Genomic DNA, 267,162 nt, shown 5'->3' on the forward strand with positions numbered 1-267,162 from the left:
TTGCAGCATGCCTCAGCCATAGGCCTTCTGCAGCGCTCTAGCCACTACTTTGGGACCTTGATGTGTGGTTCAGGTTGTGTGCTTGCTCCTTTTTCACTATTGTATGCCTTGTGTTCGTTGCAACGCATGCTATGCTTGGATGTTTGTGGATTGCTTTGGGTGGCTTTTTAAAACGGTTGTGTTTAAACAACAACCCAAACAGTTTTGCTGCATGCCTCAGCCATAGGCCTTCTGCAGTGCTCTAGCCACTTCTTTGGGAGCTTGCTGTGTCGTTCAGGTTGTATGCTTGCTCCTTTTTCACTATTTTCTGCTCTTGTCCACAGAGACACAGATGCCTGGGACGGTGGTCCTAGAGTCCCCTGCAGCAGTAGCAGAGGACAGTGATTCTGGGGCGTCCACAAATGTTGGTAAGTATCAGTTGCAATAAGGGGGGGGGGTTTAACTGCTTTGTGCTTTTCTGTTTGTGCAGGGCAGCAGCACTGCCAAGAGACAGAAGATAGTCCCTCAACGTTGCTGCTTTAGGGTTTGAAGCTTGCTTTGCCACACTTTGGTCCTAAATCATGTTCTTTTTTCCCTTTTTTCAGATTTCATACCCGGGACACAGGAGGAGGAGGAGCGTGGGGTGGCTGGACCTCCTGCCCTGCGCAGGCGGATACAGATACAAGATGGTGAGCGTGCATGAACTGTTCCTTTCGAGCCATGGCTGCAGGACAATGTCTGTGTGCAATAACTGTGTGCTTCCTTTTCATTTTTGTGCTCCCCTGGCATTGTTCTGAGTCTTGGTTTAACATGTAACCAAGAAAGGCCACCATGGGCAAACAAACAATAACCGTGTGCTCCCCTGGCATTGTTCTGAGTCTTGGTTTAACAATATGTAACCAAGAAAGGCCACCATGTGCACCAGGGTGGGTTTTGACTGTCTCGTTGTTACTAACAGTTCTTTTTCTCTTTTTTTGCCAACAGAGGTCCTTTCTGAAGACGACGAGCCAGCTGGCTCACCACCCAGGGGCGCTCTCCCGGCTGAGGAGAGGCTGGCCAGGGAACGCGGCAGGCTGCGGCGCGTCTCCGTCCTGACTAGTGTGGGAGAAAGGATCCTGGAGCACTGCCAGGAGGAGTCCAGGCGTGCAGCTGCTGCAGACCAGGCGATGCTCTCCCTCGTGGCCCAGGAGGGCAAAAAATTCCGTGCCATCCTTAGAGATTCGAACAACTCACTACGCGAAAGCGTGGAGGAAGTTCGAATGATAAGGAGGCTGATGGAGAGGGCGGTCGCGGTTATGGAGGCGGCCCCCCCTCCTCAGATTACAGTGAACGTACCCCCCCAACCCACACCCCCCACCACCACCTCCAGCACTCCCCCCACCCCCCCCCACCACCTCCAGCACCCACCCCACCCACCCCCTCTCAGAATGCCGCGACCCAAACGAGAAGGAGGACTGTTCTCGGGAAGAGAGTCGTTAAACCCGCGGACAAGTTCTCCCCCTCCTAGTTTGGGCCATTTTGTCTGTTTATCTGTGTTTGCTGTTGTCTGTTCAATAAAGTTTATGTTTTTGACTCTGTCTCTGTGTACCCTCTCTAGTGATTGTGCCTATTCTGGCACCGTTGTGTGGGTTGGAGGTTGGAGGGTGTTTTAAAGGTTAAAGGTGTTTTAGGAGTTTGGGGTGAAAGGTGTGCGAGTGTAAGGAGTCACACTGGAGTCTTTTTCAGGAAATTTACAACAACATTTTATTTTCAGAAACAGTTCAACAGGGGAAAAAAACAAGGGAATGTAACTTGGACCCCCCCACCACCACCCCCACCCTCCAAGAAAGCCAACTTTTTTTAAACAAATTCAAATATTTAACAGGGATAGAAAAATGGGCAAAGTAACTGGGAACCCCCCCAACACCCCCCACCCCAAAACACAAAAAGAAAACAAAACTTAGGTCCCACCGCTCCCCTCCCCAGCCCCTTCCAGCTCCCTCACTCTCCTGCACAACCGTCCCATGGTCCCCCGCACTTTGCGGCGGAAGAGGTCTTCGTCCTCCTTCTTCTTAACTGTGTGGGGAGGGAGAAAAAGTACACATTAGTGCCAGACATATTTTCCAATTTTTTTAGTTTACATGCATACACTTTTTGGTGGCCGTAGCCACAGTGTGAGAAGAGTTGGGCAGTGGGGAACATAACCTACGTTCTTCCGCCTCCCTCTGCTGCCTTTGCTGCTCTAACTCCCCTTTCAGGTCTGCCACTTCAGCCTCTAAGGCAGCCACCCTGGCCTCCATGGCACGCAGCCTTGCCTCCATAGTTTCTGCTATAGAAATCAAACAAAGAATTTAATAGCACTTAAAATGGAGGCATCACAGCAGGCTCCCATATTGCTCCATGGGGGAACACACACATGGGTCTCCCGCACAGACATAAAACTCTCACCTGCAGCCTGTCCCGAGGTGGAAGGTCCCTCTTCCTCCCCCTCCTCAAGCTCAGGTGCTTTTGCCATCTTGGATGGTGATTGTGTGGCTGGGCAAAGAAAAAGAGAAATCATAATTAAAAGCACACAAACCAGAGATGAAGCACAGCTGGTAGACACACCACAGTTAGAGTCAAAGCGCATAACCAAAGTGGTTCTACACAGTACTGGCGGGCTAAGTCAGAGGGGGTTGACAGCATCTAAGTACTTTCTCGAATTTCATTGGGGACAGTAGGGGAAAGAGGCAGCTAGTCATGCCATGCATGTTTATTATTATTATTATTATTATTATTATTAGATTTATAGCCCGCCACTCCCTTGCGGCTCATGCGTTACGGGCACAGCTAGTTACATTTCGCTAGTTTAAGGGCAAAACACAACGAGGGCAGCACTTACCCATATGCCTCCTCATTTCCAGGGGGGGCTTCCCAGCCTTCTCCCATATTTTCACCATCTGGTCGTGGAAGACCGTCCTCCCGCTTGGCTGCGGGACCCCCCCCCCACTGCTCCAGACTGTTGAGGAAGTCCAGCTTCACTCGCTTAAATTTTGTCCGGACCTGCTCCCAGGTCCGGACATAGCCCCTCTCCCTCAGCTTTGATGCCAACACCAGGTAAGCACCCTTGGTGTGGCAGTGGGTGCTGGCCATAAGGCGGCCAACACTTTTAGATTGGAGCACTAGCTCCAGAAGTGCCTCAGCCTCGGCGCGCTGCCAGAAGGAGCCCTTCCGTGGCTTCGGCATCTTCGGAATGACGGTTAGGGAACGAACGTGCGTTGCTCCGATCGACCACCCCTATTTTAAATGTATCAAAGCTGCCCACCAATAAAATTATTCCTTGGAACATAAGTGGATTGATCCTCCGGTTTGACAGGGGTCGCCAATACTTCCTGGCTACCCGCCTCCCCGAACTTTCCCCGTTCAGCGCTTCCGTATTGTGTGTGTCAATTTCAGTGGGGAGTTAGCATTTAGGGCTGTCAAAGTGCTTTTCGACCAGAGAATCCCCGTTTTTTTGCAGGCAAAGTACACAAACCGCACAAGACAAGGTTAAACAAAGAACACCAAACTTTATTCAACAACAGAGTGGGAAAAACAATTAAACACGCCTCCTGTTTCTGTAGATGTGGGTGGCTATGGCGTCCCGAACCTTGCACCCCTCAGCATAGATCCTTTTTCTCCTTGCTTCAGGGATGTCTTGAGTGTCCTCAAGGACCACAGGATCAGGTTCATCCACAGGGAAGGGGATGTTATGTCCCTTGTCCTCGCATATGTTGTGCAAAATGACACACGCGATGATCAGCGGAGTCACATTGTCTATATGCACATGGAGTCGGGACATCAGGCAACGGAACCGGGACTTCAGACGTCCAAAGGCACGCTCCACTACATTCCTTGCCCGGGAGTGACTGAGGTTGTAGTGGCTCTGCACGTCTGTCCTTGGCCGCTTGTAGGGAGTCATGAGCCAGCGTCGTAATGGGTAGGCTCCGTCACCGAGCACCAACGCCGGCACACGCACGCCCTCAATGGTGGCGGTGGGGTTTCCTGGAACAAAGACCCCTTCGTCCATGGCTTTCCTGAGGTTGGATTCCCTGAAAACAAGGGCATCATGCCTCCTGCCACTCCACCCCACCTCGGCATCGATAAACCGGCCGGAGAAGTCCACAGTTCCTTGCAGGAGAACAGAACAAAAGTCCTTCCTGTTACCGTACTCCTTTATGCTTCCCCCGGGGGCACGGATAGGGATGTGGCTTCCATCGACGGCCGCAAAACAATGCGGGAATCCAAGCCTGGCAAACCCGTCCATACTCTGGAATAAGGGAAAGAAAAGAATATAAGCCATGGCATGTCAGCGTGGGGTGTATCGCGTCTTCGTTGCTGACCTGTCAAACAAGAAAAAAAATTTAAAGGGCAAAGGGGATCGAATGACACTCACCGCTCCAAGCCGGTCTCCGAGGCACACGACTTTGCTGAACAATTCCGCCTCCATGGCGAGGCAGAACTCCTTAAGGATATCGCCAACCGTAGTGACTCCGAGTCCGAATTGCTGGGCTACTGTCCGGAAGTACTGAGGGGTTGCCAAGTACCACAATGCGACCGCCACCCTTTTTTCCACTGGCACGGGGCGCCGCATGCCAGTGACTTGCCTCTCCATGCGTCCACGTAGAGCCTCCACGAGTTCAAAAAATGTCCCCCTAGACATTCTAAAGTTGGCAATCCAGTGGTCATCATCCCAGCGAGCCCACACAAAATTTTCCCACCAGTCAGAGGATCTTTCATCCGCCCAGAACCGGGGGGGGGGAACCGGACCTCTGCCAGAGCTTGCCAGTGCCTCTTTGCCGCCATGGTTGCCCGTTGAGAACGTCTTGTGCTGCTGGTCATCGCTCTGGCAATACGTTCTCGGTATTCCTCTGAAGCAGCCCTCCTATGCTGCACAGTGGTGCGGATACGCTGGACCAACGCAATCATCCGAGCCAACAATTGAACAATAATCCTCTCCATTTCAACGTTAACCTGTGCTGCGGGCAGTAGGCTACGCAAACAAAGAGAGGCCGACCGCGTGTCTGCCCAGGTGCATATAAGCAGGTAACCTGTGGGCGTGTACTGTGGGCGGGGATTAACCTTTCAAACATATCAATGCATCAACCTCTGGTTCATAGAAAACAATAGAAAACACGTTCCAAGGGCGCCAATGATTTGACGATAACGCGTTGCTACGGGTTTCCCAAGGTTTTTTTAAAAAAAAGGGGACCCCGACAAGTCCGGCTTTAGGGTCGAGGTCAAAGGTGTGCCCGCAGTTTGATTGACGGGCACGGGAGGCCAGAAGCGCTAAAAAGGGACCTCCTTTGTAGCGAAAAGACGGAGAACCGGAAGCCTGTGGGTTACGAAAGTGACGAGAAGTGAAAGTGCTAAATTCCGCAAAAACCGCAGCTGTGCGTTACGGGCACAGCTAGTTACATTTCGCTAGTTGAAGTAGCGATTTCGCTAACAGCAACCAAATAGCAACTTTGAGTTCTGTGCGAAATGGCCCTAAATTTTTCTTTTTGGAATTTAGAAAATGTTTGTTCATCATTTGAGTGGGCCCAACAAATCCTCCTCTTACTATCTCCTACCTGGTGTTGTTTTCATAACAGATGCTAAAATCGCTTTAACTTACCAAATCATTCTAATGTGGGAACAAGGCCATTTCTCTTTGCAATTTATTTGCTGGACAACAGTGACTTTTGTTCTTGACAAATTTAGCTCATGAGTTCATTATATGTTTGTGTGTGTGTAGGACTGCCAGGTCCCCCTGGCCACCAGCAGGAAACTGTAGGGGGGGATAGGGTTGCAAGATCAGAGCGGGGAGACTCCTGGAGGTTTGGGGATGGAGAAAACAGAGGCCTCTGTGGGGAATAATGCCATAGAATCCACCCTTCATTCTGTAGTCAGGAGATGAGCTATAATTTGTGGGGATTCCCACGTCCTACCCGGAGACTGACATTCCTATTTCAAATGTTGGCTTTTTGAAGATAATTGACAGGTTAATTTAACTGTTTCACATTGCTCATTCTGGTAATTACCTGAAGCAGGTGCAGCCAGCTGACAGAATGTGTGCCCAATCCATGCACCACTGCACATTTTCTTTTACTTTTATCAAAAAGGAGTTTTCCAAATCCAGGAAAGAATGGTATCTCAAATTAGGGTTGTTAGCAGGCCTGGGTAAAAATACCCTGTCCATTTCCGTAAAGCTACCATTCAAGACTATAGAACTGAGCATTGTAGAAATGCAGGAACCCTTCTTTTGCAATAATCCATAAAGCAAATCTAAGAAAGCACAGAATAGCTTCTATTTTCTTGTTCTCCCACTGAAAACTGTTTCATCAATCCTTTGGGCTCTCTGTCTTTATTTAGATGTAACAAAACAATTTCAGAACTACAAAATTTGAGATGCACAACTGAGAATAATGTGAAACCAATACTTTTTAGATGCAACATAAATGATAAAATGTGTAATTCTTAATGTTGAAGCACTTAATGTAAAACACAGCTGCAGCATGGTTTGCAAAATATTTTTTAAACAATACTGGAGCTATATTTTTCCAAAAAGAATCCCTGCTGTTTTAGAAAAGACTTGGTGAATATCCCTTGGTAAACATCCCTTTGAAACAAACCAATTAATTTGTACACAAAGTAGTCCTGGGTATCTTTTAAAGCTGGCTACTAGTATTCAGTAAAGAACCAATCCTGACTTTCTTCCATGTCCTTGGAGAAAACATTTTTGGGCCTGCAGGGAATGCTTATTCCAAAATAACAGCCCCCATTACAAGAACCTGCCATCCTTGGAACCTGCCATCCTTTTGTGATTTCCATGGCAGCCATTTTGTGATTGGTCCTTCCTCATATGGCAGTCATTTTATGGTGTTACCTACTTACTTTCTCACGTTTTCAAAGGTTCCTACAGACTTGACAGGGTTAGGTGTTCCCGTTTTAGTCTATTTTAAGTAATTTAAGAGACCAATGGATCAAGAGCCTATAAAACTTAAAACAAATGTTAATGGAACCAATTGCTTTTCATTATCCAGCTATTAGGGCACTGCAGCTCCACAAAATAGAACAACAGCATAGCTAAGCCAAAATGACAAACAATGCACATACTGAAAGAAAGAAAAATGAGATATACCTTGGCAGTCAAATGAAAGAAAAGTAATCTAGAATTACTGCCAGTCTGAAACAGCTTAACCTTTTATGTGATAAGTTGTTACTGCAGTATTTTACTTTTAAAAAAAGTAGCTGCCAAAGGAAATGTAGCAGCTCTTTTAATTTTCCTATCCAGGAATTTAGAAAACAATCTCATTAATTTAATTGAGTCTCATGAACATATGTTATAGGAAACAAGTTCAACAATACCACTGTGACCTCTAAACAAATACCATAAACAAAAACAGGACACACAATGAACACCAGAGATTTTTAAATGGCCATGCTTTGGGGAAATTGCTAAACTGGTTGGGGAACCCACTTTATGCGATTCCCCAGCTAGCGCTTTAAAATGGAGGATGTAGCCTGCCAGTTACTTCCCAGATGCTGGATGTTGGCAACGTCATATGGAGGGGCCCGGAATATAATGACTACCCAAGGTAAGCATTTCTCTATATCTAACAGGTGCGGAAATGCTCACTGATTTGCTCTTCCTGAAGAAAGAGTAAGTGAGCAGGAGGCCACCTTAAACAAAGGAATCCCCAGAGCACATGGCTCAGAATTCCCTGCAACCTCTCTAATGACCACTTGATACCACTTAGAGAACACACAGGTACATCTCAGCTGCTTAATCATTTTAACAACAGCCCAAAGTCATCCAGTGAGCTTCCATGGCAGAATGAGGATTCAAACCTTAATCTTCCAGATTCAAGTTTGAAATCTAAATCATTCTACCACACTGGCTTTTGTGTAATGGCTGTTGTTAAAATGTAGCAAGCAGCTGGATCTAGTTGTTTAATGTATGTCAGGTGGCAGCAAGATACCCAGTAGTAGCTACGAGGCCTGGCGTCTTTTTCCTTCTCAATGGCCAAACAGTTCTTAAAAGCCCCCGTCCCACCTTTTACTGTGAGGAACCAAGGCTGGAAGGCTAGGCAATACTGCTGTGCCTACCTAGCAACAGCCACTGAGAAAATCAATTTCTTAAAGCTACAAGTGCTGCTTATATTCTTTTGAGGGATTTTAACTTCTGATGCTTTGTTTTGTTTTTAAGATTTCAGGATTTCCTGCAAACCTGGGACTTTTCTCAGGTTAGTAAAAAGAACCATCTTGTCTGTCCATGTTTCCATTGTCCATGTTGATAATTATAATGATACAGTTAAAAACAACATTCATAAAATTGCATACACCATGTTAACTGCAGCTCCTGCAACATATATCACCACCTTCTGCCAGTCAGAGACATTCATTAGTTACTTCTGCCAAGGATGCATTGAAATAATTCTGCTTTACATCATTTATGGAAGGAACTTTCTGTACTATATCAGGCAGGCTGTTCTGATGCATGGGGGTGGTGACTGAATATTCATGCATGTGCTGTGGAAGTACAGACCTCTCAGATAGAGGGGACCACCAAAAGTGAGGCACCTGGTTATAGGATCACATGGGGAAGAGTCCCTACATACTTGGGTCCCAGGCTGTGAATCATCATTTACATATGCAGATCAGACCTTTTTGTTATTTTAAGACAATAGATACGTTAGGCACAAAGTCACATTTCAATGCATGGAAGGGGAAAATTGAAAGCGTGCTCTTAGATATATGCTCAAAATAAAATTGCAAAAACGCAACACATTCAAGAAAGTCTACTGTTTATTTTTTATTTTTATGATTTATTCTTCATGCTTTAATAATCTGTAGCTGTGTTATCAGCAAAGAACAAAAGATACACATACAAAGTTCTAAACTAGAACACTAGAACACTAGTTCTAATCTAGTACACTGACTCATTTAATGGTTTAATGGCTCTGCATGTAGGATCAGTGAGAACACTCCAGAGTCACATAATCACATAAGTCTAAAACCCAAGGGAAGGGATTGGCTCTTTGCAGTCTCTAAATCAATGGAATTTATAAAAGGCAGTCAGGTTACTGGAAATCATTTCTTTGAACTTTTTAATCTTTATATCTGGCCTTTTTTTTAGCATCAGACAAGCAAACCGAGGTATATTCCCATTGAGTAATTTAAAATATACCCATTTTGGTAAAACTATCAGTACCCAGTAAATCAGAAATATGTCTTGTCAATCGAAACACCTATTGGGAATATTGCTGTCTATTAGGGGGTTGTAGCTACTATTTGTGAAGCTGGTCAAGTGCTGGAGATAAAAGTAATCTTTAGTAAAGAAAATGTTGTGTCTGGACTCCAGAGGGCACCAGTACTGCCTCTCATAGATGGATAGAACTTTTATGAGCACAGAATGCTAAAACTTGGTGGTTGTCTGGATAACATCACAGTATAATCACTGGTGTAATTATATTGGCTCCCTCCAAGTTTTCAGGATCAATCTTAGTTCTAAACCAGAAATTTTAAAAGTTTAGCTCTTGCTCATTTCCTTTCAGGAGCATTTTCCCTAACATAATCTTCCCTACTATCAATGCCCTCATGATTTGGTGCATGGGTTAAAGGAATTTTGTTTTAGCATTAATTGTTAAAGTAATAATCTCAGACAATAAAAATAAATAGTTAACAAAATCAGCTGGAAAAGACATGCTTTGCATTCCTCCCTTGTAGATGGATTGGAAAGGATACAGAGCAGGGCTTTCTCTGTTGTCACTCGCACCCAGTTTATGGCTCATACGCACTTGGGGCCCTCCTCCATTGTACAGTTTCTGCTGACAATTGAAAATGTACTTGCTAAAGAGTTGTATGTGTGTGCGCGAACATGCTGTTGGATCCATGGTGGATCTTGTGGTTAAAGAACCACAGACACTGGAATTGTTGCAGCTCTTTATTGGTGCCAGAACATGATACAAGTTGTACCAAGACCACATTGCAACCCCCCCCCCCGAAAATCCCATCTTATATACACAAACAGGAAAATAGATTGGGTGTGGTTGTGCACCACGGGCCAGATCCCCTTGATTGGTTTAAACTGATTGGAGCTTGACAGTTAGTTTTATTATGTTGTTGTTATGTGCGAAGTCGTGTCCGACCCATCGCGACCCCATGGACAATGATCCTCCAGGCCTTCCTGTCCTTTACCATTCCCCGGAGTCCATTTAAGTTTGCACCTACTGCTTCAGTGACTCCATCCAGCCACCTCATTCTCTGTCGTCCCCTTCTTCTTTTGCCCTCGATCGCTCCAAGCATTAGGCTCTTCTCCAGGGAGTCCTTCCTTCTCATGAGGTGGCCAAAGTATTTGAGTTTCATCTTCAGGATATGGCCTTCTAAAGAGCAGTCAGGGCTGATCTCCTCTAGGACTGACCGGTTTGTTCGCCTTGCAGTCCAAGGGACTCGCAAGAGTCTTCTCCAGCACCAGAGTTCAAAAGCCTCAATTCTTTGACGCTCAGCCTTCCTTATGGTCCAACTTTCGCAGCCATACATTGCAACTGGGAATACCATAGCCTTGACTAAATGCACTTTTGTTGGCAGGGTGATGTCTCTGCTTTTTAGGATGCTGTCTAGATTTGCCATAGCTTTCCTCCCCAGGAGCAAGCGTCTTTTAATTTCTTTGCTGCAGTCCCCATCTGCAGTGATCTTGGAGCCCAGGAAAATAAAATCTTTAGTTCCTCTTCATTTTCTGCCATTAGAGTGGTATCATCTGCATATCTGAGGTTGTTGATATTTCTCCCTGCAATCTTGATCCCAATTTGTGACTCCTCTAATCCCGCATTTCTCATGCTGTGCTCTGCATACAAGTTAAATAGGCAAGGCGACAGTATACAGCCTTGCCAAACTCCTTTCTCAATTTTGAACCAGTTAGTGACTCCATGTTCAGTTCTCACTGTTGCTTCTTGACCTGCATATAAATTTCTCGACAAATAAGATGCTCTGGTATTCCCATCTCTTTAAGAACTTGCCACAATTTGTTGTGCTCCACACAATCAAAGGCTTTAGCATAGTCAATGAAGCAGAAGTAGAAGTTCTTCTGGTACTCCCTAGCTTTCTCCATGATCCAGCGTATGTTGGCAATTTGATCTCTAGTCCCTCTGCCTCTTCGAAATCCTGCCTGTACTTCTGGAAGTTCTGGGTCCACATATTGCTGGAGCCTAGCTTGTAGGATTTTGAGCATAACTTTGCTAGCATGAGAAATTAGTGCAATGGTGCGGTAGTTTGAACATTCTTTGGCATTGCCCTTCTTTGGAATTGGAATGTAAACTGACCTTTTCCAATCCTGTGGCCATTGTTGAGTTTTCCAAATTTGCTGGCATATTGAGTGTAGCACTTTTACTGCATCGTCCTTTAAGATTTTGAATAGTTCAACTGGAATGCTGTCACCACCACTAGCTTTATTGTTGCTCAGACTTCCTAAGGCCCATTTGACTTCACATTCCAGGATGTCTGGCTCCAGGTCAGTAACTACCCCACTGTGGTCATCAGGGATGTTAAGCTCGCTCTTGTATAGTTCTTCTGTATAATTTTGCCACCTTTGTTTAATCTCTTCTGCTTCTGTGAGGTCCCTACCATTTTGGTCCCTTATCATACCCATCTTTGCATGAAACGTTCTCTTCATATCTCCAATTTTCTTGAAAAGATCTCTGGTCCTCCCCATTCTATTGTTTTCTTCTATTTGTTTGCACTGTTCATTTAAGAAGGCATTCTTATCTCTTCTAGCTTTTCTCTGGAATTCTGCATTCAATTGGGTGTATCTTTCTCTTTCTCCCTTGCCTTTCACTTCCCTTCTCTCCTTAGCTATTTGTAAAGCTTCCTCAGACAGCCATTTTGATTTCTTGCATTTCTTTTTCTTTGGGATGGTTTTAGTTGCTACCTCTTGTACAATGTCGCGAACCTCCGTCCATAGTTCTTCAGGCACTCTGTCTATCAGATCTAATTCCTTAAATCTATTTGTCACCTCTACTGTGTATTCGTTGGGGATATGATTTAGTTCATACCTGAGTGGCCTAGTGGTTTTCCCTACTTTCTTCAATTTAAGCCTAAATTTTGCAACAAGAAGCTCATGATCTGAACCACAATCAGCTCCTGGTCTTGTTTTTATTGACTGGATAGAACTTTTCCATCTTTGGCTGCAGAGCACATAGTCAATCTGATTTCTGTGTTGACCGTCTGGTGATGTCCATGTGTAGAGTCGTCTCTTGGGTTGTTGGAAAAGAGTGTTTGCTATGACCATTGTATTCTCTTGACAAAATTCTACCAGCCTGTGCCCTGCTTCATTTTGTACTCCAAGGCCAAACTTGCCTGTTATCCCGGTTATCTTTTGGCTTCCTACTTTAGCATTCCAATCCCCCATGATGATAAGCACATCATTTTTTGGCGCTGCTTCTAGAAGGTGTTGTAGGGCTTCATAGAACTGATCAACTTCATCCTCTTCAGCAGCAATGGTTGGGGCATAGACCTGGATCACTGTGATGTTGAATGGTTTGCCTTGGATTCGAACTGAGATCATTCTGTCATTTTGGGGATTGTATCCCAAGACTGCTTTTCCTACTCTCTTATTGATTATGAAGGCTACTCCATTTCTTCTGCGAGATTCTTGTCCACAGTAGTATACCTGATGGTCATCTGAATTAAATTCACCCATTCCTGTCCATTTTAGTTCACTGATTCCTAAAATGTCGATGTTCAGTCTTGTCATTTCTTGTTTAACCACGTCCAGTTTTATTATGGGCATGACCAATTGTCATAGTCACTCTCTGCCCCAGCTGATTGCCTCCCTGATAGGGAGGGTTTAGCGTTTTTACCACCATCTGTATTGTACTGTGTTGTTGGGCTGTTTTTTTGTCGTTGTTTGTTTTAAGAGGATGTTTTTATTTATTTATTATTTGATTTTTATATCACCCCTCTCCACAAGTGGGCTCAAGGTGGCTTACAACAATAATACAAAGATATAAGCACTGTTTAAACATATTTTAAAATCTGTCCCTTCCCCCCACTCTCTTTAATCTCATGGGCTGGCTAACCATATTGGGTAGTGTATATTGGGGATTTTATTTTATTGGATCATTATGTAACCCGCCACAATTCGGTGTGCACTGAGAGTGGTGGGTAATAAATCAAATAATAAATAAATAACCCGCAAGAACGCACTTTCCCACGCGATCTTAAGGGCGGGAGTCCGAAGGTATAATAGCCCTGGCCCCTCCCCGGGTCAGCGTCTTCAACAATCACCTTGCCTGTGTATGATTTCTTTTCATGCTTTCCTGCTGTACCTTCAGTAAAGACTAACTTCAGTGTATGTTCCAATGCCTGGGACTCCTGTTTGTTGGTTCTGAAGGGAACCTCTGGACGGCATCCCATGGGTTGTGACAGATCAACACACACACACATAAATACATACATGCTTCTTTAAAGTTTTTAAAAAAACAGACAACAAGCCTGATGCATGTAAGCAAGACTGAGGGATGACATGGGAAGTAATTTGCCTAAATAATGTTCAGATTGCTCATATGTATGTCTGTAATACAAGCAGTAAAGTGGAGAAGAACCTGCTGTGACTATAGGAATGCAACATTGGTCTTTATGCAACTGTACCTTTTTTCATTGTAAAATGAATACATTTCCAGAATTAAAAAGCACCTTTCTGTCTTATCTCCATATTAAAACAGACCAACAGCTGAACAGTGACTCGCCCACCAAGCATGGGTGATTCTTTCTCATTAATCTGTTTTATAATGACACATGCAAGATTCCCCTGTGTCTTTCTTTACTGCAGTCTCAGCAGCTCAAGTCCTGCAGCCCATCTCTTTGGCCCTGCATTTTTCCTCCTTTTTTGCATGCAGTGAAACCACAGAGTTTTTGCTAGCTGTAATTACAAATTATTTCTGAAGGCAAAGCCCTATTGTGCAGGATCAGTTGTGGCAGGGGGGGAGGGGGGCAGCCAGCTCCCAAAGGTCTCTCTAAAGCAACAGTATTGAACAGCCTCTGTTTGTATAAATCAGTTTCTAACAAGGAGTTATAAACCTGTGTAACCAAGAAACAGGACAAATCTATGTATTTGTTAAAGATCTGCAGCATAGCAGCTCATTTATTATTTAAAAAAACAGGTCCTGTGAATCAAGCAGCTGTTACAGAGCCAGCAGCAAGACCCGGCTAAAAAACAAAGTTGGTGACTGCAGCACAGAGCAAGGTAGAAATGTGGTGAACAGTACCTGCGTGCTCATTTGAGGCTGTGCTGAGGCATCTTCCAGACAGCCCTAATGTTCCAGTTTCATTTCCCTTTGTTACCGGTTTTGCCCCTTCTTTCCCATTTAGCCTCATTAGCAATCTCTTGCTGACCTAGTTTTTCTATATCTTTGCTTTCTGAAATACGTTTTCCCTCTTTTTCCTGAAATGGCTTGATCCGTTGCCCCCCCCCCCTTCCAGCTCCCAAGTCTGAAAAGGAAACAAAAAACCTTCCAGGGTCCCTTGGCCCATCTGGTCTCTAGGGAAATTTCTTCATGACTTCAAATTGGTAACTGGCATTACTCTGAGCACATAAAAAAGGGCCACAAGAACTGAACACTAGCTTATCCCTTCCTTCTCCTGTCACAATCTGCCTAAATTCACAGAAACAGCATTGCTGTCATATGGCCATCTAGCACCACCACCTCTAGGTGATGAGCTGGTCAGTCAGGAAGTCCTTTCTAATATTTAGCCAAAAATGTTTGATTTCATATCAACCTGTTGGTTCTCTCCTGACCTTCCAGGGCAATAGAAAACAATTCAACCATATCTTCTGTATGAAGAACTTTCAAATACTTGATGATAACTGTCATCTCAGTCATTTCCTCTCAGGCAAGACATACCCAGCTCCTTCATTTTTTTCTCACAGGACTTGGTCTCCAGCCCCCTTACCAGCGTTGTTACCCAACCTTCTTAAACTGCAGTGTTCCAAAACTGGATTGGAATTTTTAAAATTACCACATTACACTGCTGATTCATGTTCAGTGTAGTTCTTGGGCTAATTACAACCCTGTTAGAGCTGTTCTCACAGAGCAGTTTCTCTCAGAGGTCTTACTTACCTCATAGGGTATCTGTTGTGGGGAGAGGAAGGAAAAGCAATTGTAAGCCACTTTGAGACTCCTTGGGGTAGTAAAATGTGGGGTATAAAACCCAACTCTTCTTCTAAGATCCCTAGATCCTTTTTGCATGTGTGTCAGGAATGATTACTTGGCCATCTTGAACTTCATAAACAAAGGTTTATTTAGAAATCAGGACCATGATTACAGTAGTGATTCTTGGCTTGAAAAAGCAAACAAATTGAGGAAGACAAGTTTTCAAAACAAACACTAAGTGTTCAGGTCCAACGTACTGGCGACATCATATGACAGGTGTAGACATCAGTGACACATCACAAACTAGGTGGTACATGGACAAGCTTCATGGGGATTTTCCATGGTGGAGACCATCCCCTGATTCCCAGGCTGAAGATTAGGCCTTATCAGGTCCCCAACGTGCCTAATCCGAACACAGGCCTTGACGAATGAGCAGGCATTGCCATCCCCATGCCAACCCTCCGATGGAATTCAGTGTCTTCTATCTTATAACTAAAATGATTACATACATGGCTAAATGAATGGCTATGAATATATAAAGAAATATGACTATGAAGATATATAGCTAACTTAACCAGTGCTATATGAACGAAGGTAAAAAGGTAAAGGTATCCCCTGTGCAAGCACCGAGTCATGTCTGACTCTTGGGGTGACGCCTCCAGCGTTTTCATGGCAGACTCAATATGGGGTGGTTTGCCAGTGCCTTCCCCAGTCATTACCATTTACCCCCCAGCAGCAAGCTGGGTACTCATTTTACCGACCTCGGAAGGATGGAAGGCTGAGTCAACCTTGAGCCGGCTGCTGGGATTGAACTCCCAGCCTCATGGGCAAAGCTTTCAGACGGCTGCCTTACCACTCTGCGCCACAAGAGGCTCTTATATATGAACGAAGGTATGTATAAGTAAATAACCACTACCTAACATAAGTGGACTCCGGGGAATGGTGGAGGACAGGAAGGCCTGGAGGAACATTGTCCATGGGGTCGCGATGGGTCGGACACAACTTCGCACATAACAACAACAACATAAGTAAGGGCCATTCCGCACCAGGATCTATGTTGCAAATTGGTTGCGGAACGAAAAAACACCATTTTAAATAGTGGAATTCGTCGTTATGCATACCTGCCTTTGTAGTGGAATCCAGTTGAGTTTCTAACGTTTCCCACAGGTTTCCGGTCTCGGCAAAAATTGTTAGCCAGGAAGCGATATTGCCGAGCTTTGTCCCACCCCTGGCCGTCAATCAAACGAGCAGCCAGTGGGAGGCCGTTATCATGCTCCCGAAAAGCCCCTTTCCCTTTAAGGCAGGTTTTTAAAAAAAAAAACACGTTGCAACGAATCTGCGTTGATTCGTTGCAACAGTGAGACCAATCTAGCTAGCAGGTGGTGTTTGAGCTGCCGTTTCATCGTTGCCACGCTCCCCCCGAGTGAAAAAAAAGCATACCCCCCCCACGGGCACGATTTTCGGCCGAAAATAAAGGGAAAAATAAAGGAAAAATAAACCAGCAAACGGGGCTGTGTGGTGCTTGGTGACTTAAAACAGCTCTGGGGAGGGACTGCAGCCGGGGAAGCTGCTGCTTGAAGACTGTTGGTGGCGGGGAGCTCACCACCTACTTAGGCAGTTGGTTCCACTGCTGAACTACTCTGTAAAAATATTTTCCTTGTATCTAGCTGATATCATTCACCATATAGTTTAAATCCATTACTGCAGGTCCTATCCTCTGCTGCCAGCAGGAACTTTCCCCTGACCTCCTCTAAGTGACAGCCTTTCAAATAAAGACAGCAATCACGTCCACCTCCCCTTCTCCAGGCTGAACATTCCCTAGACTTTCTTCAGAGGGCTTGGTTCCCAGGCCCCAGATCATTCTTCATAGAATCAGAGTTGGAAAGGACCCCCTGCAGAATGCAAGAAATTCACAACTACCTGCACATCCAGAGTGACCCAATTCCATGTCCAGTTGATGCCCCCCCCCAAAAAAAAACAGAATTCCTGGTCAGTCAGGTCTGGAGGAAATTCCCCTTCTGATCCCAAAGTAGCCATCAGAATTCCCTAGGCATGCAAGAAAGGGATACAAGAGCCAAGCTCAGACACAACCCCTTCTGCCCATCACTTACATTCTGCCTAACTTCACAGAATCAGCATTTCTGTCAGATGGCTGTCTAGCCTCTGCTTAAAAACTTCCAAAGAAGGAGAACCTACCACCTCCCAAGGAAGTCTGTTCCACTAAGGAACTGCTCTAACTGTCAGGAACTTCTTCTGGATGTTAAGGCGAAAATTCTTCCATCCCATTGGTTCTGGTCCGACCCTCTAGGGCAACAGAAAACAATTTTCTCCATCCTCTATGTCAGTGTTCCCCAACCCCCGGGCCCTGGACTGGTACCGGCCATGGAGCCCTCAGTACGGGGCTGCAGCGGGTGGGAGGGAGGTGCCGGCGTACCTCCCCCCCTGTGGCACTTGCTGTGCCAGGAGCGATCAGCCGCCTGGCACAGGGAGTGCCGCACTGCGGGGGGAAAGGGGGGCACGCCTCTGTTTGTGCCCGCCGGCGCACCCACGCTCCCTCTCCCCTCCGGTTTCCAGACCAAAAAAGGTTGGAGGCCACAGCTTATGTGACAGCCCTTCATGTACTTGAAGATGGCTATTATATCACCTCGTAGTGGTGGGGTGGTGGTGAGGACCGAGTTTGAGGTCTGAGGAAGGATCCAAGCAGACACATAACTGCCCAATGTGCAGCAAGGATCAATCAAATATGATCTAGCCGATCATGTGCACTGGTGGGAAGATCACAACAAAGAGCTGTTCATCTGCCCAGTAGTCCTGGCATTCCTTCTATGAATCCACAGATATAACATCTCTTTTGATACAGACCAAGACTGCATTTGCCTTCTATACCACTGCATCACACTGTCTGCTTATATTTCGCTTACAGTCCACAAGTACCCCAAGATCATAGAATCATAGAGTTGGAAGGGGCCATACAGGCCATCTAGTCCAACACCCTGCTCAATGCAGGATCAGCCCTAAGCATCCAAGAAAAGTGTGTATCCAACCTTTGCTTGAAGACTGCCAGTGAGGGGGAGCTCACCACCTCCTTAGGCAGCCTATTCTACTGCTCAACTACTCTGACTGTGAAATTTTTTCCCCTGATATCTAGCCTATATTGTTGTACTTGAAGTTTAAACCCATTACTGCGTGTCCTCTCCTCTGCAGCCAACAGAAACAGCATCCTGCCCTCCTCCAAGTGACAACCCTTCAAATATTTAAAGAGGGCTATCATATCCCCTCTCAACCTCCTTTTCTCCAGACTGAACATTCCCAAGTCCCTCAACCTATCTTCATAGGACTTGGTCCCTTGGCCCCAGTTCATCTTCATCGCTCTCCTTTGTACCCTTTCAATTTTATCTATGTCCTTCTTGAAGTGAGGCCTCCAGAACTGCACACAGTACTCCAGGTGTGGTCTGACCAGTGCCATATACAATGGGACTATCTATATCTTCTGGGGTGTCTAGTACTCCTCCCAATTTGGTGTCATCTGCAGATTTAATAAGGATTCCCCCTACCCCTCTGTCTAGATCACTGATAAAAATGTTGAAAAGTACTGGACCCAATACCGAACCCTGTGGCACCCCACTGCTCACCTCCCTCCAATCTGATGAAATATCACTGGCAACCATGCTTTGGATGCAGTTTTCTAGCCAGTTCCCTAGGAAAGCCCCAAGATCAGCTTCCATAACAAACAGGGAAATCAGACCTGGGTTTCCCAGAGCCTAGTCCAATTAACAGATACCTTTGTTGGGGTGGGGTTGCCAATCTCTAGGTGGGGCCTGGAGAACTTTTGGCAATACAGCGAATCTCAACACAGCATAGATCAGAAGAAAATGACTGCTTTGAAGGTGGACTCTATGGCCTTATAACCAGCCGATGTTCCTCCCCAAATCTCCAGGAATCTCCCACCCCTGACTTGCTCTACTTAGTAGGGTTGCCAGCTGGCCCAGTTAAAAATGCTTGTCCCTTTAACGGTGGTTTAACGTGTGGCAATCAACAGCAAAAGCTTTCAAGTAAATAACATCCTATTGAGCCACTCTATTGGTCCCAGCAGCTGGCTCAAGGTTGACTCAGCCTTCCATCCTTCCGAGGTCGGTAAAATGAGTACCCAGCTTACTGCTGGGGGGGGGGGGTGAACGGTAATGACTGGGGAAGGCACTGGCAAACCACCCTGTATTGAGTCTGCCATGAAAACGCTAGAGGGCGTCACCCCAAGGGTCACACATGACCCGGTGCTTGCACAGGGGATACCTTTACCTTTATCTTTATTGGTCTAACAGGGCGGAAGACTTTCAAAATCTCTGACCAGCGGAGGGAGAGTCATCAGATGAGTTCGCCCTAATCCCATAAACCCCGTCTCTATGTAGTGGAGGGAGGAAACGGGCACCGGCCGGGAAAGGCTGCCAGGTGACGCTGCTGCTCTTTAGGCAGAGAAAAGGGAAAGTACCGTCGGATTTCACGCGCCGTTTCCTCAGCGGGGGAAATCCAACAAGAACGGCGCGTCGCCTGCGCTGAGAAACCGCGGCTGCCAGAAGATCTTTCGACACAAGAGAGCCAAGTGCAGCAGTCCCATATTCATGCTTAACAATACGGGAGGGAGGGGGGATGCTTTCAGGGCATGAGAAAGTCATGGAGCCGAGTCGAGCGCGGGAGGGATGCGCGCAAGGCAAGGCAGTGGGGGTGGAGAGCCTCGCACCTCGTGGCCGGGACCTCTGACACCCGTTAATAATTCATCTGCAGCGGCACGGCCGCACACGCTGCCTTCGCTCACGTACGAGCCGGAGGGGCGAGCAAGCCGCAGGAAGCGGAAGGCGGAGGCTGCACGTCCGAGGGGGACACGCCGCAGCTCGAGCGCCGTTCGTGTCACGTCTCCAGCGAGGGGCCCCCGCCGCAGGCCGCCGCTTCGGCCCGGGCAAGCCCCAGCTGGGCACAGGGCCCGGAAGACGTCGCTGGCGACTGCTTGTCTCCTCGGCGTTTCGGCAAAGGGGCAGGGTCGGGCGGGCACACGCCTTGCGCCTGCCAGAGGTGGGGCGTTTCCAGTGGCCGTGTGCGGGGCTGCAGAAACCCTCTGCCTGGTGGCTTGGTCAGAACCGTAGCAGCCCGGCTGCAACAAAACAAGTGGGCCTTTTAAGCCCGTTTAAGATTTCCTGCAGTGGTGTGGAAAGCATGCGGAAAGACGTCTTTCAGCACAGCTGATTCCGTGGCGTTTAGTCGCACTGGCGGTGGCTTTCTGGTGTCTCAGAGGAAGGTCTTAACTGCCTCCTGCATCCTGAGATACCGGGACTGAACGTGGGAATTTCTGCAAGCGAACCATCTAGGCTTCTTATCTTATCATAGAAACACAGCTCCCTTGAGACTCTCTACCAATCGCCTGATGTGGTTTCTCTCATCGCTGCAGATTGGGAAACGTCAAGGGGGGGGGGGGGAGAATCTGTTGCTGCTTCTGTTACTTGATGACTGTGGGTTACCTCCTGCCCCAGAAACTTCAAATTGAATGCTGATCCCAGCAGGCTTCCTCGACATGTTGAGGCAGAGGTTTTACTACCAAGGAAGTCTGCCCTGGGTGCCAATCCTGTATGTACTTACTAGGGATTAAGTCTCGTTGCATTCAATAGTATGTACTCCTGAGTCAACAAGCACATTTTGTACATCTCCCTGTTCAGAATGCTGTCAGAAATGCAACTCCGGGTAGGATTTGTAAAGGATTCAGCATCTAGTTAGTACATTACTGGCTTTGAATGGAAAAGAACAAGAAAGGAAGAACTCTTAGTGAAAAATTCTTGCTTTTATGCACAAGACGTAACTAACTCGTGAAATTCACTCCTATATACAGTGATACCAATTGATGGCTTTAAGATGGTTTCATTAAATTTATGGACTATATACCCATTTAGCTATCAAAACTGATGGTTTCCATATGCCATAGTTGGGAAATGAAATGGTGGACAAGATGCAATTTGATCTATCTGGCAAGCCAGTTTTGTTAGGACAGCGATAGAGAAATTAAAGAAGGTCAAGGGCTGAAGAGAGGAGCAATGATTCACTGAGGGACCTCCAAAGGGGACAAAAGTTTCAGTGGCTAGTGGAAGATGGCAACAGAAGGAGACAGATACATCTCCATGAGGGGAGTGTTTTGGTGCCACAACCAAGAATGCCCTTGCCCAAGTTGCACCTATCTGATCTCAGTAGGTGGGAACACTGAAAGACTCTGAAGATGACCATAGTGGTCAGGTTGGTTTTGCCTTATGACCAGCTTGTTGTTGTTAGGTGCGAAGTCGTGTCCGACCCATTGCGACCCCATGGACAATGATCCTCCAGGCCTTCCTGTCTTCTACCATTGCCCGGAGTCCCTTTAAGTTTGCACCAACTGCTTCAGTGACTCCCTCCAGCAACCTCATGACCAGCTTACTCTGTTGCATATATAGGCCAGGCCAAATGAATTTATTGTGCCATAAGCTTTCATAGCATAAGAACATGTTGCTATATTATTAACTGTGTATGTTGTGTTTTAAACCACCCTGAGCCATAGGGAATGGTGGTCTATAAGTGAAATTGTTATTATTAATAATAATAAATGGTAAGAGGCACAATTGTGCTTATACTTACATAAAATATTTTATACTATGTACCTGAAAATGTATTCTAGCAATGGAAGGATACTTTTGTTCAGGGCTGAGCAGCTTACAATTCTACCAGTTTTTTGTCATAGACTCCAACTATGTCTTCTGTACTATTCAAGCAGGTTCTCTGTAGGCTGCAGAGGACAAGGGAGGTGGAAAATCTTTTGCAATCTCTACTTTGCTCATGGGACCTGTAGGATACAAGCTGTGAAGTGTGTCTACTATAGAAAGGTGAATCACACAAGTATACACATTGAAGAGTATGGTAGGTTGTAAGTCCTTAAGAGTATGCTCAATATTAGCCATGAAGCAAGTCAAATGACACAGAAAATAATGCTTGAAGTGCAAGAAGGAATCTGTTCCTTGCATTTCAATACCTCTGGAATGTAAAAGAAGCAGTATGAGCCAGGAATCAGAATTGCACTGGATTCATAATGGATTTTTTGGCACCTGAGGTGCAAATTGGATGCTTTGGCTGTGTATCAGGGGGGAAAATAATAACACAGTTATTGCATGTTATGCATTTTTCTCTCTTTGGCCATGATTTGTGTGGAAGTGAAGAGTGCGTTGCTTAGCTTTCTTTCCACTGCATTTATAGCAATGTGTATCTGCCACTTTGGAGGCTTTCATTGGCCCTTTGTGGATTCTCTGTGTAAGTTACTAGTCTTTTTTTCTTCTTCTCATGTTCTCCAGCCTGCCCACTTGTTCTGCTGGCTTTTCTTTCACAAGTGAGTTAGGGTATCTAGTTTTTAGTCACTATAAATGAGAGGGTGTTTGGCAAATGCTTTCCTCAGAGTCTTGATGAGAAGCGACTCCTCTCCTCAGGTGGAAAAGACAGGCCCCATTTCCCATTGAAGTACCTTCTCCAGGGGGACAGATGCACTGTCCCTCCCTGTCTGTGCTTGATGAGGAACAGGTCCATCAGTGACCACCAGCCATGTTGATGGCTTGCTAAGCCTGTCCACGAGACTAGCAACCCTGGGGCACTTCAAGGGATGGATGCAGCCTACCATGGCTCAGACATGGTGTACTGAGACATCCAAAGGTTGGACTCTGACAAAAGGTCAGGTCTCCCCAAAACTTTGACTTGTGAAGCCCATAAACCAGATCCAGATGTGGCATAGCACTAGAATTGTTTATTTTCAGACTAGGGTAGAACATGCTTAGGTTTTCAGAGTCGGATTCTATATAAACAACCATCTGTCTTATAGATCACTTGACCACACTTCTACAAAGCATCTTGACAAAAGCATACTTGACGGGTGCATCACTAATCAGGTGATGCTAAAGCAATTCTCAAGATTAGCAAAAGCATTCTACAATTAACATAAACATTCTGGCTACCACCAGATGCACAATCTATAACTTTATTATTCAGCTAAGTCAAACTCAAATAAGCTTGAGATTCAACAGCATTTCCCCCTCTGATTAAGGCACTAGGTTTCAGGGCTTTTCTATAGTGTTGGGAGGCTCGAGGCAGCAAGTTAGTTTGGGAAAAGCAGAGAGCTGCACCTTTACTCATTCTGATTTTTCAAATATCGAGGGTTATATCCAGAATGTTGTGGGGAAAGGTAGGGTCATTCCAAATCAATCATGCTTGTTGCAGATAAAAAATTTAAATTGCCCCAAATCAAAATTAAAATTGCATTAAATGTAGACGGCAGGGACTGAATCAACCTGGGATTGGAATAAAAGCTTCGTGCAGATTCAGCTCAGGTTAGGGCAGACAGTGAATACAAAGAAATTCTTCCTCTACCATAATGCTAGAATTCAGAGGCACCCAACACAGTTAATAACCAATCAGTTCAGGAGGAACCAAAAGAAATAGTCACTGAACAAGTGATTACACATTGTGAATTCACCGGCAGTGGATGCGGTGATGGCCATGAACACAGGTGGATTGAAAAGGAGGAATGAGATCAATCGAGGACAGGTCCATCAATGGTTACTACTAGCACTTTCAGAGGCAGTAAATCTCTGCATACCAGTACTCGGAAGCAGCATCAGGGAAAGGCATTGAATACTATGCACTTGGCTTCTATGCCCTGTTTGTTGGTTCCCCATTCTTTCCACTGTGTTGAAAAGAATGCTGGACTATATGGTCCACTGGTCTGACATAACAGGGGCTGTCTTGTTTTTCCATGGGGGCAGAAGAGCGAAGTAGAAGATTGCATTAGTTAAAGCCTGTGATGTAGTTAGATACTGGTTTCTGAAGCTGGGTTTAACTACCATAGAGAAGCCACACACACCAAATGCCTTACTTCCAGAACATTTTAATTGCACACATGATGAGGATACTAATGGCAATAATGTCATGCTTCTTAATGAGAAAGAACATCAGCTCTCTTGCTATACAGATGAGGTGCATGAAGATGAAGCAGTATAGGATCAAGGTATACTGATCCTGAGGTAAAAGGTGGTGGTGATGGCCTCCTCTCAGCGGCTGTAGGAGAAAGGAAAATAAAAGACATGAAAGGGCCATGTGATGCACACGTGGCAAGTCCCAGATGAGTCATAGGAGAAGGGCTTTTTTCAAATTCCTCATCAAGCTTCTAGTTATATCAAATTTGTATAATTTATTCCAATAGCAGAATTTATTTTATATATAAAAGGGAATTGAGGGTGGTACAACAAATCCATCTTTGTCTGTGGTGTGTATGCTCTTTGCTTGGGGGGGGGGGTTACAATTATAGAAGGAGGAGGAGGAGTGGGTTTTTATATGCCTCTTTCTCTACCAGTGGCTTACAATCGCCTTCCCTTTCCTCTCCCCACAACAGACACCCTGTGAGGTAGGTGAGGCTGAGAGAGCTCTGATATTACTGCTTTGTCAGAATAGCTCTATCAGTGCTGTGGTGAGCCCAAGGTCACTCAGCTGGCTGTATATGGGGGAGCGGGGAATCAAACCTGGCTTGCCAGATTAGAAGTCACCACTCTTAACTACTACACCATGCTAGCACATCAAACATACAAAAACTTGCAGAACAGAAGGCTGAAATGTTTGTAGTTGCGTCCGGTGTTCCATCAATTTAAATAAGTGAAAAGCAGCTTCAGGTGGCTGTGACTGGAAATGTTAGAATGGGAAGTGCTTTTTTACTCTTTCTTGACAGCTACTTTATTTGTATATTTCTTATGATAGAAGCAGCATCTTGGGAATGGGGTTGTGTGGTGTGTCTAATTTGAAACAGAATCAACCAGGAGGAAGAGAAGCCCTGGAAATGTTACCATAGCCCCATGTGTAAAACCTAGTCTGGCCCAGAAACAACAGTGGAGTGTATGTGCACCCCATGGCAAGGAGGTGTCTATTATGCCACCTTCAATTCTCCAAGGTGAAAACATATGGTGAGTCTCTGGCTCCAGAGAAGTCCCTGCAAGCATCCCAAGCCAAGGACATATTTTCATTTACCCAAGTTCTATTTGATGATGATTCTCTCCACCAGGTGAGTCATTTTATATTAGGCATATGCTTGAAGTTTTAATTGCTTTAAGCTGTTGACAAGAGCCATGTAAGCCAAATTATATCGGCCTCTACATTTTCTTTAGGATTTTTTTTTGTGGGGGAAGGGGACATTGTTGGTAAAGGGCAATGAACAAAATTATTCTTTCCATATTTGCTGAACTAGTCATTCATGTGGCATTTCCCCCTGCCTGTTGGCAGTCCAGGGCAACTGGTTGGTCACTAGGTGAAACAGGATGCTCCACTAATTGGACCACTGGTCTGATCCAGCAGGGCTCTCCTTATACCTTTCTAGGCTATCAGGCTCTGAATCAGCACCATATGGTGAGTGGGTGGCAGATGGTGGAACCCACTTCAAGACTCCCTTCTCTGTCTCTTGTCAGCTCCTGAGTATGGATTCTGCAAGCAGTGTCTTAGAAACGGATATACTAAGCTGTTATCCTTTAGGTCACTGTCTGAAGCCATCAACAGATTTAGGGAGGGTGTGACATGGGAAAAAACACTAGATAGCCTTCCTGCTGAAAGCTTTAACCTCTATTCTCACACAAAAGCCTTCACATATGTCCCAGACAAACAAATGGAGGGAGTGGAAGTCCATGTTGTAGAATATATTTAGGAGAGTCTCAAATTCGAAGAACATTCTAAGCTTAAATTTGAAAGGAGAGTCAGTGTAGAGCAGTGGCTATATCAGTGGGCTCAGGATCCAAGTGGTGGGATGGTTTGCTACCCTAACAGGAAGGATACCTATACTGACCAGGAGCCCACTGAGTTAAGGGCTACTGTTTGTATTGCATGGGTTCCCTGACTGCTCGCTCCAGGGCTGTTTTAATGTCCCCAGTCCTCTCCTGTTCAAGACAACTAATAAAATTTGTTAAACATTTATCAAGTGATATGACCATATATGGCCAATGATGGGCCTGGAGGGTGTGGGAAGGGGAGGGTCCCCGGGTGGGCGTGTAAACAGCTATGTTTCCTAAACATATTCTGTACAATTGCACCACTTCTGGGGTTTCTCAAAGCCTGAAGAATGTTTCATGGTTTTCTCAACGATAAAAGTTGAGAAAGGCTGGGTTATATAGATTAAGGTGGTAGCTATATTGCTCTGGACAGTGCTTGAGACCTGGGGCCTCTTTAAAACCAACTGAATTTCGTTCTGGGTATAAGCTGTCCTTGTACAGGGTCACTTCATCAGATACACTGAAACAGTTTTTCTCAAGCTTTACGCATAGGTGGAAGGGGAGGATAATTTCCTGGCAACTACCCCCTCCCACTCTCTACCTATTGGTAAGGCTTGGGGAAAACGGTTTCAGTGAAGCGTGGGTGCATATGTAAGTTTATACCCAGAAGTAAACTTAGCTGGACATAAAGGAGCCCCTGGACTCAAACTTTTTCATTTGTTTATAGGTAAGTTAACTTAGGAGTAGGGGGTATCTGGGGTTTTATTCTGTTGCTTTTAAACTGTAATATGATTTGTAAGTTGCTTTGATCCACAAGGGAAGTAGGATATAAAAATATTTTAATGAATTAATAAATACTGGTAGAAGATCCCTGGACATTACAGTTTTGGTGAGAACTGTATGTTAGAAATCCATTTCTGCCTCCCTCACAGTTCTCTGGGGACTATGAAACCTTTTAAGGTCTATAGAGTATAAAACAAAAATGACCCTGATACTTTTCCCCCCTCCCCGATTTTTGATTTCCACCTGCCAACACTTACTGGAGTTTCTGGAACCTGCAGGCGTAACTCTTCCATCTTCTCCTCATGCTCCCTCTGTTTCTCCTTATCTTCATATCTGTAGCGTGTCATGGTGAGCTCCATGTCAAGGCGCATCTTCTCCAGCTGGGTTGCCAGCGCATGAGCCTGTTTGTTTCTTGGTTGTTCCATGTGAACCCAGCTATCCATCTCACCCTCTGTGGTGGCAAGGCCAGGGTGCAGGTTGTCCACTGCTGCCTGTGGCTTTGCCCTCATGTGTACCTCCTCATCCCTGATGTCGAGAGTATCTGTCATGTCATTGGGGGTACAGGGTGGCTCGGTCAAATCATCGAGTGCTGATGTCGGCTCAGTTTGGTTGTCTGGAGCAGATGAAGCGTTTTCAAGATTGTCCTCCTATCACAAGACGGAGGGCATGTGAGGGGAAACTGTTCTGGCTGTTTAAGTGCACAGTAACATTATATAAACATGTGAACATACATAATCCTGCCTTATACTAAATTAGACCATGGGTCTTTTTGATATTATCTACTCTGGTAGCAGCTGTCTGGGGATAGGCAGAGGTCATTCATACAACCTGCTGCCTGAATCCTGTCTGCTGGAGATGAAGAGAAGAAGAAGAAGAAGAGTTGGTTCTTATATGCAGCTTTTCTCTACCCGAAGGAGGCTCAAAGCAGCTTACAGTCGCCTTCCCTTTCCTCTCCCCACAACAGACATCCTGTGAGGTGGGTGAGGCTGAGAGAGCCCTGATATCTCTGCTCAGTCAAAACAGTTTGATCAGTGCCGTGGCGAGCCCAAGGTCACCCAGCTGGCTGCATGTGGGGGAGTGCAGAATCAAACCCGGCATGCCGGATTAGAAGTCCGCACTCCTAACCACTACACCAAACTGGTGTATTATGCCCAGATGCTGCTGGTATATTATGCCCAGATTCTTCAATTTAGTCAATCTGGCAAATATCTCTTTTATAACACAAAATATTGGTTACTGGAGATGGTTAAAGGGGTCGTATCATTCCTGTGCTGAGCGATCTGGTTACTTATCTGTTTCCAGACATGACTAAAAAGTGCTGGTTCTTACCTTTGAAAGCTCTAAATGGCTTGGGGCCAGGGTACCTGAAGGACGATCTCTTCCTGTACTACCCAGTCCTCCAGTTAAGCTGTGCTCACAAGCACGGCCCTTACCTTCAGAGGGGAAGTGAGTGGCAACTAGAGACAGGACGTTTCTGCAAACCTTGGAATGCCCTCAGGCTTTAAGTTCACCTGGCACCTACTTTAGCATTTTCAGAGTCAAACCAAAATGTATCTTTGAACCCAGACTTGTATATATGGGTTTTATCTTTCTGGCTTTTTTAGTGGTTTGTTTGTATACTGAGGTATAGATCATTTTATGCTGTTTATGTCCCTGGGATTCTTTCAATGGCTTTTAAAAATGGCTTGGTGTTTTTATATTGATAGGTTATAAATTTTAATGGTGAGCTGTCTTGAACAGAACTCTGATAAGGAAGCACAGAACTCTTCTAAAAAATAATAAATATAGATAACTTACTTGTCCTGTTTTTACCCATGCCTATACAACCTACAGCTTACTATGGCTGATAGCAGGACTCCAGCCTATTTGGTGAGGCCTGCCAGATGGTTCACAACCTTTCTGTTTTTGCAGTTCCAATCTGACAATGAAACCCGAGAGTTTATTGAGGGGCTGTCATTCTTTGTTAGGATTGCCAACCTTCAGGTGGGGGCTGGAGATCTCCAGGCAATGGACAGCTCTCTGGAGAAGATGGCTGTTTCAGAAAATGGATTGTATGCAATTAAACCAGATACCTACAGAGATTCTTTGCCTCCCAGGCCCTGCCCTCTACAGACTCTATCCCCCCCCCACAAAATCCAGGGATCTCTCAGCCTGGAGTTGGCAACCCTATACATAGCAATTTCATACAATTCCCTGGGCCAATAATGATTTAGACCTGTTTTTTCAAAAACCTTTTACTGTGGGGTAATGTGTCTAAAGCAATAATGATACACCAGTAGACCACTGTGGGAAGTAACAGCCCTCATCATGATGCATACAAATGTGAAGAGTGGAGGTGTTTTTTCTGCTTTGGAAACACATCCTGTTCTGGCGTGAGTCCCTAAAAAGGTTGCCCAAGTTTTCAGTTTGGTGGCATTTGAATGAGATGATCAACCTGCGGAAGGCACCTGTTGGCTGGTGCTTGCATGTCATCATCAGCCTAACTTCCCTTCCATCCCTCGCAGTAACTTTTAAAATGTTTTTGTTCTTATGGAAATGATGATTGCATTGATAAATGAGCAACAATTCAGTACTTTAAAAAAGAGAGGCTGGCGTTGAGCTCACTTGGCAATAATAGCTGAGTTGGATGAAAGACAGAATGTTGCAGTGTCACTTGGGCACCTGGTGAAAAAACCCGTCCGCCGGTTCTCAAGATTAAAACAATGACAGAAAGTTATCTGGAAATACATAATATACAGTTAGTGCTAAACAGGTACCTGCCTGGGGGACTACTTTAATCCGAGCCCTACAGAAGCAACTCTGCGTCTTCTGAATGAACAGTGGGACATAACTATAATCAAATAATAAGTCTTACCATGGGGGATTTAGGCTTGAGGTATGGGAACTGTGGAAAGCCAGGCTTAACACCACACAAGGCAGTCTTCAGTTTCACTAGCATTTCAGTTTCCCATCACGCACCTCTGTGCCCGTCCCATGCAGCACCAGAGAGAGGCACAGGGGTCATGCAAAAAGCAAACCAAGAAAGCCAGCCTTATAAGGTCAACTTCAGACTGATGTAATAGATTCTGCTCTGTGACATCACCTCCTACCTGCTGTTGTAACAAGCTTGTTGTTCACTGGTAGTATCAGGTATAGAGCTAAACCCATGCCACTTGACCTTATGCCCCAGAGCTGATCAGTCCACAAGGCATGGCTCTGGACTTATGGGTTTCATATCCAGTAGTGGGCCAGTGGAGAGTCCCCAGCGAGGATCTTTTAAAAGAACTCACACTTAAAAAAAAGTTTGGAATTCTACACTAATTTCACTCCAATTGTCACTCATCTCAGATTAGTTTGGCAATATCTGATGATGATGGAAGTTGGAACTCTGCCCCTTGGCCTCTTGTGTGTGCCATCATGGTGTCTTTCCAGCTCTTTCTTCATCTCTTTTGTCTTTCTCTACTCTCCAAAATTCAGGTTTTGGTCTGTTACCAGATGTTCCTTGTTGACCATCTTTGTTGTCCCTGTGGCAGGACCATTGGCTCCCTCCATCTCTAATTGTTCCAGGGTTGTTTCTCCTAATTGTTGCACTGGCTGGACGAGGAAGGAAGAGGCTGACTATAGGAAGAGGTTCAAGCACATCACATGTGTTCTTCTGGAGTAGAATTGCTATGATGAGAGACCTTTCCTTGGCAAACTCTGCTGAATACACAGAATAGTTCTTGAAAAGTTGCAGTTTGCAAAGTAGAAGAAAAAGAAAAAAGAGTTGTTTTTCACCCTGCTTTTCTCTATCCTACACAGCTTATTATTGCCTCCTATTCCTCTCCCCACAACAGTCACCCTATGATGTAGGTGAGGTTGAGAGCCCTGAGAGAACTGTGACTGGCCCAAGGTCACCCAGCAGGCTTTAGGAGGAGGAGTGGGAAATCAAACATGGTTCTCCAGGTTAGAGGCTACCACTCTTAACCACTACATCTCATCAGTTCTCTTTTCTTTGGCCCTGAAGACTTAGAAGCAAAGAGAATGAAGCGTAATCTCTTAGCAACCAGTAGCACTCTGTTATTAAACATGGAGTGTATAGTCCATATCTCACATTACGGCACCCAATGTTCACATATAGGCCGTAGTTATATTTCTGGGCTTCTCAGGTTATAGTGTCTTGAGCAGAAAAATTAAAAATGTGAGCTGCTAGATTGAGTTGTCATAAACAACTCTTATTATTGAAAGAATGTCAAAAGATTTTAGTTAAAAGATGTTTCCTCTTGTCATTACTATATGGATTGGTTATGAAAACATGGAAACTGCTTCTGTAAAAAGCTTCCGTATTCATAAAGTATTCTTCGTGCTCTGCTTGTCTTTACTGCCTTTATGGAGGGAAGTGAGCAGATTCTAGTGCTCTGCTTATCCTTGCTGCTTCCATGGATAGAAGTAAGCAGATATCAGGATTCTAGCTTAAGGTACTGGAGCATCACCAAAAGTGCCACCATCAGAATTTACACAATTGAAGCTCAGAAGGCTTCTTTTTTTGTCTTGGTTGACAATATATACAGCCTAGGGTCATTTCAAATCATTGCCCAATGGTCTTTTGAGCTGTGTGGTGGTATGTATTTGTGAAGAACTATGGCCTTAATGTCATACATGGGTGGTGTTAAGTCCATGTTCTTTCCTTGTCTTCATTGGAGGATATATCCAATGTAACTCCATATTTTGGAACAATGACCGCCACTTCCTCTTGTCCTCTGTCCTCATTATCTTTGTGACCAGCTGTATATGTAATGGGCAGAGTCTATCTTGAATGGGACTGCTGTCTTTTTTCATTCACTGCAGACGGTTTGTCACAAAGACAAAAGACCCCCTTGTTAGAAGATGCAGCCTAAGGCATATTGAGTGTCTCAGCTAGCATCACATTTATCTTGTCTTCCTTTCCGTTGCTCTTCACAAAGCATTGCTTTATTTCCGAGTCATGAACAACTTTTCATCTTCCCTCTCATGGCTTCAGCAACTATCTCTGTGTACGTGTGTGTATATAAAACCGCCTCCCCCTCCCTCATCAAAGAAGGAGAAGGCTCGTGGATAATGGGGGAAATGCTGAAATGCCACTTGTGGCTGTGGTTTTTTTGCCCTTTAAGAAGACTGTGCATACAGATATGTGGAGAAACAGTCACCATTTTGTGACCTGAATACAAGAGCTTTAAAAGGGGGGGGGGAATATTACTTCCGTGGCTGCTATCCAAGGTCTCCCTGTAACACCAGCATTTACAATGCCAACCTATAGGCCTGTTGTGGGTCAAGTAATATCTCCTCATGCTGGAAAACTTTTAAAATGTGGATTCTCCTATGAAGATTTTTATTTACAAAATACATAACGAGGTACTTATATACATATAAAGACCTGCTGTCCTTAGAAGAGGGAGGAACCATGCAGTCTTTGCAGGAATTGTTATAGCTTGCAAAAGAGTGAAATGGGCCACGCTGCTGTTGTCATTCTAGTAATTTGCATGGAACTAGCAGAAGTGTCCGCAGGAATTTGTCTGCTCACCCCTCCCCCCCCCCACAACAGGTGCACACTCACCCAGCTACAGATATTAGAAGAAGAAGAAGAGTTGGTTCTTATATGCCACTTTTCCCTACCCGAAGGAGGCTCAAAGCGGCTTACAGTCGCCTTCCCATTCCTCTCCCCACAACAGACACCCTGTGGGGTGGGTGAGGCTGAGAGAGCCCTGATATCTCTGCCTGGTCAGAAAAGTTTTATCAGTGCCATGGCGAGCCCAAGGTCACCCAGCTGGTTGCATGTGGGGGAGCGCAGATTCGAACCTGGCATGCCAGATTAGCAGTCCGCACTCCTAACCACTACACCAAACAGTGGCCCAGCAACATCTGAAGAGTGGGAGGTGGCTCATATTGCCACTGAGAAAAGATCATTACTTCGCATCACTGGAATCTGAGTGATTTGAGAATTACCCCCAAATGTCATCAAAATCATGGCTTTCACCTGATCCCAGGCAAATGTGAACAAAACACATGCAAAGGAGTTTGATAATCTGACTTATTGTAGCTGTCATTGTGAATTAGCACCAGTCATCAGTGGCACTTTCTGAAAGATTTTTTTTTACAGGGATGAGAATGTTGGGTTTATGGAATATTCTTTTTTAAACAGAAAACATTCTTTTAAAATAGGCAAAAAACAGATAGCTCTAGGAATGAGATGATACAGGAGGAATATTACACAAGATGGGAAATGTTCATTCTGGCTCATATGCTTGGGGAATTCCTGGATTAATTGCCCAGCTTGGACATTCAGGGTCCATCAGCTGGTAGAATTTCCTCACAGCTGCAGACCAGCCTTTGTTCTTCTGTACTCCAGGGCTTTTTGATGGAGGAGGTTGGACAAGATGCCATTCAGTGCTTCCCCACTGAGCATGCCACTTCCTCATACAAGTCTGCACATACACCCCCCGCCCCTTTACTGGAGGAGAAAATGGAGCACTTCCATACTCCTTTTAGCCCCATTGATGCTGTTGGGGTTCCAAAAGAGGTGTCAAGTTTTAAAGATGGGGAAAAATGTACAGCCCATTTTCTTCTTAAGCACCAAGTGGGAGAGCACCGCATGTGTCTCTGTGACTTGGGAAGAGCTTCTGGATTGATCTTCCATTCCTGTAGAGGACAGTCCAAACATGTATGATCTGCAGTGGCCCCTCTGCTAGACATGGGGCATCTGAAGATGCCCTTCTGTACTGACCCTTGACTCCAGCCTTGACTGGGGTACAGGACTTCAGTAATGTATTATCTGTGGAACTGCCTTTGAGAAGGATTTGGATACAAAATGATGCAACTCACTACCTGTTGGGAGTTGTTGGACCACATTATAAATCAGTCCCCATTGCATTCTGGGGGTAGTTCAAGGAGCTAATGGTATACCAGAGTGCTAAATAGTCTATATCCAGCACATCTAAAAGACTGCCCCAACCCCTGTATTCTTTGATTACTGCTAAAATTAACTGATAACAGCTCGTTGAACTCTTGAGTGTAATGACCATACAGTAAGCCAGGTTCACTAGGACCAAGGCTAAGTTTTCCAGAAGTGGAGTATGGCCAGAAGTGGAATTTTTCAGAGGTGATTTATACTGGATTCTGGGGACTGCTGTCAAATTCAGTTAATCAGGATTAGTTTTAGCCAGGGTAACTGGAGATGGCTAACATGCCATGTTATTGTTTAGGATAGGTTGGATTATCTTAACCATAGTGCCTCTAGAATATTTGGGAAACGGCACTATGGGTGCCCCACGTTCCGGGAGAGCATTCGCTGTCTGGCCTGTGTTTCCGGCACTGCGGGCCAATTCTGAAATGCAGTACTGGTGGATGACTGTCAAAATCATTTGCGGATTCTACTATTAAAATCATGATTAAATTAGGAACTATGCATGGGCAACTCAGATCTGAGGACAAAACATACTTGCTCTGTACCCAACTCATTAAGGAAGACACAAGGCAAGAGATACTGCAGCGGTTCAATAAGGTATAATATAATGCTGGCAATACAGAGAAGAGGTTTTCAGTCATAAGGAAGTCATTCCGTGTGCATCCACTATTAACCCAGCATGTTAAAGGAAGGCAACCAATGGTCACGACATGCAATCTTCATTCAGACTGTGGGGAGAAATAAAAAAGATGTATGCAATTTATAAGGTGTTCAGACAGAGAATCAGATCTGACCAGTTCAGTGTCATCACAGAAGAATAATACCCACAGGGGCCCACGTTTTGCAATGGGAAATACTCTTGATGCCTCAATACATGAGCAAGAATTAATATGCTAATAGAATACAAGCAATTTATACCTCCTGTTTATAGCAGAACCTTGCACTTTTAATAATACATTTGATTGAATGATGTAACAAAAAGGTCCACACAACATCCACCCCCAATTAGCAAGGGATTCTGGAGAGTAGCTTACCCCCTCCTCCTCCAGATGTCTTATTTAAAAAGAAAATTTGCTTGTTCTTGGATTTTTATGCAGCCCCTCCTGGCAAGCCAGCTGGGGCCATTCACAACACCATAGTTAAAACACAATAATTAAAATAACAATGGTCAGAACCATTTGTTCAATAAACAGACCCTGACCAGGGTGGAAACCTTGAGGGAACTTTGAGATAAATATTTCTACGGGTGGAGGTGGTGGCTGTATTCCCAGGCCTGTAGAAACGCTGCTTCTGGAAGCAGAAAACCATAATGCCCCTCGAGTCTCAGAAGCACCACCCCCAAAGAGGACGTTTTTTGTATAAGCACTTGGATCATTAAACACAAGACATATAAATAATCATTTTTACACTGGTAACTTTTAACATAAGTGCAAAGACACTTAAGTCTGCAGCATTCTTAACCCATTATATTGGTAGGAGTGTTTAGAACACATTTGCTGAAACAAGGGTGTGTGTGTGTGTGTGTGTGTGTGTGTGTGTGCATGCATGCAGTGGCAATGAGATCAAAATGGAGAGTTGTCCTGGTGTGGAAGCACCTCGCAAAATGGATGTTTTCCCCTCCTTGCCTCACTTAGTTGAATGATGGGAAAGGGGATGCAGCCTCCCATCTTCCCTTATTCCTATTCCACATCCTGCTTTACCTCTCTAGGGAGTGCCTGCTGCCGCAGCTGTTCCATCTTCTCTTCATGTTGGCGCTGCCGTTCGTTGTCTTCATGTTCGTATTTCAGCCTCGTCAGTTCAAACTCCATCCGCCTCTTCTCCAGCTCGGTCTCAATGGCTAAGTCCAACCTGCTGGCTGACCACACTGGTTCTGCCCCACTTACCACAATACGGGGCACCCGCAGGCCCAGGTGTTCTGTCACCCCGTCAGCCTCTTGCTGTGCTGGTGGCACTTGCGGCTTTCCATCCTCAGGGCTACTTTTCCCTTGCTGCTCGAGGTTTGGGATTTCCTTACACCCACTCTGCTCACATGGTGACTTCTTTTCGTTCATCTCTGGCAAGTATACCTGCATGGCCAGCTGGACCTCTATCCTCACCTTCCCCACTTCAGCAAAGGCCGCAGAAGCTGTCTCCGACATGGCTTCTACCTTACAATCAGAAGAAGCCTTTTGGTTTGAGGCTCGAAGCAGGCCTTGGCGCTGGCGCATCTGCTCCATTTTCTCTTCATGCTGCCGCTGCTTTTCCTTGTCCTCATAAGTCTTCTGCTCATGCTGCCTCTGCCTCTCATTCTCCTCAGAGATATGCTTCAGCTTGGCCAGTTCAAACTCCATGCGCATCTTCTCCAACTCTATCTCCGTTATTGGGTCCAGTCTGCTGCCCAGTTGCTCCTCTTCCCCTCTAGACAGCGTTCTAGATGGTGTCTGCTGCTTCATGAGCTCCATCTTTTCCTCGTGCTGCCGTTGTTTCTCATTCTCCTCATGCTGGTGCTTCAGCACGGTCAGCTCAAAGTCTATCCGCATCTTCTCAAGATCACCATCAACTCCTTGGGCCTGCTGGGTGTCCTTCTGCTCCTTTTCTTTACCATCTTCTTTGTTGTCCTCTTTGGCAATCACTTCTAGTTGCAAAGGGCTGTTTACGGCTTCCATTTGCCGCCTGGTTTCTAATGGTATCCGCTGGTCTCCATTGGCTAAAGCATCAGCAACAGCAGAGGGGGTGGGTGCAGACATCGAAGCATCAACTGTGGTGTCCTGGAGAAATGAATGAAAAATGTATTTCCAAATGGGCACAATCACCAAAATCATAACTTGAATATACCAGGCCAGCACAATAGCATTGCACTAAATAACTTGTCTAATTATAAACAGTATAAATGAATATAAGGGCAAAAAAGAGAATGAGAAAAAGGCAGGCAAGAAAGAAAAGGAATGCTGTGTGATCAATAGGATCAAAGATGAATAAGAAGGGAACAAGAAGTCATCAGTGCTTTGAAAACTTGATTAGCATGTAAAAAGGAACAACTGACAATTAAAGAACATTCCTATGCAGAATTGGTAGGATTACACTGTGAATCTAGAAGGAATGAAGGAATGCACAGAAAACATGAAATATTAGACAAATACACTGATTTTCAGCATGGCAAGACTGTGGCTTTTGTGTGACTGCACCACAGGTCCTATTTAAGATGATCTATATAGATCTGGCAAACAATGCAATTCCTTCCCAAGCCAACAACACTGGCCTACTCATTTGTTAACCATCATCAATTTGCATAGTGGTCTCAGGAACACCTACTGTCTTTAGCCAACATTAATAACATGGACACGGTTCTGTCCCTGCCAACAAAAGTGTGGCTAGTCAAAGCTATGGTCTTCCCAGTTGCAATGTATGAAAGTTGGACCACAAGGAAGGCTGAGCATCAAAGAATTGAGGCTTTTGAACTCTGGTGCTGGAGAAGACTCTTGCGAGTCCCTTGGACTGCAAGGCGAACAAACCAGTCAGTCCTAGAGGAGATCAGCCCAGACTGCTCCTTAGAAGGCCAGATCCTGAAGATGAAACTCAAATACTTTGGCCACCTCATGAGAAGGAAGGACTCCCTGGAGAAGAGCCTAATGCTGGGAGTGATTGAGGGCAAAAGAAGAAGGGGACGTCAGAGAATGAGGTGGCTGGATGGAGTCACTGAAGCAGTTGGTGTAAATTTAAATGGACTTCGAGGAATGGTAGAAGACAGGAAGGCCTGGAGGATCATTGTCCATAGGGTTGCGATGGGTCGGACATGACTTTTGCACCTAACAACAACAACAACAACAACAACAACAACAACAACAACAACAACAACATGGTTCTACTTTACAGGATGGTTGCAAGAAGAAAGAACATAAAAAGATAAGAAGAGCCATGCTGGATCAGACCGAAGACCCATCATGTAATGGGACAGCCAGCTGCTCACAAGCTCTAGGAAGCCCAGAAACAGGATCATAGCAACAGCACCCTCCTGCCTATGCTCCCCAGCAACTGATGTAAAGATGTATACTTCTTCTGATCCTGGGGAGTAGATATCCATCATGGCTAGCAGCCATTGATAGTCCTGTCCTCCATGAATTAGCCCACTTCATTTTTAAAGCCTCCCAAGTTGGCAGCCATCACATCCTGTGACAACAAATTCCACAATTTAAGTATATGGTTGTGATGAAGCAGTTCCTTTTGCTTGTCCTGGATCTCCCACCCTTTAGCTTCAGTAAATGACCCCAGGTCCTAGTATTACAGGAGCTAGAGAAAGGCTCTCCCCTTTCTACTATTTTCATAACATGCAAAATTGTGCAGATCTCTGTTGTGTCTCCCGTTCCTTGTCTTTTTTCTAAACTAAACAGCCTGACGAGTTTTAACCAGTCCTCACAAGACAGCTGCTCTACCCCACCCCACCCCGATCATTTTGGTTGCAACTTTTCTAGCTCTACAATGCACTTTTTCAAATGCAGTGATGAGAACTGTACACAATATTCCAAGCGTGGTCTCATCATAGACTTATATAAGGACAGTATGATGGAGGGAGTTTTTCTAATTATAGCCAGCACAGAATGTGCCTTTTTTGCAGCACCTGCACCCTGGGTCAACGTTTTCATCGAGCTGTCCACTACCACCTCAAGATGCCTTTCTTGGTCTGATGCTGGCAGTTCAGATCTCGTCAGTATGCATGTGGCATTGAGATTATTTACCCCAATGTGCACCACTTTATACTTGCTCACATTGAATCTTAGTTGCCTTTTAATGCCCATTTCCCCCAGTGTGAGGAGATCCTTTTAGATGTTTTTGCAATCTATTTTTTGTTTAACCAAATGACCCTTTGGTGTTATTTTCAAATTCAGCCACCTCACTACTTACCCCTAAATCTAGGTTGTTTATAAACAAGTTGAGGACACCAGTCCCAAGACAGATTCGCATACCTCTCCTGTGGGAACTGGGCATTTATTCTTATCTCTCATTCCTGTTTTTTTTTTTTAGCCAATTTCCAATGCATAAGAGTTTTCTAGTTGCATTGGATACTTTGTCAAAAGCTTTCTGGAAATCCAAATAAACAATGTCAACTATCTCACTCCTGTCCACATGTTTATTAACTCTTTCAATGATCTCTAAAAGGACATACTTTTGCAGAAGCCATGTTGGGGTTTGGGGGGGGGCATGTTTGATAGTTTTCTCTTTACTGAAGCTTTCCATCAATTTACCTGGAATACACTTTAAATTAATTGGCCTGTAAGTTCCCAGATCCTTGTTTAAAACTGGGTGTTAAACTGGCCACCTTCAGTTCTCCGGTACAGAGGCTGATTTTAGGGACATGTTACATATCTTAGTTAGAAGATTAGCAGTTTCACATTTGAGTTCTGTAAGACCTCTTGGATGGATACTATCTGGTCCCAGTAATTTCCAGTATATAAATTCTAGAACTTCCTCCCTCATCATCACTGTTTGTCTCAGTTCCACCTCTTCTCCTCCTGAAAATATCTTTTCAGGAATCCTCCCCTCCCAATCTCTCATTGCCTTCTTCTATTTCCTTTGAAAGTTCATGTTGGTTTTTGTTTGAAAAACCCTTAATTTTTCCGAAATAAACCTTTTCATAGCTTTCCTCACTCTGCTTGTTATCGATGCTGGTGACCTCTTGTAGTTTGTACTACCTTTCCTGACTCATAGTATACATTCTGAAGATCTCGTTTTGAGGTTTTGAGCAAACCCGAAGCCTTTTCAAGAGCTTTGACCCTCTTGACTGTTTTACCAGATTTCTCACTTTAAAGAAATTTCCTATTCTGAAGTTGAACATGACAGTGTTGGAGTTCCTTGGTACTTTCCCACATACATATAATTGAGCGTAATGCCACTATGTACTCTGCTTCCAGTTGGTGTGACAACATCCACATCTCAGACTAGGTCATGGGAAGCTAGGGTTGTTAGGCGTCCCCCCCCCCCAGCCACTAATGGGCAATGGAGAGTTGGGTTGCCAGATCCAGGCTGGGAAACTCCTCGAGATTCGAGGGCGGAGGTGGTGATGATAGCATATCTCCAATACTAAGGGGCTTTTGGTGTCTGGTATTTCTACCCACAGTGTTTCTGCAGAAGAGTTTTCCCTTTTTAAAGAGCACATATGGAAATCCTTCAGCATTCCTGAAAAGCATTATATAGTTGTTGCTGTTGCATAATTTCACAAGATAAAACTTTTAGCGGGAAATAATCCTGCCTGTTTCGCATAACCCAGATATATCTACTTGAAGTCTTCTTGATTTTTCCCAATAAATTGCAGTGTGTAAACACTTACAGGATAATCTAGAGCAAGGGAGGTTATAATACCATTCTATTCTGCATTGATTATTTATTTATATATATAATATTAGACCTCATTTGGAATACTGTGTCCAGTTCTGGTCACGGCAGTTCAAGAAGCATATTGACTAGTTGGAATGTATTCAGAGAAGAGCGACTAGGATAGCTGAGGAATTGAAATTTATGCCTTACCAGGAAAGGTTGAGAGAGTTGGGTATGTGTAGCTTCTAGAAGAGGAAGACAAGGGGTGATAAGATACCTGTGCTTAACTATGTTAAATGTAGATATGTTGTAGAGGGGATTCAATGGATTCAAATTAGAGGAAAGGAAATTCTGCTTAAATATTAGAAAGCATTTTCTGATGGCGAAGGCTGTTTATAGATGGAATATGCTGCCTTGGGGTAGGGATAGAGTCTCCGTTGAAATTTTTAGGAGGAGACTGGATATGCACCTGTCAGGAGTTTGTGATTTTTAAGTCCCCAAGAAGGGGTGGGGTGTGTGACTGGACTGAATGACTCTTTGTGGTCTTTTCCAGCTCTGTGTGAGTCTGATTCTGAAATGTATTGGCTTGGTTGTTTCACCATTTCTTAAGAAAATAAATCATCATCCTACAACTTCAAACACACAATCCTGGAAGGAGAAAGCAGATATGTTAAGGAGGCATGCAAAAATAGTACAGGGAATGAGACGGATATCTTTGTGGTGGAGCAGCAGGTAATTGCTTCCTCCTCTACTGTGCACAACATTACAACAAGACTGCTCCGCATGGATACCCATATGTACAGAAACCCAATTTGCATGATTACCCCTGCTCAAGAAAGGGGAAAGATTATGCTGTTTGGTCTTTAACAAGTTTGGGTTTCTGGATGGAATGCCTGTAGCACATATTATATTATGAGGGGAAGGGGGGGATATTCATCTACTCTCTTTCAGGAACAAGCAGTAGCCCTCTGGCCTAGAACAGTCCTTTTGGTCTTTAAGGCCCAGAAATAATCAAGTGTAATAGGCATAATACTTTGGCCATGACCTTCATCCAACCTCAAGGGAATTTAGGGGGAAATACTGTGTTCTGGGACTTCACAAGCATCCACAAATGCCAAAAGGAGATGAATGGGTTAAAAGTTCCCATAAGCTACTAGCAATAGAAGATGACGGCTAAATACTTACCATGGAGAACTTTGGTACAAAATCAGAAAGGCAAACCAATCAGAGGCACTATTTGCCAGCCCGCCCACTTGTGTCTTGCGCAGATACCGGTCTTTCAGTTTGCAAATCCAGACCATTCAAATCCAAATTCTAGGCCAACGGTCTTGATGATGTCATCAAATTCCACAGCCACTTCACTCCATTGCAGTCCTCTGACATTCTGTTGCTAGGGTTTCCATCTCCTCTGCTCTGAAATGATTTTTTCCTTGAGCTTAGCTTGCTATACTGTTTTTACTTGTTAGCCTTATTGAAAAGCAGGGTGAAATATTCAGCAGTTGTGATAACATCAGACTTTATTTATTTAGAAATGTATATCCTGCCCTTCACTCAAAGATCCCAAGGCAGGTCACAATAATAAAAAAATATATTGTTGTTGTTGTTAGGTGCGAAGTCATGTCCGACCCATTGCGACCCCATGGACAATGATCCTCCAGGTCTTCCTGTCCTCTGCCATTCCCTGGAGTCCATTTAAGTTCACACCTACTGCTTCAGTGACTCCATCCATCCACCTCATTCTCTGTCGTCCCCTTCTTCTTTTGCCCTCGATCACTCCCAGCATTAGGCTCTTCTCCAGGGAGTCCTTCCTTCTCATGAGGTGGCCAAAGTATTTGAGTTTCATCTTCAGGATCTGGCCTTCTAAAGGGCAGTCAGGGCTGATCTCCTCTAGGACTGACCGGTTTCTTTCCCTTGCAGTCCCAAAAAATTATACAATAATCTAAAATATACATTCTCAGTGTTTCAAGCTCACCAGTTTGAGGGCTGCTCTTGTTTCTACATCCTGAATAGGTTCTTGAAATGAAGTCATTAGGAAATGACAGTGCTTATCTCTATGTTGAGAAAAGCTTCAGTGGCTAAGTGCAGCTCACTGCAGTGAAAGGAGCGAGAGATGGCTGAGCTGAGCCGGTCAATTGACAACCTTATCTTCAGCAGTAGATAACTAGAGGCTTCTGGGAGTCTCGAGGGTAGGGCATGTGGGGACAGCCATTCCCTGTGGTTTGTGCCTGCTTCTGGTAATCTGCCTCTAAATGGGGAAGTTTTATTCCTAGGCTCTTAGCAATTGTGGCAGAGCTCCACCCCTGTCATCGTAGCACAGCTATTCTGGTTGGTAGGTTGAAATAAAAGTGGCTATTGTTCTGTGATTCAAAAATTGGTTTGGAAATCAAAATGGCCTGGATCCAGCTGAGCATTTCCATGCCTGGAAAGATTTCTGGCCATGGTGAACAACCTGCCTCACCCTTCCTGCCGCAGCCCAAAACACCCCTGAAATGCTGCTTCAGGGGGACAGGGGAACTCTTGGAGCAACCTTGGGAGGTGTTTGGAAACAAGGAAGTTGCACCCTACAGGCAGAAATCCTTCTATCCATGGAAAGACACATGAGGCTCAGAGAGGACTTCTATAAGGGTGGCACTTTGAAGAATAAATATTCTAATTGGGGAGCTCCAAGAGATATATGAGGACACTTAGTGTGGGAGCCTCTCCATTCATATTGTTTACCACCTTATAGTCCCCAGTATTACATCACATGTAGAGATCAAATTGCCAACATACGCTGGATCATGGAGAAAGCTAGGGAGTACCAGAAGAACGTCTACTTCTGCTTCATTGACTATGCTAAAGCCTTTGATTGTGTGGAACACAACAAATTGTGGCAAGTTCTTAAAGAGATGGGAATAACAGAGCATCTTATTTGTCTCTTGAGAAATTTATATGCAGGTCAAGAAGCAACAGTGAGAACTGAACATGGAATCACTGACTGGTTCAAAATTGAGAAAGGAGTTCGGCAAGGCTGTATACTGTCGCCTTGCCTATTTAACTTGTATGCAGAGCACATCATGAGAAATGCGGGATTAGAGGAGTCACAAATTGGGATCAAGATTGCAGGGAGAAATATCAACAACCTCAGATATGCAGATGATACCACTCTAATGGCAGAAAGTGAAGAGGAACTAAAGAGCCTGTTGATGCGGGTGAAGGAGGAGAGTGCCAAAGTTGGCTTGAAACTCAACATCAAGAAAACAAAGATCATGGCATCCGGCCCTCTCAATTCCTGGCAAATAGAAGGGGAAGAAATGGAGATAGTGACAGATTTTATTTTCCTGGGCTCCAAGATCACTGCAGATGGGGACTGCAGCAAAGAAATTAAAAGACGCTTGTTCCTGGGGAGGAAAGCTATGGCAAATCTAGACAGCATCCTAAAAAGCAGAGACATCACCCTGCCAACAAAAGTGCGTTTAGTCAAGGCTATGGTCTTCCCAGTTGCAATGTATGGCTGCGAAAGTTGGACCATAAGGAAGGCCGAGCGTCAAAGAATTGAGGCTTTTGAACTCTGGTGCTGGAGAAGACTCTTGCGAGTCCCTTGGACTGCAAGGCGAACAAACCAGTCAGTCCTAGAGGAGATCAGCCCTGACTGCTCCTTAGAAGGCCAGATCCTGAAGATGAAACTCAAATATTTTGGCCACCTCATGAGAAGGAAGGACTCCCTGGAGAAGAGCCTAATGCTGGGAGAGATCGAGGGCAAAAGAAGAAGGGGACGACAGAGAATGAGGTGGATGGATGGAGTCACTGAAGCAGTAGGTGCAAACTTAAATGGACTCCGGGGAATGGTAGAGGACAGGAAGGCCTGGAGGATCATTGTCCATGGGGTCGCGATGGGTCGGACACGACTTCGCACATAACAACAACAACATTACATCACATGAGTGCATTTAAATATTAGACCACTGAACCCCTCCAAAGGGGGTTGAAACACACTTGGTTATCTGGTTTCTTGTCATTTATCCATGTGTCAAAATGTTTTGGATTTGTGCAATAGTTCATGATATATGCTGATATTTTTGTTTTATATGTGCACATGTCTTGAAATAAATATATGCATTTTAATATTTAATGCATATTCTGCTGCTGTTCAACCTTTTATGTTCCTAGCTTGTATACACTGGTTGGGTCACTTTGTTCCCTCTTTTGTAGTTCCATGACATTAAAGTGAGAACAGGGATTTTACAAGCATACAAGAGGGGTCTTGCTAGGTCTTCCTCTGACTTCTTCCTCCATCTGATAGTCTCTTTCTCCATTGGAAGGCTCCACAATAACCAAATGTCTCTTAGTAAAAATACTCCCTGTACACTTAAACTATGGTAGGAATTAGGGTTACTGGGAGAAAATTAAAATGCCATCCTTTTAACAAAGGCTTAATGCTATGTTATTTGCTTCCATACCACAAAAAGCTTTGACTGCTGAATTCCACACATTTAACCTCTTAAAGAAACAGGTCACTTTTTCTTCAGGCTTATTGGAAACCCTAGTAAGAACTGATGCTGGCAACAGTATGTGAGAGTTGTGGCCTTTGTGTCAAGCAGTGAGACATGGGTAGTGACACACAGACACACTAGGTACAAGGACCAATTTCTAGCCTTAAAAAAAAATTGACAATGACTCTTAAATGACAATTTACAAAGGGCTCTTAGCAACATGAATCTGAACTGCTGTGGTCACTGGGAAATTATGATGTCATTGCAGGGTGGAATTTTTTTTTACATCACCATGGCATTTTAGGAGAGGGAGTCTGGTTTGTGTTTGAACAGTGTGAGTTTGCTTCAAAGTGGAGCAGCTGCCTTCAGTTATTCTACATGGGGCAGATGGGGAAGTAGAGGCTTCTGCCTTGGAAACCACTATTGACGTCCCTACTTTTCCTGTAACTAAGTCTGCTATGGTAAGGAATTCTAGCACAAACCTCTGTTTCAGGCCAAGCACAAAATATAGCATTTGGGAGAGTCTGAGGAGATCTTGAAGAATCTTCACTATTTGTAGCACTCAGATCTCTTCCCAAGTGAGTGATGAGCCTGGGGTAAATGTTTAAAAAACCTTAGGACACAAACTCACAAAGCTGTGTAATACTGAGAAAGAATTGATTGATTGCATTTATAAATTCGCCCCTCTCAGCACAGCTGTTTTGGGGTGGTGTACAACAGTTTGAAAACCAGTTGAGCAATAACCATAACATAGTTTAATATACACTAAAAGCTATCAAAATGTTGGTCTATCAAGATTGGTGTTGCCTACTTTGACTGGCACTGGCTCGCCAAGGTCTTTCTCATCATCCTTGAAGATGCTTGGGATTGAATCTGGGACTTCCCACCTGCATTCCATTGACCCATCATATGTCTCATTGAGTAGCCAAAGCCTAACTCTGTTATATCACTGGGGTTGGTGGGTGGTGGTGGTGTTAAATCCATCTCTTAATTTGCAAATTTGTTTCCACAGCCTTGTGTCCTTAGTGGTCCCTATTTTATTATGTACTTTTAAATTGTAAACGTTTTTGGGTAGAAATTTGGTAAAAAAGAGAGAAGGTGCTCCTTACATTTGAAAAATGACATTGATTACACTTCAAACAATGACCTTTTCAGCCTTCTATGGCAGCTTTACCATACCTTTGGTCCATATGTAGACATGTGTTGGTTGTTGCATCTGTTTGTAAATACTGGCCTTTCCCCCCTTCTGATCTGTCACAGGAAACACCCAGAGATCCCCATTCATCATCCGATTTCTCTAACTTTGAGACAGAGTCTGTGCATCACACAGACAAAGAGATTCAAGCAGATCTAGATCACACCAGTAACTTGGAGGAGTCTGAATTCTCTTATCAAGGAGGTGCTGCAGAGTTCCAGGAGATGCAGGCAGGGATTGAATTTGCTGTGCAGATCACTCCCCTCAAAGACACCAAAAAGCACAGGGAGAAGATGGTAAGTAGCAATGAAGGCATCATGCAGGAGGCAGAGGCTGCTATTTTGGTGGAGCAGAACAATGAAACATCAAAACAAATTCAGAGTCCATACCTTGAATAAAATTGTGTTGGTCTTAAAGGTGCCATTGGACTCTAAATTTGTTCTGCTGCGTCAGACCAACACGACTACCCACTTGAATGAAACATAAGGTTTAATGGCAATGTTGGCCTATGGCGCTTTCTCAGAAAAAAAAACAACAACTTTAGTTCTGCTATGTGGATAGCATAAGTAGCAAGGGCTCTAAACTACATCCACATAATTCTTAAATGAATCCATAAATCTTTAAGGCCATCTGTGGTCTGGGTCCAGTGTGTCTAAGGGACCACCTATCTGAGTACACCTCCCGATGAGCATTAAGCTTGGCCAGTGCCAACAGGCTGATGATCCCTGGCCCCAAAGAGGTGCGTCAGGCCTCGATGAGGACCAGGACCAAGTGTTCCCACCCCTGAGCCCAAGGAGGATGGAATCCTGTTTCTATCAGCTGCTGGATGTTTATTGTTCACTGCCTATATTTTTAATGGAACTGTTTTAATCATAGTGGGCCATTATATTGTAATCATAACATGTTGTTAGCTACCCCAGAACACAACTGAAGGGTGGGATATCAATCAATCAATCAATCAATCAATCAATCAATCAATCAATCAATCAATCAATCAATCAATCAATTGAATATTAATAGAGAATACCACTACTGCTGTGAAGTTGTTGAGCTAGATGACTTTAGATGTTCTCATGGTCAGGCATTATTTTGCCCCCATATGACTGCAGTTATTTCCATTGTCTTTGTTGCTCCGACTCATCCTAGCTTCAGAAAAGAGGGCATGACAGCTCCTTGTTCTGGGCCCCAGTTTCCAGGTGGCTGAAAGACAGTGTGATGCTGTCCTGATGGCTGATAATATATATTTGGCCACCGTTGCTCCTTACAACCCTGAGTACACCAAGAGAGAATCATTGGAGGCAATGAGTTTAGCATTGCCATAGGACAGGTAATGCTACCAGTGCAATAGGTTTGCTTTATGTGAGTTCTTCCTGTCCCATGGCTGAAATAAGTAAAACTAATATGAGCCATGAAAGTAAAAAATGTTCACCAAGGACACTGTAAGATAATTATTTGTTTCTGTTTACATTTTAGTCCCTCCCCTTGGTTCCTGTACTCTTGGATGACCCCTTGGATCATTCTGATGAAGCTTAGACATACGGCAAATGAGAACAAGGACTTTTCAGTATTGCAGAAAATAATACTGTTGTGGAAAATGCTTTTCAGAAATGTCCCTTAGACACAAAATGTGCCTGCCTTTAAGCACCAGGAGAAGACTATCTTGCTCTTCTAAGCCAGCCTTTTTCAACCTTTTGACCATGGAAGAGCCCCTGAAATATTTTTTCAGGCTTTGGGGAGCCCTGGAAGTGATGTCAGTTGGTTACACCTCCTCACCATGTCCCCTGGAAGTGTCATGTCACTGGAAGTGACATCACCACCCATGTTAACAGGCTCAAGGAAGACTGGGGGTGGGGGGAGGAGACAGGATGTGGTTAAGCTGGGGGTAGGCGTGTAGGCTCCACACCCTCCCATGCACAGAAACCATGACAGAAGCCACTCATATTCGTGAAGGGGGGGAGCAATGGAAATGATTGGTTCCCTAGCTTGTGGCCAAATCCATTAAGGCAGGAGGTGAAAGGCGATGGATCCCCTCCAAAGTTCCTATGGACCCCTGGAGGCCCCCAGACCCCTGGTTGGGAATCCCTGTTCTAAGCTAATTACATCATGTCTAGTTGTAGTTTGTGCTGCTGCTGGTTTCTGTTTTGCTTTGCAGTTGCTTATTGCATTATTGCTGCTATATTGATCTCTTTTACAGTGTTTGCATTGATTGCAAGCCTCCCTGAACACACTACGTGGAAAGGGATATGGAAATATTTTCAGTAAATAGGTTTTGGACTACATTTTGTTCTCAGTACAACTAACAGTATGAGAGAAATAAAAACTAGATAAGGCATATATTTAAAATATCCTATTAAAAACAGCAATATCAAATTGGTCAAAAGCACTACCATTAAAAAAACGCACTAAACCAGCATTAGCTTGCTAAAATCCTAGTTTAATATCACAAATATCCAAATGGTTAGCAGAATTAAAACCATGCCAATAATTTTAATACCAAGTGTCTCTTGAACTATTCCTGAAAACTATTCCATCCTTATCCTTATGGTATTACCCAAGCTTCTTGAAATGATGGTCTGTGGAGCAAGGCTGAATGTGGTGGGATGAAGGGCAAGCTCTTCTTGTTTTTGTTTCAGGATCCTGCAAGGGACACCCCAGCTTCTTCATACATTCCAGATTACATGATGGAAACGTTAGACAATAAGAACCAAGCAGAACGGCTGGCAGTCAGTACCCAAAGAGGGACTAGTGGTTTACCTCCTGAAACATACTCCAGGATGGCAGAGATCAGCAGTTTGGAGGGAATGGGTCAACTGACTAATAGGCAGATCACAGCAGCTGACCTTGACCTGGAGAAGATAAGGTTGGACAGTGCAATGACCAGGATGAGGTTCAGGCATGAAGATAATGAAAAGAGGCGGCAGCATGAGGAAAAAATGGAACAGATGCGTCACCAGGCAGTTTCTCGATCAGTAAGTAACAGAAACCTAATGGACTGATACAATAGTTCAATAAAAACAGATGCCAGCGTGTGCATTGAACACATCAGCTAGTTTGGTGTAGTGGTTAGGAGTTCTAATCCGGCATCCTGGGTTTGATTCCGCACTCCCCCACATGCAGCCAGCTGGGTGACCTTGGGCTCACCACAGCACTGATAAAGCTGTTCTGACAAGCAGTGATATCAGGGCTCTCTCAGCCTCACCCACCTTAGAGGATGTCTGTTGTGGGGAGAGGAAAGGGAAGGCAACTGTAAGCCGCTTTGAGCCTCCTTCGGGTAAAGAAAAGCGGCATATAAGAACCAACTCTTCTTCATATCGAGGCAGATCTTTGGTCTATTAAGGTCAGTGTAATCCACTCTTACTTATAGCAAGTCTTCAGGTTTCCAGGTCAAAAGATGTTCACTTCACCCACCACTACCTAATCTTTAACTGGCACTCCCAAGGACTGAATGTAGGAACTTCCTTTTGCAAGACAGATGCTCTTCCACTGAGCTATGGTCCTTCTCTGATCCAGGCTAATGTGTGGCCCCTTCCATACAATTGAAGATGATGGTTTTGGATGATAAAGCAGTCAACCACTTGATACCTAGGTGCAATGTATCCAACAATGTATTTGAAAAATACCTATGAACCATTTGAACCAGCCTCTAGATTTATGAAAACCAGGAAACTGACTACTTGAAACATCAAGGGGGATCTGGAACTGGAGAAAGCCAAAGATTCTCAATGCCTATGGAGGCTGCCATTTTGTTTATTGTTACTGCTTATTTGTTTGTTTGTTTGTTTGTTTATAATGTATATTATCCATCTTTCTGCCTTGTAGCACTCAAGGCAGCTTACACTATAAATAAAACAGTTATAAAATACAAAAGATTAGAGTTCAAATTTCAATCAGGACTGCTGATAAATAAAAACTAAATTTCTCAAGTACAGTCCAAATTAAACTGTCTTCATCCGCCTCCTGAAGATCTAAAGTGAGGAGGGCAGATGACAGGGCAGGTTGTTGCATAACTGTGGGGCTGCCACTGAAAAGGCCCTCTCTCATATACCCACCAGGTGAGCTTCTTTGATTGGAGGAACAGTCAGGAGGGCCACTCCCTATGATCTTAATTCTCAGGAAGAAATGTATGGAAGAAGATGGTCCTTCATATCATCTAGTCCTAAACTATGCAGGGATTTGAAGGACAAAACCAACACCTTGAATTGGTCTTGGGAGCAGACTAGAAGCCCATGTAATTTTTGTAAAATCAAGACCAACTACTCCTAATAATTGGCCTCAACTAGGAATCTTGCTGCAGCATTCTACACTAGATTCAGTTTTTGAACACTCTTCAAGGGGTAGCCCCAAGTATAATGCATTGCAATAATCCAGTCTGGATGTAACCCCGCCCCCTGAAAAAGCAACTTTTAATTTTTTTAGTACATTACAAACAGGGAACCCAGAAGTTTCTTCTGTATCCATCCCCTACTGTTTTATTTCCCCCAAAATTTAGTCCAGCTTTGATCAAAATGTGCTGGCCATCCATGCAAAATTCATGAATGGAAACAGAATTTCGAATGTATCTGAATTTGTACAACACTTCCCAAGGTATTGTTGAAGTGTACCTGATGTAGCAATTTTCTTGCCTCCAAGCAGATCTGGCCAATTGCTAGGAGACCTCTTGGGAATTTAAATATTTGCATTGTCAAACAGCTGAGTTGACAACTAGATTTCTATTGGGACAAAACTTTTACACTGACACATAAATTGGTTGTTCTGTTATCTGATACTAATCTTCTGATTAATTATAGTGTGCCATTGCTTTCACTGGCTGCCAGGAAAATCTGAGCCATACTTACCCATCAGAGAGTTAACATTTTTAACCTTTTAGTGCTTGACATTTTATGGGATCTGATTTATTTCCATACCTTGGTTTATAATGATTTATTGTCTGATCAGATATTGATTTTAACTGTATATATATTTATATGTTGTAATGCCCTGTGGCTATAAACAGTAAAAACTATATGACATATAAACTATAATACCTTGCATACAATGAAGAAAGAAAGAGGGGTTACAAAAGTAATAAATAATCTTCACATAGCCCAAAGCCATAGAATATACAGTCTCTTTACGTTCATAGAAATGAATTAAAGTTGAGCCCATTTAGATTCCTGTGGGCTGATTCTGCTTTGTTTTTTTCCATTGTTCATCCTGCTGAATTCATATTGATTTGAACCCAGGTCTTCCTCCCCCCTCCCCCATTGAAACAGAAAGAGGAGAGCAGTGGCACTCTCAAGGATTGAATGTAGGAATGTAGGATTGAATGTAGCATGAAGCTGAATTAAATTTCCTGAACTGGTGTGTGTGTTGGGGGGGGGGGGGTCGGGTGAAGTCCAGCTGCCACTAGTGCTTTATTTCTTCTCTTTTGACTCCTGAGCCAGCAGCAGCCTTTCAGAGAACGAGGGAAATCTCTGCTGAGAAAAATATGGGCTTTTGGAGCACAGTCACTTTAAGACAGGGAGGGAAGCCTGCAACTGGGAACCAGGAAGTGTTTGAACTGATACCCTGGCCAATCAGGGAAGATTGCTTTGCTACATCAGTGTTGCAGTCACGGAGCAGGAAGTTAATTCTCAAAAAGCAGAAATCTACACTTAAACTGGTGGCAGTTTTTCAGATATTGTGGCTTATATCCGCTCCCGGATTTCATGGGGGAAAGGTAGGGTCACTGCACATCAATCATGCATGTTGTAGAGGGAAAATTTAAAGCATCCAAATCAAAATGGAAATCAAATACAGTTCAGAAGGGAGGGGTTTATTTGAGCTGGGAATGGATAAAAAGCCCTGTGCAGACTCTATCCTGGACTCTGACTGAAACCAGGCAACTGAATGTCTTAACAAGTGCATCATTTCCTTTTCCTTTCCTTCTCCTTTCCTCCACAGATTGGACAAGAGCTTCACGAGCTACTCCAGCCCCAGAACCAGTATGCCCTTTTTTTTTTCTGCTTCATCTTTATCCATGTTATTTACACTGCTAGGGAGCTGGCTTTCTATTTTATTACAAAGCACCACATATTCTGCTTTGTCATTGTGCTGTATTTCATTTTCAAGAAGACTGTCCTGGGTTACAGAAATAAGAAGAAATAGCCAGGAAACAACAACAGATTTTAGACAGTGAAGAAAAAGAAAAAGAGAACAAACAACCCCCTCCCCCACTTCCTAAAGTGTCCTGTTTCCCAGATCTGTCTTCCCTGCTCTGAATTATTTCCCTCTTACACTGTGTGCAATAAGAACACAGTTTTAGATGTGGCTTAGGGTCTTACTCTTCCCTCTTTTGCATGCTGCCCTTCAGCATTGTTTGTCATTATTCTGTTGCAGATGACCACCTGAGCCTGCCACATTAATAAAATGACTGGGAATAAAAAATATCTGTTGGTGTTCTTGATTTATTAATGTTTGAACTTGCCTCCATCTGAGTCAGACCACAGGTTCATCTGTAGCGAGATCTACTCTGATCAACAAGGTCTCAATAGAGATCCTATTCAGAAGAGGGTCTACCCTACGGATGTTGTTCCCCGAGATTCTTTAGGTGGAGATGCCAGGGGCTGAGACAGGGCTAGAACTACAAGCACTCTACTTGTATTGCATTTTATTTGGAACTGGAAAGGGAGAAATTGTGGAGATTGCCAATCCTGTTGATATGTGTGTTTCTACTACAGGAGTGTCTATTCTGTCCCAGTATGTCCCCTGGAGCAGTGGTCCCCAATCTTTTTCGGGCTGGGGACTGGGGGGGTAGAGGGAGGCATGGGCAGCAGGCGCACCTCCATCCCCCACCCCCCGTGGCGCAGTGCTCGCTGCGCTGGGGAGTTTTGGGAAGGGAATAGCAATGTATAATTTTAAACTGCAATGTTTCCAATGGATTTTACATACGTTATGGTTAAAATGTTTACTGTAAACTGCTCTGAGCCTGCTTACAGGGAGAGGCTGCCTATAAATCAAAATAATAGTAATAATATTTGTGCAACACCTTTGACTTTTCAGGATGTGAATGGACATCACTAGAGGGGAAAGAATTTCTGCTAGAGACTAAAACGGGTCTGCAATGGCGGGGGAGGCTTTTAGCAGCAATCTCTCGCCCCTTCACTCTCCTCCTCAGTTTCTTGAACTCTGTTATCCTTTGGTGTTTCTCCTGAGAGGCTCTTTCTTTGGTTGTGCTGGAACAGACAACATTCAGAGGATTTAAGGCTGGTTGGAATATTAGTTGTTGCCTGGGTACCATTTGTTTCTTTACTGAGTTGATAGTCTGTCTTTCTCGCTGAGACCCAAGGCAGATGACTCAATTTTTGGAAATGCAATAAAACAGCATGACAACACAAGTAAGGATGCAATAAAACTGGAACCCAAAAGGAGTGCAGAGTACAATGAAACCAGTATGATGCCCTTATCCCATTTCCACCTGTGTAAAAATGATCAATTCCATTTTGGGTATTGACAGGAGGAACAGGTGTGTGCATAATGGGATACCACACCCAGAACTAACAGATCTCCTAGGCCTGTTACCAGCTCCTGAATCTAGAAAAGTGTTCTGCGAAAGGCCACGTGGAAAGCTGGTCTCCATTGTCTGATCTGTTAAATGCAAACCTTCCACTGATTGCTGAAGCCGACCCCTGATACAATTTGTCTGTGTATAAAGTGTCCTTTTAGCTTGGTCTAAGTGCAGGAGAATATAAGAATGCAAAGGGGTGTGTGTGTGCAGGAAAGATGCATTCAGGATATTGAGGTCTAGAGATTTGGTGCACAGATCAGTTTTAGCTGTGTTTTCAGGCTACTAATAACACCTACGACAATATCAGTCCTTTCTCTGACACGGATTGAAAGGTAAGACTTTAGGATTGTTATTTCTTTAAGCAGTTTCATTTCCTTCTTAGTAAGATATGATTAAAATCAGGGAGGGGAGAGAATACCTTGCGAATCTTCACCATGTCCGAAATAGCTGTTTCTCATTTAGACAGGAGCAGGTAGTAAAAAAATTCCTCTGATCATCACTGGACAAGGTCTGCAGGCAAATGTATCAGTTGACAGAAGGATTGCCTATCTGTCAAACTCCACCCCTTAGAAGCCAGAGGCAGCAGCAGAAGCAGCCCTTTAAGGAAGCCTGAGAGGGACGGCAATTGGGCTATGAGGAGCAGACCTGAAGTTGCTCTCCAAGAAGGTAGGAGTGGAGAAAAGGGGGGGGGTCTCTTTGCGATTTGCAGCTATTGCTGGAGAACTTTGGAGGCTCAAGATGTGGTGGTAAGTAGCATGGCACTTAATCTTGGGTAAAGAGTAAAGAGAAAAGCATTAAGGGGCATCCTTCAGGGGTGTCGTGGTAATCTGTCAGCCTAGCATCTTGTCAGCTGGGGTGACATAGGGGCTCATGACAGAAGCTGGAAAATCATCTGCTCAAATGTCCTTTCTGTCATGAACTAACTGGATGGCCTGAAGCAAGCTGATGCTTTCTTGGCCTCAGTCACCCATCTGTAATGTGGGCACATTGACATTGGCTTGCCTTATAGGGTTGCTGTAAGAAAGACTGAAGACTCTGCATGTAAAGAAGCGAGACGTACTATTTGAATAGGAATCCCGAGGCTGGATAAATCTAGTTTGCTTGAAATGCCCTGAGTTTCTGCTTTTTTATGGACAGAGGCTGTGTACTGTTACAGCTAGGCAGAAAATCAACAGGCAACCAAAGGCAAGAAGCTTTTCTAAGGAAAGGGATGGAATTATGACTCCTACTTTACCTGGTGAATTTCTGCCTCTCAAAGGTACAGAGCCTCTGACTGCAAAAGTGGTACAGCTACAGAAGCCAGCAGCATAACATTCTGAGTAGGCCCTCTTATGGCTCTCCGGAGTCATTACACAAACTTTATCACTGAGTTTATACAGATAAAAATATTTGCCTTGAGGGGCGGGAAATCATTTGTGCAACCGGAGTCACACCACCTTCCTTTTCAGAGTCTCTGTTCTCCATTTTTACAAACTGTGAGTTATGCATATGTTATAAACTTGCAGCCCCCTGCACAAACCAGGTCTTGAAGGTGTGGAGGGCAGAAGTGGGTCCAGTGTTGTGCTCAGTTGTATGTTTCAAACACATATCTTAAAATATCCAGATGTGTATGTCTGTAAACAGGAGATTCAGCCAAATTACTGTTTTGACTATTTTAATCCATTGAAAGACTCATTGACTTAGCATGATAAAATATTTACTGTCAGTTTCTTGTTTTGAAAGATGTCTTAAGTGTCTTGTCAATCAAGCGATTTCCATAATGGTTTTGCACTCCTGGCTGGATTATTCACAAGTGCCCCGCTTGCATTAAAACCAACCTGCAGGACATATTTGATTAATGTTGAACAGAGTCATTTTCCGGATTGGCCCATTCTTGCCTTTATTCCCAGTACAGTCAAAAGGGAGTCAGGGGGCAGTGGGATTTGGCAGGTTGGGAAAGATAGCTCAGTGGCTTGTTCCCTAAAGACTCCTACATTATTCTGGTTGGAAAAACTGCCTTGGGGGGGGGCAGAACCCTGGTTCTACTAAATGCACAACATGCCCAGCTTGAGAAATTACTTCTGAATTATACCTATTGTTAAGTAGAATGCTGCCAAACCCCCCCCCCCCCAGCAATAAGAGAAACTGGTTTGGTATAGCAGCTGGAGTAGGAGACTATAGTGTGTCAAAGATCTGGATATAGCTCCCTACTTTGCCATGGATTTTCGGGAATAATTTTCAGCCAGTCATCATTTCAGCTTCATCTAGTCATTGTGAGAATAAAACAAGGGCTGTCCAGAACTCCTTGGAGAAGTGGAACAAAAGTATAACAAAAATAATAAAGAGGCTTGTGTCTTTGGCAGGCATAACTTCACTTAACTGGCTTTATAACACTCATATTCTGTGTGGAGAGTAAACAGTGCTGGCTGGAGTCATGTTGGTGCTACTGAGGTACAATCCTCTAGTCTGAAATACATGGGGAGAACAGCAGCATGTGTGCATGGACTCAGCCAGTAGAAATGTTATACATGGGCAAAGGAAAGAGACATGGGAGGGTACATAGAAGTATTCAAATGCTTGTTAGAAGACAGGCAAAGCACTGGCGGCGGCAGCAGTATATCTGGGCATTGCTTCATATGCTCCTGAAAATGTCCCTGGAAAAGGCATGTACTTCCCTCAAGGGACACCTGTACTTTTCATACTTGCTGCAATGCGGTGCAATAAGAAATCAGAACTGTAGGGGGTTCATTCTTTTTCTAAGAATTCTTTCCAGAGCATTGTGAAGGTTAGAGGATTGGACCTGGACAAGGGAGGAGGCCTGGGTTCACAGTCCTGCTTTTAATGATAAGAGATAACCAGAATAATTATTTTGACTCTCTGGTAGCAGGTGCAGGGAAAATACTCTTCAGGGCTACCTGGAGAAGTGCTGCCAGTCAGAGCAGACAATACTGAGGTAGACAAACTATTGGTCTGATTCAGCCTGTGGAAATTGCAGCCACTGTGGGTGGGCAGGTCGTTGTGAGTTCTTGCATTGTACAGGAGTCGGACTAGATGACCCTGGACGGCCCTTCCAAATCTATGATTCTATGGTATCGTGGGAAAGGTGGAGTTCATATTCTGAAGCTTAATGTGTGACCTTGGTCCAGCTGCTCTCTCTCAGCCTACCAGACCTCACAGGTCTGTAGTGAAGACAAAACTCAGGTGGGGGGAGGCATGTATGGTGGCCTTGTCTCCTTGCAGGAAGGATGCTGTGAAAATGGACAGAAAGAGGATCCTTCTGAGAAATGCCAACTTGCACCTCTTTACCACAAGATGGCAGCACCTCACTGCATAAATTGAGTGTTTGCATGGTTTGTTTGCATTTTCTCATCATCTTCATCTTTCAGAAGACCAATAGCCAGCAAGTGCAGAGCATATTTGTATTGATATGTTGCAAATATATCTAATCTTTATGCTGTTTCCATTATTTTTTTAAAAAATGTTAACTAGATCTCAAAACAGCTCTAGGATAATTTTACATGAATCGTTATTTGTATGCATTCATAATGGTGCTTTAAAAATTAGCATTAGCAAAAGGGGTAGGGCACTTTTCCTAGGAGCTTACAGTTACAATGTTGGCAGCTGGGGGGGGGGGCAACAAAAGCATCTAAGGGATGTGAAGTTACAAAGTTTCATAGGGCAAAAGAGCTCCTGTCTTTAAGTATGTTAAAGGTTGTCACTTAGAGGAGGGCAGGGAGCGATTCCTGTTGGAAGCAGAGGACAGGACCCACAGTATTGGCTTTAAACTGTTTACTGGCTAAATATCAGGAAAAATGTTTTCACAGTCAGAGTAGTTCATCAATGGAATCAACTGCCTACGAAGGTGGTGAGCTCCCCCTCCCTGACAGTCTTCAAACTGAGGCTGGACAGATACTTATCAAGGATGCTTCAGACTGATCTGACATTGAGCAGTGGGTTGCACTACATCTGGGGTGGCCAAACTGTGGTTTTCCATAGGTCCATGAGCTTCTGCCAGCATGATGGGAATTGTAGTCACTGGAATTGTAGTTCATGGACATCTAGAGAGCCACAGTTTGGCTGCCCCCGCACTAGATGGCCTGTATGGCCCTTTCCAGCTTTATGATTCTCTGATGTACAGGGGCACTGAGTGATTCTGCCCCCCTGGAAAACTTAACAATTGGGCTCCAGAATCATGTAGGTAGCATAGGGATGGCATTCAGCTGTAGGGTGGTTGGAGCTCCATGCAGTAGCGAGGCTTTCCAGCAGGCTTGCAGCAAAATGTCCTGTCCCTTAATTGCTTGAGCAATTAAGGATTTCCATTGTTGTTGTTAGGTGCGAAGTCGTGTCCAACCCATCGCGGCCCCATGGACAATGATCCTCCAGGCCTTCCTCTCCTCTACCATTCCCCGGAGTCCATTTAAGTTTGCACCGACTGCTTCAGTGACTCCATCCAGCCAACTCATTCTCTGTCGTCCCCTTCTTCTTTTGCCCTCGATCGCTCCCAGCATTAGGCTCTTCTCCGGGGAGTCCTTCCTTCTCATGAGGTGGCCAAAGTATTTGAGTTTCATCTTTAGGATCTGGCCTTCTAAGGAGCAGTCAGGGCTGATCTCCTCTAGGAGTGACCGGTTTGTTTGCCTTGCAGTCCAAGGGACTCGCAAGAGTCTTCTCCAGCACCAGAGTTCAAAAGCCTCAATTCTTTGACGCTCGGCCTTCCCTATGGTCCAACTTTCGCAGCCATACATTGCAACTGGGAAGACCATAGCCTTGACTTTTGTTGGCAGGGTGATATCTCTGCTTTTTAGGATGCTGTCTAGGTTTGCCATAGCTTTCCTCCCTAGGAGAAAGTGTCTTTTAATTTCTTTGCTGCAGTCCCCATCTGCAGTGATCTTGGAGCCCAAGAAAATAAAATCTGTCACTACCTCCATTTCTTCCCCATCTATTTGCCAGGATTTGAGAGGGCCGGATGCCATGATCTTCGTTTTCTTGATGTTGAGTTTCAAGACAGCTATTACACTTTCCTCCTTCACCCGCATCAAGAGGCTCTTGAGTTCCTCTTCACTTTCTGCCATTAGAATGGTATCATCTACATATCTGAGGTTGTTGATATTTCTCCCTGCAATCTTGATCCTGATTGGGCCCTCCAAGTGTCCATCCAGGGCCAAGCAGCCAATGGGGAGGCACGTGAAGCACCTTCCTATTGGCCCCTTACCAGGACAGACCAAAATTCCATTCACCCAGCCCAGTCAGGCTGCCAGTCTGCCCCTGACCACCGCAGGGAGAGGAGGTCAGTAGGGCTGCCAAGGGGGATGAGAACAGAGGCTGCGCTAGCCCTTTTTGCCCCAAGGCTGTCCCAGGGTTATCTGTGTGAGAAACAAGACCGGAACAGCAGGGTGGTAGATCCAGGAGAGAAAAAGAATTACATTTGTAATTGTAATGAGGGGTTTTATGTGTTTCATTCTGTAATTTTTATTGGTTTTATGATTTGTAAACCGCCACGAGATAGCTCATGCTGGGAGTGGTGGTCTAAAAATCAAATAGGCTAAACGAAACTCTTTACTATAGATTTAGTGAGATAGATGGGAACACTGATCTCTCACTTTCTGATCTCACTGGCCTGTGATAAATGTCCTGCCTCGTGAGCTTTCGCCCTCTTTTCCTCCATTCCTCTACCCTGAAACAACATGGAGCAGAGATGTCTCAAACATCTCTCTCCATCCAGCTATTTAGATTTGAATAGGAACCTTCTCTTTACCTCTAAGTATGTAGAATTAAGTTCTCTAATAAATAGTTACTATATTAGTTATAATATAGTGAATGTGCTTTTCTTTGTCTGTTGTTTTCTCACCACATGTACTCAGCATACTGTGCTTCCTAGCCATACCAGACAATTTGCTAACTTTCAAGATATTAAGACTTTACCACAAGTAACCAATATTTAATATCCTCCAGGAGAGGTGGGAGTGAGCCCTTCCCCCTGTGGTGTTTTCCAGACCTCAAGTGCAGTCCCTAAGCTTTTATGGGCCTTGCTGGGAAAAAGCATGCATGGCAACCCCCCCCCCCTCCCCTTGTGCCTTGGTCCTGGAACCCATGACTGTTGTGTTTACTATGAAAGACACACACTCTAGAGATCAGTTCATAGCTCCCACCCCATCATAGGTTATTCCTTTGTAGCATAGCATAGCCTCCCTTGGAAGGAGTTTTCAAAGCCATAGAGGTAGTTTCTTTGACTGGTTTAATCATGTAGGGTTGACACATTGACAGCAGGCTCTTGACAGATCTAAAAAACTGCAAGAGGCTGCAGGGGGAACAAATCCTATTGAAAGGAACTTGGCATGTCCCAATAGTTATTTAAGAATCTGATCTGGAAAGGTGTTAACAGCCGACATAATTGGTGCATTTGCCGATCCTTTCGCAATTGCCTTCAGTGATCTCTCTGCCAGGCTTCCAAAGACTTCTGCTGAGACCCTGACGCTCTTCAGAATGCCCTGCCATTGGTTTCTATAACCTTCCAGTGTATCACTGAAGGAAATAGGCATGTGCTTGGAAGCCCCCTTGTCTCCCCAGAGAGTTACTGTTTTGTGCTTTTGGTCTAAGTTATCACTAAGAACCGCATTTCACTATTTCTATCCTGATTAAAATCGCACATGTACGAACACATTGCAGATTTAAAAAAAAAGAAATCTAAATGCCAACGCAAGCACAATTAACGTGCCCCACAGGCATCCAAAAGCCAACCCACGTTTGAGTGTCAGATTGGGATCATGAGATGAATGAAAATGATAAATGTCATTTGGTGAGCTGAAGCTGAATAAGGTTCTTACCCGCAATAGGGAGGTGAAAGGTGACTGAGAGGCTGCCAGGAATGCTACATAATACAGGACAAAGGTTGCTCCCCTGCTTCTTGAATGCAGCTTGAAGACTTCCAGACAAAACTGAAGGCCCATCAAGCTGCTTTCTAGTACTAAGAGAGATGGCTGATAGAAGTTTCTCAAGTGCTCAGTTGGTAAAGAGTCTTTCCCAGCATAGCTGCTTGAGTCAGTTTGGTGCAGTGGTTAAAGAGTGGTAGACTCCAATCTGGAGAAGTGGGTCTGATCACAGTTCTCTCAGAGCTCTCTCAGTCCCACCTTTCTCACATGGTATCTGTCATGGGGAGAGCAGGGAAGGTGATTGTACACTGATGTGAGACTCCTTCAGGTAGTGAAAAGCAGAGTATGAAAACCAACTTTTCTTCTTCTTTAAAACTTGGGATGACAAGGACTGAACTGAAACCTTCCAAGTATGTGCTGTCACTGACCACAAAGCAGGGTATTAAAAAACCAAACAGTTCTTCTCCTGTGGTATTGCAGCCCGAAGCATGTTTGGGCAGGAGACCTCCATCCCATCAAGTGGCCTGCTGGAAAGCCCCGTGGTCACAAATACAACACATATCATATAGGAGGCAACTGGGTGGGAGAACTTAGCAGTAGCCTTCGTGGCTGAATTGGGCTGGGTCTACAGTTGTTTTCTCAACTTTTCCCATTCTAGCTCCATGTATTTCATTGTATCATGATTTGGGGTTTCCTTTCCTTTTGTCTGTTTCTTTCCCTTCCCCCGGTAATGTGAAGTTCACACATTTCACTGGGATCATCAAAAATGAAAGTCAGAGCTTACTATTGCTTTTCTCATGAGAACCTTTCACATTGAGGTCGGTTGAGGAAGTTGACTTCAGCAATTTAAGATGAAGTGGTCAGGATTTTTTTCAGAAACAAGGCCCAGTCATTGACACCAAAATATAGCTCATCCTGGCAGGTGTAAACTCTGTCTAGCCCCATGATGGCCGGCAGGAAACCCACGAACCAGATTGTTGGGTTTAGAGATGCGTTACACAGATAACATAACCTTTTCAGGCCATGTATTATCAAAGATCTCTAGCTGTATCTTCCCCTAAGAAGGCTAGATTAAGAACTGGCTTCGTGCTGCTCTGGATAATTGAAACCTTAATGCACCAGTAACAGTTCTGCAACAAGACAGCAAAAGCAACAACATCTGGCTTTGTTTTTTCTCTTGATGTAGGACTATAGGCATGTCTGTACTAAAAGGCAATTTGTCCACAACATTAGCTGGTTAAGGGTCATAGCTTGACGTAAATGAATTTCGGAAGCTAGCAAATGTAATTGACCTGAAAGGCTCCTGTGTGTGGTTTGTCTGAGTCTGGTGTACAGGAGGCAAGATGGTGAGGGCTAGCGACTTTTAAAAGTATAGGCAAAAAGCAAGGCAAACTCTGTACTATCATTTGGACTGATAATGGATGATAGAGCACTATTTATAATCATTGGTCATCTTAAAGACCAGTGCAACATCCACATCTTCTTCCCACGCAGAATGTCTAGGGAAGGATGCTTGAGTGGAGGGGTCTGACAACTGCCTGTGTGGAAAACTTACATGTGCCTCCCTGTACATCTGAACTGATTTTCACAAGCACCTCATGCAAGCTTTATCATAGAAATAGAGAACAAAGAGGTTCAAATTAATTCTTACACACTGGCCATGAGGAAGCTGAGGTGAGATTTTCTGGCCTTCCTGCAGGTTGATGACACTGTCTAGGAACTCTAAACAGAAGCCTTCAGATGGCTATAGTAGCTATTGATCCCAACTGTGGCAACAGTCATTCGCTGAGAGCCCTTTTCTTACTCTTTCTCAGCACTGCCACTGCTTACCCCCCGTCCTCAGCTGTTCTTTCTCTTAGGGCAGCTGGCTTCTTTGTTCTAACAGCAGCACAGAGAACAAGGAAGTAACTGCCTTTGGCTACCACTTCCTTTCCCCCATCTGCTGGTGTTGGAAGAAGCCAGGAGATTGCCAGAAGATGAGCTGGATAATGTGGGTGCACATGCTGCGAGAAGGCTGGGAAAGGGGCTGAACCAGTTGTCCAAACCTTTCATTTGTCCCCAAGTCCCATGATGCAGGCTTTAGCTACAGTTCTTGCATGAACTGGGTTCCTGTTTCAACTAACACTTAACCTGGCATGAGAACATTTAACCAATTAGAGGCTGAAATGATTTAGGAAGTATTTGATCCATAGTAGTTATGGATTTATGTTATTTATAATTTACTTTTCTCACTTGCATTCAAGGAGGATTATATAGAAGGAGTCCATACAATGCAATAGGATTAGGGTTAGAGAACCAGCCATAAGTCTAAAAACAGACTGAAGCAATGACACAATTAAATGATGCAAAATTCCATTGTAGGATCCTAGTTTTAGCCAGTTATACTCTATGCAATTGGTTGGCATCAACATGCTATCTCTAATAATCCTAATCGACCTTGCAAGGTCCGTGGAAGGATCACTGCAACAATATACAGTACAGGATGCACTTTGCATACTTAAGGTAAGCTTCTATAAAATGACTAAGTAAGGATTTGAGCTATTCCTAAGAATAGGGTTGCCACCTTTGCGCTAGGAAATTCCTGGAGATCTGGGGATGGAGTCTAGCGGGCAGGATTTGGGGAGGGGAGAGATCTCACCCACCTTCCAAAGCCAAAGCAGCCCTTTTGTCTTAGGAAACAGAAGTCTGTCATTGGGAAATCAGCTGTCATTCTGGAAGATCTCTAGGTTCCCTCTGGAAGTTGGCAGCTCAGTTTATGAATGAGATTGCCTGTTAATCTATGCTGATTTTAAAGGAAGTTTCCATTTGTCTGGTTTTACCAGTCATAGAAGCACTGTCTACTGGGCCAGGATGCACACTGGTGTCTTGCATGTTTAGCTCCGAGGAAGAGCACAGCCAGCTTGCTCTTGTCATTTTCTTACCTTATGAGAGAAAGTGGCATAACAGGCAGGAAGGACCAGCACAACCATGCATTCTTTCCAGTTTCCTAATCAAGTGACCCTCATTGTGTGTGTTATTCAACCCGCAAGTCTCTCTTCCCAAGAACTTCAAGTAAGATTACCTGTTGTGATGCAGTCTGTCAAGATCAAGTGCGACCCAATTAGGCCGGGGATCTTTGGGCTATAACTACTAAGAACTGGCATCTGAGCACTGAGCTACAGTGCTATAGGCCTATCCAAGCTGGAGGCGTGCCTATTGTGTTGGGCTGCCGTTGAAGAGTGTTTGGAAGCTTCAGCTAACATGTAATGCAGCATTCCCATGTTCTTGAATCTTCCTTAGCAATGGTGAACGCCAAAAAGGAAGTTTGGATGTGTTCTAGGAGTGTTCTCTGATAATGTAGAGCAAGGAAGAGACCCAAATTGTGATGAATGTTGACTTTTAATGAATTAAACCAAAAGATCTAAGCCAGAAATTTAAAAAGCTACAAGAACAATATCAAGATAAAATACAGCAGGTTAATGCAACTGCAAATAAGTAATTACAAGCATGATTAAAGCTAATCTATTAAACAACCAGAGCAATAATTAACGTGTCATAGAATCTTTTATAACATGGAAGGGATCCTGGGAAAGATTGTTCTGGAAGATGTTCCTCAATAACAGACTCATGGATAGAAATTCATTCATTCATTAATTCATTAATTCATTCATTCGGCATAACCATCTCAGGGTGGTTTATAACAGTTCAATAAAACAACTCAGTTCAGTAATAAACATTAAAACAATTGAAAAAGTTTAAAATCCTTTAAAATGATTCTGTTCACTGTAGCAGCCAAACATAGTAATCAGTCAAATCTGCTCCCTAGTCAGTTCACCTTTATCAAGAGAAAGAAGAAGAAATAATGTAATCCGTTCCTTTGTGTCTGCTTGATTGAATTAAAGCATTCAAGAAAAAAAAACTACAAATGCACATGCTTCTCTTGGTCAAATGTTCTAGAAACATGTCTCACATATATATAAGACAAGGTACAGTGAGTATTATGAGATCACTCTTAGCTTTGGCCTAGGTCATTCCAAAAGTGACCAGCTTTCTGCAGGGGGCTCTGAGGACCCTGAGAAGAGCTCCTAAACGGGCATGGCCCAAAAGCCAGTTGAGAATGGCTGGTCTAGAACAGGCCAGGAATCAATCTGGAAAGACTGGTCTTGGGTTCAATGTGAAAACGGTGCTTTAGTGTCTGCAGGGACTTAATACAATTTTCAAGTTCTACAAATAAGCACAGTGGTTTTAACAGATGGGCCACAGGTCTAGGCATGAAAATAGACCCCGTAAAGCATGCTAGATTCAACTTGATTGTCTAACTTGGGCTGCAACTAGAGTGGAGATTCCCTGCCAGCAGCCCCTGCCACCCCTACTAGGAAAACTGCAGGGGAAATAGCAGTTGCTCCAGTGGCACAACACAGTTTTGGCATGAACCCAGTAGAAGTATCATCCTAGGGAGCACTCTGTGGTTCCACTGAAACCAGGAGAGATGCCACACTGTGATAGTTCGCATTTCCATGTCCATCTGATCCTCCGGCTGGTAGCCAGGGCTTGCTTGGCAGCCCTATCCATTGAATATTTTTAATTTCCTCCTTGCTTAGGTCCAGCCACTGGGATCCAGCAGGGCTACTGTCCTGGAGGAATGCTTTGTTGGAGGTCAAACGAGTTCCTAGCAGAACAAGGACTGAGCTTGGATTTCTCAGAGCTACCTACTGGATTTTCCAAACATTTTTGGAAAGAAGTTTTCTCTGCTCAGGCACGTCCCCAAATCCATTGATGTAATCCCTGACCGACTTGTTCAGAATTTAGCAGGAGGATGGGCTGATGTCCTTCAGGGCCCAGGCCAAAGAGGCTTCAGGGACTGGCTCCCAACACCTTCACAGTGCTCTTGGAGGGAAGGATGGGTTGCCACCGATTTGCACCAGACTTTGAGTTATACGCATGGCTTTTCAGCTTTGTTTTCAATGTAATTTACACCATCAAACATTCACTATAATCGCTGAAGCAGTCGGTGCAAACTTAAATGGACTTCGTGGAATAGTAAAGGACAGGAAGGCCTGGAGGATCATTGTCCATGGGCTCGCGATGGGTCGGACATGACTTCACACCTAACAACAACAAATAATCGCAAAATTCAAGTACATTTTTAAATTGGTGTAACAGACTGAGTTGCAACATAAAACTTAAAGCCATGGTCTCAGACAAATGTTCTGGTAGGATTTCCCGTCCCCATTTTTGAAAGATGTTATATGTTGGGGCTAAGCAGTCTTCTCGGGGAGAACATTGGGGCAGCTACCCAAAAGGCCCTGTTACTGGTGGGTGGATGCTCATCTTAAATCTACAAGTGATAGAACTGTACATAGGGCTTCAGTTGGCAGATAAGTGTGTATTTCTGTGTAATCATGGTTCATAGGGGAAAAGATGCTTTCATAATTTATGCGGGCTTAGCATTGTAGACTTCTCAGCCAGTCCTTGCACCCGATCCTGCTGATCAAACAGGTGGTAATTTGCAGAGAAGAATGCCATTAAAAAACTTCACCTGCTGCTTTCTATTAAAAGGAGCAATCAGGCCAAACCTCCCCTCCCCCACTTTCCTGTTAGCTCTGCAACCCTTCCTAGATGACGCCAGCAGGGGCATCTCTTATGAATTTTCCCCATCTGAAGAAGTGGAATGAGGGAATCAACACCCCTGGAGTCTCTCATCTGGCTGGCTGTTCTGATCCTGGGCAGGAGGCCATTCCTTAGAATTTCAAACCCTGGAGGGAGATTGGCCTCTATGCCTACTAGGGAATGCATGCCAGGTGCCCATTCTTCTTGTGAGGGTAAGGAAGCCCTAGTGATCCTGCTGTATTGACTGCTCCATTATGTTTCCCTTGCAACAGGGGGCTGTTGTCATCCAAGCTTCACAGAAGGAAGCTTTCGGTACAAATGCTTACTCTGAGGGCAAAGCACTACCTCTCGTGTAATAATTAAATTACGGGTGGGAATAAATCACCTCAGCCCCACCTACTCTTGTCTAATGAATCTTAAGAAAATAAAATCTTCCTTCCCCGTCCTACAGGGACATTTATGGGATTTGGTTTTGGGTCAACAATCCTGCAACATCTTGATGTACCCAGCTTTCTTCTCAGTTGTGGTTGAAAGAGTACAGTGAAGGCTTTGTTGACACCCTCTCCCCCTTTGCTTCCTTGTTCAGGTCTGTGTGCTTCTCCATTCAATCTTAGGGTGTGTTTGTTTGGTTGTTGCATTTTTATCCTGTCTTTCTCCAAGAGTTCAAAGCAGTATTCACAATTCTCTTGCCCTCCCCTTTATCCTTCTAGTAACTCAGTAAGGTAGATTAGTCTGAGGTTAGTAGGCTGGCCCAAAGCCACTTGATGAACTTTTCTATACATGTGAGACTATGGCCCTGAGCCTTTCTGGACCTGCTCTAACACTCTTAACTTCTATCCCACCTTCTTAACATATCCATATTCATTCATGCCTCTGTGAATGGGGCATATGTTTATCACGAACTGGTTTAATTGTCATGTGGCATGTTTTCTGCTACAACAGACTAAAATGGCTTCCCCTCAGGAATTAATGCCAGTCTGATCAAGGAGCACTGGAAAACCTCAAGACAGGCCAAATTCACCAGGTAAATTCACACATTGGATTTTCATTACTTGATTGCTACAACAGCAAATGACAAGCTGCACATGTTAGCTGGCTGTCCCAGTTCTAACGCTGTAGGCAGAACCTTCATCTCAAGAGAAATGTCATAGGTGTTGGAATAAGCCCTAAGACTATTTCCCCATCTGTGAAGCAACTTTCTTTATGATTCTGCTTGTCCCAATGAGTGTAGGATCTTCAAGGTGTGATTTGGACTTCTCAGGAGAGAAGACTGTGCCAAAAACATCCCTGCATTCTTACTCATCTTAGTGTAGAAATTTCCAGCATGGAACATATCCTGTGCAACCTGACCCAACCATGAGGCAAGGGCAGAAAATAGGCATGGTGTGGACAGAAAATAGGCTGGACTGGTGTGGACCTCTTCAGAGAAACCATGAGGTAATTACCCTGAAGTACATGTGGTAATTTCCCTAATCCAGTGCTAGTTAAGAGCATGTAATTCTCAGTGATAACCAAACAGAGATGTCAATCCCCATGAATATCAGAAATATGTCCAATCAGTTCCATGAGGTCTCAGTAATTTGAACTTTATTGGGTGACTCATGGCTATGTTATCATAGGAATAACAGACAGTACCATTTACTTCCAAATACTGTCCAGCATCTTCAGGGATAGAATTGTTGTTCAGTGGTAGATCACCTGCTTTGCCCACAGAACATCCCAGCATATCCAGTTAAACGAATCTGGTAGGAAGTGATGTGAAAGACCAGAGTCTCTTTGAGACTCTGGAGAGCTGCTGCCAATCAAAGAAGGCAATACTCACCTTGATAGGCCAATGGTTTGGCTCAGTAAAAGTCAGCTACATGTTGGGCCTAGTTCTTCCTATACCCTATAGGTGAAAGACAGTATCAGGCTGTGCTTGAAAGTCATGTGCTTGGCCCCCCCTCCCCACAACATGTTGTTAAATAGCACAGCAAGATACAACATGTTGCTTTTAAAAGAAGGAATCTCAGCTATCTCACTACCACTGATAATGGCCCTTGAACAGAACACTGGAAGCCATTCAGATGCTCTCTATTGCTGTTTTGGCACTTCCTAGTAATAACTAGGATGTTTGGGGGGTTTCTGTTTATTGTAAATTGTCCTATAGAGCTTGAAGGATGGTGTATACATTTTAAAAACGAGTGAATTACAGTCTGGAATGCTATCAAGTTAAATAGAACAGAGTCCTCCAGAAGCTTCAAATAGGATTGTCCTGCTTATGAGGCCTGTGGATTCCTGTCTGGGCATCATACTGGTAAAGTTTATGTTGATACACATTGTGTATATGCTCTGTTGGAACCCAGTAAAAAACTGATCTTTTCTAGAAGAGTTCTAAGTTTCAGCACAGTCAGCAAACAAGCCACCATGCCTGATACTCTGCCCAGTTAAAGTTGGAGCCCAAACTGAGAGGAGTGTGAGAAAAGTGGTGTGTGACTCACCTACACAGAAAGTTGTAATTTTATCCATTTAGAAACATGGCATGATACATTTCCGGAGATCTGCTTGAGATGGATCATAAATAAAACATAGAGGTGCCACTAGACTCAAGCTGTGTTCCTGTATAAAAGTTATTTCCTTTATATATCATTTTCATTCCAACAGGGACCCACTTTGACTGACACAATTCTCCACACCTCCATTTCATTCTCATAGCAACCATGAGCAATAGGTTAAGCTGAGAGCATTTGACTGACCCCAGGTCACCTCGTGAGCTTTCATAGCACGTGGAAATTTGAACCTGAGTTTCCAGAGTCAGACCCCATTCCATTTCCCCTCTACAGCATGCTGGCTCACAATGAAATCAAGTCATATGGAAGGTTCCAGGTGCAATTCATACCTCATTAAACTGCCGGGCAGTCTAGCAAACTCCCTTGAATTTCTAAGGTTAAAGTCTCAATTATCAGGCACAATTGACTGACATATTTATGCCCTTCTTTCCCCCCTCATGGGGACCCAAAGCAGCAACAATGTCGTTCTTTCCACCTTCACTCATCCTTACAAGTTTGTGAGGTTAATCAGTCTGAGAGAGATTTAATGTCCCATGGTTACTCAGTGAGCTTACATGACAGAGGAGAGATTCGAACCCAAGTCTCCTTGATTCTAGTCTGAGGCTTGCTCTCAGAAGAATACTACGTTATGCCATTGCCTGGCATTTACAATGTATGTCTGCTAAATACTTCAGGCAGCGTGGCAAACAAGGGTCCCGTTAAGATCTGAACATGGCTGCCTATTAATCATTTATTACTGGACGTGGCAGTTGGTGGAAAGATGTGTTGCCCAGCTATTCTCGCTGCAGATGACCGTGGCAGTGAGGGCCCAGTGGGGCTGAATGGTCACAACAACATTCTCTGGAATAAACCCCCCACTTCATCTGTTGGTTGCCCTTTTCTTTCCTCGCCACATCATGCCAACAGTCTTCTCTCCACCTCCCTTATTCTGTAATCCCTTCAACAAATCTCTGATCAGGGGACCTTCTGTGAGGCCTTCCAAGGTGCAAAAGGCACGTTTGTATTGAGGTCAGCACTGGCGGGCAGTGGGTGTAGCCGCCTGGCCATCTCCCTTCTGGTTCCCAGCCCCAGTGATTGTGACTGAGTTCTTCTTCTCACGGGTGGGTGAGGATGTTTTCCTGCCCAGCTGGCCATGTTGTCTAAAAGAACGGCCCCGGCAGTGATCAGGGCCAGCTGCACTGGCTTCATGTAGGCCGTTTCCCCCAGCTGCGCATGGGACGTGGCGCCTGGTGAGGTATCTGTCATGTGAGGCAATCGGCCTTGCAGCTGTGCAGAAGAGGCCGTACAACCCTGCACTCCCTCCAAAACCCCAGGAGATGCTTTTGAATTCGGGAAACAATGTGACAGAGGTCAAGAGAGTTTTGCAGGAACACTGGGGCCATTCATGCTATCAAACTAGAGATTGTTGGAAGAGCACGAGGGAAATAGAGGAGTGAAAAGCTGGGACCTGGACATGCGGATGTGGTGACGGGGCGCACTAAGCACGGCAAATGGGATCCTTTTGGTGCAGCCCTGAGTGAGGCTGAATTAGCCTCTTTACAGTTGTGTGACTGGGAGAAATTCATTGGGTATAGCTCCTAATTATGTAAAAAGTAACAACGTTTAAAGAATCAGGAAGGGACATATTTCATGAAAAGAGATGGCGACCTGGACTAAGGTGAGTACAAAACAGAAAAGGCCCACTCAGACCTTTAAGTTATAAGATCTTAGACCTGTTGTGAGCTTTGTGAAGTCATGCCTGGTTCCCCAGATTGGTTGGGGGGGGGGGCTGTTCTGTCATCGTTGAGCTGATTCTACATCGATGGGATTCTCCCAAACTGGAAAGCCATAGAGACTAGGGATGCCGGTCCCCAGATGGGGCCTGACGATCCCCAGGAATTATAGCTCATCTCCAGACTAAAGAGACCAGTTTCCCTGGAAAAAATGGCTGCTTTGGAGGGTGGACTCCATAGCATCATACTCTATTGAAATCTCTCCCCAACCCGAAATCCTGCCCACCCCCAGCTCCGCCCCCAAAGACTCCAGGTATTTCCCAACCCTAGTCTAACCCTAGTTCAAACTCATGTTTAGAGCATGCCCTGGACTCTCAGTCCGCATATTCTGGTTCTCAGTCCGCACCACTGGTGGCTGCTGCTGCTGCTGCTGGAGGTGGGGAAATGCTCTGAGCAATGAGGCTGGGACACAGACGGTATGTCTGTGTATTGCAGAGTTTTCCTCTTCTCTTGCTTGGTGTGCCCTTTTGTGCTCAAGTGCCACGTTGATGCTTGTCAGAATCATCTAGGTCTCTGGCAGGGGCTCTTTCCAGCTCTGCAACCTAAGGATCATTTTAATTAGGGATCTCCGAAACTGAATTTGGGATCTTCTGTGTCTCAAGCATGATCTCAGCTACCATGGTCTGTAGTATTAGAGGAGGAACTGGTTTTTTGTATCCCACATTTTACTAGCTGAAGGAGTCTCAAAGCAGCTTATGATTGCCTACCCTTCCTCTCACCACAACAGACACCTGTGAGAGCTCTGAGAGAACTGCAACTGCCCAAGGTCAACAAACTGGCTGCAGGTGGAGGAATAGAGAGATTCTCCAGATTAAAGGCTGCCAGTATTAACCAAGCTGGCTGTCATTGATTTAAAGCAGCAGTTATTTAAGGACAAGAGAGTGCTGCACTTTCTTGACTGAAAGGGCCTGAATTTCTGTCCACTGCTTCCCAGTACTGAAAAGAAGGCTTCTGCCATGCAGCTGTGGAATGTATCTGTGATGTTACCTGCCTATTAAAGCAGAGTTCCAGAGACTTTTGTGGAATGGTTTTGGGGAGAGCCATCCTCCTCTTCTCTGGTTAGTGTTGCATGCTCTAGACTGAGAGATAACTCGAAATTGTGGGGGTGGAGCCTGGAGAGAGGAGAACTTCAGCAGGGTATAATGTCATAGAATTCAGCCTCGAAAACAGCCATTTTATCCAGAGGAAATGATCATAATCACCTGGAATTCAATTGCCAGCTCTGCGATGGGAAATCCCTGGAGATGTAGGTGATGGCAGGATTTAGGAAGGGACCTCAGTGGGATATAATGCAAAATGCTCCATCTTCCAAAACCAATGCTTTTTTTCCTCGCTTGATCTATGTAGTTTGAAGATCTGTTGTGATTTTGGGAAATCTGGAGGTTGAATTCAGGTGCACTCTATTTAAGCAAGCTACTTCATGTTGGTGTAGTGAGGTTAAGTTTATCACATGTGGATGCACATATATTTCTTGGGAGCACAGTCAGTGTTGCTAGAATACAGCCAGTTGAATTTAGGTTTGAGGAGATGAGCACCTATCATGTCTTGATATGTGTCTTTCAATTCATCAGCCACAGTTCCCTCATCTATAAAATGGGAATAATAATGGAAAACAGTTTCAGTGAGGGAAGGCACAATAAAAGCAGCAAATCTCCTACCCCCACGTTGTATAGCCATATTTAAACAAGAAAATCCAACTATAGTGCCAAATGTGCATGAAAAGTGCTAAAAAGTATGGTTGTGCCTGTGTGGCCAATGTCTACTTTTCCAAAAGTTGAAACATCTTGCCCCAGGAGTTGTGTAATGTGTAGCCTAGTTAGATCAGTGGAAGTAGAACCAATGTCCTCTTATGGAAGAGGATGGATACTAGTGACTCCTGCCCTCGTCTCTCCAAATGGCTGATCTGGTGTCCTTGTCACTGAGCACAGCTGACCATGTTGCATGGGCATCTGGCTCCCTGATAGGCCTTCTCAGCCTTTACGAATCTTGGGATATTTTGTCAAAGCTTTGCATTAGGTTATGGTAAGGTGACCAGATTGTCCCACTTTTGGAGAGACATCTGGGGGCACCTGGCAAATTGTACTTATGTTGCAAGTAATATATATATATATATATATATATATATATATATATATATATATATATATATATATATATATATATATATATATATATATATATACACACACATACACACACACATACACACATACACACACACACATACATACACACACACATACATACATACATATATACACATACATACATACATACATACATATATATATACACATACATACATACATACATACATACATACATACATACATACATACATATATATATATATATATATATATATATATATATAATACTATTTTTGCATTCTATGAAAATTTCTGTTGCTCCATATAGACCAAATTTTTAATCAAGAATCCCCCCGGTCGGTGTGGCTAAAGATGTCGTCGGTGTGGCTAAAGATGTCGTCCTGAGAGGGTGGCAGGGCATCTGCTCTGCTATCTCTGAAGCCTGACAGGGGTCAATTGTGCAAGCAATTGGCAGAAAAGAGGAGGGGTACGCAAACCCCACCTCACCTTTCTACCCAGGAAGTTCTTGGGGCCGTCTCCAATCCTTTAGGGAGTATATCTCCCTGGATTATAGGCTGTCAGCGTTCCAGGTCCAGAGGACGACTGCCATTTTCTACCTCGGACTTTCTTTTCTTTCTTCAATCTTAAAGTATCTGCTTCAACCCTACATGATGATTTACCACAAATGAACGCTTTGAACTGAGGGGAGGACATCGGCTGAGTTCCAAAACATCATTTACTGCAAGTATCTCTCGTTTTTTTTTTCTTCGTCTTTCTTCCTGCATCAAAGCCCTTTGTTTCCCCCCTCCTCTTACTCTGCTCTGTCTGAAGCCACCTCGTTAAGAGGCAGGCTAATTCTCCTAACTAAGCAGAAGAAGGACTCAAATCAACTCGAATTAATTGGCAAAAGCTCTTATTGTAATTGTTTTGGTTTTCGAAGATAAGAAGATAAGAGCTTTGAATGGGAAAATCTCACGAGAACTCTGTGCCAGTACGAGAATCTCTGCCTTAACTCACTTCAATACGTCACATGCCTGTGCCGGAACATCAGAGGATAAAACAGAGGACCTCTACTGGCCACTTGTAAAACTGTTTGAGGCCGGGTTTTTTTAAAGTCAAAATCATGTCTATGTTAAAAAGATTGGCTCATCTAATAGAGATACAAACCCAAGATTACAAAGTATTCTTAGATGGATTGATCAAAAATATCTCCAAGGAGATCCAAGATGGCAAGGAAGAAGTCTTCAATAGGAATGATGGATTAATAACAGTGACTGATGACAGCTTTAAACAAGGTGGAAAACCAACAGCAGAAGAGAAATCTGAAATTCATATCTTCAAGGAGATCCAAGATGCCAAGGAAGACGTCTTTAACAGGAATAATGGATCAATAACAGTGGCTGATGACAGCTCTAAACAAGGTGGAAAACCAACAGTAGAAGAGAAATCTGAAATTCTGGAGACGGAAAATGGGATGCCGGAGTTCTGCAGCCCAGATAAGGACACCCTTTTTAAAAAGACATACAGCCATCTCAAAGCAACAGTGTACAAAAATCAATCAAAAGAAATATGGATCTGCAGTGAAAGTAACCGATTTAAAGGATCTCTCTGGGGAAAAAATTGTATTGATACTGGAGTCCAGGAGGTGCAACGGCCTCAAGATTTATCGATGCATACTCTGCGGGAAAGAGTACAACTGCACTTTCTACGTCAAAGGCCAATGGGACAGAATATAATTTTACGGGAACGACAAGATGTAGCAAGCCTCGAGATGAGACCCCCTTAAGAAGACCGAAAGCTCATATTGTTTTATGTTTAATGTTATACTGTATTCTATATTTCCATTTTTATGAAAAAGGGGAAGCAGTGTCTCTTTCTCTCTTGTTTTTTTTTGTCTCTTTTCTTTTGTAGGCATATAGGTAATATAATCATTAGTGCTGAAAATGTAAAATGGGGTTCTCCCCCCTTATTTTTTCTTTCTTCTATTAGTGTATTGTCCTAGGACTAAAGCCTACACTGACTTGTAGAAAATGTTTAATGTTAAGCTTTCAACTTAAATCTGAAAATATATCTGTTAGGATGGTTCTTAGAATGGGTCAAGCATAAATTGTTTTGTAGATGTATCAGAACCAAGGATAAGGAGAAGCTTTAGAAGACTGAAAGCTTATATTGTTTTATGTTTAATGTTAAGCATTTAATCTAAACCTGGAAATCTTACTATTCTCTGTATTAACAACATATACTGTATTCTACATTGCTATTTTTATGAAAAAGGGGAAGCAGTGCCTTTTTTCTCTCTTGTTTCTTTTTCTTAGTAGGCATATAGGTAATATAATCGTTAGCGTTGGAAATATAAAATGGGGCTTTCCCCCCTTATTTTTTTTTTATTGGTGTATTGTTATAGGGCCAAAGCCCATATTGATCTGTAGAAAATGCAAAGCTCTCAACTTATACCTGTCAGGATGGCTCTTAGAATGGGTCAAGTATAAATGGTTTGTAGATGTATCTGTATTAAGGATAAGGAGAAATTATGAAATCCTTTTGTAATTTTTTTTCTTTGTACATCTTTAAGGCAAAGCCCTACTTTCCTCTCCCTTCATCAGGGTATTGATACAGGGCCAAAACTCATACTGTTCTATAAGAAATGTTTAATGTTAAGCATCTAACTCAAACCTAGAAATATCTGCTAGGATAGCTCTTAGATTGTATCAAGCAGTTAATGTGAGGTCTACGATCTCTCAAGTAAGTTGACTAATAATAACTTTTCTTTTGTATATCTAAACAGGCCTTTTTTTTTTTTAATGTAGTGGAAATGTGGACGGCTCTTAGACTCATGGCTCTTAGAGTTTTGGGCAAAAGTTTATATCACTGTGGAGTCAATGTGGGGTCGTATATTCTCAAATGATTATTATATTTCTATCTTTATGAAAATAAAAAAAATCATTATATTAAAAAAAAAAAAAGAATCCCCCCGGTCAATGGTGTCCCGCTTTACCAACATTAAAATCTGGTCACCTTAGGTTATGGTCTTGCCTTAAGTCCTTCTGAAATGGAATGCAATACGAGATATCAGTCATTACTAGGGGCGGGTTTATAAAATCAGAGCAAAGAGAGCTGCATCTTTGGTTTTCAGAGTGAAGTGCCACCAGGAGGTAAAACCGTAAAAAGGTTTCTTGTTCTTGTAAGTGTAGCCCCCAAACTTTGAGGAGCTGGGAGCAGAACCGTTTGTCAGGAGCTGACTGCTAGCTCCGCCCTCTGCTGAGTAGGCCTTTGTGCTATAAAAGGCTCTTGCTTGCCAGAGGAAGCCAGTGCTTTGGAAGAGCTGGGAGGAGAACATTTTCTCAGAAGCTGACTGCTAGCTCCGCCCTCTGCTGAGTAGGCCTTTGTGCTATAAAAGGCTCTTGCTTGCCAGAGGAAGCCAGTGCTTTGGAGGAGCTGGGAGGAGAACATTTTCTCAGAAGCTGACTGCTAGCTCCGCCCTCTGCTGAGTAGGCCTTTGTGCTATAAAAGGCTCTTGCTTGCCAGAGGAAGCCAGTGCTTTGGAGGAGCTGGGAGGAGAACATTTTCTCAGAAGCTGACTGCTAGCTCCGCCCTCTGCTGAGTAGGCCTTTTGCTATAAAAGGCTCTTGCTTGCCAGAGGCACAGGTCTTTGGTGCACGCAACACAAACAAAACCGAAAAGACTCTTGGTGTCTGAATTAAATCATAATACTCTGTAAGGAGCCAAGACCAAGAGCTAAAGGACTCTTGGCTTTTCAACTGAGGATCAAGCTTCAGTGAAGTGTAGGACTGTTTGTGGAGCAGTTCAAATGGATCAAAGTGGCATGAAGACTGAAGAAGGTTGCGTAGTGACGTGTACCATCTGCGGAATGTTTGTCTTTTTACCTCAGGGGAACAATTTTTACAAATGCAGCAAGTGCAAATTAGTGGCTCTGCTGGAGGAGAAGATCCGGGGATTAGAGAAACAATTGATTACACTGCAGGAGGAGGGAAATCTATCAAAACAAAATCAGGAGCACCTAATACAGGAGGGTAATAATTGGAAGAATGTTACACATAGGAGAAGAAGAATAAGGAGAAGGTCTGACCCACTGATGCTCAGCAATCGGTTCCAAGGTCTGCCTAAAGAGGTTGATTCAGGAACCCAGGAGCATGTGCAATCCCCCATGAAGAACAAGCCCCAACGTAGACCAGGAAAAAAGTCACAGTCCCCCACAGGTGAGAGTTCTAGGTCTTCTCCCCCACCGACCCCACAAAGCTCAGGAAACACTTCACAGTCCCCCACAAGAAAGAGTTTTAGTTCTGAACCCAAGGATACAAAGAAACGGGTACAGGTAATTGGGGATTCCTTGCTAAGAGGTGTAGAGGCCGAAGTGTGTAGACCAGACTTGTTGTCTCGAGAGGTCTGCTGTCTACCTGGTGCACGCATCAAGGATGTGACAGAATGGCTGGACAGGCTCATCAAGCCTACAGATCATTACCCTTTCCTTCTCATCCATGTAGGAACAAATAATACTGCCCAGCAGAACATGGAAAATATTTTAGAAGACTTTGCGGATCTGGGGAGAAAGGTAAAGAACCTGGGGGCACAGGTTGTGTTTTCATCAGTCCTTCCTGTAAGGGGGCGAGGCATAGGAAGACAGAGAAAAATTATGCAAGTAAATGACTGGCTATGTCAATGGTGTTGACAGGAACAATTTGGATTTCTGGATCACGGTCAACGATGTCAATATGAGGGGCTATGATCAGGAGACGGTGTGCACCTCACAAGGGACAGAAAAAGTATTTTGGGGAGAACCCTGGTGAAGAGGGCTTTAAACTAGACACAAAGGGGGAGCGAGACGTAAATTCAGAACTTGATGTGATGGCAAGATCTGAACATGAGAAGATCTCAAATCTACAGGGAATGTTACATAAGCAGGGAACTACTAGCTTACAAGGAAGTACAAAAACCAAAACCATGAGGCACACAAAGGATGGACTATGATGTCTTTACACTAATGCACAGAGTATGGGAAACAAGCAGGAGGAACTAGTAGTTGTAATAGAGGAAGGGGGCTATGGACTAATAGGAATCACAGAAACTTGGTGGGATAATACTCAGAATTGGAATACTAAAACTGAGGGGTACAATCTATTCAGAAGGGACAGACAAGAAAAGAAGGAGGGAGGCATAGCAGTATATGTTAGGAATCTTTATACTTGTGAAGAAATACAGGTACCCAAGCATGAAAGTTCAGTTGAGTGTATTTGGGTAAATTTAAAAGGAGTAGGAAATGAGAGTGGTATTATTGTGAGTGTCTCCTATAGACCACCAAGCCAGTCAGAAGACTTGAATGAGATACGGCTAGACCAAATTACACAATTTTCAAAAAAGGGGGAAACAGTGGTCATGGGTGACTTCAATTACCCAGATATCTGTTGGAAGACCAACTCTGCTAAAAATGCAAACTCCGTTAAAAGCTTAACTTGTCTTGCCAACAGCTTCATTTCCCAGAAAGTAGAGAGGGGAACTAGGGACTGCTATTTTAGACTTGATTCTCATCAATAGGGAAGAACTGGTTGATGAGGTGGAAGTAGTGGGCACACTTGGTAGCGGTGGCCATGTGTTTTTGGAATTTTCAATTGTGGGAAAGAGAAAACCTTTACGTAGTCGTACCTATAGACTGGACTTCAGGAAAGCTGATTTTCACACACATTAAGGTATGTTGCGTAGAGTCCCGTGGTCAGAAAGACTTAAAGATATGGGAGTACAAGAGGGCTGGGAGTTTCTTAAAAGTGAAATACTGAAGGCTCAATCACAAACAATTCCCTTGAGAAGAAAAGATGGAAGGAGCCTAAGGAAGCCAAGTTGGCTCCATAAGCAGTTGTCAAAAGATTTGAGGAATAAAAAAGAGTCATTTAGGAAATGAAAGGAAGGCCTTATTAACAAGGATGAGTACAAATAAATAACTAATAATTGTAAGAGGAGTGTTAGAAAAGTTAAAGCTCAATATGAGCTTAGCAAGAAATGCTAAAGGTAAAGGTAAAGGTATCCCCTGTGCAAGCACTGAGTCATGTCTGACCCTTGGGGTGACGCCCTCTAGCGTTTTCATGGCAGACTAAATACGGGGTGGTTTGCCAGTGCCTTCCCCAGTCATTACCGTTTACCCCCAGCAAGCTGGGTACTCATTTTACCGACCTCGGAAGGATGGAAGGCTGAGTCAACCTTGAGCCAGCTGCTGGGATTGAACTCCCAACCTCATGGGCAAAGCTTTCAGACGGCTGCCTTAACACTCTGCGCCACAAGAGGCTCTATAGCAAGAAATGCTAGACATAACAAAAAAAGCTTCTTTAGTTATATTTCAAGGAAGAAAAAAAATAGGAACACCATAGGACCACTGCGAGACAAGAAAGTGAAATTATAACAGATGATGAAGAGAGGGCTGAACTGCTTAACTCCTATTTCTCCTCGGTCTTCTCTTGTGAGGGAAATAGTAATCAGTGTGGCAAAAATGTAACACAACACGGGGGATGGGAATGGTGGCCTAGAATCACTGTTGGAACAGTCCACAAACACCTAGCTTCTTTAAATGAAACGAAGTCTTCTGGGCCAGATGAACTGCATCCAAGGGTACTAAAAGAATTTGCAGATGTCATCTCTGAACCTCTGTCCATTATTTTTGACACTTCTTAGAGAACAGGTGAGATGCCAGACGATTGGAGGCGGGCAAATGTTGTCCCAATCTTCAAGAAAGGGGGAAAGGAGCATCCAGGTAATTATCAACCCATCAGCTTCACATCTGTAGCTGGCAAAATTTTGGAACAAATAATCAAACACTCGATCTTTGAGCAGCTGGAACTGAGAGCTGTGATTTCTAAGACTCAGCATGGGTTATGCAAGAACAAGTCATGTCAGACCAACTTTATCTCTTTTTTTGAGAAAGTGACTACCTTGCTGGATCAGGGGAATGCCGTGGACATGGTTTATCTGGATTTCAGTAAAGCTTTTGTTAAGGTTCCACATGATATTCTTGTTCACAAGTTGGTAAAATGCTGTATGGATCCTAATTCCGTCAGGTGGATAAATAACTGGTTGGCAAATCGTACCCAGAGGGTACTTGTTAATGGTTCAGCATCTTCTTGGAAAAGAGTGACAAGTGGAATACCCCAAGGATCTGTCCTGGGGCCTGTGTTGTTCAACATATTTATAAATGATTTGGGTGAGGGATTAGAGGGGATACTTATTAAATTTGCAGATGATACTAAACTGGGAGGGGTAGCAAACACAACTGAAGACAGCAACAGAATACAGGATGATCTTGATAGGCTCAAGAAGTGGGCTAAACTGAATAAAATAAAGTTCAATAGGGACAAACGTAAAGTTCTGCATTTAGGTAGGAAAAACCAAATACACCAATATAAGATGGGGGAGACTTGTCTTGGCAGTAGCATGTGTGAAAAGGATCTAGGAGTCTTTGTAGACATTGAATATGAGTCAGCAGTATGACTCAGTGGCTAAAAAGGCAAATGGGATTTGGGGCTATATCAAACGGAGTATTGTGTCCAGATCATGAGAGGTGATGGTACTGCTTTACTCTGCATTGGTTCAGCTTCACTTGGAGTACTGTGTTCAGTTTTGGTCACCCCAATTGAAGAGGGATGTTGATAAACTAGAATGTATCCAGAGGAGGGCAACAAAGCTGGTGAGGAGTTTGGAGACAAACATGTTTGAAGAAAGGTTGGGGGAGCTTGGTCTGTTTAACCTAGAGAGGAGACAAATGAGAGGGGATCTGATAACCATCTTCAAGTATTTAAAAGGGTGCCATATGGAGGATGGAGCAGAATTGTTCTCTCTTACCCCAGAAGGACAGACCAGAACGAATGGGGTGAAATTAGATGACCCATGAGGTCGCTTCCAACAGTATTATTCTATGATTCTATGATTCTACTAGTAATGCAATCTCTCAGGGCTAGTTTTGATATTCAACATATTCAGGCTTCCTTAGACTTCATGCATTGGAAGGCTCCTGGGACATGTAACTGTAATGTCTGAAAAGGGCTATGGTTGGATGGCCATATGTATAGTTATCCGTCATTGGTGAGTGGGGAAGATGTGGAGTCTATAGCATTTTGTGGCAAAAATATAGTTTTATCCAGGGACGTTTTTGGTTTTTTTCTCTCCGCTATTTTCAGATTTCACAGTATCAAGTTGTACAGTATACAAAATGTTGAAAGACCGAAATACCTGTATTTTGTGAAGGATTTTTTTTGTGCTTTATAACCTTTATGTATTAATGTTTGCACTTTTTAACTCTTACTATTAAAAAAAACCACCTTTCTCCCATAGAAAGGTGTGTCTGTTTGTCTGGCTTTTGCATTGGTGAGGTGCTCTGTCTGTAAAATGGTTGTGGGTGTATTTATTTGACAGGCTTTATTTAATATGATGTCTTTCTTTTGACCCTAGAAATAATTTGCAAATTTCCCTGGATTCTATAGGAGACCCCAAGCTGTGTAAGATGCCATCAAGTCACAGCTGAGTTGTGGTGACTCCACAATGTGAAAGACTAACAGAGGGTTTGCCATTGCCTGCCTCTGTGTAGCAATCCCAGAAGTCTTTGGTAATCTTCCATCCAAGCACTAACCAGGGCTGACTGCTGAGTTTATGAGATCTGAGATCAGGCAGGTATGGGCCATTCAGCCTGAAACTGATTTCAGGCTCCCTTTCAGACTATCTATATCACTGCATTTAACCTGATAGATTTAGGCTGGTCAAGACAGTTGTGGATACCCTTGATAACAGCAGAGGTGAGGCATTAGTCACATCCACTCATGGCAATTGGTTTAAATGTAATCTTCAATCAAAGCAATTCAAATGGGTGTATTTGAATAAGTGTCACAAAAGAGAAGTAATTGTAGGGTCATTTCATCAGCAAGTGTCTAATTAAAAATATTCTTTAGTCCAGCTGCCACACGTCTATGGAAAGTGGCAGGATAGAAATCAAAGCAACAAATAAATAAATGAATAAACAAACAAATAAATAAAATATTTAAAAGCAAGGAAAAGGGCAAAGCTCTGCACTCCCCTGTATGTAAATGGTGTGTACTTAATGCTGCCCTGCTAGGATGGTTGGACTTTAGCTGTCCTTAATTTTGTTCAGATCACATTCAAGGTCCTCTGCTAAACTCTACACAACATGCTGCATGATAATATTAATTATCCCAGTTTGTTAACCTGTAGCCCATGATGACTACAAATGCCACATTTAACATTAAGAACTGTAATGGATTCCAATGGCACTGAAAGCTCTGCGGTCTGAGTGACTCATCGCCATGTTTGCAAATGGGGCATAAATATAGTTTCCTTTGACGTCTGGGAGATGGAGCTTGGTAGTGGGGTATTCTGTAACTCAAATCACAACAAAGCCCATTAGAGAGCCAGGATGGGGGAGAGTTTGGCATGAAGCAAAGGGATTTCTTTGCTCCAGGTCTCATTAGTCTGATTAAGTAGCCAGGAAAGTGAAGCGTGAAAATGCAACATGACAGTGAAGTGCCTTGGATTCACTGGAATATCTGAACCTCTGGGGTTGCCCCCCACACCCTTACTGGCTCTAGTGCTTAGAATCCCATTATCACTCATTCTCAGAGATTTGAATGCAAAATGCACTCTCATGTTAGATTTCCTAGCATCAGCACTAAAAGTGGATGGACTACCAGAGGGGAACGCAGGCAATGCTGCATTTGCCCGGAAGGAAGGCTAGGGTTTCTCCCTGAGGGGTTCCATCAGGAAAAAGAGAGGGTTGTCTTATATTTGCATACAGGACCCACTAGTGTGTGCAGCAGACTTTCTCAGCTTTTTTTTTACCCTTGAGAAACTCCTGAAACATTCTTCAGGCTTCACAAAATCCTAGATGTGATGCAAACATGCAGAATCTAGTTGGGAAGCATAGCTGTGTACCCACCCATCCAGGGCCCCTCCCGTTTCCACCCCCTCCAGGGCCATCATTGGCCCTGGGGGGGTGGTGTCAACATGACCATATATGGTCATATCACTTGATAAATGGTCAACAAATTTAACTCCCACCCATTCAGGAAATCCTTCCAGGGCCACCAAGAAACCCCAGGGTTTCCCAAAATCCTGGTTGAGAAAGCCTGACATATAGTAATAAAAGAAGTTTGTGTATAACATTGTGTGTGTGTGTGGGGGGGGGGATTTTTCTTTCAGATAAACATGGTAATTTCTAAGAAAGAGGTACGAGTATAGCAGAGGCTTTGCTTCCCATAGGGTGTGCACTCATTTCTTACATGAGATGCTTGCTGAGTCAGTTCTGTGCTGCCCACGTACAGCTATAGGCCGATTTGTAAATGTCTTGCCAAATACCACTCTCCATTATGCATTTCTGAAGGCTCTCTTCTGTTTAGCAGTCAAAAAGACCAAACATCCAGTAGCATCTTAAAGATTAACAGAATTTGTGGCCGGGTATGACCTTTCGTAAGTCACTTCACCTACTGAGAAGTGAGCAGTGACTCATGAAAGTTCATACCCTGCCACAGATTTTGTTAATCTTGAAGGTGTTCCTGGATTCTAGTGTATATTGAATAATTTACCTCACAATATCCTGTCCTCTGCTGGTTTCACATCTGAGAAGGAGTTTTGGTTCAACTATACTAGAGAGTTGTAATTGCAATACAGTTTTAATATACTAACAAAATATACGTTAGCATCCATAGTTTGTGAAGAATCAGGATGCGCTCTCCATGGTGCCTTAAGATTTGTATGAATGTATTTGGATGTCTGTGCAATGGAGATGGGATATGGTCACTTCACAGAAGAAATATAATTTCTAACCCTTTTAAATACTTGACGATGGCTATCAGATCTCCTCTTAGTCATCTCCTCTCCAGGCTAAACCAACCAAGCTCCCCCAACCTTTCCTCATATATCTTTGTCTCCAAACCCCTCACCATCTTTGTTGCCCTCCTCTGGACACGCTCCAGTTTGTCTACAAGTCCAGCTACTCACTGCATGAGAGTTTTAACAAGGCATCCTTTAAAAGGAACAATAAAGACAAAAGAGGGACTGTAGTATTTTAGGCACAGGAAACAAAACATAGATATTCTCCCTGGTTAACTGGGACAGTTGGAGGGTGTAAGATCATGTCAGGGGCTCTTCCCATGGGTCCCAGTTTGACAAATTTCTGAAGTACATTTGTGGAACTTTTCATTCCTAAATGCTTCCCTATAAAGTTGTGGCTAATAAAAGACAGAAAGACATGTATATACATAGAATTGTGACAGTACACCCTGGCAAAATGCTGAAGATTCCGAAGCCTCCTATTAAAGAAGAAGAGTTGGTTCTTATATGCCGCTTTTCTCTACCTGAAGGAGGCTCAAAGCGACTTACAATTGCCTTCCCTTCCCTCTCCCCACAACAGACACCCTGTGAGGTAGGTGAGGCTGAGAGAGCCCTGGTATTTCTGCTTGGTCAGAACAGTTTTATCAGTGCTGTGGCGAGCCCAAGGTCTCCCAGCTGGCTGCATGTGGGGAACTGTGCAGAATCAAACCTGGCATGCCAGATTAGAAGTCCGCATTCCTAACCACTACACCAAACTGGCTCTCTGGTTGAATATTGGTTGAATATCCACCCCTCAGGGCCAATTGTTGCTCTTCCTCAGGATTTTGCACCCAAACCCCATCCTTTCAGGCCTGCTGTGAAGGAAGCCTCTAACAGCCACTGACTGAGGCGAGGGACGTGTTTCTGAGAGCAAGGCTGGGGAGTCTGTGGGCATGGGAGTGCTTTCCTTTTGAGGGGGGAAAGTTTTTCCCTTCTGCCTAACCATTGGCTGACAGGGAAGCCACAGAAAAGTTCCTTCTGACTTAAAATACTGCTGTGGCCAGCCTTACTGCTGGAGGGAAGACACAGCCAAGCCATGCACGTCTCCCCACTCTCTGAACATTTGAGGCCTACTATGCAAGGTTGTTGTGCAGCTGAAACTGGATGCTGTTGTGGGTGTTCTTTTGACTCCTGTTTCATCTGCACAACAACCCTGTGCAGTAGGCCTCAAATGTTTCATCCCCACATCAACCTGTGTGGGAGATCTCAAATGTTTCTTTTATACAACAGCCCTGTCTACCCTCCAAAGCAACCATTTCTGCCTGGAGAGCTGATCTTTATAGTCTGGAGATGAGCTGTAATTCCAGGAGTTCCCCAGGCCCCATTTGGAGATTGGCTACCACTGGGTTGGAGATATACCTTGAAGTTTGGAAGTGGGGCCAAGCCTCCACAGCCACCCAACTAGCCACATAGTGCCCCTGGCCTATTTCAGGTCAAGAAAACATTGCAGAGAGGAGGTGTAGGTTCATGTTCTGGAATTCCACACTTCCTAGGTGTGCTTGAACCTGATGTGGGTCAGGACTGTTGTGCACAGAGAGACCTCCTCTTAGGGTTGCCAAGTGAAGCATAAAACACACACCAAACCATAAGCTAGCACTCGTTGCAATACAGCACGCAATGGGCTTTAGTTAGTACTAGTCTTCTATAAAGATGTGGCTGATTTTAATGGGCTGCCATCACAACTGAGTGCATGCCAATTGTAAGGATTTCCCATAGTCCTTTGTGGCAGAAGGTTCCTAGCGGTAAACAGACTGTAATGTCAGAGAGGGGAAACAATGAACAGAGTGTAGGGGAATGGTGATCTATGAGTCAGTTCCTCCCTAGAATCAGGAACCTCTGTTGACATGGATGATATCACAATGCTTGTACACACATCCAGAAGGAAGGAGAAGGCAGCTGTGGGATGGCTGAAGGAGGGGAAAAAGGACTATGATCCTTTTCAGCATTCCACCCCAAAGATAGTTGCTCCGAAGCTCTGAAATTGTTTTGAGGGGCTTTTTGGGAAGGATTATGTGCTACATATTAGGAAGCTTAGCAAATGTGTAATTAGAGGAATGGGATCATGGATGGACTGAACCAACAAATGGACTTGTTCAGAGAGAAGAGAACATTGATGAATAGAATCATAGAGTTGGAAGGGGCCATACAGGCCATCTAGTCCAACCCCCTGCTCAACGCAGGATCAGCCCTAAGCATCCTAAAGCATCCAAGAAAAGTATGTATCCAACCTTTGCTTGAAGACTGCCAGTGAGGGGGAGCTCACCACCTCCTTAGGCAGCCTATTCCACTGCTGAACTACTCTGACTGTGAAAATTTTTTCCTGATATCTAGCCTATATCGTTGTACTTGTAGTTTAAACCCAATACTGCATGTCCTTTCCTCTGCAGCCAACAGAAACAGCATCCTGCCCTCCTCCAAATAACAACCTTTCAAATACTTAAAGAGGGCTATCATGTCCCCTCTCAACCTCCTTTTCTCCAGGCTGAACATTCCCAAGTCCCTCAACCTATCTTCATAGGGCTTGATCCCTTGGCCCCAGATCATCCTCGTCGCTCTCCTCTGTACCCTTTCAATTTTATCTACGTCCTTCTTGAAGTGAGGCCTCCAGGACTGCACACGGTACTCCAGGTGTGGTCTGACCAGTGCCATATACAATGGGACTATGACATCATGTGATTTTGATGTGATGCCCCTGTTAATACAGCCCAAAATGGCATTTGCATTTATTACTGCTGCATCACACTGCCTGCTCATGTTTAGTTTACAATCCACAAGTACCCCAAGGTCTCGTTCACACACAGTGTTACCTAGAAGCGTATCCCCCATCCAGTAGGCATGCTTTTCATTTTTCTGTCCCAGATGCAAATCTTTACATTTATCTTTATTAAATTGCATCTTGTTCTCATTTGCCCATTTTTCCATTGTGTTCAGATCTCATTGAACTCTGTCTCTATCTTCTGGAGTATTTGCCAGTCCTCCCAATTTGGTGTCATCTGCAAACTTGATGAGTAGTCCCTCCACCCCCTCATCTAGATCATTAATAAATATGTTAAAAAGTACCGGACCGAGCACCGAGCCCTGAGGTACATTGCTACTCACCTCCCTCCAGTCTGATGAAACACAATTGACAACAACTCTTTGAATGCGGTTCTCTAACCAATTCCCTATCCACTTAACTATCTGAAAATGCAGATTGAATTCCTTCAATTTATCCATCAGAATATCATGGGGAACCTTATCAAAAGCTTTACTAAAATCCAAGTCAACCAAATTTCCACAATCCAGCAAACCTGTTACTTGGTCAAAAAAGGAAAACAGGTTGGTCTGACAGGACCTGTTAGAGACAAATCCATGCTGATTTCCTTGGATCACCAAATTGTCCTCAAGATGTTTGCAGATCACTCCCTTTAATATCTGTTCCATTATCTTACCCACAACAGAGGTCAGATTCACTGGTCTGTAGTTTCCCGGGTCATCCTTCCTCCCTTTTTTGAAGATCGGAATAACGTTTGCTCTCTTCCAGTCCTCTGGGACATCTCCAGTCCTTAAAGAGGTCCAGAAGATGATGGACAAGGGTTGTGCAAGTTCTCCGGAAAGTTCTTCGAGCACTCTCGGGTGCATTTCATCCGACCCAGGGGATTTGAACTCATTCAGTGCAGCTAAATGCTTCTCGACAACCTCTCTGTCCATGTCAACTTGCCACCAAGACACTATCTCTTGGCTACTGCCATCTCTAGATGTGCCTAAACCCTTGGACCTGTGGGAAAAAAGAGATGTAAAATAGGCGCTGAGCCTTTCTGCTTTCTCTGCATCCTCCATTAGAGTTTGTCCATCCGCACCCAACAGATGGCCTATTGCCTCCTTTACTTTACGTTTGCTCCTCACATAACTGAAAAATCTTTTTTTTGTTACAATGGGCTTCCCTGGCCAATCTTAGCTCACTCTCAGCTTTGGCCTTTCTTATGATTAATCTACAGTGCCTAGTAACCTGTAGGTACTCTTCTTTAGAGCTCTGTCCTTCCCTCCATTTCCTGAACATTTTCCTTTTCTTTCTTAGTTCCTCTTGAAGTTCTCTGTTCATCCAAATAGGCTTCTTAGAGCTCCTGCAGTGTTTTCGTCTTTCTGGAATAGTCATTGACTGAGCATGCAATAGCTCTTGTTTGAGTAGTGCCCACCCTTCACATGCTCCCTTCCCTTCCAGCATTCTCATCCATGGTATGACACTCATCATGTCTCTGAGTTTATTAAAGTTTGCCCTACGAAAATCCAACATCCGCATCTGGCTACAAGCTTCCTTGGCTCCCCATCTCAAAAGGAATTCTATGAGGACATGGTCACTTCCCCCTAGGGTCCCCACCTCCTTCACCTCATCCACCAACTCTTGCCTGTTGGTCAGTATTAAGTCCAGTATGGCTGAACCTCTTGTGGGTTCATCTACCATCTGATAAATTGTCAGCCAGGCAGGTCAGAAAGTTGCATGACTGAGGACGCTTTGCAGAGTTTGTTTCCCAGCACACATCTGGGAAATTGAAATCACCCATGATGACAGGAGCCAGCTAGCAGAGTTCCTTTCTCTTTCCTCTAGTGCACATATTTTTGTGACTGCTTCCCCGATGCAGTCAAAGTTAACCTATAGACAATATTTAAATCCCAACTGGTGTTCAACAGGGGTATGCATGGAAAGCAGCAAGAGTAATATTCTGCACTTAGGCTGTTCCAACTGTTTATTTTATTCTTAAATTAAGACATTTTTTCCATCCCTCAACAGAACACAATGTGGTTTATCTTACATTTTAAAACAAATTAAAAACAAATGCACATCAGCTGAAGTACAAGTAAAAGGAAGCAATCCGCAGTCTCCACTCATGGACTCCCAGAGCCATGGGAAAGTTCAGTTTCACAGAGCTTCATTCTTAGGGAGACCATTCTTTGGCTAGGTATTTATTACCTCAGTAAGTCTTACAGGAGTCCCTTAAGGAAGGCCACTATTACCCCTGAAGTGCTAATGGTAGACTGATGTGGACAGGCAAGAGTTGCATAAAGACCTACAGAGTTCAGGTGAGACCTCAGGCTGGTCACATGTGAATGTAAATTGCTGCTAAACAACTACCTGGTAAACTGGTTGTGTGTTTTGTTCTGCCAAATGTTAAACAAGACTTTACCTCACTTCTCACCCAAGAAAGCTGAGGAGTGTAACTGAGGAGTGGGGAAATATTCAGGTTGCCAGGTCTTAGCCTTGAAGCTTCATCATTTGTTGTTTATTTTAAAGCTTTCCCCTCAGAGTTTCCTATTAAATCTCAGATGGACAAATGAGGGGTGAGACAGCAGTCTATTTTCCACAGGGCCCATTCTCTGCCTTCTGTCCCTGTTCTAAAGTTTAAACCAAACCCCCTTCTGAGCGTGTTTTTCTAGTTTTTGTGTGAAGACAGATGGCCATTCAAAACATAATGGAAGTGTTTGAACACACTTGCTCTGCCCGGAAAACAAACGCCTCTGAATGCAGCAATTGTATGTTCAAATCTCTTTCACTCCCCTTTAGAATGTGTATCTGTCTGCACCTTTTCCTCTGGCTGTGAGAAATTGTCATCTGTTTGGAAACATGTGGAAGGATAGGGAGAAATTCTAGGAGCTCAGTTAGAAGAGGCTTGAAATTTGTGTGTGTGTGCATGTGCACATATTCTCTCTCTCTCTCTCTCTCTCTCTCTCTCTCTCTCTCAAAAGTCAAGTTTATTCCAGCTGTACTTCCTTGTCTGTTGGGTTCCAGCTCTGGTAGTCTCGGTTAATTACTCTCAGCATTCCACAATTAAGGAGGCTACATCTGCCCATCAATCTCCAATTTTGACATATTTATTTCCTTCACTATGTTTCCCCCTGGAATTAAACCCCAACAAATGGTAACCGTATAAACTAAGTTTGTTATTCATGTTTGGTCCTTGAATCTGTTAAACGTGTTCATTAGGTTGTAAGCTAATTTATTGCTTACCTATTAAATCTCAGATTAAATCTCAGATCTCTACCTATATGTATAGTAACTTCTATTTCATTGTATTGACGGAAGTTTGCATGCACACGAAATCTGTTACCTTGAATAAAATTTTGTTGGTCTTAAAGGTGCCACTGGACTTGAACTTTGTTCTACTGCTTCGTACCAGTACTACTGCCCTCTAGCCTGAGGATTAGCATGGGTGACTGTCATGGAACTATAAGTACCCAATGGAAAGCAAAGTGCTGTGGAAAAATGAAGCAATATATGCCTTCTGACTCTTGATATTTCAAGCAAACATCTTTCATGCACTTTCAAGCATAGATTTGCAGTCATAAGAAATAACAATGGGCAACATCCTAGCAGCTTGAATCATAATTGGCTTGATTTAAAAAAAAAGAATACTGGTCTATGTATGAAGAATTGCTTGCAGCTGGGGTTTTTTTCCCCATGCTGTTCTTGCACTGTCCTGTGAGGATTGTAGCACAAGTGTAAAGAAGTCTCTGATCAACTATGTAACACTCTTTTTACATCCTGTACCTCATGCATCCATTTTGGGAGGAGGAGCTGCTAGCACCGCGGCTGCAAGAGGCATTCACATTTGCCAGAGAATCAAATCAAATTCTGCCTTCGAGGCAGTTCATCAAGTAAGAAGGACTGTGGGTGCTGCTCCTGGCTGCCCACTCTGATGGGTGCCAACTGAGTAGAATGTCGAAGTAGAACATCAACTTGTAAAAGGGATAGTGCAGTGGGAATTGACTAGTAATATAAGTCAGTATTTTGAGCAGGGGGAATTAGTGTGCCAAACTTCTTTTCAAGCTTGATTCTATCAACCATGGGAATTTACTCCCTCCTTCCACTCCCTTAAGTTAAAGCTGAGATTCTCATTGTGGAATTCTGGATCCTGACTACTTCCAGTTATGTGAAAGAAGGAACCAACATGACCACTGTTATTTCTTTTTGATTTTGTGTCTTTGTTTTTGGTGCATCTAATTTTCATTGTTGTCATAGATTATGGGTTTTTTATTTGTATTCCACTGATACAATTACTTCAAAATATCATGTCAAAAATTTGATAGCAAGGAAAGAGTAACTGATGTGCAAAGAAAGACTCAGAAATTTTCTTTCCTACAAGAGAAAAAAAACATCATCACTCTTTTACGCATAACTTTTGTGCTCCCAGAAAAGATGTGGCATGCACACAGAATCCTAGCCATTATATGAGGATCACATGGTGCGCCTACTTCATCCTGATAGCAATAACATTGTGAGTGAAAACCCATAGAAATCCCTGCTGACACAATAAGGTCTATGTACCAAAATCATGAGAAAGTATCCTTTGACTGATATTGCAGTGACTGGAGCCTGTTACATTGTTGTGTGTTTGAATCAGAGAGGGAGTGATCTAAAATCCTTAGGAAAATTGCAGAGGTTGCCAGGACAGAGTTTACTCTGTCACCTATGTTGTGGAGGGAGGAGCACCATCATCCTCTGCACCATTGGAAGGGATGCTGGGATGTACCTCCCAATGTGCCAACTTGGTGTAGTGGCTAGGAGCGCCAACTTCTAATCCGGCGAGCTGGGTTTGATTCCCTACTTCTCCACATGCAACCAGCTGGGTGACCTTAGGCTGACCACAGCACTGATAAAGCTTTTCTGACCGAGCAGTAATATCAGGGCTCTCTCAGCCACACCTACCTTACAGAGATGGTTTCCACACTGGGAACTTTGCTGCTCTGGCTCCCATGTGGGAGCACACATCCTGGGTGGACAAGGTGCACCAGACCAAATGCTCCCACATGTGGGAGCAGGAAAAAGCAGGGCAACCTGCCCCAGCTCAAACTACAGCCTGCAGCCCAGCACAGAACCTCCGGGGTGGAAAAGGCCAGATTGTCTGTTGTGGGGGGAGGAAAGGGAAAGTGATTGTAAGCCACTTTGAGACTCCTTCTGACAGATAAAAGTAGTATAGAAGAACCAACTCTTCTTCTTCTGATCTGCATTCTGCTCCACTGGGATTCCCCAAAAATATTGCCATCACAAAGCAGTTGCTTAGGGTTTTTTAAGGGCAGTTCGGTCAGCAGTGTTGCCGTCCCCCCCCCCCCAAGCTCATGGCATTTATAGCTGGGATTATTGGGTTACATGTAAAAAATAAAAATTATCATTTCCCTGGGAGAAAGGAAAAGTGTACACAAGCCATTCTCCCCCCTCCCCCCATGTCTGTATGCTTACACTGGAGCCACTGTCAATTTTTACATTAAAATAACTGGAGATAAACAATCATGGAATGACATACAGTACATACGTCTGTCCTTAACAGGCTGTTCATATGAGTGCCTCTTTTGGTAGATGTGCATGACCAGGGTCTACCCCTCAGACATGTAAAAAATTACTGCATGACACCTAGGGTAAGGTGAGCCTCTAGGACTTCAATACACTTCTTAATCATTCTTCTGAGTTGGGACACAAGGATGCTGCAACACCACCTCCATATCTAGGACAGTTGCCACATTTGACCAACTCATTTACACCTAATGCTTTAGCACTTTTGACCAAGCAATTGACTTGACAAATCCCATTTTTATCTCTCAAAACTTGGTAGCAGAAGATTTGGGAATCAACTTAAAAACCTGAGTGCTTCCACTGCCCTTGAGAAACAAGGTCATCTTCCTGTGTCTCCTGTGAATGATTTGTACTAGGTAGTACTTTGGGTCCTCATTGAGGAGAGAGAAAGAGAGAGAGAGGCAAGCCACGGAAAATCCCATGGTCAGGAGCAAGCAGGAGAAGATGGAGACTTTTAGAGAAAGGTTGCCAACCCTGGATTAAGAAAATCCTGGAGATCTGGGATGGAGCCTGGGAAGAGTCTGAGGAGTGGAGGAGCTCAGGAGGAATATGATCAGCCCACCTGAAGCTGCTGCTTTCTTCAGGAAGCTAAGCAGGGTTGGCCCTGGTCAGCACTTGGAGACCACCAAGGAATCCCAGGGTTGTTTCTCCTCAGAGATAAGCAATAGCAAGCCACCTTGGAATGTCTCTTGCTAGATTAATGCAGGAAGAGCCAGACTGCTACCCCCGACTCAGCTCCCCTGATTCTTTCCCACCACCCCCAAAGGGGTATACCACCCACTTTGGGAACCCCTAGACAAGATCAATAGAAAGAGCTGAAGAGTATAAAAATAATGATGTTCAGGAATTTCATTCTGAAGCATTCCTTGATAACAAAGTTTTGCCATTTCAAACTGTTGTTTCCCCAATCATTATCTAGTCTTGTGACAAAAATTCTGCACAAGGACTGTAGAAAAAAAACACACCAGGCTACAATTCACAGCACAATAGCTGCTAACAGGGAGGCATTAGATCTGTCAGCAAGAGAAGTAATTGCTATTGAATGCTATGCAAATCAAAAGGTGAAAGGAGGTAACTCTGGCAGGTTGCTATTCAAAATCATTACTAAAATCTCCACAACTCCAAAAAATTGATAGCGTGCCCTAGCATGCCTCACTAAGCTCTTTTTGTAGAAGGGCAGCATAGAAATATCAAAAATACATGTGTGAAAATTCTATCAAGGTGGGCCCATTTTTAAGGAATCTCAAGCACAGCATTTAGATCAAGGTCTTTATTCAGATGCCGTAGTGTCCACTCTCTCAGCATAACCTACTTCACAGGATTGTTAAGAGGATGAACAATGAAAGGAAAAAAAAACATGTATCCATCTTGAGTTGTTTGAAAGTAGGGCAGGATCAAAACCAAACAACCATCCAGTTCTGTCTTGTTAGCATCAGCCTACTGCCTATTCAGATCTCACCTCTAAAACGGGCTCCTTTGATAGCCACAGCTGCATGTCTGCAATATGTGGCTAATCTCACAAGTTAGAGGGGCATTTATGCTATATGGACTATGGAAATCCAGGTTCAAAGCTGCAGTCCACCATGATGTTTCAGAAGGGGCCATTTGCAAGTAGCTCTTTCTTACCTTAACTTCATTTACAAGGTTGTCATATTCCCCAAACTGTTCCACATCTAGGGATGCCAGTCCCCAGGTGGGACCTGGGGATACCCTGGAATTATATCTCATCCCCAGACTAAAAAGATCACCCCAGAGAAAATGGCTGCTTTGGAGGATGGATTCCCTTATATTTCACTGAGGTCCCTCCCCAGTTTCCTCTCACTCCTGGTTCCACCCCCCCCCCCCAAGGCTCCTGAAATGTTCCAACCCAGAGCTGGCAAGCCTCTCCATATCCTTATTCTGTGATGCCTATTCAAGAATTAGCAGGTAACTGTTTCTCCTAGTTTCGTGCATTTAAAGATCAATGAAAACCTTAAAAAATTTTCTATAAATAATTTAATAAATACTTTACAATGATACATCCAAGTGACATTTTTGTCAGAAACAAGAGAGTCACAAAGGCATGTAAGATCAGTATACTTTAATAAGGTATCAGTGTCAAAATACATTTTCTTCTCAAGTTAAAAGTTCCCATACAGTTACAATATTATCAATAAGAAATCCAACAATATAGAGAGCATGAAATAATTATGACAATAGTTACAGTTAATATTTTAAGCATGGATTTTTCTTAACCCCCCTTCCTCCCTCCCCATGTGTTTAGTAAATGGTTAGGGTACAAATATTTTTTAATGCTTAAAGTATACAGAATCTAAACGTTTAAAAAGTGTCATTAACCCTTCAAGCACACAAGTCATTATCACAACAGCTTTGACAAATCCCCTTAGCTAAAAGTTTCAAACAATTTACTCCAGAGTCCCCACAATAAACCTGTGGGATTATTTCAGAGTGAATTAGGCAAAGTGGGCAGCTTCATGTTGCCCCTATAAGCTGATGCTCCTTCCAGAAGCTTAGCTACAACCTGAATTATCACAACAAAATTTGAGTCCAATGGCACCTTTGGGATATATAAAGAAGTGTGCTTGCACACAAAAGTTTATACCTTGAATAAAATTCTGTTAGTCTTAAAAGTGCTACTGGACTCAGACTTTGTTCTACTGCTTCGGACCAACACGGCTACCCATCTGAATCTTGATTTATCGCAATAACTCAAGGCATGATCCAGTCAAAAGTTAAACACAATAAAGGGCCAATTCTGCTCATTTCTCAGAAGCAAATGAGATTTTCCTCTGATTGGACAACAAACAGAAATGTCCAGCCAATCACAGCCATAGGCTGCTATCTATGTGAGACTCTTTTAAGCCAATGGGACTTAAAGGTTCTTAGCATTGGAAGGATCATACTATTTACTTTTTTGGGTAACACCTTCTGACTTCATCATAGGCCTAAAGCCTTTATTTAAAAATGATAGAGAACAGATTGCATCCCTCCCACCCCACCATTGTCTGAAACTGTAATCAATTGCTGAAAGATAGTACACTTGGAAATGCTCAGTCAATGCAGTACTTCTTAATTTCAAAAGTGTTTTGAACTTCAGCATCTAGACTACCCTTGAAATTTGCATAATACTGGCACAGACAGACACTAAAGTTAGTACAAGCCTTAGCAGAGGTCCCACCTCAACCTTGCATGAGCAGAGATTTTGGGAGGGCCTGCCTTCCGTGCCTGAGGGATTTCCTGGTTGATGCGGATCTCCTGAGAAGTGGCAAAGACCACAGGGCATGAATTCAAGAGGCTGGCTTGTCATGCAACTTATGCCTCTTGCAAAGGGACTACTGGCATGTGCAATTTCTGAGATCTATATGGAGGCTGCTAAAATCTATGCCAGAACAAGCAGCACCTTTTGCATGCAAGCTTTGAGCACCTGGAAGATTCTGCACCAGGACAGGGGAGCGGGGCTGGAAAAATGCTTCCAGAAGGCAAATTTTGTGTCAGTTCTGATGTACAGTTTGTTGCCTCCATAGAGGAATGATCATGGGAAAACAATTCAACTAAAATTCAACACCTACATAAACTCTGCAGGAAAGGCGTCCCACAAGGAGGAAGGATTCTGAAATCTTTGCCTCCAGAAGAATTCCCATAGGTCTCTTTTGATGGAGGAAGAATGTCCATCTACTCAGCACAATCTGTACTAAATTATATGCATTAGATTTCAGAGGGAACAGGGGTTAGCACTCCTCTGGATTGTACACGTAATGTCAAAATTGGTCCTTCAGTGGAATTCAGCCTCACAAAAAAATGTACTGAACTAAAAGGAAGACAAAGTTTGAGGCCAGTGACATGAATAAAATGTTGTTAGTCTTGAAGATGCCATTGGGCTCAAACTTTGTTCTTTTTCAGACCAACACGGCTACCCACCTGAATCTGAAATAAGAGGATGCACTTATAAAACCATTACCAGAAGTCCCTGAGAGAACAGGAACTTCAATGTAGCTTTACAAAGGCTTAGGTTCTATAATCTAGAGACATTCCAGAATAGGAGCATGTCAGCTTGTTGGAGGGTCAGAGAGGACGTTGTGCTACAAATTAATGGGATGGGTTATTCTTGACTCAACTGAGGTGTTCTCTGGATTGCAACCATGATCTGCAGGAGCTAACAAACACTGCTCTGGTTTCAATGAGTCTGCTGGCTTCCAATAGGGCTATGTTAATTTGCATCTGGCAACTATATTGGCAGATAGGCATGATCTGATATCCTGGTTTTTAAAAATGGTCCTAAATTTGCCCCTTGGCCCTCATAAACTCGATCCTATTGCATAAACTTTTGGCTTTAATAAATCTTAAAAAAAAATCTGAACCCCTTGGTTCCTTGAATGTATGTTATTGTTGAATTGAGTACAGAATGTGCCCATTTGCCCAGCCAAGCCAATGAGAATTACAAGGAATTAAACATAATATTTCCATTTCCATAAATTCCTGAGCACCAACATTGTTTTATGGCATTTCTCAAAGTGTCAAGTTGTTGTTTTTTTTTAAAGAGAAGACCAACTACAAATTTATTTTGCACATGAAAGTCTATCAACAATTAAAAGTCAAGTTATACACATACTTTCCCACTCAGCCACTCCAAAGCCCATAATAGTTGATTTCCCTACAAATAACATGGTAATGCACAGGCAAGCAAATACATTTAACATTGTATTTTTCAGCAAAATTCATTATTGCAGAGGAAGAGGCTAACTAGCAGCAAACAAATGCCCCAGTTAACTAGCAATTAGTGGTGTTAGCAAAAGCCTTTGGACATGCCCTGCAACATTGGCAGTAGCAGCAGAACAACAACAAACTCTACCAGATCTAAGTAAAATAACTCCTAAAAAAAGTGTTCATGGTTCCAAATCTACGTATAACAAAGTACCAATATATGATAAATATTTAGCCCAGAGAAAAATATCAAAGACTCAATTATGTTTTGTATAAAAAAACAGGAGGATTAAAAATCAGAGATTGAAAATATCTCTCTAACAATCCAGAATCCTGTTATCTCTTTCACCCCCAACTCTGATGCATTCCCACACTCCCAACTTAGTCAGAGAGTTTACTCAGTTCTGATCTCAAAGAGACTGGAAGCAGTCCTGCTATTTTGAATTTTTCACACTATGACGAGCAGAAAAATCGAAGGTGGCAGCACCCCCTCTTCCCTGTTACGCTGAGATCATGCTGAGCTTATTCTGGGAGCTGGGTAGATTCTGGTGGGGGAAGGCACCTTGGTATGCTAAAACCCATGGCAGTTACTTGTACGGATGCCTGTCTCCAGGTGGGACCTGGGGATTCCCAGGAATTATAGCTCATCTCCAGGCAACAGAGATCCTTCTGCTTGAGAAAATGGCTGCTTTGGAGGGTGGACTCCATAGCATTTTACTCCACTGAGGTCCCTCCCCGCCCTAAATCCCACCCCCTCCTGGCTCCGCCCCAAAAGTCTCCAAGTAGTTCCCACCCCAGGTTTGGCAACCCTGTTTACTTGCCTAATAACTTGTGCTCTTCTGTAGGCCAAAGTAACCTTCAGTCCTCAAAGAATGGCCAGCCCAAGAACATTTCTAACCCAAATAGCTGCACTTTATGATCCAAGCGGTACATCCTTAGAGACTAGGTTCCCAACCCTCATGGTCAGATATTGAAATATGGCTGAGTCAAGCTACTGCTCAGATTGCATGTGCAGCTGAGCTCCCCGCAATCCCAATAGAAATGAGGTCTTATATTTGTCAAGCAAGCATTAGGAAAAACAACAACAACAAGCCTGTACTTCTGCTACTTATGCAGGGGCTCCAGCAAGGCAGTTAGCTCTTGGCAAGTTGCATGTTGTGAATGTGTACACGCAGGGGAATACAGAGTGTTTCATCTCTTTCTTTTTTAGCTATAAAGAGATTAAAAGTTGCAGGGGAGGGGTTTCTGCTGGAAAAGGCAGAATGTAGAAAGTAAGGACAGGCAGCAAGTATTTTATTTGAGTAAGCCAGTGCTGACTGTAATTAGGGGAAAAAAATTTTTTCACTTGTCTTTGGCAATAAAAATAAAGTCTTTGCAATAATGAAGCCAAAGTATTACATACAGGCATTAGCACACCACATCTCTTTTTTAATTAGAATGAATATCAAGGAAGTCTTAGAACATATAAATTACACATGGTGAAAGGGAATTATATAATATAAATTTTCTAAAGAACATTTTATCGAAATAGAAGGAAAAAATACAGTAGATGCATATTTCTTTTAATACAAACAAGAAAAGTGAGTAAATTCACAAAAAAGGCCACTATTTGGTAATATGACAAGTTCAATAGGTAAGTAAAATCTTGTAACAGTGTAATCGATATTAGAAATTATCTACTTGCAAAAATAGATTTAAAAAACTGAAGATGTTTGGAGCAGTTAGAGGCCCGGGAAGCCTGCAAAGTGGGCTCAGGTTGCCTGGTCGAGAGCTCGCAGCAATTCGCTCCCCTGCAGAAGTGTTGAGCTGCCCAGCACCGGGACATTAACCTCACAGTCATACCTGGTCAATTCTGGCAACAAATGAGGTTCAAACGATGGGCCAAGCAGGCGACTTGTTACTCCTGAAACAAGATGATTTTGAGCATTACACCAATTCTACAGGAGGCCATTTTCAGCAGATTCTCACAGTTTTATCACTTCCTGGACCCTCTTCTAACCTTTCATTTCTACCTTCTTTATGAGCACCTGATCTGCAGGTGTGTGATGGAGTGTACTTTTAAAGCTCATAGGTGCTGTGTAAACATGCAATGGACTGAGAAGGGTGAATATCTCAGAGCCAGAGAGCCTTGAGTGGCAGGCTGCTCAAAGGGATTTGATTGGTTAGCATCATTTTAGCTGAAAGACTTGGGTGCTGACTGCTGAGGAGAATTCATCTTCTTACTGACTGAGAATAAGAACAGTTTAGCTCCAACTGAGGAGAGTTTCGGACTGACTGACGAAAGTTTCACACTGATTGAGGACTGAGAAAATTGGCATGGGGAAAGGGGAGGATCAATGAAGATGACTATTTGGGTAAGGAGTTAGATAAAATTCACTGCCTAGTTTATAAGAGAGATAGCTCAAAAGAGTGGAATGATCCCTGGGGTGTTTAGAGAAGGAATTTGGATACTTGGTAATGTACACTGCCTCCTGAAACCTGAAGAGAAAGATAAACTCAAGAAAATATATTGGAGTATTTAGAAAGCACTGAAACAAAAATCTCTCATCTCAAAGACTAAGATTTTGTATAAAGCTTTAAACACTCACATGCTGGAAACACATGAACAAGAGTTTGTGATAATACCTAGTTACTACAGAGTTATATTTGATTCACTCTAGACATGCTCTCCCTGATTTCACCTGGCCTTTCCCCCTCTACATTGAATAAAATATTTGAGGGTTTTTTTTACTTAAAAAAACCTCTCGTGTGCCATTTTCAGAAGTTTAAGTTAAAGAGGTGATCTTATCTCTTCTCTCAAGTTCCTGAGCTGAGCCAGCATCAAAATACATTAAAGGATGGGGCAACCATAAACCTTCAGAAAAGAAGGAAACAGGTAAAAGGACTGCTCAGCCAAGAAGGAGAAAAAAGGAGGGAAAATCCTGCATGTCAGGGAGGGAAGGAGGTGAGGTCAGAGACTGCAGCAGGGTGGTGCTACAGGCTGGACCCCTAAGTCAGAGGCTGAGGAATCCAAACCATGGTATTAAGAGCATAAAGTTTTTAAAAAAAACAGCCTAATGCAGTCATTCTAAAAAAAATTGTGTCTTAACAAAAATAAACAACAATTTAAAATATTAATTTGTTGAAAAAACACTAAAATACACCGGGGGGGGGGAGCTGGAGGGGTTATAGCTATCTAGAGACAAGCAGTCTAAATGCAAACTTCCCAGATCCAACAGAAAAAGAAAAGTTTTGGAGCTGGATGAACATCAGACATTACCTGACATCCTACGAGCTTGTGGCACACGGAAGTCCTGATAAGGGGATCTGTAGAAGTGGGGGGAGAAATTGGCTTTGGGACGATCAGCAGGGTTCCCAGACGAGGGGGGCAGCTGTGGTGGCTGCTGTGCCATTTTCAGCAGTTGGCCTGTGCCTCTTTGTGGGTTACAAAGAAACTCATCTATGATTGAAAGCAGGAAATTAAAACAGACATCAGCTAGCTGTAATTGGGAACAAGAACAAAAACACGAACCTTCGCCTGATCCAGATATAGCCCATATTTTTGACATCATGAAATTTTGCTTCCAAAGGTTCTCCAGATATGTGGGCACTGAATGTTTTTCACCCAGGCAAGATAAAGACCATGTTCATTAGTCTGGGTCATTTTAGCGCCACACTTGGTGCTTTTCAAAAACAGAACTTTTTGAACCATACTAGGAGACAAAGAATGGATCTCTAACCAACTTCCAAGTATTTTTGAAAGCTAGAGAACTTGAAATCACAACCAACTTCTTTTGTGGCAAAAGAGGGCCGGGGGCACTGTGGCGTGGAAATGTGGTCCCTGGGTAGGATCAAAGGCTTTGCCTCCAGCATGTGGTGCCCCTTAGAGGTTTTTAGCTATAAAGTCTCTCTGATGGCAGGCCTGCTCATGCACAATCCTCTTGTGTGCCTGTGCAAAAATCTATGATTACCGTAACTGTGGTTTCCATAAACCCGGAAGTAATGAAGCTATTTGTTCACTCACAACACGCTAGGGCAGGAGGAAGGGGTTGCTCAAGTGGACAGAGTCCAGTTTCAGGCTTGTTCACTTCAGACAAAACTGTGCTTTATCACTGTGCTTTTTGTTTATTTAAATATATAGGACCCTTGTTTTTTCCCCACTGGAGAAAGCTGCTTTAAAACACTGTTGCTTCTTCCTTCACTGTGTCCTTACAATAACGTTGTGAGGAAGGTTAGGCTGAGAGCCCACAGTCACCCAGCAAACTCCCATGGTAGAGTTAGGGATTTGAATTTGGCCTGGCACTTCAACAGATACGTCAGAACCAAGTTGCTGAAAAGTAATTGGCTTTCGATCATCCAAGAATTCTAGCTATGCTGCTGGATTGTCCAGACCCTGTTCACAGGTTCACTGTTCTCATGATCTTGCCATGTAATGTCCTTTGACCTTTCTTCATGGTTGCCACATGACCTGTTTGCCTTGCTTTAATTGTGAAGTAGTTCTTTTTAGATTAAGAGGCCTTTCCCTCATATTCATTGACAGCATTTTATTATCTTGGCCTTGCTTGGCTGATGTATTCTTTTAGGAATGCTTGCAGTGTCTAGGCCAGCCTTTCTCAACTTTTTTTTACCGTTGAGAAACCCCTGAAACATTCTTCAGGCTTTGAGAAACCCCAGAAATGGCATAATGTCACTTCCCAGGGTTGGGAAGCATAATTGTATACATGCCCACCCAGGGTCCCATCCCTTCCCATCTGCTCCAGGCCCATCCTTGGCCATTTTGGGAGGGGAGGGCAGGCCAACATGACCATATATGGTCATATCACTTGATATTTAAAATTAAAACATATTTAACAAATTACAAATACATTAAAAATTAATTAACTCCCATCCATTCAGGAGTTAATTCCAGGGCTGTCAAGAATCCCCAGGGCTTCACAGAACCCTGGTTGAGAAAGCCTAGTTTATGCTGTTACATATGCTTTTGCATGGAAATCTTGGTTTGGGAGACTGCAGGGCCTGGTATGTTGTGTAATGTGCCAAGATTCAAACTAGGGGGAGGGGTTACAGGGGAAGCATAAGGTTGATTTTCAGTTTCAGCAAGGAAAACCGTTGGTTCTGTTCAACATTTCTCTTAAAGCAACTTCTTGTCAACAGTAAGTTAGCTTATTGAGAACTTATTTATTTATGTATTTAGTTATTTAGTTATTTAGTTAGTTACTGAATTTGTATACCGCCAATCCCAATTGGGCTCACAGCGGTTCACATAATAAAAAGATAAAAACATAGTAAAACCCCATAATCAACCCTGGTCATATTATTAACACTAAAACAAGAGGTGAAAAACCACTAACAACTACCATTTCAGCCAGCCGGGCCAAATCCTTGCCGTCTTACTGATGAGAGTGGGAAATAAATCAGTGGAAGAGCACAATGGATATAGGGGGATCCCAGATTGACACAGGGCATGCCCTGGCCTCAATCATATGCCTAGTGGGAGAGCTCTGTCTTACAGGCCCTGTGGAAAGTTGACAACTCTGGAAGGGCCCTTAGCTATGCAGTGACATACCAGACTACCTGCTGCTCATTCTGTTAGATTTGTCATTTCCTTCTTACCATTAAGGACACTTGTGCTGAGTGACTTCCTCTCAGTGAGCAATGCACAGTTTTCACCTTTGAGAATTTTCATCCTTTTCCACATTAGGTGAGTTGGGTTGAGGCCAGAGGTGTCTCCCGGTGTCTGTTGGGAGAAAGAAGGACAAGCCTATGTGGTTCAGAAAGGGCAATGAATGAATGAATGAATGAATGAATGAATGAATGAATAAATAAATATGGGTATAGGTAACAATGATCAAGGATAGACTACCCCATTCGGATGCTGAAAGGCTTGGTCGGCATAGTCCAGCTGCCGCTTGAGCTTCAAGCTGTTGGCAAGAGCCATCCGTGAAGTGTTTATATCTGTGTCCCTCTGTCCAAAGCTTTCCAGCGACCTGGGAAGGCAAGACCCATTCTCTTTTTAGTCCCTTCATACCAGAGCAATGAGACCTGCTGCATTGTGATTCCAAATAATGCTCAGAGTGTTTCATTGGCCAAGACACTTAGGACACCATTTCTGAGAGGCACCTGGCTGCAGGAAACAGCAACAGGATGCTAAGAAATGGCAACATACAAGTTCTTTGTTTCTCATTTCCGCACCATTCATTCATGAGCAGAAAACTATTCGAGCAGGAAAACCAAAATGAAGAATATATTGAATTTTAAATGAACCATGTGAACAGATAAATACTTATCTGCCACCATTTTTTCACACCACCAACAAAGTTTTCAAGGGGAAGAATCTATTTCTAGGGCCTTTTCGCACGGGGATCTTTGTTGCAAATTGTTTGCGGAATGAAAAATCGCCATTTGAAATAGTGGAATTCGTCGTTATGCATACCTGCCTTTGTAGTGGAATCAGTTGCGTTTTTTAGCGTTTCCCACAGGCTTCCGGTCTCGGCAGAAATCGCTAGAAAGGAAGCGCTATTGCCAATCTCGTCCCGCCCCTGGCCGTCAAGCAGCCAATGGGCAGCCGTTAGCATGCTCCCAAACAGCCCCTTTCCCTTTAAGAATGGTTTTTTAAAAAAAAAAACAGACCCATAGCAACGAATCTAGGTAGATTCGTTGCAACGGAGAGACCCATCCAGCTGCCTAATGTGAGCTGTCGTTTGATTGTATGATCGTTGGCACGCTGCCTCGAGTGATAAAAAAAAAATCCCCCCCCCTCTCACGGGCCCGATTTTCGGCTGAATTAATGTGTAAAAAATAAAGGGACTTTATTTCAGCAAACGGGCTTTTATGTGGTTTGTGCTTAGTGACTAAAGGTGAAGGACTGAAGCCAGGGAAGCCTCTAAACAGAAAGAGGCTTGCTGGTGCGTTTATCCCCGCTAGCTCGGAGAAAAAAAAATGGCGATCGCTTCGCCGGAAGTTTGGAGGACAGGCTCAGGAGGAGGGACTTTGAAGAACCCGCAACAATGGTAACGCACAGGTCTTTAGCGCTAGTGTTGCAGATTGGTTGCAGGAGTGTATCGCTATCCGGAGGGTGAATCCACTTTTCTGGATTCCCCTAAAAGTGCTACAACGAAGCGCTTTTTGCTGATTGGTTTCAGGAGTGTTGCAGATTGTCTGCGACGTCGTGCGTTAAGGCAAATTAGTAGCGTTTTCAATTAGCAACCATTGTGCTATTTTGAAGCCGTGCGAAATGGCCCCTACAATTTGCCAGTCCTTGTGGATTGTGGTAAGGATTAGGCTAGCAGAAGCTATCTGGTTTTGCGGAGACTTAAACTGAAATACCCTCATTCAGCAGAATGGGGGAACATGATTTATTTTATATCGTGAAACCAGAATTCACTTCACAGACAATCTCTCACAACCTGGGTTTCCTAGAAAAAAAACACGTCTTTTGTTTCCTGCCTGGGAGGCAGTGAGAGAGAACAAGCCAAAGTTAATCCAGGTTTTCTGCATTCAGACCTGGAGTGAAACTATAGCCAAAACTAAAAGTGGTTAATAAACCAATGTGGGATCTTGGCTCCAGATTGAAATTTGATAGACCCAGACTAATCACCGGTAGGAGAGTAGCTGGCTTTTAATCATGCTAACCAAAACTAGTTTAATTAAACTATGGTTCTGTGGAACGGCTGAACTGAACCATAGGTGGATTGTCTTGTGGCAAAATGGGAGATGCTTTTCTATGGCTTCACTCACATCACTGGGATAACTTCTGAGGCCACAAGAGACATCCTGAGGCTACTTCCTGTGTGATTATAACCTGCTGTTCTAGGCTGCTATTGGGTGGGAACTACTTGCAATACAGGCCTGGCCATGCAGTTCTAACTTGTCAATGGTTATTCGAAAAACTTAGGAAGGAAATACAGATGAGCTGCTTCTGCACTGGGCCAATGCCATATGGAAAACGCCAAGCAATTACACTTCTCAGGAAATGTGCACTGTAAGTCTGCACATGTATCCACAAAATCTTAGGCTATGTGAGCCAATACTCATTAGGAGTGGGTTCAAATCCCTGCAAATCTATAAAGCTCACCAAGACTGATTATGCAAGGCAGCAACCGCACTAGGCCACAGCCAATTACTTGTAACTGGCCGTGTTGTATCCCTGTGGGAACGTCGTAGGTGTGGGAGGTGGGGTGGAACTGGGCCTTGAAGGCCTGGGTCTTTCTGTATGCACAGGCCTGCACTGGCCTAGCCGCCAATGGCGGCTGTGGCAAAAAAGGGAACCCCATGGACCATTGGAGGCCTGCAGTGGGTTGGAGCAGGGAGGGTGGGAATGTAATGCATAAGCAGGGATTAACTCCACAGCCATGTTGCCACCAGACCGTGCATAGTCAGTCCAAGTGCCATTTATCCAGACATAGGCTGCAATCTTATTGAGAATACTGGGAGTAAGCCCCACTAAATTAAGTGGGACGTACTTCCTAGTAGATCCCACAGTCTCTCAGCCTAAGCCTTGGTCTTGATGTGATGATAAAAAGGAGGAGTTCATGCACTTCCATGGGACAGGAGACAGATGCCTACAATTTTTAAAAAATTCACAGTACCATTTGAATAATCTTACTTTAAAGGAGGGAAAAACTATGAGAACTTCTTTAGGCAGACATGAACATAACACTGACCTCTTCCTGATCTGACTGCTCTGCTAGCAACCTTACAGTTTTCATGGGAGAATAACGTCCCTATGAGGTTTCGATTTCTGGGACTGTCAAGTTAATTATGGCCACACTCTACTTTTTGTTTCAGCTCCTTATTTAATACTTAAATAAACAGATATGTGTCCACGTAAAATATAAATAACTAAAATATACACCAATTCAAACCTAGAATACTGTGCAAAACACTCAGCCTTGGATTTGGAATAAAACGGCAGTTTTGCTCATGTTTTTTGGAAGACTATTCTACAAGTAAGGGGCCATCACGGAAAAGGTCCCTGAATAGGCACAGGCTGCTTTTACCTGCCTATGAGGGACACGATAACCACAGTTGCCACACAGCTTCACCTGAGTTCCTTAAAATATGCAGGTCCCAAGCTCAGAATGACTTAAAAGGTAAATACCTGCACCTTGCTAGAAACATAGAAATATAGTGGTAGCTATATTGATATTCTCAGCACAGGCAGAATTTGTGTATTACAACTAGCACACTTGACACAGGGCCAAGAATGAGCAACTTTCTTATTGCTTTGTCTTATCTAAACATAATTACTTTTTATTTTAATGATTTTTGTTGTTTGGGGAAGACAATTATGACAAACTTTTAAACCCATATTGAAGTCCCACTGGAGTCAGGTGAACGGAAGTCACAGATATTGACTTGCTGTTTCACTTTTCAACCAAGAAGGAAAATACATATTATCTAAGCAGGCAAGCAGAAAGCTTGGGCTTTTGTGCCGCTTCATACGTTCTGGGGTTGGTGTTCCCATGTGACAGTTCTCTAGCCCACTTCCAAACAAAATAATTACAGCAAGAATTGCATTCTCCCAAGGTTTATTTTGGAGTCTTGCAGATGAGACCCATGAGCTACTAATTTACATGTGTACATGAAAGCTGCCAGTCCAAATCATGCATGGCTCTATCCCCTGCCCCCCAGCAAGATAGGCTCACCAGCCCAACCTCTAAAACATAGGTGTGCTTTATATCCTAGGTTACCTTTTCTTATATGAGTCCATGTTAGGCAGAGGCAATGGTGGTCCTGATGGAGAGCTGGCAAGGGGTCCAGAGCACTTGTTGCCCACTACCCTCCATTTCATTGGGATGTATTGTAATGGAGGGTCAGGTGGCCACTGAGTGTTTGGTCTTCCACCCATCGAAGACAGTGGAGTGCTGGCTTGCGCATAGTAAGACAGCAATGACGATGACTGGTTCCCATGGTGGAAGAAGACCGATGGCTCAGTTTCCTGGCCAGTGTTCATGCTTTTGCCTGGCATCTGCTGGCAGTATTTTTCTGGAAGGAACTGGTTTTGTGAGGGAGGAGCAAGGGGCTGAAGGAGGCTGCTCATGTTACTTAAGCTCTGCTGTGTGAGCTGGGCACTTTCGGCAAGAGGACGTTCTTCTTGGCAAATAGGACTGAGCTGGAAATCTTCTCCATCCATGGGAATATAAGGAGCCAAAGTTTCAAGATCCAGCTCATTGAAGTCAGCCTGTGCAAGGAAGACAAGGTGGCAGGGGTGAGAATGGCAACTGGAACCATAATGCGTGAAGTTTCCAGAAACTAGATTGTTCTCCATCCATCCATGTTCCCATATAATATCAAAGGCGATAATACTTTCCAGACAATAAAAAATAGTTGCCCATCACTGCTCTTATATTATCATTTTTTAATTTTATCTGTCCCTGTGTTCATGTTCTCGGCTGCTTTATGTGCTGTTTTTAAAGGGCAGAAAGGCAGGATATAAATTTGCTATGATTAAAATCACTGAGTGAGGTGCTGTTGGCCAGTCCGACTTCCATATGTTACTTAATGGTCCTGTGTGAATATAACCTACGTGCGCATGGGCATGTGGCATTTTGCAGAGTTTCTGAATGTGTATAACATGTTGCTATCTGCATCAGTAGGTGTACGTAGAACACAACAACATGCACAAATTGCAGGCTACCAGTCCCATAAGCACGATTTGGTGGGCAGCCGTGATGGTCTGAAGTAGCGGAACAATGTTCAAGTCCAGTGGCAACTTTAAGATCAACAAAGTTTTATTCAAGGTATTAGAGGCAAAGAGACAGAATGTTCCTCCACAGGGGTAAAATAAAACCCTCTACACAGAAAAACAGAATGTCTGAAAGAAGGCTTCTAGTGTAATGCTACTAATTTTTGTTATTTGTCTATTTATGCAATGCCTATGCATTTATGTGCTTTGCTTTGCCTTAATCCTGATAAGTAGGAGAAACAACCACCGATGCTAAATAGGATGCCACAGATCTTAGAAAGAGAGAGTCAGTGACAGCATGGGTGTGTGACATACTGGGGGTGCCAAATTTGCCTCACGGCATTACTGACCTGTGAGTTGCATTGATTTTTGGCATCTGTGTCCATGGCAAAAAGTTTCTCAATCATCTCAATCTTCAGGTCTTCATCTAAGGAAGTGTAATAGTCTCCAGGGCTACTGGGCTGCAGTAAAAATAACAGAACAAAATTTTTTCTTCTTTCATGCAATTGCTAATTCTGAAAAGCCCACAGAAATCTTAACTAGCCCATCTGTCCATACATGCCAAGACTAGTAATTTGTGGCCAAAACAGAACCAGCCAACTTTAGTTGCTCACTAGTAACCTAGAAGAAATTCTTACCTGCCATAGGTGAGCAAGTAGACTTCCACATCCTGCATGCTTGTGAAAGACTATTATTCAGCAATACACAGTCTTTAAATTCATACCATTAGTTACTCTTGGGTAACAACCCATTGGTCATTTTTCCTGATGTGTACCTTACTTCTTTCGACCCAGTGTTATCTCTAATTAAACAGATCTGGACAAACACTCTCCCACATGCACACACACGTGTCTACCAGTGGCAAAAATGGGATGGTTTGTATGCACACCCTTGAGCAGTGACCTCTCTTTTACACAATCTTTAGTGTTGTGGAAAAGCCATTCATGTGGACCTAGCTCAAACGAAGTCAACAATGTTTTGCAAAATCAGGGGCTCCTGACTTCCCTATCTTGCATACTAGAATAATGATGCTATCATTATACTAGAAATATGATGCTATCTTTAGTATGCAGAGAGACAGAGACCCAAGTGGCTCATATGTATGGATGCTGGATCTTAGCTGATAAAATAAGGACACAGCCATATTAAAAGAAGGAAGTAGGTACAAGGGAAGGAGTGAGTAAGGTTTGAGCCATATACTTATTTGCTAATGTTCTGCATTGCAGTGGTAGATGTCTCAGTTACAAAATAAGCAAGAGGATTAAACTGAAATCTCTTCTTAAAGAACAAAGAGAGCCTGATTCTCTCCCCTTTCCCCTCATGTGGTTTTTTGTATACTGACTGCTCTGGTGTTACACCAGCTAAATATAGAAAATTATACTTTCAGTTCTTAGGGGAGGGGCAAAGCCATGTATCACATAAAAAGAGACAAGGACTATACAATAGATAATGTGGTCAAATATACCCAAAAGTTGCAAACAAAATATGGTGATCGGGGGGGGGGGGGCTTCAAAATGTTAAATTCTAGGATTGGATGCAGACTAAATTTTTCACAATCTGAAAGGGTAGGGTAATCCCTGCCCCATTTATGTTGCAGATCCCAGATTTGTTTCTCATGCAGTTCCAGCGGGTCCCCTGTCCCCTAGGAGTAGAATTTTGGGGACATCTGCTGGGAGAGGTTGGGGAGGTAGGAACATTCTGTTCCCCTGGCAGAAGTGTTTTGTATGCATGGAGAATTAATTCCTGGTCAAATCCATGAAACTGTGTTAGGGATTATTGCCAAGAATAACATCTAGAAATTGTTAAGACCTATGGTATCAAACAGACAACTGATGCTGTATCCATGCATTTTCCCCCCCAGCTTAAAATGTCCTGGAAATATTTTTTTAATGCACTATATATTCAACCCACTTAGTCTTCTACTAGCTTTAAAAATTCTATAAGGAGTCCATTGGTGCCTCCTTTGTGTGAACAGGGAAGGAAATATCACCAGATACATTGTCATTAATATTTATAAATCATCTTAATAAAAATATCTTCATTAATGTAGCTGTGTCTTGGTAGGTTAATCAATGCCCTTTGGCTCTCCAGTGATATTAGAGGCAACCTAGTCTTCTTGGGTCAAAACACCATTCAAGATCAACACCATCGCTATCCCCAGGCCAATGGCATCACTGGCCACCTTCACAAGACAGTCCATGCAGACACTCATAAAAGTAATATGTGGCCTAATTTCATAACATGCATTTTCGACACAGCCTAGTGCAAGAGAAGTAAAAGGCTGACAGTCATCTCAAAAGGTCTTCCTTACGGTGGAACAGCTGCTGTTGCTGCTGGCACTGGGAGTGCTGCTGCCAGGGGCCATCTGGGGTAGCGTAAATGATGGCACGCTCAGGTTTTCAGCCTGGGGAGTCTGGCTCTTGGCTTCCAGAGGCCATGGCTGGTTTGGGGTCATCACAGTTTTGTTGTAGGTAGAGACTTCTTCACACTTTTGTGGCCCTGAAATTGACACAGGAAAGGTCAATTGATCTTTGGGAATTTTCAGCTAAATATCTGGAAGAAGATCCTAACAGTTAGAGTAGCTTCTCAGTGGAATGGGCTTCCTCGGGAGGTGGTGGGTTCTCCTTTTTGGAAGTTTTTAAGCAGAGGCCATATGACAGAAATGCTGATTCTGTGAATTTAGACAGATTACAAGTGGGTGGGCAGAAGGGATTGTGTAGGTACTTGGCTCTTGTGGCCATTTCCTGCATTCTGCAGGGGGTTAGACTAGATGACCCTGTAGATACCTTCCAATTCTATGATTTGATGGTTCTATAATTGAAGGCTTACTTTCCCCTTTTTAAAGTCAAGGGGTGTTCCCTGCAGCTTACAAGTTTATGTGTCTCATCTAATGGAATAATGGATATGACTGACCCAGTACTACAATTGTGATTGTGTAGTTCAAGAAGTTCAAGAAGTGTAGTTCACGTTTTTTGTTATAAGGCATCACACATACACAGATTGGGGGATGTTCAATACACTGATTTGGATTAGCAACCTCTGACTAGCAATAGACATGCAATTAACGTTCATGTGGCCCTACCCCTGAATTAGGGCAGAACATGTTCAAACATTGTTACATATCTGCGATTCTGTTTGGATGTTATTAGATTGGCCAATGTCAGACAGACAGACAGACAGACAAGGCAGAGACAACAAATGATTCTAAGTGAGTGCAAACCCACAGCCCAAGTGCCTCTATGTATTGGTTAAAGCAAGAGGTACTTGAGGGCAATAATATTTGCTGGAAGGACCTCAATTTACTAGTTTCTGGGACGTCTAACTAATAACACACTGGGAGACAAATGTGTCGCCTCTCTACCTCCCCCCAACCTCCAGGGGGCCAAAAAGATGACTAACCAAAGTCAAGGGATATGATAGCATCTCCTGGTGTTGGTGCCAACTGGGCCAGTTCCTCTGGTTCTTCTTTCAGTTTGGTGAACAAGAAATCGCTCTTATCCACTGCTGGGTCCCCACTGTCAAACATGCTTGGATTCATTGCCATCATGCGAGGCTTAAACAGCGATTCTGTCTGATCCATGGAGAACACAATGTCGTTGTTCTCAATTTCACTAACAAGACAAAATGATTAGGCATTTTAGAAAGTGGTTGTAGTATAATGTTAACAAACACTTAGTTAAAAGGGGAAGTATTCATTCAGTTTGCTTAGTATATACTGTATATTAGTATGTACTAAGCAAACTGCCACCAGATTTTGGATGAGTTGTTGGAGATAGGAACACCATTTGTTCATTTGGAACAAACAGCAATTGCACTGAATCCATTTTATTCTAATCTCACTCAATGAAGTGAAAATGTAAAATCACAATAAAAGAATCAGGGTGAACCAACAGACTGGCAACAGAGAATGATAAGGTTTCTCTAATTATACGATGTTTTACTGGCTGGTGAATGGCCACATGGCCTGGGATGAGGAACTGAGAAGACGATTTGCTGCTCAAACTGCTGGCAACCATTAACAAATCTTTACATGCCAAGTTTCTGTTTTAGCCAGAAGCAGATGGTCTTCCAACATCTCTTCTTCATAGGTGTGTTTGGGAATCCCAGGAAGCATTGCTAGGGCAGGAATTTCTGTTTTGCTCCCACTCTTTGTCACATGTACATTCTCTAAGAGGCCCAAAGTCAATGGATATAGACGATGCTTACCTTACACTGAATCAGACCAGTGGCCCACCAGGACCAGTACTGTTTACTTAGACTGGGAGCAGCTCTCCAGAGCATTAGGACGAGGTCTCTCACATCATCTACTAATTGACCTTTTAATTGGAAAGGTCAGGGATTGAATCTGGGATCTTCTGCATGTCAAGCAGACATGTCAAGCAGACAGGTCTGCATGTCAAGCAGACAGATCTTCTGCATGTCAAGCAGAGGCTCTGCCATTGAGCCACAGTCCCTCCCCAAGATGCTGAGGACACAAGACACTGGTATCCTGTTAAAACACAACAGATCTAATCCTGACCTGAATAGCCCAGGAAAACCCAATCTTGTCAGATCTTGGAAGCTAAGCAGGGTCGGCCCTGGACAACCCCCGGAAAGGCAACCTCCAAGGAATACCAGAGTCATGATGCGGGGGCAGGAAATGGCAACTGCAAACCAACTCCCAAAGTCTCTTGCCTGGTAGCCAGACAATCCTAGGATCTCCTCTCATATGATTAATAAAATAAATAAATAACAGCAGCTCCTAGTTATGCCATTGTTTAGTTGACAGACCCCACTGGCTAACACTATGTAAGTAGTTTTAAGTTTCTGTTCTGAGCCAGAGAAAACTTTTGTTTGTGTGTTCTCGTTTCCAGTCTCTCATTCCCATAAATTGGAGAATGTTTTTGTTTCTCAAAATCACCTTTCTAGGAAAGCACAAGCAGTAGCTAGGGAAGGCTCGGGCTCCTCTCTGGCCTCTCCTAACATTACCTAAGCCTGTATTCTATGTATATGTACCACAAGATGTACATGAATGACTTGTAACTGGGATTTTTAGAGGTTAATGGAATAAATTCCTTTGGGAAGGCTGGATGTCATAATAACTGATATTGAGAAAACCTAAAAGTATATTTAGTCACAGGGTCTCCTTTCCATTGGTTTGCCAGCTCACTGGACCAGTCTGAGATCCAGGACAAATCCCTGAGACGCCTCAGGGGTCTGTTCATAAAAGCACTTGGCCCATTGACAAGGATATGTTTGCTTAAGGGGCCTGTTATCCTACATTCTGAAGAGCAGGTACTCCTGGCTCCCAAAAGGAAGCTGGATGGCCAGGAAATGGAAACCTGGAGTCCTGCAAGGCAAAAAGTAGAGGCAACCCAAATTCTTTCCAGTTGACCTACCTCAGAACATAGTTGACACAGATGATGCACTGAGGCTGCAAGTTGCGTGTGTTGTAGATAACTGTTCCTTGGGTCTCCAGCCACACATAGCCACCATGTTTGGCAAGCATGCGGTACTGGCCAGTGATCACCTGACCTTTGGCACACACTAAAGGGCAAAGCACATAAAGCAGTGATTTCGTAAAATCTTTAGGTAAAACACATTATGTTTTTCTTTTTTTTTTTAATGGATACAAATATTCACTGGCAGAAGTGCCAGCATCTTTCTGAGAACAAAGAGTCTTTTTGCACAGATTTGGACAAATCTGCAACCCAAATGTCCAAGCCCCTTTGGGATCATCTGCAGTGGAGTGAATCACTACCCAGGAAGCATCTCCTTTTGATTGGTGCCATGATATTGAAACTGTGGCTCTGGAGTAGGACTCTGTGGCTGCGAGAACAATTAGATGGGGTGGGTGTTTTAGGATGAAGAAGTCTTTTGGATGTGTGCACTTAAGTGTTTGTCTTTTTTGCTTTACTTCTCCCCCCGCTTGCTGAAGTATAGCATTAAAAATCATCTTGCTCCTAATTCACTTTAGAAGATTGCCTTTTGATTACCAGATTACTTGCGCGGGGGAGAAAAATTAAAAGGTTTTGTCTGAAGATCGTTTTGGCAAATGGGTTCTGCTGCATCTGTGAAACATTATTAAATTGGCTTCCTAATAATCGGCTTGTCAATAAAGACTCCTAATGAGAGTTGTCTGTTATATTACCAAAACAGTTTTCTAATGCTTTCATCTTTAAAAAAATCACATTATGTTCTGTTACAGCAAACAGTAGTTGTGCTCTTCCTTTAAAGTCTGATGGGTCAGGAGATGGGTGGGTGTCCAGTGGGAAAAGATTTTTGTGTACAGACTGGAGGCACAACATGCTGCAGATAAGCTAGGGGAGTCCCTCGTGAACAATACCAGAACTCAGGATTGCCTAATTAAGTCAACTGCTAGAAGGAAGTTATTTTTTATTTATTCACCATATTTACCTAATGGAATTTGCCACCACAAAATAGGGTGATGAATGTTAGCTTAGATGGTTTTTAACTTCATGGAAGATATGGCTATTGGTCATAACAGCTAAAAACAGAACCTCAACCATTGTCAGAGAGGCATCTCACTCAATACTATTTGGAATAGAAAGCTAGAGAAGACAGACCTTGGCCTGACCCAGCAAGGTTACTCTTAGGCTCATTTTTAAACCACTTTATGTCCTATATAGACTGACCAAATAGCATACAGTGAGACTGTGTATCTATGATATATATCAATGAAAAGGGGGCTGCCTGAAGTTTTATTTCCCCCATGTTATTCCCATCATGTCAGATGGCTCATGAACTTGTAGGGAATTTCTGTTCTAATTGGTCTGGAAGCACAGGAAGTAGCAGGAGTCCCACCTTCTTCCCTGTGCATGTGGATGTGGGGAAGAATTCTGCTAGCTTCTGTGCCATACTATTCTTAGGGTTGTCAGCCCCTGCTAGCCACCAGTAGGAAATTGGGGGGGGGGGTGGAGTGTGCAGATTCAGGATGGGAAACTCATGGCAATTTAGGGATGGAGCCTGGGGAGGACAGGGACATCAGTGGTGTACAATGCCATAGAGTACATCCAGCAAAATACCCATTTTCTCCAGGGGAACTGATCTCTGTAGTCTGGTGTTGACCGGCCATTGTTACTGTTTGCCTTTTAAAAAATCGCCTAAACTGTATTAGATATTAAATTACATTCCTTGCCTTTTAGTTCTCATTGCTAACATTTTAAATAGTTTAAAACTGCAGTTCAGTATATTGATAAGGAGGTTACTAGGGGGTCCCAATTGCCTGTCTGTTGAGATAAATGGCAAAATTCAGTGGGAACAGGAACAGATCCAAACTGGGAATTATTACAGAATATTAATTATAGAATATAATTAAGTGCCTAGTATAATTTTAAAGAACATCATCAGGACACATCATGTAATGACAAAGACTTCATCTCTCTCTCTGTCTCACTCACTCACCCTCCATAGGTTGTAAGGAGCAATGCATGCCAAATCTGCCAAATTAAATACTATTCTTGCATTTGATGACTGCCAATTAAAGTCTCTCAGACTGTAAAGCATTTTTATATGAAGCCAAGGACACAGACAATGCTGAGTTTATTCCACCACAACATAATTACTGCATCTGAAGGCATTAAAGTATTTTTAAAATGGAAAACTTGAAAAAGAAAAATTTGAGAAAGAATGGTTCTTAAAAAAACATTTTAGGTATTTTAATCTTTCATTGTTTCTTCTTCATTGTGGATACTTTTTTAATTTACAGAAACCCAGCTATAAAGATTTTTGCCTGATTTTTTTTCTACAATTGATGAAAATGGCCTTAAGAAATTATTATTTTCATGTAAATGTTGGGTGCTTTAGTTTAGTACTTGCATTTTGACTGTTCTATGGTTTGTATTTTATATACTCATTCATGGATGCACTCTACAAGCCTTGGGCAAACTGGCAGTCTTCAAGTAAGGGTTGGATACAGACTTTTCTTGGATGCTTTAGGATACTTTGGGCTGATCCTGAGTTGAGCAGGGGGCTGGACTAGATGGCCTGTATGGCCCCTTCCAACTCTATGATTCTATGATTTTCTCTCCTTGCCATGATTTCCCATGGACAGTGATCATAAAGTTGTTTGGGAAAATTCTAGATATACCAAATAATGGTGCCAAAACTGCAATCTTATGCACGGATATTTTGGAGAAGACCCAAAACTTTCAGATGGCCTATCTCAGTGCAATCATGATTTTGCTTGTAAAGTTCCTTTCCTTTTCTTTATTCAAGACAAATGAAATCTGTTTCCCCCTACAATATCAAGGGAGCCTATACATATCAAACTCCCCATCCAATATAAAACTACCAGAACATGATAGCATATTTAAAAAGCCAAAATATTCTTGATTAATGAATATAATCAGTAATGAAAACCATGGTAGGCCCTGTGAAGAGGAAATTCTGTAGCTTTGGGGCCAAGACAGAAAAGTCACATCTTCTCAATGACATGTAGCTCTGGGATCCAACAGACTGACTGAGAAGTGGCTCTCAATTCTGTCCTCTTCTCAAGCACCATTTTCTTTCTCTTCTATTAACTAATATTTACTCAAGACCATCAGGACACGGCTTCTAGTAGAGTTTCACGGACAACAATACACAGGCCTCATCTCTCAAAGCACCTTATTACCTAAAACAGACAATAAGGAAAATGAGAGCGAAAGGGAGAAAAAAAAAGAATGTAGCCAAATAGAGCTGGGAATAAGGATTAAGTGGATAAGTCAATCAATAGGACCAATAGGAAAACCAGATATAACCTTTTGGAAAACCCAACCATGATAATTTTGTACTCACTGGTGGCTACCAAGATAGGGTTACATTCTTTTAAAGGATCTGTAGCAATCATTTTAGCAACTAGATAGAAGAATTTTGCTTCTTAAGTCTCTTTTCACAGAAAAAAGTTGTGTAGAACCATTTGAAACTGCAGCTGCATGATGACTGGCATCAAATCATCCATGTGGAGCACATTTGATTGACCTCCACCATAGTTATCTCTCAATGCCACAAAGAAAATTCTATAGTGGTTTAGGAGACAATCCATGTGGATTGTCAGTCTATGTTGATTGACTCCATGTCATTTCTCTGTGTAAAGCAAGCTTGATTTTTAAACTCAGTTATTCGCATTTCCCAGAGGATAAGTGCACAACTCATGTTCCTGTCCAAGAAATCCAGCTTTAGACTGTAACTTACAGTTCTGGTGACTTTTTGTCATATTTTCAGAATCCAATGCATGATAGAACTCATATGCCGAACGGCCCAGCAGCTCCTCAGGATGGTATCCAACCAATTCAGTTATTCTGGATGCAAGAACAGACATAACAACTGCATTACATTATTATTTTTTTAAGTCTCCAGCTTACCAGTTCAAAAACGATAATCTACACTTCAAACTTATATCATATATACTTATTAAAACTGAAATCAAAATTAATTCTACATTTCTTTTCTTTAGTCATTTAAACCGCAAGTCATCAAACTGTTTTTTTCTCTCCTGCAAGGTCAATAAGAGGTTTCCAATCAATCATAAAGGAAGTTGTCCTTGTTTTAATCAGTGACATAAATTTGACCATTCAGGAAATTCCAACATCTTCAGCAGCCAGTCTTCTAAAAAAGATAGTTTTGTGGATTTCCAATTCTGAGTCTATAAGAGTTTCACAGCCGTTACCCTATTAAAAACAAGGTCTCATATCTATTTTACAGATTTTAATCTATCAAACCTAACTAAAATGCTTCTGGTCTCAATAGAAAGAGCATATTTGCATTACATGTCTGAACACATAACTTTCATTTTTCTTTTAACAGCATAACTAAAAGGAAAAGTTTGATCATACATGAAAATAAAAGTGCTGGCTATTCCTTGCAAACTTACATATGTAATTCAGCAATTGCTTTTCAAAACTTTGGCTACATATAATTTAGTATTGACTGGGAAAGGCACTGGCAAACCACCCCATATTGAATCTGCCATGAAAACGCTAGAGGGCATCACCCCAAGGGTCAGACATGACCCAGTGCTTGCACAGGGGATACCTTTACCTTTAACTTAGTATTCAGAAGTGAGCTCCAAGCAAGCATGTTCGGGACTACAATACTTGCTAATGAATCAAGCCTTAAGATTCAAGCAGGGTTTAAATTATTAGGGTACAGCAGATCAAAATCAGTTATCAGTTCTGCTTTCTTGTTCACTTCATATAAGCATAACATTCCCAATCCCATAACCATGGTTAAAGGAAACAGGATGTGAACAAGACTGACATATGGCGGGGGGGGGGGTGAGGCTTCTGCTTGGCACAAGTTCTTGCACAAGATTCCAGGTTCAATCCAAGGGATGCTAAAGACCTCTTTGTGAGACCCAGGTGAGCTGCTACCAGACTGAGTAGACATTATCGATCTAGATGTACCAATGGTCTGATTCCGTATAGGGTGTTTTCATGTGCGTTCACTCTTCTCTCTCATGAGATGTGAACTCCTCTTTTACCATCTCAGACTACGAATGGTCCAGTGAAACACAGGCATTAATTTTTAAGCTAATCACAGTTACCTTTAACCAGGTGTTTGCAACACTGGATCGAAGAACTGTTTTGAAGCTATTTTACAGTTACCATTAAAATTGCTACAGGCATAATATTGCACCATTGCTATTTTACGGTTATGAAAAAGAGGGGGAAATTCTAGCATAAGAGAAAAGAAGCAAACATGCTAATCCACAGCCTGTTCCCAATCTCCTGGCCATAGTTAAAAGATTGGGAAATGTTAAATCTGACTGGACTACTGACTACCATCAACTTTCAATTTTGGCTTGACTAACAAGACCCACCTGATTGGTTCAAACAAGAGGAAAGAAAAGTGAACCTCGACAACTTGTTGGGCTTCACTCTCTTTGGTCTTTCAACATTTCTATAGTTATCACTCACTAAACTGGCATCTGCAGCTAGGAATTAGCTCACGGCTTTCTGTATTTCCATTATCAAAGCACACATGCCAGGCAAGATATTAATGGTTTGGGGGGGTCCCCCATCAAGAGCTGTGTTCTACTTATGCAATACTGTTTCTTAAAATAAATTCCATACAAATTTCCTAGAGAAACTGTTTCTTGCATCATCAGGGAACAAACCAAACACTGGATTACAAATAAACAGTACTGTGAAGATTTAGCCTCAAAAATCGTAATAATTTTACAGAGGGCTCAATTAAGTGTCCTATATACACTGCATCAGAACAGTTGCCATGTGTATCCTTTCCTCTCCTTGGCAGCTTTGCAGCATGGCCATTACATTTTGTATAGTTTTGATCATATCTAGTCGCCATTTACGTCACACCATCTATCTAACTTACTTAGATGGCATCTTTCAACCCCCCTGTGAAATGAAAAGGCAACCCCCACACACACATCTGAACTGCATCACTCCCAGTTGACATAAACCTTACAAAGCCAGGAAATACAACCTGAGAACAAACACACAGCCTCCTCTGCCTGCAAGCACGTATTTGCCATTATCATTCATGACAGTTAATGCTCTATTCTCACAAGGATCCTGGTTCTTCGTTTCATGGGATTTTAACAACACTGTCAGTCCCCCAACAAAAAGGGGAACATTTTCTGGAGGAACAGGCAAGAGGCTATTTACGCATTACATTTCCCAGATGTGTCTGTATCTACCAACTGTACTGTGTAATTAATTTCTTAATGCCACAATATCAGACCACATTTAAATGCACAAGTATATGTGGCAGAAGTAGAGCACTTTAAGAGTGTTTCAAAAGGCTGAACATTTTAAGAATTAAATTTTTTTTATTAGTTATGTGAACTGTCTTGACAAAGAAAATGGTTTGAATAAAATACACTAAATAATATCATTAAATAATATCAGCTGTCCTGAGAGATAATCATGCATGTCACTTGAAGCACAAAGTGCATGTGGGGGGGGGGGGACTGCTTCCTTGCTCTCCCCAATGCTTCCTTTAATTTCTGTCCCTGCATTTGCAACACAATGTCTTCAAGTTGATTCATGTGTGCCATACAGTTGAGGTGCACATTGGCAAAATGGAAAGCCAGTTTTAATCATTACTGTCTTAAGTTTCTGAATCAACAGAAGCATTTGGCATGGCCAACTACTACTCGGATTTCCCAGGTTTGACAATGCATGTGTGATTTCAGCCTGGTTTTGGTTTAGGACACCCGATCATGTGTAAACAAGCTTGGAGCACCTTAAGAAACAATAGCCATTAGGCAACATACTAGCAAAGGCGGGTGCTAAAAAGTTATAAGTCAATCCATCCAATTGTGGTTATGGCATTTCCAATGATGGAGTCAGTTGCAATCCAGCAATAAGCTGTGAATGGATTCTCAATAAAGGGGGAGAAAGGCATTGATTTAAATGAAGGGATAGAAGGCTTTTCAGCAAGAAACTTCCAGACAGAATTTCCAGCTGCCTAACAATGTCAGTTCCTCTCTGCAGCTGGAAAACAACATTGTGTGCCAGTGTCCATATTAATCCCATGCATTTTGATATCTTAAATTTCCCTTGGCCAATAAATAATATCCTCACCACAACGTTCACTCTATAGAATTACCTCTTATAGTGCAAGTGCCTTGTGAAAAGGTCATGCTCATCTGGATCAGATGTAATCTTGGTCTTTAAATCCCCTTGTGTAGAGGAGATGGTGTCTCATTGCTTCTTTCAGAGAGAACTAAGAGATCTGCCCAGTACACTGCAAATAGCAGTTCAGGTACTAAATGTCACAGAGCTGTTTTGATGCTTTTAAAGAACAGGTTATACAGAAAACAGGGAAATTCTAAACCTGACCTATACAAGACTGAAATATTATCTAGGGATGAATTAACCTTTTTTAAAAAGCTACTTTTCAAAACTGGATACACCATATATAAGCCTTTGCTAGCTTACCAGTTAGAACTACTCCTTCCAGCATTAACTCTTCCAATTGAAAACACAGTTCTGTTTAATTTTTAAATGGATTATGCAATTGTTTCATTTCTTATCTAATCCTCAATATCACTAAATGTGCTGAACAAGTTTGATTCCCAGCTTTTTGTAATATGCTGCCCAAGTGGCTTAATGTAGACACACCTTTATTTGTTTCTGAACCTGTGGTGCATCCTTCCTCAGAATCCTGGTTTTTCAAAACCTTAATGCATGCAGACTGCAGGCGTGGAAATCGCATTATCTAAGTCCATGTGGCTCTAAGCACCAGATGCAAGGCTAAATGGCCTGCCACACACTTTGTTCAACTCCCTTTCAAGTGGCAGATGTTTTGAGAACAGATAAGGGATGCAGCAAAGACGCCAGAAATTATGTATTTAATTCCGATGTTTGCATCACTGTGTGGGAGGTTGTACATCCAGAGGGAAGCTCTCTGTTTGGATTTGGTTTTCTAGTTGTAGACATGAGACTGCTTCAAAAAATGGCAGCTTTGAAGAAAGTTCTTTCCATTCAACCATGTCATTATTGTATATATTTCCCCAAGCCATATTGATGACTGTTGCTGTCAGTGGAGAAATGCACAAAGCAATTTTATCAGGAGACATGTGAATTTTATTTAGCAAGAAAGCCCATTGCAATCAGGAATACAATGGGCACTAGGACCCAGGGGACCCTGGGAGGTGCAGATCTCTGTGTGTGTGTGTCTCCCACTCCCTCTCGCTGCGTGTCCCCTGCAGAAGGTATAGCAGGTAATTAGGAGGGAAGGAGGGCTGGTGTGCAGTTTGGGGCAGCTCTCTCTCTCTGTCTTTCTCTTCCTCTGTCGCAGCAGGAGCAGCTCTATCTGTGTCTCTGTCATCAGCTTGGGGCAGCTCTCTCTGTGTCTGTCCCTGCTTCCCTCGCAGCAGGAGCGATAGGAGGAAATGAGGGCTCATGTTCGGTCTGGCAGGGCTCTGTGTGTCTCTCTCTGTCTATGGCATGTCTGAGAGGAACGTGGCTAGTGTCCAGGGTGGGAGGGCAGGAGCTGTAGGGGCAGGGACAATCAGGGTGCAGCCAGTGTTGCTGGCAGCACCCTGATTGGCCCTATTCTAACTTGGACAGCCAGACATGTACCACCCCCAAGGCTGTTTCACAAATATATAGAGGATACATGGATAAGGATGGAATTCAGTTGGCAGCTCAATTTCAATTTTTTAAAATTCCAAGTTCTATTACATTGCTTGGTAGATGTTATGACTGCATTATGTGTGCTTTGAGTCTAAATGAGAAAGGTGGCATATATAACTATAATGTAAAACTGATTTATATCCCCCTCCCTAAAAATAGAGAGCCCACCTAGCTTCTTCAGCAGGGTAGTTTAGAAAACTGGGGCCATGACCCAAATGGTTAGCATTCTGACCAAGGAGGATCATTCATCTCTTGGGGAGTGAGACAGCAGGTAGAAGATAGTGACACCTTCCAAGACAATGTCCCGCATCCCACCTGGGTCCTTTAAAGTCCCCCCTTCCACCTCCTCTTGTGGCACCGTGGGCCATGGCCCAGCCGGATCCCTCTCCCTGCCTCCCTCCCTCCCTCCCTCCCTGACCCCCGGCCAGCAGGATGGCCAGCAGTGGTGCTCTGCCCCGGCTGGCCCTGTGTCCGGCCTGCGCAGGTGCACCAGCAGAGGCCCGCCCTCTGCCCCCACCTGACCTGTGCCGACGGAGACCATGCAGGCGCACAAGATGGGCTCGCGGGAGATGCGCTCGGGAGGCAACGGTGAGCCTAGTTGGAGCGAGAGCAGCCGCCACCGCCCCCTGCCCCTCCCTTGCTGCCGAAGCCGAGCGACAAGCAGGAGCTGCTGCCACTGCTGCCCCCCGCTCCCCGCCCCCCCGCCCCCAGTGTCCCGCTTTACGTCTGCCACCATCTAGTCACCTTACTCAAATGTGGCCTAACAGACCAGGTCTCCATAGAGATAAGTTTAAATCTGAACTCAGGAAGCTTACCTACTATGTGATCTTGGGCCAACAGCGCTCTCTCAGCCTACCTTACCTAACAGGTTTGTTGTAAGGGCAAAATGGGAGGGGGAATATCCTTGTATACTGCCTTAAGTTCCTTGGAGAAAGGGAAGGAAACAGACTATAGATAGACAAATATTCGAATACCCCTCCCTACTGAGACATGGCTGTCTCACTTCCTCAGTTTATTAATTTTCATTGTGCCTTGCCTGCTTTATTTTACTTGGCAATGCTTTGGTACTCTGAGATGGTTCCATGTTGTGTGTGTGTGTTTTTTTTTAATTTTGCTGTTTTGCAACATGCTGTTTTGCAACTGAAATATATATTATTTTAAGAGCTTGATGATGGACTATTTTGAGAAGCATTATGACAGAAAGGCAGTAAAATCAGATACTGAACATTAATTATACTTTCTAACAGACAGTGCTTTCTAACAATATGCTCCATGAAGATACGACCGCCCTTTTAAAGAGGATGCCACAACTTAACTGCTGGTCTATCCCCAAGAACCACAAAGGAGCAAAGACCCCTTTTCCAGTGTTCTGAGAGAAAGATTTGCCATTTCTAGGGTGGTAGAGCAGAGAACTGCATTTACAGAGGTTTCTATTCTTCTGCTTCTGAGGTGCAAGCACGTGTAGTGGAGAGAGGCACACTTCAGCACATATGAATACAAGGGAAGCACATTAGACACTTATTTTTTGTACTTCATAAAGGCATAGAGCCAATATGTAGTGGTTACAATGTTTGATCAGGATCTGGGTGGGACAGGCCCAAAACTCCACGCTGCCATGGGAGGTTGCTGGGTGATTTCGGCTTCTTTTCTCAGTCTAACCTAACTGACATTACAAAGATAAAATGGAGGAAGCGAGAATCATGTTTGGGGTTCCTCTCAGGAGAGAAAAGCAGGGTATAAATATTAATTATGTATATAAGCAACAAAATCTGAATTCAGATTCAGAATACAGAAAAAACAGAATTTATCTAGAATTCCATTACAGTCAATAGGAATAGCCACCCTCCACTTTTAAAAGACCACAAAAAGGTAAACCACTTTTCACAAGGTTTCCTTCAGCCCTCTGCCCCTTTTCCAGGTGCCTATGCCAAATGAAGGGTTTTCGAAGATGTGGGAAATACACACAGTGACAGCAGTCCCACAATTAAGTTGTCAAAGAAAACAGGAAGCAAATCTGCTTTAATTTAAGGGATTTTAGGTCAAAATTTGCCAGTTTTGAAAAAGGGATTTATCTTATTTTGTTTCTTATTGTTATTTTCTCCCTCCCCCTAGAGCTGAGAACAATATTCATGGATGATCCCATTTTACTCTTACTGCACCCCAGTGAAATCCATGAAGCTGAGACATCACTCCTTTTCACAGAGGTTCATAGGAATTAGGCCTAAGCACTTGGAAGGGAATGTGTGATCTTTTTCCTTACTGTTTCTGAACCATTCAAGGTTGACGTCAAGCTATATATCTAGTCTCACATCCTTGCACTTGGTTGTCTAGCTCATGCTATTACTCTAGTGGAAGAGGGGCATTATTAAAGTTTTTAGATTGCAAAGATGTCCTGAACTCTTGCTCAACTACTCCATCTCCATATTCTTGCCTTCTAGAGCCATCTTGATGTAATGGTTAGGAGTGCAGACTTCTAATCTGGTGTGCCGGGTTTGATTCCCTGTTCTCCCACATGCAGCCAGCTGGGTGACCTTGGGCTCTCCATGGTGCTGATAAAGCTGTTCTGACTGAGCAGTGATATCAGGGCTCTCTCAGCCTCACCCACCTCAGAGGGTGTCTGTTGTGGGGAGAGGAAAGGGAAGATGACTGTAAGCCGCTTTGAGACTCCTTCAGGTAGAGAACAGCAGCATATAAGAACCAACTCTTCTTCTTCTAGAAGAGCTGCAAAAAGTGTGGTTATTGCCAAACACCTAATAAAGTCGCTGGCATGTATTTGGAAGGGTGGGTCACATGAAGCAGAGCTCATAGAGTTTTTTTTGATAACCTTGATGTCTGCGTCTTACCAAAAAGGTCTAGAACTTTTCTTTAGGTTACTGTTTTGGGCCTGTTCAATTTGTAACCTGCCATGCCAAATGCTGCCCACTAGTTGCACAATATGAACCAAGAAGTCAACACATTCTTCTCATGACTAACATGAATTTACATAGATATCTCCTGAGTACATTGCTGTCAACAATTTGTTGCTACTGTACCTCAAACAAATATTGCAGAGCTGAAAAGTGTTCGGAGAAGGCCAAGCAAGATAATGAAGGCACTGAAGCACCTTTCCTCTGAGGAAAGGCTGAAGCGCTTGGGGGATTTCCAGTTTACAGAAAGGACAATGATAGTAAGGAAACCACAGGAGTTTATAAAATGACACATGGGTTGGAGATGGTGAATAGAGAATATTTTCATCATGCTGCTCAAGCTACACAATGACCTAGTATTACCTGTCATCACAGTAGGTGAATTTCATGTCCATGCTATGACGGCTCAGGAACGTTTTACTATCCAGTGGAATATCAGTGTTGGAAGGGTGCTGAATAGGCTCACACATTAATATGAGGCAGGATAAGAGAGGCTCCTTAAAGCCACACAAGGCATGTGGAGGGCATGTATTATAGACCTTCATTTGCCCAGTGCAGTGCAAAACCTGAAATGTAAAGAATTCATTTGTAGCATTTAGAAATCCTTCAATGGTAAACAAGTTGAACCGGTCAACCAACATAGATAAACATGGTTACCTTCCATGTGGCAGATTTCAGATTGACTGTTCTGCCTCTGTTGGTAACTGTGCATTTCATTCTCATAAAGAAGTCACGTTCCATGGACATCTCTTTATTTTTTTTCCCAAAGCCCGGGCCTAGAAAAAATATGGAAAAATTATATTTTTACTTGAAAATGCTTCACGTTGCTTAAAAATCTAACCCTCCTACTCTTGCCCTGTTCAAGAAACCATTTCCATTCCCAGTTTTATTTGTGGAGCTAATGGATCACATGTTTATTTGAAGTAATGAGCTCCCAGATCCAACGAGGTGGATCCTTCTAGAAGGCTAGTATCAATATTATGGAATATTAATTACCATCTCTTTGGGGCAAAGTGCACAGGAGAAGGATGGGTCAAAGGCTCCCCAGGATGTATGGAACCTGGACTACATAACAGCAGAACAGACTCTAATATTCACACCAGAGAAGTGACACTGTTTCATGTTACCTGATTCCTCTGAAATTCTTTAAAAAAATATGCATTTACCATTCTTCAGGCTCAGGTTTTCTCGAATTTCTTCATGATCACATGGATGGGTAAAATCAAAAATGCTGTGTCCAGTCAATTCCACCTGTTTCAGAGTAAGTCAGACAAAAGGAGAACTTAGAAATTCAATTAATACTGCAATAATTGGATTTAAACTACGTGTAGAATGGTACTGGCTAGATAGCAGGAAAATCCTTTTCACAATCAGCATAGTTCAGAAGTGGAATAGGATGCCTAAGGAGGTGGTGAGATCCCCTTCTCAGACAGTCTTCAAGCAGTGACTGGACAGATACCTATTATGAATGCTTTAGGCCAGTGGTCCCCAACCCCCGGTCCAGGGACCGGTATCGGTACATGGATCAGTTGAGTACTGGGCCGTGGCTCCTCCTCGTCCTCCTTCCCGGCTGCTGCCTCGGGGGCTATCCTGCCACTCTGCCACTGGCTCCCCTTTGGTGCTCTCCCCGTGGGCCTCAGTAAAATTGTCAAGTGTTGACCGGTCCCCGGTGATAAAAAGGTTGGGGACCCCTGCTTTAGGCTGATCCTGCAGTGAGAAGGGTTGGACTATATGGCCTGTATGACCCCTTCCAACACAGTGATTCTATTATTCTAATATTATTTATGTTTTGAACATACTTTATAAATCTATGACAGAAGCTCAAGTAATGTTTATGGGAGTTGCATCTGAGCTGTAGCTTTATAATTTTTGCAAATACCAATATTTACTTTCTTGCTTGGTTTTGAGTGAGACTCTCGGTCTGAACCGCTGAATTGTTATCACACTTCATTTTGAAATAAAAGATGGGATACAGATTATTAAACTTAAAAAGGCTTTTAAAACACATGTTTAGGTATCTCTCATTCTTCTGTCAAAGTTGAAGAACAGTTGCAAACAAAAAACATAACTTTATTCATTCCTCAGAAGGACCATATCAGAGACAGACTAAAATTATTGCTGCTGCTTTGCTTCTCAGTGTCCTTCCTTTTTCTTGTAATGTGTAGTTTAACATAACTCAGAACATGCCATCATTGTGGGCAGTGGCCCTCTCACCACTCTATATCATTGGTTGCCAGTGGAGAGGGATACATAGCAACACACGTACAGTTAGTTCACATCATACATTCTCTTATACTGGATACCAAGTGGTAGCAGATCAGACCTCTTCAGACATTTAATTTCACTGAGAGTGAAATGGAATGTGAAAAAATGAAACTGAATAAACAGGAGGAAAGACACACAAGGCAATGCAGAGCAATGTATGCTACATAAGGGGGAACTTAATTTGGCATTTGTATCGATTAGATAAGAAGCACAGTAATCCTTCCACCCAAACCTTACTGTTACTCTCACTACCGCTAACAATGTATAAAACATTTTAATATACAAACTGCTTTCAAATCTTGATTTTCACATTAACAGTTCCCATTTACTTTGGCAGGGAGGGAGCTATTATCCCACACTGCCTAGCCATGCGATCCCTGTCTTACTCTCTTACCAACCAGGGCCTAGTCTGCACACAATAGATAATGCACTTTCAATGCACTTTAGAAGTAGATTTTCCTGTTCTGCACAGGAAAATCCAGCTGCCAAAGCACATTGAAAGTGCATTATCCTATGTGTGCAGACTAGGCCCAGGTCTATACAAATAACCATCTATCAAACAAAAACACAGGCAAAAGTAGCAGCCCCCTGCCCTGCCCCCAGCCACATATTGGGCTTGCTAGGTGCTTGACAGCTACTCTGGGTGCAGCCCAAAGCTTGTGAGGGCAAATGGAGTGCTTAAGTCAAGGGCCTCCAGGCTGGCTGCACACAGCTCTACTAGTCACAAGACCAGCTCTTATCAGCTGCACCATGCAGTAGGCAATAGCTCAGTCCATGTGTCACAAGCTAAGCTGACTTGAGTCTCATGCTTAGCTGAGAATCAGGCCTTAGACAAGTGAAACTACCATCCCTTGTCTCTAAACCAGGGACACAGCAACATCCCTGGCTGGATCAGGAGCCAGAGACACAACAGGATGATGGACAGGCTTTTAGTTCTCAAGCCGCATAGATAGTGTGTTCTGCTTTTAGTTCTGAAAGGGCTGGTCTCCTAGCATCCCTACATTTGGATTTGTTGTTGCTTCTTGCCATCCAGTCACAGCTGATTGATGGCTACTCCTCAGGGTTTTCAAGGCAAGAGGCATTCAGAGGTGGTTTCCCATTCCCTACCTAATAATGGCTGGCAGTTTCTAGTCTGGAGAGTCAAGTTGATTCCCTGCTTCTCCACATGCAACCAGCTTGGTGACCTTGGGCTAGTCACAGTCCTGCTAGAGTTGTTCTCACAACAGTTCTGTCAGGGCTCTACCAGCCCCACCTCCCTCACAGGGTGTCTGTTGTGGGGAGAGGAAGGGAAGATTATTGTAAGCTGCTTTGAAACTTCTTTGGGTAATTAAAATTAGGGAATAAAAACCAACTTTTCTTCTTCCTCTGCATCACAACCCTGGTATTCATAGTATCATAGATACTTAGAGATGGAAGAGATCTTCTGGATCATCTCGTCCAACCCCCTGCAGAATGCAGGAAATTCACAACTACCTGCCCATCACAATTACCCCAATTCCATGCCCAGGTAATTCCCCCCCCCCCAAAAAAAAATCCCCAGAATCCATGGGCAGTCTGGTTTGGAGGAAATTCACCTCCCAACCTCAAAGTGGCAATCAGCATTTCCCCAGGCATGCAAAAAAGGGCCACAAGAGCCAAACATGGACACAATCCCTTTGGCCCAGCCACTTACAAACTGCCTAACTTCACAGAATCAGCATTTCTGTCAAATGGCTATCTAGCCTCTGCATAAAGACTTCCAAAGGAGAACCCACTACCTCCCAAGGAAGCCTGTTCCACTGAGAAACTGCTCTGTCAGAAACTTCTTCCGGATGTTTAGCCAAAAATTCTTTTTAATTAATTTCACTCCACTCCATCCTCCATATGGCAGCCTTTTAAATACTTGAAGATGGTTATCAGATCCCCTCTCAGTCGTCTCCTTTCCAGGCTAAACAGACCAAGCTCCCCCAGCCTGTCTTCATATGTCTTAGTCTCCAAACCTCTCACCATCTTTGTTGCCCTCCTTTGGACACGCTCCAGTTTGTCAACATCCCTCTTCATCTGGGGTGCACAAAACTGAGCACAGTTCTCCGAGTGAGGCTGAACCATCACCTGGCACAATTTGGACACTATGTTTCTTTGGATACAGCCCCAAATCCCACCCCATCCAATACGAGCCAGGGCTGACCCTGCTTAGTTTCCCGAGATCTGAGGAGATTGGGGTCTCCAGTTTAGGGCCTTCTTTTGGATATTGATTGGGAAATCACAATATGTCTCACGTCTGAAACTCTGAGATCTACAGGAAGCCTCTCTTTAAAATCACATTTCTGCAAATTAGCTATGCTGAGAAACAAAAGAGAGAAGCAAATGTAATATTATCTAGATTGCTGTGTGAGAAGATGCTTTTACCTGCGTAAGACCCATGTATTTGCTGATGTTCTCTGACAAAAAGATCATGTCTCCGTCCTGTGTGATCACAGTAACAAATCCCTCCAAAGCCTTCAGGTACAAGTTGTCCATTTGCTGATCTGTCTCAATTTCATTCTCCGTGTCAGTACAGACTGAAAGAAAATTCGGGTGGGTAGGAAAGAAACAGAAAAGAGGAAAATCAGACCTGGTGCTTTCCGAAGTCACACTGGATGGATTTTGTGTTTTGTTGATTACACTTTTTAAGAGGTACAAGAGTATGCAAAAGTTAGTGTTACAATTCGGAAAACAATCTCGTGGGACTCACAAACATGGAGAACCAGGATCCACAACCTTCACAGAACAAGGAAGTACCTGCATGGAATGATGCTCTGCGGGTATTTTCTGGCCTTATCCGGGGAGAGATCTGTGTGTGAGACACTCTTGGGCAGAAAAACCAGTAATAGAATGGCCAGGGCAAAAGACTGAATCCTCTCAGCCACCTCTTCCCCAACCCCAAAGGCAGCTGGCCAGCATCAGCACCGAGTATCTGCCTGGGGCTATGCATGCATGCACAGCTCTAGCTGCAACCACATGCACATCTTGGGCCAAAAGCAGGAGTGCAATAAGTAATGAATAGTGATCTGACAAAATTGCACCATGGTCATCTTTTTAATAAAAATTGCAACATAAAAGTGCTTACAAAGTTTTAGTTAAATGAAACAGGAGAGGAGAAGAATAAGATTATGAAATTAACTCTACTTAGCAAACAACTTAATGAAAAGCAATATACGGTTTATTCAAAATCTGGTAAGCATATTCAAATAGAAACAATAAATACATCATGATAACAGTGGCATATAGCCTCATTCTCTTCTCTCTTCCGTGGAAAGGGTCATTATGTGACGAATCCTAAATGAGTCTACCCAGAAATCAGTAGCATTTTATTCAATTTGTTTAAAACATTCCTATCTCACTAAATCTTTTCCAATCCTAGGGGCTTACTCTCAGGAAAATGATTTTAGGATCGCAGCCTTAACATCATACATGCATCCAGAAAGACTTTAAAAAAATGTATGAACCTCCCCACCAACATAGTATCAACAATTGTATTGGACATTTTTCCAAGTTTCCAAATAAGCTCCAATGGACACAGGAAGCCATTCGCATGATTTTCTAAATTGTGATCTAAGTTATTTTAACTGTTATTGAGAAGAAAGATCTTTTTATCCATATCTTTGTAAATGAAACAACTTTGAATATAACAACAAGAAGATAACACAGGAAGTGTACTATTATTTCTTTTTAAACACACACAAACTCAAAACTTTTTAGGACGGTTGAATCATTATTGGAAGGAAAGAATCTAGTTAGCAAGCACATCACAACTTGGTATGACTCAATGCAATGTTTGGGGGGGGGGGAGAAAAGGGCACTCATGATATTTAGCCTGAACAAAGGGAAGAATTACAAGTCACAGTAACAAATCACTGGTGAATACAATGGACCCTGACGTCAATCTGCTGTGTGTTTCATCACCCTCACAACCCACAGCAATCGTGGGGAAACCCACAATATGATGGAATCAAGACACGAGGCAATTTTTCCTATAAAATGACGGAATAGGACAGGAAGAACTCTGCAAAAGAGTTCAACAGGGGACAGCTGTTTCTTGTAGCAGGCTTGTGATTAACACATAACGAACAATTTCACCCAGGCACAAACAGAGTCTTTTCAACCAAGGATAGCATCCCTTTGCTTGGCTCCAATTAGATGTAACCTTTCCACCATGCCAGTTCCCACCTGTCTTTGGTTCCTCAATTAGGTTTCTAGTCTGAAAACCATGCAAGAGGTTGTTGCCCACTTATTCCCAGGAATGGTGAGAGACCAGAATAATTTACCTCTGACTTCAAGAGATTTTATTGATTTTCCACAGAGACTTCTTGGAAAGACTCTTTACCAGAGAGCTTGCTTAAGGTTTACCAGGAGGACCACAAGTTACTACTGAGAACAGACCTCAAGCAATTAACTGCTTGGCACCAGTGGCTGACTGCCATCATGGGTTGCTGCTCCCACAGGCAGGAGTGACAAAACTATTCTTTCAAAGAGGCAGAAATTCAGGGAGTCCTTCTGCAAGGAAACACAGCTAAAAACAACCAGTTCATTGCTACAGCAACATAATGCAGCACTTTAAAACCACAGGCGTTTTTTAAAGGTGTGGATAAATAAGTTTATGCAATAAATCAATGACTACTATTCACAATAGTTTGTTTGTTTTAAAGAAAATCACTCTATTTTCAGTGGCTGGTAAACCGATGCTGAGGATAAGCAACCAGGATTGGCTGCCCCACCATGCCCTGCCTAGGGATATTTGGCTACAAACTGCTAGAACCAGAGTCCTAGATAAAATGAAACTTTGATTTTATACTGCAGGGCAGTTCTACTGATGTTAGGCACACAAGCACTCCCAAAACCAGCACTGGCAGCAAGCAAAAAAAATCAGTGGGAGAGGTACACCGCAGTAGGAATGGGACTTCTGTAAGAGGAGAATCTGACTCCTCCACAGGCCGAGATTAATTACAAGTGTTGGCCAGACAGAGGTGAGCAGGAAGGAAAACAGTGTGAAAAGCAGGAAAAGTGAGGGAATAGAATGTCAAAGCCACTTGAACTTGAGTTGCCTTTCCCAGAGAAAGGAAACCACTCAGGAGCTCACCTAGTTCTTATTGTGGCAGGGTTCTTAAAGGGACTTTTATTGCCTCCAGCTGTGTCCAAATCATTTTTAATTACATTTTGTAACCAGTCTTACATAGATACTCCTCCTCTGACTAAGAAATATTAGAAATTTTCTTAATTAAGGTCTCCTGTTTGTGGTTGACATTCATTGCCAAAATGAAGTCGTTATAAAGATAAATGTTTAGAACATCCTTTCTCAACTTTTTTACCAGTGAGATGCCCTTGAAACATCCTTCAGGCTTCGAGAAACCCCAGGAGTGGCATGATTGTGCAGAATATGGTTGGGAAGCAGAGCTGTGGACACACCACCTGGGGCCCCTCCCCTTCCCACTCCCTCCGGGCCCATCATTGTCATTTTGGGAGGGGGTTGACAAGACCATATATGGTCACAACGCCTGACAAATGTTTAACACACCTTAAAAATACATAAACATTAATTAACTCCTACCCATTGATGAACCGCTTCCAGGGCCATCAAGATACCCCAAAGTTTCAAGAAACCTCGGTTGAGAAAGCCTGGCTTAGAAAAACGGCAAACTCGTCTGAACTAGAGATGCTGTGAATTTCACTGTGCACTTATCTGACGGTTGAACTTGCCATGTTTGAAGGTAGTAATCAAAATTGAAATCACTCCACCCACAAATCTTAACCTCTTGTGAAGAGTGGGGCAACGAAGGTAGCAATCGGGTGTGAGCCAATAACTCAGTCTGTTGGGTTGGTAGGTACCATGCAGCCACGAATGCTTGCCTAACTGGTTTGCATAAGGTTTTCACAAAACTGTGTATGCACAAGGATGTGGCTGATTCAAACTGATTGGCAGCCATTAGTATCACTAAGGATTACTTATTCAAGCTACAAGCTTTTGTGTGCAGGCACACTTCTTCAGTTACCGCACAAAAGCTTATATCTTGAACACAGCTTTGTTGGTTTGAAAGGCACTAGTGGACTCAAACTTTGTTCTCCTGCTTCAGATAAATATGGCTACCTGCTTGAATCTAAGGACTACTTAGCATGGCTGCCAATTTTAGATTGGGAAATTCCTGAAGATTTTAGTGGTGGAACCTGTGGTGGGTGGGGCATAATTCCACAGAGTCAACCCTCCAAAACAGCCATTTTCTCCAGGGGAGCTGATATTTGTAGGCTGGTGATCCAATGTAATCCCAGGAGCTCTCCCGTTACACCCGCCCAGAAATTGGCAATTTAGCCAAACTCTGAAGGGTAGATTTTTATTGAAACACAGCATTTATCACTGACTAATACGATTTGTGAGTAATCCCAAATGGCTTGCATCAGGTATTCCCAGACGTGCACAGTAGAGATGGGCACAAGCCTGCACAAGAACAGGCCAGTTTGGTGACTGCAAGCCAGTGTTTGCAAAGCCACGCTCCCTACGAGCTCATGAGCCGATACGGGTCTTTTGACCTTCGATGGACTCTGCAGTCTGTTGGGGGCATGGACACAGCTAAATTGCCTGTAATAGGGGCAGGGAGTGTTCTCCTGTGGCCATGGAAACTTCAATCACACCCCTCTTTACTTTACAGGCATCCCCAGCAACCAACAAGGTCCCTCCCATTCTTGTTTATGGAAGCAGCAAGCCATATATACTCCCAGCCAATTTGTCCCTCTCTGCCTCAGTATTTAGCTTCCTTTTGGTCTTTTAGCAAATCCCATTTACTCCCACAGGGCTTAAATGTGTATTAACTGAGAGCCAGTTTGGTGTAGTGATTAGGAGTGCAGAGATCTAATCTGGCGAGCTGGGTTCGATTCTGCGCTCCCCCACATGCAACCAGCTGGGTGACCTTGGACTCCCCACAGCACTGATAAAACTGTTCTGACCGGGCAGTGATATCAGGGCACTCTCAGCCCCACCCACCTCACAGGGTGTCTGTTGTGGGGAGAGGGAAGGGAAGGAGACAGTAAGCTGCTTTGAGCCTCCTTCAGGTAGAGAAAAACGGCATATAAGAACCAACTCTTCTTCTTCTTCTTCTATTAACTGAGTGAAGGATTGTAGCATCTCTTAACTGCTCTATGCATGTACTGTTCTAAGCCCCCAGCAAACGACTTCATCACGGCCTCCCTTCCTCCCCCCCCCCCTTAAGGTTCTGCCTGCTGATCTTTCCTCGCCTGACAGGAGCAGTTCCAAACAGGTTGGTAAGTGCCTCATCTCTTGACTCGCTTTTCAGTCCCCTGGCCCTTCTTGCCTTTGGCAGCTGCTGCAGGAGTGGTAATAGGTGCTGGAACACAAGTGGTATTTGGGGAGGGTTTTTTTTTTAATAAACAAGGGAAAATCCCCCCAGATGAGGCCACCTCACAACAAAGCCTTATGCCCAAAGGAAAACTAAAGTTCTGCTTGGGAAAAAAAAGAGACTGGATTGGATTTTGGGGGTGCTTTTCTGGAAGGCCGAGTGGTTCTCAATATAATCCCTAAGTGAATTTCTTTTGAAAGTTTTGGGTTTCTTTAAAAGCAGATTTGTGAAGCAAACCACAGCACAACCACATTTTGGTTAGTGCAGCACCTCTAGCCTGCTTCAGATGCTCAGCTAGGCAGCAGCAGTCTTCAGTAGGGTTGCCAAGCTCCAGGTAGAGCTTGGCAACCTAGCTCAGCTAGGCAGCAGCAGTCTTCAGTAGGGTTGCCAAGCTCCAGGTAGAGCCTGGAGATCTTCTAGAATTACAACTGTTCTACAGGTGACATAGAGGAGAAAAGGACAGTTTTGGAGATGGGAGTCTGGCATTATAACCAATTGAGGTCCCTCCCCTTCCCAAAGCCCATCCTCTTGAGGCTGGATCCTTAAATTTCCAGGAATTCCCCAGCCCAGTTGTAATTGTGGGTGATCTCCAGCAACACCTTGAGGTTGCCAACTCTCAAACTAGACAAGGGACCTGAAGGAGCCTGGAGAAGGTAAAGAGTCAGGCTTTTGTATTTGTATCATAGCACTGGCCAGTCACTGCTGCACATGCCTGCTTCCTTCCATAGCTGAAGGGGACTAGCGGAGGCATAAGACATTAGCCATGTCACAGTCTCCAACCATTAGGGTCCCCATTTCAGTTCTGAGATCCCTTCCCTTCCCTTCCCTTCCCTTCCCTTCCCTTCCCTTCCCTTCCCTTCCCTTCCCTTCCCTTCCCTTCCCTGCTGCAGCATTTGCAAAAAGAACCCAGTGTGGTGGAGGAGGAATGCAGAAGGGGGGTGGGGAGGCATTTTTAATGACCACTTTGCCAGAAAAATGGTGCTTGTTTTCTCTCATGCCAATCACCTGTATTTGGGCTGTTGGAAAATGAACTGTTTCAACCCAGCAGGACACAGAAGAAATGCATAATTTTAATCTGGCCTGTGAAAGAGCAGAGCAAAATTAGCTACTGGATTGCCTCTCTCATTGGAACTCAAGGGAGGATCAAAACACAAGAGATCTGTGGGGAAACAGACTTCATTTCCTCTCTGTCCATTCCTTCAGGATTTCTAGCCATGATCTCCAGAGAGATGAATCCCAGGGAAGTATTAATTAAGCCAGTTTGATTTCCCAGAGTGGTGGATTTGCAACTGCATAGCTGGAGGCTACAGACAGCTACCTCCAAAACCCAACACAGATATCATATGGTAAGCTTTTGAGCAGCTGTTTGACTGATTACTGATAATATCAATATCCCAACACTAGAATAACAACTGCTTGGGATGTCATGAACATCTACGAAGAAGAATATCTGAAGAAGTGAACAGTGACTTACAAAAGCTCATCACACCCTGCTACAAATTGAGTTAATTATGCTGGTCTCCAGGTGGGGGCTGGGGATCCCTTGTTAGAAATCCTCCAAAACTTTCTGCTTTTTCCCTGGGGTGATCCTGAGAGGCACCTTCTTGGGTCTGGCCCCTGTCCTGATTGACAAGTCACATGCCAACTCCAGGCACACTTGTTAGAGATAGTATTAGGGGTGCTCATAGTATTGTGGGTGCTCAGAGGAGGATCCTGTTTGTGGCTGGTACCTCATGTCAGGGGGAGGGGGGTTTGCTGAAGTTTCATCCTTCTGGATTTTGAGGTTTTGGGCTTGCCTCTGCTGGAAATCCTCCAAAATACTGTACTGACTGAAAAGTTACATGCCAACATCAGGCACATTTGTTGAAGATAGTTTTGGGGTCATCTCATCTCTTCTCAGCCTTTTTGCTCTTGCTGTCCTAAAGCCTGGTGCTGAATTCGGAGAGATCCCCAGGTGCCCCCTTTCTGCTCCCTGCTCTCTGCAATCGTGTCACTGGGAGGGTACTGCTGGAGTAACTGACTACCCTCTCTCTCTGTGACCCACCACTGTGTTTACACCTTGGGAGGTTGCCTCCACACCATGAGGGGTAGAGCGCAAACAAAGGGTGCTCATTGTGGGGTGGCAGGGGAAGGTGCAGGGGATGCAGGCATCCCAATGAGGTCCTGGGGGGCATTGCGTGGAAGAGCCTGGATGGCTTAAGGGGGTGGTAGAGGAAGAACATCTGCCTCAGCAGTTTGCCTCCAGTAAGCAGCCTTGTCCCACCCCAGGGGAAGGCTACTACTGGCCCTCGGTGGTGATCTGGGAGGTGGGTGGTATCAGGCAGGCCAGGCCAGTTCCTGTGGAAGGTCATGGTGACAGAGAACATAGCCAAGCCCTCAGACTCAAATCCCCTGGAGTACTGGACACACAAAGTTGCCACATGGCATGACCTCCCAATCATGCCATGAATCTGCTGTCCTGCCCCCTCACCAGTGTGCACAGTGGACGGGTGTACTCTCACATGGGAAATGCCATCAGCCCGCACTGCTGATGCCTATATCCCACAACATGGTGAGGCGGGTGGGTGACCCCAGGGCTAAAGGGGAGAGGGGTGGCCCACACCCAGAAACCATGTCCACAATGAGGTGACAGACTGAGGCGGCTCCACAGTGAAGGTCACCACTCTAGCACACCAGAAGACAGCCTACCACATAACAAACCCAATTAACAGAACAGGACCTTGAACACAATGGGGTTTGTGTAAGTTCGAGGTTTATGATACCTCTCAACCAGTGAACCCTCACAAACCTACAATTTTCAGTTTCATGCCCACTTCTAGTGCATAGGTACTACTCATTCAAACTGATTGGCATCCATTAGCATCATTAAGAACCCCTCAGACAAACTCTGAAGGGTATTGATTGCATTTGTATACTGCTCTCCCCTAAGGCTCAGGACAATTCGCATAGAACATAACAGGAACAATACATCAAACTTTGTGATTATAACAAATGAAAGTAACAGTAATAACAATAAATAGAGGAGATAGCATTTTAACAGAGTAAACAATCTGGTTCATGGTTGGTCAGATCCATTGCATGGGGCCCAGTAAATGCTGTTTAATTTCAGTCAACCTCAACCAAATGCCTGGTGGAAGAGTTCCCTTTTGCAGGCCCTATGGAACTGTTTGAGTTCTATTAGGGCCCTGATCTCCTCTTGGAGCTTGTTCCATCAGGAAGGGGCCAGGACAGAAAAGGCTCTTGCCTTAGTTAAGGTCAAGCAGACTTCCTTGAGGCCAGGGATCATTAGCTGGTTGGAGGTAGCAGAGCGCATAGCTCTTTGAGGAGTGTAGGCAGAAAGGTCAGTTTGGTGTAATGGTTAGGAGCGCCAACTTCTAATCTGGTGAGCCGGGTTCGATTCTGCACTCCCCCACATGCGGTCAGCTGGGTGACCTTGGGCTTGCCATGGTGCTGATAAAGCTGTTCAGACCGAGCAGTGATATCAGGGCTCTCTCAACCTCACAGGGTGTCTGTTGTGGGGAGAGGAAAGGAAAGGTGACTGTAAGCTGCTTTGAGACTCCTTTGGGTAGTGAAAAGCAGCATATAAGAACCAACTCTTCGTCTTCATCTTCTTCTTCTTCTTCTCCTCCTTCTCGTGTACAATGGACCAGGACTGCATACAGCCTTGAAGGTAATTACCAAAACCTTAAGCCTGATCTGTAATTCGAATGGTAGTCAGCGCAGGTGTTGGGAGAATTGGCCAGATGTGGGACCTCCATTGTGCTGCTGATGTGAAGACCCTGGCCACTGTATTCTTGGCCAGTTGCTGTTTCTGGAACAAATTTAAGAGTAGGCCTGCATAGAGTGTGTTGCAAAACTCTAGCCTAGGGGTTACCGTCACATGGATCTTCAAGGACAGTCCCATACAGAATACGTTAACAGTTATCTAGCTTTGAGGTCACCAAAGACATCGTCTACTTGTCTTAAAACACAGAACACTAATATATGAACACCAGTCCCACTAGGCTTTTCAGAGCATCTAGCACTGAACCCAGAAACAAACAGCCATCCAGTGACATTGTTCCGGAAGAGAAATATGCTTCCCCAGGTTTGTTTGTTTTTAAGTGGTTATATTTTGTACAAGTAAAAGACCAAAGTAAAAGGCCAAAAATCCACAAGTAAAAGACCAAAAATACTTTAAGAACACATCTTAAAAACAAAACAAAATCATGCCAACATAATAATACAAATGACCGCAAGGGTTCAATATTGGTAAAAATACAGCAATAACAAGTCCAGTTCAGATGATGTTGGGACAAGGTTACTCTGTGGTGCTGAAACCACCACAACAAGGCTTTCCCCCACACTGCTCATAAATGTGAGAAATCTAGAACCACATGAGCAGAGCCTACACCATTGCTTTTTCCACACTGCCACCAGCATATGGGGAGAATGAATTGAATGTGTACATGGGACAGAGCTATAACACAGCCTGATGTGCCTCATAATATCCCAATGGAAAATGGAAAAAGCAATGCTGTCCAGAAGGTAGTATAGTCCAGCTTCTTGAGCATACCTGGGCCTTTTATTACAAGAGAGTTAGAATCATTACAGTAACCAGAGTTGAAAAATGTAGCTTAGCATTAAGAGCTGCACTGGCAAGGGGCACATGTATACACTTAACAGAAGATCATGGATGGGATATGTGTGGTGAGGAATTAAGTTACTTCCCAAAAGATCCTCTTAACAGACAAGTGATGACAGGACAAAGTTAGAACTAGAAAGACCTGACTTTAAAAACACAACTTGTCATGAAGCATTCTGGATACACTTGAGCCGATCCGTCTCTCAGATAACCTATGATATCGCCCTGAGCTCCTTGTTGGAGGGGCCTGGCTGCAGTAGATCATACAAGTTATGCTGTCCTCTAAAACTCTTTCGAACAGGATTGGTTAATATAAAAAGCCTCTCCTATGTTACCAGCTACTCGTAGGTGCTAAAAAAATAATAATCAATGACCAATGTGTTGTCCTTTTTCAGCAAGAGCCTGGTGTAATATTTAAAGAAATAGTTCTTTTATGCTAAAAATAACCCTTTGTAAACAGGCTTTGATTGATTCCCACTGTCAGGATGTGCTCATTTCCAAAGGGCTAGAATGTGTTTCCACAGATGCTGTCTGACTTCCTCTGGTCTAACTTCTTGGAATGCAGTGGAGAGCTTTCTTTGCAAGAGTTAATGACTCAGGTGGGAGAGTAATCCAGAACTCCATAACCCCACACAGATCTTAATTTGTGTACACTTTAATTGTCCCATAAGGACACTTTGCATTCTGCTACTCAGTGAGAGGTGAGGTTTCTGATAAAAGTGCATAAATTATATAACCCCACATACATCATCAATTCCAATGAGTATATGGAAAACCTCCCATGAAGTAAATCTAGGATGTGCATTTGGATATTAAATAAGCAAATCTGCATAAAAATATTCCTTCACATAATGTTTATAATGAATGGCCATTGGTAATAAACCTGGGATCTGGCCATTATTCTGGTGGATGGCTGCCAGCCTACAGGATAATTATTATTTACCTAGGGAGTTTATATGCCACCTCTACAGAATCTTGATTCAATTCAAGAAGATCAGATAAGGAAGGAAGAGTACCTCAGCAACTACATTACAGAAAGGGACAGGTGGGGACATAACGGACAGCATCTGCTACAACATCAGGAGTGTGGATGTGGCTCAGTAGTAGATGGGGTTATCAAGCATGTCCTGGCATCCAGTAGAAAACTGCAGACAACTGGGGGGGGGGTGTCCATCAGCAATGGAGTGATGTCATGTCTACAGAAAACCTGGAAGCAATGCCATGCCTCTCTAGGAATCACTGGCACGTTGTAATTTCTGGATTTGCCCAGCAGTGACCTCATACCACCCACCTGCTGGACTTTTAATTTTTTCTCTCCCATAGCTGTTCCAAAGGGGAGATGGGGATCTCCTGTCCCCACCAGGGGGCTGTCAACTCTGATGGTAGAGCATCTGCTCTGCATATAGAAGTCTCCAGGTTCTATCCCTGCCATTGTCATTTAAAAGGATCAGGGAATAGGTGATGTGAAAAGCCTCTGTGTGAGACCCTGCAGAGCACAGATTGCTTTGATGGGCTGGGTCTGTTTCAAGCACACAGAAAGTCCTTCCACATTATTTACCACAAAGTGACTCTCTATTCCTTTCAGCATCCCTCCTTTCAAGCCAGTCTCAGTTTTGGTATTGGAACCTGGCTAGGAGATAAATGCTTAGTAGGGTGAGGTATCCTTCAGAGGGTGCACAATTTAGCTCCCATGCTTCAGTGTTGCTTTAGTCATGAACAGGTGGACTCACATATTTGATTTCTCCCATTATATACTATTTGTATTCATATGCCTTTGTAGATTGCCAAACATTAGCCTCTGCAAATGAGAAATTGAATGTCTTATAAAATGGGCCGGCCTTTCACTTGAAATTTGGTAATAATGATCTTTGAAGGTGGTATGCAGGGTTTAAAAATTCCATCCCAATTTGGCATAGAGAAAAGTTATAGCCAGAAATACATTTTCCCACTGAAAGCAACAGAAACCAACAACACACAAAGAGAAAATGAATATAATAAGAGAAAGGACAAAACATTTTAAAATAACATGAACTAAAAAAAGTTCCTTGAGGACAAAGACTTGAACATAAATGTCAACACATATATCAATTCAAATTCAGATAATTCTTATGCAAGTATAGATCAGGCCTTATGCATGTTGACTTGGAAGTGAATATATGAAGGACCACAACTTTAAGTGCATGTCAAATTCTGCCTCTGACTAACAAGAAGGTGGAGCAAAAAAAAGAAAAAGGGGAGGAACAGACAAGTAACTCTTGAGAGGTAAATAGGATGCTATTTTTAGAGCTTTCCAATTGATCCCTGCATTTTACAAGATCTTGTAGCATCTCTCTCTATATTATCAACAGGCCTATTTTCCTGCAACAATATACTTCAGAACTATACAGAAATGCTACTCCTCCCCCACACACACCCGTGCCCACCGTTTCCCACTAGCTTTCTGGCGCCACTGATTATCTACCCTGAAACAAGCTTAGGTCAGACTCCACGTTGCCTCCCTTTTCTGAAAAGGCTTCCTGTCCACTTCCCTGCTCCTTCCTATTACTTTTACCATCCATTGCCCAGAAATAACTCCTCACTAGTTTCCTCCACCTGCTTAAGAAAATGCAAGGGGAAAAAAGAAAACATGGGGGAAGGGGAAGACTTAGCTAAAAAAAGCCTCCCCTGTGTTATGTTTGCTAAGAATTGTCTCCAAGAAAAGGATTCAAATAACCTCTGTTTGGTAAGCATGAGCTCAAGGGGCCTTGTTCTAAGCCTTGCTTAAGGTGTAAGTAATGAAGCTTACCAAACAAAATTTACTTATTTTGTTGCCTCAGAATTTTACTTGGGTTATGAGATTTTTTTGGAGGAAAAATCCTAAATTTTCTAGAGCCTCCCTCATTTCATAAATGGGCAAGGTAGCATCTAGACTTCGGGACTGATCAGCAACTCTGCGGTAATCCAGGTTGCCAAATTAACATGGTATAATTTGAAGACTTATAAGGATCAAGGATTTGTTCACACTTTCTTCTCAGATAACAGCTGGACTTGTCAGAAAAAGATGTAGCAGGCATGGCAATCTCTGCTGCACTGTCCCAATGGAAGGAATGAGCAGGTATGTTCCCTTACAAACCACCAGCTGGGATGCCGCCAATAATTGGGCAGAATATTATTTGCTTTACTAGTGCTGAACTAGCACTGTCCCGTCTACCTTACCCCAACACTCTGCTGCCTCACCACCACCCCACATTCTGCAGCAAGTGCAGATCAGGACTTATTTTGTTTCAAAATAAAAACGGGAAAGTTAGGCCAGCTAATGGCCAAACGTACTGGTTGCTCACAGATTTCCCTTGTTAGTTTAAAATATTCATAGTCAAAGTAGCTGCCAGCTCTGGGTTGTGAAATACCTGGAGACTTTGGGGGTGGAGCCAGGATTGGGAGAATTTTGAGGCACAGAGACAGATTATATATGCGGAGAAAAGGCAGGTGCTCGCATGGCAATGGAGCCAAATTCTGCTTAGGCATGACATCCTGGTCCTGGCCCGCTTTAGGGCCTCCGGTGGTCCGCAGCAAGGAAGAGCTGATTTTTTAGCATTCCCTTTTTGGCCACAGCCACCATCAGCAGCTATGCCGGGCCAGGCCCAGCTCCTCCCCCGCCTACAGTGTCCCAGCAAGGACAGAAAACCACCTGTTTGATTTTGCGGTACCACAGAGCCCAACAGGGCATTTTAAAACCTTCTAAAAAGGTGGGATTGCATTGGCACACATTCCCAGTCACGTGGAAGTCATTCCACTGCCCCCCCACCACCGTGGTGAAGTTGTAGCGGAACATTTCCATGCAAGAGTTGTGCCACCATGTGTACCAGGGAAAATGTCCCGCTGGCAGCACACAAGAAGCAGCAGGGCACGCTGCCCTGTCACAAGAGACCGCCGGCGAGGTCAGAGGTACTTCAATGGCATACAATGTTGTGGGGTCCACCCACCAAAGCAGACATTTTCTCCAAGGAAACTGATCTCTTTAGTCTGGAAAGGAACTACAACTCCTGAGGATCAAAGTGACGTGTTTTCTCAGGTAGAATTGCCAGCTCCAGGTTGGGAAATATTTGGAGATTTTGGGGGTGAATCCTGAAGGTCTGGGGAGAGGAGGGACTTCAGTGGAGTATAATGCCATAGAGACCAGTTTCTAAAGGTGCCATTTTCTCCAGGTGAATTGATCTTTATCCCCTAGCAATCAGCTGTAATCCCGGGAGATATCCAGCTGCCATCTGGAGGTTGGCAAGGCTATACCTGGTGCTACGACTGTAACGCAGTGCAACTGCTTTCTACGCAGTTACAAGGTTCTAAGCCCTGTCCTGTTGTGACAGGGCACCTTTATTTAACATACCTTGGATACCAAGAGCAAGGAAAGCCCTTACTCTGCAGTGCTGGTTTCAAGGTTTTCACAACCCAAGCAAAATACACTCATGGCTCAGCACGTGGCTGTCAGTGGTGCCAGTCCAGGAGGCAGTGCCTGTGGTCACCTGCACCAGTATTAACCCCTGCAATGCATTGGTGCCCTGCTCATTGTGCTGCTCTAAGTAGTTGCTTAGTTGGAGAACTGGCCCTGTTTCTCTGCCAGAGACCTTGGAAAGCTGCTGCTAGTCAGAGTAGACAATACTAAACTAGACAGACCAGTGATCTGACTCAGCAGAAGAGGAATTCATACACAAATGCGCTGTTACACTTGACATATGTATCTTCCCCTGGGGCTTAGGCTTCAGAAGTTCCAGACAACAATGGGAAGAGGATGCATTTCCTTTCACCCAGCTTGTTTAAGAGTGTCAGAAATCACTCTAATTTTAATATTTTTCATTCACTTGACTAACTGCTGGAATTGCTATCTTTTCCCTCTGATCCATGCCTTTGATACACAGCAGAGAGAAAATGAACAGAGGAACCTTTCACCTCAGTTTCACTTCTGCATACTGAAAGAGGCCACACCTTTAATTTCTACATGGTATTTCATTGTGAATGCACATAAACCCTGCAAACATGGGGGGGGGGGGGAGCTAGCAAGCCTTCAAGTACACCATGCACAAAATGGAAACAATATTCTACAGCTATTGTTTCAGTTAACTTCCTGCGATAATAATCTAAGTCAGTCCACCAGACTAACATGTCGAAGGCTTCCTTCCCAGAATTCTCGCCCATAGCTGCCTACTGTGAAAATCAAAGGGAAATGGGTTACTAAGTAAAGAAGGGATCATAATAAAGCAAAACATGGTATGTTGCACTCTTTTGAACTCCAAGGCTTGGGACCAACCTTTCCGATCACAGAAGGACACAAAAGACCAAATCCAAACCTTTAGGTGACTTCTGTGCAATAAGACCACATTGAATTTAGACTCCCTAAAAACAGTCTTGAGGAATTTAAAATCCAGGGACAAGAGTTGAATGCTAGGACTGTGTGAATTAAATATCAGTGGATCAACTTTTTCTCTGAGCTTTTTCTAAAATCTCTTATTTTTCCTGTACATTATATATACAAGAGGTTTTTTTTTTTAAACTTCTAAAGCTTAATACCCTCCAGCCTCTGCCCACTTCAGGCATTTACACACAATCCCAAAATACCACAGCTGGGGGAACCCCTTTGGAGGACTCAAATAATGGCAGAATTGCAGAGCTGTCTAAACAAAGAATTGTTGCCCGTGATGGAAAAATCAACTCAGGCAGATCAAGCTTAGGAATATGTAAACTTTGACAGAGGATGCTCTCGAAAGTATAGGAAATAATGCAAGCCTGATTTTGTTATTGTTGCAATCCAAACTGTTTAATTTCCACCCTTATTAAGCACTTAGCCTGAAGGATGATGGAATCCTTTTATTCAAAATGATTTTAACATCTGCCATTTTAGCTACTCACAAGTGGCATTCTTCCCAAACAGCTAAGGGATTAATAGTTTACTAATTCATGTCACTAATTATTCCTGGAAAGGAATGGGGGGAATGGTGTGTTCCAGTGTGGGACTGCCACAGATAACTAACAGAGAAATCTAGTAGTGGCGATAAACTTCAATAAGAGAAATCTGGCTGCATCCTTCAGATACCTGAAAGCCATGACGGACCACAAGAATTTTTTTAGTAATGTATTTAATGCACTGCTTCCTTTTCTATTTATGATTCCTTTTTCTAAACTAGAAAACTAGCACAGCAAGCAGTAATCTGGGCTACAGCCTTTCTCCGTAATGTGCAGGAAGGTGGTGATGACTGCTGTTTTTCCTGATGGGACATTTTAAAAAATGGCACACTCCAGCCTGGAGTGGTGTCTTACCCCCAATTTGCCACCTCAGCATTCTCACCCAAGGCAAGATTTAAATGAGATGCTAGCAACGCAAAAAAGAATCCAGGGGTGTGGCTGTGTTTGCTCTGTGCTTCATTTAAACTGGGCTGCTCCAAGTGTATCATGTGCTTAGTTAGTACATCAGGGATACCAAGTCTGGGTGGGTGACTCACTGGCAGCCTAAGGCACATGCAGCCGCTTTGCGGCCCCGATTAAATGAGATTCAGAGCGCAGGTGAGCTATTTTGCTTATTCCCATCCTGTTTAAGCCAATTCCACACACATTAGATAAGGCACTTTAGAAGTAGATTTTCCTGTAATGCACAGGAAAATCCAGCTGCAGAAGTACATTGAAAGTATATTATCCAATGTGTGCAGAAAGGTTGCTTCCGGTGTAGATCAGGCTCAAGTTTCAGGAATGCATAGACCCAATGCTAACAAACAAAACAGGGACTGAACAGACATTTGTTCCTTCCAGATAGCCCAGAAGATGACTGGAAGTTTATTCCTGTGCCCACAGAAGTCGATTCTGCATGGCAGCAGACACACCAGGCCACCGGCAGTGTGGTGTTGTGGAGCTTTATGCTTTCTGTGTCCCCATGGGTGACACATTTCAGTGAGGCACTTGGTCCACCTCTGAAATGTGTTCCCTGGGAAATGCAGAGGTGGCAGACAGATTTCATCACGTGGGGGTGTGTGGAACATTTTATTTTGCAGGACAGTGAGATTACGTTTCAAGCAATCCCACCTTCCTGCAAAATAAAAAGAAGTTCTGGTCTGCCCCATAGCATGGTGAAGTGCCGTGAAGCTGACTAGAGCATTTTTTTGCTCCCTCTGGGCCACAGTAGGATGGGGAGGAGCCGGCTCTTCCCTGTCCACATGGGCCTGCTGCTGGACAGGCCCCGTTGGTCTCCACTTTAAAAAAGGGATCACAGATTTTTCCACATTCCCTTCTGGTGGGGCAAACAAGGGCCCGATCCAGGGCACGCCTTGGAGGGGGCTGGCCTGATATCGGCATCATGTGGAAGTGAGGATTAGTCCTGCTTCCATATGAGCTCCCTCTCGGCCTTTTCTGCCTGTGCTGAATCAGCCAGAGAGAAGAATGTGACTCAGCAGGGACACTGGATTGCAGTCAGAGACCTGCACATGCCTTAACCATCAGCTTCTAGCAACGCTTCCAACCCTGGTGCACAGACTACTCCTGTTATATTACTGTCGATCAAAACCATTGAAATTATATTATGTAATTTAGAATCACTGTTGGATTACTGTTGATGTTATTTCTGACTATGTTATATGCTTTGGTCATTCGATGTATTACCCTGCTATGTTATATGTAAACTGCTCTGAGCCATATGGGGGGGGGGGTGGTATAAAAATCTAATAAATAAACAAACAAACAAACAAACAAATAAATCCTTATCCATGGTTAATATTTGTGAAACAGCCTGGGGGTTGGAACGTGTCCGGCTGTCCAAGTTGGAATAGGGCCAATTAGGGTGTAGCCAGCTTCTGATTGGCCCTGCCCCTGCAGTTCCCACCCTCTGTCCCTGGACTCTAGCCTCTTTGCTCTCAGATGCACCTCAGTGCCTGGAGCCAGCAGCAGGTAAGAGGACCCTGGGCAAAGGATCGTGATGGAGGGCCTGCTAATGAGGGCCTCTTGGCCTGCTAAGCAGGGCCTGCTAATGAGGACCTCCCGGCCTGCTAGGCTAGGCCTGCTAATGAGCTGGCCAGCCCCTGCCCACCCCACTTGATCTGGCTGCGAGCTGCGGCCCAAAGCCACCTTAAGTTGCCTCGCCAGGGGCCAGGGGAGGGGACCCTTTCAAGGCCCATTCTTAGGAATGGGCTTTGAAGCTAGTAAATAAATAAATAAAGTGCAGAGCCATGGATACAGGACATAGGAAGAGTTAGTGTCAGGATGCCACAGAAGGGTGTGGGGAGCTCCACTGAATCACAGCATATTCAAAGAGCAGTAATGTGCCTTAGGGATCAATACAGTTCATTGCACAAACACACACAAAGATTTCTGCAGGTTTTCCAGATGCTGCTTCCATACTTTTCCAGTTCAGTCTTTTGTTTTTAAAATCACAAAATAGTCACCATGGTGAAGGTGCAATATAAACACACCTAAGAGTTTCTTGGGAAGAAGTCTGTCCTAAGCCTTGAAAGCAAGCTGTGCACAGGCAGCATGCATACTCTTTCTGGCTTCTAGGAGGATACAATTAAGATTGCTTGCTAGTACAGTTTCAAAAGCTGATCTGCCACATGCATGATAATTTTGGTATTGCTCGAGTGCAGAGGAAGAGTAATATTTGAGTATGTTGTAAACAACTTAGTGTATGCTGTTAAGCAACTGCTGGGTATTTTTTCACTTTTGCCTGTACAGCAACCACTGATATGAAGCCAAAATCCCCAATTCCTTTAGGAGACAAGGATAGTGAGATTAAGGTTGTCAGCTTCAGGTTGGGCAAAATCTGGAGACTTTGGGGGTTGAGCCTGCAGAGGGAGGGGATTGGGGACTTCATCGGGGTACAGCATCATACACTCTACCTTCTAAGCAGCCATTTTCTCCAGGGGAACTAATCTCTGTTGCCCGGAGATTAGCTGTAAATCTGGGGGATCCCCAAGTCCCATCTGGAGGCTGGCATCCCTAGTACCCATGAAATACAGATCCATGGGGAGTCTATCTTTTCACTGCACATGAGAAACAATAAAGGGGCAAGAGGAATGGCAAGAAGTGGCTTCACTTACATACTACTTACCCACAGCAATTACTTGATGAAAACCTGCAATTAATTATTTTAACATAAAGCTTGCATGCATAATCAAACTATCTTATCAAGTTCCATTTTGGCTCCTCTGTGCTGAACAAGGTGGGTGGCCTCTTCTTAGCCAGAATCTCTATTTCCTTTTTTGTATCAAGGAAGTTCATCTAATGGACTAGATGTCACAGGGCAGCATTATCTGGGCCCTATGGCACCATCCACAAGGTCATACTGCATGCAGTGTCTTTGGCTATGTATAGAAATTTGCATGTTATAAACCGTTTATGCACTGGAGGTTTCATGCTGGGCTGCAGGCTTGTTTTAGTCGTGGCAGGTTGCCCCACCTCTTCCTGCACCCACACGAGGGAGCATTTGGCCCGGTATGTCTCATCTGCCCCCGATTTGTGCTTCTGCTTGGGAGCTGGGGCATTGAAGTTCCCCGTGCGTAAACGGTCATACAGAGGCAAGATGGAGCAGGACCCAGTTTTCAAGATCATGTAAAGCAAAAGGTAGAAGTGAAACAAGAGACAGAAATCTTCAGGCAGTGAACCTACTGCAGGTCTGTTTCCCGTCATACCCCCCCCCCCCGACCTATATTAACTAGCTGGGCTTACAGGCTAGTTATGACCAGCAGTGAGGCACATGTCATCAGAAAGGCAGATGGTTTATATGCATAATCTGGTTTAAGGGAGGCCTTTGGACTACCCAGCTGCCTTCTCCATGGAGTTGTGCAATCATGTTTTTTCCCTGTCAAATTGAGATTTGCTTGTCCCAGCATGGAAATCTTTTGTGATTTATAAACGTTGGTATTTTAATTAGGATTAAACTCTTCAAGCTAGAAATCTTTTAATTGGTTTTAATTAAAACTATCCAGGTTTATTTTTAGATGTACCTTTGGTGAAGTGAAGCAGTACCAGATTTTCTGCCTTTATTGTGCTATTTGGCAATACATTTATTTACTTAACCCTGCCCTTTCCTCAAAGGTACTTAGGATGGTGCACACAGAGTTATCTAACCTTCAGATAACCTCGGAGATTGCGAATGAGAGCAGATGATTTTCCAAAGGTTATTTAGTGAGTTTAATGGTAGAAAAGGATTTGAACCCAGACCCCACAAGAGCAAGCTCAATATTACATCATGATTTGTTTACCATAGTAGATGTTGTTGTAATATGTAATGCAAATTCTGAAAGGGATAACTGACTATATTCCATAATATATACTTGACTGTCCACTTTCTCTTTAACATTCTTTGGTTATGAAAAATAGTACTTGCACTATAGCTACAATTGGCAATTCATTTTTAATATAGAATCATATTATTTATTTATTTATCATATTGGCAGAGTTACATACAGAAAGCCAAGTAGATATAACAGTTCTGTAGACAGATCGGGCAATCCCCCTAAATATTAATATCTAAATTTTTAATCCATTCAGTTGCAGCTGGGGAAAGTACAAAGAGGTCCATCACATCTCCCTGGAAAGCATGATGCTTACATTCCTGTGACAGACAGAAAATAGTTTGGTGGGCATCACCACAATAACATTGGGGACTTGGTATTCTGCCTCATTTAAGCAATATGCTTGCACAACTGCCAAACCCTGTTCGTATTGTTAGCCATCTTCCATACTTTAATTGGAGTACAATTCTAGCTCACCTCCTCGTGGTGCACCCTAGATAATGCTAGAAAGCCAGAACTTTGGGCTGCCAGAGAATTGTAGAATTTCCTGGCTAAACCACACACATGAAATTGAGCCATATTTTAAATTGAGAAAGGGCTGAATTTGCAGTGTTGACATCATGTCCTGCCGCATGCATGAGCCAAGACAAAGGTAAGGGCTTTTAAACCTCTTCCTACTATGTGAACGCAATCTGATGCTTTGGCAGAGTCCTCTCTTTAAACACTTTGGGAAAGAAAAGAACAAAAGAATCCTGTGTCCAAATACACAGTGAGCCCTTTGCCAAAACAATCACCCTGGGGTGCAGTGGGCTGAAGACGTCTTAGGCTGTGTCTCAGCTGATCTGGAAGAAACTGATTGAGATACACAATACAGGAAGGTCCTTGAAAACAAGGCACCAAAATGGGACACTCTTTAAGGCTGGACTAGGGCCCTGGACCATTGAACCTTTTGCTTTAGCTACTGGCTAATTAACCAAGTTTTGCTTGCAAGGCTTACCTGAAGACAACAGCTTGTGTGTCCGCAAGAAACTGATTGCAAGACGCATTATAGATGCCTTGTCCAGGTGTGAACTAATATTGTGAGGTAAAGGCAGTTCATGGGCCAGCTCATAGAATACTTCCGTCTCTTTGCTTCTTCTGCACCGTGCAGCATCTCTTGATTTCTCCTTCCTCCTTTCAGAACTGCTCCTATGTACACAGAAAGGAAAAATTATCTTGAGAAACATCTCATTCTCTTGAACAACAAATCTATTTGCTCAGCTGGATCTGCTCTAGTTGGATGATGTACCATAATTAGATAGTTGCCACCTTATTCACCACTCAGTTATTGCAATGTTTCTATGCTTCTAATATAATACAGCCACCACAAATCAGTCCAGGCTGATGGAACTTCCATGTGAAGCTGCCTTATGTAGGTCCAGACCACTAGCCCTTTTTAGCCCAGGACCTCTGGCTCCATTCTAAGATGGCATTCCAAGGTCCTCTCTGCTATTACTTCAACCAGAGGTTCTTTCAGAAGGCAATATCAGGGAATGGCCCTTATTTCCCATTACTCCCAAGACCAGCTCATGGTAGGTTACCATTGTTCACAATGAAAGACCCCAATAAAGCCTCATTAAAATTAAAAAGGAACATCAAAATTACAATGCATAGATCAAGAAACATGGTGGTAAAAATCCACTACATCCACTACATCCCCCCCCAAAAAAAACATCATCCAATAGGGAAGTGGCAAGAGGGGAGCCATAACCCTGGCATACTGCCGCTCAAAGATACCTCCTTCCAAAGATACCTTCCCCACTCTTTATGTATTTGACTTATATCCCACTATGTTTCATGGATTCAAAATAGCTTGCCACAATTTTTCTAGCATCTCTGTTCACAAAGATTTAACATACTGTGCAAAGGTCAAATGAAATGAAGTGCAGATAACATTTTAGAGAGAGGATTACCCAGAATGACCTTTAATCCAAATCCTAGAGCGCCCCTTCTTTCCATTGCTAACTGGAAGCTGTATTGGAGCTATGATTTCATGAGAAATTTGATGTCCTGCTTATATTCCCTCAAATGTTCCTGCAGCAGCCCTCCATATATAACTACTCAGTCTACTCAGAAGTCTACTCAGAAATTCCATCTGATACCATGGATTTATACTCTCTATAAAATGTGTTTAGAAATGTGGAGTTTACAGCGGATTGTGTTGCCTGTGGCTACCAGCTTTGTTATTTGCTACACTTTCAACACTACATGGACTACTGCCATAGCATACAAGAGTGTTATGGAAAAAAATAATCACCACAAATATGTTATTTAAATTGCATGGAAAACACTGTAGCATCATTATTTGGTGATGATATTGTTTGGCTTCTTCACAACAAAGGATGGTAATTCCACACAAAATAACTATGGTGGGAGACACATTTGGAGTTAAGAGCCAAGTAATATATTACAATCTGCATGGCTTCCTACATCTGGAATTCAGATATGGAAGGCCTCTTGGCTATTTCAGATCTCTACTACAACTTATTTCTTGACTTTTCTCCCTTTTGTGACATAAGGGCTCATAACAAAACCTGGAACACCTCAAGCCACTGTTATTCCCCCTTTAGTTGCTGCCCCACCTGCCCCACAGTCCCTGCAGTTAGCTGCTCGTCATCCCACATGTCCTTTCCCACTAAACACTGAATCTCAGGTTGGGAAAACAACCATAGTTTACTTTTATTGATATGAATGCTTTGTGTCTAAACTGGAGATATAAGACTATCTTACGCTGGACTTGTTCATCTCAAGGAAAGCTGACCCACCTAAGCCAGAATTATAGATGTGGCCCCTTTCTGGAGAGGTATTCATACAAGAGATTCACAAATACAATTATACCTGTGGTAGCATGAACAGCCCCTACAACACAGCTAAGGTCAAGAGATAATCCAGGAAGTCAAAGGATGAATCCCAATATATTGGTCACTGAACCCTGTCCCTTGCAGAAGATGAAGCACTAGCTTTTGCTACAACCCCTTGTAGAAGATGAACCATACTCTGAGTGCATCTGCTTCTGCTCTAGCATCATTGAACCAAGCCAGAAGGCTGTCTCAAGACAAAAAGCTCACTGGTCCTTTCCAGTACTGAATCACTTTATGAGACAACTGGGGAAAGTGGGATATAAATAGGATTTGCAGGACCTTCAAAATGGAGCTCTTCTGCCAGACCTTTGGTTGAGGCTGGATACATCATGGAGATCTGCCCCTCCTCCAGCATTCCCAGCAAAAAAGTCAATTTACTTGGAGCCTCTTATGGCCATCATAGCAGTCCACCACTATCATTGCACAATATGGGGGCGGGGGGAGGGAGGGTTTGTCTGGTGTGGGAGGGGTGGGGATTTTTTAGGGTATTTTGTTTTACTAATTTTTTATCTGTTGTTAGCTGTCACAAGCCAGCTGGCTGGAAGCATCGGACTATACATCTGACAAATAAATAATAATGAATTATAATAAACACAAAAACAAAATGGTATGGAAAACCACCAACATCTATCACCCACTGCCCATTTTATTATTGTTATCAGCAGCCAGACTGCAACATTAAACAATGAAGACCACTATCCAAGTGAGACTAAATTCACCTGACTCTCTGAGGATAATGGAAGATAAAGCAAAGATTCATTCCCTGCAGAGCCAGCCTAACTGGACCTCTAAAGCCTACCCTCCAAAATACATAGACCACAAATAACTCAATGTATTGCAACTCCCAGCCTAATTTTATCAGATAATGGTCTCGATCAGCAGTGTCAAAAGAGAGAACAAAAGAGGCTCTCACATTGGGACTACACCTGTGCAAGCTGGCTACAGACATCTTCTAGCTCAAGATAACTCCTACAATAGAGGCACCCTGCCCCACAGAGACTGTGCATGAATGATTTTTCATGCCCAGGTGTCACATGATACAACAGGCAGGATGCCCCCTTCTCTCAGTTCCCCTATGCTTCCACAAGGTCTTTATAGCCATAAACTCTGTTGTCTTAATGTCTCTTTCTTTCTTTTAAACAAGAGACCCCAGACACGTTTCTTTATGAGAGCTCATAGTGGGGCAGGAGGAAGCAAATGTGTGTATGCACAGAAGACGTTGATGAACCAGTTACAGGTGAGGGCAACTATGTTTTTGTCTTCTGGTTCAGCCCCACATTGGGACCATTATTAATGAGCTCCCAACCTTTTCAGGAGGAGGGGTGACCCTCTCATTGAAATAAATCTTGCAACTCTACTTTCCCTAGGTCAGCATCCATTCTTCCCTGTTGGTCTAATGAGTAATATCTCATTAAAATCTCCTCTCTTGACCAGGTTTCAGCCTTGCAGATGTGAATCAGAGGAATCCCTCAGTGGTACACAGAGGATGAAGCCATGAAATGGGCAGACTGTACACTTAACCCATTTTATCCCTGCAGTTATATAACAATAATGCAGAGCAACCACTACTCAACTGACTGAAATGAGGCTGCTTCCCCCTTTTAAGGACCCCAATAGAAAATGATGCTTTCTCTTTTCTGAATGCTTTCATTCTTTCCAGATAAAGAACAGCTCACCAAACATCCCCTGTATGCAACTCCTTCTCAACCTGAGAGGTAGGAGAAGGGAAGCCTTCAGGGAGAGGTGAGCAATAAATAAATAAATAAATAAAATACTGGGAGGCCTTGGAACCTAGACACCACTTTTGGCAAAAGTTCTAAGCTAGAATGGAGGACTAGTATGTTATCAATACTTTCAGCAAGGGAGAGTAAATCCACAGGGCAGCAAGTTCACTCACATACCTGGTTAATATAATTGCCACCTTCCTATACAGGTAAGCCAACAGAACTGAAGCTAATGGTTTTAATGGAGGTTGCATCACCTATGCTAGAACCAATAGGAGTGATCATTGGGACACCAATAGGGGAGTTGGGGGAAACATATGTAACAGCCCTTTTCAGAAAGTTATGTGATAATTTCTGGGCAAAACCGGGAACTTCCTATATTTCTACTTGAACTGTTAGCATGGCCACTAGGTGAGTTTTTACCATTTAAGCTCATATGTTGAGGGTTTCTTGCTCTAAGTCAAAACCTCCTGTTTCCCTCTGGAAAATTCATAGCCTGTGGGTGAATCTCCCATGCTGAGAGATGTAAAGGTAAAGGTAAAGGTATCCCCTGTGCAAGCACCAGGTCATGTCTGACCCTTGGGGTGACGCCCTCTAGCGTTTTCATGGCAGACTCAATACGGGGTGGTTTGCCAGTTCCTTCCCCAGTCATTACCGTTTACCCCCCAGCAAGCTGGGTACTCATTTTACCGACCTCGGAAGGATGGAAGGCTGAGTCAACCTTGAGCCGGCTGCTGGGATTGAACTCCCAGCCTCATGGGCAAAGCTTTCAGACGGCTGCCTTACCACTCTGCGCCACAAGAGGCTCATTGCTGAGAGATGTAGGCAGGAGATATTGTGGTGAAGTAGAGGCCCTAGTATAAGCAGGTCTGGGACCTCTGGAAGTGGGAGAAACACCCCCCTGGCCAACCAGAGCTACTCTGTGAACCAAATCTGGCGTGGCCAGAATGGGGCAATCTAAATGCCTTGAATGCCATCTGCCTTCATTTTTACACTACCTGACTAAGTATAGGGAATGGAGGAAATATGTAAAGCATTGTCCCCAACCATCGGAACTGAAAAGCATCCCCATCTGACTCTGAGTTGCTGCTTGCTAAGAAGCAGATGACTGATTTTACTGGGAGTCACCTGCATGTATGAAAACTCAAACCAAATAGGGGTGGTGAGTTCCATCTGTCCCTCCATGATAGGAAATGCCACAGTCATACAATTAACTTAATAGCTAATATCCTGTCAGAGCTATTACAGTTCTACAGAGCCTGTAAGACAGAGCTCTTCCACCAGGCATTTGGTTGAGGGCAGGCCAAGGAACATCGGGCCCCTCCTCTGAACACCCCTCTCCTTGGCATGGGACTGATGGTCCATCAAGTTCGACAGGAGGGGAGAAGGGTGGGTGGGTTTATTGTGAGATTATATTTTAGATTTTGATGTAAACCACCACGAGCTAGCTGGTCAGGGAGTCGTGGTCAACAAAAATAAACAAAAAAATAATTAATGTGATACTTCAGTTTACTGTTTGTAGCCACCACATCAATTTCTAAGGTTTTCACCATACAAATCATTTTCTCTCCATATAACCACAAGTGGAGTTGGAGGTACTGGATCCACTACTGTTTTGTCAAGAGAAATATCTGATCCTAAATCCGGGTACACAATGGAATAAGCTTGAGTTACCCAACAGCAAAAACCTGAAACAGCAAGTACAATGGAGACTCCATGAAGTGCCCTCTGTAAGTTGCTAGGGTTTCATCACCATCTTGTTGAATATACTGGAGACATCTAATACTTCTGAGTGTGCTCCACAAGTCACTGGCAGTCTAGATTCTGCAAACCATCCCAACTGAGAGGACAGAAACTGTGAGCCCTCATCACTAATATCTGAGAAGGATGCTTACTTCTCCAGCTGCAGAAAAGGAGTTTGCAGTGGGGCTCAAGAATGCTCTAGGCTTGTTACAGAGACAGGCACTGAAGTTACTCTTGTGACCTTAAACTGGAGTCCTTTTTTCCTTATGTCTAGCCTTCTTATGGTGTTTAGCTGGGGGCTTGCATTTTGATTGCTTCAGATCTGTCACATCCACACCTGGAGAGGAAGACCTCAAGGTTTTTCCTTCCAGGATCACTGAAGAAGCCTTCTCCTGGGATATTGCGATTGGTTTCAAAGTAGGTCCACTGGGATGAACTGGACCACTGGTGGACCAGGCTTCAGACGTGAAATTGTAGTGGTCAGAACTTTCAATGGACTCGATATGGCTGCAGCTGTCTTGGGCAGAACTGAGGCTCATTCTCATAAAGTGGCCTTTAATCACAACACTCTATCCAAGCAGGCTTTAGTCATGGACAGATACTATGTCTACCAGATGGGCTTTGCCTAGGCGCAACAAACAGAAATAATGTTCATCTGAAGTGGGCATATTTGTTGAGCCCTGAGTGTATTTCTTAAACAAGGCTTTGCATGCCATCGGGAGGGGGGGGCACAAGTCACAAAAGGATGAATGCCTTCACTTTTGATAAACAACTCCACACTAGCAGATTTTAAAGAATGCTCGACTAAAGTGAAGCATTGATAGCAAAGAAACTCAAAATTTCCCAAAGAAATTTGCAAGGAAACTTATTTGACTGGAGCAAGAACTAGAAATGTCTAATGAAAAGGGCAGTGAAAAAGGAATTGAGCGAACGGGGAGTCTGCCCACAGGAGCACATGATTCCCAGGCATGAAAAACTAAGTATGGACCAGCTCTACGGGATGGGGCACCCCTGTTATGGGAGCTTTTTTTGAGTTAAGGGGAAATGTCTGTGGCTAGCCTACACAGGCACAATCCCAATGTGGGGCTGGACCAGAAGATGGAAGATGAAACACCTCTTCTAAAGTAGGGCCTGCTACAGCATGCACATGCGTCTTTCTAAAAGTAAAGTATGAGTTTGCTTCAAAAGTATTGTTTATTTAAGTATTGTTTATTATTGTTTATTCCTATGCAATTGTTTATAGATTTATCGCAGTGGAACAGGCTTCCTCGGGAGTTGGTAGGTTCTCCATCTTTGGAAATATTTAAACAGTGGCTGGATAGCCATCTGATGGAGAGGCTGATTCTGTGAAGATTCAAGGGGGTGGCAGGTTACAGTAGATGAGCAATTAGGATGTGAGTGTCCTGCATAGTACAGGGGGTTGGACTAGATGATCCATGAGGTCCCTTCCAACTCTATGATTCTATGATTCATCTATGAAAAATGCTCACCTACATAGTCTGGATTCCTTGTCTGTTTACTTTCCGATCACATTTATGGTCCCCACCCTTTCCCTAAGGAACACATGGCACAATTTCCGCATCCTTTTATTTTCACAGCATCCCCATGAGGTAGGTGTGGCTGAGAGGTGGTGATTGGCTCCAGATTGGCAACTGAGCTTCATGCCCAAGAAGTTATTTAAACCCAGATATCTCCAGCATCCGTCAAAATCTCTGGGTTACTATTTGTGGGACATCAGACAGTGTGATCTGCCAGTTCCTGCAGCAGCCTGGCTGAAAAGGGTTTTGTGGTACACGCTGTGTATGTTTGTATCTGTGGCTACATACACAGGGGTTGATTTCTACATAGCAAAGGTCAGGAATCCACAGTTAATTAAACTGTCAGGAGCAAGAGCTATTGTTGAGGAGCCTGCTACCACAGCATCAAATGTTACGCTGCAGAACAAGAACAGCATGTTTTAATGCTGCCAACAGATACAAGAAAATACATCTGACTTTTTCTGCTCTTGGAAACTGCTGACCAAACTGAACACACAACATTTACAAAAGCAAGTGTCTTAAAAAACACCCACATGCTTTTCATTCACAATCAGTTTCCTCCCTCCACTTCCGTGTCACATCCTATATAACATAAAAACATTTTTTTACACACAGGTGACTTAAAAGAGCTCCCATGTGAATCCATACTTGTTGGGTTCGCTTGCAATCACCTCTCTTTAGCAAGACATGATCCATCCCCGGATATTGCTGAGAACACCAGCAGCAACTAATTGGGATGATGCAATTGTTTGTATTTCCAAAGAACTGCCCCAGTTGTCTGGCCTGAGTCCCCGGTCTCTGTCTTCTCCCTTGTGATATCGTAATATGTTATTAGTGTGAATGAATAGAGATGTCACTCTGAGGAAGAAGCGCATTCATGATTGTGGGGTGGAGGATGGGAGAACCAGGGACGTACCCTCAGATACACCAAGGAATAAATACTTGAGAGATACAGAGTGAATCGCTTGTGCATGTAAAGGCATGCAGATGAACACTAAGGCACTGTGCAGAGCCCGGCTCACCATTTTACACATTGCAACTGATGAGGACAGGGCTAGAACCATGTTTTGGGCAGACAATGCCTAGGGGCTCCCTCATGCCCACATCTGCATGCTCCCCACCTGCTGTGCTTCCTTCTCCTGTTCACAAGTCTCTCCACCTCCCATTGCCACCAGGAATGCCACCCATATACTTTTCCTTAATTACTCTAGGCAGCTGGGAGAATGGGCACAGACAGGTGGCGGGGGTGGCCTCCCCAAAAAAGTCCTGGGCCATGGCAGCTGCCACACCTCATTGTATGCCAGTCATTTTGAGCATTTCATAACACTACATTACATTTTTCTAGCACATTGTTGGCCAAAGAAACAAATATCCTGTTGTGTTTTACTCAGTGAAATACCGCAGTTGCTTGCACTACTTAATGCATAACATTGACTGGTCACCAATCAGGATTCCAAAAGAAAAGCCGAACCAGACAAACAGTTGCACTGATGCAGTCACCAAGATTTCCAGTGTCATGTTTTCCCTTTGTTCCCACTCTGCTGTAGGCCTGTGGAGCTTAGGGTCATCTCACACATTGCCCAACAAACCCATGATTGCTACAGATTATACACGGTCTTTGAAAAGATTATGTTCATGCATTTGCAAACTGTGTATCACGCTGGATTTCTAGATGCCCTGAAAAATATGATATGTGCAGAGTCGGAGCAAAACTGGACTGAGTTTTCCAATTAAGCATTTGCTCTCATTTGGTCAGCAATTGCATATTTCCTGCAGTAGTTAAGCAGTTACTTGCTTATTTAAACAAACAAACATGCGTTTGTGTCCTTGAAAGCATGATTCTACTTGATCACAATGCAAATATGATGACTTGTACTATTGCTTTTCTTCATATCCCTTGCATTTATGATGTATTCATAATAAAATAAGGGACAAGATCATAACAGGGTGATAAGGACCATACCCAACAGTGGATCTTTATCATTTATTTGTATTTGTAGAGCCTCAAGATCCTAATCTCAGAACACTCTTACATTGTTGCAATCAGAAATTTATTCGTGACAGTTTATCAGAAGGTTTGCAAAAGCATCATTACCCAGAAGCTAAACCAGCATTGCTGAGATCTGCCTGCTGATATGGTAACTATTTACATAATCTAGAAAACACATACCAAAAGCTAAGTTTTATCTCTTCAACCAAAGGTTAATGCACTGATGGTCAAAGTGCTTTATAGGGGCTTCGAAAATGCAAAATGTTGGTGTGCAACTCTGTCATTATCGGAGGGAAAAGCATTTATGAGTCAACCCTGGTGGGTGAGTTTGATTTTGGAAATCAGATGGAAAACCATAAACAACATTTCCACACCTAATATTCTAATAGTGAGGTTGGGATATCTCTGGATTCTTAAATCTGGTGACTGGAGCTGTTAATGGGCAAGACAGATCTTTCTGCAAGTCTGAAAAGGACTCTCGGTTTGCAGACAAATGTGAAATCTAAAATACCTGCACTTGGGCAGCTTTAAAGGTCCAAAAATGATAAAAGGAATGCCTACAGCTTGAAGCAAAAGATTCTCTCAGCAACTGTTGCTAGACAAGCACAGGATTCCAGGATGGGTTCTGTTAGTAAAAGGCTGAGGACGGGGCAGGACGGTTTCGGGACTGTTTTGGCCTTCAAGGGAAGACTATTGGTTGGGAAATGCCTGGAGACTTTTGTGGTAGAATATGGTATCTCTGAAGTGAACTGATATATATATTTTATTTTTATTAATTATATTTGTATGCCACTTCTCCTGGCCTGCCATCTTGCAGTGGATAACAATAAAATAAAAATAAAATCATACTAAAATACAATTTATGAACACCCAGATTTCTAGCCCCCATCCCATGCCTGACCCACCAAGCCAGTACCAAGTTCCAAATCCCAAATCTCCCAGGGGTGATGTCACAAATGAGGACCCCAGAGGAAGGGCAAGATCTTTTGTCAGCCTGAGCTCAACCAAAGGCCTGACGGAAGAGCTCCTTCTAGCAGGCCTTGTGGAACTGAATTAGCTTTGGCAGGGCCCTCAGCTCTTCTGGGAGCTCATTCGCCCTGGCCCTGGGGGAGGTCAGGTGAACTTCTCGGGGACCAGGGATCACCAATCTATGTGTACTCACAGAGCAAAGAGCCTTGTAGGGGGCATAGGGAGAGAGATGGTACCTCAAGTACACCAGGCCCGGACTGTGTATAGCCTTAAATGTTAATGCCAGCACCTTGAACCTGATCCAGTACTCAACTGGTAACCAGTGCAGCTGCCTCAGTGCTAGCTGGATGAGGGCCCTCCATGGTCTTCTTGTGAGGACCCCAGCAGCTGCATTTTGCACCATCTGAAGCTTCCAGGTCAAAGCCAAGGGAAAGCCAACATAAAGCAAGCTGCAGAAATCCAGTCTGGAGTTGATCGCTGCATGGATCACCATATCTATAGTTGGGAGATCTGTTGAGATTCCAGGATACCTCCACCCCCACCCCACCTAGAAGGAGAGAAGAAAGCAGGAAATGGGGAGAGATCATGAGGAGTTTCGGGAAAGGGAAAGAGGAAATAATGGGAAAATTGGAAGTGACACACCTCCTGCTACTCCTTGCAGATTCTCACTTGTGTGACCTATTAATAGTGTGATATTTTGGTTGGTACAAATAGAAGTTATTATACAACCTTTGTCTTTGGATTTTTCTGCAGACCAACATAGTTACCTGTTATTTCTGACTATTTTGTGATACCCAAAATTTAGTTGTTAAAAAGAGCAGGATTCCTCAACTGAAGAAAGGTGATCTAAGATGCATCTCTGCTTATGACAGTGGTTCTCAACCTGGGGGTTGAGACCCCTTTGAGGGTCGAACGACCCTTTCACAGGGGTTGTGGCAAGGCGAGCAGCTTGGCCGGGGGGGGGGCCGCCACTGTTGCCGCTAATCCTGCAGGCGCCCACGCTCGGCCACCAGCCATTGTAGCAGTGCCTCCCGCATGGCGCAGTGTCCCACCAGGTGGTCTAGGTTGCGGCGCAGCTTAGTGGCCTCAGGCTCCAGGTCTGCCTGGCATTTCCACTGTCTGCCTAGCATTTTGTTAGGTCATAAGAAGTTAAACATTAACTGATTTATAACATGTAATGTCTTTTAAAAAAATCCATTGTTAATTGCCACACAAGATTTGTTTATGATTTAGAACTAGATTGCTGAAGGTAATTCCCTCTGGCATGTTTAGAGTGCCATAAGACAAACAGCACTGTAATACAATATGCCAAATACGGGACAAGAAAAGAGTTTAGTAATGGAACACCTCCTAAAGGGTGTTGAGAATATTTTAAGATCTACCTCTCTAACAAGAAAATTAATCACTTAAGCCTGTAGAAACCTGATTTTATGCATAGCTATGCATTTTAGGATATGGCCAACTTCTACTGAGGCTTATGTACCTGTGGTTAAAAATCAATCACAACCAGGCTCCTCTAGTACTTGTAAAATTTGTTCTCTACAGCTGCTGTTTGTCTGCAGGGCAAGAGAACTTTTAAAAAGTTGTTGCATGAGACCTGAAGAGCCACTGCCAATCAAAGTAGATAATACTGAGCTTGATAGACCAATGGCTTGAAAGCACTGCATATACACTTACTACAAAATAAATGAAAGCTATAATGATTGCCCTACTGTTGCATCAAGGATAAAATCAACGTCAGCACATTTGGTCTGATATTACAGATTCTTCTCTTCTTCCGGCTCCATCAAGCAAGTACTTGTAGCACGTATAGGCTGCTTGAGTTTGTACAACACTTTTTAGCATCTGCAGATTTTTGCTTTTTTTCTTCAAATATCTGACACAAGCAGAATTTCACTTTGGTGGGCTTCTGAATGCTGGGTGAATGACACCATGAAAAACTGCAGATTTTACTCATAGTAAAATCTGATGATCCAGCTGGCTTTGAGTAGGGAGCAGACATTAAAGGCAAATTAAGAAAAACCATATCCAAAGCAGCAATACTTGTGAACGCCAGCCTTAATTAGGTTATATACCAAAATGGGCCAAATTCAACCCTAATAAAACAATATGAATCACTTCACTATTTAAGGCTGTGGTAAATTTCTGCCAAGACATTCAGTGCTTGAAGGGAACCACTGCTGTTCCAACCTTATTCTTAGGAATGATGGATTATTCTTTGTGCCAGCCAAATGCTGAGGAGCAATTAAGCACATACCTTTGATGAACTGGGGCTGCCAAGGTATGTTTTGAGTGCCCTGGAAACAAATCCTTAAGATGAAAACAATTATGGGCATCAGCAATTTCTCAACTGTATCAGTGTTTCAAGTATTAGGGTGTGGAGTGTAGAGTAGCTGGTTCTCTTAAAAAGAAAATATAAAGGGTTTTGTAAAACACAACTATTGCTCAAACCCAATACTGATTAATCACAGAGTTTCATTTTTGACCCAGTGATGCTGTTCACATAGCAAAGAGTGGTCTCAAGTGAGTCAGGACTTGATTTGTTTTAAGTCAGAGGAATAGTCAAGACCAGGGGTAGTCAAACTGCGGCCCTCCAGATGTCCATGGACTACAATTCCCAGGAGCCCTTGCCAGCATTCGCCAGCGAATGCTGGCAAGGGCTCCTGAGAATTGTAGTCCATGGACATCTGGAGGGCCGCAGTTTGACTACCCCTGGTCAAGACAGTCATTACGACTTTAATGGTTTACCATGGATTTCATCTTAAACTTTTATAACAATGAATTGGGGAAAAGCTGAGGACAAGTATGAGTAGTGCTATTCCTAATTGGTTTGGTATCCTTTTTCCACCGACCAATCTTTACACCACTCCCAGAGCGGTATAAATAAAGCAGTAAGGGGTGTGGGGGGGCGCTGTCCAGGATGGGGGTGGGGAAATGATTGGCCCCTTGGCCCAAGCCTGACCAGTTGGGAGGCGCAAAGCACCTCCCGACCCGCCCACCCCCCCATGGACCACCTTCGGCCCACGCCCGCCATTGCCATTGCCATTTAGATTTAGATTTAGATTCTTTCCTCCAATCTTAATTCCAGTGTTTGATACTTTAAGTTCATTCTCAGCAGGAACACCCAAGATGGCGTCAACAGGGCTTCGGGGAAAATCCCCAATTACACTTGCTGTCACTGCCATCCCAGCCCTGGCCCAACCCAGGCCCTCGGAAGACCCACATTAAGGAAATGCGGATTCTTCCACATTCCTGGGCCTGCTGAGGGTGCAGGCGAGGGCTAGATTGGGCTAGCCCAGTGCATAATAGGAGGAGCCTGGCCTCCCCTGATGCCTCTTGCCCCTGCCAGCTCCGCGGCTCTGCAGATCTGACAGGGGCGTCCCCCACCCCCACCCTGGTGGGAGAGCAGCATGCTGCTCTCCACCATCATGCAGTGGGAGCCCCATGTCCCCGATCCCCCCCACCACTGCCAGAGCTGCAGAGCACTCCCAGCGCTTCCAGACCTGTGTTGCGTGCGCAGGGCCGTTGCGTCAGGGCAGCCAGCGTGCACCGGGGGAGTCCCTCCCCCATGCACACGCAAGGAATGGTGGGGCTTTGTTCATTGCACAGAATTTTTCTGTAAAGCGCTGCGTGAAACACTTTGGTCTCTTCAGCAACATTTGTACATGTCTGATTTTGCACTCAGATACAAAGATCATTAGAGATGTAAGATTTCCAGCAAGTTTGAACCCCCTACTCCTTTTGGAAAAATAGACATTTAGAGGAAAACTGAAATATATGCAATCCTTACTTTCATATCAAACCTAAATTTCTTTTGAACACCTTATTGAACCGCATAAAATGCATAAATCATAACTTAATTAGCTTTTATTTTTGGCATATTTACCGAATTTTGAAGTAGAAGTATCTCTACAAGAAAAATTGCAAGTATTATTAATGCTTGAGAAGGAGTTGGAAGCTGCTGTACCTTATGCTGCACATGAATCTTTAGTGTTTATCTTTTGATGGAAAGGAAAAATAAAAACTAAAAAAAAAAACCAAATTATTTTGTAAACAAAAGGAAGTGTATTATTTGGGCGGTGACTCTGTTATAGAATTACAGTAGGTGACCAGCACATATGACTAATGTTATAATGTGCTATCTTTAATAACAAATTATCATTAAACACACAGCATATTAATTGTTGCCAAAATTATTAACATGATACAAACAAAAATCTTGAAAATGTTGTATATATCTATACTATCAATGTTCTCCCCCACCAGGGCCAAACTATTGAAGACATTGGAACATCCCTGAATGGGAATTTTATCAGCAAATAGCAGCTGGGGGGCATTTTGGATCAGGGCTGCAATACAGAAAGAATGGTGGTTAAACCTTTCTTTTTCACCATTTTTGTACTTCAAAGCCCTCAAAGAATTTGTCCCATGGGGAGAAACATACAAGTAGTGGCTTCAAGAGGATGGTGCTTGGATGTTAACTCTTCCTTTCCTCCCATGAATAGCCCTGATCCAAATTAGCCCCTCTTCAAACACTTACTATTTACTAATCAAATGTTCAGAAAACCCATAGATGGATTTTCCAGACATTTTGGCCCTGTCAGGACAGTGTCTAATGGAGCTCCGTACTGTCCGCTCTGGTAGAAGCCCTCAAAAGGTCTAGAAAGACCATTTCCAAGATCTGGACCTAAGATTCTTTTAACGAGGAATGCCTGTGACTGAGACCAGGTCCTTTTTCCTGTACAGCAGGTGCTCTGTCACTGAGCAGCAACCCCCTCCTCTAAGGTCTACTTAATATTGCAGAACAGAGATGGGAGCTAGAAGTAGCTTGAATGTCCAGTGGCAGCTGCAAATTTACCAAGAAATCTACTCAAGCCCTTTAAATCTCACTAAAATCTCACTAAAAGGAAACTGTTCAGTTGAATGCACAGTTGAAGGGAAACCTAAGTATTTGTTTGAAATAAATTTATCCTTGTTAGCCCAGTTTTTCATTTTTCAGGGGTAGCCTCAGGAGCTGCAGAGCCCAGTACAAAGGTGCCAAACCTGTTCCTTTCCATGCAGAGCCAGTTTGAGTTCTTCTTACAAATCTTCCAAAGAGCTTAAAACAAGATTTACAAAAGCCTGCAGCCAGTTACAGACTAATTGGTTCATTGGAGAGAAGGTGGCAGGCTGACTCACAATGAGGGATAAGCCAGGTAAGCAAGACACCTGTCCAATGCACCCTCAATTGATGCGCCTCAATTAAGGAGGTTGCAGAAAGGTCATGGTCAAATTTAGACATGAGACTTGAGTTCCATAAAATGTGCATGCCTGTGTTGGCTGCTACAGGCACAAAAGACTGCTGCTTGGACATCTGCAATAATTGTTACTGACCTGGCTCACAAGGATTGCAAAGTATGAAGTCCTTTACACTGAAAATGCTATATAAATGTTAAATATAACTAGGACTGTTTCTGCACTAATTATATTGTTGAGATTTGCATTTTTAAATGGTTGACTTTTTGTCAGTTTCCACAGTAAAATTTGCTTCTTCAAGCTCAGTCCTGAATTGCCCTACACCAAAGGAATCCCCAGGAAACTGATTTTCATCTTTTCAAGTGGGGTCTAATGGGGTCTAATTCAGAGCTGCCCAATATGGAAATGCATGCAATTGGGTTTTTCTCTGTGCCTGCCATTTTGAGTCACTTGGGAATGCCCCCTTCCTTGTTCTGTCCTCTCTCCCTCCATTACAAAAAATCTGCTTTTCAAAAAAAAAGGGGATGATCTCCTTACAACACTGTTTCTACGTTTAAAAAAAGCAGACTTGCAATCTTACGCAGCAGCATTAAAATGTTATAACCCATGTTTTATTCTTTTTTTAAGTACATTCAGGACACTTTGGCAGGAAGGATGGGGGAAACCATCAAACTTTTTCATGTCAGCCAGCTTGCTGGAAAGGCCAGCATATAAATTTAATAAATAATAACAATAATCTTCCTCTTACCACCTTGGGAGACCCTAAAGCAACTGCATAAGTGTTTGGTGGACTACTGCCTAAGGGATAGGAAACAATATGGGTACTGAGTGAGAGCCCAAACAAGTGTTGGCTCCCACAGAACTCAGATTTCTGCTTAAGTGGATATGCTCAGCTCCAGTTACTACCAACACCTTTCAAGGACTTGGCAATGCCAACCATTTCATCAATTTCTGGTAATGCCATCAAGGGTCCTTCAGTAAGTTCAAGATACTCTCATTCTTTGAAGGACTGCATTTACCCTCTTCAGTTGTTGACACAGTTGCAATATTTACTTTTCAAGCAAGAGAGACCAGGACCGCTTCTGTGAGGTTATCAATCCATCTCTAACTAATGGTTCCAGCTTTGGTGGAACAATCCGACTTGGCTCCCATTAATTCACATTAACAGGGTCCTCAAAAAGTATCAGACAGAACTTTTATAAGGTCTATTTCTGTAGAGTTCAAGACAGGCTTTCAATAGCTCCTCCAACCAACTCTGCCTAGAAATAACAGATAGCAATGGGTGCTCATTACTGGACTGTACAAATTAATACTTTTCCACCATGCCCTCCAAGTGTTAATTATGAGAAGAAGGGATTATATTCAGTGAAGTTCCCTTTCCCGTTCCCCTCTGAAAGTAAACAATCTGTACTATCACAGGAGATCTGATGGAGGTTATCCACATGCATCAGCCTATTTTACACAGACACATGGTTGGTGCTAAGTAATAAAGTTTTGATTTTTTTAAAAAAATGATAGGTTCCTAGACGACAAGTAGAAGAAACTTCTGTTTTTACAGGGGACTGTTAACTTCTCCCCTTCCCATCAGCAGTTCTACAAAGACAGCAGAACTTCCTCAGCTGCCTGACATGCAGATGGAAGGAATCTGGAACACCACCCTCATCATAAGTATTGATCCAAACTGGGGTTGCACATGGTTGTAAGAATCAGACTAGTGGCACATCAAGTCCAGTGTCCCATGTCATACAATAACTAACCCAAGGCCTTCCCATTAGTAGTCAGAGGTTTACTGCCTCTGGACATGGAAGTGTGTGTTAGTCACCATGACTATTAGCAGTGGTGCCCTTCCTTGTTCTGCCTGTGGTTGGAAGAAAGCAACTCTGAACTTTGCTTGTGCACAGCATGTGGCAAGCCCCTCCACTTTGGAGCAGCAACATGGAAGGCAGTGATGGGGTGCACATAGGAACTGTTGCTGGGGTCTGGAGAAACAAGGAGGCAGGGCTAACCCTGCAGAGGCTTAACAGTATAACTTGCTCTTGTTATCGTAAGTGAAACAAGGAATTTCCCCAGAAACCCATGTTTGTGTAGCAAGAATAAGCCAGAGCGAAGGGAACCCATGGAAGTTAGGCCAGCCATATTTGAAGCAGACTTGCATATGAACATTCCCAAACAATGATGCTTATAATCTACACCAATGGTCCCCAACCACCGGGCTACGGCCCGGTGCCAGGCCGCGTCTCCCTCTCCTCACCCCCCCTGCAGTAAGAAACTTCCCAGACCACAAGCAAATTGGCCACAAAAGCGGCTGATTAGCTTGCGGCCCGGCAAGCTTCGTTTTGTGGGAGGGGGGAGGGAAGCGTGGCCGTGCATGTGCGGCATGCGCAGACGCATGATCGCCCTCCCCACCACCACCGGTCCGCAGCCTTATAAAGATTGTGGACCACTGATCTACACTGCAGGAAACCTAGTTGAAGCAAACCACAAACCCCTGGGCCTTGAGCTTTTCCCGGTCTCCATGAAATTTGAACTATTTGATGGGGAAATAAAAACAAAACAGATAAAACTGGTGTTATGTATTATTTTTTATCATGTATGTACGGTTGTGATGTGACAGGGAGAGTTTCAAATTAATCTGGTAGAATCTTGGGCTGGATTTTAGAGCTCTGTGCGTAACTATTGGACCTAGGCTGAAATACGTATATTCCATGAACAGCCTCTATGGATCAGCTGCAATTTACCATCAATTTGATTCCACAAACACTCTTATTAGTTAAAGGAACATCAGCTGAAGTATTCATTTATGCTGCTATACTAGCAAATCTTGACATACACCACTGTCTACATGAAACTTTGTTACTTGTAATCAAGAAGAGCATGATATGATGGGGTGGAGGAGGGACCATCTGGATTTAATTATTGTACTTGTGGGAAAAACGCGTCTATCCTGAATATTCTTTTCCCATAACTAAGTCTTCAGAGAGGTTCTGAACATTGGGACTAAAGGTATAAAAATAATCCCAATTAAGGCAATGAATCATTTATTATTCTCTTGATGGAGAGATTCTACAGTAAGTTAGAAACCTCTCAAACTGAGAATGATTTTATGTTAGCCCTACTAACATAAAAATCAGTTAACAATTCCTGGCAATAAGGCCTTTCATATTCCTAACAAAAAGCAAGACAACCAATTGTTTGATTTAGAAAGGAGTTCTTCAGCCCTACTGACTTTGTCCAGTTTGCCTGGAGTGAACCTTATAACTCAAAATAACACTATGGAGTCTATTAAAATACCTAGGCCTCTTGTTTCAACAAATTGTTCTCATGTTGAGCCTTCTCACATTTTAGCATCTGGTCAAGTTTCTAATTTTTTAGTAGCTCAGGATTAAAACACTAATTATATTTACTTTTCTGGAATATAGCTCAATGAGCTGTAAGATAATCTAATCATTCTGTGAGGAATTCCGCACCCAATAAAAATAGTGAAAGTCTTACCTTTTGTAAACGCCATATTTTTGGCATTTTGCATGATGTCGTGAACATCCTGCATTCCAGCAGCAAACCTCAAGCAACATCCTCCATTTTAAAGCACTTGCAGGGAAATCGCATTAACTGGATTCCCCCTGCCATGTACCACAAGCAGGATGAGAGCAGCCAGCAAGCCACTTGCAAAAGACATGTGCATTACCAAAGTGGCCAAAGTAGTGAGATTTCCAGCTCCAGTGCCCACCCCTGAGACCACCTCCCTCTCTCTTCACCCAGAAGGTTTTTTTAACTGCCTGGATCAACAAACAGGTGCATAATCACGCAGGCAGAACTTTTACCCACCAGTTTGCCCATAAAGCATGCCTCTTCCCCCCCAAAAAAATCACCCCCCCAATTTTTTTTAAGCTTCAAGGCTCCGGATTGCAAGAGGGCTATGCATCTATAAATAGATGCATACACATTTAAAACACATAAGTCTCATTAAAAAAAAAATTAGCTGGCATTGCGGTCCTTTTAAAAAAGGGAGAAAGGTGATTGGCCGCCTGTCTTGATTGACAGGCAGAGGAGAGGAGCGTGTATAGCTCATTCTCCTCTTCGCCATTTCAAGCAGGTGTGCGAAATGGCAGGAAGTTCAAGACGGCAGCAGAGGAGCCAGCAGGTAAGGAATTCCCAGAGGCATGGGTTTCTTTAGCATTACGCCATTCTGCTGGCATAAGGCTATTTTTTTCTGTGCGGAATGGCCCTGTGGGACCTTGGCCCATAAAATATTTTTTTAAAAAGATAATATTGCTATTCAATAGATACCAAAAATTCATTCTAATTGTAAGCCTAGTGGGGGCTTGTTTAGATTTTTTGCTGTAAACACCCCAGTTGAAAATTATTTCACTGATTATAGAATACAGTGGTTCAAGCAAGTCTACTTCTAATGAATTCACTAAAATTAATTTAGAAACATGAGCCCAAATGCAGAAATTAACCAAGTTGTGTCAACAATACGGTTGATCTGTCCAGATACTCCTTGGATTGTCTCTGGATATATGAATGCCTGCACATGCAACTCCATAGAATTTCCTTCATGGAGATGTTTTTGTTGTTAGATGCGAAGTTGTGTCCGATCCATCGCGACCCCATGGACAATGATCCTCCAGGCCTTCCTGTCTTCTACTATTTCTCTAAGTCCATTTAAGTTTGCATCAATTGCTTCAGTGACTCCATCCAGCCACCTCATTCTCTGTCGTCCCCTTCTTCTTTTGCCCTCAGTCGCTCCCAGCATTAGGCTCTTCTCCAGAGAGTCCTTCCTTCTCATGAGGTGGCCAAAGGATTTGAGTTTCATCTTCAGGATCTGGCCTTCTAAGGAGCAGTCCGGGCTGATCTCCTCTAGGACTGACCGGTTTGTTCGCCTTGCAGTCCAAGGGACTCGCAAGAGTCTTGTCCAGCACCAGAGTTCAAAAGCCTCAATTCTTCGGCCTTCCTTATGGTCCAACTTTCACAGTCATACATTGCAACTGGGAATACCATAGCCTTGACTAGATGCACTTTTTATGGCAGGGTGATGTCTCTGCTTTTTAGGATGCTGTCTAGATTTGCCATAGCTTTCCTCCCATTCCTCTTTTAATTTCTTTGCTGCAGTTCCCATCTGCAGTGATCTTGGAGCCCAGGAAAATAAAATCTGTCACTACCTCCATTTCTTCCCCATCTATTTGCCAGGAATTGAGAGGGCCGGATGCCATGATCTCCATTTTCTTAATGTTGAGTTTCAAGCCAACTTTTGCACTTTCCTCCTTCACTCGCATCAACAGGCTCTTTAGTTCCTCTTCACTTTCTGCCATGGAAATGGGATCCTTCAATAACTAATGTAAAGCTAAAGTCAAATTTTGGTGGACAGTGTTTGATAAATTTTGGTGTTCAGTGAAGTTTTACAGTTATTAATCGGAACCAACGTCTTTATAGCAAAAGAGACTTCACCCTTGTCTCAGATAGAGACTGCAGTACTATTAGCTATATTTTAGTATGCTCTATAATTATAGACCTGATTTCTACCTTTCTTCTTGGTTACCTTTATGACAGTGATCATGCTCTCTTGCTTTCAAAATTAAGGCTAGAGAATGTCAATTCATCCTTGGGGAATCAACTTTGTTAGAAATACTGATTTGAACTATAATAACATCTTCCAGAGAGCCAAGAAATGGTTCTTAGATATGGCACAAAAGATTAACTAAGCTTTCAAGTGTCCAATCCTTGCAGATTTAAGAGAAATTATTATAAAGTGCCTTCCTAATAAGGTGATTCAGTCTGATGAACAGCTTCTATCTCTTTTGATTGGTATGATTCCAAAAGTAAAGGAAAAAATCTAAAACTTGTCCTACTTGGTTTAATGTGTTTGAGTTCAATTTATTGATTGGCCATAGATTATTTCAAATAGATTAAAAGGAGTATAAAAATAGATTTGAATATAGAATGCAAAAGACAAAAAAAACCCCCTTAAACATTGTCAAATACATTTCTAACAAAATAAAGTAATATTAACCATATTAAACTATATAATATAAAAAGTCCCAAGAGTTAAAATCTTAAGTCTAGCCACACAATTTTTTGGATATTATTTTTCAGGTGGTGAGGAAAACACTGCAAATCTATTAGAAGAACAACAAGAAGAAGAACACGAAGAAGAAGAGTTGGTTCTTATGTGCGACTTCTCTCTACCTGAAAGAGTCTCAAAGTGACTTACAGTTGTCTTCCCTTTCCTCTCCCCCAAAAGGCACCCAGGGAGGTAGGTAAAACACAGAGAGCTCTGATATTACTGCCCAGTCAGAACAGCTTTGTCTATGCTGTGCTGAGCCCAAGGTAACCTGGCTGGTTGCATGCATGGGAGCGCAGAATCAAACCTGGCTCATCAGATTAGAAGTCTGCACTCCTAACCACTACACCAAGCTTGTGTCATTAACTGACAATTTAAAAAATCAGATTTTCAATTCTGTAAAGATATCAAAAAATTCTGCTATTAGTACAATTTCCCCCATTAAAAATCCTTTGTCTAAAACCTTTTATATTCATATTTAATAAATTTACTATATAAGTTGAGTAGTGTAATATTTTTATAATATTACAATATAATAATATTACAATATAATATTACAATATAATGTCATATTTTATATTACATTATAGTGTAATATAGTGTAATATTTTATAATTCATATATATATATATGAATTACACACACACACACATACATATATTCCTATATAGATAGAGAAGCCTTTATTGGCATAATTAACAATACAAGCAGGGAGATACAAAGTAATAAAATTTTAAAAAATCAAGCAGAGTTACTCAGTTTCATTAAAAACAAGGAATTAATTCTAAAAACCTTGCCTTAAAATGCTGCAATGCAGGTGACTTGAGCAGCATCCTTGCTATCAAGTAATTTATTAACTATTACAGTTTCATCACAATGTAATTGAAAGGAGGATAGAATGTCAGATATCACATAGCGGTATAAAGAAAACTTGGGACAAAACAAAATAATATGAGGAAGGTCGGGGACCATACAACCATGAAAACAGTCTCTCCGCTAAATGAATATGGTTAAACCTCTCTAAGAAAACATTAGAAGGGAAAGAGTTCAGCCGAGCAAGAATGAAAGCTTTCCGGGGTGTGGCCAAGATGTCGTCCTGAGAGGATTGCATTGTAATCACTGAAGCCTGATAGGGGCCAATTGTGGAAGCAATTGGCAGAAAAGAGGAGGGGTACGCAAACCCCACCTCACCTCTCTACCCAGGAAGTCCTAGGGAACTCTTGGGGCCGTCTCCAATCCTTTAGGGAGTATATCTCCCCGGATTACAGGCTGTCAGCGTTTCGGGTCAAGAGGACGACCACCATATTCTATCTTGGACTTTTCTTTCTTTCTTTCTTTCTTTCTTTCTTTCTTTCTTTCTTTCTTTCTTTCTTTCTTTCTTTCTTTCTTTCTTTCTTTCTTTCTTTCTTTCTTTCTTTCTTTCTTTCTTTCTTCTTAAAGAATCTACTTTAACCTTCCACTATGATTTACTGCAAATGAATGCTGTGAACTGAGGGGAGGACATCTGCTATATTTCAAGATATCAATTAAAGCACAGAGACAGCAAGTATCTCTCCGTTTTTTCGTTTCTCTTTTCCTTTTGCTTTGCCTGAAGCCACCTCATTATGAGGCAGGCTAATTCCCTTTCCTAAGCAGAAGAAGGACTTAAATCAACTCAAATTAATTAGCAATAGCTCTTACTGCAATTGTTTTGGTTTTCGGAGATAAGAGCCGTGGGTGCGAGGATCTTGCGAGAATTCTGCTCCAGTATGAGAATATCTGCTTTACTGACTTCAATACGTCACCTGCCAGTGCCAGGAACGTCGGAGGTCAAAACAGACTTTTGCTCTCGCTTAGGACTGTGTAGGCTATTTGCAAAATTGTCTGAGATTGGTTGCTGACTAAAGCCTAAAACATGTCTATGTTAAAAAGAATGGCTCGTCTAATAGAGAAACAAACCCAAAATTTGAAAGCATTTACAGAAGGATTGCTTAAAAATATTTTCAAGGAGATCCAAGACGGCAAGGAAGAAGTCTCTAACAGGAATGATGGATCAATAACAGTGGGTGATGATAGCTCTAAACAAGGTGGAAAACCATCAGCAGAAGAGAAATTTGAAATTATGGAGATGGAAAAGGGGATGTTGGAGCCTTGCAGCCTAGATAAGGTCACCCTTCTTAAAAAGACATACAGCCATCTCAAAGCAACAGTACACAAGAACCAATCAAAAGATTTATGGATCTGCTGTGAAAGTAATCGATTTAAACGAGCTTCTCGGGAAAAAAATTGTATTGATATTGGAGTACAGGAGGTGCAACTCCCTCAAGATTCATCGATGCATACTCTGCGGGAAAGAGTACAGCTGCACTTTCTACGCCAAAGGCCAACTAGACAGAACACAAGTCTACGGGAACAACAAGATGCAGCAAGCCTCGATATGAGACCCCCTTAAGAAGACCGGGGAAGGGAAAGGAGAAGCAGTGGTTGAATTTTTTTCTCTTTTTTTCTTTTCTTCTGTAGGCACATAGACAATATAATCATAAGTGCCGGAAATACAAAACGGGATTTCTCTCCCCCTTTATTTCTTCTTTATTAGTGTATTGCCATAGGGCCAAAGCTCATACTGGTTCTGCAAGGAATGTTTGATGTTAAGCATTTAATTCAAATCTGAAAATATACCTGTCAGGATGGCTCTTAGAATGTGTCAAGTATGAAATGTTTTATAGATGTATGTGACACTAAAAGGGACTGTAAAAATTACTAAAAATTATGTTAACAAAGTTCAAAATGTGGTAACAAAGTAGGCTTCTTTTCCTATATATGGCGGAAATGTGAAAAAGCTTATAAGTTTGGGGCAAAAGTCTATACCATTGTGTAGTCAACATGGGGTCTCAGATTTCCTATGAAAGCTGAATCTGTATTAAGGGAAAGGAGAAGCAATGACTGAAATCCTCTCGTTATTCTCTTGTACATTTTCAAGGCAATGTCACGAAAAAGTGGGGCTTTTCCCCTTCTTTCTCTTCTTTTTTACTAGGGTCAAGAAGTTAATGTGGGGTCTAAGATCTTCTAAGTAAGCTGAATCTGTATTATTAAATATATCTCTGCAGTGCCTTCCAGCCTAAAATTAAAGCTTAACTAAAAAGAGACACCTAATGGAGTGGGTTTAAGTATAACAGATGAAGTCTATATTTTACTGCTCATTGTAAGTTTATAATATTATGTAGTTAGTGTGGGGTCTTAGATTTCCTATGCAAGCTGAATCTGTATTATTGAATATATCTCCGCAGTGACTCCCAGTCTAAACTTAAGGCATGACTAAAGGGAGGCACCTAATCGAGGAGGTATAAATGTGGCCAACGAAGACTTTATTTTACCATTTTTTGTATTAACAGCTTATGCTTATATAACTTATACTTATATAACAACTTATATATTTTTCTTCTGTACAACTAAGTAGGCCTCTTTTCCTAAATGTGGTGGAAATGTGGATGGCTCTAAGATTGTGTTAAGTATAAATTGTTTTATAGGTGTTATGGGACACCAAAAATGACCATTAAAATTGTAAAGAACTATGTAAACAAGTGTTGGAGGGGTGGTAACAGAGTGGGCTTCTCTTCTTAAACGTGGTGGAAATGTGAAAAAGTTTATAGCTTTGGGCAAAAGTTCATACCATTGTGTAGTTAATGTGGGGTCTTATATTTTCAAGCGAAGACTATATTTTACTATTCTCTGTATTAATAACTTACATTGTCTCTATTCTATATTTCTATTTTTATGAAAATAAAAAATATATAATAAAAAAAAGAATGAAAGCTTTCCTGTAGGAGTAAGCTTCAATAATGGTAAGGTAGGTGGGGATAACTTTATATAACGGGATAATATTCCATACATGGGGAGAGCAAGATGGAGATGTAAATGACAGTAAGGATTGATATATTCCTAAATAGAGATAACATTCCTAGAAATTCAGATACCAGATGAATCTATGTAAGCAACTCTTTCAACACATTATCCAAGCGTGTGATCCCCTCCCTTTCCAAATAACCATAGTTTCTGTTTTAGTTTTTCTAAATTATGCTTTTGATGTTGATATAATGACGTAATGACTGTTTGATTTCCTCTGTTTTTACACTGTTCAAAAATAGTTCAATGTATGTTTTCCATTTTACTCATTCTATGTACGTTGGAATAAATAGATAGATAGATAGATAGATAGATAGATAGATAGATAGATAGATAGATAGATAGATAGATAGATAGATAGATAGATAGATAGATAGATAGATAGATAGATAGATAGATAGATAGATAGATAGATAGATAGATAGATAGATAGATAGATAGATAATATACTGTATATTATATCCTGGCTATTTGACAGTATAACAGAAAAAATAATAAATTGTGAAAACAGTTTATGGAAAATTTGTATAACAATTAAAAAGATAGACGAACAAGTAGAATAATTGAATTTAGAACACATCAAAAAGTAAGTTTAGGTGAAACTAAAGAACAAAAAAAGGACTTATTTGAAAGTCTATTGTGAGTATTATTGAATCAAATGCAGTCGTTTGAGGAAAGAATTTAGGGTGTAGTCTGCAGAGAGCTTTTATTCCAATCCCAAGTCGATTCAGTCCCTGCCATCTCCACTGAATGTGATTTCCATTTTAATTTTGTCTGATTTAAATTTCCCTTCTGCAACAAGCATGATTGATCCAGAGTGACCCTACCTTTATCCTGCAATATCTTGGAGTGGATATAACCCTCAATATTTGAAGAATCAATTTGAGAAAGCATGAGAAAGCATGCAGAGCTCTGCCTGTTTTGAATTTGTTCCTGAACTCCATGGTAGAGAAGCCCTGATTGGCCAGGGTATCAGTTCCTGGTTTCCAAGGGGAAGCCCTAACTTTTCTCAGCAGAAGCTCCAAAAGCCTAAAATTCTCTCAGTAGAGATTTGACTCTTGTTTTTTTCTCCCTCCTCTGCTGTCTCCAATCCTTTCCCCCCCCCCCATTCAAGAAGAGAAAGAAAGAGGCTCCTGGTGCACTTGTCTTCCCCCTCCCCTTCTTAGCCTCCCTAATGTGCAGAACAATTTTCTGTTTCAATGGGGAGGGGGGAGAGGAAGACCCGAGTTCAAATTGCTCTGGATTCAACGGGATCCACAACGGAATAAACAAAGTAAGTGCAGACTCTGCCTAGAAGAATATCCAATGTATTCAGAAGGAAATTCAAAAAATAGTCAAAAATCTGAAGAAAGAACCCAGAAGAAGAATTTGAAGAAAGATCAAAACAGAATATTCAAGAAACATTTGAACTTTCAACAGGACTATCAGAGATTACAGGAAAGCTACAAGATCAAGCACAAATAGTCTCTAGTATTAGAAAAAAGCAAAAAGAAAACAACACACAAGTAGAAAGACAAGCAACTTGAATTGAGAAAGCAGAACAAAGAATTGAAATTTTGGAAACTCAATGTAAATTGAACAATCTCATTTTGAGGCATAACAGAAAACTTTGACCAGAAAAACTTGGAAAAGAACTTCCAAGAATTACTTCAAGACTATATTAAGATACAAGGAGACTTCCAGACATTAATCAAATATAGAGCATGAATTCAAGCTTTGCACTAAGAAATAAACTCCCTCAAGACATACTCATCTATTTCTCACATAAGAAAACACAAGATTCAATATTAAAGAGAATCTCCACTGAATATAGGTGAAGAAGAATTACTTTTTCATGATTTACTGGGAGGAGAAACTCCAAGCAATACAAAACAAAGTCCATCTAAGAGAAATACAAAATGTAGTCCTTCTAGGAGCTCTGAAGGATGCTTAAAGACAGCTCTCAAATACCAACTTTTACAAGCAACTTGACTCAGACCCCACATAGGACCACAATAAAGAACTACACAAAATTATCAAGGAATTACCTCCACATATTCAAGAAGAAATCCTTTCAGACACACCAAAGGAACCTCAACCAGGTACTTTTATCTTCTACCCAAAATTCACAAACCTGGCAACCTTGGATGCCCAATTGTCTCAGGCATAAACACTATCACAATAGTGGCTATATGGACTCTATTCTACGACCCTATGCCATCAATGCTCCTATTTATGTTTGTGACACCACAGATTTTCTGAAGAAAATACAATCTTTGAACAACTTTCCAGAGAATACTATTTTAGCCACCATGGATGTGGAATCCTTGTATACCAACATCCCATATAAAGATGGATTACAAGCCATTAGGAATACAATTTCTAACAACACCACAGCTGACTCGGCCACCAAACTGTGCCGTTTTGTTCTTACCCATAAGCACTTCAGATTGGGTGACAACCTGTTCCTTCAGATCAATGATACAGCCATGGGCATCTGCATGGCCCCTCAATATGCCAACAACTTCATGGCAAACCTGGAACAAAACTTCCTAAATATTCACCCACTCATACCTCTCTTATACCTGTAATTCATTGATAACATTTTTATCATCTGGACATATGGTAAAGAAGCCCAGGATACTTTCCACCAGGCATACAATGACTTTCGCCCCACCATCAACCTGACAATGAACTAATCTACACAAGAAACAGATTTTCTGGACACTACTATAAAAATAAACAATGGATGCCTACAAACCACCTTATACCAAAAACTTACTGACCGACAAACATACCTGCATGCCTTTAGCTACCATCCAAAACATACCAAACAATCCCTTGTATACAGCCAGGCTCTATGTTACAACTGCATCTGCTCCAATCCCACAGACAGAGATTCCCACCTGAAAGATCTACAACAAACCATCTTATAACAAAAGTACCCTCCCAATGAGGTCAAGAAACAGATTAACAAAGCCAGAAGGATACCAAGAGAAAACTTGTTAGAAGACTGACCCAAAAGAGACAGTAACAGAACACCACTAGTGGTTACATATGGCTCTCAACTCAACAGCACATCTTCAGTGACTTACAACCTCTACAGGATAATGACAATTCTCTTTCCCAAGTATTGGACAGCAAACCTTTTTTTGTGCACAGAAACCCCCCCCCCCATTCTCAAACAGCTCTTCACCCACAACAATGCAACATCTAATTTGAACTTGGACATTGCTACTAGAGCTTGTAACAAACCTAGATGCCAACTTTGCTGCCACATATATTTCAATAACACAATCACTGGACCTAATAACATCACCTACACTATCAAAGACTTATTCACTTGCTCATCTTCTAACACTGTAAAGGTAAAGGTATCCCCTGTGCAAGCATCGAGTCATGTCTGACCCTTGGGGTGATGCCCTCTAGTGTTTTCATGGCAGACTCAATATGGGGTGGTTTGCCAGTGCCTTCTCTAACACTGTATATGCCATTAAATGCCAATAATGCCCCTCTGTTGTCTACACAGGGAAAACAGGTCAAACCCTTGGCCAAAGAATGAATAGACATCAGTCTGACATTAAAAATCACAGGACTGAAAACCTGTAGAGGAACATTTCAAACTTACAAGACATTCAATAAGATACCTCAAAGTAGCTATTTTATTTCAAAGGAACTTCAAGAACAGACTAGAAAGGTAGATTGCAGAAAAGCAAGTTATTACAGCACTCAAAACAATGGCATACCCTGGACTCAACAAGATCATAGTTTTTTTTAAAATCTCACTATGCATGCTAATCTAATTCAACTCTTATATCCACATCCCTTACAATCTGTTCTTCTTTTATTTTATTTTATTTGGGACAATGTGACTGTAATGTCATGTTAGTAATAGGTAATGCAATTTTGAATCTATCTGACTGGTCTCAGAACAAGATAACTTGCCAGCACAGCTTGACACTTGTAGGGATGCTTCCATGCTTGGGTGGAGACGGGTGGGACAAACAACTCTTTTAAACAGTCTCTTTTAATTATTTCTCTTGACAACTGGCAAAGTGCCATTAATTACTAACATGGACAGCTTTATTTCTTCAATGTTTTTGTGAACTACTATCATATGGTATAATATGGTATAATTTGAATATTATGACACAGTTTACTAATTTGCCACTAATTTACCTTTTCTATATATCTGTACTCTCATGATCCTTGTTCCATTTTGTCTGAGGAAGTGTGCATGCACATGAAAGCTCACACCTTTAATAAATCTTTGGTGGTTTTAAAGGGCCTATGGGACTCAATTTTTGTAGAAAAAGAACAAGTTGAAGCATCAACTTCAGATCATGATGGATAAATTCAAAATAGTATCTGTAAATATCAATGGACTAAATTTGCTACCAAACATAAATTTTCCATTCAACTTAAAAAGCAGACAGCTGACATTTTATGCTTACCAGAAAACCATTTATTAATGAAAAAATTAGGAAAAGTTTACCATGCCTCGTCACAAAACAAGAAATGTGGAGCGGCTATTGATTTAAGCAATCCACATTTACAAGTTTATAGAAGAATTGGATCTCTACTTTTAAAGTAAGATTTCCAGAAGGCAGTTCAATATCCTGATATGTTGAAATTAGAAGAAGCTTGAAGATATAAACATCCAAATGACAGAGAGTACAGTTTTCTCTGACAGGCATCAAACATATTCAAGAATAGATGCGCGCTGGGTATCAAAAAAGCCTAATAATGAATCCAGATAAAACAGAGATCCAAATGAAAATATTTGCAGTCCATTACCCGGTTGAGGTACTTTGGCAATGGAATAAAAAAACAAGAGAATGATTATAAAATGAAATTTAAAAGTACAAAAAAAAATTGTAAGAACTTTTCAAAATAAATAACACAGATGGAATGTCTTCAGCCACAATCTGGGAAGCATAAACAGAAAGAAATTTCCAAGCTGGTGATGGCAAAAAGCTTTATTCAGAACGAGTTCCTAGGTATAAAACCTCGTTTTCGTATTTTACTTCCTCAGTAAACTTATTTCTGAATTGTTTTTTTTTTCAGGGATACAAACAATGTCTTCAACCCACTACCTAATTCTTATATTTTAAATTTTAAATTTTAAACCATATAATTTGGGTCTATTAGTATCAAAGGTCCATAAAGGTAACTATCTTATATATGACCCAACAATCTGGGAAGCAAGCAAAAACTTTGTAAGAGGTATCTTAATAGCAGCTGCTGCAGAGAAGAAAATAGAAAGAACATCTTTAAACAGCCCCGTGGCGCAGAGCGCCACGGACTGAATAAAGCAGTAAGGGCACTGTGGGAGGAGTTAGGGCGGGCCCTGTCCGGGATAAAAAGCCGGGAGAAGGTCGGAGGTGGGTGGGATAGGCTTCTGGCGCCCGGCTCGCCAGAAGCCCATCCTGCCCACCTCCGACCTTCTCCCGGCTTCTGCCGGGCCGGGCGCTCCCCCGGCCCGGCTTGCCAGAAGCCCATCCCACCCACCTCCGACCTTCTGCCAGCTTCTGCCGGGCCGGCCGACTCCAGCGAGGACTGCAGCCGCTCGCCAGCTGCTCGCCGCCGCCGAAAGACCAGGACTCCAGCAAGGACTTCAGGTACTCCCCCCCCATACCCACTTTCACTCCTGGGGGCTGCTAGCGCCCATTGCATTTCGGACTGCAATGGGCTATATTTCTAGTAAGAAATAAAAGAATAAGTAGGAAAAATCCAAAAGAAGAAGAGCACAAAAAGAATGTTAATAAATATATATATTAGCAGAAAAGTCAATTTAAAATTAATTTACTGTTAAGAGACTGAATAGATTCAGAAAAAAATAAAATGTTTAAAGCAGAAGCATTCTGAACATGTAAAGAAATCTTCCACCATTCTCCTGTCATGGCTTGCAGTGGATAGGAAAAAGAGAGTGGAGATTGCCAGAGAAATTAGTCCCATTCATAGGATTTGCATTTGCAATGTTTCCTAGGTAGCTGTAAATGTGGATTTATGTTTTTAATAATATTATATTTGCAGTTTTAAATCCTATTAATCCTATTGGATAATAAATAATTGTATTTTATTCTAATTTTCAGTTTGCTGAAGCTTTGGGTTCCTAGATAGAAGGGACGAAAACCACCATGAAATATCTCCAAATTTCAGAGAAGTTCATTGTAGTTCATCAGTTCACAAATCCTAGTTCATGAACTCTGAACTCCTCAAAATTTGTGACAAAACTTTGTTTCATCTCCCAGTTTATGCCCATTCCTAATTGTGATTTGTAGGCTTCTATTCTACAAAGCTTATTTCTTGTGATAGACTCAACTGGCAACATTCCTGGGAAATGGCAAGAAGCATTTGTTATTCCCATATAAAAGAAGTGTTCACTTTATTCTCTAGCCAATTAGAGACTAAGTCTGTTATCTGTACCAGGAAAGCTGTATGCAGCTCATTTACAATTTCATAGGTGGAGTTACAATTTGTTAATACCAGGTCCACTATAAAATGGCATTAAAAGGGGTAATCTACATCAGTGGACCCCAACCTTTTTATCACTGGGGACCACTCAACGCCGGGGACCACTCACCGGGGACCACTCAACGCCTTTTACTGAGGCATGGTGGGGGGGGGGGGTAGTTTACTCCTCTACTCTCAACCACTGCCCTAGCGCTCTCTGATCGCTATGGTAATGTTTAAACATCCCTTCAAAATAAGATACAGAAACGCCACAACAATGAAGTGTGTTGTAAAGGGCTGGGGGGGGGATGAAGTAAAGGGCCAGGGGCGGGGGGGGGAAGGTGTCCTTCAGGGCCCACCTCCAATTAGTCGAAGGACCACATGTGGTCTGCGGCCCACAGGTTGGGGATCGCTAATCTATATTACATCCTTGCTGAATGACAAATAGTCATCATATCCCAAAGGGTAACTGTTTACTGCTTTTATGGAACTTAGGGCAGCCTTTGATAACATCTCATGCATGAGGCTTTGGATCAAATTAAACCAGCTGGGAATTCCTAAACAATTATTGCATCTGATTGTATCTTGACACACTTTAACCTCCATGAGAATAAGGCGTCCAATAACTTATCTTTGTTATCCAGTCTGAGTCACCAAAGGTGTTCGACAGGGATGTATTTTGGCTCCAGAATTTTTTAACCACTTCTTATGTGATTTATCAAAAAACCTACAAAGTACTCATTATTGCATTCTTAACTTGGCTGCTCACCCTATTCCACTTCTGCTGTATGCCAGCGATGCAGTTCTTCTTTCTTGCTTGATGGTAGGATTAAGACATTTTTTTTCCAAGCTCTTGTTTTGTATTGTCATGATAATATGCTTTTTATGAATTACACTAAATCTAAAACAATGTGTTTTCAGAAATATCCATCACGGAAAAAAGTAAACTCCTAAATGGACATATGGTGGACATATGATTGAACAAGTCTTGAATGGAGGTAGGCCTTCATTCTACCTCTTCCAAGATACAGAGATTTCATTATTTGTGTCTTCTTGGACAAAGACAGTAGATGAAAGATTCTTAAGCTTGCAGATTCCTATCCAAGTTTTCTTCAGGTCTCCCCCTATTTATGAATAGTTGCTAACTTAGAGTGAAGGAACCATCTCATGAAGTGATGCCAAAAGAAAATGTGCACCCATTTCTGCAGACTGAGTCATTTGTTTTCCCTCTGCCATTTAATTCAATTAGAAATTAGGCCTTCCGACAAATTCTTTGAAAAGAAGCATAGTAGTCTTGTCCAATAGAGGGGGGAAGAGGAAAAAATAGAGGGGGGAGATTTAAGCTATCATGAAGTGAGTGTCTGAATTCATGGAGCATTTGACCTGCTTTTGGGGTTTAGATCTGGTTCTGTGACTCTTTACAATAACTTCATAAAAGCATTCTTAATCCTCTCCTATTGTACTACTTTCTGATTATAATGTGGTACCCAAAGTACCCATAAATATTCCCCAGGAGAGGAAAACAGCAGCTTAGAGGTAGTGATTTTAATTGGAAACTAGCTTGAGTTGGAAGTATTATGAAACTTATCCTTTTATGCTGCTTCCCAATTAAAATCATAGTGTTATCAGCTGCAGTTGGAAATAAAAAAAACGTGTGTGCATGCGTGCGCGCACACACACACACACAGACCCAGTGAAACTATACCCAAGATGTGTTGTTTCCATGGAGTAACTCCTTCCGTTTGGTTTCATTGCAATGATGTTGACTTAAAAACACATATTTGGATTTTTTGTCATTTTTAAGGATCCTACCCATTGCCATGCTTCAAGCTCTCCCTTTTCAAAACCCTTAACTGTTCAGCAGCTGAATTTGGATATTCTTTTTCAAGTGCCCTTATTTTCTTTCTGGCGCTCTTCGTAACTAAGATTTGGTCCTCACTCCCCAATTCTATAGGATTGTCTTGTTCTCCTAAATCATTTTGCTGTTGTAAAAAATTCTTAGATTTTTTAAAGTAAGCCAAATACCTGGAAATGTACACCCACCCCCAGAAATAAACCAGTTGATAGGCAACTGAATTTCAAGATGCTTCCTTATTAGAATACACAGCAAAGCTGTCTGTAGCGCCAACTCAAGGCTAGTCTTTTTTATACTTGGTTACTGTAACTACAAGATATCAAAAAACAGACAACAAAAAGGAAGCATGAAATGTAAATTATACTCACAATCTACAGTCCAAAGAAGAATCAAAACATAATTAAGCCATCCTCAACTGTATGCTGGATTTGGCTCTAATGGACCATCTGTATAGCTTTGACAGCTCTATATAAACCCCTACAATCTTGCTATGGACATCCATCTGAATCTCTATCTTTTCATCTCAAGTTTTCAGCCTGGCTTCACATCCTGACAGTGCCCTTTCCTAAATATTTGGCAGACACAGCAAGAGTCAAACCAGGGATTGAGAGATTTGGGTAATATCAGCCTTGACTTTCACTGGGTCTCCTTGGGACAATCATCCTCTCCAACAGGTCTACTTTACAGATTGTTGCAAGTATAAAATGGAGGAGAAGAACATTGTGTATACTTGGAAATTAAGACAAATAAACAGGCTGGGATGCTAAACCCTTCCCTGACTTAGCTCCCAATTTCAGCCTTCCATTTCAGAAACCAGACTATTCTCATAGTCTTATAGAAGAAAATTACAAAATGTAATAATCTCTATCCATTCCGCACAGAATTATGTACCTATGTGTATATGAACTTATTCCTTATTACGTTGTCATTCGTCAGATTGGACCCTTGAGTTCTTTTCAACTAAGTAGAGTATTTCTGTTCATGGGATAAATTTTGCATAGACAATTTCTTACTTAGTGGAGAAGAACCCAAAGAATCCAAGCCAATATATTTTCTCAAATGGAATACTCTAGACTTTCACTTTGTCCTTTCAGTTTGTACAACAATCCTCTGTGCAAAACTGCTGCCTGCCTCTTCTGCCTCAGGGCACCAGGAGCTGTGTTCTCCTGTATGTTTGTGAGGTTAACTGTAAACTTGCCCTTTAATAATCAGCTTACAAATAACTCCTGCCTGTTTATTCTTAGAAGCCAAAGTACAGTTGCTACTGTATGCTGACAACTAGCTTTCTCTCACCCACTTCTGAGGTTGTTTTGGCAGGCTCCTGTTATCTCTATGAATACATTTGGGTTGCTCAAAAAAATCCACAACACACACTTGGAGTATTGGAGCCAGCTTCACATGCTTTCTGAAATTAACATAAAATAATCAGCTTTATTACACTGTTTATTGTATATATTATTTGCCTCTTCTGCATTATATTTTTTTAGAATCATAGAGTTGTAAGGGACCTCCAGGGTCATCTAGTCCAGCCTTTATAATAAATGGGGCAGAAAAAGGATACAGATGTTGCAAAACTACTCGGTGCAGCATCATTCCACTCTGCACAGACTATTTCTGAACCAGAGACTTTGCACTGGGCTGCAGGCTGTAATTTGAGCTGGGGCAGGTTGACCTGCCTCTTCCTGCTCCTGCACAAGGGAACATTTGGCCTGGTGCACCTTATCCACCCCGGATTTGTGTTCCCGCATGGGAGCTGGGACAGTGAAGTTCCCAGTGCAGAAACAGTCTAAAGCAGGGGTCATCAACCCCCGGTCCGCAGCCCGGTGCTGGGCTGCAAAGTCCATGGTACCGGGCCGCCGGCAGCTGCGCCTGCCTCCCCCCGCCCGCAGCAAGAAGGAAGGGAAGATGCAGGCACAGTAGCGCCCCCTGGTGGCAAAACACGAACACGCAGTTGCTGTGCATGTGTGTTAGCGCCACCTGGTGGCGAACACGCGCGTGTGCTGCAACTGCGCACGCATGTTTTCGCAGCACCCGGGCCGTCGGCTCTCCCCTCACCCCGGAGGCGGTCCTTGACCTGAGAAAGGTTGGGGACCGCTAGTCTAAAGTGTGGGGCCTTCTTCCAAAGTCTCAGGAGAGGGCGATATCCTTATCCATTGTTGTGCCTCTACATATTTCTGAAAGAGCCTAGGGGGTGGGACATGTCCAGCTGTCCAAGTTGGAATAGGGCCAATCAGGATGCAGCCAGCTTTGCCCTGATTGGCCCTGCCCCTGTGACTCCCACCCTCAGGCCCTGGACTCTAGCCTCTTTGCTCTCAGATGCCTCAGTGCCTGGAGCCAGCAGCACGTAAGGGGAGAGGGCCCTGGGCAAAGGGTCATGGTGGAGGGCTAGCTAACGAGGACTTCCTGGCCTGCTAGGCTGGGCCTGCTCACGAGGGCCTCCCGGCCTGATGACTGCCTGCTAAAGAGCTCTATCTCGGCCCTGCTAATGAGCTGCCCAGCCCCCATCCGCCCCACTTGATTTGGCTGTGAGCTGTGGCCCAAGGCCACCTTAAGCTGCCTGGCCAAGCCAGGAGAGGGTGCCCTTTCAGGGCCTGTTCTTAGGAACAGGCTTTGAAGTTAGTATAAATATAATGATGATTAAAGTCTGAATAAAGCCAAGGTATGCACATGTGCATGAGAGCATAATACTGTATTTACTTGAAAGGAAAATGAGCCTGAATGCCAGACCATGGACCTTATACACATAAAAAAATAAAATTATTACTGGGCATTACTCCAAATTGCATGAGATTGTAAAACAAACTTATCTCCCTCTCTTCTTTTTTTGTCAATGCCATACTTGGGGGAGGGGGAGACTACTCCTGCAATTGAATAGTCACTTTGATCCCCTATTGAGATTTTACACCACATTGTCAGACAAGAGTAAACATTTTAACTTCCACTGAAGCAGAGCTTCTCAAATGCTGCATTTCTCATGAAAACAAATGGCTATGAGATAAAAATATGAATCTCTGCACAACCTCTCCACAGGTACTAAGGGGTACTAAACACAACATCTTTCCATTTGCACTGAGTGCTTCTGTGTCATATCTTCATGAGCATGACTGAGTAATGACTGTATGAAAAAAAATACATGGAAACAGTAGCTGGGGAAAGTAGCAAAGGACAGCCATCCTCAAGCTTCTTCCTTGGCAGACCATAATAAAAATGCAACAGTAACTGTCCTTGACATTTGGGAACTGGCAAGCAAAGTAGGTTAGCTGCCAAACTCAGAGAACTCAGAACAGTCCCATGGAGTAAAAATGGAATGTTCATATTTCACACACAAGCTGCAACTGAACAGAACATTTTTTTTCTTAATGGAGCAGTTAGGCTTTCCTTTTAGTAAACAGATCTAGCCAATAATAAGCAGCAGAAAGAGGGAGAAATACACTCCAAAGCATTTCACAGAACCAATTATTTGCTTTCTGGACATAGCAAGAAAAGAACACACACACACACACACATACAAAGTCCCTTGCATCGTTCCTTCTCAAATGCCCCAAATTAAACATAACAATGTTTTAAGACTAATTATCCTTGACCTAGATAGTACAGGCTAGCCCAATCTCATCAGATATCAGAAGCTAAGCAGGGTCAGCCTTGGCCAGTATTTATATAGGAGACCACCAAGGAATCTCTGGGCCATGAGGTGGAGGCAGGCACTTTGGGACATGAGATCACCATCAGTTAGATGTTACTTGATGACATTAAAAAAGGTCTAATTATGACTTGCTAATTTCCTTACCCCAGATTGACCACACCCTTTGACAATACAATGTTGTGTCCTAAAAAATACGGTAACAAAAGGCTAAGAATACTTCAGAAATGCAGGAAGTTTGCTCTGGGGTTTAGGGGGAAAAATCAGACAATGTCTCACTGCATCAAACTCATACAATAAAATTGTTCTGATTAAAAAACACAGAACCCAGAGGACAAGAGTAAATTACAAGCACTCTGAGGATACAATCTGTTTCAATTGCTAATGGAAAGTGCTGCTGTTGTATTTTAACCATTGCAAGTCTGCAAATTACTTTTCATTGGAGATAATTTAGCTTTTGATTTCATTACTTAGCACAGCAGACAAAGGGACAACAAATTAGTTTTACAGCAACTCCAGCACTTGCCCTGTCCATTAACAGACAAATGAAGGCCAAATAAGGCTCTTTAAGTCACATTTGCAGAATATATTGTTCCTAACATTCTTTGTTTAAGAAGTACATGGGTTGGGTCCCGTGGGGGGAGGGGGAGTTTTGCCAGTTCCATTCTTCCACTGCAGATCCCAGTTCAGGCCTCATGCTGCTGAAGAGGTTTTCCCCAGAGAACCATTCTGAAAAGCTCAGTGGCCTACAGTAACTTTTATGTAAACAAATGAGATGGTCCATTCGGAATTTTTTAAAACCTATTTCTTTTCTGAAGAGAGAAGTCACCACAAATCAGTTTTCATTCACAGGTTAAATATTATACAGGTAACAGAAAATTCTACTATATAACTTCATTCACATTTTTAAAACTACAAGATTTCAGCTGCTGGCATATGAAAGCCAAACACAATCTGTTGTTTAGTTTGATGTTCCTGCTATCCCACACCTACACTGATTAGGAAAGGAGGGGACATGAAACATAATTAACCCCCCCCCCCCCCGCCCGCTTGAACTGAGCTCTGCTTATCCAAGTAAATTCCTGTATGTGGAAATAGTTTTCACGGGATTAATATATATATATATAGGAAACTAAGACTGCAGTCATAACTAAATCTTGTGGATTAACTGGGGTGCTTACAAATTCTCACCACCCAAATTTCTTTTTAAGATTTTCCAAAAATGTTCTTTATGGATCAATGTAAATCAGTTAGCAATCTATCATTCTTCTAATTTTTTTCATTGTTGTTCAGATTGCTGCTCAGATAAAGTTAACCATAATTTTCAGTTCATTTCATTGTTTTCCACACTGTGCAGGAAAAGCCTTTCAGCAAGATCTCCGCCATTCCCATTTGCCCACTTATGGCTGGAGACTTCGGGCCAATTGTATCCCTTGCATGCCAGTGTTCAGCTGATTGACAGGCAGAAACTGGGGAAGAAAAGGAAGTACTGCCTACAGACCTGATGATTCCTAGAGCTACCTGGAAGCTATAAACATAGCTCTAGGAATTGCCAGAAACTCTATAGTAATCTTAAAGTTTCTGGCAATTACTGGAGTTATCCTTGTCATTTATGGGTAGCTCTAGGAACTGCCAGGAACTCCATGACCAGAATTTCTGGTATGTAGCCAAAATATCTTGATGTTTTTAATGTTTTTTTTCCTTGGGACTCTGCCCCCACCATAGCTTTCTCAGTGACAATCCTAAATTTACTCTATGGCAGGCTTTCTCAACCAGGGTTTTCTTGATAGCTCTGGAAGGGTTTCCTGAATGGTTTGGAGTTAGTTTTTAAATATATTTTTAAATTTGTTATTCATTGGATGATATGACCATATATGGTCATGTTAATACCTTCCCCCAAATGATGGACCTGGAAGGGGTAGAAAGGGAGGGGCCCAGATGGGTGTATACACGGCTGTTTCCCAACCATATTCTGCTCATGATTGTACCACTTCTAGGGTTTCTTGGAACCTGAATGTTTCAATGTTTCAATGGTAAAAAAAGATGAGAAAGCCTGCTTTAGGATATCTTTTGGGCTTCCTGGCTGGCATGGGGAGCAGGAACACCATGCTGAAGTGGTGCTGCTCCTACCTTAATAGTAGATGTTACATGGGGTATTTTAAATTGGCATCATGACACTTGTGCTATGGTGTACTGTATTCTGGACTGTATTCTGTCACCTCATTCTGTTTAACATCTTAATGAAAGTGACAAGCAAAGCAGTCCAGAGAGGTGACATTTATATACTGACTAGTAATCAAGCCCGCTGCAGCTAAATGCAGCGGGCACTAGGACTCACCGGCGGCGGCGGCGGGCTGGTCGGCGTCGTTGTCGGTGGCGGCGGCAGCAGGCTTCTTTGGGCAGCAGGCAGGCAGGCTCCGTCGGGTGGCGGGCTGACGCGGTGAGAGGCGCTTCGCGCCTCTCGCCGCATCAGTCCGCCAGGCAGGGAACCCCCGGCAGTCGCGCTTCGCACGACTGCCGGGGGCTCCCTGGGGCGGCGGGCTGACGCGGCGAGAGGCGCTTCGCGCCTCTCACCGCATCAGGGCGGGAGCAACTGCGAGCTGCGCTGCGCGCGGCTCGCAGTTGCTCAGGCTGGGAATCGGAGGGAGCAATTGGCAGGCGCTTCGCGCCTGCCGATTGCTCCCTCCAATTGTCTGTCGTGAGGAAGGGTCCAACCCGGACCCTTCCTCATCACGGACAAAGCCCACCTCAAGGGGGCTTAACGAATTATTTAGTCCGTGGCGCCCGTGGCGCCACGGGCTGTTTAAACATGACTACTGGCTCTAGATCCCCTCTTCCCCATCTGAGCCAGGATTGATGGTAGTAGCAGTGAGCAGGGACCTACAATTTTGTGTTTCATTGCCAGTCTTTGAAAGTGGTTTTATTTTTTTTTAACCTATAAGCAGCCATATTTGTCTTTGCCTATCCAGCTTTCTATCACTCTGTCTTTTAAAACCTCCTGCCAGATGTCCATTTGATGTTTTTAAGTAAAAGGTCTTACACAGATTTATTTTGTGAACTACTTGTGAACTATTTTAGATACATTTTGAATGCACTACAGAGATGTATACATATTTAAAACAAAATTACACGGGCAGCGATTAAAATACTGCGGTGTTATTTAATCATTACAAAGGGTGTCAACCATGAGAAGTATATTAGCTGAATTAAACTGATTTGTGTTATTTAAAATTCATTAATAATCCTTGCCTTCAGAAAGCTGGGGTTTGAGAGAACATTCACTATGCTCACCTCTAATGCTTTCATGCAGAGCTTGTTATGGTAAGCCCAGGCTTGTAGATTCACTGCTACTGAGTAGCAGCACCTTGTGGGGGGAGGGGGGACTCTCCCAAGACCTGAGAAGGAAATTGGTGGAAAATCCGTGCAACCTTATGAGAACTAGTGCTATTTTCAAACAAAAAGGGAGTACCTCTAGGCCAGGGGCAGTCAACCTGTGGTCCTGCAGATGTCCATGGACTACAATTCCCATGAGCCCCTGCCAGCATTTGCTGGCAGGGGCTCATGGGAATTGTAGTCCATGAACATCTGGAGGACCACAGGTTGACTACCCCTGCTCTAGGCCACTATATAGGGACCTCAACTGACTAAACATGGGCTTAGTTGTAAGCAGACAAGCAAACAGAATCTTTGGGCCAGGGGTAGTCAAACTGCGGCCCTCCAGATGTCCATGGACTACAATTCCCAGGAGCCCCCTGCCAGCGTTCGCTGGCAGGGGACTCCTGGGAATTGTAGTCCATGGACATCTAGAGGGCCGCAGTTTGACTACCCCTGCTTTGGGCAATAATAATGCTTGCAGGGATTTATTAGATATACTGCCAGTTCACTAACTATTTTCCAGAAGCTCCTTTGACATTTTATATTATCCTCTAAGCTGTTAAAATTAATGTAAGGATATATTTTGTGGCTTCTGACTAGGCAACAAATTCTGTTTTTGATCATACTTAAGCAGATATGAATGTTAGACTTCAAAGCAATTATTATATATCCACTGTTGTGACAGAGGAGAAAAATCCACAGGTTAGGTTCTGTTTTGTGCAGAACACACAGTTATGTATGCCAAATGGGTAGAAACAAAGATATATTTTAATTAATGTCCAAAATAAATTAAAAAACAGAAATAACTGTATCATAGCTGAGCTTAATTGGAGGGGCTTCTCCAGTTAGAAAAAACTATGGAATACATCTACAGTCTAGCAGAAGTTGAACATTTATTTATTTGTTTGTTTGTTACATTTATAGCCCACCACTCTCCATAGACTTGAGGCAGGTTAAAAAGGTAAAGGTAAAGGTATCCCCTGTGCAAGCACCGAGTCATGTCTGACCCTTGGGGTGACGCCCTCTAGCGTTTTCATGGCAGACTCAATACGGGGTGGTTTGCCAGTGCCTTCCCCAGTCATGACCGTTTACCCCCCAGCAAGCTGGGTACTCATTTTACCGACCTCGGAAGGATGGAAGGCTGAGTCAACCTTGAGCCGGCTGCTGGGATTGAACTCCCAGCCTTATGGGCAAAGCTTTCAGACGGCTGCCTTACCACTCTGCGCCACAAGAGGCAGGTTACAGCGGGTTTAAAGCCCCATTAAAACTCTTACTCCATAAAAACAGCATAAAAACCTAACAAGATTAGCAATGTACTCCATAATAACCTCCCCGCCAGATTACACAGATACACACACACAAACACATATATAATATATAATATATTATATAATAAACCATAAAATTTATATATATAATAAACCATAAAAAAACAAGCATTCCTTATAACATGCGTATTAAGCCAGGATTCTATGACTGATTTATCAGTGATACAGAATTTTCTATGATGAGTTACCCATCTATTATCAAAAAGCTTCAATATATTGCTTTAGAGGTGGAAAAGTAAAGTGATGTCTTTGAAGAGGTCACTCCTGCAACTGTCGTACAATACAGATGCAATAAACAAACCAAAGAAAAAATATTTCCGCATTGACTTTCAGCATGAGAAAATCTTGCAGGCAAGGAAAACTAACTACTATTGCCATTGTTTCTTTAAACAAATAATCAACATTATGTCACAATCCAGCAAAAGCTAAAGTCCAGCTGATATCAGTGGGAGAAATATATGCACTTTTTAAACTCTCCCATTGAAAGGAGTGGGATTTAACAGTGAACACACAATTTTCAGTCAGCTTCTGCATGCAACAGTGATTATAAAACAGCAAGATTTGGATTATTTAAAGCAGGGGTAGTAAACCTGTGGTCCTCCAGATGTTCATGGACTACAATTCTCATGAGCATCTGCCAGCATTTGCTGGCAGGGGCTCATAGGAGTTGTAGTCCATGAACATCTGGAAGACCACAGGTTGACTACCCCTGATAGTACAGATCAAACTACTCAAAAATATAGCGGTAATATGTGGCAATTATTATTGTAATAAATATTACAGATTACCACTATGCAGATATTCTCAGAAATACACAACTGGGAAGAAGGCTTTTTGAAGTATGCTTCTACAATAGCAAAAATGTCATTCTAGTCTGTTAAAAGTAGACACTCAGAGTCTTCCTTTAGAACTGTTTATAGCAAATCAGTTTCCAGTCATGGGACTGCTGGGAAATGCTGACAAACATTTTATCCTACAATGGACATAAGAGACACTTACTTCCATAAGCCAGGGCATCAAAAACATGGAAGTGATGGGGAAGTTCTGTGCAGATCCTGTTTACATACATTTAAATATAAAAGTAATGATCCTCACAGACTTCATACACAGAATCCCTAGTGCTTCATACCACATGGGGAGAATCCTAGGTGAACAGAGGCCGGCAAACATTCAAGATATTTTCTTACTGCAAAAGGAAAAAATGTAACCTCAATGCTGTTAACCAGTTTTGGAGCAATGATATCTAAATCAGGATAGTAACATCCCCTCCCCCATTCGTAATCCAGCAAGGAGTTCAAAGGTTAAAACTTTCCCAAAGACTTGCAGTGCCTTGCACACATGTCCATTTTAAGCTCCCAAAGTTTAGTTATATAAAACAGACTGGACCCTGTTCTTGTCCACTCTCCCAAGGGAATCCACTGAGTTCACTGTGACTTGAGCAGGAACTATAAATGGAGGGCAGGGTAACTTTGAAGCTTCATATGAATACGTTTTATATTACTTTCAAAATAGATGCTGTAGAATCTGACATAAAACAAAAAGAAAAATCTATTTTTCCTTCTTCCTCCCCTCCACAAATGCACGATGCACGATATTTATTGTGTTCTTATTTGCCCAATTTTCCAGCATGTTCTGTTCTTGCTGAACTCTTTATCTATCTTTTGGGGTGTTTGCCACTCCTCCCAATTTGCTGTCATCCACCAATGTAATGAGCAGTCCTTCCATCCCCTCATTCAGATCATGGATAAATATGTTGAAAAGTACTGGACCCAGGACTGAGCCCTGTGGCACTCTGCTGCTCACCTCCCTCCACTCTGATAAAATACCACTGACAACCACTCTTTGGGTGCAGTTTTCTAGCCAGTTCCCTATTAACCTAACCATTTTGAACGAAAATGCTAGGGCTTCAAACATTTAGGACCACTGCATCTGTGAACAACTGAAGAACTTTGTCCAAGAGAATGTTGATATGAGTACAATGAACTAGATATTTGAGAAGGGCAAATCAAAGAAAAAGAGACATTTCCATCACAATGGAGCCAAAAAAAGGAATTTCCATTGTGTTCAAAATGGTCTTGTTGCAATAGTAGCAGCTGGATGTGAAGGTAGATATTGAAAAGGATGTAAAACAAAAATAACCACAGCATCTTGCAAAATAATAAATTAACAACAGGGGTAACAAAGGTCTGGTTTCTTGTATTTCAAACTTTGGAAAACCCTTGTTTTCAGATATTGGGCGTATTAAAATGGCTTAAAGAAGTTTGCTCATGATGTGCACAGATCTCTGTTGGTTCATGGCTTCTGAGGACAGCTAAACTGTGGTCTTTTTCCAATGTAACAATTATTAAGGGGGAGGGTAATCATAATTCTCAGACATTTTCATGGATTTTATAGAATTCAGATTTTAATCTTTAGTTTTTTTGTTGTAAATTTTTATTGTGTTTCCAGTATTCCTTCATCCATTAAAAGTACATTTTAGAGATAGTTGTATACCATAGGAGTACATCACACACCCAATATGGCTAACATTTTCTTTAAGCTACTACTTAACGGAGACAATTCTGACTCATAGTTGGGATGATCTGACATACGCACACAATGAAATCTTAGTGATTTATTTTTATTGTAGTTTTGAAGACTGTATAGATTGCTTTGATTACTCTGTTAAGCCACTAAGAAAACCGGGATAAATGTTTTAACAATTTTTAAATAAAGTTGAAATCACAGCAATTCCACTGCATCACTCTAATGCTGATCCATTGCTCCAATATATGTGGTCAGATTACATTTAGCTCAGTAGTATTTCAGCAAACCAGTTTAAGGTATCCTGAAGATTAGCAATAAACAGTCAGAACAAATTCTTTATGTAATCAAGCATGGCTTTGCTAGTTCTGTACATCATTAGACCAGAAATGAAGAATGATCTTACATATAAAAATGACTGTAAATGCAAAGATATTTCTGTAGGCCACCAGCCTTGTTCCCTTCTGCATTGTTATACATGTTACTCATTCAACCACGCAGAAACAAAAACAATCTTGCTTGGCTCAGGGTGATTCTGCAGAAGTGGTGCCACTCTGGGAATGACATTGTGGCAGAGCAGCATGCTCCGCTACTTCTTATATCCCCATGGTGGACATATTTTGGTGGCGGACCAAGCCAGCCAGGAAATGTATAATTGAGGGGGATGCAGCCATGGTGGAAAGGTTTCAGTATGCAAGGGGAGCAGGGGAGGGGTTGCAGGAAGGTAGGATTAATTACAACAGTAGGGAAGCTCCATGTGCAACCTGGGGGTTGGCAACCCTAGGAAGTATGCATAGTAGAAACTAGCAGATGTTTTTTAAAAGAAAGACATCATCTCTATTTGTACGATAGAACAGTACAATTTAGTGGCATCCCCAAACACTGGTATTTCTGGCCCTGGTATGCCACTTGCTTGGGGGTTTTCTGTAAACCAAGTGATTTTGTTGAGACAATTTCTCTGAAGCAAACTCTGAATTGAAGTCGCCTATAATTATAAAGCCTATATCCATTATGCATGGGCTGGAATGCCTGAAGTGGCGGCGACAGGGCTTCGGGGAAAATCCCTGATTATGCCCAACGTCGCCGCTATCAATGGAAGGCCCGCGTTATGGAAATGCAGGAACTTCCGCAGCTTCCTGATACTGTGGGCACCTGCAGGGGCTGGGGCGGGCTGGCACTGTGCATAATTGCCAGTGCTGGGCCTTTCAGCCCGCCCAGCACTGACCTACGGTGTTCCTGTAGGGACCCTGCATGTCCCTGTGGGATCCATGGAGCCACAGACCTGGCCGGGGCACCCCACTGCCCCCACCAAAGCATGTGGAGGAAGCCCAGCCCCTCACTCTCCCTGGCCCCATACCCACCTTGCCCCCGGCCGCTACCACTTACCCCACTGGCCCCTGCGCACAGCGCATGTGCACGCACTATGCCGGGGTAGACCTGCACACTCCGCCCCGTGCATTCATGGGGAACGGCACAGCAGCAGCGCGGAGTAGCTGCCGCCGTGCATAAAGGGTCCTTGTCAGGAATGTTTTGCCTTGAAAACTGAAGTGGTCTCCCAGCATCACAGCCGTACAATCAAAAAGGTCTTTGCATCTGGATTCTTCCTATTGCCAAAATACTTGGACACCGAACGAATACTAACAACCTGAGCCATATGAAAGAGCGGTTTAAATATAATAAAATAAAAATAATAACCCAAGAGTCAGCTTGGTGTAGTGGTTAGGAATGCAGACTTCTAATCTGGCAAGCCGGGTTTGATTCTGCACTCCCCCACATGCAACCAGCTGGGTGACCTTGGGCTCACCACAGCACTGATAAAACTGTTCAGACCAAGCAGTAATATCAGGGCTCTCTCAGCCTTACCTACCTCACAGGGTGTCTGTTGTGGGGAGAGGAATGGGAAGGTGACTGTAAGCCACTTTGAGACTCCTTCGGGTAGAGAAAAGCAGCATATAAGAACCAACTCTTCTTCTTCTTCATAATCACCTAGCGTACCAGTTACTATAGCACTAACAGTAGCAACAACAACCACAATCTTACACCAGGCTTTCTCAACCAGGTTTTCATGAAACCTTCGGGTTTCTTGAAGGTCCTAGAATGGTTTCCTGAATGGGTGGAATTAATGTTTAATATATATTTCTTAATTTGTTAAATATTTATCAGGTGATATGACCATATAGGGTTAATGTGCCCCCTCCATGGCCAATGATGGGCTTGGAGGGAATGGGAGGGGGGGGGAAGCCCGGGGGGGGCATATACACAGCTATTCTTCCCAATCATATTCTGCATGATTGCACAACTTCTGGGGTTTCTCAAAGCCTGACAAATGGTTCAGGGGTTTCTCAGTGGTAGAAAATTTGAGAAAGGCTGTCTTACAAGGTATAGAAGTGATAGAAATGGCATGTTCAAACCTAAGCAAGAGAGAACTATCAAATGGATGGCCTAGGAAATAATACTTGAGCAAGACGTTAATCCTATTGTCTCTGGCTCAGTTAAGAAAGTTAAGAAAGGAACAAGGTCTTAATTTCCCATTTATCCCGATCAATAGCCTGAAGAGAAACATGTATGCCATGTGGAAAAAAGGTGGTATATACTTATAATAAATCTATATCCTGCTCATTTATAAGCAGCAGCTTGCAGTCTTGATTTGCATATCCGATGTCGGCTGCTGCCACAAAGTACGCTTGAAATTGTTTGCATGCCATTTGACTACAGAGCAGAAATTATTTATTTCCTTTTCATAAAAAGAACAGGAGCAAAATGGTTTCTCTGTTCTTCAAGCGGATTCAGCTGTAAAACCACCCAAAACAAAACAAACAAACAAAACCCCGCCATGGAGCCACACACTTGAAATGGTTATCAAAAACCCTAGACAGAGTGCACAACTCATGAATGCAAAAAGAATGAATAGTCATGTTTCCCTGTCTCCTCTATCACTGAAACTGTTTTGCAACAATGAGCAATGATAGTTGGTAAATTCAGACAACCACCACTTCTTTACAAGATGGCACAAGCTGGTATTGATGAGTGGCAAAATGCCAACAGAATTTCAGTTCAGACCTGCGCCCTAATAGTTTGGATCCCCCGACTGCTCTTCAAATTCTTTTCTGGAATGATGTCTCAAACAGCCCTGAAATGTGAACTTTGCTCAAGGAAATACAAGCTGGGCAGCTGCTTCTGTGAAGACTAACACCAAACAGGTTTCTATGAAAACTTCAAAAATTCTACAAACCTGGTCACAATCAAGGGCTTCAAAGAATTCGAAATACTTATCTATCCCAACCAGTTTCTTTTTCTACATATGAATTAGACTCTGTCATGCTTAAAATCCCTAAAAAGCTGCTCGAAACACTTCTGTCTGATTCATCAGCATATGTTCCAACATTGTGGTTTTCGTTTCTTGATAAACGTACAGACATGAAATGGCGGTGCAAGAGATCTTTGTTGAGTTACTGGGAAGGTGCACATGATGCCTCAGGTTGGTTCATTACTCCTGTGCTTTACACTATATCCAAATGACATATCAGTAGTACCATTTTGAATGTTGTAATCTTATCACTCCACTTGAATGCTGGTGGGGGGGGAATCCAGTGACTCAGGATCCATAGGACACACAGCTGCAGCCATTTTGAAGGTGGCCAGATATACATAGGAAATCTGAAACAGCAATCAAGAAAGCTACCATAGTTGTACCCCAAATTAGAGATATTGGTCAGGATTTTAGGACTCCAATGTAGAAACAGCCAAAAAAAAAAAAAAAGCAACACCCTTGCACTGTATTGTATAATTAATGCATGATATTGTTCCCACCCTACAAATGAATATCAAAGTCAGACATGTTGCCAAATGGCTCCTTGTAGGGCTCTAACTGAGAATGGAATAGACAGATTTTAGCGCATGCGCAGATACTGCCTGGGAAGGAAGGCAGCATGGTACAACTCATTCTCATCAGATCTTCGTAGCTAAGTAGAGTTGATTCTTGGGAGAGAATCTGTTACCAGAAATGGCCTGTCACAAATAACGATGGGGAATTAATATTTAAAGTGACAGGTGCGAGAAGCTGATAACAGCAAGATTCTAGCATTTGTGTATACCAGAGTCCAACCGTAGGGACTGTGGGAGATTAATATTGAATGCAAATAGATTTTTATTTAAAAATAAATCCTAAACAATTTAAAGTAGTAGTTCTTAAAAATAACACACACACACTAACATTTAGAGAGAAATAAAGATTATAGCAGCTAAGATAGAGGAATTAATGTGGGGAAAAGGAAAATCTATAAACTATCCAGCTGAGAATGAGTCCTTCTGGTAACAAAACCATCAAGGAAGGTTCTGCTGAGGAAGGCAATGGGAAACCACATCTGTTTCTCTCTTGGATGGAAGTCCCCTTACTGGGGTCACCAAAAATGACCTGCAGTTTGATGGCACTTTACACACACAGAAAGAGAGAAGGAGAGAGACAGAGAGATCCTAGCTACTAAAAGCTGCCTTTAAAAACATACAGAGCTCTTCTTCGTTATGCTTCTGCAAGCAAAACAGATACACAACTGGCCTTATAGCAGAGTAGAGCTATTTGAATTAAACAGATTGGTGATTTCAAGTCACCAAGAAAAACAGACCGATTTAAATAATTGATTTATATCAAGTTTCCTGGTCTTGAAATTTACATATTTCCTAAACAAGCTTACATCCTAAATGGTTGCTATAAAACACTGGTTTGCAGCATAAGATAATGCTTTGTATACTCTAGGAACATAATCCAAAACCTCTGGTCATGCATCCCACTTATACAGAATTAGAGCTGTTTAGTGACAAGAAACAGACTTTCCAGATCTCAGAAGACCAGTAGTTCTATATGATGTTCGTGCTGCTTAGTTAGTAAAGACATAAATATTTATACCCAGAGGCCTGAACATGTGAGAGAGATCAGGAAAGGGAGCATATAAATATTGCCTAGTCGGGCTCCATGGATGATCCCAGTGAGATACCATCCTGTATCTCTGGGATCCTAAGCATTTTTCTTAGTCTGTGAATTTTGAAACTCACATGGCATCATAAATACAATAATGACTGTTTATGTTATTTTACAATGTTTAACTAGTTAGAAAACCACACCCAACAGTAGTTGTCGATGGTATTTCATCATATTGGAGGGAGATGAGCAGTGGACAGTCACAGGGCTTGGTACTAAATCTGGTACCTTTCAACATTCTTACCAATGATCTGGATGGGGGGGGGGGTTCTCATTAAATTTGCAGATGACATCAAATTGGGAGGAGTAATGAACACCCCAGGAGATCGAATTCAATAAGTTCTGAACACAATGGGAAAGTAGACAAATGAGAACAAGATGCAATTCAATAAGGAGAAAGGCAGAGTTCTACATCTGGGTCACAAAAATGAGATGGGTGCATACTGGATGGGGGATACGCTTCTGGGTAGCAGTGTATGTGAACGAGATCTTGGGGTACTTGTGGACTATAAGTAAACATGAGCAAAGTGTGATGCGGCAGTAAAGATGGCAAACGCAGCCTTGGGCTGTATCAACAGAGGCATCACATCAAAATCTCTAGATGTCACAGCCCCACTGTATACCACTTTGGTCAGACCGCACCTGGAGTACTGTGTGCAGTTCTGGAGGCCTTACTTCAAAAAGGACATGGACAAAACTGAGCAGAGGAGAGCAACAAGGATGATCCAGGGTCTCAGGATCAAGCCCTATGAGGAGAAGCGAAGGTTGAGAGGAGACATGATTGCTCTCTTTAAGTATTTGAAAGGTTATCACTTAGAGGAAGGCAGGGACTGATTTCTTTGGCAGCAGGATAGGATTTGCAGTAATGGGTTTAAACTACATGTAGAACTGTACCTGTTAGATATGGGGGGGGGGATTCAGTCAGAGTAGTTCAGCAATGGAATCAGCTGCCTGAGGAGGTGGTGAGCTCCCCCTCACTGGCAGTGTTTAAGTAGCAGCTGGACAGATACTTTTCATGTTTCTAACCTCTGAAGTCAGAATTTTCCCATGTTTCTTTTTGCCTAGAAAAGCAGCCTCTGCTATAAGTATAGGTTTCACTATGCTTGAAAATAAAATTAGGATTTGGTACTCCCAATCAGATTTACTTTAAAAAAAAAAGAAAACTACATTTTATTGCATTTTAGTGAGCTTTTTTTTAAAAAAAAAAAAATCATGTATATTTTCCACAAGAGTTGAAGGATAAGCAAATCTCAGGGTTTTCTAAGTCCCTAAAATTGCCCCCTTCTTATCAAAGGTTGATGCTGGCTGTATCTTATCTCTGTCATTCTTTGTGTGGGAGATGGAACCAGAATTATGGCAGCAATTGTTCTTACTGTGGATAGAAAAATCCTTTTTCCTGTTGTTAGCAGAGGAGAAAGAACTCTTTTGCTTACTCCTGGGAAAAGTTTTGTTTTCCTTTGAAACAATAAAAAGCAAAGATGTACTTTCAAGAACACTTTGGCCTCAGACTTCAGGCTAATCATTGGCCAGAATTCGTAAAAAAACACACACACAAAACACAAACATGTGCATAATGAAACAGGAGGAAGATGAAGACAGTCTGCAAATTTACTGTTGATTTCAGCTGGAACTATGCTACAATAACTCCCCCTCCCTTCATGGAAACAGAAAATGCATAAGCACAGTGCTAGTATGAACACAACAAACTCCTTGAACCACAGCCCTAAAATAAAATGTTGCAGCCAGAACAAATGAGGCTGTGCACCCCAAGTCTTTATTATATTTAGAAAGCACACAATTATTTATTTCAAATGCCCATTTTCTGTCTCTCTATAAACTGTGTCCTGGAAAATTTTCCAAATTATTAAAATTAATAATATCAAAATGAATAAGAATAATTTGCGCTATGTGAGGCAACAGTTTGAGACATCTTAATGGATCCAATGTGAATTGCAGGGAACAGCTCACTGAAGAAGGATGATAAAAATCTAATCTGGAAATATAAAGTTGCTGCTTGCAGCTGGGCCCTTCAGTCTGCGCTACCTGTCTGAAGATTGAACTTGCTATGTTTATCCTGCCTTGTCTCTTCTATGGGCTGTCCTGATCTCAGCCTAGCCCGAGACTGTTCCCTCACCCCACCCCCCTCATTCAGATTTCTGATATGATCCTTACTTTGATTCTGCTGTGTCCCACAGACTTCTTTCTGGACGCATGACTTCCAGCCTGAGAATTTTCCCTTCTGCCTGACTAGTTCTGTGCCAGCCTCCAAGTAGGCCTGAAGTTTGAATCACAGCTGATCTTCAGACCTCTAGCTCCCTTGGAGAAAATAGCAGCTTCAGAGGGCAGAATTTATCTCATCCCCACTGAGCTCCTTTCCCTCCCCAAATTCCATCCTCTCCAAGCTTCAACCCCAAATTTCCAGGAAATCCCTAACCCGGATTTGGCATCCCTCGTGATGGACAGTCTTAATTTTTGCAGCAGTTGTTGAGAGTATAGTGTGGGTATACTACATACTGCCCCAAAATGGCGCTGCTTTCAAAAGCCTCTCTCTGAAGCCTGGGATGTGACATCATCACGCTGTACATGTCACCACTCAAATCACTGGCTGTTCCAGAAGACTTGGAAAAGGCATAGCACTGTGCCATGTCGTGAGTTTCATCAATAAACATTACAAGGTAAAAGAAAGGTGCATTGACATAGAGGCAGTGATTCTGTTTCCCACAATTTGGAGTAACATTTCAGCCTACTTCTCCTAGGACTGTGAAAGGGTGGTCCATCTGCCTTGCTTCAGACTGCACATTATTCCATTTTTCTAAAAGAAAAAAAAGGGAGGGTCCTAGCTTTCCTTTCTCTGTGCCATGATAGCTTTCTAAGTATAAAGAGCTTTCCTACTAGAGGAGGTCTACAGCCTTACCCGACATTAGGAAAGTCAAGTCTTCCACTTTGGAGGCAGAACTCCTCCCCCATCCATCACTGCTGCTCAGGAGGGTAAAACTGCAGGGGGAGATCAGGGAATGGGGGAGGAAACCAGCATCCCCAGTGATGCCATGACCTAACTTCCAAGTCATGCCAGAAGTGACATCACTGTGTCACCAGTGGCACCTCAATGTTCCAAGCAAGGATGACCTGAGTGAGTCTCCAGCTGGTGAGCCTCCAGTTTCCTATCAAGTGTTTTACTCGCTTATTTGCAGCTTGTAACAATCTGATCGCATTTCTGCTTCAACATCACAGACTAGATTGTTCAAATCTCTCCTCAAACATTAACCCACTAGATCAGGCTTTCTCAACCAGGGTTTCAGCCTGGTTTTTTTTTTCCTGACAGCTCTGGAAGGGTTTCCCGAGTGGGTGGCAGTTAATTTTAATATTGTTTCTGGGACTCAGATCCAAGAATCCATGACTCAGATTAAGCAAAACCAAAGTTTTATGCCAGCATTGCCCCAGGGGAAACTGAGTGAGAATTTTTGCATCAAGATATTAATATGCAGGAAAGAAAACTTACAGTGTTTAGCAACCTATTTGCCTTTATCTTTGAACACAGGCACCTTTAGGCAGACCTATCTACCACAGCAAGCATTTGGTGGAGAGTACTATCTCCCTGGAACAATAAACTGTGTGACAGATACAGGGTGTCCCAGTAAAGATATCACTCTGATGCCTCTTTTGCTGCTGGATGTGTGTCTGCCAGAGATCACAGGTTCGTTCACTGAAACTGGCATAAAGTTCAATGCTGTTGATACATAAGCAAGAAAGGGTGTTTCCCCATGTTTGAAAGCAGATTAGTTTGTATAACTATATGCTAGTCTAAATATGGATCACGTTTAACCAAGGGGGAAAATATATATTGGAATATAAGCCGAAGCATTTTACCCTAGCTAAAAATGGAACTGTGTCAGCTACCAAACCTATGATTTAAAAGCCCCTTTACTGCCATACTGATGGCAATTCACACAAATCAGAAAAATCTCTGGCTAAATAATGAGCCCCTATTTCTTGGGATAGCATTTGTTTTACTGTACAGAAGAAAAACAAAACAAACAACCCCCTTCCCATACACATATACTATTACACACATTAATTATTTACAGCCATTAGACCGAGTGCAAAAAGATGCAATCCCATACAAGGTATATAAAATTATACCTAAACACTGCATAATAATTTACTAGAAAGACTAAAAGTGACCCACGAAAGGATATGTATAGAGCAAGTCTGGTGTTCAGCGAGACTAAAGGTATGACTCAGAAATCAAAAACTAACTCTTAATCCAGATATTCTGTACTTTCCAGAATTACAAGCATAATATATGAGTCTAGCTATTATAGGGAATACCATAGACCAGTGGGGTTTGGTCAATGCTTGACAAGTTTACTGAGGCCTGGGGGGGTAGTCTTTTGCCGAGGGACGTCACTACCACCGCTGCCTGAGCCCCTGCTGCACTTGCTTTCCTGCCAGCGCCCCTGACTTCCCACCGCCCACTGGGGGGGGTACTGCCAGCATCATGACGAGGGGGAGCCCCAGCCATGGCGGCTTCTGGAGAGCACCAAAGGTGAGCCGGTGGCAAAGTGGTAGGGCAGCCCCCGAGGCAGCAGCTAGGGAGGAGGACGAAGAGGAGCCGCGGCCCGGTATCGACTGATCCATGGACTGATACCAGTCGACGGACCGGGGGTTGGGAACTGCTGCCATAGACCATTGCTTTGGTATAGGTAGTCATTGGTAATTGCAAATTAGTAAAGATTTGCTTGGTCTGAGTTAGGGACACGTTAATTACTGAAGGAGGGTGGTATATAAATGCAATAAATAAATGTTGTTATTCTATACTAACACTGTCTCTTATCCCAAGTTTTCAAATAAGGAATATTCTAAGAACATATAATGCAATCCTAACCCACTAGAACAATATTTTTTTCCATTGATTTGCAGGATTGTGACTGCCTCCTTCATTCACTTACTACTGAAATAAAATCTTCTGAGATGAAGAATGTAGCTCTTCCCTCTGATCAAATTTTACACCCTTTCTGTAATCTTTATTTTCTGCTTTGCTGGCATATTTGAAGTGTTGTCCAGGAAGCCCCCCTCAACCACTCCCTTCAAGGGATGTAGAAAAATCCATGACTAGCAGCTGTAGTGATGATTTTGCTAGAAAACCCACATAATTATGTAGCTGTTTTGTCCTGGATTTGTTTAGATTCTTGAGTGTACAAGTACAAATACACACACACAATATTTAACAACCTATATACTTGCTTATAATTTTTATAAATATTATTTCTGTAGAACATTGCTGGAAATAGTGTCTATTAAATTCATTAGCACCATTTCATATTAGGCCTTCTTGATTCTGTCAAAGAAGGAGCATGGCTTTTCTTATCATAAAAGCAAATGTAATGTTGGATTTGTTTTCCTCATCATGTGTGAGTTTCCAAGCATGTATGTAATTCTGAAAACTAAAAGGACAAACAATTGCAATATTTTAGAATAAAAGTAAAAATTCTATTCCACAAGAAAGATAATTTTAACAAAAATACATAAATCCACTAAATTTCTTGAATTTACGAATATTCCTCACAATATGGAACAAACAGCATTTAACTTTGTATCCTTTTAAAGGTCTAATATAGTATATGTAAGTTCAGGAATGGGTCAACTGTGATGGATATTTTGTTGCTTTTTTCTCAGAATCAGCATTTTTGTATAATAATTTTTAAAAAATTAGAATATAGGCTTTCAGTCTATCTACACAAAACACAAAGGTTCAAAAGATTCACAGCCTGATTCTATGTAGTATTAGGTACACCTACAGCCCATTGAAGTCAATGGGCTCAGAAAGGTATAATTCTGCTTAGGATAGGATTATTAATTCTGCTGAAATCAAGAATAATTAAATTTGTGCAGGATAAGGCTGAAATTTACCCCACTGCATAGGCTACGATCAAGCTTCTCAAACATGATTGAAATCAATGGGATTCAAATAGTTGAAAAGCTATCAGCAAGCACTGCAGCCATGGCAAGTTAGGAATTACTTGTTTTATTTTGCTGCTTTTCATAAAATGTGTTCTTAAATTTAACATAAACCTATCTATATATTTACTTTTAAAAGAATTATGGTAAAATGGACTACAATATCTTCTAAATATAGCATCTCATGTTTTGTTTTTGCGTATTCTTAATTCACACACCCTGTACTTTGCATCTTATGGCTTAGAGCCTCACATTGCAGACATCTGCATGAGCAACAATCCCTATTGAATGATCTTCAGGGACTGCCCAGGTGAGAGTCTGCAGCACTGAGTCTCTGAAATGTACCAGGCAACAATGGAGTGTCTGGACCAATTGCACACAATTCCCTGAATGAGGAAATATTACGCAAGACCACAGGAAGTCGGAGGAGACAGTATTCTGGGCAGGCCTGGCAAAAAGTCTGTGTGAATTTCAGCTAACAAGCTGACTTCGGCCACTGGCGCCAAATTCAGCAGAGAACATTCCTAGTGCTGCTGAGGATAATGCTGCACAAGTTTTTGCCAGTGGGCTTTGCTCCAGAACGCTGTGTACCTGATGGAAATCTGATAAACACAGGTCTTTCTCTCTGTCTGTTTGGTGGTGGGGAGGGGGAGAGTGTCATTCAATATTTCTTAGATGTGGCATTGCTCCAATCATGGCTTTGCTGACCAACTGTTACTTTTGCAGCTGTCTGTTATCTTAGTTTACAAAAATCTTTAAAAAAATCATTTGGGGACAATCCCCACTTCTGCTGTTCCTTTACCCATGACTGTACCAGATTTTCACACGAAGGAAAGCAAGCTATTAAGCCTACTGGTTTCCTTCCACCCTTGGTGATGGTGGCATGTGGGATTGTGTCTAAAGTGTGATTCACTTGTGCAAATGCCCTATTTCCAGAGCTGAGTTGCTGTATTATCCGGTCAGCAGCAAATTTTGCTAGAGGACCTCACTGTCAGAAATGGCCGGGGAAACAGCCCCAAAGATCTGTCTTGAGTCTTCAAAATATACGGCTACCAAGACCCCTTGGACAAAAGCTGATAACAGGGCCCCCTGTGAAAACACCCAAGGACCTGACGGCTGCTCATTGACATAATTCCTTTGCCTCTGGAGCTGAAAAGTGAGGAGGCAGAAGTCACTCATCCCAGATGATGACCTCCTAATATAAACACCAATGAAAACCCATCAGAGGATGTTTCCTTATTTGAAATCTTGATAATTCTGGGTTGTGTAACTCGGTGCAAGCCAGGATTCTTACTGCTAGGATTCATTCTTCTGTCTTCCTTTCCACCCCCACTCCACTTTTTCCTCCATGTTTCTTTCTACTCTATATTATCCTTTCCTTTCAGTATGGATGGGTCTAGTCAGCCCAGCAACAGGCTACAATCTCTTTAGTGGGACAAATTTCTAAGCATCAACAAGAAACACAGATATTTAAACATAGCAGTCTGATAGATTTTTTAATCAGGAGTTGAATCAGGATGATGCCATCTTATGCACATTTAGTAGGAAGCAAGGTGTATTAAAATCCACAGGGCTTAGTCCCAAGCAAATATGCCTAGTGGACTGAGCCACACATAAACAAAGCCCAGTCCATTATGTGTATAGTATCAAAACTGGTTTATTAGTTTCAATGGTTTCTAGTACATCTCATGCTCAGTCTACAGAATGGGCTGCACAACTTCAAACTGTGGGCAGGGCGTACCAATTCTGAGTGACTTACCTTAGAAATCAATTCCTTGTAAGTTGAGAAGGAAGGAAGGAAGGAAGGAAGGAAGGAAGGAAGGAAGGAAGGAAGGAAGGAAGAAAGAAAGAAAGAAAGAAAGAAAGAAAGAAAGAAAGAAAGAAAGAAAGAAAGAAAGAAAGAAAGAAAGAAAGAAAGAAAGAAAGAAAGAAAGAAAGAAAGAAAAAGGCCTACTGTATCAAATAAAAAGAGTCTAACCTAACCCGCTCAATGCTGGGTTACTGTTCTACTTCCAGAAAGTTTTCTCAAGTATAAATTCAAACAAGCAATTGTCCACATGGAGTCAAGGGCTGTGATAACAAACAAGCATACACTTCATGAGAGAGGCAGCTTCTTGACCCCAGGGACAACAGCAAGAGCAACTTCTCTCAAGATTCCTTTGACGCACTCTTCTTCCAGGGAAAATGGTTCCAATGAAACAGTTCAAATATGGTACAATGTATCTGAAAGTCCAGATGATTATGGTTGAAAAGTGAAAACCCTTGTATAGTCACAATGACTAACACAGAGAGACTTTCACTTGAGAGCACTCTGTTTCCACATAGAGACAGAAGAGCTGTTCAATGACAATTTAGATATAGTTGTTATTGTTGTAAGGTGCGAAGTCGTGTCCGACCCATCGTGACCCCATGGACAATGATCCTCCAGGCCTTCCTGTCCTCTACCATTCCCCGGAGTCCATTTATACAGCATTGCTGAACTCCTTTCTCAATTTTGAACCAATCAGTGATTCCATGCCTGGTTCTCACTGTTGCTTCTTGACCTGCATATAGGTTTCTCAAGAGACAGATAAGATGCTCTGGTATTCCAATCTCTTTAAGAACTTGCCACAATTTGTTGTGCTCCACACAATCAAAGGCTTTAGCATAGTCAATGAAGCAGAAGTAGACGTTCTTCTGGAATTCCCTAGCTTTCTCCGTGATCCAGCGTATGTTGGCAATTTGATTTCTAGTTCCTCTGCCTCTTCGAAATCCTGCCTGTACTTCTGAAAGTTCTCAGGCTTGCAGTCAATTTTGGCTGATTTTCCCTTTGCAAATCTTTGCAAAGATTCTAACATTACTCTCATTCATTCAGCCAATTATAATTTGTTTTATATACACACACACACCACTTTCTCTCATTTGCAAAGTATCTGATATTAGTAAAATTAATCAAAAATTCATCCTACAAATACAATACAAAAATGTTTCTAAATGAAAGAATAACAAAACCCAATCACAATGTATGCAGAAGCAGCTATAAAAACAGCACATGTCAATAAAACTAACAGAGCCACTGAGATCACAGCTAGTTTGTCATCATTTTAAGCTGATTAAAAGCACAGTTAAACATAATAGTTTTACATTAATGGATAAAACATTATCAAGCGGCAAGTCACACACCCAACATGCATCACACAGGAAGGAGTTCCTAAGCTTTGATACTACTATCAAGAAGACCACCCACTGCAAGGGACCCTAAAGAGTTTCTCTAGATGACCTACACATCAACCCACCTGGATACAACCATTCACAAGATCAGTTCAGCACACACCAATTTCAATCAAAATGACCTTAGCCTGCCAAGAAAAACAAACACCAGGGCCCGCAAAATTGGGAATTGCATTATGCAAGTAGAACATATAAAAGAGAGGTGTACCTAAAAAGTGTTTTTTGAATTTAAGCCAAGGCAATGTGGTAAGACTGAGGCCCATTCCGCACAAGTAAAATGTAGCAGGAGTGTGGCAAATTGTAATCACTACTAATTTGCAGTTATGCACGATGTCGCACACAATCTACCACACTCCTGAAAACGATCAGCAAAAAGCACTTCGTTGTAGCGCTTAAAGAGAAATCCCAAAAAGTGGATTCACCCTCCGAAAAGCGCTACACTCTTGCAAGCAATCTGCAACAGTTCCGAAAAAGACCTGTGCATTCCCAATGTTGCGGTTTCAGCAAAGTCCCTCCATCTGGCTCTCTCCTCTGACCTTCCGGTGAAGCAATCGCCATTTTCTTTTCTCGAAGCAAACGGAGAGCAACGAACCGGTGATCCTTCATTCACCCAGTGAGGCTTCTCCAGCTGCAGTCCCTCCATAGAGCTGCTTTAAAGCTTGCCTCAAGTCACCAAGCACAACACAGCCCCGTTTTCAAGTTCCCTTTATTTTCAGCCGAAAATCGCACCTGTGCACAGGGGGGGGTTCACTCGGGGGAGCGTGGCAACAATGAATCGGCAGCTCACAGGCCAGCTGCCAGCTAGATGGGTCTCTATGTTAGGAGGAAGCAAGGAAAATAGTGCCACAACACTTCTTGTTTCTCCAAGAAGACCGAGCTTTCCTCCCCACACATTGCAATGATTTTTGAGCTTGATTCTTCAGATCTGTATTGTAAGACAAAGATGAAACTGATGGTCTTGTTTTTATTTAACACTCTGCATGTACCTCAGGGAGCCAAATCATGCAGAACAGTGGTTCTGAATCCATAATCCACTACTATTCATCAGTTATACAACATTCTCAAACCTGGTTGAGGAAGCATAAAATAACTGCCTTCTGCTGACTATGAAGTGAAAGGAAAGGACCATTTAAAAGGTCCAAGACTCAAATGCCTCCATTTCCCCTCCAAAATCCTCCTGAAGGCCAGTTTGTAGATCACCCTTCCTCCATTTTTTCCTGACAACAATTCTATGAGGTTAATTAAGCTGAGAGTTACCAAGTAGTCATCGAATGATCTGCATGGGAATTTGACCCCAAGTCTTTGTTCAGTCATTATACCACACTAAAGCTAATATGGAAGGCTAGATGAATGTTGGAACCATTCAGATACTACAACTGCTGATCAGCATTATTTAAGTACATTTCTATGCTGCTTTTCTAGTTAATCCACACAAGATGGTTTACATGTGATAAAACAGTTAAAAACAATACCCTGATAACAATAAATACACAGGACTCTAGGTACAGCTATCAGTTGTCCTCTAAGTCATTCTAGAGTAAATATCTCCCATGTAACGATAGATCTAATAATCTGTCCTGGGAAACAAAAGCACACCAGGTATGTGGAGAATAGGGATGCCAGCCTCTAGGTGGGCCCCAGGGATCCCTCAGTTATACAGCTTATCTACAATTAACAGAGATCAGTTCCACTGAAGAAAATGGTGGTTTCGGAGAGTGGACTCCATAACATTATACTCCTTTGAGTTCCCTCCTTGCTCCAAATCCCGCCTACTATCCCCAAAATTCTCCAGGTATTTCCCAACCCAGAGCTGGCAACCCTAGTGAAGAACCAGTGTTTTCCCAACTCTGGATATGACAGCGTGATGACCATTTCAAAAGTAAGATAGCAGCAAGTGACTTTTTAAAACTGAGGGATATGAACAACAGGCCCAGCTGCCTAACTATTAAAACTCAGTAATTTTAAATGTTGTCAACACAGTAAGACTTAAGGAGAATCCATCTGAAGGAATACAGAATCATCATCAGTGCACAGAGAAGAATGTTTACGCACTGGAGGTTTCATGCCGGGCTGCAGGCTGGAGTTTTAGTTGTGGCAGGTTGCCCCACCTCTTCCTGCACCCACACGGGGGAGCATTTAGCCCGGTACACCTCATCCACCCTCAATTTGTGCTCCTGCTGGGCCAATGAAGTTCCCAATGTATAAACGGTCGAAGCGAAACCTTTGAGTAGTTCCTAAACAAGTAGCAAGTGCTAGAGCAATAATGTTCATTAGCTTTAAAGCAAATAAAGTAGTAACTATGTATTGTATTGCATTGAATGACCCATTAATGTGCACTATTACTTGTGATGCAACCCCACCAGCTACACTGAGACCTCCACCCAGAAAACATGTAGAGGATCAGGCTGTACTTCCAGTGCTTCAGTAGCAGCAATATAATCAGCAACCCACCCACCCCCCACCCCAGTTGCATAGCTGGAGATCTCTTCCTGCCTAAGGTTGACAATTTCCCATTGGGGTGGAGGACCTCCTCCCTCCTGCTGGCCTTCCTGATGTTGCTCAACCAGAGGGTGGGGAAAAATAACAGGGAAGGGGGGGGGGAATCCCCAATCTTCCAACACACTGACATCCTTTCTGGCATGATGAGAAGTAATATTAGTGTGTCACCAGAGATGCTGTAGGATTCAGTCAAAACTTTATGGCTAAATGACAGAGTTTTGGCCAAATGCTGTTGCTGACAACGCACTGAATTACTTCCTATCATGTCTGTGTGTAGGCAATATCATTATGTCACCTTTAAGCCTCACCCTACCAGCATGAGTGTACTGCCAGATGCCAACTTCATGTAGACAACCCTATTCCTGCTCCAGCTCCCCCCATTCCCACTGCTGCTCAGTGGGTACAAAACTGCTTTGTTAAAAAAAAATCTGTGAAAATTGATGTTGCGCTTATGTTCCAATATACTTCTGGCATGAACCTGTTAATGTTTTCACTGTGTCAAAGCGATGTTATTAGCATTCACTCTACAAATCTACGATAAGTCTATAGAGTTTGGGGTGAGTCCCTTATGTGGTGACATCACTTCTGGGTTCATGCCATAAGTGAGCTCATGGCACTGGTGCAATAACAATAGTCCAGATGCCATCTCCCTGCATCTCCAGGGGAGGGTTCCTATTCAGGGTCGATCTGATAAGTGGAATTAGGAAAGATATTTGTAGCTTAGCCATTATACTATTTACATATCTATATGAGAGAGTGTCAGTAAAACCAATGGGAGTACTGCTAGCATGGAGCCGAACAACAGAGTCCAAAAGCAATAAGCATTGGTAAAATGAAGGGAAACAATTTGCACCATATAGCCATAAGAGGAAGTTAATACACAAGAAGTTGGTGTATTAAGGCAGTGGTCCCCAACCTTTCTGAGGCCGGGGACCGGCACGGCATCGGGCTGCGCCCGCACAGGCCGCGCATGCGCGAATGCCGATTTTCAGCCGTGAAACAATAAGAAGAGGATTCTTGAGAACTCCTGGGAGAGGAAACCCATCACCCTAAAATTGTTCCCTGGCTCTGTCTGCGATTTCCCACCTCTTCCTGTAGTCTTGCTGCCTACTTGTCTGGCTTTCTGCCATTCCAACTCACAAGTCACAGATTTAAAAAAAAATAAAACAAGCCTCAGTTTTCTGTCCAATGTTCATATATGTACTTAGTCCTGGGTGGACATTTTCTTACAAACAATTGTTAATGCTAATACAATAACCATATGACAATGTATCAAGGGAAGCATTAGTGTCAAATGGACTGGAAGGGGCTTCCAAGAGGTAATTACAAAAATTTGAGGCATTACAGGCCTGCATGAAACCTCCTCTTTTAGCCAAGGTATGTTATGTTATGGCTTAGTAACTTCATTCCTGACACACTTTATACAGTGACTTTTGCAAGATCCTATTTATCACCCTTGATCATTCAGATTCTATTGCATGATCTTAATGGGTGTAATTTCCATTGTGAGTCATTTGGGTTTTCATTCCTTTTTCTGAAGACGGGACTTACATTTTCAGTTGTGATTTGGTTTGCCCCAGCCCCTCTTCAATTTTTTTCTTCTTTACAATACTATTGTGTTCACCAGCTGTGGTGGAAAGAGCTGTCAAGTTACAGCTGACTTCTGGCAACCCTGTAGGGTTTTCAAGGCATGCTGCAAAAAATAACGGACTGGCTTGCGGGGAGCATAATCCAATTGTGAACACATATGGCTGTGAGATTTTACTGATAACATATAACAATGTTATCTGAAGGTTGAATATTTTGAGAATAGCTCTGGGATTTTCCATATCAAATAAGAGTGAGAATAAGCATCGCATTATTTAAAATTAAAAGGTCAATAAACATGAGAAGAAGGAGGAGGAAGAGGAGGAGGAGGGTTGGTTCTTATATGCCGCTTTTCTCTCCCCGAAGGAGTCTCAAAGCGGTTTACAATCGCCTCCCCTTTACTCTCCCCACAACAGACACCCTGTGACGTAGGTGAGGCTGAGAGAGAAGGCCAGCCACAGTTGCTGGCAAATGCTGGCAAATGTCAGGAACTTAAACAACCAGACCACAGTCACACAGCCCAGAATACCCACAACAGCCAGATGCTGAAGAAGTTTACATCAATTAGCTGTTTACAAGTGATCACAACTTACAAACAACATTTTCTGGATCATGGAAAATCAGCTCAATTCTGACCATGCATTCCCATTTATATTATAATCACAGGGTTAGGGGTTTTTTTGTTTGTTTGCATTTTTCTTTGTTCAACAGAAATACATTCTCAACAAATAATTGTTTTCTAAAATCTGGGCAGTGTTCACAGCTTAGTGATTACAAATGCATTTCTAAATAACCTTTGCAACTCAGTATGCCAGCTCTAGAGTATTTTAGGTTGCTCCCCCTCCCACTCTGATTCATCAATCAGCTCACTTACCCGATTTGTGAAAACGAGAGAAGAACTCATATTAGAAAACAGGACTGAGAAAATAATCAGGTAAAAGGATCCAAAGTCATGTCAATGTAGCAGTTTTTCAACAAATTCCTCCTTTCTTTGGGGGCCTCGTACAACTTTACTCAAAATACCACCACTAAGGGAAAAAAGAAGATCTGCAGTGAAGAAGTAGATGCAGCAGGAATTGCCCTCTCACCATCTTTTGCAAACAGTGTGTGTGTTAGGGGTGCAGAAGCAGGAGTGGGCAATCCCTGCAAATATATGCTCTCTAGGACCTTTTATGCATGGCGGCAGCTACCTTGCGCTGCCGACGTGCCATTTCGGCGGGGCACAATGCCCCACCATTCCCTGTGTACGCACAGGGGTGGGGCATGCTGGGCTGTCCCGGCGTAGCGCGCACACACTTTATGCCGGGGCCAAGACTGGTGGGGGCAGGGGGTCGCTCCTGCCAGATTCACGGCTCTACAGAGCCCGCAGGGGCGTGCAGTGTCAGGACACTATAGGTCGGTGCTGGGCGGGCCAAAAGACCCGGCGCTGGCAATTATGCACAGTGCCGGCTCGCCTCAGCCCCTGCCGGCCCCTGGCATACCCAGGAAGCTACAGAAGTTCCCATGTTTGCTTAACGTGGGCCTTCCATAGCCCTGGGCTGGGACGTGCCAGCACTGGCAGCGATGACAAGCATTATCAGGGATTTTCCCCAAAGCACTGCCACCGCCAGCGCAGGCATTATGGCCCATGCACAATGGGCATAGTTAATACAAGTCAAGCACTTTGCTGTCACATTCTGTAACAACTGACAGTTATGAATTATCTTCAGCTGATTTCTGTAACTTAATTTAGATATGATCAAATTGGATCAACCATACCCCACCCTTTCTCTTCAAGGAAGGTGCCCAGCTGGCTCACCAACTCAAACTGGCTAAACACACTACTTGCAAGCAGACCATTCCACACAGGTCCAGGGAAGATTTCATCATTCAACATAGTCAGCACTACCCCTCCTTCAGAGAACCATTCACCACCATTTAGACCCACTGAGGCAATTCTATCCAGCTACAGGTGAAACTCAACAATGAGCAAATGTTGATTACTGAAGCAGAAGGCCAGACTCCTTCAAGCAACTTGTCCACATCTTTGGACCACAATAATTGGAATTCACCCAAGCAATTACGATCAGACAGAGCTCTGATAACATTATGCAACTCCGAATCTGTGGAATCTAGGCTGCAGCAGATTTATCCGTAATATGTCCAGTAAAAGTGTCCCAGTGAGCTTTCGAATGTTCTGAGTTTGCATCATTAGGAGTGAGACAGAACAGCTCAGCAGGATGGCTTTGTTGAGGCAATGATGGCAGAGAAGGAAGCACACTTGGCTGCCATCCCCAGACACAACTTAGTCTCTAGCCTCTGTTCCACTGTGTTCACCCAAAGATTTTCTCCACTTGTGATCTGTCTGCTGGGTTAGGTCACTGCCTCTGGCTCCACAGTAAACTAAGAGCTCTGAGTACCCAGGGTAATTGTTCCAAGTGTCCATATTATCTCCAGATTTCACACACTTTGACAGAGAAGTTGGCAGAAAAGTCTCTGAGGAGTTTACTAAGAGGAAGAAAAAAGAAGAACCAAAGGTACACATGCATTTGTGATGCAACCTGCCCATCAACAACTCACACAGACAAATGCTTTGTTATCTCCAGTAAGTGTGCACCCGTGCCCTCCCTCATCCCCCAGCAACATGCCAGCACTTTTGATCCTGGGACCTAAGGGATGCAAGCCACACAACCTGGGGCCTGTAGCAATAAAAGGCGACTAGATGAATTTCTCCTTTTAGCCACAGAGCTTAGTATGTCTTTCAGGCTGTTCATAAAGCAAAATGGCATTTAGACAGGCTGGCTAAATTTAAAAATATTAATGTGATAATCTATTTATTTTCTTAGATTTTTATACCACCCTCCCATACGGCCCAGGGTGGTTTACATGGAACGTCATATATTAAATAGCAGTCACAACTCAACATATCAGGAACAATTCTAACAGTAAATATAAAAGTTTAACAGATTACCATAATTAATTCATTGAACAATTTTCAGTAGAACAACTTAAACAGAGCCCCTAGGAGGTCAGAAACATTCAGATTATTGAGGGTATGACTTGAAAGAAACTGCCGGATGTTTTTAGGTCAGATTAACCTCAGTCGAATGCTTGGTGGAGGAGCTCCCTTTTGCAAGCTTGCTTGGGTCGTTTTAAAATGTATTATTTATTTATTATTATATTTATATACTGCCCTCCCTGGAGGCTCAGGGCAGTTCCAACAAATTCCAATAAATAACTGTTTGTGAATTCCCCTCAAGCAAAATACATACAATAATACATCATTAAGAATTCACAATGGACCTCCTAAGTTTCTAACTCAGCTAAGCTTTTATAGAGAGCAGCTCAAGCCATTTCCAAGTATATCCCTGATTCTACAGGAAAGGTCAAGAATGTATTTCCAATATGTCAACCATCAACATTCAACTGAAGCAATTTTCACTCTGCATCGGAGAACACAAAATTAGCAACTCTGAGTGAATCTAATAGAAAGATTTGTCAGACCCACTAATGAAATGTAGTGGCCACATTCAGCCCACCCTAAATTCTGATTACTAAAGCAAATCAAATTATATACCTCACTGCATCTAACCATTTTTGCCAGTCACAAGGCAAAATTCAATATGAATTTACTCAACTGAGATTAGAGAAAAATCAGGTTAACAATTAAAAGTTTTATTTCTAATAAGAACTTTTATTCCCATAGTAGAAGGAACTCCTGTGTTTTTATTGCCACTAAAGTCATTTCTGCCAATAAAAAAAAAAATGATGCCATATTCGAGAGTTTATGTTCTTAGAATGAATCAGTCTACAGGTTAATCTAACCCAGTATTGTCTACAGTGACTGGAGGAGTCTTGCTTGGCCCCACTGGCTATCCCTTCCATCTATAGTAACTGCAGTTCAGCCATCAGTAGCTAAAGATCATTCTTTCCATTCCCCACTACGGCATTAGAGTGCATCTGCCAATTACCACCAAGACAACAACATCCCTTTGGGCAAAGCTGCTCACAAGAGACTTCAGTCCCTTAAAAAAGCAGTTCTTCTGTGAGGAGCAATGCCAAGCTCTTTAATAAACAGTATATGCAACTGCATATGCATGTATCCTCATCACTGCTTCTTCCCTTTCTCTTTGCTCCTTCTATCTACCACTTTGCCAAAATCTGAATTGTGAATTTCTGGGGATTAGGGTCGGCATAAATCTGCTTGTGCATAAATCCATCTACACTGCATTATCCTCATTCTTCCTGTGCCCGCTCATCCAGAAACATGCATGAATACTCAGATATTGGCTTATAGTAAATACATTGAACAACATAAAGAGCAGCAGAGTATTAGCTTCACTAAATACAAACAAAGCCAGGCTTTGTTGTTGCCGGATATTACTCAGTACTATCAGACTATTCCTTTTACTTACAAAAACTTCTTATTCACAGGACAAAGTTTGAGTCCGGTGGCACTTTTAAGACCAACAAAGCTTTATTCAAAGGATAAGCTTTCATGTGAAAACACGCTTCTTCAGATACAGTAATTTGTGTTCTCTGCTAAGCTGTCGTGAGCACTGAAAAAGGTTCATCCATGTTCATCAAGGGGAAGTTCCCTTTCCCAAATAATAGCACTAATAATGCAAAGAGTTACTGAATCAAATTTTTTTTCACTCCAGCTAACACTGAGTGTTTAACAAGCCAAAATTAATGCTTTGCTCCTAATAGACAAAACAACAACCTACTTGGCCTTGTAAAAGCCTTTGATAACATCAACAACAAAATGCTTAATTACTTTTTAAGAGTGCACTGGGACTAAGTGAAAAAGCAAGATATTCCAACAATTCAACCAAGATATTCTCAGAACATATCTAAAAGGAAAACAGGAAATCTATCCCAAAAAGACCTAGACATCTGGTCATTTTAGTTAGAGACTAGACAATAGCCAGCATTACATAACTAAACATGTTCAATGTACTCTTATGATTTTGCCTCTCTATACTAAACGGCCCCTCCACACCATCAAAAGTTCACTGAACACAAAGAATCCAATAGTAAACTCTCCAGCCCCTCTGTGAGTGATGAAACACAACATGGCCACCCACAGGCAAACAAGGATCTCTACATCCCCCAATTATTCAAAATAATATGATAATTCAACCAAAAGGAAAACAGTAGGAAATGAGCCTAAGGAGGGCTGAAAATTCTTCAGAAGGAGCAGAATGGTGTGAGCTTTGTGAGTCAGCCACAGAGGGGAAAGAGCTGGGAAGGAAAATCAGTCTGCTTTTACAGGGTGAAAATTCTAAATTATTTCCCCCTCTAAGGACCTGTCATTAGCCCCAATTGGAAAAGACAATAACCCTGACAGAGTTGATGGCAGCAAAAAGAAGACCCAATGTGAAATGAATCGACTAAGCAAAGGAAGCCACATCTTTCTGTTTTTGGGACCAGAGCAAGGCTGTCAATGACCCATTATGCACGGGGGGAATAATGCACATTCGGGGTGGAATGGTGGCGACTAAAATCACCGATAACGCACGGAGCCGGCTGCAACTGACCGCAGCTTCGGCGCATGCCACCAAAAAAGCCGCGTCAGCGAAACGCGGAAGAAAGTGCAGCTTCCAGGTGACCGGGGTGCAACCAGAAGCAGCACCGGGATCGCCGCATGCATAATGAGCTACTCTGGGTTTTGCCGCCGTCGCGCCCCCTCCTGTGCATAACCGGTGTGCTTCGCGTCTTCCCCCTCCGCTTTGCGCCCCCTCCTGTGCATAACCGGTGTGCTTCGCGTCTTCCCCCTCCATGTGACCCGAAATCGCCATTTCGGCGGCCGTGCATAATGGGCCAATAGCAGGCCATTTGGGAGGCCATTAATTCATAGAGTTGCCATAAGTCAGAAGCAACTTGGTGGCACCTAACACACACATACTCTACCTGACACAGAACAGCTGCAACAGCCCCACAGTAGATGGGTCTGTGGAGGATGCCCGTCAGTGTGCTATAGCAAGCTCTCCTGTTATGTACCAGCAGCCGCTTAATTACAGATCATCTTATGATGGTAAAAAGCACTTGACCAGACAGACTACACAATGTATTTGACTGCCCTCAATTTAATACAAAATATATGCCACTGCGTTTAAATTGACTGTTCATTGTAAAGGACTCTAAAATAAGCCTCTTGCTGTTAACTCTGCTCATGATGGCACTCTAAGCACAAAATTTACACCCTACTGTGCCAACTGACTTTGAAAAGTGCAACTCTGCTTGGGATGAAACTGTAGAAGAACCCCCCCCCACACCCTTATTCATGTTTTTCTCTCTCCAATAAACAAAAAATTCAGCACTATGGCAGTGTGACTTGTTAAAAATAATAGTAATTAACATTTAGTTGTTAGTCGTATGTTGAGGTAATTTGCAGAGCCGTCCTGAGGCGGTCTATTCAGAATTGTGCTCAATAGGGCTTATATTCCCAAGAAAGTGTCCTTCAGATTGCACTGGCATACCCTAATGCCCTCAATGTTCAGTGTTTGGGTTTTTTTCTTCCTTTCACTTTAATTGGGGTCTGATCATAATACCCACTTAGTGAAGCTTTCAATGGATTACCCAGAATGGATAGGAGGGCTTTAAACATTCAATTTGAAAACAGCTATCAGATGCTGAAGCATCTGAAGGGATACACTTATATCCTACCCCACCCCATCCCCCACAAACAAGGGACAAAACTGCACCAACAATCTCAGTGGCCCAGATGGACATGAGAGTATTATACATCACAACAGGTTCCACGTCGTACATTAACTGTCCTTGAAAAAACATCACAGTAAAAAAAGCTGTAAGTCAAAGCTCCCATGTGCACACAAAGCTCAGTGTGAACAAGGACTTACCTGATAAAACCTTTAATATAATACATCTGGGGTAAAACCTTGTCTCAAAAGGCATTTCATTCACTCCAAAAGACAGAGTTCTTTTTCACTACTCAAAATATCCAATTTTTCTTCTGGACAAATTGGAAAAAAAATCCTCAGACAAGAAAAACTTTGCTTTTACAAGCAGTTCACTCATTCCAAAACAGAAAACAATTCACAGGAGTTTTTCAGTGTTGCTAAATTTATTAGATTTTCCACTGAAAACTCTGAAGGATAAATGGAGGAAACTTTTTTTCTGGAATTTTCCCCATTTCTTTTCTTGGGCCTTCACCTTACTACTGCCTGAATATTTTCCATGTACGTGCAGACATTACCCCAAATATGAATTGAATGGTATCTGCTTGTCCCTCTCTCTTTGTGCATATCAGAAACAATGATATATAATTCTCTTATATAGCTGAAAATTCGTTCTCTATTTTAATGATCCATTTAATTAATGAAATAAAGAATTCAATGCATCCTTGTTATTCAACAGTTTCTACCAACAAAAGCCAGTCCAATAAAGAAATATGACTATCACTGAGTTTGTCTGCCTTCAATAACAGGTTATACTAAATATTCAACTGCACATTTTAGAGCTATCTGAGTTTGATTAAACATCTGCTTTTACATGTGACTAGTCAACCCAAAATATCCACAATTTGTTGGAAAATTGCTACAGGTAGGACTAATGTACACTTGGAGCTTTCCACTCACAACTGCATTTTTTGTGTAGAATTTGTAAACTTTTGCTTAAATATGAAACTGAGTCAGAATAACGGAAAACTTTGCATGATAAAGTGAATGCAAAACTTTGGTGTGACTAATAATGTGGAGGAATGGGAACAAGGATGGTGAAAAAAATATGAAATTGACGAAATGTCAAGGACTGTGTGATAATTGGTAAAGATGTTTTATAGGTGGTATTTGACTCCTAAGGTTATTAGCAAAATGTCCAAAATGATGGTAAATGTTGGAAATGTCAAGATGCTATTGGATCTTTTTTCCATAAAGTGGTGGAATTGTAAAATATTCAAAAAGTTTTGGATAAAAGTTCACAATAAATTGCAAACCGAGTTTAAGTGTAAGTTTGCATTAGATCCAAAATACATGTTATTAAGCATTATACTCACAGATATCCCCAAACAGGGTGCTGAATTGTTCTTCCATGCAACAACAGCAGTGAGGTTTATCATCATCGCTGGCTGGAAGCAACAGCAGGCTCCCCACTTGGACTCACCGTGCACTAAACTTAGAAAATTAGCAGTAATGGCTAAACTAACAGATCTGGTCAACCACAGACCACCGGAAGACTTTAAAAAACACTTGGATGAATATTTGAAATATTTGTAAAATTCTTTATTTCTGTAACTTTTTGTAGCTTTTCTGAACTCTTGCTAAAAATATTTTTAAACTTATTACAACTTGTCTAAGGCCACCTGACACTTTACAGCTGATCTGAGATTGCAACTGGGACCTTAATATTATTTACCATCACATTATACCAATTTGTCTTCAACAGCAGACTACACCAAACATGCAAAAGTCAGTGCCCTGAGAGTTTTGACTTGATTGTAACCAACTTAAACCCTTCACTTCTAAGTCCTATCCAGTTCAGTGAGGGAAAAGAACACATGTGTGCCTAGAGAATCACGGTGGCTCAATAATCATGTGATTAATCCAGCTAGCACTTCATTCTAAGCAGGCTGTGTGTGTGCAAAGGCATTCACTCAGCCCTTATAACAGATACAGGTTTTGCAGTGCCAGTCCTAAACAGGCCTACTCAGAATCCTGCTCAGTTATAGTCAATGGGCTTTATTCCCAGGATCATGTTTTCAGGATTGTATTGTTATGTACCTGCCTCACACAATAAGGCGGGCAACATGTTATGGACATTGTACACTAAATAATGCCAATAATATTAAAATGAATATGGTAGAACAAAAAGAATATGGTAGAACAAAAAGCATGCAGTACACTGGTTCTTACACTGGTAAAGTACCAATGGCTTTGTGGAATGTTACACCCCGTAGAAGTTTACATAAAGGTGTCAAAATATAGAACTGCCCACAGTCAGGAACACTGAGGTGTTCCAAAAACATCTTCCCTCCACACCTAAAATTAATTCATAGGACCTAGAGTCCTGTGGAGGGAGGGAGAGAAGCTGGGGAAATAACTGATGGCAACCCTAGTTAAGATACATAAAACTGGAAGCAATGGCTGTGATTATTGCTGAATCAATTCACGTGGATCAACAACAGACGCATTTGCACTGAAGTACTTAGTAAGGAATGTATTACTTTGACTACATTTTCTAAAGAAAGAACTACGTTGGTTATAATAATTTGAAACCACCAGCTCTGCACCCCTCCGTATGCTTGTTATGATTTAACTAGCAGTAGTTTTCAAAAGAACACACACACAGGCACACAAGCATAATAATAGGGATGAAAATCCATATAAATACTTGAAAACTGGATAGGAACAAGTCAATAATTGCAAATGGAACAATGTACAAATATATAAACACTACAATCATCTTAAGAGCCTCTTGTGGTGCAGAGTGGTAAGGCAGCAGAAATGTTGTCTGAAAGCTCTGCCCATGAGGCTGGGAGTTCAATCCCAGCAGCCGGCTCAAGGTCGACTCAGTTTTCCATCCTTCCGAGGTCGGTAAAATGAGTACCCAGCTTGCTGGGGGGTAAACGGTAATGACTGGGGAAGGCACTGGCAAACCACCCCGTATTGAGTCTGCCATGAAAACGCTAGAGGGCGTCACCCCAAGGGTCAGACATGACACGGGGCTTGCACAGGGGATACCTTTACAATCATCTTCTTCTGGCCTTAGTTTTGTAATATTAACATTGCCTGTAAGAACTTTTGATACTGAATTTTTCCAAATTTCCCAGTTACAAGAGATTTCTCACTCACACCAAGGTGCAGCACTGTCAGTTGCTATGTGCCAGCCTTGTAACTGGAATCAACACATCACCTACACATATATGTATTTCATATAACTTGCTATGTTACGGTCCTTCCCTCTTAAGCTTTCCTTTTACAGAAGGGTATGAGGAGGATTCCCGCTGGGTATGATCCAGACAGTGTTAAGAACCTCTAGTAATGTCAATGAGTGAAGCAGCATTAGAGTCAGCATGAAATAATAGAAGACCATTGGGATTGGGGTGAATATGTTAGATGTCACACAGTAATTTATATTTGCTATTAACATAAGCTGGGTCTGTGGACTCAAGGGAACCTCTGCATTCAAAGACAGTCCAGTCAACCTTTTTTAGGGGGCAACATCAGATGCAGGTCTTGGCCTCTGTGCCTGGACAAAATGGATCTAGCCAGGCTCCTTTGTTCTCTTGCCAGCTTGGTGTAGTGGTTAGGAGTGTGGGCTTCTAATCTGGCGAGCCGGGTTTGAATCTGCGCTCCCCCACGTGCAACCAGATGGGTGACCTTGGGCTCATTGCTGCACTGAGAAAGCTGTTCTGGCTGAGCAGGAATATCAGGGCCCTCTCAGCCTCACTCACCTCACAGGGTGTCTGTTGTGCAGAGGGGAAAGGGAAGGTGACTGTAAGCCGCTTTGAGACTCCTTCGGGTAGAGAAAAGCAGCATATAAGAACCAACTCTTCTTCTTCTTCTGCCATCCTAAGCAGATCTAGGAGGGGAAGAGTGCCAAAAGCTAAAGCTCAGATGTGCTAAGTGATTTATTTAATTGTTTTGAGATTGTGCCTAAAGTGTGGTCCAAGTACTTGGACAACCAAACAGAATCATCTTCCACGGGTTTGTTGGTGAAAGGACCCGGTGGGAAACTCGGGCAGCGAGCAATAGAGGAGAGGGCGCCGGGGAAGGCTGGCAGTGGCTCCGAAAGCCGAGGGAGGGGGCAGGGCGAGAAAAGATGGAGAGTGCGGATGGCGCAATCCGAATTCACCCGCCGACTTCCTAGAATCAACCGGACCTCTCCCCATGGAAACCATCCAAGTGCTCTCGGCCCCCTTCCTGCTCCCTGAGCCCCGCAAATACAAGCAGCCCCCGGGACAGATCCAGGGCCCCGAAAAAGCCTCGGCTGATCTGATCTCTGGCGGTCCTTGAACTCTGCTCGCCCAGCAGCCCGACTCCAGCGGCGCTGAAGATGAGCGCTCGATCCAGCCCGGCGTCCCGCCCGCCCTTTCGCTTCCCGGAGGAGCCGCGTCCTGGCCAGCTCTCTTCCCACTCCGCCGCTCCGAGACGTGGCTGCAGCCCCGCAAATCACTTCGGGACCGCAAAAGCCGCCCTCGGAAGGGGAGCGAGGCCAAGGAGAGTATTTCGGCCTCCCCCCTCCAGTGCTCGAGCCACCCTCGTAACCTCAAGAGTGCCTGTCTAGCGGACCCACTCCAGGGTGCACCCGGACTCCCAGCTCCTTGTTTCTTTTGCCTCTAGAAAGCAGCCCTGGGGCACAGCCACCCACCCACCCCAGCATCCACAGGACAGACCCCCTAGGGGAGAGGAGAGGCAGAGCTGCAGCTGCTGGCTCTGCTCCAGTATGGAGCAGCTCTGTCCCTCCACAAATCCTTTCTCTCTTCCCCCCCCCCCTCCCCAAACATGTTCAGAAGAGAATCCTGCTGGAATTGGCAAAGGTCCAGTCCAACATCCTGTTTCCCACATTGACTAATAAGATGCCCCCCCCAAAAAAACCAACTAGCAGGGGGTGTAAAAACGGCCCCCAAGGCAACTGATGTATCCCCCCCCCCAAGAACTGACTTTGGACAGAGGTTTCATTTAGCCCTCAGGATGCGTAACTCTTGAACAGACCACAAATTTGTCCAATGTACCCATCCAGCACATCTCACCCCTGCAAATTTCATAAGTAGGCACAGTGTGCAAACAGTGTTTCCTTCTCCCTGGCTAGAATCTACTGATAATCAGTGCCTCCACACACCAATTCTGGGATTATATGAGAGGGAGAAAATTTATCTTCCTCCCAATATTACAGGATTTAGGAATGACTTCATGAAACTGATTGGCAGCAAGTTCAGAACAATTTCTGCACACAGGCAGGATAGCAGTCAGACGTAACAAAGTTACAGCAGAACCTTAAAGAAACAAGTTTTATTAGTCTTTAAAGAGCTACTTGCTCAATTTTTCCACACCAATCTTTATTTGATAATGTCCCTTACTGTCCAATCTGATAGCTTTTAAGGCAGAAGTCTGACTGTATTCAGTGGGACTACTGTAATTGGAATAAGTGCTCTTTTAGTTTATTTGGTGTTCTTTTAATTTATTTTTTTCTAAACTAAAAAGGTACAGATGCTTTTGAGGAATATGATGAAGTCTGATCTGCACAAAGGCACCCTAGATTAAAGCTGAGGAGATCTAGAGGAGATCTAGAGGAGATGTTCTTTGGAAAACCGGGAGCCATCCAGGGGAGAAGGTAAAATAGTCAAGGAAATTGCTCTTCCATCTCTGCAGAAAAGCTTTGCCTCCTCTCTGTAGCTCTGTCCCCCTGCAAACACCCCCACCCAAAGATGCAGCTGTCCAATCCTTTAAGTGTTGCCCCCAGACATACATCAAAATAATATCAGGACTTCCTACCCTTAATCTACTAGCTTTGATATCAGCAAGGAGCTTTCCCGTTTGGGCGCATCCCTCAAATTTGGGAGCATCCCTCAAATGTCAATCAAACTAGACCAGGAGATGGAAATGAAATGTACATGGATCTGGAAAAGAACAACAGACCTGCGTTCAGAAAAGAAGTTTAAAGAACTTGACTTTCACCGCAGCTTCCATTCATCAGTTCCATGGAAGGAAAAATCAATTTAAGCCTCATGCTAAGCATCCGCTTATTTTGTTCATAAAGGGTCCTTCCTGAGAACATGAACATGGTCCAGAGGAAATTTAGCACTGACATCTCAACTGACGCAGTAGGTGCTTAACTCTGGCACCATCATGCCCATCTTAAAGAGAAAAAAAAAACCCTTAGAAGTTTAATACGTGAATTCTGCCATTTTCAAGAAGCAAACGCCCCCCCTTTCCAGCGACTCTTTTCAGTTTGATACCAAAACAAAAGTGGCCCCGGCGGCCGCATCAGATGCCGATTCCGGGCAGATCCCCACTGCGGCCTCCCCGTCCGGCCAACTCCCGTGCAAAGTGGTTATGTGTGCATATAAACAACGTTTAAGATCCCTTTGACTTCGGCACGAGCTTTTCAGCCACAGAGGACAACGCGGGAAAGGCGTCTCTCTCTCTCTCTCTCTCTCACACACACCCCTTTACGAAATATATTTTTTTAAGCCAACCGGTCTTCGGGGCATCCCTTCATCGCCTCGTCCCTCTTACCTCTTCTTTTCCTTCTCAGCTGTCATGCTGGAAGCTGCCGCTGCCGGTCCTCCGTCGGCGGCTTCAGCCAGGTCCCGGGCTCGGCAGCAGAAGGGCTCGTGTGGGCCAAGGCAGCCCAGGCGCGTAAGATCCCAGGCAAGGGGGCCTGGCTATGGAGGGCGGGAAGGTCCCTGGAGCCCTTTGATAGGCGCCCGCTGGGCCGGGCTGCTGCGCCCTCGCGCGCTCCCTCCCGCACTTCCTCGCCTTGCACAGGTTGCCTGTCCGCCAAGGGCCAGGCCGGCGCGCTCCCTGCCTCCCTCCCTCCGCGGCCGAGTCACCCCTGAGCTGCCTGTACAGTCTCAGGACACTGCCGAGGATTGTACAGCCGGCCCAGGGGGGAGCGCGCGCGAGAGAGTGGCTAGTCCCCCCAGCGGCTCTGCGGCAGCGGCGCGCCAAGGTCTCCCTTTAAAACGTCAAGCTTCGGCTGGCCGCGCCGGGGGGCAGTGCGGGGCTCTTGAGCCCTGCGCTGCGGCTCCAGCGGCGGCTCCCGACCGCTCGGCCTCCAATGGGCACGCGAGGCGGCCGCCGCTGGGCCCGCCTCCACCCCGCCTACCCGCCGAGCAAGTTTCCAGGACTTGTTGAGCGGAGGGCAGCGGACTTAACCCGCGGGCGAGAGGGCCACGAGCGACGCGCCGCCTCCGGGAGGGCCCCGCTTCAGCCCCAGGATCGGGTGGCTTCCTCACTTGGCCCGCGAAGGCTTCTCCTCACAACAGCCCCGAAAGGTAGCCCGGTCTTGAGTATGGCGCCTGAACGGCGCGTTACGCACTACGAAGCGCTGGCGCTGGCGCTCTTCTCGCCTCCCAGGGGCCTCGGCCTCGGTTTGGCCTCTGCCCCAGTTCAGCAAGCGCGGGGAGATTGCGAGGCAGAACATCCCGGGGCCTCTCCTGCCGCGCAGCTCCTCCCAACGTCCGAAGCCCGGCAGAAACAGGCAAGAGGCAGCGGGACTGCCACGCCTCCTCGGACTCGCCGGGCAGGAGACGTGGGAGCAGTGGGGCTGTGGGGAGACCCCCTGGGGTGTGTGTGGAGCCCCAGAGGATACTACATTCAGTTTAGTTTCAGAGTTATTGGGAGGTGTGTGTTGCAAAAAGTTCCCACACTGTGAAGACGCAGGATCGGTAGCATCGTCGAGGCTGCTTCCTGGGTTCCTGGAAGAAGGAAAGAACGTGAGGCTTTCTGGTTCACAGTTGAGCTCTTCAGCCACTAAGGTAACACAGCCACTTAGAAAACACCCAGAGTGCCTATCCGCGCCCAATCTCCACTGGAATAAAATCTGCTCCTTTACTAGAAGGTTGAACGCCATGCATGACCTCTTCCAGAATAATCTCTCCCTTCCCTCAGCACTACACACTTTTAACATTCAGCAAGTTCACCACTCCTGCTGCATTGTGATCTTTGTTGAGGATCAAGAGCTTGAACCTGCCATCTATCCGGAGCTGAGCATAATTTGCTAAAGGCTGCAAAATGAGACTGGGCAAGGCTGCTGTTGTTTATCACCTTATGGACAGTCCTGCCATTCGCCCTGTTAATGTGGCAGATTGAGTAGGATAGGTTTAACATGACCACAATCACATGTATGCATCATCACACCATTTCATTTAATTCTTTTATTATGAAACGGAAACTGACAATAGGCAACTAATATCATTCTAATCGCCAACTGTAAAAGGACTACAAATGTCATTATTTTGATCAATGAAAGATGGAAATTTAGGGAAATGATCTAGAACATCAATGAGGGAATCAAGATTTCCCTCCCCTGCATCACATACATTTATGGCTGCCTATCATTCTTCTTGCTGTTGCTTCCATGCCTCCATTTTCCCTATTCCCTCATCTTTCACCTTTTCTCCATTTCTAGGAGCAAAGAGTTGAATTTGGCTAATATGGAGAAACAGTGGTTTTCAATTAACATCAGTGTCATACAAAGATGTATGTTTATCCCTTGTTGGTCAACCTATGTGCAGAACATATAATGAGAAAAGCAGGACTTGATTTAGATGAAGGTGGACAGAAAAATCAGGGGAAAGAACATCAACCGTCTATGAGAAGACATCACATTACTGGTGGAAAATGGTGAAGACTTGAAATGACTACTATTGAATGTTAAAACTGAAAACACCTAAGCAGTGTTACAGCTGAACATCAGGATGACAAAAGTAATAACGACTGAGGAATTACATAATTTTAAGGGTGATGATGAAGAGACGGAAAAATTTTCTGTTCTTTGACTTCATCAGCAACCAAGAAATCAGAAGGAGATTCAGCAGGGCAGCTACGAAGGAGCTAGAAAAGATCCTTAAGTGTAAAGATGTGTTGCTAGTGGTGACCAAGTTCAAGATATTGCTCCCAGCTACTGTGTTTGTATGTGAAAGTCGGACAAAGGAAGAAAGCTGTTTAATTTGAAATATGGTGTTTAAGGAAAGTTTTATGGATACCATGGGTTGCCGAAAAGACAAACAAGTGGGTTCTAGATTAAATCAGGCCTCAGTTCTCAGAAGCTAAAATGACTAAACTAAGGCTAGATTCAAATGGGTAGCCATGTTGGTCTGAAATAGCACAATAAAATCAGAGTCCAGTAGCACCTTTAAGACCAACAAAGATTTATTCAGGGCGTGAGTTTTCAAGTGCAAGCACGCTTCCTCAGACTATGAACTCCATATATGTCAGGGAATATATTGTTGTTGTTGTTAGGTGCGAAGTCGTGTCCGACCCATCGCGACCCCATGGACAATGATCCTCCAGGCCTTCCTGCCCTCTACCATTCCCCGGAGTCCATTTAAGTTTGCACCTACTGCTTCAGTGACTCCAGCCAGCCACCTCATTCTCTGTCGTCCCCTTCTTCTTTTGCCCTCAATCGCTCCCAGCATTAGGCTCTTCTCCAGGGAGTCCTTCCTTCTCATGAGGTGGCCAAAGTATTTGAGTTTCATCTTCAGGAGGGAATATATAGAAACAATCAATTCTGTTACATCAGTAGACTGTGTCACACAACCAAATACAGCCAATGCTAATTCTTTGTCAAAAACAGCCAGTCAAGCCCCTGGAACTCAGTTGTAGTTTACAAAAACACAAGGAGAAACAAAGCTGCCCGTGTCAGTGATCAAAGGCTCTCACCGCGCCATATGCTGAGGCTGAGGCTATTGTACTTGGTCACATTGTGAATTGGAAGGGGCCATACAGGCCATGTAGCCCAACCCCCTGCTCAATGCTGGATCAGCCTAAAGCATCCAGGATAAGTATCTGTCCAGCCGCTCCTTGATGACTGCCAGTGCGGGGGAGCTCTGTTGTGTATGAAGACTGCTTGAGGTCTGAGGCAGGATTGTAATTACACAATTATGATTGGCTAGTGCACAGCCAGATTCTGACTGCCGGATCAAATCAGTTCAAATTGGAAGTAACCAGTAAGGTGCACTGGTGGGAACTTTCAGTTGTTCTGCATTGTATATATGGGGGTGTTTTCAGGGGGAGGTTTCTAGTTCTGTTTGAACCATCTTGCTGGGGTCAGTAAAGAGCTCACAGTGTCCATGCTTCCTGAACCCATGGATTTAGCACTCACCACCTGCTTAGGCAGGCTATTCCACTGCTGAACTACTCTGACTGTGAAATATCCCCCCCCCATATCATTACTATTCAACACATAGTTTAAACTCATTACTGTAAGTCCTATTCTCTGTGGCCAACAGGAACCACTCCCTGCCCTCCTGTAAGTGACAATCTTTCAAATACTTAAAGACAGCAATCATGTCCCTTCTCAATCTCCTCCAGGCTGAACATTCCCAAGTCCCTCAGCCTTTCCTCATGTTAATCTCCTCTGCACCCTCCCAATTTTGTCCCCACCCTTTTTTAAGTGAGGCCTTCACACTGTCTGTTCATATTTAGCTTATAGTCCACAAGTACCCCAAAACTGCATTCATACCCAGAAGTGTATCTCCCATGTAATATGCATGCTTCTCATTTTTGTGGCCCAGATATAGAACTCTGCACTTCTCCTTATTGAATTGCATCTTGTTCTCAGTTGCCCACTTTTCCTGAATGTTCAGATCTCATTGAACTCTATCTCTGTCTTCTGTGGTGTTCACTACTCCTCCCAATTTGGTGTCATCTGCAAATTTAATGAGGAGTCCCTTCATCACCCCCCCCCCCCAGTGATCTGATAGGAGTCAATGGGTAAGAAAATAATGCTAGGAAAATTTGAAGACAACAGGATAAGAAGAAGATCCAACATGCAGTGGATGGGCTCAAAGAAAGAAGCCACAGCTCTCAGTGGGCAAGACCTAAAGAAAGCTGTTACAGTAGGACAGTTTGGAGGTCATTAATTGATAGGGCCACCATAAATTGGAAGCTATTTGAGAGCACATAACACTCACACACATGTGAGTACACACTTTCTCCCTCTACACTGAACTTGTAAATGAAATAGACAGATATTATAAAGAAGAGCCTCTTGTGGCGCAGAGTGGTAAGGCAGCCGTCTGAAAGCTTTGCCCATGAGGCTGGGAGTTCAATCCCAGCAGCCGGCTCAAGGTTGACTCAGCCTTCCATCCTTCCGAGGTCGGTAAAATGAGGACCCAGCTTGCTGGGGGGTAAACGGTCATGACTGGGGAAGGCACTGGCAAACCACCCCGTATTGAGTCTGCCATGAAAACGCTGGAGGGCATCACCCCAAGGGTCAGACATGACTCGGTGCTTGCACAGGGGATACCTTTACCTTTACCTTATAAAGATATACATTTCCAGTATGTTTTTGTGCAAGAATATTATCACCATCATCGTCTTGTTATACTGCTCATGGCATTGAGTTATACAACTTTTATTGGACAAAGGAAAGGATTATTATTATCATCATGATTTTTACCCTGCTTTTCTGGGTTCAAGCAGGATGGCAAGTTACCTGCCTGATGTCATGTATTTACAGGATCTCTTTGTTCAAGTCAGTACATTCCTCTCGTTATTCTTCTGCATTCTAGGCTTTGTACATTTTTGTCAAAGTCCTTAGGAAAAGAACTGTAGCCCAGCATCACACTCTTAGCAGCTGAAGGGGACAACAAGCACCTGCTTATCCTGTTTGGCTGGAAATAAAGTCTGTCTATTGCCCAAAACACTGTCTGGCATCTTATTGTTTGACTTTCAATGCATATCTGTACTATGTGTGTACCCTTCTTCTTCTGCTTTTGAGGACTTGATGTTCGCGTAGATTCATTTTCACCACCGAAAACAAAAGCTGGACTCCCCTCCCTTCATTACTAATTCTCCCTTCCTTTTGGTCAAGGGTTTGTTAGGTCACAGAACGCGATATCTATGATGAACTGCCAGAAAGGCCAAACATAAGGCACTCCCTTTATAAGGTTGATATCCCTAACTGAGAAAATTTTTGTTGGGATTTTTCAAATCCCTATTCATCAGTTCTGACACAAATGGGATCCTAAGACAATAACAAACAGTAAAATTCCATCTTTAAAAGTTTCAATTATTTCTCTTTTTTAAGAATAAGTGGCTGGGCTTGAAGGGACTTTCCAGGGAAAAATTCCCTGATGTGGGAGCCACAAATAAAAAAGCCCTTTTCCTTCTACTGCATTCCTCCTTTCAATAAACTCAGGGTGTCATAAATTTTATAAATAAATACATTTATATTTATATTATATTAACAGATTAATCATCAAAACAATTTTAAACCACTTCTTATTCAATATGTACTCTTAGGGAGCAACCCAGATGTTCTGGAGGCCTCATTTCAAAAGGACATGGACAAAATTGAGAGGGTGCAGAGGAGAGTTATGAGGATGATCCTGGGCCTGGGGACCAATCCAATGAGGAAAGGCTGAGGGACTTGGGAATGTTCAGCCTGGAGGAGAAGAGGTTGAGAAGGGATGTCAATAAATAAACAAGCATAATTGCTATATTTAAGTATTTAAAAGATTATCCTTTAGAGGAGGGCAGGGAGCAGTTTCTGTTCCCAGCAGAGAACAGGACCCACAGTAATGGCTTTAAACTATATATAGAACAGTACCAGCTAGTTATGGGGGGGAGGGGATTTCCCAGTCAGAGTAGTTCAGCAGTGGAATTGGCTGCCCAAGGAATGGTAAGCTCCCCCTCACTGTTGGTCTTTAAGCAGCAGCTGGACAAATGTCATGAATTCTATGTTATGGGCTTCAGTGGGTTAGATGGGGTGAATGGGTTCTCAGGTAGAGAAACCAGTATCTTAGATATATAGTTCTCCACCTACCCTCTGAGGTAGATGAAATGCTCAGAGGGAAGATTATTCTTGATAGCAATTTGGAGAGCTGAATTTGCCCTCTCCCTCAACTTATCTAAGTCTTATCTAAGTCTTCCTTACCTGGATAGCCCAGGCAAACCCAATCCCATTCGATCTCAGAAAGTAAGCAGGGGTAACCCTGGCTAGTGCTTGGAAGGACTCCAAGAAATATTAGGGTCATGGGGACAGGCAATGGCAAACCATCTCCAAATGTCTCTTGCTGGCAACCAGACATTCTTAAAATCTCCTGGCTATATTACACACATGCCATATGATACATGACACATTAGTAAATAGCTAAAGAAAGTCTTTTCATAGCAAAAACAATGATGTCAAGTGGAGGGCTGGGTTTTGGCTGGAGAACTGGTGAGGACAAAAGACCTTGGGAGGGAGGGAGAAAGCAGGGGAAGCTTGACAGGCAGGCGGTCATCACCGGCCCAAGGGAGACACTCACACCAGATTTATGTTGGCATAACCAGGCCACAGCTTTATTTCAACAAAAACCAGGAGTGTTGGCTTGGCATAGGGAAGAGTCCTGCGCAGTGGTCAGCCAACCACACACCCCTTTTTCTGACCCTAAAGGTAAAGTTATCCCCTGTGCAAGCACCGGGTTACATCTGACCCTTGGGGTGACGCCCTCTAGCGTTTTCATGGCAGACTCAATACGGGGTGGTTTGCCAGTGCCTTCCTCAGTCATTACCGTTTACCCCCCCCCCCCCGCAAGCTGGGTACTCATTTTACTGACCTCGGAAGGATGGAAGGCTGAGTCAACCTTGAGCCAGCTGCTGGGATTGAACTCCCAGCCCCATGGTCAGAGCTTCAAACTGCATGTCTGCTGCCTTACCACTCTGTGCCACAAGAGGCTCTGTTTCTGACCCTACTGGCCTTCAAAAGGAATCCACCATGTCCCAGCTGGGAGTACAGGCTCCTTTGCCACTAGGGTCCCTAGCAAGAGTAATGTCCCACCCAAGGTACTGCTGGGGGCTCACACCTCCATTGGTCCACCTTGGGCCACCAGGCAGCATGAACCCCATGCCTTCCCCAAGGGTCAGACAGTTCATGCTCAGCCGCCTCTTATGGAGGCTCCAAACTTGGGAGTCTAGGACACAGGTCAGACCTCCCCTCAAAAACTCAGGCTCCCCATATGCCATAAAATTCCTTTACAATGGGGAACACCGTGTATAACTATAAGACCCATAACATTTGTAGAACAAAGTTTATAACCATAATAACCATCAACCAAGGGAGGGTGGGAGGGAAATTGTCCATTGCCAGCTGTCCCCCAGGGCAAAAGAGGCCAAGCCAGTACACATGGCCATATTTATAGGCCTGCCTCTCTGCCCCTTTGTGCCCAACGTGCATCTGTCAGGCCACTCATGACATGCTGACCAGCACATCACCTGGTCACAGCTCTTCCTGGTGCCTACTCCACCGCCTGTCAAACAGCAGATCTGGTGAGTTGGGACCTTCATTTGCTCTGAGTTGGATGAACTCCCATGTATTCAGGAAACCCTTACAGAGCTACCGAGAAACACCAGGGTTTCATGAAGCCTGGTTGAAAAAGCATGCTTTCGAGCCAATCTACACATTCCATCAGATATTTCACTTCTAGAAACATCAGAGATAGTGCAGAAATTGAAGAATTGTGCTTTTTCTTATTTTGATTTATTATAACTGTGTGCCACTTTCCAACTTCTGTTCCCAGAACAATGTATATACAATTTGGAAATATTAGGCTTTAATCCTAAGGTGCCATTTCAGCAACAGCTCCTCTGACATAACTGCTTTTCCATTTGTGGGGAGGGAGGGAGAGAGTTCTTATGGTTTCACCACATGCATCCACTGTAGATTCCCAGTTTGCTTCCAATGCTGTACACTAACCCTGCAGAGAGCAGGGGGGGGCACACAGAGAATGCTGCCTGGAGTGGGGGAACACGGGAAATTTGCCTTCCTCTAGTGTGTCTTTCCTTGCGTTGTCTTAAAATGCAGAATTTAAGAATTAAGAGTTGGATTTTATATCTTGCTTTTCATTGCTGGAAGGAGTCTCAGTGTGGCTAACAATTGCCTTACCTTCCTCTCCCCACAACAGACATCCTGTGAGGTAGGTGGGGCTGAGAGAGCTCTGACAGAACTGCTCTGTGAGAACAACTCTAACAGGACTGTGACTGGCCCAAGGCCACCCAGCCTTGGGTGGAGGAGGAGTTGAAAATCAAACCCAGATCTCCAGATTAGAAGATGCCATTCTTAGCCACTACAGCAAGCTTTAAACTCTAGCATTTTCCATTAGCAACATTTTCAAAAGGCATCCCCCCCCCCCAATGTACTCCTGAAGTGAAAATCAGGATCAACCCAGGCAAATAGAACAGTTGAAGTAAAGTATATTCTGCTCTCAGATCTGAAGCGAGTCCAGCTGGCCTGCAAAGTAACAATCTGATCGTATGGCAGCAGAATTGAAACAAAGCTAATCAGTAAATATTTGAAACATAGATAGGTTAACGAGAATATGCATGTGGGGAGGAGTGAATCTAAATTTAGCTTTCAGATGATAGAAGAATGTAGCAGATCAAAGAAATTCCCTAGCTTAACTAGCTTGAGGTTCTTCATTGATCTGTGCTGAAATTGGAGCTCCTTTCAGTGTCTGATTCTAGGATAATAAAGTTCGAGTCCAGTGTGTATATCTAAGGAAGTGTGCATGCACGCAAAGGCTGATGCCTTGAATAAAACCTTGTTGGTTTTAAAGGTGCCCCTGGACTCGAACTTTGCCTTGCTGCTTCAAGTCAACCCACCAGAATAATTCTAGGATGCACACTTCACCATCAGACAAGTAAAGTAAAGAGCTTGGTGCAGCAGCTGAGAGAGGCAGCTTCAAATATGGAAAGCCTGGTTTGATGCCTCTCTCCTCCACATGCAGCTGGCTGGGTGACCTTGGGCTAGTCACAATGCTGTTAGAGCTATTCTCACATAGCAGTTCTGTCAGAGTTCTCTCAGCCCCACCTACTCGCAGAGTATTTGTTGTGAAGAGAGCAAGGGAAGGTGATTGTAAGCCACTTGGAGATTCCTTTGGGCAGTGAAAAGTAAAAACAACTCTTGGATTTAAATTATGGCTTCTGGTCTGGCCAGCAATGCTGGCAGTTATCTGGGCAAGGCACATCTGGTAGTTTTCAAATAGCGTCCTCTTCTGCTTAGCGATGCCAGCTTTGAACCAGCCTTTGCATTTAGTATTTTATTTTCATACGGGATTTTTTTAAAGACATAATTAAAATCAATCACATTGATCAATACAACAATCATCATCACCACTAATGATGCAAAAATAGCATACTTTGACTGCAGTGTGATCTGCAAAAGTTAGCAAGTTATCATACTTAACTGCAGACCAAGAGCAGATTACAGGAAAGAAGACCAATCAGCCAAAGAAGTCACCTGAGACAAGGAACAAGCTGACAAAGCTGACAATCAATATTGTTTTTTGCTCAAAACTTTTAACAATTGCAACACTTTAATCACAATCTTTTGTATAATATGTCTCTGTGGATCTTTGAACACACGTCCAGAATTCGCAGTAATGTATAGGCCTACCCGTTGGGTTACCACTTTGTGGAGAAACATCATATGGTTGAACAACTATGTTTCATAGGTTTGGAATGAACGCTGGACTGCCAATTTGCCAAGACTGCTGTTATGAAAAGACTTTTATGCTGAGAAGCTGAGCTGATATTCAATTTGGATACATTTTCACCTGCTGGGTTGAATAATAGCTTGAAATTTTCTTTTCTTATATAGAGATTTCCTTCTCATATAAGTTCTTTTATAGGTTCTCTTGTCAATTTCATTGCAGAATGGTTTCACTTTTAAGAGATCAGATTCTGGTCAGGAGGAGACAGCATTTAACTATGACCATTGTAGGCATTGTTCATTTACTACATGTGATTGTATGACCCAGTTGGGCAAGGTAATGTACGTCTACCGCTTTAATTATTGTATATCATTGCTTATGACTTAGGTTGTACAGATTTTGGTTGCTTATGTGGTCAACAGCTCTTTATATGGTTTATTTACTGGATGAAGAATAGAAAATTGGTAGACATTTCATGTTAAGGTACACTTTGAATTTTGTATCCTTTATTAGCCTTATTAGACAGGAAGGCCTGGAGGATCATTGTCCATGGGGTTGCAATGGGTCGGACATGACCTCACAACTAATAACAACAACAATTAGCTATATGATTGTATTGTACAATATTGATATTTTAAGATGTATACAATTTTACGTTTAGCCACTGAGGACGAATTTTCTCTGAAAACAAGCAGTGTACTGGGGCTCATTCTGGTTTCAGAATTTTCCCATTGACTTCATTAAAGTCTTCATATTGAGCCTTCATCAGCTTGTTCTCAAGAGCAGATTACAGCAGATCAAACCCCTGTCAGAGGCATAGAGGCAAGTGGGACAAGGTTTTTGCTAGCCACTTGGCAACCCTGCTCTCCAAAATGGTATGTAAAATATAAGGAACAAAAGAAAAGAAGTAGGTTCTGTTGCACATATCTTAAAGTAGAAATAGTTATCCATTTTGGTTGTGACCAACCCACAACTTCCCTTCTTAAAGTTGTCCTCACTAGTTTTTCATGCTTGAAGCTCGGTACACCCTGAGAGGAGAGTTTGATTTTATCTTTGGTTAGAAACACATGAAAGCTTATATCTTGAATAAAACTTGATTGGTCTTAAAGATACAACTGTACTCAAAACTTGGGTTACAAACTACATTATTGTTACATGTTAGGTTTCTGCACCCAGCATCTGAAAGCTTAAAAGCCAACTGAGCAGTGGGCTGTTGGAATGAAAGCAAACTTTTAGAGCATCCAGCTCTGCAGTCTCCTCTTTCTGGTATGATTGTCTCAAAGGAGCTGTGCTCAGGCGGAAGTGAACATGTCATCTCATGTGTGGTGGAAATCGCGCCTTCATCCAAAGATGCACTTGAAAAGAATCTTGCCTTTTTGGTTGTGAGACTTTCTATCTTAAAAAAAAAACATCTTTGGTGAGATAATTATGCACGAATTAGAGTTGCCACCCTCTAGGTGATGGCTGAAGATCTAGAATTACATCTGATCTCCAGAAAACAGAGATAGCAGCTTCAGATGGTGAACTGTATGATATCATATCCTTATTGCCTTCCATAGGCTCCACTCCCAAATCTTAAGGGATTAGGATGCTTTAGGATGCTTAGGGCTGATCCTGTGTTGAGCAGGGGGTTGGACTAGATGGCCTATATGGCCCCTTCCAACTCTATGATTCTATGATTTCCCAAGCCACTGGAGTGGGAACCTGCTGAAAAGAAAAAGCAGAATAGCCCCTATTTTCCCACATTAGTCTGTCCCTTTAAATAATATCCCCAAGGCAGCAGTCTGTGTTGCTGTTGTTTTTAAGTCCTTGGGGAAAATAATAACAGAACTCCATGGAATGGGATCCCTGAGGATCTGTGTCTGGGCTTTATTACTGGCTGTAGATCAGTGAAGAACCTTTACTGGATTTTTACTTCATGCAGAAAATTCCCTCCACAAAGAAAACTCCATTTCAGGGAGAAGGTTATGTAGCCTATTTCCTGGCATGCTAGTTTTCTATATGCAGATTTATTGGAGGAGCATTCTGTTGGCAGAGGGTAAATATGCAAAGATCACTAAAGCTGCTTAAAATAATAAAATAGTTGTATTTAGAACTCTGTATAAAAAGAGAGTCCTAACAAACTGTCTAATTGTTCTATTGTCTTCATTCAGTCTGTTCTGAAGGCAAGCAGAGAGGAAGTGTGCTCAAAGGAACGGTAAGATCCAGATCCAGAGCCGTAGGGAAGGGCGGTATAAAAATATAAATAAATAAATAAATAAATAAATAAAATAAATAAGTCTCCAGTGAGCCAATCAGGACGTAGGAGGAGACTATTTGAAAAATATCATCTAACTATGTTAAATACACATATCCCCTGATGTCCCCTGTAGCAGGGGTAGTCAACCTGTGGTCCTCCAGATGTCCATGGACTACAATTCCCATGAGCTCCTGCCAGTGTTTGCTGGCAGGGGCTCATGGGAATTGTAGTCCATGGACATCTGGAGGACCACAGGTTGACTACTCCTGCCCTGTAGGATATACTTCATATCCTTTTGAAATATGCACACTACAGATCTTGCTTAGTCCAACACATTCAATCACTGAACGGCCAATAGGAGTCATAAGTGGTACTACCCAGACCCATGTTTACCAGCTTAATGAGCCAATTCTACACATTCAACCTGTCCTACCTCACAGAATTTTGTGAGGATAAAATAGAGAAAAGGAGAATGTTATAAATCATTTAGGTTCCTCATTGAGGAGGAGAATAAAATATAAATGAAAACAGTAAAAATAAGTCTCACTGAATGGACCTGAATAGGGTTCTAAGTAAACTGGCTTAGGATGGCACTGTGAGAGTATAATCAAGCCAACAATACATAATGTACAGCAAAACATCTCTCTTTCAATAGCACTACTTTATGTAAAGGTTCTATTGATTTCCCCTCACAACAACGTCTTCACTCAGAGAATCAGAGTTGGAAGGTAACTCCAGAGTCATCTATTCCAACTCCATGCAGAATGGAAGAAACTCACAACTACTCGCCATCCACAGTGACCCCAATTTCCATGTCCAGATGATGCCAAGTGGCAATTGGCATTTCCCTGGACATGCAAGAAAGGGCCACAAGAGCTAAGCACCGACATAGTCCATTCTGCCCACCAACTCATAATCTGCCTAAATTCACAGAATAAAGCATTTCTGTCAGATGGCCATCTGGCCTCTGCTTTAAAACTTACAAAGAAGGAGAAGCTACCAGCTCCTGAGGCAGCCTGTTCCACTGAGGAACTGCTCTGTTAGGAACTTATTCCAGATGTTTAGCCAAAAATTATTTAGAATTAAGTTCAACCTACTAGTGTTGGTTTGACCCTCTGGGGCAACAGAAAACAACTCTGCTCCATCTTCTATGTGACATCCTTTCAAGATCTTGAAGAGGGCTATCATATCACCTCTTAGTCATCTTCTCTCCAGGCTAAACAGACCAAACTCCTCCAAACTTTCCTCATATGTCTTGGTCTCCAAACCCCTCACCAGCATGGTTGCCCTCCTCTGGACACGCTCCAGTTTGTCTACATCCTTCTTCAATTGTGGTGCCCCAAACTGAGCACAGTACTCCAAGTGAAGTCTAACTGGAGCAGAGTAAAGCAGTACCATCACCTTGCGCTATCTGGACACATTTCTTATGATACAGCCCAAAATCCCATTTGCCTTTTTAGCCACCGAGTCCCACTGCTGACTCATGTTCAATGTATGGTCTACTTAGCCCCCCCCCCCCCAGATCCTTTTCACAAGTACTACTGCCAAGATAAGTCTCTCCATCTTATAAAGATGCATTTGATTGTTCTTACCTAAATGAAGAACTTAACATTTATTATCATTGAAATTCATTTTAGCCCAGTTTTCCAGCCTGTCAAGATCACCCTGTATCCAGATTCTGTCTTCTGCTGTGTTTGCTACCCCTCCCAGTTTAGTATCATCTGCAAATTGAATAAGCACCCCCTCTATTCCTTCATCCAAAGAATTTATGAATATGTTGAACAACACAGGCCCAGCACAGATCCCTGAGGCACTCCACTTGTCACTCCTCTCCAAGGGGATGATGTGTGATCTGTTCTTGATCCACCTAGCAGTAGTAGGATCCATACCACATTTTACCCACTTGTCAACAAGAATATCAGATGTCAAACTTAGTCTGGGAGATAATATGTTGTCCAAGATTTCCCAGTGAAACCCACATTTCCCAGGTTTCAAACCCAGTTGTTCTGCTACAAACGGCAGGAACATGTCCTTGCGAAAGCCAGAACTGGCCTTTGCCTGCTGCATATCTTTTGGCTGGCCTGGTCTAGAATGCACAAGAATGAAGGGTGGAGAGCTAGCAGATAAGAGAAGAAAAGCAAACAAACAAACAAGTCCTGGGTACTGGGATTACGTCTCTGTCCTATCATTTGGAAATCAGGACAGTGAGACTTGGCCACAAGTGGGGTCAGTGGCATTTATTCTGTAGACAGGCTGCCTGCACTTCCTAGTGTTGCTGAGCAGCACAAAGATGGCCAGGCCAAGTGCTTGCACTTTAAACAGACTCCAGGATCACTGCCATATTGCCATTGGCACCACAATTTGTCAGGAGGACAAGCTCACCTCTTTGTACTTATCAGCTCCTCTTCTAAATGAATGCAAACAGCCCAATCAATGGCTGCAATCTAGGAGGCTGTGGCCACAACGGGCTCTCTTTGTCTTCCATGGAAAGGCAAGGATTCCCAGTGCCCCTTTTACACACAGCTTGTTTGCTCCACTGTTACCAGTCTCAGGAACCTTATGCATTTCCATTCTTGTCTGGATGCCAATCAATAGGGGAGCAGTCAGGTTTATCAGCTGCAGCCAAAAACACACAGTTGGATTTACACACATTACATGCAAACTAAATAAACAAAAATTTAGGGACCCAGATTACATGAGTACCTGCAATATGAAAAAAATTACATTAAAATTACAAGTTTTGGTCATGCTATGGGGCCTCTTAAACTACAGTTTTTAACTCCTGTAACAGCAGTAAGGCAGCAGGTGGTTTACCTTTCAATTATTACACGCTGCTAGTAAGAAACTCTGTTCCCTATGCAATGGAAGAAATGGTGGGTACCTTTGAAGACCCAATTTCCCAGCTATTTCATAAAAGGCATTGCCTCTGCAGAAGGCCAGCAGCACTCAAAGAGTTGCTGTCATCTGAACTCTGAAAATCTACCACATATTCTATGCATTAAAAACAAAACATCAGTCAGAAGCCTGCATTACAGGCTTTCCGAACCATCCTACATTGTTTCTACAGTAGAAGAAATGTCTTTGAAAACTGGTAGGACTTTTCCAAAGCCACAAACTAGCACAGATTTCTAGGAGCCACACAGCATATTTTCCTCCATGCTGAATTGTAGTCCTTCTCTATGGTAAATACACATGTTTGAAAATTAAATGAGGGAATAGTATCTTGATACATGTCAATACCCTTTTGTACAAGCTTTATTCTCATGAGGACAATGAGAACTAAAAAGAGACAGGATACTATAATTGACTGTATCTGTTATGTTTGTGGGTTCAGCAAACACAGCACAACAACTCTGGAAATGTCAGCTCTTTATGAATACCAACACCATACTGAACAAGAAACATACAAACCCAACATCTTTATATACACTTTAGGCTTCCCCCCACCCCAACAACCTGATTGGCTCTTAACAGAGCTGTATGATTGGCCTATAAACGATGCATTTCATTGGCTACAACTGACAAGTAGAAGTGGTTGGTTATATTACAATCCCTGTATTAGAACAACTGCAAGCATACTTTATACATAACCGTACCTTTGAAATTATGTTTTGGGGGTGGTGATGGAAATCACCATATGAGAGGGGAGTTTTATAATGTGACACACATCTTTACATAATAAATAGTGTTTGATCAGCTTCACTGAGGAGGTGGTATGTACACACATGGCCCTGCCACAATCAGGGTGGACCTGACAATCCTACATCGCATCCAAGTGGTTTAACATATCCCCACTCTGCACTGGAAACTTAAGCCAGTCACTCTCAGCTTAACATAGCTCAGCGGGTTGTTGTTTGGGAATAAAATGTAGGGGGAAGAATATTGTAAGCCACTTCAGGGCTCCACTGGAGAAAAAAGTGGACTGGACAATACCTAATTAAAAAAACAAACAAACATTTCCCCCTCTTTTTGTATAAAGTGAGATCTTCACTTGGGGATTGAATAGTAGAGCCCGTACATATCCTGCTGACTGTTTGGTGTTTCTTGTTGCTTGGATGAGAGATCACTGGGAACCCTTGATACATATATAGCACCCAAAGAAGAGAAAAGGGATAGAATAAGAAAAACCCTTAAGGATACATACAAGAAACTGTTGTGGGAAAAGTACAGCCTGAAATATCCACCCAGGTCAATCATAAAAAAGCATGTCCTTCTTGACGTCACAAGATTTGAGTCTTGAAACAAGGAAATTTGATCTCATTGGGGAAAGGAGAGAGATTCTTTAACATGTGGTGGTCTCAGGGCATGACGTCCAGAATAAGTCTGGACTGCAAAGTATGGAATTAAACATTCGTATGAGGAGGTACGAATGTTCCTCCCTCCCACAAATCAAAAGCACCAGAATCTTTGTAGAATAGAGATCAGACAGAGTGTTCTTTACAAGTGGATGGTCCTGTTGGTACCAGACACCATGCAAATGGTTAAAGGGTTTGCCTGTGATATGTCATGTTCTATTATTCTGACACAAATGCTCCTGTTTTCTTCTGGGAGGTGTGAAGACAAAATTTAACTGGAGTGCTTTTGAGATCATGTGCTAAGTTTGACAAAGAGTTCCAGGAATTATTGCTTCAAGATTAAGGGTATTATGCAGAAGAGGTTGTCTAAAACTGGGTAATTCACTAAGTATTTTCTCCTAAAGAGCAGGATGCAAAAAAGTAGACATGCAGGAAACTGGCAGGCCAGAAGCAGATGTAACACACCAACTAGCCAAAGCCTAGACTAAACTGTCACTCAGACAGACCTTAAAACATTGATAATTCTACTATGTCATGGAAAACTGGCAAATTTGGGTGTACAGAGGAATTCAGGAGATAGTATTTACTGTTTTGCCCTGTCTTCTGTGTTAATAAATAGTGATGGAAAGGTATGATCTAGTAGGCATCACAGAAACTTGGTGGAATGATTCTCATGACTGGAATGTAATGGTGGATGGATATGAACTGTTCAGAAAAAACAGAATAGATTGAAGAGGTGGAGGAGTGGCACTGTATGTGAGGAATTACCTGTCAGGAAATTCTAGTGAAGGAAAGCATATCTACAGTGGAAAGCATCTGGGTGAAAATAAGCGAGGGGAAAACAAACAGTGTGGTGGTTGGTGTCTGCTACCGACCGCCTGACCAACGAGAGGATGTGGATGCTGCACTTTGTGAGCAGCTTGAGAAAATATCCAAACGGCAGGACCTTGTCATCATGGGTGACTTCAATTTCCCAGATGTGTGCTGGGAAACAAACTCTGCGAAGCGTCCTCATTCATGCAAGTTTCTGACCTGCCTGGCTGACAGTTTTATTTATCAAATGGTAGATGAACCCACAAGAGGTTCAGCCATACTGGATGTAATACTGACCAACAGTCAAGAGTTGGTGGATGAGGTGAAGGAGGTGGGGACCCTAGGGGGAAGTGACCATGTCCTCATAGAATTCCTTTTGAGATGGGGAGCCAAGGAAGCTTGTAGCCAGACACGGATGTTGGATTTTCGTAGGGCAAACTTTAATAAACTCAGAGACATGATGAGTGTCATACCATGGACGAGAATGCTGGAAGGGAAGGGAGCATGTGAAGGGTGGGCGCTACTCAAACAGGAGCTATTGCATGCTCAATCAATGACTATCCCAGAAAGACGAAAACACTGCAGGAGCGCTAAGAAGCCTATTTGGATGAACAGAGAACTTCAAGAGGAACTAAGAAAGAAAAGGAAAATGTTCAGGAAATGGAGGGAAGGACAGAGCTCTAAAGAAGAGTACCTACAGGTTACTAGGCACTGTAGATCAATCATAAGAAAGGCCAAAGCTGAGAGTGAGCTAAGATTGGCCAGGGAAGCCCATTGTAACAAGAAAAGATTTTTCACTTATGTGAGGAGCAAACGTAAAGTAAAGGAGGCAATAGGCCCACTGTTGGGTGCGGATGGGCAAACTCTAACGGAAGATGCAGAGAAAGCAGAAAGGCTTAGTGCCTATTTTACATCTGTTTTTCACCACAGGTCAAAGTGTTTAGGCACATCTAGAGATGGCCATAGCCAAAGGACAGTGTCTGGGTGGCAGGTTAACATGGATAGAGAGGTTGTCGAGAGGCATTTAGCTGCACTGGATGAGTTCAAATCCCCTGGTCCGGATGAAATGCACCCGAGAGCACTCAAAGAACTTTCCAGAGAACTTGCACAGCCTTTGTCCATCATCTTCGGAACCTCTTTAAGGACTGGAGATGTCCCGGAGGACTGGAAGAGAGCAAATGTTATTCCGATCTTCAAAAAAGGGAGGAAGGATGACCCAGGAAACTACAGACCAGTGAGTCTGACCTCTGTTGTGGGGAAGATAATGGAGCAGATATTAAAGGGAGCGATCTGCAAACATCTGGAGGACAATTTGGTGATCCAAGGAAGTCAGCATGGATTTGTCTCCAACAGGTCCTGCCAGACCAACCTCGTTTCCTTTTTTGACCAAGTAACAGGTTGGCTGAATCGGGGAAATTCGGTTGATGTCATTTACTTGGATTTTAGTAAAGCCTTTGACAAGGTTCCCCATGATGTTCTGATGGATAAATTGAAGGACTGCAATCTGGATTTTCAGATAGTCAGTGGATAGGGAATTGGTTAGAGAACCGCACTCAAAGAGTTGTTGTCCATGGTGTTTCATCAGACTGGAGAGAGGTGAGTAGCGGGGTACCTCAGGGCTCGGTGCTTGGCCCGGTACTTTTTAACATATTTATTAATGATCTAGATGAGGGGGTGGAGGGACTACTCATCAAGTTTGCAGATGACACCAAATTGGGAGGACTGGCAAATACTCCGGAAGATAGAGACAGAGTTCAACGAGATCTGAACACAATGGAAAAATGGGCAAATGAGAACAAGATGCAATTTAATAAAGATAAGTGTAAAGTTCTGCATCTGGGTCAGAAAAATGAAAAGCATGCCTACTGGATGGGGGATACACTTCTAGGTAACAATGTGTGTGAACGAGACCTTGGGGTATTTGTGGATTGTAAACTAAACATGAGCAGGCAGTGTGATGCAGCGGTAAAAAAGGCAAATGCCATTTGGGGCTGTATCAACAGGGGCATCACATCAAAATCACAAGATGTCATAGTTCCATTGTATACGGCACTGGTCAGACCACACCTGGAGTACTGTGTGCAGTTCTGGAGGCCTCACTTCAAGAAGGACGTCGATAAAATTGAAAGGGTACAGAAGAGAGCGACGAAGATGATCTGGGGCCAAGGGACCAAGCCCTATGAAGATAGGTTGAGGGACTTGGGAATGTTCAGCCTGGAGAAAAGGAGGTTGAGAGGGGACATGATAGCCCTCTTTAAGTATTTGAAAGGTTGTCACTTGGAGGAGGGCAGGATGCTGTTTCTGTTGGCTGCAGAGGAGAGGACACGCAGTAATGGGTTTAAACTTCAAGTACAACGATATAGGCTAGATATCAGGAAAAAATTTTTCACAGTCAGAGTAGTTCAGAAGTGGAATAGGCTGCCTAAGGAGGTGGTGAACTCCCCCTCACTGGCAGTCTTCAAACAAAGGTTGGATACACATTTTTCTTGGATGCTTTAGGATGGTTAGGGCTAATCCTGCGTTGAGCAGGGGGTTGGACTAGATGGCCTGTATGGCCCCTTCCAACTCTATGATTCTATGATTCTATGATTCTAATAGGACCAATTTTCCCACAGCCTCTAATTTTACTAAGCTTATCAGCTCAGTGGTAGAGCATCTGCTAAGCCTGCAGAATGTCCCAGCATCTGTAGCTAAAAAGATCTGGTGGTAGGTGATGTGAAGGACCTTCACCTGAGATATTGGAAAGCTGATGCCAGTCTCAGTAGACAATACTTATTCAATATAAGGCAGGCTTTGTGTTCATGTAACAAATGTTTCAGCTCATTATTTCTACTGATCAAGATGCTGTTAAGGTCACTGAAGTAAGACAGGCAACTCTTGTGGCCATTTAGAACTAAGAAAACCATGGTTCAAATACCCACTCAGCCATGTCATTCACTGGGGAATCTTTAACCAAGCCCCTGTGCTTCCTAGTTTACCTCATAGGATAATTGTGAAGGTAAAATGGAGGAAGGGAGATGCAGGAGGAGGAGAAGGAGGCCATCGGGTTGCAACTAACTCATGGAGACTCCATCCACAGGGGTTTCCAGGCAAGAGACAAGCAGAGGTGAGTTGCCATTGCCTTCCTCTGCGTAGCGACTTCAGCTTAGTTCGAAGACTAAGCTGAGCTATTCAGGCTATTGCCTTAAAGAAAATGTGTGTGTGTGTGGGGGGAGGGGGGAGTGTTTAAATATAATCAGTGGAGACCCTGCACCTTTCATAGGTCCAGGATTTACAGTGATGGGCACCAGCCTGCAAACCAGGAGGCTAATTCAGTGTACTTTTTCTTTTATTAATTAAGTATTGTAATGGATTCATTATCCTCCCAGTTTAATTTTAAATAAAAAAGCTATAATAATAGCATGACATCTTATGAAGAAGCTTTCAGAGAAGCAAAACTTTATCTGCAAGTCCATCATCTATTAGCTATTTATGCCACCCTTCCTCCAAGGAACCCCAGGATGGCCTACCTAGTATTCCCTCCCTTCATTTTAGCCTTCTAGCAATCCTGTAATGTCAATTAAGATGACAAATAGTGACTGCCCAAGGGTCATATATGAGCTTTGTGAATTTGAACCCAGCCTACATACATATTATATTTTTCCTGATTCCTCTGAAGGGCCATGTGATCATACAAGCACCTGGATATCTGTGCTAGAAAATCATTTCCCAGGTGTGCAAGAACCCCATTCAGGCTGGGATTATGGTGTTTAGGGAGAAGGAACTTCTGCCTTCTCCCTCTGGTGTTATTTTCCCAACCCGAAATGTCCTAGGGGACAGATACTATTTTCTGCATTGGTAAAACCTAGGTGTATCCTATCAATTAGGGTTGCCAACCTCCAGATGATGGCTCAAGATTTCCTGGGATTGCAACTGATTTGCAAGTAACAGAGATCAGGTCATCTGGAGAAAATGGCCGCTTTGGAAGGTGGACTCTATTATTTATTTGTTTGTTTGTTTGTTTGTTTGTGTATTTATTTATTGTAAACCACCGTGAAACAGTATTGAGAGCAGCAGTATGTAAATCTAAATATCCTTATCCATGGTTCCTCTATATATTTGTGAAACAGCCCTGGGGGGTGGAACGTGTCCGGCTGTCCAAGTTGGAATACGGCCAATCAGGATGCAGCCAGCAAAGTCTGCACCTTGATTGGCCCTGCCCCTGCAGCTCCCACTCTCCATCCCTGGACTCTAGCCTCTTTGCTCTCAGAAGCGCCTAAGGGCCTGGAGCCAGCAGCAGGTAAGAGGAGAGGGCCCTGGGCAAAGGGTCGTGATGGAGGGCCTGCTAACGAGGGCCTCTTGGCCTGCTAGGCTGGATCTGCTAACAAGGGCCTCCTGGCCTGCTGACTGCCTGCTAAGGAGCTCTGTCCCAGGCCTGCTAACAAGCTGGCCAGCCCCCGCCCTCCCCACTTGATCCAACTGCGAGCTGTGGCGCAAAGCCATCTTAAGGTGCCTGGCTGGGGGCCAGGGGTCGAGACCCTTTCAAGACCCGTTCTTAGGAACAGGCTATGACGCTGGTAAATAAATAAATAAAAATATTTCCCATTGAAGTCCCTCCCCTCATATTCCACCCCCAAAATCTCCAGGCATTTCCAACCTAGAGCTGGCAACCCTACCATCAGTAGTAGTAGTAGGAAGAGGAGGAGGAGGAGTTGGTTTTCATATGCTGCTTTTCTCTACAGGAATCACAAAGCAGCTTACATTTGCCTTCCCTTTCTTCTCCCCACAACAGACACCTGTGAGGTAGGTGAGGCTGAGAGAGCCCTGTTATTACTTCTTAGTCAGAACAGCTCTATCAGTGCCGTGATGAGCCCAAGGTAACCTAGATGGCTATGTGTGGAGGAGCAGGGAATCAAACCCAGCTTGCCGGATTAGAAGCTGCCACTCATATCCATTACACTGCTGGCTCTCATTGAGCCCCACAAAAGGTAAAAAATAGCCCCTCTGGGACCATTTCAAATAGGAGAGAATTGCATGGAGGTAAAGGACAAAGCCCTTTCTCTGCTCACACCATCATCCAAACTGGGCCTGTGTATTCCTGGAAACTGAGTTCCCAGCACAAGCCAGTGACATATCTGAACATGTGGCGGCCACAGAGGAAAATATTAGCTCCCAGGTCTCTCTATTCAGTTCAAATCCTAGCTTCTACTCTATACAAATCTGTGTTTCAACTTTCAGAACTGGATCTTTGAAGAGCTACAGGGACAAACATAAGAAAGGAGGTGGTCTGAAAGCAAATTGTTTGACATTCCTTTTAGAACATTATCGAGACATTCAATGTGCACCTTCAAGAAAATCTCCAGATCAGCTCAGTCAGTGCATGTGATTGCTTACAGGCACATTCCTAACGTTTCAGCATCCCACACACTCCTGAGAAAGGTCTGGTGACCCAAATGCTGGGAATGTACCTGTTACAATGAGGAAAAAGCTTTACGTTGCTAACCTTATTTTTTGGGCCTTATATAAACCACTGCACAGAAAGGATAAACACAATATGTTAATTGTGTGAAGGAGAGGGTGTATCTTTGCTATACCAGGAAAAACAATATTTTTATACCATATAGAGATTTCTTTTTAAGAGAGCCGGTTTGGTGTAGTGGTTAGGAGTGCAGACTTCTAATCCGGCATGCTGGGTTTGATTCTGCGCTCCCCCACATGCAACCAGCTGGGTGACCTTGGGCTCGCCACAGCCCTGATAAAACTGTTCAGACCAAGCAGTGATATCAGCGCTCTCTCAGCCTCACCCACCCCACAGTGTGTCTGTTGTGGGGAGAGGAAAGGGAAGGTAACTGTAAGATGCTTTGAGCCTCCTTCGGGTAGGGAAATGTGGCATATAAGAACCAACTCTTATTATTATTATTATTATTATTATTATTATTATTATTATTATTATTATTATTATTATTATTATTATTATTATTATTATTATTATTATTATTACTATGCATTCCACTCTTAATGAACGAGAGACTGGATTTCTCCCTTCCAGTTATATGTAGGCATAGAACATACTGGTGATCCATTTACAGTGCAACTCTGTGTGGAGTTCCTGCAGGAGCCCCCTGAAATCAGTGGATTGAGACTGGAAAACTGCCACATAGGAGTGTTCTGTTAATCATGTTCAAGTTATGATAGGCTTTAAATCAAATGTCGTAATAACTAATTAATAGATTGATCAGCAAGTCGTCATATCAAATGTGCCACATACTTCCTAGTTGGCCTTAGGCAAACCATCATTCCCTTAGTTTCAGGCATAGGGTTGAAACTGCTGAGGGTGGGACTGAGCCAAATGGCATCCATCAGCATAACTTCAGGCTGATTTTGAAATGACATTGGTACATTGCAGAACACTCTAGGATTCACTCAAAACTCTATGGTTAAAACCCATGGTGAAGCCTAGATCATCCTGCAATGTCATGATGCTGTCTCCAGAAGTGATATTGTGGCATTGAGGGATATAATTTTGCTTCCCTCATTTTTTCCCCATTGCACTATGGAACAGTGAATACAGATTATTGGTGGGAGTCACCCCTAGCTATAATATGGGGATAATAGCATCAAGGCCATTGAAAAGAGGTCTGAGATAATATATGTGAAGTGTTTTGGGCAATCCACAAGGGCTATGGAAATTGTAATTATTATTTTCACTATCATCTACAAATTTGACTCTGTTATGCTTGCTACATTTTGCGGTCATGATCCATATTGTGTCTGTAGTTCTGCCGAGGACCAAGCTTGAGGTCCAAGGCAGGATTGTAAGCCTACACTGTAACTGAACAATGTACAGCTGGATCCCATCAGCCAGAGCCAGTCAGTTTAAAGTGAAACTAGTGGGAAGATCTATTGTGGGGCTTTTGTATATAAGTTGTGGGCTGGTTGTGGGCTGAACCACCATGCTGGGTCACAAGAAAGAGCTGAACTGATCTCCTAGGATCCTGGTCTATGAACCCATGGATCTAACAATCCAGAATCCTGTGGGGTTGTGGCTCCAACAACATCCATTCTTCCTAGGACAGTTTATTGTGAAGCACTAAGAGATCTGTTAGGTTACCCTCCCATTCTTACAACCACTGCTGGTTCTCGCCCATTCAGCTCTAGCTTACTTTCCTGGGAGCAAGTCCCACAGAATAGACCTGAGTAGGATTCTGAATAGACCTGCCTAGGATTGCTCTCCAGATTTCTCAGCTCGGATTCATGTGTATGCATTCCATGGTGCCACCCAATTTCCCCTAGGAATATTTCAAAAGTTGAGCCTCCAAAGTACTCTTTAAATACCTTAGAAATTTGTCATGTGATCTGCATCTTCCTTGTTAAGCAGGTGTTTGGCCTACTTCCCAACCTGCTCTTTGACAGTGGTGGACAGCAAAAGCAGTGACACCCATTTCCACATCCACCCAGTACTCCATGATGACAACAGCTAGCTAGCAACATTGCCCATCTCCATCACAGGCCACAACTAGCATATCCTGTCAGATGTGACTCACAGCTTCCTTGCAACTCTGCTATTAAAGCTTATTTACTTTAAACTAACCATTCTGCCCCCTTCTGTCAAGGATTGAAAGAATGCAATATACATTTTTTTTGCCAACCTCTAGGTGGGGTCTGGAGAGCTCTCAAAATTACTACTGATCTCCAGACTGCAGAGATCGGTTCCTCTGGAGCAAATGGGAAGTGAACTCTATGGAACTGCATCCCTGCTGAGATTCCTTCTCTCCTCGTACTCTGCATTCTCCAGGCGCCACCCCCAGATACCCAGGAATTTCCCATCCTGGAATTGGCATGATATTTGATGCAGTGGTTAGGAGTGTGGACTTCTAATCTGGCTAGCCAGGTTTGATTCCGCCCTTCCCCACATGCAGCCAGTTGGGTGACCTTGGGCTCATCGCAGCACTGAGAAAGCTGTTCTGACCTAGCAGTGATATCAGGGCTCTCTCAGACTCACCTACCTCACAGGGTGTGTGTTGGGGGAAGAGGAAAGGGAGGGTGACTGTAAGCTGCTTTGAGCCTCCTTCTGGTAGAGAAAAGCAGCATCTGAAAACCACCTCTTCTTCTTAACATCCTTTACTCAGCAGCATAGTACTAGCTTTGGGCCCCATGTTTCGGGATGCTAACCTCCAGGTGGATCTCCCAGAACTGCAGCTAATCTCCAGACGGAGCTCTTCCACCTGGCCTTTGGAAGAGGCCAGGCTAAGGGGACATCTTGAGCCCTTTTTCCATTGTTCCCCAGGATCCCCACTGGTGTGTGGACAGCCAGGAGGTGGTATGGGTGGGGGTATGAGGAGTCTTATATTTTTTTAATGTTTTATATCTTTGGAAGTATTTTTAATATGTATTTTGGATTTGTTCTTAACCGCCGTGAGCCGGCTGACTTGGAGTGACGGCCTACAAATGAAATAAAGTAAATAAATAAATACATAGATCAGCTCCTCTGGAGAAAATGCCTGCTCTGGAGGGTGGGCCCTTCATCATTGTACCCCTGTTCTCCCTAGGCTCCACCTTTAAATCTCTAGGCGTTTCCCAACGTGGATCTGGCCACCCTACCCCCATCCCCCACTGATGGCCAGGGGAGACCTGGGAAAGGTACCCAGGTTCAAACTTCATCTAAAAGAGCTCTGTGCTAGGGAACTCCTCTACTGGTAACCTTGCTGTTGGCTTAAAAGGAACAAACAACTGGTGAAGTATGAAGTAACTTCATTTCTTGGGAAAGCATGTTGTATTCCCACTCTTTCCATTCAGGTCCTGGCCCCTTAATAGAGCTTAATGGGTGTTATTTACCAAATGATATTACCCCTATGCTTCAGCTGCCCATTTCTCCACATTCTGTCTATTGTGCAGAAGGTTGGACTAGATGATCCTGGAGATCCCTTCAGCTCTATGATTCCATGTAGAGAGGGGTTTTTCCTCCTCCAGACCAGCTGGATTAAAAAAAAAACATATGAAGAATATCTTGTGGGGAGCATCGGAGGAGAGATTTTTCAAATAATCTCTTCCATAATCCTGATTGGCTCAATTGGAGACAAAATGAATGAATGGAACAGTTAGGACTCTCTCTTGTCTCTTTCTATACAAAGTTTGTTTTCTGAATAAAACTATTTTATTCTTTTAAGGAGCTTGGTGCTTTGCACTCTTTGCATATTTAAACTCTGCCAACACTGGGAACCCTAAATCAAAATAGAGGTGCCAACTTCTTAGCTCATTCCTGCACCTGTAACCTACTACAATGAGCAGGGAAATCCCTAAAGGTGCAAGAGCAGGTCAGCTGGAATCTTTGATTCTGGTTGTGATTTTTAAACTGGAGAAGGTGTGATGATTTTTACAGCTTAATTAGGTCATAATGCCATGGTATGTGCTTATTAATAACTGATGCCCTGTTAAACCAGATATCTAAGCACATCTGTTTCTATTAACAAGCTTCATAGTATGGCAACAGCACCACTGATTTTGCTCAGAGAGGCAAGCCATCATACTAGGATAGGGCCAAGGTGATTGAAGGAAAACAGATGAAGTTTTACTAAATTTTCTGAAGTTATTTTGTGGATTTTAGGTGTAGAATATTCTTCTTAGAGCAAAGTCACTATTTTAGAGAGAGAATGTGACAAATACAAGACAAAGAGGGGACCCATTTACAATAAGTGAAATCATGATAAATTAAATGAGATCAAAAGGATGAAAAACAGTGAGGCAGAGCTGAAACAGACAAGATGTCGCCTCCTGCAAAGCATGGCCAGACTCTCAACACTTGATGGCTTTGTTACAGTTTCACTGGAGAGTGACAAATCCCTCCACTTAGCTGCTGAGCGGGTCCTCCTGATCCGTGATTTCCCTAGCCCTGGTAAATCTTCCAACTAATTGGGGGGAAATCCCTAGGCGTCTGAGAAGGTCTAGGAATTTGGATCCTGTGAAGTAGAACTTTGTAAAGGCATGAAGAAATAAAACATGCCAAACGGCAAGAATCTCAACAATATCAACTCTTGAACAAGTCCTTGATAAACCCGTCTCTTTTCATTTCATACATTGCTGCTATTAGTGGCATTAGCCAATTGTTAATATTAAACTACACATGATCACAGAACTCTGACTGGAAATGCAACCTGGCGATGTGACATCAGCCTTTCGACCACATTGTTTATAATGCTTCTTCCTATTCTCTATATAAATACTTTTCCAAATGAAGGTCTGAAGAAGTGGGCTTGCTCAACAAAGCTTCTATTATACTAAGGGAGCACTCCCAAGTGGGTCTACTGCAAAGTAAATTCCAGTGACTGTATTAGGACTGCCTCCCAGGTAAGTGTGCCTAGGGCTAGTGTTGCCAGCAGGCATGAAGAAAAATCTCTTGTCCATTTAAGAGAGGTCTTTTCCCACAAATTAAGCATATGTTAAAGATGATGTGACATCGTTTTCCTCCAGTCTTTTGGCAAACCTAATAGTGGGCTAAATCTCTTTGATTTCACTGGGAGTTAGACAGATTCAAGGAGGACAGGTCATCGACAGACACTGGCCACCAGCCCCAGTCTGGTGGAACGCTCCATCAAAAGAGATTGGGGCCCTGCAGAACTTTAACTAGTTCTACAGGGCCTGTAAGACAGAACTGTTCCACCGGGAATATCGTCAGGGTCCAAGAGACCATCCACTACTGGAAATTCAGGGAAGACCTGCTCCGAGAACTCTAAGCCCCCTCCCCCGCTGTTGGACCTGTTGATTGGAGGAAATTGAGATGACTGTTTTAGGATTGTATTGATTGTTTTAGTGGTAAAGCCCGTTGTATGCTAAAATTCAACAGATGCTATGTAGTGGTCTGGTGTGGGTTTTGTAGGTAAAGTGGTTGGTGTGAAGGGCTGGGCAGAGTCCATCATCCAGGTGGGACATAGCCATGCAACTCTGCCCCTGCTATGGCCACAGAGAGACTAACACGACAACCCTTCTTGATCTATCTGCATAGAAGGCATCCTATTTACCCTGACAGGAATGAAAATCCATAGAATCATAGAGTTGGAAGGGGCCATGCAGGCCAAGTAGTCAGCCTAAAGCATCCAGGATAAATATCTGTCCAGACACTGCTTGAAGACTACCAGTGAATCAACCAGGTGCTATCTGAAGAAGTGAGCAGTGACACTGGAAAACTCCCATCCCTCCTCAAATGTTGTTAGTCTTTAAAGTGCTGCTTAAAGGACTCTGGCTCTTTTGTCCGCCTACTGACAGAATAACACAGTGACCCATCTTGAAGAAATGACCGGTGCAGCTCATGAAAGCTGCTCCCAGTCACCAATTTGGTTAGTCTTTCAGGTGGTCCTGGAGTCTGGCTCTTTTCTACTGAAATGTGTATCTATTAATGTTAGCTTGGTCCTAATAAGATGGTCTAAATAACTGGCTGGGTGTGATATGAACGGAGACCCCTGATGGGTTCCTCCTGGCAGCCAGGCAGCGGGTTGGCTGAGAAGTGCATGCTGCAGATGAATGTTATGGAGCAGACTCATCAGCCAACGAAACTCCAGGTGCTGGTGACAGCGATGGGGCCTGGTGCTGCTGCTGGGCCCACTCTTGCTGGTCAGGACCAGTGTGAAGTTCTCTCCTAGGGCTCAACAAAAGACCAGGAGTGGCATTGGCCACATCTCCTCACTCTGTCTGGCCACGGTGATGGTGAAATTCCAGGCAGGAAGGAAGCTATTGCTCCCTGAGTGGGGCAGATTCTGCCAATAGGAAAAAGGCAGTCTGGTTTCATCAGCAGTTGCTGGGCAGATCCCTTGGAATATTCCTATTGATGGAATATCCTCCTCTCAGGGCTAATCATCTCTTCATTTAAGCAGTGAGTTGTCAAGGGCCACAGGATGTATTTTATTATATCTATAACATAATAAAACTATAACTGTATCTATAACAGATAATAAAACTCAACTGAGGTTGTGAGAGGAGCAACTCAACGCCTACCTGATTGGGCCCCCGGAAAGTCACTTGCCCCAGAGAACCAATCAAAAAGAAAGAAATACCTATCCCAAGGCTACTAGCAATGTTTGCAAACTTTATACAGAACAAAGAAAAATAAGATAAAAGGTCTCTTCTTTCTGTGTGGCTTTATTGCAGGATCCAACCAAAACGAATTTCTAGATATCTCCTGTTTCCAAGGTAAATTTTCCTCAGTGGTTGTTCCTAAACATAAATGCTCCCAATTAGTACCTTATAACATTGAAAAATATATAAATATATAAATAAAGCTATACTCTACCTCTCACTTGTAAATGAATTGGTACTTCAATAACTGAAAAGAATATAATCCTAAAATCATTAAATGTTCTCTCAAATATGCTGATATGCTAGCATCCCTACACTGCAGAGCCAAAGGCCGGGGTATACTTTAAATAATTTATTTTCATAGAGGTAAGATATATACAAGATTTTGGAGCATTTCAGCATATCATGTGAGAGGAGAGGATGCCCTGTGTATGCCTTCTGCAGCCCGGGATAGCTCTACCATGGCCTCACCAGGCCTCAACGGTGCCTGCCGGCTTGGGGGTGGGGAAAGCAAGGAGGCCCTGCCAGTGGTCAGGTGGGGAGAATCTCCCTTCTTTTATCCCTTACTTTCCTTTCCTCTCTTTTTTCCCTCCCTCCCTTTCCTTTCCTTTGTCTGTTTTGTTCCTCCTGTCGTTTTGCCTTTCTTTTTCTGTTTGTTTCTGTCTGTCTGTCTGTCTGTCTGTCTGTCTTCCTTCCTTCCTTCCTTCCTTCCTTCCTTCCTTCCTTCCTTCCTTCCTTCCTTCCTTCCTTCCTTCCTTCCCCACCTGGAGGTCCTATCGCCTGCTGTATTCTGGGGTACAACGGGCTTTGGCCCTAGTGGAAAGTTATTATTGTGTTGTCACCCTCCCTGACCTCCACAGGAAGGTCAAGGTATAAAAATGAAGTATTATTGTTATTATTGTGACGATGATGAGGCTGATGAGTAGAAGTAATCAATATACAGAGCCAGCATACCCCTGAATACCAATGCTAGGAGCCAGCAGGAGGAGAGAGTCTCAGCCTTTGTGCCCAGTTGGTTTGGCCCTCCAGAGCAACTGCTTGGCCGCTGTGTGAAACATGATGCTTGATCTAATGGGCCTCTGTCCCAATGACTTCATTTTGTTAGTGCTGTAAAACAATTCTCTTTAGCCAACAATTCTGATTTTGAATCCAACTCGTGGTGTTTGATGAGCACCCATAAAGTTGGATACATCACCCTACACTGAAGTAAAAGTCTCCTCTCAGTTACAGCAGGCAAGTGACACACACTTCTGTGTTAGAAAGCATAAAACTGAAACTGGAAGTCTGGAAGTCCAAAGGTGAAGAATAGCACTGGCCCATAACAAAGAGTCACTGAGGTAACCCTTTAATGATAACTTTTGTACACATTTCTTAAGAGTGGGAGGGAACCAGTGTAGTTAACTAGATTGCTTTCACAGAGGTAATTTTCAATCATCATGTATTTTCTGACAGGGAAATGACTGTCAGCTCTTTGATAGTGGCTGTGAAATTTCATATAACATTAGACACAATAAATACAACTGATATCTTCACTGTCAGTTTAGAGAGAAGAGCTGGTTTTTTATACACCAATATCCAAAGGAATGCCAAAGTGGCTTACAGACACTTTTCCCTTCTTCCCACAACAGAAACTCTGTGAGGTAGGTGGGGATGGGAGAGCTCTAACTAACAAAACTCCTTTGTGAGAACAGTCTTAAGAGAACTGTGACTAGCCCAAGGTTACCCAGCTGATTGCATGTGGAGGAGTGGGGAATCAAACCTGGTTCTCCAGATTAGAGGCTGCCACTCTTAACCACTTCACCAAGCTACATCAAATTTCAGAAATTAAGATTTTACAGGAAGGGGTCAGAAAAGGTAACTGTCAATCATAATTTTCTCAAGAAGAATTAAGTCAAAATATTAGACTACTGGAAGTAGCCATGCAGCTTTATAAAGAAAAAGAAATCCAAAAACAGGTACTAGCTAGAATATCAGACTATGATATGGGAGACCCAGACTAAAATCCCCACTCTTCTATGGAAGTTTGCTAGGTTACCTTGAGACACTCATACATTCTCAGCCTAACCTACCTCATTGGGTTGTTGTGGGAATAAAGTAGAAGAGAAGGATGTAAGCTTCTTTGGGTCCCCAATGGGGAAAAAGATGGGGTATAAATGAAATGTCAGCAAGTAAATAAATAACGTAACACCAAATAAGACCAAATAAGTTCTCACAAACTAGTTTACAAACATTTGGGTTACCAAAAACTCTTCTTTAGGATAGATGTTTGATAAAAGATGTTTGGGGACAAGATGGGAAATAGGCATGTGTGCTTCGGCCCACTCTAGTTGAAGAATCTCCAAGATCAGCCGAATATGGTCCAAAGTGGAAATTCCCATAGGGAAACAAAGTCGAAGCGTGACCATCTAAAACGCACTCTTGCCCACTTTGGCACACTCTACCACTTTGGATGGCCATTTAAAGTTTAAAGGGAAACAGACAGGCAGGGACTGCCTTAACTTTCCTGCTCTGTCTTTCCATCCTTTGCCTGGGCTCCTCCAAGGCAAAGGGGAGAGGAAGGCAGTCCAGTGGCTGGGTTCCTTGGAAGCACCTCTTTGGGAGCCCCTAGAATTGGACCCCCTGGTCCACTCTTTTTGAAACTTGGAGGGAAGTCAGAGAAGAGGCTCCTGAAGCTACCCTGAAGGTTTGGAGCCTCTCAGACCCCCACCCCCCAGGCCACAGAGACCTTAAATTCCGCATTAAAGTCAATGGTCCCTTTGACTTTAATGTCCGAAGCACTTAGGTGACATCCAAAGCAGTTCAGCTAAAGCTGGATCCAAAGCAACTGATTCGGATGGCCTTTTAACGGTCTGTATTGGGTTATTCTGAATTCAAAGCGGTCCAGATTTTTTGGGGTGTGCACATGCCTAAATTGGGAAAGCTTCAATTTAGCAATCTGCAAATGTTGATAGTGTAGGAGAAGTGTTATGTAAACCTAGGTGTATATGCTCAAGACTATCAATTAGGCCTAATTAAGTCTGTGCAAGTGGGGGACCCATGAGGCCTTGTGGGAGTGGGTTGCTAGCTTTAGCTGGCAACCTGCCAGGAGGAATTGGGTGCAGAGATATATGCATCAGTGTGCCAAAGCATTTCTGGGATAGGGAGAGAGAGGCCGATTCTGCATGGTGGCAGCCACACCGGGCCGTTGCAGTGCTGTGGAGCTTTATGCTCCACAGTTTTCTGTGTGCCTACAGGGACACATTTCAGCGGGGCACCTGGTGGCAGACAGGTTCCACTGTGTGGGGGGATGGGGGCATGTGTTGTTGTTGGTGGTGATTTTTGTTTGTTTGTTTGCTTGTTTTACAGTTAGGTCAAATCCCTCCTTCCTGCAAAATCTTTTTAAAGCTCTGGTCCACCCTGCAATGTGGCAAAGTGCCATGAAGCCGACCAGGGCATTTTTTTTGCCCCCTCTGGGCTGCCATAGGACAGGGAGGAGCCAGGTCTGCTGCTGTTCAGGCCCTGTTGGCCCCCACTTTAAAAATGGGAATGCAAATTCTTCCGTGTTCCCTTTGGTTGGGGCAAAGGGAGGTGGGACATTTTCATTCCATAATTGCATATCTGCTTGCAGAAATACTCTGTGGAAATCTAACCACAGTTAATATTCTGTCAGTCCTGTCAGTGCCACCTTGCACACTAAGTCATGTCATTGGATGAATAAAGAACAAAGTTTTGAGTCACTTTCACTGCTGGTGACACAAATGTTGAGCATGAACCATGAGCTGTGAAGGCTGCTTCCATGTGCAGATTTAGAAGCAATCACATGATTTGTGTGGCTCCTGCATTCCCCCTCAATGAGCCACATTTGGAGAACACATCCTTTGCTCCAGCTCACTGGGGAAACTGCTGGGTAGCTGTGTGTGAATTATTCATAGGGATGTTTGCCTGCAGCCAATATGGGGAAGGGGCAGAGTTAAGTTCCCTTGGCAGAGGGGCAGAGTTAAGTAAAATGGCAGAGCTAAGCTCTGCATTCTCACCATCCCAGCCCTTGAAAGGTCTCTTAAACTTTGGCAGTTGATTCTACATGCATTTGCTTTGCTAGTCAGCAAGGGAGGGGAAAGGACAGTTGCCTGGCTGCAGGGAGGGGCAGTGTGATAACCATCACACTGGTTGGTCCTTCTTTGTCAATACAACAGAGGGAAGGGGACCAGAGACAGCAGGGAGCAGATTGGACGTGGGGCATGTCAACACTGTCCCCACCCACCTCCATGCTATGCAGCGCTACAGCAGCGAAGGCATATTTACACCACTGTGCGGAAGCAGTCAATGTCTGTGTGCAAATTTAGCCTTCAACCACAAACTTCTTGGGTGGCCTCATTATTCCTGTCTTGGCTTGGTAACTGTGCCCTGCCTTTGCCGCAATAATCTATGTGGAACACCTAGGAAAAGCAATATGCAAATGCTAAGTGTTATTATCTTGCAAGATCCAGTTGCCATTTAATGAAATTTGAGTAGGAGGTAGAGTCCCACCAGGAAACTGCTTCTAAGCACTCATTTGTCCATTGTGTATTTAGTCCCCTCAAACATATGAAGGTGCTTTACACTGACTACAATAATTAGTCCAACTCCTCTAGGTTGACTGGCAGGAGGTCCCCCAGAAGCTCAAGGGCAACCTTCCACAACACCCTAATGCCTTAACTGGAAACACCAGGGGAACTTCTGTGTGCACAACAGATGCCCAGCCACTGAGCTGCAGCCCATTCCCTGGTTGAAGAAACCAAGGCTTAAACCTGGGACTTCCTTTCTGCCACTAATCCAAAGCCCCTCACTTTTATAGTTCTAACAACGAGAGATCAATGCTACATCCTGTGGCAATGTATTCATAAGTTAATTATGGGCTGTATGAACATGTACATCCTTTATCTGTCCTGAATCTATAACCCATCAACATTATTAGGTGACTCAGAATTCTAATATTAAAAATTATTTCTATCCGGTTCTTCCGTTCTATGCCTAATTTTATAAACATATAAAACATTCCTCTCCAGGTGTCTTCCCCCAGGATGCCTCAAGCTCTTTGGTCTTTCCAGAATGATGGCACTCCAGCCTTATGATCATTTTCGGTTTCCCTTTCTGCACTGGCTATATGAAATTTTTTTGAGATGGGCTAACCCGGACTATGCACAGTATTTCAAATGCAACCACACCAAGGGCATTACCATAAATATTTCCTCTTCCCTTGGCTTTCTCCATGGTTGGCACACAAAAGTCTCAGGGTCAGAAATAGAGTAGCTGGGTAGCTGTTCCCTCTCTCACCCTTTTGCAGTCTAACCCCTTGGTCCTGTAAACTGATTTCAGCAGCTTGGGCTGTGCGTATAACTAGCACATGTTAATCTAAATAAATAAATAAAAATAAATTAATGGTGCAATCAGTATTCGTGGAAACCAAATTCACCAGTGGATCCCCCCCCCCCGCCAAACCAAACACATCAATCTCAGTCATCTGTGGTATGTGCATGTGAGATCTTATGTGTTTTGCAATAGGTTGCACATACTTCAGTTTTAAATTACCTGTGATCACAACAGCTTATGATGACGCATTGTATATGATGCTCCATTTAGTATCATTAGCATGGGCTAAGCAACTGGGAAGAAGATTATTTGAGGGAAGAGAGGTTCACCATTGAATGCAACTATAAAATGTGATCCTAAAACATGGCAGACCTTACACTGGTCTGATGGTTTAATGTTGCCTTTATATTTACTGACTCATAATAGACTAGAATAGAATGGTTAGATCCAGCTTTTCTATTGGTAGAAAAAGAGAGAAAATTTTGCTTGGACTACCAACTTGGTGTAGTGGTTAAGAATGGTGGCCTCTAATCTGGCGTGCCAAGTTTGTTTTCTCACTCCTCCACATAAAGCCAGCTTGGTGGCCTTGGGCTACTCACAGTCCTTTTAGAGCTGTTCTCACAGTTCTGTCAGAGCTCTCTCAACTCACCTACTTCATAGGGTGTCTGTGTGCAGAGAGGAAGGGAAGTCGATTGTCAGTCACTTTAAGACTCTCTTTTACCAAATAGTCCATGCATGGTATCTGGGTGTACAGAAGCTATGTGGGATAGCCATCTGACAGAGAGGCTGATTCTGTGAAGGTTCAAGGAGGTGGCAGGTTACAGTAGATGAGTGATAGGGTTGTGAGTGTCCTGCATGGTGCAGGGGGTTGGACTAGATCACCCAGGAGATCCCTTCCAATTCTATGATTCTATGGGATGGTATATCAATTTAGGAGGCAAGTTAGTCAAAATTGGTTGATAATGTTGGCTGGATTCAACTGATTAACTACTAGAAATTAAGCTCATTTTATAAGAGAATAAAATGGGCGCTAGGCTATTGTGGGGGGAGAAGCCTTCGCAGGGCGAAGCCTTCCTGGGGGCTGGGACTCCGGGGGCCTCAGACCCGCGGTCGCATGCCCCCACCCACCCAGGAGCGCCCCTGGGCAGTCTCCGGGCCCCAGGAACAGCCTGGCCACATCAGCAACGCGGCAAAGCTGGTCTTGGAGCTGGGAGAAGGCCGCAGCCCCATCCACCCACCCGGACATCTCCCTGGGACGTCTCCCGGGAGCCGGGAGAAGGCCGCACCCCCCCCAGCATCCTGGGCAGTTCTTGGGCGCCCAGGAGCTGTTCCTGGGGCCGGGAGAAGTCCCCCACCTATGGGGGGCCCCCCAGCAGTAAGGGACCCGGGGAGGGGAGGAGAACCCGGGACAGAGGACTCACTGCGTGGGCTGGCTAGTCCGTCTGCACTGCGAGTACCCGGCTGGGTCAGGCGAAGCCGGGCCAAGCAGCCAATGGGGAGTCATGCAAAGTGCGGCTCCCCATTGGCGGCTTGGCCCTGGATGGGCACTCAGAGGGCCCAATCAAGAGCCGCTTCGCGGGTCCTGTTTGGGCCCTCCGAGTTTTTATCCCGGAAAGGGCCCACCCTAACTCCTCCCCAACAGCCCTTACCCTTTTATTTAATCTGCTCCGCAGGAGCGGTTAAAGATTAGCCTGGCTTTTGAAACTTTACAGCGTATCTGAAGGGCCATTGGATTCCAGAGAGATATGGGGTTAACTGAATGGCATTCTGATTATTTTTAACTGAACTGTAGTCCTCTGTATGATAATAAATAAATAAGAACTGGCTCCAGGTTCTTTTAGGCCCACTTTCTCACTCTGAGTACCTGTTGAGAAGAAAGACAGGCTACAAATGAATTAAATAAATATATCAAAAGAATCCTGAAAGGTTAAAAAAAAGCCATAGTGACTCAGTCAAGATTACACATTGAGCCTGGATTCAGGCAGAGTGGTCGAAATTTTAAAATTTAGTCTTAAAGGTCCATGTCTATGTTGGAGAAGTGACAGTCGGCCAAGAGTCTAGTTAATTTATATGTAAAGGAGCAGTTTAGTCCACTTCTACCCTAGGGGGAGCTGTGATGCATTGTCTAGTGTTTAGGGTTTATTCAATGTTTTCTCTTGCAGTTTAGCTTTTTCTCTCTACTGTGTGTTGGTATGTGTTAGTACCTGTGCTCTAAAGGTCTGCAGTCAGTTGTCTTTTTGCAAAACCCTGTTGCAGTAAAAGTTAATGGAAACAAATTCCAAAGCATGGATTGGATTATTTCCTGAACTCTGGCAACAGTTTAACAGGTTCTCACTACTCAAGAATATAGCTCATGCTATATTGCAAAGAGTGGTAATTACTGAACTGTGTTTTCTTACAACATGGAAAACAATGTGATTGCATGACGTGTTCTTCATAATTAGAATATAAATATCAGATATCATGGAGCATGCTAATTCATTAAAAAGAATTCAACAGAAGCGACAGAAAAATACCTTTTTTATTAGGAATAAAAAATCACTGTTAGATTTTGAATTTTACCATGAAAATAAATTTCATCAGGAGTTCACATAGACCAGCAAATTAAAAGAATCTCAGAATAGCAGTGTGCAAACACACACACACATACCGCTGCCCCCTTGCATTTTTCAACTCGGGTCTGAAGGATGTGAAAATTTTCAGGATGCCAAAAAAAAAAGAAAAGAAAAAAGCCAGATCCAAATGCCAGTAAAATATTCAGCTCTGGGGGCATTTTTGCATGCCGGGTATATAGCCTCCCAGCCCCCGAAGGCAAGCAGCATATTCCAGCCCCTCCAGATAATGTCACCTGCCTCCAGCAGCTGGCTCGTGATTTCTGCCATTTTAACCTGCAACTGTGGGAATCGCACACAATGTATTCATCTCCCGGAAATGCGCGCTCCCCTGGCTAACAACCCACCTGCTAACAGTGAAAAGAAGGTTTGGAGGGGGAAACGCGCTGTAGCTTATGTCCCCCCGTTGTTCCCGCCCTCCTCCATCCATTCCCTCCCCAGAGAAGGCAGCAGATCCCCCACACACACCCTGGCCATTGCAAACAGAATAGGTCTCTTTTTAGGTTTTCCTACTTAAGTGCCTCTTCCCCATCCTCTTCAGTCCACAGACTCCCATCCCTTCTGCTGTTCGCCCCCCCCCCCACACACACACACACACACCGCTCTGCCAATCCATGCTAGTGCACTCTGGATACCCTCCCTCTGAGTACCTCGCATGCCTCCATGCCACCAGTGTATGATGTGTTGGGGTTGAATTATTCTGTTTGCAATGGCGGGGGATCTGCTGCCTTTGCCGTGCCCTCTGCTGGCCAGCTGTGGTTTTATTTTCACAGTTGCTGCTTGCACAGTATGTGGGGAGGGGAAGACGCGTCACGGAGGCTTTACGGGGTGGAGGGGATTTATAGCATGATTCACTATCACGCTATTAGAGGCAGGACGCATCTTGCCATTTTGGCTACTGTGCGAAAATGCCTTGGGATTTTACAGAAATCCTGATTTCCCTCCCAGTTGCAACAGACCTAAAGCAAAAAACCCAAAGGGAAAAAAAGCAGCTGCAAAGCTGTTTGTTAGCCCTTTTAACCTCAAGAGTAACTGACCCTTTGGGGAGAACTTTCTCCACAGGTTCAGCTTGAGATCTCTTAGGGGCCTGGTTCAAACTGGGTCAACCCAGGAAAGCCTGCCAAACAGCTGGTCTTGTTGAGACAGCTCACTCTCCAGGCTTGGCGAGCTCAATTTCACTCCTTCCAGCTTCAAAGCCGGGGGGGGGGGGAGCAAAATGGGCAGTTTAAATGGCTGCTAGCAATTTAAACCAAACAGCTGATGTGTAGACTAGCTGTTAGGCTGAAACACCTGCAAACCATTTGGATTCCACTCCCCAGGATCTGCCTGCCCTGGAGAGATCTCTCTTACTGCAGCATGCAGACCTGGAGCTGGTCTCAACTTCTGCAGCCCCAGTTGGTCAGTATAGCTGAATATCCCTGAGTAAAAGCTGGGAAAATTTGGTTTTTATTAAGGCTTAGAAAATATTTAAAAAATCAAAAAAGGCATTGTTTGTTTGGTATTTTTTCAGTTAAACTGAGTCAAATGTACACCCCTACCTCAGAACATAATCTCAGGTTGTGGTAATCCTAAAAGAATAGTGTATACCTGATATATTGCAATATACCTTATACATTTTTCAAAACTACTAATTATTTTCCCTCAAAAATATATTTCCTTCATTTAGAAATAACACATAAATCAATTATTTCTTTCCCTCTTAATCAATCAATATATTTTAATATTGGACTCCATTTTCTATTAAAATCTGACATTGATCTGTTTTGCCATTAACACCTGTTCCATCATTTATTTGTTCATTCTGCCTCATGTATTCTTTTCTCCATTTTGATGCATATAAAATCAATGGCTCAAATTTCAATGGCTCAGAAGCAATTAAGGATCCCGTGTTGGTGAGACAAGACTAGAATGATATGGTTCCTGTGATTCACTTTAGTCAACACTTTGACTGCAGCACTCTATACAAGCTGTAGCTTCAGGACAGTCTTCAAGGATAGTCACTCATAGAGCACATTGTAGTAATTTAATCTAGATGTCACCACACTGGCAAGATCTTTTCTGCTCAGCAAGGGTCACAGCTGGCTAACCAATCAAAGCTCGTATAAGCTTATGGTTGAGGCCAGGGCGGACATCACTGCCACCTGTTTATCCAGATCCAGCAGCATCTCTAAGCCATGAACAAAGGATAACCCATTTCCAGCATCAGACTTTCCCCGACCAGTAGCATTGATGTTTTCTTGGGATTAGGTTTCATTTTGCTAGCCTTCATCCATTCCAGAATTGCCTCAAGGCACCTGTTCAGTTTCTCTGGCCTCCCTGGAATCTGCTGGTAGCTACAGATAGAGCTGAGTGTCATCTGCAACTCAGTCCAGATCTTTGGATGACCTCTACTAATGAATGTACATAGATGTTAAAAAGCATGGGGGACAAGATTGAACCTCAGGGGACCTTGTAGGCTGGAGGGCTAAAGGGCAGCAGTCCTTCTAGACTGCCCTTCTAGAACCATGCTCTGAAGCCTAACTATGAGGAAGGCCTGGAACCACTGCAGAATAGTATCTCCCAGTTGCAAAAGGTGATCCAGAAGAATGCCATTATTGGTGGTATTGAAAGCCACAGAGAAGTCCAGGAGAATTAACGTGGTCACACTCCCCTGTTTATCACCATGTACATTTCATCCACCAGGATGACTAAGGTCATTTCAGTCCCATAGCCATACCTGAAACTAGATTTGAGTGAATCCAAACAATTTGCTTCATTCATAAATCCCTGAACTTAGCTAGCGTCCATTCATTCAATCACCAGTTCAAGAAGAGTCCATTTGAGACTAGTAGTTATTTAATACTTTGGCCACCTCTTGAGAAGGAAGGACTCCCTGGAGAAGAGCCTAATGCTGGGAGTGATTGAGGGCAAAAGAAGAAGGGGACGACAGAGAATGAGGTGGCTGGATGGAGTCACTGAAGCAGTTGGTGCAAACTTAAATGTACTGCGGGGAATGGTAGAGGACAGGAAGGCCTGGATGATCATTGTCCATGGGGTCGCAATGGGTTGGACATGACTTTGCACCTAACGACAACAACAAGTTATTCAATTCTTCTGAGTCCAGAGTAGGTTTCTTTAGGATTGACATATCACTGCCTCCTTCAAAGCAGATGCAACCATTCCCTTTCAGGGAGGCATCAGCTGTCTATGAGACCCAGTCCACCAGACCCCTACCAGCTAATTTAAACCATTAGGAGGGTGTAGATAGCAGGTCTCAAACACCCAAGAATCCTGTCCACATCCTAAGATTGTACCGGCTGACACAGTTGGACACATTGGCACCCTGGGACCATCCGATACTGCAGCTGCTAATGTGGAATCCAAGTTGGAACAGATGCAAGAGATTTTATCAACAAAGTGCTTAGCAAAATGATTGTAGCAGGCTGCAGAGCAGTCCATCTCCTCCCGTCCGTTGGAAACAATCCCAAAGAGTTCTGCAGGTCTGCACTGTGTGGATGCAATGGTGGTGAAGAAATATTGTTTTTTCTTGTCATCATTGCCATTGAGTAGGCTTTAGAATGAGTTCTAGCCACACTTTGAAGGCTTCATCCCAAGTCCTTCTCTACTGATGCTCTAGCTATCTTCCCTGTATTTTTCTCATTTGTAGTCCTTCAGTGAAAAAATGGACAGTCCAGTTCTTGATCCTGAGAGAAGGCACCTAATTATGATCATGTCAATTATCTAGGTCATTTCCCCATTTCAAGGGTCAACAGGGCATTAATAAGAGTGCCAATGATATCAACAGAAAAATCCCCAAGCTATGGGGGGTTGATCATCTTAATAAATCTCTCACCACTGTGGAGTCTTGTACCCTGTGTGATGCCCTTTCTCCACCCACACAAAGTACCTACCACACTCTGCACCTCTCTCTCATGTTCACGGTTACAAGTAGGTCAGGCTTTCACACTTCACTACCTTTCTAATCTCTTTTAAAACCTCTAGACAGCCATGACTATTTCACCTCTCAGATCTTCTCTGTTACTCACAGAGACAACCGCAGACAGCACAGACTCCTTTAATAACCACCCCTTCCTCAAACATTTCAGTTATTGGGGTTGGGAGCTCAAACACTGTTCCATTCATATGACATCACCATTTATTCATATCCTAAAACGTATATAGGCTGAGATCTTCACTGTGTGTTTCTGTCCCTGAGACACACAGCTCACAGGGTTGAACAAAGAGTTAACTTTTATTTATGGTTTGAACATAATACTGAAGAAAGTAAGGTAGAGGTTACAACATTTCTGTTCCCTTGACCTTTTGATCTGTTTCCTGGAATTTCCAGCATTTAGGATATTTTGTTACAAATTGACTTTTCTGTTTTAAGACTTAAGCTGATCTTCAACTCGGCTTCACTCACTCAGACATACTCTTTTTCCTCTTAGTGCCCAGCTGCCAACAATTCAACTGCCATCCAAACTGCTCTTTTCCACCTGTCTCTCCCCCAACATTCCATCAGATTCTCTTGGTCACTCAGGGAGAGGTGGAACCTACCCTGTCAACCTCACTTTGTAACTCTAAACCTAAATCAATAGCAATATATTTATGACTAGGGGACCATTCTCAGCCCCCCCCCTCCCAACCTTCTGATCACCTTCTTCCTTCCCAGAAGATCACTAGATCAAGGGAGTGATCTGCACAGTGTATGGGGCCTGTTATTACCCATGGTTGTGTAAGAAGGGTGTCCCCTGCCCTTCCAGCCAAATGGAGGAACAAGAGGTGAGACCACTAATTAGCAAAGGGTTAAAATTTATTTTTGCTAGAAAAAGGAAGAAAAATTAATCTACAGTCTGACAAAAAAAACACAATTTTCTTTGACACAGCAAAGATAACCACTTTCTTTTATACGTTCCTTTCCTTTCCTTGCTCCTGTGTCTCATTGTGATTGGTCACAAAATTAAAACATAGCAAAGAGTTTGTTATGCATACATGAGGTTTTTTTTACATTAGATGAGGTTGCTTCCGATTGGCCCCTGCTCTTATATGTTCCCTCCCCCCATGCTATCTGTTCTGTGCTGGGAAAATAGTCAAACCAAGATCCATTCTCCCCCCACCCACGCTGGGAGGTTTTTACAACCTTATACATATGTATGAACTCTGTACATGCTCCTACATACCACAGTTGTCACTGAAACAGTCCTGAGTCATTCCTGAGAAAGTAGCCTTAGAATAGATGCTGATGTTCCCCCAGACAACCAGCCCAGGATTCTTCAACATCATATCTGAGACCACCTCTACAAGCTCAGGCAGGGAGACAGTCGTACAGTGGGAGTCACGTCTTGCACTCCCAGCACTAAATAAACACTCTGAGACTCAACAG

At 43.2% G+C, this 267,162-nt stretch overlaps 3 protein-coding genes and 2 long non-coding RNA genes across 5 annotated transcripts; 3 read left to right on the forward strand and 2 right to left on the reverse strand.

Moving 5' to 3' along the window:
- Window positions 1–24,019: 24,019 nt before the first annotated feature.
- LOC143823240 (uncharacterized) lies at window positions 24,020–44,411 on the reverse strand. Its single transcript, XM_077309417.1, has 5 exons — window positions 44,306–44,411; window positions 41,052–41,279; window positions 35,279–36,325; window positions 26,938–27,327; window positions 24,020–24,209 (listed from the first exon to the last, which is right to left on the reverse strand). The coding sequence occupies exons 2-5, from the start codon at window positions 41,052–41,054 to the stop codon at window positions 24,024–24,026; spliced, it is 1,626 nt and encodes a 541-aa protein (XP_077165532.1). The 5' UTR covers window positions 41,055–41,279; window positions 44,306–44,411; the 3' UTR covers window positions 24,020–24,023.
- A 217-nt stretch (window positions 44,412–44,628) lies between these two features.
- Window positions 44,629–51,940, forward strand: LOC143836390 (uncharacterized). Its single transcript, XM_077335675.1, has 4 exons — window positions 44,629–44,799; window positions 45,599–45,829; window positions 48,167–48,502; window positions 51,456–51,940. Exons 1-4 carry the CDS (start codon window positions 44,797–44,799, stop codon window positions 51,657–51,659), a joined length of 774 nt encoding a protein of 257 aa, XP_077191790.1. The 5' UTR covers window positions 44,629–44,796; the 3' UTR covers window positions 51,660–51,940.
- A 41,138-nt stretch (window positions 51,941–93,078) lies between these two features.
- On the reverse strand, window positions 93,079–225,162 carry EPAS1 (endothelial PAS domain protein 1). The gene is made up of 16 exons (XM_077337161.1): window positions 224,564–225,162; window positions 148,956–149,146; window positions 128,115–128,266; window positions 124,628–124,712; window positions 124,119–124,237; window positions 123,825–124,027; window positions 115,640–115,746; window positions 111,844–111,991; window positions 109,865–110,076; window positions 108,777–108,964; window positions 106,816–106,926; window positions 105,471–105,961; window positions 101,642–101,765; window positions 101,392–101,515; window positions 99,059–99,238; window positions 93,079–97,702 (listed from the first exon to the last, which is right to left on the reverse strand). Exons 1-16 carry the CDS (start codon window positions 224,587–224,589, stop codon window positions 97,551–97,553), a joined length of 2,613 nt encoding a protein of 870 aa, XP_077193276.1. The 5' UTR covers window positions 224,590–225,162; the 3' UTR covers window positions 93,079–97,550.
- On the forward strand, window positions 152,015–155,444 carry LOC143837415 (uncharacterized). The gene is made up of 3 exons (XR_013230973.1): window positions 152,015–152,095; window positions 152,519–152,601; window positions 154,167–155,444. It is a non-coding gene; the product is annotated as an uncharacterized LOC143837415 (long non-coding RNA).
- Window positions 225,163–225,331: 169 nt separating the features above from the next.
- LOC143837410 (uncharacterized) lies at window positions 225,332–229,698 on the forward strand. Its single transcript, XR_013230972.1, has 2 exons — window positions 225,332–225,807; window positions 226,461–229,698. It is a non-coding gene; the product is annotated as an uncharacterized LOC143837410 (long non-coding RNA).
- Window positions 229,699–267,162: the final 37,464 nt, after the last annotated feature.

Source organism: Paroedura picta, chromosome 1 (genome assembly GCF_049243985.1).
Source record: "Paroedura picta isolate Pp20150507F chromosome 1, Ppicta_v3.0, whole genome shotgun sequence".
Lineage (NCBI taxonomy): Eukaryota > Metazoa > Chordata > Lepidosauria > Squamata > Gekkonidae > Paroedura > Paroedura picta.

Coding starts and splice junctions, on each gene's coding strand:
- LOC143823240 (XM_077309417.1), bottom strand. Junction 27,328..35,278: donor AGCAGGCACTCCCTAGAGAG/GTAAAGCAGGAT, acceptor GTCTTGTGATAG/GAGGACAATCTTGAAAACGC. Junction 24,210..26,937: donor TGCAGGTTCCAGAAACTCCA/GTAAGTGTTGGC, acceptor TTTCTCCTACAG/CCGCTGAGAGGAGGCCATCA.
- LOC143836390 (XM_077335675.1), top strand. Junction 45,830..48,166: donor AAAAGCACAGGGAGAAGATG/GTAAGTAGCAAT, acceptor TTTTTGTTTCAG/GATCCTGCAAGGGACACCCC. Junction 48,503..51,455: donor ACCAGGCAGTTTCTCGATCA/GTAAGTAACAGA, acceptor TTTCCTCCACAG/ATTGGACAAGAGCTTCACGA.
- EPAS1 (XM_077337161.1), bottom strand. CDS start 224,589: ATGACAGCTGAGAAGGAAAAGAAGAG. Junction 128,267..148,955: donor ACACAAGCTGTTGTCTTCAG/GTAAGCCTTGCA, acceptor ATTTTCTTTCAG/TCTGTACTGACACGGAGAAT. Junction 111,992..115,639: donor GACAAAAAGTCACCAGAACT/GTAAGTTACAGT, acceptor TTTGCCCTTTAG/TGTGTGCCAAAGGTCAGGTG.